A 272,336-nucleotide genomic window follows, 5' to 3' on the forward strand; every position below is an offset into this window, starting at 1 on the left:
TTTAGTAGCTTAGTTCTATTAAATTATAACCCATATTCTTTATAACTTAATTCTAAAATACTATAGCGCTTTTATTAATAATATCGTAGTTAAAGGCCCGCGATCCCGCTATAATAATAAGTACCTAACTAACTATCCCGGGATTTAGTAATTTATTTACGAGTACTTCTAAAATATTAATTAGGTCTTAGTTAATATTAAGCTAGTTAACTATATTATTTTTAGAGCGAAGTCGTAATAATACTAGCTATTTATAATTATTATAAGCTATTTTTATAAAATAAAAAGGAGACGGCCTAATTAAGCTAAAATCCTTAAGATCCTTAAATAAACAAAATACTTAAACGTCTTAAAAATTAAATCGTTTCTTAGTATTATTACCTTTTATTACTATTAGATTAAGTAATTTTCTTTTATAATAGCCCCGTTATACTCCCTACTTAGTAAGAACTAATTTTTTAAATAGGGAGTACTATAAATCGAAGCTATAAAGACGCTTAAAGAGGTAATTATTACGACCCCTATTTTAGTTTTATTAAACTATAATACTAAAACCGAACGGATTATTTTTATAACGGACGCTAATATTAAAAAATAAAGTAATATACTTAGTTAAATTATTAATAATAAACGTATTATTATTTAATATAAAAATAAAATATAGCGCGGACTAAAGCTTAATTATAATTTTAATAAGTTCGAAATACGAGGTATTTTAATAAGCTTAAAGCGTCTTTATAATTATTTATTTAAGATTAATTTTTTATTAAAAACCGACGCCCGGGTCCTAGTTACTTAGATTAATAATATTACGAATAACTTATTATTAATAATAATAACGCGCTAGCTCTCTTAAATTAGACTTTTTGATTTTAAAATTAAGTATATTAATAAGAAAAAGAATATTATAGCGAATAGCTTTTTAAAAAAACCCCCTAGCTAATCTAACCTAGCTAAAATAGAGCTTAACGAGGATATTAAAAACTTTATTAACGTATAAGTCTTACGAATACGAGTTATAAAGAACTTTTTTATTATAGCGTATAGTTATAATAATATTACCGTTAATTAAATATAGGAAATAAATATTTTAACTAATCTACTAACACCGAACGAATAATAATCGGATTTCTTAAAGTAAATTACTTATTTCTTTTTTATTTTAAAAAGGCTAGTTAGTATACTTTTTAATCGGTTTAAACGTTTTAAATAAATAGCGATACGATTTATTATATAAAATAAACTTTTATTTTAATAGGGGATAAAGACCCGTCCCTAACCTATTTAAATAATTAATAATAAGCGCCGCTAAGTAGACTTAATTAACGAAGTATATAATAAGTCCGGGTATAAGGGACGAGAAGCTACTTATTTCTACCTTACGGAACGATATTATTAATTAGGAATATATACTTAGGCCCGGGAGCTAATTATAACTTACGAGGCTTATTAAAAAGCTAAATTACGACGCTTTAACGACCCCTATATATTTATAATCCTAATTTATAAACCTTTTTTTTAAATTTATTTAAACGTTTAGTATATAAGTAAATAAAAGGTCGTTAAGGCGCGTTATAAGTTTATAAAATACTTAGAAGTACGGATTATAACGAACGCTATATTAAAGAATATTATAAAGTTTATTTAAAAAGATATTATTTATTATTATAAGATTTACAGTACTCTAATTATTAACGGGGGATAAGAAAATATAAGTACTATTACTTAGCTTAATTAACGATACGGTACTTAGTAAAAAGTTATATTAGTTTATAATCCTTATACTAATGGGCTATTTAAAAAAGGTTACTAACCTATTACGTATATATTTTATATTTAATTAAATTAAAAAAAAAAAGATATTAAACTTATACTTATTACGGCCCTTTTTATAAATAGGATAATTATTAAAGTATTATTAGGTTATATACTATTCTATTTTATTTATAGTCGTTATATAATAACCCCGATTAAAAAAAGAACGGTAATTTAAAGAGTACTCGATTAAGAAAATATATATATAACGGATTAAGAAGTTTAAGCCTAATTATAAGCTTTTACCTCTTTAATAAATAACTAAAAAACTATAGCTAATAAAGTTATTTAATACTAAGCCTAAACCCGTAACCAATTTAACTCTTCGCACTCCCTTCGATTAACAAAGTTATAGCTTAGTAATTTAATTCTTATTTTTAACGTTTAACAAAAGATTAATATATTAATTTTTAAAAAACTCGATTATTATTAATAAAGACTTTTTTATATTTACTTAGCCGCTCTAAACGGGTCGTTATATTAATTAAAAACGCTTATTAATAACTTAATTATAGGGGCTATTTATATTAATAATCAATTTAAAAAGTTCTTAAAGTTTTTAAAAAGCCTCTACTTATTACTTAACGAGGCTAATTTTTATAATAATTTTATATCTAACTTAACTAACTTTTTATTTTTATAAAATAATATAATTAACGCTATAATCTTATTTCTTAATTATAATAATAATATAATAAACTTTAAGGACGAGGATACTTAACTTCTTACTAAGTAAACCTAATTATAAATAAAAGCCTCTCGAGAGGGGTAAATTACTTCTTATTACTACCGATCCTTAGTATAAGCTACGAATTTTATTTATTAAATATTTATTTTATAAAGATATTACTAAATCTTATTAATTCTTTAGTTATTTCTTTACTTAGATTTAGAATAAAGATATAAGGGGACGATAAAAAAAGAAGAATTATTTTTTAGCTATTATAATTAAAAACCCGATAACCCTATTTATTAACTATATAATCGTATTAAAAAACCTTACTCCTCTTTTTAAATATCTAAGTTTAGTTCTTTATTTAATCGAGCCCGCTTAAAATCTAGCTTAGTTTATATAGCCTCTTATTTTATTTATTTTATTTTTAAATATTAATAATTTTTATAAATTACGAACGCATAGTCCTCGGTAAGGTATATTAGAGGGGCGTTTTTAAGAACGGAATCGTACTTATCCTCCTTAGCTTTAGTAACTTCGATCTAATTAAAAACTATATAAACTAAAATCTTAACTTTTTTAATATTAACTAGGATTAAAAATATTACCCTATTACTATTTATTATATAACAATAATAATAGCCTTACTTAGGATCGGCCCCGGATTTTTTAATATCTTATTAACCCTAGCTCTTTTTAAAATAGTATTTTTCGTTTTTAAAATATATATAATTACTATATTAATTATTAAAATAATCTAATAAAAAAACATATTTAAAATAGGGGACTATTTTTTTAATTAGCTCCTTAATATTAAAACTAATATACTTTTAAAAAGACCGCATATAATAATTATAAAATATAGTATTCTAAATACTATAAGCTTAGATAAGTAAAAAATTAATAATAAGGGTTCGTTTATTTAATTATTAAAATAAAGGGCTAAAATAATTAGTATAATTATAATTAATAAAAACCTAATAGCTTTATAAAAATAATCCGCTTATAATACTTAGTTTACTAACGTATTTCTTAATAACGTTCTAATTTATAGTTAATTATTAAAATTTCTAAACTATTTATTTTTTAGTATATTTATTAAACTAAGGATTTATAATATAGAATTCGGTATAAAACTCTCTAGCTAATTTAAAAAGAGTTAACTAATTAATAATCTTAAGGATTTAAAAAAAAAGAAGTTAAATTAGGACTAGGATTAGAAAGATTAAATAAAGTAGCGCTTATTATAATTTATTTTTTACTAACCTCTTAGAATTTATAGCCCTAAGTTTTTTAAAAATAAGCTTTTTTAGGAGCGGAGGAAAAATATTACTAAGGCCAGACGTTATAATAAGTAGTTTTAATAATCCGATACGTATTATTAATAGCCAAAATATTAGATATAATAAGTAAATAAATTATATTACTAAAAAAAGAAAAGAGATTAAGTAAAAAAGGATAATTATAATTAAAAAGTTATTATTTAAAAAAAAAAATAAAAAGGAATAGAAGGATTAGGGGAAGGCTTTTATATACCCCCCCTTAGACTTAGGGTATTAAAAAGGAAAGTATTATAAACCTCTTAACTAATTAACGCTAAATTATAGCTACTATATAAAAAGAAAAAAAAGTAAATTACGGATCGGGGCCTTCTTATTATTTATAATTTAGTACTTTCCTTTTTAATTAATAAAGGCCGCTTCGCGATTAGTATAAAAGGGTAGCTTTTTATTTAGCTACTTAACTTTTTTTTTTTCCCTCTTTAACTACTATTATTATTATTAAATAGCCGTTTTTAATTTAAATATTCTTTAGCTTTCTCTTATACTTTTAAACCTAAAATACTACTTCCCTATAACTACTACTAATTAAATCTTCCCTAATTTTTATTTTTTAATTTATTATATAAATACTAACCTAGCTATTTATAATAGCCTCTTTACTTTTTATCTCTCTTTTTAAGCTAAATAATAAAAAGGACATAGTACGAATTTAGAATCCGATTATAATAAAGGGCCTCGAAAATAATACTAAATACTAACTAAGAAAATAGGATCTAAATAGATATATTATTTTTAATAAGACTAACTTTAAAACTATTACGGATATTAAAAACTCTTAGTTCGTTAATTTTAATATAAACTACTAATATAAAGCGCATACTAACTATTACCCGAGCTTAGTATTTAAATAAACTAGCTTTTTTTAAATAATCCTAACCCCTCCTAAATTTAATTATCCTAATTAGCTTAGTATAAGAAACGTACTTTTTTTCCTTAATTAGCGCCCCGAGGCTTTTAAAAGTCTAAAAAATAAAAAAATTTAAATAGGTTAGAATTACTATAAAGTAATAGAAGTCCTAACTAATTATTATAACTTTTAAGGACGCTTATTATATAAAAATTAAACCCCCCGACGGAATAATCCGCCGGGGCCGTACTGTATATTACGTATTAGGGAAAACTAAGTATAATACGCTCTATACCTAATTACTAACCAAAACTCCCAACCTTCTGCCATAGTCCTCCTAAATTCTAGCCGCTTATAGGGTAAGCTTCACCTACTCCAACGCGCACAGGACCTCCTAGTACCAGCCCGCGTAAGTAGCTAAGTCTAATATAATCTATTCTTTTATATAAGTATTATCGTTACTTAGGGGGTCCTATAAGAGCTATCTAAAGCGCCGGCTTATTACCCTAACCCTATATACCTCCGGCCCGTCCATCGTAGCTATTATAGCCAGGCCGGCGTCGATATACTAAATCCTAATATCTATACTAGCCCGGCTATCCACGGCGCCTATAATATTGCCTAGCCGAATTCCGTACTACTAAAAAGTACTTTACTACTTCTTAAGCATGCCTACGTTAGCTACAATAGCTATAGCGTCGAGCTAGCTAAAGAGGGCGCCTAGCCTAAGAGGGGCAGACTTATTAACGGGTATCTTTAGAGAGTTCTAGCCCACTAATTACTAACTATATACTAGGAAGTTCTCATCGAGGTAGTATTTTGACTAGCTAACCTCTTAACTAGTTATCTAACTAGCTATCTAGGTGGTAGTTTATATATTAATAAGTTTATTTAGTGGATTTATTTAGTGGATTTATTTAGTAGATTTGTTTAGTTTAAATAGAGAGTAGCTTTAGGCGATATTAAAAGCGATAAGGATAAAAAGAATCTTTGCGAGCTTTAAAGAGTAGTAAATATTAGCCCATTTAGCCCTTTTTCTAAAAACCTTTACGTTACTATTAAAGTTTAGAACCTCTATAGTTAAGGGCCGCTTCTAACCATTACGGCTAACTATTATAGCCAACCATTACGGCCAACCTCTACCGTTAACCTTTCTAGCTAGCGCCGCTGCGTAACGAAAAGGGTAGCTTACTTATCCCAAATTAAATAGCAGTTTTCGTATTAAAATTACTATATTACGTTAAGTACATACTTAGGATATATTACGCGTATTATATAATTAAAAAGTATACTATATTGTATAATTTCCTTTAAAAGCGTAATCCCGTTAAGGTCGATCTTTTATACTTATAAAGCCGGAAAAAAAACCACTATATATAAAAATTAAATTTAAAAATATAAGATCGGATTTATAATAAAGGTTATAATACGAGACCTCGCTCTAATACGTAATATAATTATAATTAAAAAAAGATAGGAGAGTATTTTCGAACTAAATAAGACCCTTACCCTAAACCCTTAAATTTAAAAAATTATATAAAAGATTAGGACTTTAGTATATTTAATAATTTTTTTTTTTTATACTAATAATTCGGGCTATTTTATAGGGATAATTATTAATTAGTAAGATAATATAGTTTATTAATACGATCCGAAGTAAGCTCTTAGCTATTTAAAAAAGATATTTATTAATAATATTTAAGTACTAAAGGCTTTTTATAATCAGATCGATACGCCTCTTTATATTTAATAACTAATTAATATAAGCGCTTATATAATTTTTATAATATAATAACTAAGTAAATAAGAATATAGTTTATATATACTTAAATAGTTTCGTAACGCGGTCCGATATAACTAGCTTAACTTAACTTATAACCCGTATTAAATAACTTATAAATATTTTAAACTTTTTAATAATAAGCTCTATATAGCTTAGATTTAGTAAATTAGTTACGAGTTTTAATATAATAATAATTACTTTTTTAACATAATAAGACCTTCTCTAAGTAAGTCCTTTAAAAAAGTAATATACGATTAGGATTTTAAAAACAAGCTCTATACTAACTTAAATAACTCTAATTACGTTATAACTAACGCCCTTAAAATACTAACCCCTTAGAAATCCGGTTCTTATTTACTTAGTTTTAAATTTACTAACTAAGATCCGAGAATTTATAACCCCTATAATTATAATTATTATATTCTAATCGATTTTATATATTTTAAAAAATAAAAGGGAATAATTAAAAACCTTAAGTAAGGGCTTATTACCCTTAAAGAGTTACCCTTATTATCTTAATCCTTAAAAATACTAAAAAATACTTAGGGATCTTTAATAAGTAGCGACCTTAATTAGACTCTGTAAGTAATTAAACTAATAAAAATTATTAACTAGCGTCTAGATACTATTATTAATAATTAACTTATATACCTAATTAATACCCCTAAGACTTATTAAGTTACGTAATCCTTATTAAATATATTACTACTTAAATCGTTATTATACTTTAGCCCGGCTCTTAATAAAACTAGTCTAAGTAACTAAAAAAGTAATCCTTTAAATATTCTAATTAGGGATAAAAATAGCCCTACTATAAAAACTCTAATTAAAATACTAAGGGTTTAGTTAAAATAAGAGGCTATTAAATATACGCTCTCTAAGCATAATTAGGCTATATAAGAGAATAATAAAAGCTAATATTAAGAACTAGCTAAGTTTTATTAAAACCTCTTATAGCGTTATAATATATATAAAAATAAAACTAATATTAATAAGAGTATAAAAGAATAATAAGTTAATTAATATAACGACCCGATTATAAAAACTATATATATAATTCTAACTTATACTCTTTAAATATTATTATTAATAAAAAAGGCTAAAAAGAACTAGGGTAATAAAAGTTAAAATTAGGAAATTATTAAAAAGGAATAGGATAAGAACTAAATAAAGCTAATAAAAAAAATAAAAAAAGTAAAAAAAGTAGCTATAAAAAAAAAGAGTAAGTAGAAGGCTTAATATAATTAATTATATATAATAATTAGGACTAATTTAAAATAATTTCTTTTTATAAAAGATTAAGGAAAAAGAAATTAGGGGATAATTAAAATAAAGTAGGGTAATTAGTTTTAGTAATTCTTTTTTAAAACTAATTAAATAAGGGTATTTACGGGAGGGCTAATTAAAATAAAATATAAAGAAAAGGGCCCCGATTAAAAATAATAAGTTCGATAGTACGGATTTTTATTTTAATTATATATATACCTTTTTAAAATTAAACTAGAGCTTTTTTAATAATTTATTTTTAAACGTAATAATATAAAATAATTAAGAAGTCTACCTTTTTAATCTAGCTAATACTATCCTTTTCCCTTTAGTCATAACTCCGTTAATTAAGGCTATATTAACCTAATTAAAAAAAGTATCTTATATTATTTTTATAAGTATTAATAATTCTTTTAAAGTACCGTACTACGAGAGTCCTTTATACCCTATACGTTTTTAATATTATAATATATATAAAAATAAAGCCGATATTAATAAAAATATAAAAAAATAATAAGTTAATTAATATAATAACCTAATTATAAAAGCTATATATATAACTTTAGCCTATGCTCTTTAAATATTATTATTAATAAGAAAAGCTAAAAAAAACTAGGGTAATAAAAATTAGGATTAGGAAATTATTAAAAAAGAATAAAATAAGAACTAAATAAAGCTAATAAAAAAAATAAAAAAAATAAAAAAAGTAGTTATAAAAAAGAAAAGTAAGTAGAGGGCTTAATATAATTAACTATATATAATAATTAGGACTAATTTAAAATAATTTCTTTTTATAAAAGATTAGGGAAAAAGAAATTAAGGGATAATTAGAATAGGATAGGGTAATTAGTCCTAATAGTTTTTTTTAAAAATTAATTAAGTATAAGTATTTATAAAAGGGCTAATTAAAATAAAATATAAAAAAAAGGGCCCCGATTAAAAATAATAAGTTTAATAGCGCAGATTTTTATTTTAATTATATATATACTTTTTTAAAATCGAACTAAAGCTTTTTTAATAATTTATTTTTAAATATAATAATATAAAACGATTAGGAAGTTTACTTTTTTAATCTAGCTAATACTATCCTCTTCCCTTAGTTATAACTCCGTTAATTAAGGTTATATTAACCCGATCGAAAAAGGTATTTTATATTATTTTTATAAGTATTAATAGTTTTTTTAAAGTACCGTATTACGAGAGTCCTCTATACCCTATACGTTTTTAATACTATTTCTAGAGCGAAGTTATAATAATACTAACTATTTATAATTATTATAAGCTATTTTTATAAAATAAAAAAAAAACGGCCTAATTAAACTAAAGTCCTTAAGATTTTTAAATAAACAAAATATTTAAACGTCTTAGAAATTAAATCGTTTCTTAATATTATTACCTTTTATTATTATTAAATTAAGTAATTTTTTTTTATAATAGCCCTATTATACTCCTTACTTAGTAAGGACTAATTTTTTAAATAGGGAGTATTATAAATTAAAGTTATAAAAATACTTAAAAAAGTAATTACTATAACTTCTATTTTAATTTTATTAAATTATAATACCGAAGCCGGACGGATTATTTTTATAATAAACGTTAATATTAAAAAATAAGGTAATACGCTTAGTTAGATCGTTAATAATAAGCGTATTATTATTTAATATAAGAGCGGGATATAGTACGAATTAGAGCTTAATTATAATTTTAATAAGCTTAAAATATAAAGCGTTTTAATAAGCTTAAAGCGTTTTTATAATTATCTATTTAAAATTAACTTTTTATTAAAAACCGATACTTAGGTCTTAATTACTTAGATTAATAATACTATAAATAACTTATTATTAATAATAATAACGTACTAGCTCTCCTAAATTAAACTTTTTAATTTTAAGATTAAGTATATTAATAAAAAAAAGAATATTATAGTAAATAGCTTTTTAAAAAAACCCCCTAGCTAATTTAACTTAACTAAAATAGAACTTAACGGGGATATTAAAGACTTTATTAATATATAAGTTTTATAAATACGAGTTATAAAGAACTTTTTTATTATAGTATATAACTATAATAATACTATTATTAATTAAATATAAGAAATAAATATTCTAGCTAATTTATTAATACTAAATAAATAATAGTCGGATTTTTCGAAATAAATTACCTATTTTTTTTTATTTTAAAAAAGCTAGTTAATATACTTTTTAATTAGTTTAGATATTTTAAATAAATAGTAATACGATTTATTATATAAAATAAACTTCTATTTTAATAGGGGATAAAGACCTATCCTTAACCTACTTAAATAATTAATAATAAGCACTACTAAGTAAACTTAATTAATAAAATATATAATAAGTCTAGGTATAGGGGGCGAGAAGCTACTTATTTTTATTTTATAAAATAATATTATTAACTAGGGATATACGCTTAGGCCCGGGAGCTAATTATAATTTATAAAGCTTATTAAAAAACTAAATTACGACGCTTCGATAACCTTTATATATTTATAATCCCGATTTACGAGCCTTTTTTTAAATTTATTTAAATATTTAGTATATAAATAAATAGAAAGTTATTAAAATATGTTATAAGTTTATAGAGTATTTAAAAATACGGATTATAACGAACGCTATATTAAAAAATATTATAAAGTTTATTTAAAAAGATATTATTTATTATTATAAGATTTATAATACTTTAATTATTAATAGGGAATAAAAAAATATAAGCGCTATTACTTAGCTTAATTAATAATACAGTACTTAATAAAAGGTTATATTAGTTTATAACTCTTATATTAATAAGCTTTTTAAAAAGGGTTATTAATTTATTACGTATATATTTCGTATTTAGTTAAATTAGAGAAAAAAAAATATTAAACTTATATTTATTACGGCCCTTTTTATAAATAAGATAACTATTAAAATATCGTTAGGTTATATACTGTTTTATTTTATTTATAGTCGTTATATAACGACTTTAATTAAAAAAAGGATAGTAATTTAGAGAGTATTTAATTAAAAAAAAGTATATATAATAAATTAAGAAGTTTAAGCCTAATTACGAGCTTTTACTTTTTTAGTAAATAACTAAAAAGCTATAGTTAATAAAATTATTTAATACTAAGCCTAAACCCATAACTAATTTAACTCTTCATATTCTTTTTAATTAATAAAGTTATAGCTTAGTAATCTAGTTCTCGTTTTTAATATTTAACGGAAAATTAATATATTAACTTTTAAAAAACTTAATTATTATTAATAAGGACCTTTTTATATTTACTTAGCCGCTCTAAATAAGTCGTTATATTAACTAAAAACGCTTATTAATAACCTAATTATAGGGGCTACTTATACTAATAATTAATTTAAAAAGTTTTTAAAATTTTTAAAAAGCCTTTATTTATTATTTAACGAGGCTAATTTTTATAATAACTTTATTTTTAACTTAGCTAACTTTTTATTTTTATAAAATAATATAATTAATATTACGATCCTATTTTTTAATTATAATAATAATATAATAAATTTTAAGGACGAGGATACTTAACTTCTTATTAAATAAACCCAATTATAAATAAAAGCCTCTTAAGAGGAGTAAATTACCCCTTATTATTACTAATCCCTAGTATAAGTTACGAATTTTATTTATTAAATATTTATTTTATAAAAATATTACTAAATCTTATTAATTTTTTAATTATCTTTTTACTTAGATCCGGAATAAAAATATAAGAGGATAATAAAAAAAGAAGAATTATTTTTTAGCTATTATAATTAAAAACCCGACGACCCTATTTACTAACTATATAATTATATTAAAAAACCTTATTTTTTTTTTTAAATATTTAAGCTTAGTTTCTTATTTAATCGAGCTTATTTAAAATTTAACTTAGCTTACGTAGCCTCTTATTTTACTTATTTTATTTTTAAATATTAATAACCCTTATAAATTATAAATACGTAATTCTTAATAAGGTATATTAAAAAGGCATCCTTAAGAACGGAATTATACTTATCCTCCTCGGCCTTAATAACTTTAATTTAGTTAAAAACTATATAAATTAAAATTTTAATTTTTTTAATATTAATTAAGATTAGAAATACTACTTTATTATTACTTATTATATAATAATAATAATAGCCTTACTTAGGATTAGCCCCGGACTTTTTAATATCTTACTAACCTTAGCTCTTTTTAAAATAGTATTTTTCGTTTTTAAAATATATATAATTATTATATTAATTATTAGAATAATCCGGTAGAGAAACGTATTTAAAATAAAGGACTATTTTTTTAATTAACTCCTTAGTATTAAAACTAATATATTTTTAAAAAGACTGCGTATAATAATTATAAAATATAATATTCTAAATATTATAAGTTTAGATAAGTAAAACATTAATAATAGGGGTTCGTTTACTTAATCGTTAAAATAGAGAGCTAAAGTAATTAATATAATTATAATTAATAAAAACTTAATAGCTCTATAAAAACGATCTATTTATAATACTTAGTTTACTAACGTACTTTTTAATAATGTTTTAATTCGTAATTAATTACTAAAATTTCTAAGCTATTTATTTTTTAATATATTTATTAAACTAAGGATTTATAATATAGAATTTAGTATAAAGCTTTCTAATTAATTTAAAAAGAGTTAACTAATTAATAATCTTAAGGATTTTAAAAAGAGAAACGTTAAATTAGGACTAAGATTAAAAAGATTAAATAGAATAGTACTTATTATAATTTATTTTTTATTAACTTCTTAAAACTTATAGCCCTAAACTTTTTAAAAATAAGTTTTTTTAAAAATAAAAAAAGAATATTATTAAAGCTAGATATTATAATGAGTAGTTTTAATAATTTAATATATATTATTAATAGCCGAAGTATTAAATATAATAAATAAGTAAATTATATTATTAAAAAAAGAAAAGAGATTAAGTCAAAAGGGATAATTACGATTAAGAAGCTATTATTTAAAAAAAAAATAAAAACAAATAGAGGAATTAGGGAAAGGCCTTTATATACCCCCCCTTAGATTTAGGGTATTAAAAAAAAAAGTACTATAGGCCTCTTAGCTAATTAATACTAAATTATAGCTATTATATAAAAAGAAAAAAGAGTAAATTATAGATCGGGGCCTTTTTATTATTTATAATTTAGCGCCTTTTTTTTTAATTAATAGAGGCTACTTCGTAATTAATATAAAAAGGTAGCTTTTTACTTAGTTACTTAATTTTTTTTTTCTTTTTTTAATTATTATTATTATTATTAAGTAGCCGTTTTTAATTTAAATATTTTTTAGCCTTCTCTTATACTTTTAGACCTAAGATACTATTTCTTTATAACTATTATTAATTAAACCTCTTTTAATTTTTACTTCTTAATTTATTATATAAATACTAACTTAGTTATTTATAATAGTTTTTTTATTTCTTATCTCTCTTTTTAAACTAAATAATAAAAAGGACGTAGTATAAATTTAGGGTTTAATTATAATAAAAAGCCTCGAAAACGATATTAAATATTAATTAAGAAAATAGGATCTAAATAAATATATTACTTTTAATAAGACTAACCCTAGAACTATTACGGATACTAAAAACTCTTAGTTCGTTAATTTTAATACGAATTATTAATATAAAATATATATTAATTATTACCTAAGCTTAGTATTTAAATAAACTAACTTTCCCTAAATAATCCTAATCCTTTTTAAATTTAATTATTTTAATTAGCTCGGTATAAAAAATATATTTCTTTTTTTTTAATTAGCGCCCTAAGGCTTTTAAAAATCTAAAAAATTAAAAAACTTAAATAGGTTAGAACTATTATAAAATAATAAAAGTCCTAACTAATTATTATAACTTTTAAAAATACTTATTATATAAAAACTAAATTTAAAAATACGAAATTAGATTTATAATAAAAGTTATAATACGAGACTTTATTTTAATACGTAATATAATTATAATTAAAAAGGGATAAGAGAGTATTTTTAAACTAAATAAGACCCTTATTCTAAACCTTTAAAGTTAAGAAATTATATAAAAAATTAGGATTTTAGTATATTTAGTAATCTTTTTTTTTTATATTAACGATCCGGGCTATTTCGTAAGGATAATTATTAATTAATAAAATAGTATAGTTTATTAATACGATTTAAAATAGGTTCTTAAGTATTTAGAGAGGATATTTATTAATAATATTTAAATACTAAAAGCTTTTTATAATCGGATTAATATACCTTTTTATATTTAATAACTAATTAATATAAGTACTTACGTAATCCTTATAGTATAATAACTAAATAAATAGGAATATAGTTTATACGTATTTAAATAGTTTTATAATATAGTCCGATATAACTAGCTTAACTTAATTTATAATTCGTATTAAATAACTTATAAATACTTTAAACCGTTTAATAATAAGCTCTATATAGCTTAGATTTAATAAATTAGCTATAAGTTTTAATATAATAATAATTACTTTTTTAATATAATAAGACCTTTTTTAAATAAGTTTTTTAAAAAAATAATATATAATTAGGATTTTAAAAATAGGCCCTATACTAACTTAAATAACTTTAATTACGTTATAACTAATACTTTTAAAGTACTAACTTTTTAAAAATCCGGTTTTTATTTACTTAGCTTTAGATTTACTAACTAGGATTTAAGAATTTATAACCCCCGTAATTATAATTATTATATTCTAATTAATTTTATATATTTTAAAAAAATAAAAAGAATAATTAAAAACTTTAAATAAGGGCTTATTACCCTCGAAAAGTCGCCCTTATTATTTCGATTTTTAAAAATATTAAAAAATACTTAGGGATTTTTAATAAGTAGCGACCCTAATTAGACTTTATAAATAATTAAACTAACGAAAGTTATTAACTAGCGTTTAGACGCTATTATTAATAATTAATTTATATATTTAATTAATACTCTTAAAACCCGTTAAGTTACGTAGTCCTTATTAAATATATTACTATTTAAATTATTATTATACCTTAGCTTAGTTTTTAATAAAGCTAGTTTAAATAATTAAAAAAGTAGTTTTTTAAATATTTTAGTTAAGGACGAGAATAGTTTTATTATAAAAATTTTAATTAAAATACTAAAAGTTTAGTTAAAATAAAAAGTTATTAAACGTATATTTTTTAAATATAATTAAGCTATATAAAAAAATAGCGAATATTAATATTAAAAACTAACTAAGTTTTATTAAGACTTTTTATAATATCGTAATATATATAAAAATAAAGCTAATATTAATAAGAGTATAAGGGAATAATAAGTTAATTAGTATAACGACTTAATTATAAAAGCTATATATATAATTTTAGTTTATACTTTTTAAATATTATTATTAATAAAAAAAATTAAAAAGAACTAGGGTAATAAAAATTAGGATTAAGAAATTATTAAAGAGGAATAGGATAAGAACTAAGTAAAACTAATAAAAAAAATAGAGAAAATAAAAAAAGTAATTATAAAAAAAAAGAGTAAATAAAAGGCTTAATACGATTAATTATATATAATAATTAGGACTAATTTAAAATAATTTCTTTTTATAAAAAATTAGGGAAAAAGAAATTAGGGAATAATTAGAATAGAATAGGGTAATTAATCTTAATAATTCTTTTTTAAAAGCTAATTAAGTATAAGTATTTATAAAAAGGCTAATTAAAATAAAATATAAAAAAAAAGGCCTTAATTAAAAATAGCGAGTTCGATAGTACGGATTTTTATTTTAATTATATATATACTTTTTAAAATCGAACTAGAGCTTTTTTAATAATTTATTTTCGAACGTAATAATATAAAATAATTAAGAAGTTTACTTTTCTAATCTAGCTAATACTATCTTTTTTTTTTTTAGTTATAACTTCGTTAATTAAGGCCGTATTAACCCGATTAAAAGAGGTATTTTATATTATTTTTATAAGTATTAGTAGTTTTTTTAAAGTATTATATTACGAGAGTTATTTATACTTTATACGTTTTTAATATATAAACTAAGCTTTTTTTTTATATTATTATAGTTTTTATTATATTTAAAACTAAGCTATTAAATCCTTTATTTTTTAAAATATTAGTTTTATTTATATTATACTTATTAGCTTATTTAATATTAAGAATTAATATACGGGCGTCGTAAATTAATATACGGGCGTCGCTTTTATATAGGCGTCGCCGTTCTATTTTTTAATTAATTTAAAAAAATAGTACCTCCCTATAAAAGTAGTAAGGGTAACTATACTAATATAGCTATTCTTATTATCCTCTCTAACCTAAGCTCTAGTTTAAGATTTTTAAAAATAAGAATACTACTATAACCTACGTACTCGTTCGGAACCGCTATATTACCTATTTAAGATTTATAAATTTTAAATTAGCTAGTAATATAAGCTTTTATAAATTTTAAATAAGTAAGGCTTTTTTTTATTATATACTTAAAATATATAAAAAGTAAATTATAATAACGTCTACCTAACTACCTTTTTTAACGTAATTATAATAATTTATCGTTATTATAGACTATTTTTTATTAGCTCTATTTCTTTTAAATACTAAGCTATATTAGCTATTTACTTATATAATTCCTTATTATCCTCTCCTTATTAAGAACGCTAAACTAGTTCTTTATTTATTATTAAAATAAGCTCGATATTTAGCTTTAACTTAGCTAATTTATTTCTTTTATAAGCCTAGTTAGCGTTAACTTATTTTTATTTTTAAATAAATAGCCTTGCTTTTTATTACTTATACCTTAGTTATTATAAGTAATACGGGCTTAACTAATTAACCGGCCTTTTTTAAATAAGGCTAGTTATAATAAAATAGGCTATACTATATTCTTTAGCTTATTACGGAGGGATATAATAATCTTAGGGTTAAAGATTTAGTAGTATAGATCTAAAGAAAACGTTTTTTAAAAATATTACTAAAAGTATACTTTTTACTTATTAAAAATAGCTAAATCTAATATTTTAAAATAGATTTTATAATAATATAAGATACTTAGCTTAATTAAAATAGTATAGTTTAAATTATAAAATCCGAGGGGGTTTAGGAATAGCTTTTTATTAAATAGTATTACCTTTTTTATAAACTAGGCTTATATCTTAATTAAAGTAAAATATTTTAAGGAAAGTATTATTCGAAGTTTGCTTAGGTACTTAAAACGAGTACTTATATACTCTCGGCTTATAAGTACCTCGTTCTTTATATAGGCTTAGTAAAAGCGTAGCTCTTAATTACTAATTATATTTTATATAACGTTAATAAGCCGATATAAATAACTAAGACTATTTAAAAAATATATTTTAATATTATTATTACTTAACTTAGTATTAGAAATAATATAAATATTAAAGTTTTAGTATTTTTAAATAAAATAACGGGCTTATTATACTCTTAAAAGTAGGTATATTACGTAGAGGTACTAGAGGATTGGGCGTTAGTTATTAAACTTTTTATAAAGCTTAGTCTAGGCTTTTTTAAAAGTATACTTAGTTTTAGCAAAAATAATAAGCTTTTATATTATAAGGACTCTATAATATATATAAGGGGGGGGCTTATTAATAAGCATATTAATATAAGCCTTATTTTTATTACTTAGCGTAGCTATTACTTATATTAATAACTAATATTCCTTATTATTAAACCTATTACTATTATTACTATAACTACGGTCCTTAACCTACTTTTATTTAGCCCTAAGTATAATATTAAAGTTAATATAATAAATATAAAGTTATTATTAAACGTTTAGGAACTGCTCGTTTAGTATAGCTTTTATTTACTTATCGTAATTTATAATAATAATAGTAAGGTAACGGACTAAGTATTAATTTATAAATTAGCGGATACTTATTAAAAGAAATTAAAAACTTTTTAGTTTCTTATTATTAATAAGGCCGAACGTAGTATTATAAATAGATCTAAAGTAGGTCTACTTAGTAGCTTAAAAAAGAGGGAGCTTAAAGTAATTAGTATTATAAGTATTATTAAAGCTAATTACCTTAGGGAATCGCTTTTATATTTAGAAATAGTAAAAAAAGGTCTAAATAAGGCTAATAAAGCGGTTTAGCTCGTTATTTACCTATTTAATAATATATAAGATCCCTCGCTTATTAAATAACTTAATTAATACTACTATTAGTAAATATTTATTTAATTTCTCTTAGCTAATATGGGCTTTAGTATTATAAATATCTCGCTAAGTAAATAAGGACTTTAGGAACTACTCTTAGATAATAGTACGTATATTACGAGCTCGAATCCTAACTTATTAATTTATAATTTTAATAGTATTTTTAACTACTTTAATAAGCTTATAATATAAAGAGTACGTAGAGGCTTTAAAGCTAGGGTTATAATTATATTATTTATATTAAGGGTTTAGATAATAACGTAATAACTACTTATCCTCTTTTTAAGCCTCGGTAATAACTTATTATTTATAACCATATTTATAAAACTTATATTATTAAATACTAGTGCTTTTTATAAGCTTAGGCTTACTAAACCGATTATATTAAAAAGTATATTAAATAATTCGGCCTCGAGCTTTATACCTATTCCGCTTTATAATACTAAATTTATTAGTTTTTATAAAGTTATTAACTTAGTTAAAGAGGGTATTATAAGTTTATTTTAAATCGCTAGGAATTAGTAAGTTTAGGATTTTAATTATAAAAAGAGAGGAGGATTAGTTATTTAAAATATAATAAGAGGTTATAGTTTAAAAAGATATTTTATTTTAAATAGAAAATAACTATAGGGGTAAATAGGGTAATAAGTTAATTTAGGGACCTTATATTTATTATTATTAACGGATATATTCTTATTATCGGAGTAGTGCTATTATTAACTATTAATTAGTCCTAATAACCTATTTAATAAGTTAAAAAATATTATTAAACTACTTTATTATAAAATAAGAAGGTTATTAGGACTATTTATTAAGGAGAGAGGGGTTATGCTCTAAAGAAAGTTATAAGAGGGTAGTTCGCTAGGTTTTTATTATTTTCTTAAGGAAATAGTAAGTAAAATATAATATAAGCTTTATATTAAAATAATTATTTATAAGAGGTTATATATTTTATAGTATACTAACTAGGAGCTTAGTAATAAGGTCGCGCTACTTTTTAAAATTACTAATTTTATAAAATTAACTAATACTAAGGCGGCTACTTTTTAAAAAAAGAGATAATAATAATTAGCTAAATAATAATAAGAGGCCGTAATTAATTAATAATCGTTTTCGTAAAGAGGGAAGTCTCTTAGTAAAAGTATTATTTTAAAATTAGCCTTAGAGAACGTCTTTAATTCTAATTATAAAAGCTATTATAAATAAATATTATAAGTTAGATTTCGAGGCTTAATAATATAACCTAAGCGTAAAGGAAGTAAAAGAATAAAGGCTTAGGATATTTTATAAGTATTTAATAAAATTTAATTATACTAATAATTCTTTTTTAAATTAATTAAAAAGTTAAATAGCAACGCCCGTATAAGAGCGACGCTCGTATATTAATTTGCGACGCCCGTATATTAATTCCCTTAATATTATTAATTTTTAATATAAAAAGTAATCTAAATTATAACTTAATTATATTAATAATAGCTCTATTTAAATATTTCGAATTAATAATACGATTTCTTTAAACCTTAATTAATAAGTTTTTTTTTTAAAAAAGCGTCTATTTATTTTTTTTAAAAAAGATTTATATTCTTTTAAAATTTTAAAACTTATTTAGTAAATTTTTTAAATTATTTATAAATTAATATAATACTTAGATTATATTAAATACGAACTTATTAAACTAGTTAGTTTTTTTTTTATAAAAAAAGCTTTTAGAGGTTTATAAATATTATTACCCTTATTTAATAACTTCCCTTATAATTATAAAAAGTTAATTTTAAAATTCTAAACTTAATCGAAGCCTAATTAATTAAGAGACCTTTTTTAATAATTTTAAAAACCTAAATAACTTTATTTTTAATATACGAGATTATTATATATTAATAAATAAGTATATAAAAAAGAATTATATTTAGACGATTTTTATAATTATTATAATAGTTTAAAAATCGTGGGTAGGGTTTTAATACGGTGGCTGGGATAGAGAAATGGGGTGGCTAAAAGGGGGTGGGTCGACTTACTTTACATATATTAACGCCATAGAATCTAGAAGGGGTATTTACGCCCGATTATCGCTATGTGATAAGTTATTTACATGACTTCAGCCAAATCGTACTAGAATATCTGGCAACTTTATCGTTGAAAACATTGGAAAATCAAGTATGTGTAGCCGATATCACGAGTGGGCTCAGGGGCGAAGACGTCTGTCTCTTGGCTATGGAAGATCTCCACCTACCAAAGATGATGATGCGTCAAATCGGTTGGTGAAGTAAGCTATCGTTTACTAAGGCCGGTCGAACCGTGGTGCAGGACCAGAGCTAAATTATCTGTGAATGACTACTTAGTAAGAAGGGCCATAGATATCGAACTAGCCTACATCATTTCATCGGCAATGGCTGGAACTCATTCACCCATTGATTCCTCGGCTTGCTCAATGTGCTCTTTCCACGCCGCAAAAAATCGCCATATCCCATATCGCTGACAATACCGCTACTATCGCGGTCCCAAACCACTTTGCCTCGCAAAATGGTATAACGCGGCCAATTGTTAAACTTCATCCCTTCGAAAGGCGAGTAATCGATATCATGATGCAACATCGAGTTCTCCAAGACAAACGGCTCCATCTTTGCTGAGCCCGTCCCGCCGCTGGCAGCAACTTGCTCAATCGTTGGATACCAGATTACAAAGTCGGCATCATATCCTGCGGCAATCGCGCCCTTCGTGTCTCCCAACCCGTAAAGCTTTGCCGGGTTCGTCGCCGTGACCTCGACAAACTTCTGTGGCGTCACTCTACCCGTTAACACGCCGCCCTCGAATAGCAGCGGTAGTCGTGTCTCAACGCCGGGAAGCCCGTTGGGAACCTGGTCGTACCTCATCAAGCCATCTTCCTTGCCCAATCCCGCCTTTTTGCCGTCAGGGTGATCATATTTACTCGGCGCGTGATCTGAGCTGAAGGTCGTAAACGTCCCATTGGCAATACCAGCCCACATGGCGTCCAAATCCATGCGGTCCTCACGTAATGGCGGACTGCAGATATGCTTCGCGCCGGAGAAGCCATCAGTGGCCGGATGAGACGGCTTCAGGGCATCGGCTGTGAGATAGAGGTAGTGGGGGCACGTCTCCGCGTGAATTGGCAGGAGCCTTGTCTGCGCGCTCCTGACGTGCGCGGTGGAGGTCTTGGAAGACATGTGGACGATGAGAATGGGGATATCAGAGAGCTCAGCAAGGGCGATAATGCGGTACGTTGCTTCATCTTCGGCGATGTTGGGCCGGCTGATGGCGTGATAGTACGGCGCAGTGAGTTTCTGCTCTGCAAGGCGTGCCGTGATCCAGGTGATCATGTCGCTGTTTTCAGCGTGCACCATGGTTGTCATGCCTAGGTTCCTCGTAGCCATCATGACATCTAGGATCTCGCCGTCTTTGAGCTGCAAGGGCTCGTAGGTCATGTAGAGCTTCACGGAGGTGATGCCCTCGCTGACAAAGAATGGAAGTTCATCGCGAAGGATGGTGGGGGTCGGGTTTGTGAGAATGATGTGAAAACCGTAGTCGCAGTATGACTTCCCTCGGGAGCGTGAGTGATAGTCATCTACGACTGGGTGAAGAGACTGATGGGTGCGTTCCTGTGTAGCAAAGGCAATAATCGTTGTTGTGCCTCCTGCAATCGCTGATCGAGTGCCGGTCTCAAAGTTGTCTCCTGTTGGAGAGTTGTCCTGATACTGGTTTAGACAAGGGAGTTCTGTTTGGAAACTGAATACAACATTTTCTTACCTGGTCAAGGTGTACATGGGAATCCACGCCGCCCGGCATGACGAAGCCATGTTGTGCATCTATCACTGTCTTGGCCGAGAAAAGAGACTTGAGATCCTGGCCTACAGCTAAGATCTTGCCGTCGCGAACCACGATATCTTGTCTCACGTGGACATCAGATGCCGTTACCTATTTTGTTTCTCCATCAGTCATTTTGCCGATGGGGCCCTTGCTACAACATGATTCATGTAGTACTCACCACTGTGGCATTCTCAATGATGAGATCAACCTCCATGTCGCTTTACCTCAGTGTGCTATGACAGCAGAAGAGTCTCAGTATGCTAAAAGCGATTTTTGAGGCACTCAACCAACAACAAACTTCGCTTCGGTAATTCGTAGAGTTTTCTCAATCTGTCCTCGAGTTTCCCTTGACACCATATGGCGTATCTACAGAGTCATTAACGACATCTACACTGGCTGTAGACTTGATAACGCTGTTCCTGCGAAGAATAAATAGGCCTATCTGAGATAAAGATAGGCAGCCACGGCAAACTACCCGACGGCCTATCGGCGCTTATCGCCCACAACTTAGACTACCTTAGGGAGCTGCAGGGAATAGGACGGACGATACGGAGCACTGCACGCTGATCTCAATGCATGAGGGGTAGACCCAGCACTACTTTGTGGGAGATTCGGAGAAGAGCTCAACGACTTCTCGAGGCGAAAAGAATAAGTTTGGACTGAAGTTTGCATAGCGGCAGTGAAAAGAGGGAATGTGATAACATAGCAACTTGACAACTGCACAAGAAAAACAGGAAGTCAGCGGCAATGCCATCACGGAAGCTTCGCGTGGCTGCGGCTCAGATGGGCGCAACGCATTACAACGACCCCCGGCCCAAGACACTGAATCGCATGCTATCACTTCTTGAAGACGCAGCCGCAAAGGGAGCACAGCTAGTTCTCTTCCCTGAAGCCGCCTTCACAACCTTCTTTCCCCGGCATCTGATAAACGACCCCTCTGAACTTGACTCCTTCTTCGAGCACGGCGATGTAGCGACTCAGCCGCAGACAAAGCCGCTATTCGATAAGGCCAACGAGCTGGGCGTCGACATCTCGGTCGGCTTTGCCGAAAAGGCCGACGACGGCGAAACCTTCAACTCCTGCATCTACTACCACGCAAAGAGCGGCTCCATCCTCTCAAAGTACCGCAAGATCCATCTTCCGGGCGACTTTGAGCCCTTTGCGGACCCGGATGCCACGAACCAGCTAGAGAAGCGTTACTTCAAGCCTGGAGACCTCGGCTTCAATGCGTTCCGGGTACCCGATCTGACGGAGCCGGAGGCGGCACCGGAGCGCGGGGACCCCATCTTCGGCATGATGATCTGCAACGACAGGAGATGGGCTGAGAGCTGGCGCGTCTTGGGTCTACAGGGCGTCGAGGTCGTACTGTGCGGCTACAACACGGCCGGCTTCGCGCCGCATCTCTGGGGAACCAGCGCCAGCATGGATCCGGACGAGGCGCGGAGCAAGGCACTCTTCCACCACAAGTTGGTGATGCAGGCTCATAGCTACACGAATGCCTGCTTCAGCATCAGCGCTGCGAGATGTGGTCTCGATGATGGGAAGTACGACCTCATTGGCGGTAGCTGCATCACTGGTCCGGAGGGCGAGCTCATCGCTGAGGCATCTACAACAGAGGACGAGGTCGTCTATGCAGAAGTTGACCTGGCTGAGTGCCGGCCGGGCAAGGAGCGCACATTTGACTTTGCCAGACATCGTCGTGTAGAGCATTATGCTCGCATCACAGAACAAACCGGCGTCGTGGAGCCTTCCAAGCTCTCGCCCTTAGCCGAGAAACACAACGGAGCAGTAAGTAACGGCATCACGCCTGGACAGACTCAGAAGAAGATCCGCATCCTCCTCATCAACCCAAATAGCACCCGCGCCATGACCGACGCCTGCGTCGCCATGGTCGAGAGCCAATTACCCCCCGACGTCCTCGTCACAGGCTTCACGGCGCCTAGGCCGGCGCCCTCAGCCATCGAAGGCAGTTTTGACAACGTTATGTCTGCCGCGGCCGCCGCTCGCGCCGTCCTGCCCCTTGCGGCGACCCATGATGCCGTCTTGGTGGCGTGCTACTCCGACCATGCCCTCATCCGCATGCTTCGCGAAGAACTCCCTCGCCAGCCCGTCATCGGGATCATGGAAGCCTCGCTCTTCGCGGCGCGAACGCTGGGCGGGCGGTTTGGGCTCATTGCCGTGAGCGAGCGGTCGAGGGTGTTGCACGAGGATAGCATTCACCACTATGGCTTCTCAGCCTCCTGCGCCGGCGTGGTCTCGTGTAAGCTGGGCGTGCTGGACTTGCACGAGAAGAGCCAGGATGAGGTCATGGGAATCATGGCAGCCGTCGGGAAGAAGCTGGTGGAGGAAAAGGGGGCCGATTTGTTGCTTCTGGGATGCGCGGGTATGACGCCGCTCAAGGGGGCCGTAGAGGCGGCTGTCGGGGACGGCGTGCAGGTTGTTGACGGCGTATTGGCTGGGGTGCATCACCTAGTTGGATTAGTTAGAATGGGCGGTGCCACGGCCAAGAGGGGCGTCTACAAGAGCTCCGGTGACGGACGAAAGGCGAGAGGACAGGATTGGATCTAGTTTCCTTAGTTGGCCGCGGGAATAACAACATGAGCTTAGATGGAATAAATATCAGCCGAAGCTTTATCACTCTCACACCATGGAGCTTGTTGCTATCGAAATGCAGGGTTGTTTTGCTAATGATCCAATCGGCCAACGCCCCGTTATCAGAGTCCGATAGTTTGCAGATCAACTCAGAGTCTCAACCAACATGGAATCCTGGGGAGGACGCGGGGAATGAAGTCCGCAACGACATCAAGTTTCCTAACATGCTTTCCATCTTTGAATCCACACCATGGAGATCAACTTGAACGGCCAGACCAAAAAGAGTAGTAGGAACAGTCATCCTTGCGACTTCTGCCGTTACAAGCGCGCCGCTTGCCTTGTGCACGAAGACACGCCACCATGTGAGCTCTGCCGACGGTTAGGCAAAGAGTGCACATTTGTTGGGGGCCCTAACAAGAGGAGACGGCTATCCGAGCGGCGGCAAAGCGGCTCGAGCGATGGGATACGGAGCCCCCATCACCAACAGGATGGAGCTGCCCCTGGAGCAGATGGGAGGTTTCCGTCTGTGGAGGTTTCGCCCATTGCCGATTCCATCTTTGTGAGAGGGCTGATGGACTCTGCGAGCCCGACATCACCACACACAACGTCTTCACCAGATGTTCCACGTCGAGAGAATGTCTTCATACCGTCGTCGCTGGACGCGGAGCCTGGCCACAATGCTCAGGTGATAGGTCTCAGCGGTGAATCGGATCCGTACTTGCTAAATCTGTACCACTTCGACGAGAGAGACGAATGCACGTTTCAGCAACTCCGCATCAGGAATATGGGGCCTGAAGATGGGGTTCCCATTCAGTTCATGCTACAGCGCAACTCACAAGCTAGTAAAGCGCAACCAGGAGGGCTGGGAGCTACCGCGGCCGACCTTAGATGCGAGGTCTCGGACTTGGTCTCTGAGAATGTTGGTCAAAGGCTCATCACTCTGTAAGGAATTGGCCAGACCCTCTTATACTCACTCGAATATGCCTGAGTTCAGAATGAAGTTCCGACTGACTGGTGGCAGTTTCTGGAAGTATGTTCAACCTTACTTCCCGGTCGTATCCAAAGAACACACAATCCAAAATCTTAACGGCAGCCCCTCCGCAATGCCAATATGTCTCCTGGCAGCAATCTATGGCCACGCCCTCCCCTTCTGCGTATTCGACGACATCCTCTGTGTAGACGTCGACACCCTCCCCTCGGCAGACCACCTCTTCAAACTTGCCTGGATGGCCGCCCTATCCGAGTTCCATACTCCATCTCTCGCCACGGTGCAAACGATGCTTCTCATGATTCAGCGACGGCCAACTAACAAGCACGTCGCCGACACGCCGTTCAAATGGACCATGCTTGCAGACACGGTGGCGCTCGCGCAGTGTTTGGGACTCAATCTGGACCCATTGGATTGGGCGATTCCGAGCTGGGAGAAGAGATTGCGGCGGAGGCTTGCTTGGGCGGTGTATGTTCAGGACAGGTGGCTGAGCCTTAACTTTGGCAGAAGTTCGCACATTCAGGAGTGCGATTGGGACGTCTCGTCGCTTGGGCCGGATGATTTTGGTGATGTTCCTGGTTGTGAAGGTGAAGGGCCGTTGGTGTGTAGGCACTTTCTGCACCTAGCCTCTCTAACTGAGATTGTGTCCAAGATTCAACAAAACATGTTGTAAGTTGCATCCTAACACAGCGTCACTGCTCTGATATTGGTGCTCATTGACCGTTGTAGCTCTATCAAAGCCACTAGAGCTCTCTCCAAGTCGCTCGAAGCAACTTTCGAAGTTGCTCGGCCCTTGAGGATTGAGCTTGCAGAGTGGCTGCAAATCCGACCCGACGTAGGGGAACAGCCCTCAGCATCTCTGCCAGAATGCGGCCTGGATGGGAATGGTAGTCTGAAACTCGCCTACATCACCGCAAAGATTGCCGTCTTCAAGGCCCTTCTTCGACCGAAAAGCATCGAGGTCCCAACCGAAGCCCGCACGGCGTTGCGCACCGGTTCAATGACTATCGCGCGAGAGATGCATGACTTTCTCGCGAAACTGGAGGCTCATCATCTTGAAGCTTTCTGGCATTCATGTAAGCGTTGCCCCAGCCTCCCACACGAGAAGCGTGCTTTCCTCGGAAGTATTCGCCAGATGGCTGACCATGGCTAGATTCCCGTGTCAACTTTGCCATCGCGAGCAATTTTAATGTCTTGCTCTTTGCTCTTTCTCCGACGCTATCAGAAGCTGAAGACGCCCTTACTCTTTTGATTCAGTGGAGGGGCTTATTGCGGATCAAGTCCAGAAGCTGCGACTTATTGAACTTGAGCCTGCTGAGACTTGATGCCATCTTCGTGGCTGGGCTGGGCAAGCTCATTGAATTGACACCCGCGGCAGCTGAGGCAGCCTCGAACCGGGGTTTGTGAGATGGGCTAACTTACATGCATGACTCACATCCAAGCCCGTGAATCATTCCCGCGAGAACCACAGGGAAGTAGGCCGGGCCTTAAGCTCATAGCATGTGGTTCCAATAACATTAAATGATAACGTCAGGGTATGGTATTATGAGTCTAAGATCACATCATCCCGTCTTCATGTCTTGGTCTTTCCCTTCCAAGCCTTTCTCTGACTCGTTTGAATCCTCCACCGTGGGGTATCCGTCAACGTAAAACAGCTCCCGGCTATCATCCACGGGGAATGGCTTCATCTTCCAACACACCCAATACGTGAAACTAGCCACCAAGGTACTGACAAGCCAACTCAAGCTGTAGAGATAAATGGCCCCCTTGGGAACTCCCTTGGCGCCACAAGCAGCGGCAAGACCGGGCATGTTGGGAATGATGGCAAAGATGAAGGCGATAACCGCTCGGGGGTTGACGCCAAAAGTGTAGTAGTGTATGCCTCGCGGATCAAAGAGGGACGAGACTGCCATTGCACGCTTGCGGCAGATCCAAAAGTCGGTGATGATGATGCCTGCAATGGCGCCCAGAAAGAGAGAGTATCCACCAAGGAAAGAGGAGAAGGATTTAGCACTGCGAGGAAGTCCACAGGTTAGTACAAAAGATCGACCATCGGACAACACACAAACACAACTCACCTGTACTGGATGTACCAGGGCACGGCACATACGCCAAACACGGCACAGATATATGCTCCGCGCCTATTGTTGATATACTTTGGAAACCATAGCGCCAAATCATTGCTGAAAGAGACGCTGTTGGCACTGATATTTGTGCCAATCACTGCAAACGCCCAACAGAGACCCGCGAAGAACTGAGCAGCGCGGTTGTCCCACAGCCGTGCGACTTCCAGGGGGTTCCAGGTCACCTTGCCGTAGATGACTTCCGAGGCGCTGCTGACGGTCGCACCTAGCACACCACACATCGTGACTAAGACGCATAGGCCGACGGCTTGCGTCCAGAAGACCTGTCGGGGCTCCTTTGCATAACGCGTGAAGTCGGGCATGTTGAGGGCGAGGGTTGCCTTGGGGCCAATAGCGCTGGTGACACATTGGAAGAATACGACAATAGCGGGCGTGCCATCCTTGATGATAGTTGGTTTTGAGAATGTCGGGCCGAAGCCCTTGCCTGAGAAGAGGTCAGATAAGTTGCCCTTGGGTCTGGCTGGATATGAAGAGCATACCAGCAACAATGGCCCAGATGAACAACGTCAACCCAAAGACTGGCATAATCACAGTCTTCACCATGAACATGTACCTTAGACTGCTTACATGCAACCAGAGCAGTGGCAGCTGAACGATGATGAACAAGAAAAAGCATAACAGCTCGGAGCTGGTGACGTGCGCGCTTTCGGCGAGGTGATTCGGGAAGTTGTTGAATGACGGCCAGATGGCGGAGATCATGACCTGCAGACACTGCCCACCCTGAAACGACTGAGTGCCGAACCAGATACAAGCCACGACACCACGGACGAAGACGGCGCCATATGAACCCCGGAGGCCAAAGGAAGCTCTGGTAAAGACGGGAAAATTGATGCCAAAGATGCAGCCGACGTAGCCATCTAGCATTGCCGGGATGCAGACCAGGACGTGGCCGATGAACACTGCAAGGATTGCAAGGCCCGGGTTCAGACCTTTTGTGACAGAGGTTGAAGAGACTGTTGTGATTGAGAACGGATGTTAATAGCCATCTCGAGTCACCAATTTGTTTCCGGACTGCCTATGTGAACACTTACCTTGATACATCGAGATGGAAAAGGCTTCGGCGATCCAGAATCCGAGCAAACTCGGCCAACCCCAGGTGCGCTCCGGAGAGCCCATCGGAATAGGATCCATGTCCTTGTTCGAGAGCCGGCCTCCCTCCGTGCCGAGGTCGGCGCTCTCGGAGCGGAGCTCCAAGCGCTTCCGTAGACCCATCGTTGTAGCGACTGCTATGCGTGTAACCGCAGTAAGTTCTCGAGTCTCAACTACCTATACGTGGGCTTCACCTTTAGGAGAAAAGGGAAGGTCAGGGCGATCAATGGCACAATTGAAGTTGCCAATGGTGCGTGCGGGGAGCGGGAACAAACGATGTCTAATTATTTTTACGTTGTTGCGCATCCGGTCTCGTTTCTAAGACGAGGCTTATCAGATTCCCTTTCAGCTATCCTGCTATCGTCGTTGCCGAGCGCCATGGTCGTGCGGTTTCCGGATGCGTACCACGCCCATAATGTTTGTGATAGGCACGCGATAGGCGTGGGTTGTTATCAGACCGATTATCGGGGATATCATTGGCCTATCCTTTTCTGATGTTGCGTTACTCCAACAAGGACTATGATAGGCGTTGCATAATCTAATCAGCTGATCGGCGTCAGCATAGTTCAAGTTGTAGAGAGATTACTTGACTCGATAGGATTGATCTTGGGTGACGATTCATAACAATATTGTCAATCGATTCTCCCGTGGTCCGCGGTAGAAGTGTGATACTTATTGGATATCGATGGAAGGAGCTTGACTGACGGAAAATCAGCTTCAGAGAGTCAAGACAACATTGAAGGCCTCCCTTCGTGTAACCCTTGGCAAGATGGCACCGATTGTAATGTCTGACCTGAATTCACCCTCATCAATTGCTGCCGTCGACCCGACCGTTTTCCCTGCACTAGATGCCGACGAGAAGTTGAAGAAATTATGGCAACTCCACGGACATCCCCATAGCTCAAGGTCCCAAATACCCTCGTTTCTATTATGATTTGAAGTTCCAATGACTCTAACACTGAATTTTCAGATTTTCTGACCCGAAATTGACGAGTGTCGCGGCATTGGTTGAGCATAATGCCGTGACTCAACCCTCCAAGCCGGCTTTCATACATCCTATCGGTGACTCCTTCGAAGTGCTGGACTGGGCCCGGCTCAATCAGTTTTACCTTAGAGCATCGAGTCTCTACTCAAAGCAGTTTCGAGAGGAAATTGGTGCTGCCAATGAAACGGGTCAGCAACCCACTGTCGCTCTCCTCGGCGTCGGCAACTCGATCTCGTATCTCATCACCCAATTCGCCCTAAATCGTCTGCACCTTCGGGTCCTGCTTCTTAGCAACAAGAACTCTCTGGCAACGAGAGATCATCTTCTTCGAGTGTGCAATGTTATTGCAATAATCATCGACGAGGCGAATGAAGCTTCACTCCATGGGGAAAGCCCGGGTCAACTCCCGTTGACGAAACTCATCAGCTTAGATGAGCTGAGAGAAAACAAACCAGAGGCTTTTGAAGAACCCTGCATAGGGTTTGAGACTGATGATGAGTGGACTCTCCAGTCAATGATCATCCACTCATCTGGTTCTACGGGAGTGCCGAAACCAATTATCCACACGAATCGGAGTCTGTGTCAAATTGCACGGATGTACAGATTACTCCCGGAGTTCTTCATTGAGAACTGGTATCTGTGTTTTCCCTTGTGAGACCTAGAATCTCCCTGCTGTTCCTCCTGCGCATGCTCATACATCTTAGATTCCACGTAGCTGGGTTGTCAATCGCCCTGTCGGGACTCCCAACCGGTCTACCTACCTCCTTACCTCCAACACAATGGCCACCGGCCCCAAGTTCAATACTTTCTGCATGGAAGTCCTTGACTAGCCTCGGCTATCCGCCCGACTGCCTGCACTGCGCACCCTCAGTCATTGAGGACCTCTACGAATACATCACTCTGACCACCAGAGACTACACTCCTCTGACGGACTTGAAGGTCCTACAGCCCGGCGGAGCTTCACTGTCCCCTTCAATGCTGTCCAAACTTCAGAACATCGGCGTCAATGTTAAAACAACATATGGTACAACAGAAACCGGTCCGCCTCTTCGGACAATACCTCACACAAGAGACAATCCAGACGTGTACCGCTTCCGCAACTTGTACCCAGAGTCAGAACATGTAGGCATGGAGTCCATTGCGGATAACCTCTTCGAGTGCGTTGTATATCGAGGGTTTCCTCTAGCCGCAGAGCTCTGGCTTGAGGAGACGGCGCCGAATCCATACCGTACGGGGGACTTGTTCATCGAGGACCCCCCAGGGAGCGGGTATTTCGTCCTCCAAGGCCGCAGAGATGACATTCTCGTGCACAGCAATGGAGAGAAGACACATGCCGCGGCTCTCGCCATGGCGCTTGAAGAAGATAAGACGAGCACTATTGCGAAGACGGCAGTGTTTGGCACAGGAAAGCCTTGCCCTTCCGTCGTTGTTGAGATCGACTGGTCTGAGGTGGAGAAGCGATCCATATCAGAACCTGATCTTGCTGAAGAGGTGTGGAAAGTAGTGGATATCTGCAACAGGAATTCTCCGACGTACTCACGAATCCCTCGTCAAACGGTTCTCATTCTGCAAAATGAGGAGACGTTGCCAGTCACTCCAAAAGGGAACGTGCGACGGACAATTGCCTGGGATCTGTATGGAGATAGGGTGGAAGAACTTTACAACTCCTTCCTAGGCAACCAGCTCGAGTCTGATAAGGCCTCCAAGCCGTTTCCTTCCAGGAACTCCGGTACTTCGGATCTCGAAATCGTTCAAACCGTTGTCGCTGATGTATTCGATCTCTCTGTGGAAGATTTGGCGCCAGACCAAAACTGGTACGAACTCGGTCTCGATTCTATGCGCGCCGTCGAGATACGATCGAGACTTGTGAAGTCGTTCGGGGCGTTCCCTTTGATGTTCATCTTCGAATATCCTACGGCAAGGAAGCTTCTCGAGTTCCTTCAGCTATTCAAAGGTGGTCTTAATAGCAATGCCTCGGCGGCCAGCAACCACTATGAGTGGATCAGGTCGACCATCCGCCGCATGAACATTGAGATCGACAACTTGCAAGTCAATCAAGCTCAACAGGAAGATTTTGGAAACGAGGGAGAAGTGATATATCTCACGGGAGCCAGCGGTGCTCTGGGCAACGCACTATTGGAAGTCCTGGTCCAGATGGCAACTGTTCAAAAGATTTACTGCGCCGTACGAGGAGCAGATCCTCAAGCTCGCGTCTGGGGCTCTTTGAAAGAGAGAGGGTATCCTGCGATCATTCATCAAAGCGAGAAGATTGTACCCGTCAGCTATGACATGAAGGACGGAAAGCTAGGATTGGACGAGCGGATGTATCAACGTCTGGCGAATGAGGTGACCACTGTGATGCACAACGCTTGGAAGTTGGATTTCAATCAGCCGATTCAACAGTTCGAAGACGACTGCCTGAGAGGTGAAGCCCAGGTTAACTATGCCGACATGAAGCCTCTGAGCTAACGAATATCTGGTTAGGAACCATGCATCTCATGTCTTTCTGCCTCAAGGGGCTCAAGAAGACATTCAACTTCATGAGCAGCGTCGCCGCAGCAATGGGAAGCCCCGCCGGCACCAAAGTGCCAGAGCTTCCACTCTCCCCGGATCCTGCAAATACACTTCCCACCGGATACGCGCAGTCCAAGTTCATCATCGAGCAAGTCACGCAGCACTATGCCTCTACTCACAATGTCCCTGTTCGCATCCTCCGAGTCGGCCAGCTTTGTGGTCACTCGAGGCTAGGGGCATGGAACCATACCGAGATGTGGCCCACCATGATGATGGCTGGGCTGAATCACCTTGATGCGATGCCGAGCTTACAGACGAACGTCGACTGGCTGCCCGTCGACTTCTGTGCTGAAGCCATCAGCGATGCAGTGATTCACAACACTGCCGAGACGTCGTATGCTGTGTGTAATCTTGTCAACCCGAGCGCTATCTCATGGGAGCAGCTGCTCGATATGCTGGAAGAGGCCTGCGGACGGAAGATTCAACGCATTAGTATGAGGAAATGGGTGATTAGGTTAGAAGCGACTGCAGAATCACAAATCTTGGGTGTGAAGGAGCTACCAGCTCTGAAACTCCTAGGCTTCTTCCAATCCATGGCTGAAGGCAATGGAAATGGCGAGGGTGTGGAATTCGATGCGGGAACCGTAAGGAACGGAAGGCGGATTGAGGTGGATATGATTGACAGGTGGCTAGGAGTATGGCGTCAAACAGGTTACTTGAGGGAATAGAGAGTCGACCATCTTGGTATCTTCGTGAAGAATCCGACGAAAGAGGCTTCATATCGGTTTCCGTGATGTGACTTGTAGCGTTGCATTCAACCCGAATAAGAGGATTTCGGCACTTCAAGACTTGGCACTCTCCGACGCTATGGCATGCTCCGACGATCTTCCCGCGGAATCCACGCGTGCCGCGGTTGGTCGGAATGCTAAGCGGCGTCCGGCACGATGCTTTGAACATCACCAGACGCCACAGTCTTTAACGCACCGAACTTATAGCTTGACCCAACAATGTTTCGCGTCGGATTGGGTTAAGGTAGCAGATATATTACTTGTTAGGCAATGTACGTGCCACCAGATCTGTTGGGCAAACATGTAAGCCGAAAACCCCAATCGGGAAGCAAACTATACTTAAGCGAGCGCATCACGCTTGCATGTCAGCATGTGCGGTTTACTTAAGACTATCATGTCTCTCATTCAGGCGCCCCGGTGATCTTGTTCTTGTTGTTGACGTTGAACAATAGCCTCTGCGATGCTTACCTCACGCGCAACGTCGTTCACTACCCGCCACCACTCAGCGCACCTCAGAGTAGCTACCATATGCAACCACAAGACACGTTCCTTTCACACCACCTATTCAGTAAAATCCAGCCAGCAACATGACATAATTGTCGTCGGTGCTGGCATCGCTGGAGTCTGCACAAGCATCGCAGCCGCAGAAAAAGGCGCCAAGGTCCTTCTCCTGGACGATGCCCACGGCGGTGGAGCGTCCGCGCTATCAGGAGGTGTAGTCTACGCCGGCGGAGGCACGCAACAACAAAAAGAAGCCGGCTACGGCCACGATACCCCGGAGAACATGTTCGCCTATCTCAAAGAGGAAACGGGGGACGCAGTCGATGAGAAGACTCTCCGGCGCTTCTGCGACGAGAGCGTGGCGCGGCTCGAGTGGCTCGAGAAGCACGGCGCACGATTCGAGGCCTCGCTGTGTCCCTACAAGACCAGCTATCCGACGAATAAGCATTATCTCTACTTCTCTGGGAATGAGAAGTCGTACCCGTTCAATAAACTGTCGAAGCCGGCGCCCAGGGGACATCGGATGGTGCAGCCGGGGTTCTCTGGGTCTGCGCTATGGCAGGCGCTTTTTGACTCAGCAATACGTCTGGGAGTAGATTTCAAGCCGGCGACTAAGGTTCAGCAGGTTCTTCTCAATGACAAGAGGGACAAAGTTAGCGGAGTTGAGATCAAGACGTTGTCGGGTACCAATTCGCTGTTCGAAAAGCACAAGGGCCTCACGCAAAAGACTAAGAAATTCCAGCTTATGGCTACTCCGCTAGCCGACGTCTATCACCGCAAGGCAAGCAAAATCTGGCAAGAGCAATCCACCTCGCAGACCATACATGGTGGAGCGGTGGTCTTGAGTGCCGGCGGTTTTGCATTCAACCCCGAGATGAGGCAGAAACACGTCCCCGAGTTCTCCCAGGTCGCTCCGCTCGGCACCAATGGCGATGACGGATCTGGAATTAAGATCGGGCATGCAGCGGGAGGATCAGTCTCCAACATGAACAACATGTCTGCGTGGCGTTTCTTGTATCCTCCAACGGCCCTGCTCGAAGGCGTCGTCGTATCTCAGGATGGAGAGCGTATGGGTGCGGAGGATGTCTATGGGGCGGCACTCAGCGATACTATGATAAGACAACATGGGGGGAAAGGCTTCTTGATTCTCGACTCGGATCAATGGGCGAAAGCAAAGAGACAGGTCTTCCAGCAGACTAACATGCCTCTCTTGATGCAGAGACTGCACTGGCTCTATTGGGGTTACAAGAAAGCTGGCTCATTGGCAGCGCTAGCTGGAAAGTTCAATATCTCGGCCGTCGGTCTGGCGTCGACAGTCAAGACCTACAATGATGCGATCGCTAGCGGAGAAGAGGATCCGATGCACAAGGAAGCCAACTACTGCAGCCCAGTATCGAAAGCCCCATTCTATGGCGTCGATATCTCCTGTCGCACTGAGGGAATCCAAGCTGTCAACGGACTGACGCTCGGCGGGCTGCGGGTGGATGGCGAGACTGGGCTAGTCCTGACCGAATATGGTAGCAAGATCGATGGGCTGTATGCTGCTGGGCGAAGTGCTGCTGGAGTCTGCGCCAATGGTTATGTGAGCGGGCTTTCCCTTGCTGATGGTGTCTTTTCGGGGAAGAGAGCGGGTGAACATGCTGCTCGGCGGGGGTAAGAGTCTAGTGTAAATCCATGTACTCGTTAAAGCGTCTTCAAGTCCTCATCTAGACGGCACAGATTACTTGTGTATCCAGAATCCTACCCCGGCGAAAGCGCCGTTCTCCTCCCTATCCTTACGCCGTGACAGCTTGCTTGTCCGGGCTCCCTCTTGAGGCGATCATTACAAGTTTTGAGGCTTGGGAAGTCATGTCCAATTTTCGCCGTGAGTACAAACCAGCCATTCCAATCATACAGCACACACATATGGTCCCTCCTTTCAGGAAGATCCGATGATTGACCAGACCGTGAAGCTGATCCAACAGCAAATAACATCCCATCCAACACTGCTAACCGCAGGATGCTCGTACAACGTTACAAGCGCAGTCCTGAGGCTCGCACCACTGTCAAAGACCCCAAGTGTGGCTACAACCAGCACCCATATCATCGATGCAACTTTCCAGTGCCACGCTGGCTCGCCCAACATTCGCGCTGGCAAGATCGTATTCAGAAGCAACGGTACGAATGCCAGCAAGTGTGGACCAAGGAGCAAGGATAAGAACTTGGGGTGATTGATGGCGGAGGGGATCGACGTTGCCCACAACAGGGTAGCGAAGAGAATGACGGAATGAATAGAGAATGAAGACACAGTCTGGCTATATCGTTTGCCATCATTGGGTTTTCGTTCTGGGATTTCGCTGCAAAGTATTGCGAGGAAAGACAAATTTGCCGCAAAGGAGATAGCAACAGCTTGACCAAGCAGTACGAATATCCAAGCGTGTGAGATACACCTTCTCTGAGCTAATGATGCACCTAGATTAGTATTGCTCTCGGGAGTTGCAATAAAAAGCTGACAGCTGGCCCGGATTTGACTAAGGTAGAATAAGCTCACCTTGAGCCGCAAGTATGGCGCTCCAGTTAGCGCAAAACCCAAATATTTGCAACGACCACCAGGCCCTCGGGCCAGTCTCAAGGGTTGACGCCCAAGCTTGCTTGAAGAGAGAGGTGTCGTGCAGCCACTCGCCGAGCCTCAGTTCGGTGGAGTCGAGGCTAGCCAATGCTTTTGTCGTTACCCATTGGCCATATGACCACTCGAAGAAGCGAAACATGTGATACCAGGTTGTTGCGAGGCTCAAGGCCGCGAGCGCGCTGAACACAACAAGAGCGCGACGGTGGGCTGGCGCAGCGACTGTCCCATTTCGCGAAAGCGAGGCGCGCCATTGATTGCGAATAATACCGATAGACTTTGCAGTGAGCCCGGCGGCTAGGACCATGTAGCCGGTGAATATGGCCAGCGGACGGACATTGGAGGCTGCCATTCTTTGCGACTATCTGCTGGTCGGAAACCAGTTCTTTGGAGCTCATCGGCTCAACAGAATAACCAGGCAACCCGAGGGTTGTATATGATGTCAATGAACATGAGTCTTCGCTTGCGAACTCCCCAAAGAAGCCATGACCGAGAATGCCGGGGACCATAAGAAAGTCAGTCGAGCTACCTTAGTTTAGCCAGGGTCACCATAGTGTGTGGGGTCGCTTGGGAAAACTCTAGAAGCCAAGCCAGATTGATCGAGTCGGTGCAACTTTCTGTCCGAACAGATGAGACCGTCTGATGGCACTAAGGAAGCACGTGCAAATTGACTTTTCGCTCTTCGAAGTCGTTGGGCTAGGACGGGTCGTCTACTCAGCAGGTAGCGCCGTCAAAGACAGTCTTTGGACGTTTGTCTCGTCGCAGATGAAAAGAGGGTAGCTCACATAGAACCGACTGCTGGCGCAAGTTGTGTCTCAAGGTTTCTCAAGCTCTGTCGGATCCCGAATAAATGGCTAACTGCTGCCATATTGTACCACAACGACAGGGATGAAGCCTCGTCGACGCCGGACGGTCGATCACCAAGTGGAATTGCCCCGACGGCGCTTCGACCTCGGCAGACACCCACCCATTCAAGGGTGCGTGATGTGACTATCCGGCACTTTTCTCAGGGATGGTACCCGCCGGAGGGGAGCTTCATTCCGGGGAGTAGCAGATTTCGAAGAGGCTACGGTGTGCATTGATGAAATTACGTACCCGGCGAGTGGTGTGAGTGTGCGGTGAGCTGAGAAATACCCTATCTCTCCGCAGTGGGTTTCCTGTCGCAAATTCGTGCGTGCCGACTCTGTTAAAGTTTCTTCGTCGAGTTCTGCATTCGCTGTGTCTTGATGCTGGAAACCAGTCGCCGCATTGGAGGAGAAGGATACTTACTCAGGGCATGTCAGCGCTGGCTCAAGGTCATAAGGCTCTCAGACTCACTCATCGCAACATGAGTCGACAGGCCCCTCTCCGAGTAGCTGTCGTCGGAACGGGATTGGCCGGGCTTAGCACCGCATATCTCTTGCAAAATGACGAACAACAACGATATGCAGTGACCTTATTTGAACAGGTGAATTGGATCCTAGATCGGAGTAGTGGGCGAATGCGTAGACTGACTGTTGTAGGCTGAGAGCCTGTCTTTCGACTCAGCATCGGTTGCAATTCGAGAGGAGAGCTCGGGCAGTATTGAGAGGATCGACCTTCCAATGCGCGCACTCGCCGGAGGATATTATCCCAACGTGATGCGCATGTATGACCACTTGGGCATCCCGTATCATCCCATCCGCTTCTTGTTCTCATTCGCCAAATCACTGCCTGCACGCAAGCCTGATACGATAGCATCGGGAAAGAACCAGGCAACTCTGGATGGCGCCAGCGGAGTGCCTGGCGAGTACTTTGTCCACGCATCCAATTTGCACCAAGTCCCACCTTGGCCGGGAAACCGCGGGATTTTGGCGCATTTCGTAGAGATACTGTGCCTGATCATATGCCAGTTCTGGTTCACAGTGGCATGCTTCATGGTGCACCCCTTGACTGAGGGGTCTGATGGGGGAGAGACATTTGGCGACTATCTGAGGAGGATATGGCTACCGCGACGGTATGCCACGCACTACCTTCTCCCACTCATCAGCAGCGTTTCGACGTGTACGCATGCTGAGCTTCTGGCGTTCCCTGCCAGTGACGTTGTCGAGTACAAGAAACGCTCGCATGGACAACAGCACTACACTGTCTGCGGCGGTGTCCACCAAGTTGAAGGAAGATTGGCAAAAGAAATGAAAGACGTCCGACTAGGAGCGTGTGTTGCAGAGGTAGCCTCAACGGCTGATGGAAGAGTGAGACTCCGCTGGCAGTCGACGGCGAACGCAGCTGGACAGATTTTGGATGACGTATTCGATCGGGTTATTCTCGCTGTGTCGCCGGATGTGGCTGGCAAGATCTACCAACCCCTACGCGACATTCTCGAGCCATTGCCAACAATCCGCGTGGAGAGCTCAGTTCTCCGTCCTCTCGATGCAAAACCAAGCCAGTCGTTCACTCTCATGGAGGATGAAGGGAGACATCCGAAAGCTTGTTCACATCATCGTGGAAATGTCATGCCGCCCCAAATTATCTGTCTCAGAACCGACTTTTCCGCAAAAGAAGCTGCGCGGACAGAGGCTTTACACACAATGCCTGGAGGAACAGTCGTGAGCACTTGCCCGCTCAACGTACAGGCCGATGCGAAGAGGGTACTGCGGACAGCAAGGTTTACAAGGACCTTGAGGACGTGTCAGAGTAGGGCAGTTATCCGAAAGATCATGGGTGAGGACAGGAATCTGGACAAGAAGAATGACCAGACCGCCGGCATGGGTGACTGGACCAATGGACAAGATAATGTGTGGTTAACCGGGGCGTGGTGCTGGGATGGAATGGTCCTACTTGAAGGGTGCGTTATCTCTGCGATGAGAATCGCTGACGATTTTGGTGTCGTAGTCCCTTGGCGGCACGGCTAGTCAAGTGACTGAAGGTACGCAATGAGAACAAAAACATGTTTGAATGGAAGAAGTGAAGTTGAAATAAACGCAGTCCCTGTGAAGAAAAACAGCAAGGGGGGCTTTGTTGGTTTGTTGGTTGTTGGTCCGTTGGTTGGAAGTGACATCGGACCTCCGGTGCCGAACCCTGCCGCATCCTTCGCTGTTCCTGCCTACAGCTGGCGCCAAGTCTAGCTACACCTGGCAGCTTTCTCTGCAAATGTCTTCCCACGTCTCATTTTCCATTTAAGGTACCTTATTAGTGAGCACTAGACCACAGAACTAACTTTCCTTCACCCTCATCTCACAAGCGGACATGGGTTCATTCTTATTCATACAATGACACTACCAATTGACGCCGTTCCTGACTTCTGGAAAGGTGTCTTACTAGGCGCGACTGGCTGCACATTTATAATTTTGATAGTCACCTTGGCATTTACTGTCACTTTTCTTCGGCGGAAAGACGTCTACGACAATGATCACTGGAAGCTGAACCTCAAAGTGCCGTTCACCACCATGTGGATGAACATGGGTTATTGGTTTGTCCGCCCTCATTTTACACCCTTCTTCGTAATCACTCCGATACCTGGCCTCCCTTTAGTCTACACTTGAACTGGATTATATCCATCGCATTTCATGATGTTCCTTGACTTAGTCAGAGCACGACTGACTTACCATTATGTTCCAGGACGAGTGCCGACAACCTACGCATTACAGATTTCGAGACAGCCTGTCGCAATTTGCTTTTAGAGGTCCTCAAAGAAGCCCAGATTTGTGAAGATGTAGTTCGGTCTTCGGCAATATCTATTCTAGACCTAGGTGTTGGCTGTGGTGACCAGTCCCTGGAGCTTGCACTACTAATTAACGAGCGAGGTGTGACCAGCTATCGATATGTAGGGCTCACTCTCAACGAGTCCCAGTATCGATTGGCCTCAAATAGAGCCCAATTGCAGGCTCAAAAGCTCAAATTAGAAGATGGAAGTGTTGAGGTATTTTGCGCTGACGCTGCCAACCCCGACACCTGGGGCGCGCACGTAAAGTCTGCAATCAGATCTTTGAAGGAGGACAGCGCCGACCAACAACGATGGGTTCTAGCGCTTGACAGCCTGTACCACTTCTATCCCTCCAGAAAGCCAATCTTCAACTATGCCGCGCAGACACTCGATGCCTCGTTCATGGCCTTTGACTTGATACTGAGCGACGGAGCGTCTTTACGACAGAGGTTCCTCGTCAATCTCATTGGCCTGGCGATGGGTTGTCCTGCTGCTGCTTTTGTTACATTGTCAGACTACAAGAAGCAGCTCCTTGACGCGGGTTATGATGAAGATGATATCCATTTCAAAGATATCACGGAACATGTCTTCTCTGGTCTCGTCAGTTATATCAAAAGTCAGAGTGAAGCGTTACGGCCGTTTGGGATCTCAGCGGTGAAGTTCAAGGTTGCAGCAATGGTGTTTGACTGGTTCGCTGAGTCAAACGCAATGAGGGGAACAATTGTGATTGCGCGCAAGAGATCCGAGACCCAAGGAGAAGCATCGGATATGAAGGGAAGAGCAAAATGAATCTCCATTTGAGAGCATCTTCAATATCAGAAGTATCGGTGTCTATGCCATTGCGTACTTGTCTAAGTTCAATCATCAAAGCCCGCCCTACTGCCATAATTACGACATCAATTCATTGACTGAAAGCTGAATTTTGGTTCATTCGCCAGGCTAGGACACCAGAGCTCTGAGAATCATTGAGCAGACAGAGTACTATGTGTTAATCTTGTCTTCATACACCATTCAAACAAAGAAGCAGCCACAAGACGACACAGAATCCTGTCATACCATCTATCTTAGCACCTGAATCGATCGGATTGATCAGGTGGCGAATCGGAAGTCAAGACTATGAAGGATTAGTAAGAAGATGAGTTCACCAGGCGTCCATGTATCTCACCGTTTATTGCCTTTATCAGTTGTGTTGGCACGGTAGTCGTGTTGCTGCTCTGGTGTCATAGCATCCCACTTCTTGGCTTTGCTGTTGTTCCTCCACCGATAGTAGAAGTAGGTGAAGGGGTATTGTACAACCTGCGAACATGTGAGCTGTGAGATTCAATCTTGAGGTAGGATGATTGTCTACTTACACACATCCAGATACAAATGACCAATAGGCCCTTGTTGGCTTTGAAGTACCGAGGGGCATCACTTGGTTGATAGACTTGGCTAGTCAGCATCCTCTATTAAGTTGAGTCTGAAGGAGAGTTACTTACTATTTGCGCCGATCATACCACTGACCTGAACCCACATATTGTACAGGCTACAAGCATATTGTAAGTTATATTTCACATCACCGATATGAGAGTTATAGAGACTTACGATGCGGACACTGTTCTGTTCTGGACGGATCCGGCATTCCTACTAGTCCACGCAACTTGAATAGGATGCGTGCTGGCAGAGATTAGCAATTAGAAAAGAAAAAGCGGAATCGTCCGCACTTACTAAGGGAATGATAACAAAACTGTCGCAATAGCAAAGTAAGCCCAGGGGCTTGGGTTCGCGATTACAATCAGGGCGATGAAGCATGGCAATAACCATGCATCCTCAGCCATGGCGACGAAACTGCGATTGTTGCAGAGCTCGCTAGCAGCCGTAATGGCCAACATGGTGATACTTGACCCGATGATCCACGGGATTGAGAGCAGGTTGGTCTGGATGACGTTGAACTTGAGGTCTCGGAGCGACAAAGTAAGGTACTGGTTGACAGGGTACTTTGGCAAGCCGAAGAGCAAGCCAAGAGCGTACAATGGCCACATGTCATAATCCTTGGAGCATTCCCAGATCTGCTTGACGGACAGACCTTGTCGGTTGTACATGCCGCCTTTCTGGGGATCGTCGCGGATGACTGGCAGAGTTTATCAGCTTTGGAAAAGGTGTTACATTCCTGGGAGACGTACCGGAGTTGACAATGATCTTCTCCTCCTTCTCGTTGAAGTAACCCTTGGGGTTCCACCAACTCTTCGTCTTGGCAGGGCATTGAGGCATAAGGAAGAATGAGCACAGTCCGACACAGACTAAAGCGATATTGTTAGCGATGTAGCCGAAACATTGTGGAGCGAAACTTGTTGACTTACAAGTGAAAGCACCTCTGGTAACGTGATGTTAGTAACTTAACAGCGTCGCAAGATCATTAGGGGGGGGCTTACTCGATGAGGAACAACCAACGCCAGCCCTCGTATCCCAAAATGCCGCGCATCGAAACCAGACCGACAGCAGCGAATCCAACACCGATGTCAACTAGAAAGGCCTATCAGTCGGAGTTGAAAGGAGCTCGAGAGGAGTGTAGAATGACGTACCTAGTTGCGAAGACATCCAAAACCAGGCCAGTCGAATCGGAAGCTGGAGACAGACATTAGGAGGGTGTTTTAGTGCAGAAGTCCGGGACGGGATTGCTAACTGAAGTGCCTGTGTACCAATAACTCAAGTAGAGGATAGTGTCTCTGCCAAGGAGTTAGTCAAAAGCTTGAATAGGCCTGTCAAGGGCCAAGACTTACGGGATGAAACCTCCTTGAAAGGTTGCACTAGAAACCGGGTCGTAAGTACACGTAATTTAGTCTTTCAGTAGCAACAACCACACTTACATGAGGTATCTTGTCGCAAGAAAGGACGCTCGACCCTTTAAGAAGAATTGCGCTCCAGAGATGATAGAGAAGAGACAAATCTGGATGGGAATCCACAGATCGGGTCCAATACTGCAAGGCTCAATCAGTACGAATTAACGATGGCAGGCAAGGACTACTGACCGCTTGGAAATCAACTGCGATGGAAGCTCGGCAACAAGAAAGCCAACCCGGGATATTGTTTGACCAAGGTTCTAAGTTGGGTTAGCGGGTATCAGAGGAGCCAGTCTCCTCATAACTCACGTAGTCGCCTCGCGTCAACCCGAGATCGTCAAGCATATTATCGGAAACGGCGTTGGAGATATTGTTCCGGTCGATGTTGAGGGCTGCGAACATGACACAAGCCCAGACCTGTGAGTGATCAGCTTGCGTTCTTCTTCGAGTTGTCGGGGTCATTGTACCATGATTTTCCAGTCGACTTTACGCCTAACAGCACGTTCCTCTCTCCATGTCCATCGGAAACTGGGATCAAAAGCAGCCCAGTTCTCCCATTGCGGGTGGATGTAGAGGCTCTTGTACTCCTCGACATTCTCGGAATCCCAAATACTCGGTTGCGTGGCAATCTGTTGAGCATGTTAGACGCCACCGGGGTCTTTCGCAAGTCCATATGAGTCGATATACGCACCGCGTCGAGGTCGTACTCTTCTGCCTTCGGTCCTTTCCGAATCCTGAAAAAGCGGAGGATGGCATCGCCCATTGCCGCTTCCATGCGTTGAGTCTGCTGCGATGCAAGCGCGGGCGCTGTCGGAGGCGCGGCATCGACGGTAACCTTGTCGTCAACAGCGGATTTGGAACCCAGGCCGCCATGGTCAGACGACGTATCGGACCCGGCTGGTGACGGCTTCCCAACTGGATGTTGCGAGGACATCTTGTTCATCGTCAAAAGATAGAACAATGACGTACGGTATCTGCACAAAGCGAAAGTTCAAACCAAAACCCAGCCCGCATGCAGGACAGACGAACCATTCTATATAAGTGTCTCTTGATAAATCTCTTCCAGCAGGGGTTTCAACATGGACTGCATGCCGAGCGAACGGCTTACTCTCCAGCTAAGCTGTCATCAAACGTCGCCACAAGGCGTGACGAGCATTTGAGGGTGCTAATGGGTAGGAAAGGGGCATGCTTTCTCCAAATCTCGGTCTGATACCGAAGGGCGATCCACAGGTAGATGACGACAGGCTACCTATTCAGTAATGCTGACCCTCCAGCAGCAGCTTAAACGGTTGTATTCCGAGGAGATGCAGAAGTTGTATGGTAAGTCCATATATGCCATGCTGTTAGTTGCGGCACTTGTCGTAGCTTGGCCAAGGGTAGCCACATTTCCTTTACTTTTCCTGGATCTCCGCGTTAAAGCTAAGCCCTATGCCACCAGTTTGTAACCTCGTCACAACCTTCGATTGACTCCTGATGGGCATTCTTTTTTTCTGCCCACGAAAAGTTGTCATCGAGATTGAACTCCTACAGTCGACGTATCGCTACTGTGGGAAAAACAAGGAATATTTGATAACTGGGGCTGATGCAACTGTGTGGGTGTCTAGTGTGTCGCGTCAGCTTGCCTGCAGCTCGCGCAATTGATTCACCATCGTCGGAGTCGATGGCGTGCTACACGTGACCACCTCCCGTTGAAGAGACCTCAAACCTGTCCAATTATTTTGCAATTGACTGTCATTCGGGGAATCTGAGCTCCTACACTGGCAGTTTCATTGTAAGAAACGCGTTGATCTCTTTGCCAAATCTTAACGTGGTGCTAGCTGCGCTTCTCCATCCTGCACACATCGCATTCTCCTGCCCCTAGTGAGATACTGACATCCTGTTATTTTCCTTGTCTCCTAAAAAACAGCCGTCGGCCTTGAATGGTATTAAGTTTCTATAGACTAAGGTGCCACGATAGGGGCTCTAGGTTGCGACCGCACTCACGGCCAGATCCGATGTGTGCCTGGGCACTAGATTTCCGGGTGTGATTCTCCCTGAAATCTTGTCATCACCTGGCTGGGGACAACGGTTCCGGCTCTGAAAGCTGAAACTCTGTATTTCATCAGAGATCTATGCTTTCTGGCACTTGAGGTTTGTTTTCCAAGCATATTCTGAGGGGCCATGAGCACGGATTGCCTCCTAAGTAGTTCAAATTAGGTGATAACACCATGATGGTTCCCGCTCAACACGTCGACTCTATTCCTGGCTTCCCTAACACTGCTATTGCTGCTACTACTGATGCTACCATTCTTTCTACTGTCTGCATATTCCACACGTATTACTCTATAGGAACCATGGGGCGATAAGTAAACCAATGATAATGGCTATGAGAAGGCAACTACTTAGTTGTGTGCCTCCTGATCTCTGACTCCGCGATGCCACACCATGGTCTAAACTAACTACTTACCTTACACCACGAAATGCCATGTGTCTCCACAATCTAAATTACCCATAATTCTGCTGAGAAACACTCATGGCGATTCTGAGAATTCGAACAAGCCTTATTGATGCAACCTCTGTGCTGTTGCATATGTGTGTTGCTATGGTACGATGTCGGATCGAGGTAGCGAACCAACTTCGACATTTCCATTCTCCCTATGAGGCTGAGTTGTCTTATGTCAGTACTTTGATGATGCAAACTAATCCCTGAAAAGTACATATCTCTTGTAAGCGGGATGCGATTGGAATCAACTCCCCACTGATACGTTGCATAGCAGAGTCTCCAATCGACCTGATGCCAAGAGTAGCCTCTTTTGCCAGAGACACTGGACATCATGAGGATACCTGTTGCATCGATGTGTTCCGAGCTGTTACAAGCGCAACACTGTGAACGAATGTGACGCCAAAGTTTGCTTTGATAGCAGTCCGGCCTTTCTATACCTGCCTCCCTGGAACAGACACGACACTCCCAGTCGAAAGGCGACATGAATTGGTGGGAACTGAAAGTAAGATGTGGAGAAAGGTATTCGTTGCCATATCGCTCCTCTACGGCATCTAGACCCTGCCGAATGAGGTCTTTTGTAACGAGCTTTCCGCTTGGTACGTTTCATACCACCATAGTCCAGTGTAAATGCAAGAAATGGTTGCTGGAGATAGATAGCGTTGGAGAGTGTTCCCGTCCTTTTGACTGGAAGGGCATTTGACAAACCTGACATGACAAGCTTAGGCTCTTCGAGCCCTTCTGAGCGGGTGCTCTCTCTATCCATCTGAATATGCCAAGCAGGGACATGTATTGATGAGGGCATATCTGGATCTTTCTCTCCCAGCCAATACATATCGGGCGATCTTTGATAAGCTGATTCCCAGAGAATAGAGCCTTGTGGTGAATTCTTTTGTAATTGGTGCAAAACACGTGCCCCTTTTCCTGATAATCGTCAACTTTGGGACAAACCAGGGTGGTAGGTGTAGGATGACTCCTCAAGCAAACTTCGCAAACGGCATTCAGTTTTAACCTGTGTGCGATCTCTCGTTTGTCTTTAGCAGAGGGATCATTCAAATACATTTCGACAATTGGCCTGAGTCCGCTTTGCAAATCGCCACAGCCCTTGAGTTTCTTTTGTCCATGCCGCAAATGATTGACTGAGTACTGATGGTCGGAAGCGATGTGAAATGATCGACTTAATTCGTTTTCGAATGTTGAATGACTTTTAGGTAGCTCTACTGGCTTTTGAAGGCTAGAGAAACAAGCATGTTCGAATGCCGAGAAGAGCATGGAGCAACTTTGTCGCAGACAGAATATGTCGACGGGATCCAGACGTTCCATGACTAGCAGCTGTATCTTGAGTGGAATCTGATATATCAGGAGTTCTTTCGCATTGATTCCGGCGTGCTTTTTTGTTGACTTTTGATCGTAACTGGTGTAAATTTTGCCTGATCTGCAGGCTTTGCATGCTTTCTGATAGGGTGTAATCGAATCGCCACTCTGTGTTGGCGATTGGCGGTATGGAGGCAATAGATTGAAAATGCTGACACACAAGGAAGGTAGTCCTGTGATCAGAAACTCCCAAAATCGACCATTACGAATGGGGGAGAAAGCGATATGCCCGGATGTAGAGAGATAAATGTGGCAAGGCAATGAGGTGGTAAGCGAGCCGTGCTCGTGACGAAGATACAAACGCCGTTTTGAGAACCTGCGTGTGTACCAATTGATTAGAATATGGAGCTGGACGTACGACCCGAGTAGTAGTTCGGACGAGGATTGAGCAAAAGAGACAGGATGTTGCAGAGAAACGGATGGTGAATATGGAGTGCATTATGCTAATCCTGGGGGCTTCAGTCTTTTCAAAGCGGAATGTAACGATAAGGTTTACTACCGGTAGGACCGTGATGAAGGGGCGTAACATCACACAATGAGCTGCTTAGTGACTTTGATGGTAGATGGATTTAGGTCGGTTGGCAGCTCCCGTGTCTCTGGCACCAACCCTCATGGTCGAAGCTCATCACGTCCATAGGTACCTTAGGTACTAGGTAGGCACCCCCAGGGAACCGGCGAGTTGCCCTCGCTCCAAATAGCTCTTCTTTATTACATACATACACAGAAAGTAGATCCTCTGCCATAACTATATGAACTTTCAAAACGTGTGACGACTCTTTCCTACTGCGTGAATACTTACATGCATCCTTCTAATCCAATCAACGCCTTACAAGGATGCTGCGGGTAATCCACCACTAGCCTCTCACTGGAGGGTCGGATGCCTCAGAGATGAACCGTATTGTCGCTTTGGCGACCTCGTAAGTAGCCTTGGAGACGTTGATGGGCGTATGCAGAGACCCCTGCACAGCGGTGCTTGCCAGTTTCAATAGACTGTAAAGTCGCATGCGGAATGATTGTTGAGCTCATGGTAAGGTCACCGTAATGAAGTGAAAATGATTCAACATAAATCAGGTACGCATTGACCGCGAAACCGTCTCTTGATACCTTTTACAGGACATTATTGCCGCAATATCACATGTAAGTTGGAAGGGAGGACTTGGCGTAGTGAGAGTAGCCCCAAACGCCCATATGTATGTACTCCATCTGTTGCACCATCAATCACGAAGCCGATAGAGAAGATGCCAGGCCATCAGTCAGACTTTAGTCAAGCTACAGTCATGCTGTACCTTATGGCTGTAAATATCTGTAGGAGTTAAGCAGAGTGTATGTAACCCGAGCACTGACGAAAATGGCCCCTGGGAAGGATGATGTGCCCCGCGCTCTCAGTGCCCCGCAACGCGTTGGTAGCTTGATCGCGTCTCGCTGTGTGGCGTGGACGCGATTATCTCACCCCTCCTACTTAAGCCCCAATACGCTGAACCTTTCACATTGACAAGTCACCTGGCCTGTTGTACGCGCTGCGAACTACGTTGCCGTACCCTGGATTAAATACATCGATATTCTTCAATTTATTCAACGACATCTTGCAAGGCAATTTCCAAATGAATCCGCAATGAGTGGTCTAATAGAGAGCATTAAGGCCCACTGGAGTCGAGTACCCTGCGGCGGTTGTGGCAGCGTCTACCCCAAACTGTGTTTCTCCGTCAGAGATCAACGATGCGCCAATCGCAAAGAGGTGCTTACCATCGCTGCGGACTGCGAAGTGGCAATAGCTGAAAGAGAAAACATCAACGATCGGGTGGAAGCTTTCAAGCAGGACGAGGATCGTCTGCACGAGACGCTGGCCCGCGAGGACGTCTACATTAAGTCTCTTGAAGCCGCACTTGAGGAAGCGCGGAATCGCCGTAGGAAAACGCGTGAAGAACATAATACCCGCTGGGCCGACTTTACAAAAAACTTCGACGGCCACCGAGACACGATCAACAAGTCCAGTCATTTGGTTAATCGGTTGCATGAAGCCACGAGGAGGATGTATGCCCTTGACCCTAGACGCATCACGGACCACAGCCTAAGGGATCACGATCGTTCTGAAGAAAACAAGGAAAATATAGGACCTCAGCGGGAGGTTTGCAGTATCACTCCGCCGACCTACCTCGCGAGCGACGACATTCGGCCGAGTGAGGGTGAATGGACTTGCGTGATGAGAGAAGGGACGACAAAGTATCATGCCGTCGCGAACTGGGTTTTGGCCACCCTCCATGCGCAATCTGAATTTGATCGGAGAGTTGGTGTCAGCGATAATGGCCAGACATTGCCATCGGCGAGGAGACCACGGAGACAAATGAGTTGTGGTCAACGCCATCGGTACCGACCGTACTACTCTCGAGGTTGACATTTGCTCCGGAGTAGCTGAGCTTCCTCCCCGTGGATGATGGCACATACACATCTAATACTAGCCTGACAGTTGGATCATTTTTATCAAGCTACCTGTGATATTGCCTCGCCGAATGCAAGGCTGTTCCTTGATGCGCCAGAGCCCGCTACCACTGGCGCTTTTCCGCCATTTGATGGACGCTAACCCTCGACAAGAGACGAGAGCGTTGAGACGGAGATGTATGAAGGAAGGCAATTCCCGCTGATACGGTGCGCCCTAGGTAACGTTGCCCGGCCCTCTGGGTGATCACCCCACCAAACTTCCGGGCATCCTGGTGGAGTTGAGTCCCCCGATGGAAAGACAGTACTGTAGGATACACGCGTCATCTTACCTATGATAACGCGTAGAACCTGCGAATTGTCTTACACTCTCTGCTCTTAAAGCCCTGCCTACCTACTACAGGAATGTGGCTTTAAATGTCTGAGTTTAAGCTGGTGCCAGCGATCAAGTGTGCCCCTGTGAAACTCTGGTAAGGGGATCCGTGCAATAACGCAGTTCAACGCGTCGTTGCTTGACGCGTCCGCGTCTCCGAGGACTAGGCCTTTAAACCCCCGCATCCACACGCTTCCACTTACACTGCTTTTTCTTGTCCAACACACTTTCGTAACAAATCCTCAGCGAGCTGTTTAAAGTGAGTGTATACTCAGGAGAGCAAATAAGACTCACTCGGACTCGGGTTACTCCATTCGTTAATACTACACAACGATCAAGAAAGTAAGGTCTACGGTGAGAAGGCCACTCAAGGTGAGAGGATCCGCTCCCGTGGAAAACCAACAGTGTGCTCACGCCTGCCAGATGCAACCCCTGTGGAAGTCAGAATACATCGGTGGCTTTGCAGAATGGGATCCGACGCCATGCAGAGGCTGCGGAAGAAGCGGCAATCACACCACCATCAAGCATAGAAATTGCGCAATGATGGAACTTGAATCCTCCGTCGCCGCGCGAGTTATGACCGATCGTGCTTGGGAACGACTGGAGCGTATTATCAAAAATGCAGAGTACGTGATCGATGAGTTCGACGGGGAGTGCCAATGAGCAGATGCTGCCGTGCGTGAGATGGAAGATGCTATCAAGATGGCGGAGGAGATGGTAATTTCGCAAGCCGTCCTCGGCCCTCTGCGAAGGGCGTTGCGCAAGGCGGAGGAAACTCGCGACAGCGTTGTGCTCACGCGCATCAACCAAAAAAAGATGCTGGTGTCACTGTGTAGACAGAGGATGGCAATGTGCGACTTGTTGAACGTGGCGGAGGTTCGCGAGGAACTGGCGATTGAGACGTACCTGGCGACCCGACCGACCAGCCGAGACACGAGACTGGAAGCGCCAGGAAGCGCTGCAGCACAAGCATCAGAACGGGCTAGGTGGTGGCAGCAGGAAGAGTTCGCCGATCCCGAAGAGCTCGAAGAGGATGAAGAGCAGCGATACCAGTACTTTCTAGATGACTGGAAATATCGTCGGGGGCAAAAAATCCGCGACCCTAAACTCGACTTCCTCCGCGATTGTATGAATTCACCATCCGTCGGCCTTCCTCCAGGTTGTACACATCGTGTCACAGTACAGGACGAAGAAGACAGTTGGGCTCAGACTCCCACTCAAGTGGCCTCTTCCACACCTGTTCACTCGATCAAGATAGAGGATGATGAAGAGCAGAAATTTGTCAGGCGTCCAACGCCACCATCTTCACCGCCCATGTCTTCATCACCCGAGACGATGTCGAGTCCCCGCAGACTGCTGTGGGGGCATACCAATGAAAGGGCGACACGACACAGCATGAAGCGCAAGGACAGCTCTCGTCCGGCGTCTGATGATTCGATAGAAGAGGCGCTGGGCCGCGCATTCAGAAACATCGAGAAGTCCGAAAGTGCTGGTGCTACTGCGGCAACGGGCCGGGCCCGACGAACTACGGGTGCTACTCGGCAGAAGCGGCGGGTCAGGCCGTACTAGAGTGAGACGCGGGTTGAGACTGTGAGACCCCCAAAACCCCGGGATGCCTGCGTGGAAGGGTTCTAGAATGGAAAGTTTGTACACTTGTGACACTTGTATTATAGCTATGAACAACTTTATGAAACAAAGACCAAGCTGACTCCGGGATATTGGATTGACAGAAACGGTTGGGAACTTGGAGATCGGCTCATCTCCTCCTTCTCCAACCCCTGACGCTCACAAGACCCTCAGAGGGGCGGTCCCATTCAGAAACTGGAGCTCCTTGTCAGGGGTCACAATGTAACCGAAAGTGAGAGTCATGAAAATCCCGCCGTATCCGTGTGCCACCTGAGCCGCTTTCCCCTATTTGGTAGCAATTTCGGTGGAGAACTGCAAAGAGAAAACCCAACGTTCAAAGTCAGTTTTTTCTTCAACCCATGTCTTTTTGCTTTTTTTTATGAAGAACATATCCGTCCATGGCTCCATGCCCCCATTCTCCTTTTCTTTGGCTGAGCAACGGCTGGAAACGAACCACTCCCCCGAAACTTGGATTTCTCATTGATGAGACCAGAGAAAGGATGAGCGAATCGGTATCAAAGCCATGCAATGGTGTGGAAACTTGCAGGAAGCTCCTGCAGCCAGGGGTTTCTTGCTCTTCCTGCCGGCAGGCATGGGTACCAGCACCAGGCTGTTGGAAACGAATAGTTTCCTGGGGTTTGAGAGTTTGCTCGAGAGTTTCTCAGCACTGAGCACAACCATGATGCCATCGCGTGACATGTTTGTGAACGATCTTCAGCATAAACCAAGGTTTAGGGAGCTGCCAGACCTGCATCTGACGGCACAACTGACTCTTGACTCTTTATCCAACACCCAATGACGCATTACGTGTCTGCATACGAGAGTCCATACGTATCCTCATACGAACCTTGGGCCGTTCACCTGGGCACAAATGGAGTCGACTCAATATCGCTAACTCTTCCAAAAGATCCACATACATCCCCCTGGACCTGGAGCAAAATGGGGTCCTCTGCAATGATGAAGAGGATCGTGACCCCCCGCCGCCCAGGTGCTTCCAATTAAGCTGTGAGAGAGAGGTGGTTTCTTTTCCTTCATTCCCGTTCACCTTAGGACCCTTTCCTGTCCGAATGTCCACCTTTAGACCCCTACCTACATCATCTACAGCCTCCTTTTGATATCCCCACCGGCGGGAAACAAGATCTTCGAACCACCAAAAGGTGAGACAAACCCCGTGCTTGATCGCAGCGGGAATCTGCCCATGGGGCACATTACTTGAAAAATGCCTTCATTTGCGATCTCGATGAGTAAGGCTGAGTGAGCTGACATGGGGTTGAGTCAAGCGCGAACGTGGCCGTGACCTCGGAAAAGAGTGTACATTTCTGCTCTACTGGAGTAGTGACAGTCCAGCTAGATGGACCCGGACGTCTGCCGGAATTGCGGCCACAGTGGCAAGCACATTGACTTTGCGGACGCCCGATGCGCTATCACGGAGCGGGATGACGCCGAGCGCGACAAGCTCCAGGCCGACGCGGCCCTGGCCCGGGCCCGCGACATCTGCGAGACGTCGCTCTCACTCATGAAGCGGCAGATGCAGGAGCTCGAGGACGCCAACGAGGCCATTGACGTACTGCGCGCCGCGCTGGCGGCCGCCGAGGACCGAAGGGAGCGCGTGCGGCGTGATCTCGGCACCCATGGCGACGTGTGCCTACTCGCGCGGTCGAACGTCGAGGCGGCGGAGGAGATGGCCATCTCGGCTGCCGGGCGGTACTTTGAGGCCGGAAGGGCTGTGACTGCGTTGGAGGATCGGGAGCAGTTGAGGAAGCAGTCGCCGAGTATTCACGTGGAAGAGGCGCCGCCTTTGCCGGTGACTGTGCCAATGGAAGAGGATGACGATGCGGAGGATGAAGCGAGGGAGAAGGAAGACCGGAGGTGGAAGAGGTCGAATGAGCGCTTTTGCAAGTGGTTGCGGCAGTCTGAGGCGCAGCGGCAGATTATGAAGTCTTCGTGGACCAAGCTGAGGGTCGCGGAGAGGTTAGCTGGTGAGAGCGTCAACGTCGACGTTGATGTCGATGTCGACGCAGTTGACGAGGAGGAAGATGAGGAGACGGCCCGCCGGAAAAGGGTCCAGGCGTGGACTGCCGCACGGAGGCTGACAGACCAGCTTCCGCCAGAGGAGGACCCTACTATGGAGACGGAGTACCTTGAATCGGAGCCGACTGATTCCGCGGAGACGACGGAGGGATCTTCTGAGCCATTGGTGTTGGCGCCGGCACCGACGTCTGCTCCTACTTCCTCCGCTCACAAGACTGGCGTATCCAAGAGAGCGCCGGCGCTGAGGACAAGGGCAAAGACTGGCAGAGCTGCGACGACGGCGACTGCACCTGCGACGCAAGCGCCCCAGACTGTGCCGTCAAGTCCGATAAAAGGACGCAACCTACGGACTGCTCGAAGGGTGGAAAGCCAGACTCGCTCGGAACCGACGCGGCCGACAACAGCTACGACAACGGCGACGAAGAGGGTGAAGAGGGAGCCGAAGACGACATCTGCGGTCGTGATGGGGAAGACGGGAACTACCACGGCTCCTAGCTCAGATGGTGCCGCCGCTGGCCGGCCGGCTGCGAGGACACGGGCTCGGACTGGGAAGACCCCAGCAGCGCCTACGGTAGCGGCAGCGGAAACACCGGCGGCGACACGGCCTCAGAGGGCTACGAGAAGGAGGTCAGTGAGGGTTCAGCCATACCCTCAACCGGGTGCTCAGCCGAGATGGAAGTGAGGTATTTTTATTGATGTGGCCATGGTTGGATGGTTTAGTAGTTGTGTTGAAACTGTGAAGGCCTTGAGGAGGGGGCCGACGCCCTCCTCGTCCATACCCCTCAGATTGAATAGTCTCAATTCATAGCGTTTCTTTTGTCAATTGCCCACCAATTAAGTCGGCTGTACTCGATGTTTTCTAGTCACATGTATTTGCCAGGAGCCCAGTCATGAAAAGATGTGGTGTTATTTGTTAAGAAAATGAGTGAGAGTCATCTGATTAGATGACCATAAAATGTCGCCATCGGAGCTACCCATCACGACATGGCGGACCGTCAACTCTAAAAGAACCTCCACACCGAATCCGCACTTCTCGTCTTCTTGAAAGCGCTGTACCACCTACACAGCGGATACATAATCGCCATAACAACCAGCCAATTTGCCCACCAAACCCAAATGTTACTGACTCCGACCGCAGGCCGACCGTCCATTGGTGGAGGCAGGCCGTTCTCGCGCCCAAAGAGCCCAACGAGCAGCATGCACAAGCTAAAGAGGATGATGAGGTGCGTGAGGTAGAAAAAGAGCGCCGACGTGCCAAACACGAGAAGAACGCCAAGCCACTTTGTCGCAACCCGCGGAGGCACCGAACCAAAGATGGCGAGCAGGAAGAACGTCGCAGCCAGAGTGTATGCGAAGAAGGCAAAGTCTGGCGGGTACTTCACGACGTAAAAGAAGGACGCTACGGAAACGAGGTACGGGTTCGAATCTGGGCTCGCCGCCTGATCCGGGGTCCGGAGGCATCCTTCAGATAGATTCCCAATGCGGAGTACGCGTGTGAGAACGAAGAGAACGCTGAAGATGAGGCCCGCGGCGACGTTGCCGCATGCCAGCTTCGTGGACGACAAGGGACGAGCAAGGATGATGCGCGCGTAGAGGAGGCCCAAGATGGCAAATGAGAGCCACGCCAGAGGTGGGAAGCCGGACATGACGTGCGGGCGGTTGACTTCAAAGAACCAGAAGCGCCAAAAGTCGTTGGCTACCGTGCCGGTGACAGGAGAAGACGAGGCGGCGGCGCAGGCTCCATGGGTCGGCGACACCCAGTGGTTCCAGCAAATCGTGACGAAGCCGAGAACAAGCAGCACGGCGTTGTGGATGTGCCATGAAATTTGTTGTGCGCGAGCGGAAGCCTTCGACTTGGGCGGATCATCGTGGCCTGTATGAACGAGGAGAGGCGTCCTCTCACTTCCGTCGCCGCGACGACGACGACCACCTCCACAACCGGTACCTACAAAGAAACGATCGAGCAGGTTAGCCAACAACGGCTCCGTCTCGTTAATAGCGAGCCACAAGAGGCCGACGAGGAGGTAATCCACCGCCAGCGCCACGAGGACCATGTTAAGAAACCACAGCTGGCCCTGCGTCAGCACGAACCCCATGACCGTCGAGACGGCCGTCAAAATGACGGCGCGCGTTGCAAAGTGCTTTGCCATCCGGGCGGAGGACCACCCCATCTTGAGGCGGGAGCGGCCGAAATACGCGACGCCCATGCCGAGGAGGAAAGTGAAGCCGGGGGCGCAGAGGTGCGAGAGCATGCGGACGGCGTAGCCAAAGTGACCGTTCCAGCGCTCGACGACGGCGGAGTCGGATTCTTGGTGGTTTGCACCGGTGGAATGTGGCCAGGCGTTGAGGCCGACTACATTGTGGTCCATTGCCATGAACATCATCAGCAGTCCACGGAGGAGGTCCGGCGCCAGAGCGCGGGTTGGCGGCGGCGGAGGTGAGGCATCGTCAGCTTGTGCTGGCTGCTCTGGTAAAATGGTCGGCCGGCGTCCGTTTGCTAGTGCCCGGAGGGAATCCGTGGCTTTTGCAGTTGTCGTTGAAGGCGGCTGAGAGGTGCCGTAGGTGTAGCCGTTTGACGACATGCTCGGCTCTGCCGTGTTGACGTTGTCGTCGTCAGACTCGGCTGCCGTCACGGACTCCTCATCGTTGGGGAGGGTGTGCAAGGACGTATCCTCCTCATCCCGATGGAAACCTCGTACGTTGGGGTCTTTGAGAGACTCTCGTAATATGGAAGCGAGATTGGCGTCTGTCGAAGCCATCTTGCTTGCCGGGTTATGTTGGTTTACGTTGAGAGCATTCAACAGTTTTCATGAGTCTCACAAGAGGAGGACTTGAAGCACAAGAAGGCAAAAGGAACGGTTTATGAACTGTGTCAAGGCTGTTCAACGCCTACTAAGTATGGGAGGATTAGTCAACCGAACGCAGGCTTCCGCCTGACCCGCGTCGCCGCGTCGCGAGAGGGAGGAACACACGGGCAGAGTGTCCAAGAGGGGGATCTTAGCGTGGGCAAAAAAAGGGCGAATTCTATTCTGGTGGAACGTCCTGTCGCAGTTGATGACGTGCACCAATTGCAGTTGGGGGAAATCTGGAACTGGCGGAGCGGAGGACGCGGGCGGCGGCTCAGGCACGAGACAAAGACCGAGTGGACATTAGGCTTTGTTTTGAGTACTTTGATTCATCTCGAAGGTCTCTTTCAGGTTCCCCTGCGTCAGGCACTGCATCAAGCAGCATACTAGTTCTTGGTTATAGTCAAGTGATACCATCTTGTCGGACTCAAGTTGCTTCAAGCTGGAGAGCACCTCGAAGAGGTAAGCGAACAGAACAAAAGAGCTTCAACTCGCCCCTCGGTGACTTTTGCAGCTGAGCAATGTGAGGCGGGCCAACTTCAGCCCCGAGCGGCTCAGCCGTCTGAACTTTCCGAGCGACATGTCCGCCGCTAGACACCCACCTGGATTTTCAAACTCCGCATACTTCATCAGCATTGTCTTAGTTGCTGATTTCGATGTTGTTTTCATCCATTTATCTCAATCAACATGAGCAGAAAAAGGGACACTCCCAAACCTTCGTCGCTAGGTTCAGGGGCTCTTCTTAGGCGGTGTCGCAACAGGCCGTTTGTCCCGGTTTACTGGTTAGACTTCCCGCTGACCGCCTCAACCGTGTGGATCTGTACCTGACATGGGCCTGAGAACATGTGGCACCGCATAACGGGCTCTCTGGGCATGACCTGCCAGCGAAACGCTGCATCTGGTGACCTGCCGCAGCCCGATAGCAGGGGATCTACCCGTAGGATCTTTTGATAATCAGGAACCCGCAAGCTTGCCACAGGTGGCCGGACTTGACGCGCAGACTTGTCGATTGATCTGATTCTGCGTTGCTGTAAAACGACCTTCTCTTTCTCACGTCAGCTTGGGAGCCGCTAGCAGGATGAAGCTTTGGTGGCTCATTCCAACAAATTCCGCGCAGCCACAGCAACTTGAGTGGCTGAACACACTTGAGGGCTTAGGTCGGCGCGGGGTCAATAAATGGGGATTGAACTCAACCGAATGAGTCAGCATGACTCTCCCGATCTGCCAGTGCAGTTCAAGGGTCCTTCGGTCAGTACACGCAAAGCCAGCCCAGATCCATGCCCATTTCAACTCTTTTGACTTCGGGACCAGGACATCTCGACGGTGTCTCGGTCTCGTGTCAACATTACATGTGGTATCTAGAAGACGGCCGAAGCCGCGGAGGTCACCGCACCTTACCGGAGACATGTTCCGGTTCAGTTTCCCGGCCGTCTTCCGAACTTGATCCATTTCAGCCGATCGCGGGTGAATCGACTCGTCCTGATTGAGCATTAAGAAACGCTTCTATTGGCGAAAACTTGTGTAGCTGATTCTTAGTCTGCAAATCGTCATTGCTCGTTGCTATCCGCCATCCCCTCACACGGCAGCTCACAAAATGCGGAGGGATTCTGGAGACCCCATCAGTATGCCTTTGCCGTTCCGAGTTCCGACCTCCGTTGGGACCCCACTTCAACTCATCCGCGGGGCATTATCGCCGGGCAATAAATGAACCCCCAGGCCGTGATGAGTTGATGTCAATGAGAAAGCCGAGACGAGAATTATTGGTTGAAGGCGAGAATATCACTCAAAATGGCAGACAAGACAGATATTGAGGCTATTCTCAAGACATTAACTCTTGAAGAAAAGGTAACGTTCCTTGTAACCTCTGTACCGTCATATCACTGACCCCTCACTCTTAGATCCGCCTTCTCGCAGGCCGCAACTTTGTCGAAACTGGCGATGTCCCCGATAAAGGGGTGCCTGCAATCAAGGTATTCATACCCCCAACAGCTCCATATTCCAAAGGCTCAGGACTGACCATATTGTCACAGACAACAGATGGCCCCAACGGCACCCGCGGCGCTGCGATAGACGGCAGCACGAAAGCAGCATGTTTCCCGGCTGCCTGTAGCATAGCGGCGACCTTTGATCGACGCATAGCCCGCTCCGTCGGCGCGGCTCTCGCCCAGGAATCCAAAGCAAAGGGAGCCCGCTGTCTCCTCGCGCCCACAGTATGCATCCATCGCCACCCGCTTGGAGGGCGCAACTTCGAGAGCTACAGCGAGGACCCCTTCCTTGCAGGCAAGCTCGCCTCGGAGATGATTCAGGGGTGCCAAAGTCTGGGCGTCAGCGCGACGATTAAGCATTTCGTCGCCAATGAGCAAGAGACTGCAAGGACAACGGTGGACGAGACAATTAGTGAGCGGGCGTTGAGAGAGATCTACCTCAAGCCGTTTGAGATTGCGGTCAAAGAGGCAAAGCCTTGGGCCATCATGTCTGCTTACAACCTCATCAATGGAAAGCACTGCGATTCGAATGAGTGGTTGCTGAAGGAGGTCCTAAGAGGGGAGTGGGGATGGAAGGGTCTGGTTATGAGCGATTGGGGCGGAACCAACTCCGTGGCGGAAGGAATCAAGGCCGGCATGGATATTGAGATGCCCGGGCCTCCGAGAATACGCAAGCCCGCAGCCGTTCTCAATGCCGTGAAGAGTGGCAAGGTAACTGAGGCTGATATCGACGAGCGCGTACGTACGATACTCGAGTGGACGGAACAGCTCAACGGCTTCAAAGACCCGACCATCACCGTGGAAAAGGCAATCGATCGCCCCGAACACCGTGCCTTGATTCGGGATGCGGGCGCGCGAGGCATTGTCCTCCTCAAGAACGACAACAACATCCTTCCACTCACGAAGGAAAAGGTCAAGGGCAAGAAGATTGCCCTCATCGGCTACGCCAAAGACGGTCTCGCCCACGGCGGCGGCAGCGCAAGCGTGAACGCACACTACAGACTCCCGCCCTGGGACGCCCTCCATGAGGCCCTGGGCTCCGACGTGGAGTTCACCTACGCAAAAGGTGCTCACAAAGAGCGTCTTCTCCCGCCTATCACCCACGACGGAAGGGTCGGCACCATCGTCGGTCTGGACGGGAAACCTGGCTTCAGCCGAGTGTTCTACGACTTTGGCAAGGAGGATGCCGAGCCTGTTTCGGTCCTTAATAGCTATCCAAACTCGGCTTACTCCCCGCTAGGCTCCCAGGAGTCAATGTGGAAGACACTCGACATCGTTGGCGACTTCACGCCTTCCGAGACGGGTTCGCACTACATCGCCTGCTCAGGCATAGGCCCGACTCAGGTGTTTGTAGATGACGAGGTCGTCTTTGAGCAAAAAGGAAATTGCGCAGATCCTATGGGCGCTTTATTCCAAGCCGCCAACGAACCGCAAACAAAACATGCTTTTACAGCAGGCAAAACCTACCGCCTCCGCATCCACAGCAAACCGCCTACCAAGATCGGTCTTGAGATCCTGGAAGGCCGCACAGGTGTGCGAATGGGCTTCGGGCTGGAATCAGACCGAGACGCGGACCTTCAGGGCGAAGCTGCGCGGGTGGCTGCCGAAGCGGACCTTGCTATCGTATTCACCGGACATGATCCGCAGTGGGAGACGGAAGGCCGCGATCAGGAATCGTTCCACCTGCCCTACGACCAGGATGGGCTTATTGATGTCGTCGCGAAGGCTAGCGGCGGCAAGACGATCGTAGTCAACTCTACCGGCGTGGCGGTCGCGATGCCCTGGCTTGGCAAGGTGTCTGCTCTGGCTCAGTCGTGGTTCCCAGGCCAGGAGTGCGGCAATGCCATTGCTGATGTGCTCACCGGTGCCGTAAACCCTGAGGGTAAACTGCCTGTCAGTTTTCCCGCTCGCGTTGAGGATGCTCCCGCACATGGGAACTTCCCTGGGAAGAGAGGTGATGATGGAGTGCTCAGGGTCGAGTATGCCGAGGGCGTATTTGTTGGATACAGGCACTACGACCGTGTGGCAAAGGAGGTACTGAACTTCCCCTTTGGATACGGTCTTTCGTACACAACCTTCGAGTACACAGGCTTTCAAGTGACGAAGAATAACTCTGCTGGAAACAAGTTTGACGTCTCGGTGGAGGTATCCAACACGGGTCCCGTCGCCGGCGGCACTGTAGTCCAGGTGTACGCCGGGAAGACGGGGAGGTCGGCGGACACGCCGGTAAAAGTACTCACTGCGTTTGACAAGGTTCGGCTACAGCCGGGAGAGAAGGCTACGGTCAGGTTGGCGATCTCGGCAAAGGATTTTGCTTCATTTGATGAGTCGACGAGAGAGTGGGTCCTGGAGGCTGGAGAGTACAGCTTCTACCTTGGCGAGTCTGCGGCAGAGACTTTGCAGACTGTATCACTGAATCTGGAGAGAATCACCTACCACAGATAGTGAAGAAGGGGGGTCTAGTGAGTTATTCAATGTAGATGTAAACTTGGAAGTTGTAAATCCAGAACGATCAACATAACGCTGTATTTCAGGGGGTGAATCAAACTGAGCAGACATGACTATAGGCTTCCACATACTAATTGCGGAATGAATTTTTGGGCGTCATCAAATGGAATCTCAGCTTGTTCTCTCCGCCTGACGAATATGCAAGGATCTCATGGTTTGATCCCTCCAACCTTTCCTGTTTCTGAGCATCTTTTTAGCATAAACTCTTGACAGGCACTTCATACTTGACCTGCTATGATCCGCCCAATCCTTGCGACCATTAAAGATCCGTCACCGATACGAGTTATCCACTTCACGTATTGGTTCATGCGGTGCGCCGCAACATCCGCTCAGGCCTGGTGTTCAAGATCGCCATGGCTAAGCTGGCATGCCATGATTCTCTCTTCTTCTTCATCATCCTCTTCCTCGTCCTCGTCCTCGTCCTCGTCCCCGTCCTCGTCCTCGTCCCCGTCCCCGTCCCCGTCCCCGTCCCCGTCCCCGTCCCCGTCCCCGTCCCCGTCCCCGTCCCCGTCCCCGTCCCTGTCCTCATCAACCTCCTGTTCGTTTTCGAATAGAACAACCAGTTGACCGAGGCCATTCAAACGTAGCTTGGGTGGCTTGAAGTCTTGGAAATCGCTCGCCGGCGGGCACTTGCCTCCTCCGACACGATACCAGATACGCGCAAGCTCTGTCGCGTACGCTGCATCCATGCGTGGAACCGGGTCGCCAACATTGACGAAGGCGAGTATATTCCCTCGGAGGAAGTTGCTACCGGTATAGAGTTTGGTGAGGCGGGCGTCAATGTCGGTGTTGAACAACGGAGGACAACCAAAGCTTACGCAAGACAGCTTCGGCTTCTTCGAGGGCAGATCTGTGTCGTGTTGTCAGCCTGATGCTCTGTTCTGACACTTTAAGCGTAACCAAAATACGATCTGTTCATGTTGGAGCCCTTACCAAGAACTTGGCTTGTAAGAAGACAGCAAAACAGAAGGCATGCAACGGGTCCGCCAGCAGAATGACCTGTGAAAACAATTTCTATCTCCTGATCTTCTGTTTGAGCCTCGTTTAGGGCAGCTTTTATCTGATTTACCAGTCCTGGAGCAACAGTTCTGGCACATTGGGCGAACCCGCGATGCACTTTCAGCGTTGGTTTCAAACGTGACTCGGGGAGTTTCTAAATAACCGAAGTTAGTCTCACAACTCGATCCCGGACCATAAACCAGGAGCTGAATCTTTCGGTTGTTTGGTTGAGGTCATGATTAGCTGTACTCACCACCAAGTCAGAACATTCAGCTAGGTCGCTATTCAGGTTGACCAGCCAGTCGACAGAACTTGCACTCTCTCTAACAGCAACGACTAGTGCCTTTCGCTGAGATGACGGATCAGTCGGCAAGATCTCAAAAAGAGCGGCGGCCTTCCCTGAGCCGTCTCTGGTGGGCTCTATCCAGTGTCTGTCTTTAACGGCATAGTCCAGGAGTTGGGGGACAACATGGCCCGGATCCTTCTTGTAGACCGCTTTGGAGCAGAGAGCAGCAATTTGAATGATACGGGCAGCGTCCTCTGTGCTGGTGTGGTGTAGATCGTCGTCAGAACATAGAAACACCAATATTACCTCTCAAGAATTGAGGCGCCGCTTCTGGGTATATGCAAACCTTGTTCACTCTATCGTAGGTAGGTTCACGGATTCTTGGCCCCTAGAGACTATGTCGGGCAAGTTCATTGCACGTTGCGCCCTTACTTTCTTATTCTGCGATTCTCTCACAAGCCCTAGCCAAACTAGACACAATCAGCATCACATTAGCCACTGAAGATGGGCCCTTTGTAAATCTTACCGAAAATATCTGAACCGCTAAAGTCTTCGATCTCATTGAGAATCGTAGCTACTGCTGCCGAAGCACCAGCCAGAGTCGTAGAGTTCATAGACCCAGCCCCGGACGCGGAGGCACCCAGAGAATGGCGTGCCACAGACATGCTCAAGTTGAAAGAGTTACTCGTGGGGTAAAGCAGCAGTCAAGACAAGTTTAGTTACTAAATTGAATCAACAGGAAGACGTTACTCTTCCGTGTCAAGAGGCGAAGACATTGTGGGCTTGCAGTTCCCCTCTTTCTTGCTGTGACAAAGTATAGCAAGGGAAAGTGCATTTTTGACCAAGCTGCCATTACGCGTCAGGCATCGCCAGAGAACGCCTCCAATCATGGCCGCGTTCTACCTCATGAAATATAAACAAATGGCTCGACCAATTGGATTGGTTTTCGGCCTTTGATGTTGGTTCGCCTCTTTAAGGCACCTAGGCAGACCTCAGGTCTGGGCGGATCAACACGACAAGTAGATCCAGAATGCACGCGTGTCAGATATTGCATCATCTCAGCATTTACCCGATACGTATAATTCCGAAGTGGTGTCAACCAGCAATGCCATTGTGCTCTCATACCCGCCCCCTTATTGATTCAAGCTGCCTTCAATAGTACTCCGCCTTCTCCCTTTCCAAACTGAACACATTGGACTTTCTCACTGCGTTTGACGTCTACCTTGCGCACCTTTCATCCCACCGCAATCACCATGTGGAAATTACGGACCTCTTCTGTTCAATTACCCCCGAGTCCAAGGGTTGATTGGGCGAAGCTTGATTCTCATCATCCAAAAACGCTCAATAAAGAACTCAGTGATCTGGATTGGAGCGGTATCGATCGAGACCTGGATGAAATACTGCGGTTCCTCGACATGTGTGAAAATGTTCCCGAACCGCCGACAGCTGATTCACAACCGAAACATGAAGATTGGCTTGGCTTCGAAGCCTTTGCCAAGAGAGCCACTCGCTTGGCAGTGAACGACGCTTTGTGAGTTTCCTTCATCAACATCAACATGGCCGTAGCGCTAGTTGTCAGATTGTTCGCTAACATCGCAATACGCTGATTTTCTCTAGAGTGTACGATGTTTTAGCCAATCTCAATTATGGCAACTCCGAGAATCTTACGAGAAGAGAATACTTGGCTCAGATGCTTCTACGAGCAGCAGGCACGTACTCCACTCAAGGGATCAATAACAATACTGGAGCCGTATCTGGCTAATACTGAGTGTTCGAACGCAGGCATGCTCGACATTGACAATAGTGAGTACTCTCTACGCTGACCTTGGATCTGTTGTGTCCATCTTCCGAAGACGAAATAATCTGATCAAAGCTCAACGTGGTCGAACATCGAGAACCTGAATACAAGCTGGGCACACGGCTTCGGCCACGAGCACCACAATGTAAGCACTGCCTTAGTACTTGGCACTATCATAGGGAAGAATCATTATTGACTAAGCTCTATTTCAATTCTCCATAGTGGTACCCAGATCTGATGAACACAGCCAGGACCCAATTAACTTCTCCGCCCTCCAATGCACTGAGTGCAAGCAAGCCATCCAGGGTATTCATTTTCGGTGCGGTGCCGATTGTCCGTGTGACAAGTCATCATATCGAGAGCAAGCTCCGGTCTTTTGTGAGACTTGCGCTCGACACCCCGATTGCAAGCACGACTCCGAGCAAGTACGCAAGTTCCACAAGAGCTGTGTCTTGTCATCCTGTCTATCCGACGAACAGGCGAGGGAGTTTTGTCAATGTGCCGGTGGCGATGCCGAGTCTGACCAATCAAAAGAACTGTATCCTTTTGACCAGAATGACCGCGCCCGTCATTACCCGCTGTGTCCTTTGATCAGACTCAAGTCACAACATTGTTCCTCAAAGCTGGCTGAAGTCTGCCGTCTTGGCATGTTAGAGGACAGCAAAAAGAGTGGCGTTCGCAGTCATCTAATCACCTCTGTCACCAAGACTGCAGCCAAGATTACAAGGATTCACGAGGATCTCCCGTACGGGAACACCCATATGAGTCTGATGATGGGCCCGCTGCTAATCGAAAATGGAGTTCCTCAGTTTGTACCCTTTTTTCTCTGGCTCCTTTTTTGTGTGGATTGAGAATTCTTTCTTACATTTATTCTTCCAGATCCATGGGTGGCGTGCTGTTCACGGTTCGAGATCGTCTTCAGTTGCATCCCGTAGATACTCCTACAAGCTCAGTGACCAGGTGCTTCGCTCTCAGCAAAGATAGACAGCTGTTCAAGACAGAGAGGCATATACCGAGAAACCGCCGAGTGAAGGCTTTCATGAAACAGATAGTAGGCAGTCCATTCTGGAGTCTGAGAGAAGAGGATCGTGATGCCGAGGCCGAAATTATCAAAGATGTGGCCGAGGCCAGTCTAGATTATATAGGCGTCCTACATGTAGGGAAAGGGTCGAAGCACGAAGGGAAAAAGTCCAAGGCAAGAAAAAAAATTCTCGAGAAGCTCCGTACACTTCTACATGAGCGTGTCGAGCTCTACATTCATTCCATCGTCAACAAACTTTTCGACGAAAGTTTGCCCCTTAGTTGGTTCCACTTTCTTTCCCCTTGTCCCCAAAATCTACTTTTCACGCACCTATGCATGCTGATTATCCAAAACGAATACAGTCTGAAGTTGAACAAAAAATTGACCTTCATCTCAGAGTGGAACATAGGAAGCAACAACTGCCAAAATTTCTGTGATGCCCTGATAGACCGCAACGTATTCGGCAGCTTCATGGTCTATCACCGACACCGCAAGGAGAAGAAACATGACGGTCAGGCATCTCAAGTTCAATACTTGATGAGCTTTGTAAGCCGGATCGGTTGTCACGATGGATTCACTAGGCGGGTAGTTCCCTCTTCAAAAGCGACATCCGCGAACGGTCACACTGAGGAGTTTCTCCTTCGATTCCGCCGATTCGCCCACCACAACGACACGGACATCGTTGACAGCTTGGTAGAGTACTGGACCGATTGGGGAGGCTTTCGAGCGCCGATATTTCGACACCAAGGCCTCTTTCCATGGGACTGTACCGAAGCGCGCACTCTCAAGGAGGAGGCCGATCACCCGCAAAAGAAGTGTGGGGATTGTTCGTCGGCTAAGCATCTTTGGGCCTTTCCGTTTGATGCATGGTCAGTAGCGCAGCTTCACCTTCTCAGGGAACGTCGCTTCTATGCTCCATCTCCAGTCACTGGGAAAGAAAATCAAATTCAGATGGCCGACCATGACTGGGAGGAAAACAGACACCGCGTACTTGAAGCGTTTCAGGTCCTTGGCAGCATGGGAGTTGCGATGCATCGATCACAGGTTTTCCGTGACAGGTGTCGATGGAATTTCAAAGCTCGCGGGCTGCCTTTCGAAAACACCTCTACAGACCGAACCATATTCCACAAGGGTCGCGTGACTACTTTACGACAGCAAATTAAAAAGAGAGCAGGCAGGCTTGTCGTCCAGCCGCATGGCCCTCTCATCATCCACGATCGCATAAAGCTTGCAGGCATCCACCGGGCCCAGCCCATGAGTTACCTCTACGAGCATGACATGTACCACGACTGCACTCTGGCTGACTGGGCTGACCTGAATCACGATGGGCAAGTGGCGGCTTACACGGCGCTACGTGACTTTCGATCAGAGCACGTAGACGAGATCATCGAGGACGCAAAGCGAAGGGCGGAATCTAAAACGCCGCATCCTCATGGTCCATTTCGAGACCCCGGCATCGATATGAACGCCACCTCTAGCATGGGAACCGGGGACTGGCTACCTGAAGACTTGGTTCCGGAACAATGTGACGGATCCTACGCAGAAGTCGACTTTGAAGCGAATGAAGATATAGGTGACTGCGACTGTTTATGCGATGCTACGGGTCTATCGGGTTTTGAACAGTCTATGATAGATGGAGGGTGGGGTTTCAGTGACGGTGGGAGCGGGTTTCCTGTGGACACAGGCTCCGCAGGGCTTGATACCTCCGGAGGTAATGGAGGTAGCGGTGACGGCAGTAACAACAATGGAGATGGCAGTGGTGATGGTAGTCACGGAGGGGACAACTCCCATACAGGGAGTAGCAGTAACGACCAATCGTGGCAGAGTATGATGGGAATGCTTTAGGACGAGAGGCTGTCTGCATCAAGTTGGTGGGGAAGCCATCGGCATTGTCAATCGTTTTCGCTCGGAGGCATCTATTTGACAGTTCAAAGCCGGAGCACCAGGCCTTTCGCTCCCCTCGCCGGTGAGCTCGCCGCAAATGCAGTGTTATCTCTGGAGTCTAGACCACCCCCCCCAAGTGTGCATGAATAACTAGCCTTGAGTAATCTTGCCGCGTATACGAATCTCAATAACAAAGCTGTCTTGCATTGTGAACCTTATGGTCTAGCCAAGAACTTCTCTCTATAATTGGAATTGAGACAATGATTAACAAGACTCGGTAGGTCATGCTCAAAATACCAATCGACCCTTTGAATCATCAACAACCTTGGACAGAGCCGAGGAAGAGGAGGTTATCGTCAAAGCATGGATAGAAACCGTGCGGCGTGGCTCTAGCCCATAGTCACATTAAAGCCAGGGGATCGTTGTGTACTACAAGCAGTAGCTTTATCCTCGCCGGAGCGTCAGCTGAGCGGTAAGCATTGCCTCAACAAGCACCATTTTCCCGCAATAGAAGCCCCAGCGAAGCTGAGATCCGTTGACAGCCGCGGACAACGGCTGTGCGGGCCGTCTGAGTCCCTGATTCATGACGGCCGCACTCGGTGCGACGGCGTTTGTGGAGCGCTGTGGCCTCCTTGCCAAGCTTGCCAAACAATGAGGCGTGAGCGAAAGCTTAAATCGACGTTAACCCGCAACAGGATGTGACCCCAGCAACTTGAGATACGGCGATCCTAGCAAGTGAGAAGCACTGACAGCCGTAAAGATCGGCTCCACCAATCGATTGACTTTCGATTTACGGCTTGCCGCACCCCCCCAATCTGTGAAGAACAGCGTAACAGCATTTGTCTGGCAATGGATGTCCTTGCTCAAGATAAAGGCTGACATCAAACCTTATTCCCGTCGATTGCCATTAGCAGAAACCATCCCAGCTGATATCTGTAGATCACTTCCCTCATTCATCCTTCAGAATATCAAATATGGCTAGATATCTCGGTTATGTGATTGAGAACTGATTCATGGCGGCCGCACGGTCACACCGTTGTCTGGCGGCGGGGTCCATGGCAAACGTTGGCCCGGATGCGAAACCATACGCCGGAGTGTGGGGCAGACACGACCGGGTTCCGGCTTTGAACCAACTACATTCCTTCTAACTAGTACGGAGTACTTACTGACACAAGGCTCCATGCGCGGATAGAGCACATGTGGGCGCGGCTAAAGAGGACCCTGCAAAGACCTCTCGGAAAGGCTCCCCAGCCTCACCAGTCCAATCTCGGCCGAGACAGGGTCCCGGCCTTGTACCAATACTCCGTGAATCCGTAGACCTCAAGTGTTCCACAGATCCACCACGGTCAATTGGGACTTCCTGGCCAGCCTCGGTTTGGCCTGATAAGAACGCGGGGCGGCGGGGGCCAGCGTCCCGCATCTCGCTCCAGGGTTTCTTGTTGTCCGGCGAGTTAGAACGTAGAATAGTCCGTCGACTCCCGAGGAAGTCTTGTGGCCTGAAATGGCGGGATCCTTGCTGGGGGTGATTTCATTTCATCCGCACCAAATGACTAGCACCCATGGGGCTGGGTCCTTTCTGGGGGCTGATCTGCTGCTCTCTCTAATTCGTAAATCCCAGTTCAATTTTAGAACAAGGAGTCTTGCAAGGATGCCGTTAACAAAATTGGTTCTTATCTCTTTCAGACGAGACGACAACGTCATGAAGAGGTAAAGCTAGGCCAATACCAGTTGTCTGGCTCGCTGAGATCAGCCCAAACTACATGTGAGATTTGACCGGCCGCCTGGATTGCGTACTTACTTCGGGTTATTCTCTAAACTACCCGCGAGTCAGGTCATTGCTACCTCGAGAACTTGTAAAGACTATTGATAATTGGCCCAGTACGGAACTCAAAACCCACTTGAAGCATGGCGCGCGTCTCCATGGGCCATTGACGAAGCGTGGCACGCTCAGCTCAAGTAACTACAAGCGGTGATTCGACTGGAAACCGCCACGGCATGTATCATGATCACTGCTCAGCATTGCGATATGCAAAGTACACAGGGACCAAAGTCAAATGAACGACCCCCACACTAACTTCCGTCAGATATAGTCACTATTGCGACATACTACACTACCCATGTGCAATGAATGGATCCAGTATAGTCTGTAGATAGCGATGAGAACTCCTCGGGCCTAGATCGCTAAGAACTGGACGTTAGACTTGGTATAATCTATTTTCTAGCCGTAGCTCGGTCTCGCTTTTTACATAGGAGCGCACGAAGCACGTGTTTGAGGAAGCGCTAGACATATTACTGTAGATTTAGCTTCCCTTTATTTACCGCAGCCTTTCGGGTGATTGACTCGAGCAACCCTAAACTACATGTAACACAGACTCCTCTATTCTTTTCGGGTACTATTCTAAGGTTCACATGATCAGACGAAAAGAGAGGGAGAAAAAGCTCAGACGAAGCTCGCGACCCAAACATCCATGGCAGCAACTCCCTTCTTACCCCCCGGCACACCGTCCAAACTCGCCTCGCAAGCATCACGTAACGCAAAGACCACGGCGCGCTCCCGCTCATCCTTGACACGCTCCTCTACCTCACGCGCAAAACCGGATCCAAGACAGGCAGAAACCTCCCACTGTCCGTCCTGAAGACCTTCGCCGCACTGCACGCGGCTCTCCTTTTCCAGTTTCCAGCCGGCCGCGACAGCGAGTTCTGTGAGACGCTTTGGCCCTAGAACCGTGCGGACGTTGGAGATGCTCTCTTCGCCTTTGCGGCACTCTAGCGCTGCTTGAGTGAGGGCGGCTAAAACGTGTGGCCGGGCAGCAGCGTTCGTTGCTTCCAGGGACCATTCGGAAAGGAGAAGACGCTTGCTGTGCTGTCTGATGGCACGGAAGGTTTCCAGAATGAGAGACGGGGAGGAGAAGTACCATAGGCAGTGGGCAAGGACTGTTGCGTCAAAGGGCTTGGCGTCGCTGGATGAAGTGAGGGAAGAGAGATAGTCCTGAGGGCTTTGTTGAACCCAGTTGATACGATTGCCAAGCGGGCCTTGTGAGATGTGATCCTGTGCTTGCTTGAGAGTGTACGGGGCACCTACGCGAATGATTAGATGGCCTACCTGCCGAGGCTACTAGCAAACGCTACACAAGGCAGCAAGAACTCACCATAGTCCAGCGAGGCCGGGTCAACGGCAACCACCGTGCCTTGCTCACCCACAACAGTGGCGAGAGCGGTTGTGCAATCTCCCTGACCGCATCCTAGTTCTAAAATTTTGGAGCTTGCTGGAATATCCCAGTGCCGTAGGAGAGCCAGGCGGTGAGCGGTTTGGATGAGCTGGACATCGAAGTGCTTGGGGTCGTGCAAGGAAACACGAGCAATGGAAGCAGCGTCAAGTTGAGTGGACATGTTGTTGAGCGTGTAAGATGAGTGAGTTCTAGATGGGTGATCGAGAATCACAACAAGGATTAGTGTCCTATGATCGGCCAAGGAGGGTAAAGTAATGAAATATCTGGTGGATTCTTATTCCTAGAAGCTATCGTTGGGGGCAGTGGACTCTTGTATTAAGTATGTAGGGTGAGACCTGGCCTTTATTGTTTGTGTTAGGTTTACCCCTCCAAGGATTCGGGAACAAGACATGCTGCCCACCACCAGCCACGGCTAATCCTATTGTCGAATGTCTGTGCATATTCTGCCCCCAGCCCGTTAGTCAGTCCCTCCTCCACCTCACTCCCTCTTCCTCACCAACTCAAACCCAAATCGCGGCAGCATGGTATCCAGATGCATGAAGCTGACATGACACGCCACGCGCTGGCACTTCAACTCTACCACGAGATTTTCTGCCCCGCTAGGGCAGGCAAACTCCACCGTCGTGCTATTCGGTTTCACGGTGAGATCCAGCACGCCGAGCAGCTCGCCGCGCACAGGGAGAGCCGAGTACGACACGGTGTCGTAGTCGAGCTCGTCCATGTTTGTGGAAGAGCCTGGCTTCGAAGTGGCTGAGGGCGCAATAAGCTGCCAGACTTCAATTTCGGAAACGTCTCCCTTGGTAGTCAGGTCCTTGATGCGCGTGGAATTTTCCGGAGGCGCGAGCCAGTTGATTGCGCAAGCGTTGATACCAGCGGTAGGAACCGGGAAGCGCATGATAGTTGAGTCCTTTTTTTCACATCAGAATTCTTGTTTGAACCGCAGATAGTAAGAATGGGATGGTAGGAAATTGCGCGTACCTCGACAGTCACATAGACCTGCGGCCCATTTCCCCACACTGAATTCTTCAACTTGCGGCTCACTCGCACCACTCTGTCCGGCCAGGCGCGAAGATACTCTCTGGGAGGGCGAAGAATCTTGGCTGCTCTGTCAAGTCCTAGTCTGGCGTCACCGTAGGGAAGGGCATTGAGTTCAGAGTCTGTATAAGGGTAAGCTGCGTAGTTCGACAGCGTCGCAGGAAGCAGAGCGATGTTGGCGCATGATAGCAAGGCTAAAGCCAAGGAAAAGTAGAGGATGAGCTTGGGAAGCTGCCAGTGTTTGGCTGCCTGGAGACCTGGAAGATTCTCAGAGGCTTCCAACAGGGGGTGGTCGTCATCATCCTCGGAAGATGAGCGCTTCTCAAGAGATGTGCTAGAGCTAGAACCCTCGCCACCGCCTGGTCGGGAGAGCGGCGTGTACTGAGAAGTGTCCGACTTTGATTTAGAAAACATCGTGGGAGGTCGTTCTAGGGGGCAAATGATAGTAAGACGACGAACGATGAGGAAAAGGACGAGAGAACTGGAAGTTGTGGATGAAGAAGAAGATCAGGAGTGATTCACAGTAGGCCAGAGATAGCCAGACAGAGACAGGTGATGAGTTCGAATAAAGCTTCAACACGCGGAACTACCGTGTGGCGCAGTCTAGCCATTGAGGAGCACGTAAAGATGATGATGTAGTGGGACTGCAACGCGTCTGTAGTTTCAAACCTTCACCAGAACTTGACTCGATCAGTACGGCGAGAGTAATTTATCTGACATTCCGGGGTGACCGTGTCGGTGACTTTCGACAGTCTCAAGTCAGTTGAGAGGTAGACTGTCAGGTGTCTTGGCACGAGCTATATCATCTTGCTGTCTCTCTCTGCCGCAGATGGCCGCGTACAACGTGGAACCTATGCCGATCCAGCACTTGAAATCTCATCCACCATGCCTAACGTTCCTACCGTCCTTACTTTTCTGCTTGCTCTCGGCACCGGTAGTAACCTCGCATCCGCCGCCGCCCCCGCCCATGCGGGTTTCCACGTCCAGTACCCATGGTCGTCTCGTGGTGCCAACCTCCCGTCTCGGCCAGAATTAGATGAGTTCCACCCGTTTTGCCGTAAGTTTCTCCTTCCAGTCTCCAATTCATCAGACTCCCCAGTATTGGCATGATCTAACACACAGCCAAAGGGGAGATCGTGCACAACCCCCAAGCCTACGCCCGCAGCTCCCGCACGTTCCTTTCTTTCTCAGGCCATCCTGGAGACCTTGTCACAGCTCTCTACACTCGGAACAGAGTGCCGAAGAAGAGGGACGACTTCCCTCATATCATTCTGCAAGACTTACCCATCCAGCCCTCTGGTCAGGTGTGCGTCAATGTTACGATACCTTTCGAGACCAAGCTTAACGAGATGGGGGTCATGTACTTTGAGGCCAAGGACCCGGCGACGGGCAAGGTGCAATACTTTGTGAGTTACCCCAGCTGAGAGCTTAATAAAGTGAGATTGACTGATGTAACATGAATTGATAGTGCACTGATGTGAAAATGGCCGATACAGAGGCTCTCCCCGAAGAGCACCCGGCCATGTGTGCGGCTGGGAACGAGACGCTCATCCCGATGCCGGATGAATACCTGTAGATAGAGCTTGAGAAGCATTCACTCCTCAAAATTCTTTAGTCAAAATTGCAATTTCACATCCCTATCTTAGCTCAGAATACATCATATCAATGCTCAGGCACGCCACAACATCGGAAGGAACATGACTCGGTGTCAAGCTGGATGTTTTTGCACCAATTCTCTATTAGAAATCTGCCATTTAATCCTTGTTTACAACTCGAACGTATAGCGTGGAGTAAAGTTCACTGTCTAATTCTTTTGCATAAACCGAACAGATTTACCATGAGGAATTAAAAAAAAAAAAGAAAGAAAAGACAAAAGAGGCCACATTCGAGATGCGCCATGAGAAACATAGTTCTCCCAATATGACCACAGCGTTCAATGTCTTGGCAAGGCTATTAAAGCAGCATCAGAGCAAGGGCACCGATAAAGCGAGCAGTTTCCTCGTACTCGTAAATAGCGTCGGTAGGAGAGCGACCGATCGAGCCTTGGTCGCGAAGACTCCATGGCGCTATGCAAGCTCTCCACAGACGAAGATAGTAAACCTTAAAATACTGTACGACTATCAAGTCTTCAAGGGGCAGGGGCAAGGCTATCTGGCGGAGACCCGACTGGCGGACAAAACAAACGTGCGTGCGGAAACGATTACTCACCCCCATGCGCTCAGACACCTTGATTTACTCTTTCTGAGTTTTGGTATACTTGCTTGTGTGACCAGCGCTAAGAGGGTAGACTTAAAATGATAAGCAACGAAGTTTATTGCATGGCTTGCAGAGCTCATATGGGGATACGCTTAATTTAGGGACGCTTGCCAAAACAGAACACTGATGTTGAAAAGGAAATTCTATTGTGATTCTAAGAAGGACACCTTTAACTAAACAAACCTAGCTACGCATTTGATCACTGGAAGTTCGCAAAAGTGCTGAGACACCCCACTACATCTCCCCTTCTCGCTAGCAAGCCATAGAATTCATACCGCCCAAAACGATTTTGCCGCAAACCCGCTCCTGCAGTGACTTTTCCTGACTCGCTCCTACCGCTTTTGAACTTAGGCGGAAGTCTCATCCTTGTCGACGGAGTAGACGTGACGCTTCTCGACCTCGTCCTTATCAACAGAGTAGACGTGACGCTTAGCAACGGGGGCCTCATCGACATCAGGAGAGTAGACGTGGCGCTTCTCGACCTCGTCCTTGTCAACAGAGTAGACGTGGCGCTTAGCAACGGGGGCCTCGTCAACATCAGGAGAGTAGACGTGGCGCTTCTCAACCTCATCCTTATCGACGGAGTAGACATGGCGCTTGTTAAGAGTCTCGTCGACATCAGGCGAGTAGACGTGACGCTTTTCAACCTCGTCCTTGTCGACAGAGTAGACGTGACGCTTGTTGAGAGTCTCGTCAACGTCCGGGGAGTAGACGTGGCGCTTCTCGACCTCGTCCTTGTCGACAGAGTAGACGTGACGCTTGTTGAGAGTCTCGTCAACGTCCGGGGAGTAGACGTGGCGCTTCTCGACCTCGTCCTTGTCGACGGAGTAGACATGACGCTTGGCAACGGGGGCTTCGTCTACATCAGGCGAGTAGACGTGGCGCTTCTCGACGGTCTCGTCCTTGTCGACACTGTAGACGTGGCGCTTAGCGACAGGGGCCTCATCTACATCAGGCGAGTAGACGTGGCGCTTCTCGACGGTCTCGTCCTTGTCGACACTGTAGACGTGGCGCTTAGCGACAGGGGCCTCATCTACATCAGGAGAGTAGACATGGCGCTTCTCAACAGGAGCTTCGTCAACATCGGGAGAATAGACGTGGCGCGCCGCCAGAGCAGCTTCAGCGCCAGGAATAGGCCCGGCCTGAACAGGAAGAACGTTCAGGCCGAGACTGGCAAGGCTGAGCATAACACTGGTGATCTGCATTTTGAATGATTGATTGAAAACTTGGTGGTTTACAAGAAAAAGTGAGTTGAAGAAGATGTTGAAATGATGGTAAGATGATTGTTGTGGAGTAAGATGTTGTTGTGGATGTTTTTTCTTTCCATGGTCGATATTCTCTTGGGTATTTATGGATTTCGAGCGTCAAGTGATGAAGCTCATGGGAGGGATATCCGTTCGACAATCTCTCCGTACGACTACGAATCCCCACGATCAGAAGCGTGCATGTGCGTTATTGCGCCGGCGTTGCCTTCGCAATAATTCTCAAGTCGTGGGTCTTCAGACATTCGTGCCGAGTCTCCAACACGCCTCGTAAAGTTTCCCAGGTGGGTTCCACGGTGAGGTTCCAGACAAAGATCGTGACTAGCTATCGAGTTTGGTATACGAGGCTGGTGGAGATCTCCAACAGCAGGGCCGGGGGCGTGTAGATGGCACGTCGGCATGATACGCCGTCGGAAGGAGTCATGATGTCTTGATGTCCGTTCCGCCGGGCAAGCCTCATCCAAGCCTCCGTCAGCTCAATCGGTCAAGCCCCAAGGCCTATGGCAGCCGAATAAATTGACCTGCGGGCGCCCATGATTCATCTGGCTATCGAAACTTTACTTTCGTCGCATATCGAGCAGTCACATCATTTCGTGTGGAGCACGCAACCTGTTCCATACCTGCGGTCCCTTCCTTCCGCTACTGGGATCCGGATTCCCGAGGTTCATCTAGATGCAAAAACTTTCTTTCATCGCAAGTCCAGCGAGCAGATCTTGTGGAACCTCAAACAGTCCTGCGGTGCATTTCGTCGTCAACATAGCAACGGACATTCCGAAGTTCATCTAGACGTTCATCTAGACGATGAAACTTACTGTCGTCGTATGTCGAGCCGCTTTTGTGGGACCGGAGGTTGTGATGCGGTCCCTGTCAGCATACTTGGGGCTCTCCACATTGTCGATGCAACCCTTGGACAACTGACTCTCATCAGTAGATCTTTTTGACACTTGCGAAGTTGCGAATCCTCTTGCACCGCCCCATGTTATCATCGCGACTCATCTACTCAAGTGAGGGCGAGGGCGAGGGCGGATACGGCCACAGATCTGTTAAACACTGCTCGCCCACTCTCGGCGCTGCTGATCCAAATGATTGTGTTCTTTCTTTAACAACCTCAACGCACTACCCTGCCAGCACGCCATCATGTCTTTGAAGTCTCTGAAGTCTCAATTACGAGGCCCCTCACTCGGCCTTTTCGCAGCCCTCTGCGTATGCCTCGTCTTGAACCTGGGCGCTCTCTTCTTCTCCTTCCGCGTCTTGACCCGTGGTTCACAGTCATACAGTACGTCGAATCCTCGTTTTTTGTTAGTTTCTTTCTTATCTTTGTGACTAACACATTATAGCCTACCTCGAAGGTGACCGGCCACATGAGCTTCCTATCAAGGTCCGCACCATTCAGGCCGAATTCGTAGATGATCCTGAGCACTACGGGATGGAAGGCTTTGCTTCTACGGTTGAATGGAACGCAATCCGTCCCCCTGGAAAGGGTTTCGTCTTTCTAGGCCAAGAGCACTTTGCGTTTGGCGTGTCGATGTGGCATCAGATGCACTGCTTGAGCCACATTCGTGCCGTGCTCGTTAACGGAGACGACGGGTCTGACCACACGGAGCATTGCTTCCACTACTTGCGGCAGGGTATCCTCTGCGCTGCTGACACGACGATCGAACCTGGTGGCACAAACAAGAAATTGCCCAATGGTGACAAAGTTGCTGCAGGCGATGGAGCTAAACACACTTGCCGGGACTGGAGACAGGTGCACGATTGGATGGCGGAGCAACATTCGAAATGGACGCCTGAGATGTTTGAGAGGATCAATGAGTCTAGCCTATAGATATTTTGTTTGAAATGAGAAATCCAAGCATAGCAATAGAAATTCTTAACCTTTTACATCTTCGCTTCAGTAACTCGTCTGGTCTGCATCTTCTGCTTTATTCCCTGCATGCGCTTCGTGTGATCGCTTCGCGTAAATGGGCGCGCACAGACTCAAGCAGAGCTGAACTCTGACGGGGAGGCATAGGAAACGGGACCAGGGTGTCACTGATTCGGACTAAGATCCCCAGGATGCCAAGATGCGTTGTTTATCATTCTAGCCCGAAGACTGTCACTCATCATCTACATACTGATAGCATAGTGGCCCAGCCTCCGTGTCAAAAACCTGCCTTGGCGTCACGGGCACACTCTGTACATCAAATGGCATTTTGTAATCTGCGCTAGCTTTAACATCATATTGCGGGTCGCTCATATTGAACGAGTGAAAGGGTATGCCGGAAAAAGCGGCAAAATTGGCGGGGTGTCGGCGTTGCCACTGTGAAAGTCATCAACCCACGTTAGTATATTTGATATAACAGTTGAATCAAGCAAGGTTTGGAAGGGGTGCACACCTTGCTCCATAAACGGTCAAGCTGCGCATGATGCAACCAAAATAGAGGGTCGTTAGGCGTGAAGGCGACGGCTAGGTCCTTGCAACTTTCCGCTGGTAGTTTCTTTGGGCAGTCCCCCGCCAAGTCACCGCCAACGAAGTTATGGACATGATTATGCATCTGCTCCATTGAGTGCTGGAAACTGTAAAAGTCGCCCGTGTGATGTTCAGTCGAGTTCCGCACAGAGTCTGGGCCTAGTGTGGAGTTCTGGGGCTTCTCATGATCGAACCACCCAGTGATGAGCGTCAAGTTCCTACGCAGTGGGTGAGGGATCGGCCAGGCAAGCTCCAACTGGGCAAATGCGCCTGTAGTGACCTTGCAATCAGCCTCGGGGGAAGAACTACAGTCTCCAGTCCCGCCTAGTCCAAACTCGGGTGAATCTTCAAACACGGAAGAGCCGACCAGGTCCGCGTGATCGCGCGACCAGTCCCAGTATGGCGTTGGACCGCCGTACCCGCAGTTTTGGCGGAGAGACGCGTCGAACAAATAGAGGAACCAGCGGTCTGCGCAGGTGTCAATATAGAAGTGTTGAACAAAGATTGAGAGGGGAAGGAACATACGCCACGGCAAAAAGTAGACATTCCTATGTGCGCTGTGCTCTACTGCTGCGTGTGAGTACGAGAAGTCATCGTATAGACTTCTCATTCCCTCGAGAACTGTTTGTTCCGGCGTGAATGACAATCGTTGGTGCCGTATGCTTCCGAGGCATTTCACAGCTCCCGCCCAGCCAGATTTCTCGTCCTGGGTCAATGTTCGCCATTCTTTGCGTTCGAAGAGCTTGCCGCACTTTGTTGCCTGTCCGTGGCTGTGGAGAACTGAGAAAATGGCAAGTGCAAAGAGAAACAAAATTGTTCGGCCCATGGCTCTAACAAGAATGTGGGTTTAGATTCTTAGAGAAACGGCACGATAGACGCAGTCACACAGAATGGATGGCAGTTACAAGGTTAAATAAGCAGTTTGACTGTGTCGTTTGGATTATGTTCCACTTAAGCGCTGTTTCGGCCAATGAGAGAGTATCCTATAGACTTATATTGCCATTCCGCTGGCCGACACCAAGTTTTACCTCAATTGGTAGTACAAATGCTTACGCTGTGGCAGGACAAAATAGTCCACGAGTTCAATTATTATCACGTTGAATGCACTAGTATCATCACGGAGCGTCATTATTTCAATCGTAAACGTCTCTTCGTTCCAATGCAAGTTGTATTGGCTACGATGCCAGAAATTCGGCTCGGCAGAGAGTCTGACGTGGCCTGTCATCCGAGATAGTTTCCATACCTGGCAACTTTCCATGGTCTTTGACTCGCCAGCAGCTCGCGGTAAGGCTGATTGTACTAGAGGGAGGGATGCTTCTTGTCTCACTAGCCGAAGGTTTACTTCAAGTCACTACAGAGTGGGACACAAGCCCCCCTTGCAGAACTCTAAACCTCAACAGAGATGATCCCAGTTACTATCCGAGGGACCGTGAATCGTGGTAATCCACACTTTTCGATTCAGACAATGCTCAGACGGTAGACCCCATCGCTTGGGGCCGGACGGCGGGCGCAGCCGTTGCGTTCTGATACCTGCGGCGACTTCTGATATTCGAGACTGGATGCAAAGTATCTGGCCCTGAGGGAGAATCGCAGCTGCCGAGGAGGTTCAAGGGAAAGGACTTTCCCACTTATCACGCCGTTCATCCACTTCTCAAGCTCATTCTGCTTTTATCAGAGCTGCATTTGGCAACAAGAATAACCTCTTCTGGCGCAAATTCATACCTAGCCGCAATCACAATGATGTACTCGTCAATTTTCCCTTCCCGCTCCCTTGCTCTCTTCCTCTGCATCATCTTTCCCTTCTACCTCGCCCTTCGCGGGTCTGGCTCATTGTCTGATGTTGCCATTTTCTTTTCCAAGCTCTCCTTACGCGCTGAAGCCCTTCACGTTGCGCTCAACGCCCCTCTAGACACCCCTCAACCATCCATTTCCAAAGCACCCGTCGGGACTTCTACGAGGCCTGCCAAGGTTGTACGCGCAACTGAAGGAGGAAAAAAGCTTCCCGAGGATCTGGCACACGCCATCAACTCCTTCGAGCAGTATGCGTCTCTCGCCCAGGGAGTGTTGCAGCGGAAGTATGCGCGGTACGACCGCCAGACGCCCTCCCAGAAGCTGATGAGCGACAAGCTCGGGTATTCTGCGCACTTTGAGAAGGCTACGGAAGGGATTAATGTAAACGCTCGTCTCTCGAAGCAGATTGCGCAGATTTCAAGAAAGCATTACCAAACCGGTCCAGGACCGTTGATAGACGAAGATGATGCCGAGTTTGGTCTTGTGGACCTGACCTTTGGACATCTTTCGCGAGACTGGAGCACGTTTGGCGCCAAGGAGAGGGAAGCTACTTTCCCGCCCGTCATTGCTGGCCTGGAGAAACACTTTGGCAAGAATGCCAAGGGCAAGAAGGTTCTTGTACCTGGATGCGGTATGGGCAGGCTAGCAAGCGACATTGCTGATCTGGGTGCGTATCCTTTCCGCAGTTGACTTGTGGGCGTGAATTCAAGTTTTGACACATGGATGCAGGGTATGATGTTACGGCCAATGATCTGGACTTCAGCTCAATACTGGCTCACCACCTTCTTACAAACCATACAACCTCACTGCATCAACATACTATTCATCCCTTTGTGACCAAATGGACCCATCAGTCCAACCCTACCTCGCGCTACACGGCCCTGACGGTGCCGGATCACATGCCGAACAAGGCTGTCAAGTTCGTTGAGGGCGACTTCTTGGAGATGTTCCCAGAGGACGGCCAATTCGACGCCGTTGCCTCATTGTTCTTCATTGACATTGGCAGCAACATCATTGATTTTCTGAGCAACATCCACCGGCTGCTGAAGCCTGGTGGCACTTGGGTCAATCTTGGACGTAAGTAATCACTCTTACTCCAGAACTCTTCCATGAATTTTGACCTTTCTGTTTTTCTTGTAATCCAACCAGCGAATTCGCACTGACATGTGACTACGTAGCGCTAAAATACGGTACCCACACCGCCCTTCAGCTCTCAGCCGAGGAAGTGCTTCATCTAGCAGATCTGATTGGATTCGAGGTGGACCTTTCATCGCGGAAGAATATTGACAGCCTATACGCTCAACAGCCAGAATCATTGCTCAAGTTCACTTATGGTGAGTACCCGTTCAGCTTCTTACGGGAGGCGAAACCGATATCTAATAAAGAAAACAGTAACACAATATTGGACGGCCACGAAAAGAGCTTAGGCCAGAGGTGTTCTGTTGCTTACAGGACTGGAGCTAGATGTAATGTCGTGTAGAATGAACTATGACATCTTGTCACATAGGGCAGCAGGCCTGCTGTGGTTCACACGACTTTTAAAGGCGGTGAAAGCTACTCGAGTGAGCTACAGTGCAAATAGATATTGGATATATGACATTTTAACCTTACAATTCCGCCTGGAAAGCTCCGTCATGTTGTCAACCATGAGTTTGAATGATCGCTCGTTGTTTAAACTCAGCCCCTTACTGCCATAGTAGTTTGGGCATACATGATGTAGAGTGTAGAGTATAACATCTTCACGATTGGCATCAGTTATTCTCCCTCGAGGCCTTCCATTACTGGTTTTGCATGATTTCATGAAGGTCAATGTCGGCTTTCTTAACGACCTGAAGTCATAAGATTTGAGTCGATGGGCTTCCCCATAAAGGCCATCTATCACTTTTGTTTACGTTGAAATATTTGTCCTGAAGGCGAGCGACTTAGTACCAACGTAACATAGCAAAACGTCTCTATTTTTGTTATGACAGAGATGCACAGGCTCATAGCCTTATGTCTACGAGAAGATTCCCGACGAAACATTACGAACCCGAGCCAAGTTATCTGGCCTCCCTTTCTGCCTTCTATCACACAGTCCGAGGGTGTACGAAACAGAATCACATTGAAAAACATACCTAGCCGACACATTTTGTCATTCTCGGCATCTGAATTAGGCTGCAGTAATGACTTGGTAAACCGTAAACGTGATGAAGGCTATTGCAAAAGCGCAGTCTCTCTTCAAAGGACTATCGATCCCACATGTTGTATTCGATTGACATGATTTTCATGTTCTTTACAAAGCGCTATGGCGAGCTGAAACAGCACTTACCGAGACTGTAGTGAGATTGACCAGTGAGGAGTAGTTCAGGGGGTGGTTATCGAGGCTCTTGCCGTCAAGCGTAGCGTTTTGCAAATGATGCTGCACATTTGATAGAACCATTGACATAATCATATTCAACTCTGTCTCTTCATATCCTACTTGCGTCGTTGGTCTACAAGTAAGTTGTAAGTTACAGGTGGAACTTATATTGTATGCGGCCACGAATGGCAACTGTAATATCTACTAACCTACCGTCGCACGCTGACGAGACTCTATGGAACCTCCATGGTGAGTCTCACTCTCGTACATGTGACTCGGCGTCAATAGATTGAGAAAGTGAGACCGAGGTGACCATCTAGGTTGTCTGATATCGGGCATGGTAGGTGTCTTCCTCTGATTGAATCTGATCTTTCCCAGGGGACTAGAATAAAACTCGTTGCAATTTGTTCCACCAGTCCGGAGCTACAGACTACTTTATGGCAGCTGGAAGCAGATTTTCTATCACAAACGGCAGATGGCGTCGTCTGTACCAGTGGGATACCGAGAAGAGAGGTAGGAAGGGCGTATGGGTATCAAATGGGTGGATAGTGCACGGCAGCGCAATGGAGTTGGGATCATGAACCACATGGCACGGTTACACTAACACGAAACGTAGAGAGAGAATAAAGAATCTCCAGAAGATTAGATGACACGTCTATGAGATGAGATGAACAGACTTGTGAGATAAGGTATGAAGGGAGCCGGTGGGCTGTCAACAACTCATCAAGTAATGTTACACAGCCACAGTTTCGTCCAGGCTTAGCGCCACCTGCGCCACTGCGCTAACCACATCGTCGCTGCCTGGCGCGATGTTCGTTCCCAAGTGCTTACGGACTGTGCCGCAATCCACGACCTGCTTAAACACAGCGGTTTTCTCGGGTTTTTAAGCCATCGATGGTTCTTTTCTCTCTAGACCCATCAGTTGATTCAGTTTTGAGCGAATAAAGGTTTGGATTGAAGCAATCATGCCTCCCACGGAAAGGAAGAACAATCTCGATCTTTCGATACAGCTCCTTCACCCAGAAACGCCCCTTCACGGAGGCAGCGTCATTCTCGGCCACATCGTTCGCAAATCGCACATCGTCGCCGCCAACGCCACAGTCCGCGTCCGCCTCTTTGGCCGTGCGAAGGCAAAACTCGTCGTATCCCGCGGCAATAACCAAAAGAGCTACTACCGTTCCCGTTTCAACTTTTGGCCTGAGAACGCCGTCGGCGATGTAGTCCACCGCGGACCTGTCCACGTCGCGCCCGGAGCTGGGGGCCAACCTGTATCCTGGCCTTTTGCGCTCGCATTGCCGACGCATACGGATGCTAGGGCCGTGAATGCCTGTGGCGGGGAGAGTGCCAAGGAGGCGTGCTTTTTGCGCCCCAACGTCGGGGGTCATGCTGGCCTAGGGCTGCCCGAGCAACCGCTGCCGGGGACATTTCATTTCGACGGGTCTGGGTTCAACAAGAGCTGGCATGGTTTCGTCGAGTACTGGGTTGAGGCCGAGCTGGCGGTGCATGGGAAAAGCACAGTCGTAAAGGCGGCGATGCCTGTCAGAGTATTTTCGCCTCCGGTGCCATCGCCAATGATCAGCGACTTTAGGCTGGAGAGGCGGAACAAGACTGGGTGCGTGAGCAGTCAGCGGTTGCTACCAGGAATGACTGACGCGGAGCTGTCGTTCAAGCAGAAGACGCAGAAGTTCTTTGGCTCATCCAAAGTTCCCACCTTCCACTACACCCTCGATGTGCAGTATCCCACGGTGATTCAGCTGGGAAACGAGGCGACCATCCCGTTTCTGCTTCATCTGACACCATCCAGGGATCGGACGTCGGATGTTATTGAGGATGTACCGCAGACGGTGACGATAGAGCAGCTGGAGCTGGAGCTGCAGACGACGACGGGCATCATTTGCCCCGGAACTCTTGATCCTCACGACGCAAACAAGACGCGGAAACTCTGCTTGGCGCGATTGAAGCATCTCTTCCAAGCCCAAGATAGCACCATTGTTGTCCCCTCGGGTCCTAAGGAAGTTCCGCTAGACCTTGGTGCTGTCCTGGATTTGCGAGTGGACGCGCTGGGACGACTGCTCCTCGGTCAAAGAAACGGTGCAGGTTCGTTTGGGCAGACGGTCGTTCCTACCTTTGTGACGTATTGCTTAAAGGTTGAGCACGTGTTGCACTGGGAGGTGAAGCTGTCGGTGGCGGGCGAAAGCTGGAAATGTGAGGGAAGTCAAAAGTTGCTTGTTCTGGCACCAGATGAGGATACGGCAAGTGGGAGGACGAGGGCATCTGCGGTAGCTTCGTCATCGAGTGCACCGCCGCCGCCTGTTGAAGAGGTTCCTGCTTATGATGGGCCTAGCGAGGCAGCTCCAGCATATGAGAAGGTTGTGGGCGGTGGGGAAGAAGCACTGGCCATTGAGGGAAAGTCTTGAACGTGGGATAAGACGCAGAAGAGGGAGAGACTAAGAGGAGTTCATGGTTGAGAATCGGGGGATATGAAACACATGATACCCATGCAACGGCGGATTCAGTTGGAAGAGTCTACATGTACGTACCCTAGATCACGAAGATTGAGTATTATTGATGGCAGCACTGGGTCCAACGCGGAAAATCTCAAGAGTGTGTGATATTTTGCTATCGGGTATCTGAGCTAAAACTAACAACGACCTCGAGCCGTGAGACAACGATTTTGATTGCGAACAATCCTCGATAGATATAAAAGTTGTGGGAGAGCGAAAGCGAACTGAGAAGTGGTTTGTGTCGCACTCGGACTCGTGGAAAGGTTCTCAAGCTGGGATGGCCAGCTGGGAAGACATGATCTGGTGCTATTGCTCGATGGCTTTTTGTTATCTTCACGCCTGGAAGACTCGTGCCTCGAGTGCTGTACGGGTCCTCTGTCAGTAAACTTCTCCTCGACGCTTGGCTTCAAAAAACCAGAATCAACTCACATCGCTCCTTCGCAGGTCTACAGCTTGAGCAAACAGCCCGATAACATCCGTCGATAATGTATCGTTCGGCACCGGGGTTGGTATCAGAGCACCAGTTCAAACAAGCTCCAAAGTCGGTCCCAAACGTGCCGCATTCTCCGGCCGTGACCGGCACGACAACAATAGCAGCGAAGAAAGATGCGGCGAGTGCGAACTTCATTGTGATTGAATTCAATAGTGCGAAGTTAAAAATCAAGCTTAATGGAAAGCACCGAATTACGGCAGAATCTGAAAAGGAAATAGCGATAACGAAAGTTTTTTGGCTGAGAAGGTTTGATTGACTGGGGAAAAGGGAAAGTATGTCTCTCTTTTGTAAAGATCTACATCGACGTTGCGTGGCTCTTTTATTTCAGTCAGCATCATTCGCGTTCACTATTAATCTCTCTGACACTTGCAAATACTCGGGCGGGTGCAGGACAGACGTGGAGTTTCATCCCGGAATAGAACCGGAGCAGGCCGATCATTTGGAAACGACCCAGTATCACGGTCACAGATCTACAGTGCTCATTGCTAGCTAAGATGAACGGCGCGCCAAGTGCTGCTTGACGTATCATGTGCATAGCAGTTGTTCCATTATACGCGGGGAGTTAACGAGCGCCGTGGGCACACGAATCATTTCCTAGTGGGAACTCCTTCCCTTCTGCTAGAATCGAGTGGCCAAGCTGGAGTCTGAGGGCCCAGGAGGCTGGTTAGACTGAACTTTAAACCTGAGTTGACAGGGAAGTTCGGATTCTGTAACGGGTTCGAGTCAGTTTTTGGTGCAAGACAATACGCCGCACGATGAGGAAGGCCTCATCGTGACCAGGGTTTCCGTCCGAGAGACCCGTGACGAATTAATATAATCTCCTTCGCGACTGATGATTAGCCGATGGAGCGAGAGAAAGAAGCGACATTGATATGATCAGCATTCGTCTAAGTGCTTGGGGCTCGAGAATTTTGGACTCTCTTTATGACTGAAGTACCTGTAGCAAAGTTCACTGACTTCCTGAAGCCCTGATATAGGGTCCTTCATAGGCTATGCATTGAGAACACGTATATCAAGCCAGGTGTGCATGCCCAAAGCTGAGAAGCCTGGAAAATTGTTTCATTTCGGAGAGGCTACGGGGTTCAGCATTTGGCTGAGCAGACTTCTGGCAACACGCGCAATGAGTTGTTCGCAATCCACAAGATGCTCTTTAGATGAATAGTCACGTCCGATTAGTCAATTCCTCCGCATGAAACTGAGCTTGCTCAACACTATGTAAGGTACACAATATTGGCAGCGAATTTAAGCCTTTCCGATATTGATGCTCACCGTGTCCGCAAACCCTCCCTCCGGAGCATTCACAGTCCAGACCCTGCCTTCAGACATGATGTAATTGGTCAGGTACTTGATGCCAGCGGCAAAGATGCTAACCGCCTTCCTGTCATTGTTGTTGGTCAAGACGATGCCCTTGCAAGTGTAGGTCCACACGTTGCGACTGCCCTGGCGAACCCATCCACCAACCATGTGGAAGGAAACAGTGACGCCCATGAGCAGAAGTGACTTGGGAGAAGCAACTCCATGAGGAATGGGTATGCCGTCAATGCGCTTCTCGAGGGCCAGGGAGGAAGCGACTTCGTCGTTGGATCTAACGACACTATCAAGATGTTAGACACGGAATTCAAGACAGAGCACATCGAATTGACATACTTGGTTGCATCGGAAGACTTGATCTCGGAGCCGATGAGCTGAAGTGAGCCTTTAGCATCTCCTTCGGAAGTGGAGAAATGCTCGACGGGAGGGACAGCCAGGGCCGTGACGGCGGTGGCAAGACTCAATGCTGCGAGGAACTTCATGGTCGTAATCTGAGTGAAGGAATATGAAGGTCGAAGTGGAAGCGATATAGGTAGGCCGTGGTGTCCAAAGTCTTCAAGGCCGGGAGTTCCAGAGACTTATACCGTTTGATCAGAGAGGTTAATGCACTTGCAAGTTCAAGGAAGCTGATGGATCTGCTAGACGCTGTAATAATTACGAGCCTGTACAGCTTCTCATTCGAATGAACTCGAGAGAAAAGGAATATCAATAACACAAGCTTTCGATAGGGGAAAGTCAATCCGCCTGGTGTCGGAATTTGGTAGTTTGAAAGTTGTGGCCTAGTAACCTCCGTGTCGATCAATCTTTCAAGCCAACAAGTCCGAGGTGACTGGACCGGAGACTTTCGCAGTGCACCAGTGGACGAGCGAGGCTTGCCTTGATCAGTATTGGGCCATAATGATTCAGACTTGATAGTAATCTCATTTAGCTTACCTTTCTGACGACATTCTGCTTCGAAAGAAGTAAGTTAAATTTACGCGTAATGAAATGCCGACTTTTCTCTTGAGTCGCGTGCCAAGTTCCCCTTGGTCAAATGATTAGTTGCAAGGTTGACTCATGGTCATTGAGAATGCTCCGCCGTCGCTGAGCACGACGGTGAGATACTAACATGGATCGACTGAAAGAACTTTCAGGATTCAATATCAGATAACGACAATATTTGTCTGTCAATATCCTCGAATCCTCCTTTCAAGACTAGCCAGACAATTTTGAAAATTTCGCGCGCAAATGATGAGTATTGGTTTTATGTGTAAGGTATGGTGATTATGAATCAGTATAATTTAGGTACTTAGGTACGAACAGCAGCGGTGATTCGGTTTCAAGGCAATCAAATATTCTATGTCTGAACAAAGTCCTCCATTCCCCTATCAATTTGGGCGCTTACAGAGTTTCAAAAGTCTCTTGAAAAACTCTATCGCTTGCAGAAGCCGTGGCCAGACTTGCCAGTAATCTTAGGCTGGGTAGAGTCGATGACATCGTTGGCCACGGGGTAGTATCCATCACGAGCCTGCGCCTCGCAGACGCGGTTCCAGTCATCGCCATCAACGCGCTTGTGGGAGAACCACTTGCACTTTAGTCGCGAAATGTTAGCATTAGACCTGACTATTGTCACAGGTGTTGTGGCAGGAGTGAAAAGACTTACCCTGCCCTGACCGTGGTTGTAATTGGCCTGTGATTGTGTTAGTCAATAATTGCCTCCGCCTTGGAACTTCGGTTTCCGAGTATATACAGACCTCGCCCTCGTAATTGTTCTTGCAGGCGTTGAAGGTGAGCTGCCAGTCGTAGGTCCAGCCTCGGCCGTTCCAGGTGCTGCAGGAGCACTCGTAATGAGGGTCCGCGGCGACGCCAGGGGCGAAGAAGGCGCCGAGAGCGGCGAAGAGAACGGTTGAGGCAGAGAACTTCATCTTGGCGATTTGGATCAGGATGATGAAATATTGTCGAAGTGATAGATGGTTGATGATGAAGAAGCGATGATGACGATGAGGGTGGTGATGAAGTGATAGCAAAAGAACGCCGGATACTTGCCTCTTTATGTTCTTCAATGGCAGTCATATTACACGAAAATTGCAATGTAGTTTCCTCCCCATACGAAAAACTCAGAATAATTGGTAGCAAGTAGACTTGACTCGTCCCGCGTCAATAATCTCAGCCGGAACTTCCCAAACACGCCGGTCGCGAGACTGTCGACAACCTCCAGACCTGGTCTCATCATAATTATCCATGTTCTGAGATAGCAAAGTCTTCAGAACACGAGATAATTCTTTATTTTAGTTTACTAGTCTGACCGGATGATCTCGAGACTTTGATAGTCTGCTGTCTCCAGATGTCCATTAAGAGTTGGGTTGACGTCAAGACTTGAGTTTGGAAGCGGTGAACCTCGCAGCTCGAAGTACTCACTTTTAGCCGGCTACACCGATAGTCTAGACCTGATTGGCCTGAAATATGGTCTGGAAAGCATATTTAGGCAGCGTGTTGAGGTATTCGCAAGTATCGATGTTATGTCCATTCACCTTGCCTTAGCTGTGATCCGAAGCCTTATGAGTGCTTGTCTTGGGCTCAGCATTGCCACATGCAGCCCCACATACACGGAGATTAATCAACTTCTAATTCAAGTCTGTCAATATTCCCTGACTACGGATTATTTTTGGGTAAGGCGGGGAGTATCACTGCACGTGTGATATCAGTAAATTGTTTTCCCACGCGGTTACATTACACCTGGTGTTCTACATGCCAAACGTTATGGTACCCATGTCAATTTCTGCCGAAGATTTGGAAATAGTCATGTGTCGACAAACTTCATCGTTCTCATAAATGACTATTGCAAGGGGGTCGGCAGATTTTTGTTGTGGAAACAGTGGCATGGAGCGATCGACATGGGAGAAACGGGTTTACGGCGCATGAGACCTTGAAGACAGGCTGAGTAAAAAGACTAGCCACTTGTTAGCCCCGAGAAGCATGTTCCAGATCGTCCTTACGAAATCACGTCGTATTGATGCGCGGTCTTGGCATGCCCGGGCCCAGCATCGCCATAAGTTAAGCTTTCAAGACGATGGAGTAAATCAAACTAGACTCCCAATTCTGCAAAAACTGCCCGTGAATGGAAATGGTTCCCGCACACAACTTGGACCATGTGCCTAACCTATTTTGACCACCATATCCACTTCTCAAGCTGTGACTTGAAACTTCGATTGTGAGTTGGCGTGATGAATTTGACAGGGCTGAAGTTCTCAACGAACACAGATTTACCGAAGGGTATGGTGTTTCCCTCGCCTCGGACATAGGAGAAATGAGGCTTACAATTATCCGAGATCATCTTTCAGATGTTTGGTAAGTTGGGGAGAAGTAGGACAAGTTCTGAGAAGACTGGTGCTCCAACCTCTCTTGATCTGCATCTGAAACGGGCTAGAGGTCTAGCTTTTTATGTGGCCATCAGAATTGAGTCTTTCTTATTATTTGCCATCTTGTTTTGCGTAAGACCAAATTACTCACCCGTTGCCTCTGTTGATGTTTTGTCACGACATGAATGCCCAATGTATAGGAGCGTTACGGAAGTATGGCGCCGACAAGCCGGCACCAAAGTCTCACGTAAGCGACGATGATGTGATCGAAAGCTGGCAGAATACCTATCCACGTCTTACCAAAAAGGCAGTGTCAAGCGAACAGACATTTTCTAAGAGCTACCCTTAATACTCTAGGCCTCCTCGTGGCCCACGACACAGACGAACATCCTGGGGAGCCATCGTGCAGGGCTAAGCTAGACGACTGGACAGCAGAAAAATTGAACCAGCAATCAAATTAAGAAAAGAAGCGGTTCTGGTACAAAACAGTCACAAAACACGTCTCGAAAAAAAGAAGTAAAAGACTGAGCGTCAAAGCCTCCGTTGGTCCGAAGACTTTTTCGGAGATATTATATGTTGAGTAGGTACCAAATGGAACCTTTGACGATCCAGAAAAGTCAAGTACATAATCAACCAATGAAAAGAAATTGACCGAGAACCCCACGACTTACGGTACGGAGAAGTAAGGTCTTGGAAAGTTGATGTGTAAGGATGGGTCGGGAACTGGTGGTACATGGGTGGCTCAATGACACTCGACCTCCATAACACTACCAGCTAATCAAATCTACAGACCAGGAAATGCATGCCGGCTCAGGCTTTCCTGCACATATACACATTGAGCGATTACACTGTACGCCTTGGTTCTTCCTACTCATCGATCGGAAAGGTCGTGTTGAACGCAGCTAGAATTCTAAGCAAGGCTCATGTCAAAATATCTGCTGATCCCAGACTAAGTACTGATGCATTAATCCAGAGACATGAAGGCCAACGAGAATGACTTTGTTCCGCAAACCGTGCTGGTTTTCAGCGCTTTCAGCAACAGAACTGTGACCTCAATGGATTTTTTCAACTTTGAGGGGCTCGTTCTCTACAAGATGTGTGGACCAGTTTACATCCTTCTCTCCAGTAACATTTCGAGTCAAGATCTCGTCATTTGTGACCAAAGCCACAGAGTCGATAGCCCTTGCAAAGCAGTGCTAATGACCCTTACATCTGCCCCCCAATCAGCATTAGCCCCTATTTTCTGATCCCGCATTGCCAGTGATTGTTATCGTACGGGCCACGGTTGGTGCAAGCACCCGAAAACCCACCTCGATCCTGGTATAGAAGAGAATCAGCCACTTACGTTGCTTCAACAAGCGTTCAACAGAACAACCAACAACTGTTTGCGCTGCCAAGCTGCGGGGTTCATTCTGAACAGCACAAACAATCATTTGAGGAATATAAAGCCGCTCGATCCCCCGTTCAGCGGCTTGAGTATGCCCATTCAGCAGGCGAAAAGACAACCCCCAACATCCTCACTTAATAGACTGGCCCAGACTATTACTTCCGACATGGCTGAAACAGCATCGCACACAGCAAGCAGTCCAGCTGAGCCAGTCTCAGACCCCGCTGTGTCACTGGCACAAGGCGGAGTTTCAATCGCGGCAGCACCCTTGGAAGTAGATGATAACTCTAGCGTCAGTTGCCTGCAAAAGTGTCCGAGAACCACGAGACGTTCGAGCTTACTATTGAAAGACCACCGATGATGCATCAACTATCGACGACCGAATGTAAAGATGCCAGATTCCCTACCCCGCTCCCGAATTGCCGTCCAATAAGAGTGATTAGCTGACGAAGGACTCAATTTCTCCTAGCTCTTCATACACAGCCTCTTTGACATCAAGTGTTGTAGACTACCCGGAAGAGTATGGTCGAACATATCATGCTTTCCGGGCAGGATGTAAGTGAGAAATCGAGGATCAAATGTAGCCCGTCCAGCACAACTCACATAACATCCCGACATAAACAGCATACAACTTTCCAAACGATGAGGTACGAATGCCGCAAATCATACCACTATACGGCCTTTCTAACATTGATTGCATGTCAGAGAGAGATGGATCGTCTAGACTTGACGCATACCATGATTGTCAAGACCATCGGCAACAAGTTCTTCCTCGCCCCCATCAAGGCTGAGGTGACGCACCGCATCCTCGATATAGGAACCGGTACCGGAATCTGTAGGTTGCTTATTGAGAAAGGCTCAATCTTGCATTCTCAGTTTTAACCATGGCTGTTGTCTATTAGGGGCCATTGAGATTGCCGACTTGTTTCCAAACGCCGAGGTACATTTACATGAGCCGTCAACCGCCAAGGCCAGAAAAAGCTGACTTAGAGACTATGTTAGATCTTTGGGAACGATCTGAGCCCGATACAACCAGCTTGGTGAGGATTTTGGACACCAGACATAGGCTGTTAATAGCTAATTTAGAACCAGGGTGCCGCCGAACGTCAGATTCGAGATTGATGATGTCGAAAGCGCCTGGGTTGTCAACGAGAAATACGACTTTATTTTCACGCGATACATGGCTGCTTCAATCGCAGATTGGCCGAAGCTGGTCTATAGAGTATATGAGTGGGTTTGAGACCTCCGATTGTCAGGGAATACTTAGCCACAGAGTGGATCGCGTCCCGTTCCATAGCGAAGTTGAACTGACGTAGTCGTGTGCTAGAAACCTCGCGCCAAACGGCTGGGCTGAATTCCAAGACATGAGCGTTCTCTACGCGTGCGATGACGGAACACTGACCGAGAAGCATGCAATCATGAAGTGGGACCGTCTTTTCATCGAGGCTTGCAAAATGCTGGGGCGCGAAGACTCCCCTGGCCCCAAACTCGAGGGTTGGGTTCGTGAAGCTCCCTTCAAGAATGTGGTTCACCAGCACTTCAAGATTCCTCTGGGTCCATGGGCCAAGGACGCGCACAACAAAGATCTTGGAATGTGCAATCTTGCTCAAACTCTTGAGGGCCTCGATGCATTCACCTTGAAGCTGTTCATTGGGGTGCTTGGATGGACTAGGGAAGAGGTGATGGTGCTGTTAGCCCAGGTTCGCCAAGAATTGAAGAGTGGTACTTTCCACGCATACCTTAACTAGTAAGCTGGATTTACCGAGAGAATTAATTACTTTACTGACGGAATATAAGCCACGTCGTTTACGGACAGAAGATTGAAGAGGAAGAGGAAGCAGCTGCGGACGACTAAGCTGAAGCATGGTATTGTCGGCATGAGACACGCAGAAAAGGTAGATGGAGTGAGGTGGACTGCAACCGATATAATCAATAGGTTAAAGGTAGTGAATTCTCGTCTGATAGTAATTAGAAGACAAGTATAAAAGCTGAGAATCCATATGCGAGCCCGGTAAAAGAAATGCTGCTTCATTCAACCGACAATCAAAGAATTCAGGTTGCTCGCAACCCGCTAATACGCCAAACACCATGTGAAAAAATGGACCGAAAAACACATGACCTCTACCACCACAAGCTCAAATTCAACCGCCTGGTACACCCGCGCGGATGTTGTCGTACTGACTGTTAGGGTAGCTCAGCTGATTGAGACTCTGGTCCTGGGTGCTCGCGCCACCGAGAGCATTGAAGCTAGTCGCCAGAAGACTTCCACTGTCAGTTCTGTCGCCGCTCGCCTCCCAGAACATGGAACCACCGAGGCCCTTGCCTGTCAGGTATGAGACCTTGGTCCGCACCACGGCCGGGGTGTCATAAGAGATAAGCTCTTTGGCGGCCGGATCGTAGCTGTAGGAGGCAACCGCCGTGGCATCGTACAGCTCGGTGGCGCCCGCTCGGGGAAGAGCCTTGTAGTCCCACACTCCGTTCTCCCAGGAACCGCTCCCGATACCGGTAAACGGCTGGCCGATGCCGTTGGTCTGTTCGAACGAGCGACCGTAGATGGGCATGCCAAGTACGATCTTTGCGGCTGGTACGCCGGCTGCGAGGTAATCGTTGACAGCAGCATCAGTGGAGAATGGCGTCGACGAGGGGTTGCTCGGGTTCGGGTACAAGTTCGCCTGATGGCCGCTATTGGCATCCCAGGAACCGGCATAATCGTATGCCATCAAGTTGAACGCATCAATGACATCAGAGATCGCTTTGAGATTCATGACGTTGTAGTGACTGGGGCCAGCAGGTGAAGCAATAGTCAAAAGGTAGTGATAGCCGGGAGTGTATTGGGCGGCGTAGGAGTCCAGCTCGCTTCTGACTGCTTGAAGCAGGAGTACCATGTTAGCTGCTTCGGTGGCGTCGGCTGGATACTCCCAGTCAATATCGATGCCGTCAAAGCCCCAGTCTTTCATGAGTTTGACAGAGGACTGAGCAAAGAGGGCTCGGCCTTCAGGCGTGCTAGCGGCAGCGGGGAAGTTGGTCGACCATGTCCAGCCTCCAATACTAAGCATGACCTTCATGCGGCGGTTGGCCTTCTTCAAAAGGTAAAGCTGTTTGACGCAGCCGTAGGCGTTCGTGCCGACATCGTTCCAAGCTAGATCCCCAATGAGTCAGCATGTGTCGGTGTTATATCAACAACGAACAACAAGCCTTACAATCAGTAGGATAGTGCTTCTCCAAATCGGCGTAGGTATCGGCAGTGTAACTTTGAGTGGGTTGGAATGTTAGCTCGCCTGTTCCTGCGCTAGTCATCTAGGTCGAGCTGTGAATTGACCTACACTTCACCAGTCGCGCGAAGATTCATGAAGGCATAGAGGACATTAGTGATCTGCGATGCTGGAAGATTCTGGGGCTGATAATTGCGACCGTATATCGCCCTTGAATGATATTAGCTGAGCTCTATCACCTCAGGTCTAATAACAACTTGCCAATTAGTGAAGTAGACTGCATTTGTGTAGCCTTGGAGACCTCGCTCCGTGATGTTCGTCGGCGCCGCCGTGGAGGGGCGCACAGCTGTTGAAAGTATGCCACCCATAGTGATTAATGATTGAAGAAGCTTCATCTTGAAAGCGGTAGAAATTGATCCGTTAAATAATTTGCTAAAGGAGTGAATACGAGAATGTCTCTGCAAGTCAGGTACACGTCACTGGACATGAAGCGATCAACTGATCATATTATACTAATCGAGTCCGTCGATGTTAGACAAGACGCTATCTACAGTAGTCAGCCGTCAAGCAACAATGTCATTGTTCAAGTCCTGACGTCCAGTCGTCTGGGTGTGACTTGCAAACCCGGTCCATTCCCAGCGAAACGTTACGCGTCTTCAAATGAGGTCGTCAATTTTGACTAGGCTTGTAGACCCCTTAGATCCGCTTCTGCGATTCATTCTTGGTATGTCGGTCTGTGCATGTGCAAAAATTTGAGCGCGTCGTCTGTTTGTCACGTTCAAGTGGTAGCAATGAAGTTGATGATGACCTGCGAGCCTGGCCGCTCAATGTACCATTAACACACCATAGTCTATTGTACCCACCCAGAGTACTGGTTGCAAGTAACAGCTCGGAGATTCGCTGTGAAATTCTATGTGTCAAGGGAGCGCCAACACCAAAGGTGAGGATTTGGCGATGGTGCCCGGTGAGTGGCTGGGGGCGAGGTGAGGGGCCGGGGCTAATGCAGGTGGTAGCCGACTTTGCTCTGTTAGCACAATAAGAAAAGTCATTGAGATTGGCTGAGTTCTGATATTCTTCAGGACCTACCCTTGAATGGCCATGTGCCTACAATTTGGCGAATGTAGGGCGAATGACCGAGTCGGGGCCGAATGTGACCCTCCACTGCGTTGGTTTATCGCCCGTTTGGGACAGGCCCAATGTGAGCACATGCTTCCTTTCTAGCGAATCCCCTAAAAGCTATAGTTTTCTTATCGCGGTAAGGGAGTTATAGGAGAGACTTGTGACGTGTTTTTGCCAACTATCAATTCCATTGAGTGGCTGTTGTCTTTGATAACTCAAGCCAACTTGCACTGCCGAGACAACTGAACAAGACAGGCTGTCAAAAGAGAGACTGACCCGCAACAGAAACAGCCAAACTCGGTTCAGAGTTACCCCGGCCCAGCACCACATCGAAAGAAATCCTACGGAACTCACCATTCCCTTCAGGAAGGTGAAAATGTAATAAGGCGGCAGCGGCACATCACCCGCTCCGCCCTTTCGTCAAGAACGGCTACATCAGGGGCACCCTTATTGATACTAACACCATCTGAGCAGCTGCCATCTGATGTCTTGCATATTGCAGAGTTGTATCGGCGGTTGACCCCGAGGTTTCCTATGCCATCTGCAATGCCCATGAGGCTCTCTCCAAGTGATATATGATCTGCAACGTTGCAAGTGGAAACCGAAGCAGCGGGTGCTCAAGATTAGGATCTACAAGGAGGAACGAACCACCACTCGACGCCAGGATGATACTCGAGATTTAGGCAACCAGCAACTACTACGACGTTGTGAACGTTGACTACCTCCCGAGTCGCTATCCGGCAATCAACTTGCCACATCTCGTGACTACCTTAGTCATGGAAGGAAATCGGTTCGGTCCGCACGTTACTTTGGTTTGCAACTGACGTTGACCCCGGCCTTCGGCAGTATATATCGTCGAAGGATCAGAGTGAGGAGGCAGAAGCGCCATGAGTTTATTGTTTCAGCGATTGAATCCCCTGCTGCGAGGCACGGGCAAATTGATTGTTGCATTAGATTTGTCTGGCAAACGCTACTCTCTCACTTGGCAGTTCCCACAGTTCCAGTAGCACGTTGCTCTGCAGCTGCATTTGTTACAGAAGGATCTCGAGTCACTGCAGCTGGCGGATGTTGAGGATGCAAGGCTTCTTGAGCCAGGTTACCAGCATTTCCATCGGCGGCCCCGACCTGTGTCTCGCCGCCGGGTTCCACGTCGGCTTGCTTTTCAGCGAGCTCTTTCTGAGCCTTTCTAATACGACGGCCTCGTCTGATGGCCCAGATAGACAGACCCATGACCATAGTGCAGAAGACACCGACACTGAGGCCGATGGCTAGGTTTGCCTCCAGCGGGAGATGTCCGGGGTAATAGCCATCGCCCAGGTAGGTTGTACCACCGTCATAGGATCCGCCTCCGGAGCCCGAACCCGAATCACCTGTTCGACATTGAGATGAGGTAGATGAGCACCAATCCGGCCTGACGCTCGTTGACGCGGGGATCTGAGCTCCGTGGCTTGAGAACGGAATCAGATCTTCCGTCTGCGTGCTGCTGAACTTTGTCTTCGCAAAGCCAATCTCTTCATTGATTAGGTCAAATACCATGTAGGAATGTTTGAGGAATGTGTTGCCCAAGGAGTATGGATAGGAAGCAGACGTGTATGTCGATGTGGAATTTTCCGACTGGACTCCAAACAGGCAGTACTCGGAGGCCGACTCGGTCTCCCAAGACCACTCCGAATGGGACCAAACATCTTGAGACACCACGAGGTCGGCAAGAGCTACATTCAACACAGGTCCCTCCGATCCGTACAGCTGCACAGCCAAGCGACCCGTGGTGGTGTTTTCCGTGCAAGGAATAATCGCGTAGCCGAGGTCATCATTCCAGGAAGCGCCAGCCAGAGCCCAAAGATCTAAGGCTATGTCGTTGGGTAGCACTGATAAAGCAGCATCTGGCGAGAGAAGCACTAGGTTCGAGGTGTCATATGCGTCGGTTTGTTGACGCAAAGATTCTCCGAGAGGCTGTAGGTCATCTGTATCTGACTTACTACCATTGAAGGACGTGATGAAGGTGTCAAATCGCCTGCTTGTTGACCATGACCCCGTTGTGCGCACTGAGAAACGAAGCAGAGGGCCCTCAAACTTTGATGTATCGATCGCACCCAGCAAAAGATTCCCAGACGTGGCGGATGAATCGTCCAGCCAGAGACTGTACGCGGGGGAGCTAATGAGACCATCTTGTACGAGGCGTTCAGGAACGGTAGGATAATTCGAGGTACTGCTCGGGCTCGCGGTAGATTGTGCACTTCCGGTGGTGTTGAAACCCAGGCCAAGGACACCGATCAATACATCTGCCGATTGAACATAGCCCATGATCATCTTGGATATCTGGCTGCCAGCCACGCCTATTGTGTCGCTAATCCATTCTCCCTTAGCTCGGCCGACCGAGTACCTGGTGCTGAAGTCCTCGGTGCCGGGGTTGACGTAGGTGGATGACTCGTTGCTCTGGAATGCGCCGTATTTGCACGAATATGAATCGAGGTAATAGGCGCTCCTGGTGGAAGAAGAATCGTAATAGTCGCTATGGTTGTAATAGTCGCAATACTTGGCGTTTGGGACCCAGGTATGCTCAGCCTGCACAGAAACCCTCAAGGAAATATCTTGTGGCGGTGTACCAACAGTGGCGTTGACCAGATAATTCCAGTCCGTCACGTAAACATCCGTCGCAGAAACTGATCGACGGTCCGCCACGTCTTTGGTTTCGACATTGCTACTGGCCTTCGGCTGAGGTTGATGGGAGAACGGTAGATGAACTTGCGCTAGGGCAGTGGCAGCGCAGCCACTGAGCGCGAAAAGAGCGGACGTCCTCATGACGATGAAGGACAGAAAACGAATGACGGCGATGAAATGCGCATGGTGGAAAAGAAGGGAAAAGGGAGACCAAAAGGCGAAGAGTGATAAAGGAATACATTGTGAGCCGATGCGACGAGAATTTCCGGCTAATGCAAAGCCAAGCGGCACAGTATCTTTCAAATAGGCAGCAGAGCAGTAGCTCAACCAACACGAAGGAATACGATGCTGTAGACAGGGGTTTAGCGATATTACGAGGTGGAGTTCCACCGCTTGAATTGGGTTAGGTGATCTAGAATTCACGAACTAGCTCTAGCTAAAATTCAAGCTTCTTTCTCCAAGCCACCGTCAATGGGCGCCGGCGGTTGGTTCTCAGTTCTCCAAGGTTAGACTTTCTCAAGGTTCCGTCTTCGCCTGAGCCGGCGCGTTGAGAAGCTCCTTTAACTCACCGAAGGCTTTGAGTATGCTCTCCGATTCTCCCTCCCACTTCTTCCGCGACTCTTCCCCGATCTCTCCGTGGCCCATGGCAGCTACCAGATCCGGTCCGGCCCCACCCGCAAAAGCAAGCGCCGGTCGCGTCGGCGCAACCCGGAGTTTCATGCCCTCCAGCGTCTTCTGCGCCTGCGCTGACGCCGAGTTGCCACCCATGATGCCATAGCTGACTACAGCAATGGGTTTGCCGATCCATTCGTTATACAAGTAGTCAATGGCATTCTTGGTGCCGCCAGGCAGGCCGTAGTTGTATTCTGGAACCACAATGATGTAGGCATCGTACTTGGCGATTTCCCTGCTCCACGCTTTGCTGTGCTCGTGGGCGAAGTCACCTGCAGCTGGGACCTGAGCGGGAATGATCTGTTCATCGAAGACGGGAAGTCTGAAAGAAGAGACTTCTACAAGATTCAGATCGATGCCATTGGTGGTAGCATCTGTGGTAATGGTATCTTTCACCAGTTCCGCGACCTTAGTTCCAATGCGTGGGGTTCGAGTGCTCGTCGCGATGACGGCAACTTTCTTAGCGGCACTCATATCAGTGATAGATTGAAAGATTGGAGATCAGAATGTCTGCGATTTGACTGAATTTTGCAAAGGTTCGACAATGCCTGTGTCAGGTTGAAGTTTGATGGAGTGCAAATACTCGAAAGTAAGAGTTGTTGCATGTTGGCTAAACAGCCTTTTATACCAAAGATGAACAGCCAACGCCATGTGCACCTAAATTGTGTTACTCGCTTCTGTCTCCAAGTCTTGCAGCTTCAGCTCTCACGCCGCTGATTCATAATCAACTCAAGTAGTCCTGTTCCAGTCACGCCTGACCACGTCAGAGAGATAATCATTGTCTGTGTTCTCAACTTCTCAGAAGCACGCCAGACCCGCGCGCATCGATCGCGAGAGGCGTCTTGAAGTCAGACAGATGCGCAGCCAAAGACTGCATGTACAGACTACCGCTCTCATATCAGCCTATGAGAGGTGTCTCCTCGTATCAACCCTGTGTGGCTTCTTTGGTGCTTACATCCGCGCGCAGATGTCTACGTTCTTTCGTCCCAACTTGGGGAAAGGCGAAACGAGTCGCGCGCGGGGAACGGTAAGACGTAGCGACCCGCGCGGAGGTTAGTCATCCACACAGAGATACGTCAACGAATGAAAGAGTTTCCCCCGTACAATGTTTCGACGAACCACCTCCACGATCTCCAACAACTCGGTCGGTGCATCGTGAGACTCAAACCAGCGGTGTGTCTTAGTCGTCCCGCGCTGACCCGCCAGCATCTGTGGACCACCAACCATGATCTGGTTAACCCTGCCTCGGTGGCTCAGTGGTAAAGCGTCTCACTCGTACTGTTGTCCGTCATGAGAAGATCGGGCGTTCGATTCGCCCTCGAGGCACCATTGCTTTTGGCATTTTTTATCTCAGCCTCGAAGATGATCTGCTTCACACGGGAATAGAGACTATGTGCTCAAGATTGAGACAAGGTTCAACACTGAGAATATAAGGAATGGCTTTCGTGTGGTTGGGCTTGCCACTTTGTTTTCGGAACTGTTTTTACCAGGACTAATCTCATGCGGCTGAATAAGAGCTTGATATGTACATTGGTTCACTGTTACTATGGCGTTGACACGATAGACAGAGAGATGGTTTCTTCTCGGCGCTTTGAAAGGCAGATCATGCAGATGCCAAATGGTCATAAGATCCGCTCCTGCACATAACATTTTTTCTTTCTCAGTTACATTGTACTGTACTTATTCATGCTGGACAGTACAACGATCCGGAGCAGCAGGAAACAGCGGCATCTCGGCCTGAATTCGGTGTGCACTAGATACAAGTCAGCTATAAAGCCAAACCGCAGAGCTCTTCTGCAGTGAAAACGAACCTTTGACTTGCAGATCGCCCATGGATCAGCGTAATTGATTCTGCACTACAATAAGTGGAATGTTAACACCTAATCTTTCCAGTACCTGGAGATCATCCAAAATTCAGTTACAAGTGAGCAATCTTACGTCTTCAAAATTGCAGTCTGAGGGAGGGCCAGTGCAAAATTGCGCAGAAACACCCTGGAAGATGACAGCGGCGGCAAGGAAGAGCGTTGTGGATTGGAAGTGCATTATGAATCTGTACTCGGAAAGATGCTTGGTGCAGAAGATTGAGCTCGATAGCCAGGTGTCGAAATTTTTGTGATTGTGAAGTGTGAGTGATGTGATTAATCAGGTGATATTGTCAATGTGGATGTTGTAGGACTAAGGTATTTGTACTTATATCATCTACAATTGGCTCAAGCTCCGCAGTCCGTACAGAGTCAAGAAAGATCCACATCGTAAGAGAAAGTTTTCGGAATGATGTCTCAAGGGAAGAAAAGCTGCAGTGTACGGATACTGGACTTGTCGTAAGTAGAGTAAAGGACGTGCCTGCGGAACCAAGCAGCAGCAATTCGTGTGCGCACTAATGGCTACATCCTGTATCTACTATGTCGACTACATATACCTGGCGGATAGCTCCATTTCTTAGTTGCTACCGGGCTTCCATGCAGTGCAATTAAGTTCGCTATTGATAAACATGAGACGAGACCCGCCTATTTTGTAGTTGACTCTGACTCGCTCTCGGCTCAGATGATGGAGTTTGCAACGGAATGCCGGCTTCTTCATACAGCGTTAAAGCATCTGTTGAGCTCCGGCCAACTTGAGCCCTGGGAGTTGAAACGGGATGTGGCATACTGAGGGGAGGCAATGACTCCTAAAGACATTGAGGCGGGTTCAGCTGCGAAGTCCGCCCGTATTCGTGAGTGATGTGGGGGCAGTCTTCTAAATCGTCCATGTTCCCAAGGCTCCGAGTAACTTGGAATCAATTCGACATGCGTTGCCCAACATGTGGCTTCTAGGGAACCATACATGAGGTGCTTAAGTTGGGCTTCAATTGGTGAGAGTCAATGTATAGTAGTTTTGTCTATCCACGTAGATTAAATTGTGCCAAAAAAGCACTAGTCCATGAACGACAAGAGGAGGAGCACTGGCTGGGTATCTTCCGCGGTTTCAGAGTCTCGATCTCTACCTAGTTATGTTTAAATCCACTGCATCACATATCCTTTTCTCGATTAGCTTCGCAACAATTTGCAGTGCCTCTGCGATTGTGCACTTGGTACAGTATGCAGTGCAGTTAAGTGTTGGGCTTGATTTTGTCTTGCCGCGGAAGCTCCCTATCTTAGCTCATCAACCGTTCAAGTTCAGAGTGCGTGCACTCACTGCGCTACTCCACCGCGCTGGGCGAACCGATGACATGATCTGACAGGGGCGTGCTGGGCCTCATCGCCGACAACCGCAACTGAACGGGAGTCTTCTTGTCCATGGCACCACTCCTCGCTGAACACATGTCTAGACCCAAGACCAATGACGGACGGCGACCAGGACCCTTGCTAACTCAACTTCTCAATTCTCTCTTGTGACATTGTCAGCAATGAAGACCGTTGCGGTGTGGCTTGCAAGGGGGCTTGCCTTGGCCAGTCCAACTGGCACCAACCAAGGACTGAGAAACCAGGGAAGATGACGTCACCGAATAGTCGCCCCTCGCCAAGAGCGCGATGGCATCGAATGAGGTCAATGATTGAGATGGGTGATAGAGCCGTCAGCAAGAAGGAATCCTGCTTGTCAGGCCTCTCAGCTAAACAGGTTCTCCTGTCCATTGCAACATCAACCATTTACTTGGACAGTCGAGTTTCGAAAGATTGTCAGATATATCTGCAAAGCCGGCACCTCCATCGGCTGTATCCGATCCCGATTTCTGTGCATCAAATCACACAAGGATCATCCTCCACGAACCACTACTCTCTTTCACGTTAGACAGGGACCATTTCTGTACCTGCGGCACCATGAGACGAACCAGTCGCATATTGCTAGCTTCGCTGGTCCTCCAATCCACAACCTTCGCACAGTCCGACCTGCCCTCAAAACGTGGGCTGGCTTTCCAAGGCGACGACCACACAGCCGACAGCCAATTGCTCACCTCCGCAAAGTCGTTGATCAGCTGGTATTACACATGGTCAACATGGCCTGCACAGGCCCTTAACAGCTCCATCGCGTTCATCCCGCTCGTCCACGGCGTCGACGATGCCTCAGATTCAGGTCTCAGCTCACGTCTAAACGCACTACCTGAATCATCTACGCATCTACTCACCTTCAATGAGCCTGACGGAACGACGTCATCTGGCGGCAGCAGCATCGACCCAGAAGATGCTGCTAAGGCCTATATTGAGCACATTGTGCCCTTCCGCAACTCCGGCTCTCGCAAGTGGAACATCAGCCACCCGGTCGTCACCGGCTCTCCGCAGGGGATTGAGTGGTTGCAAAAGTTCAATGAGTCATGCTACGACATTGACGACAACGGCTGCCCGACCGACTTCGTCGCCGTGCACTGGTACGGCGACGCGACCGGCCTCAAGAACCACCTTGACGGGCTGCGGGATTTCTACAACTCCAAATCGCCGGATCTCAAGTACTGGATCACGGAGATGGCCCTCCCTAAACAAAGCACGGATGCAACTCTCGCCATGATGAACGAGAGTCTGACGTATTTGGATGGACTAGACTATGTCGAAGGTTACGCCTGGTTCGGTGCCTTCCGCAAGGACGAGGCCAATGCCTGGACCGGTAACTCCGTGTCGCTGTTTGATGGCGACGGCGGGCTGACAGACCTCGGTGCTTTGTACCTCGGTGGAGACGAACGAGGATTCGAAAAGGGCCAGAAGGGCGAAGGCAACTTTGCCGGCTCGCTGTCTCCAACAAGGGCGCTGCTTTGGACGACTATTCTTGCCGCTGTCGCGACGTTGTGGTAGACGTTTTCAGGATCAACAAACGTCGAGCAGAATATTTTGCTTGATTGACGTTATGTACGAGGACATGTTTACGATTCTTCTTTGCATCTACGTACAGATGAGTGTGCAGGTCACACAGACATATTACACTTATAGCGAGATTGATACCTATTTCATTAGATTTTTCAACTCATACAACAGACTAGGAACATACAATCAAGACATCCAATATGTGTAAAACTCAGGAGCAAACTCAAATTCTGAAACATACTCTCAGGACTGTAATTCTATCAACGAACAGAATAGTGGTTCTCAATTAAGGTAATCGACAGTCTCTAACCCTCATTGAGGCAGCTCGTGTCGAACATGCTGCTGGTTAGATAGCTCGGGAGCAACCGCGTTGGCATAGCCCCAAACGAACTGTGAATTCGAACCACCAGTTTTTGAGCCGTCGTTCTCAGTCATCTCTAATGTTTGCGTGGTATTCGCCGTCTTCTTCTTCTCGCGCAATAGCATCAAAGCCAGTGCCCCAGCAATAATTGCAAGAGGCACGCCGACGCCAACGCCAATGCTCGCCGCGGCGCCTGGAGAAATGCTGCCTTGGGTGTCTGTATGGCTGTCCGCAGGGCACGTAACAGTGCTGTTTCCAGTTGTCGATGTAGCCGCGGGACAGTCGCCAAGATCCGTGCTTGCCGCTTCGTTTAATAAAATCTTGCCGGGAAGACTGACGGTGAAGTTGCCGGTCGCACAATTCTGTAGGTTGCTGCAAGAGAATCGTGCGTTACCACAAGTCCAGACGCCGATATGCAGCGAACTGTCTATGAGGCATGATTCCATATATTAGCAATTATGCTCATGAATGGGTTTGTCTAGTAGTTGTCGATCGAAGCCACACTCACCGCCTCCAGGTATGTCGCTCTTGTCGCAGTACTTGGGACACCCGCTTGACTGGAAAGTATCGTCGGTGCAAGCCCCACGATACATGGTCAACGTCAAAGGTTCGAAGCAAAGACCATTTGTCAGGCAATAATGGTCTTCGAAACAGCATGCGGCTGCTTCGGTGCCTGCGGCAACAGGGCAAGGTTTGACAACATCGTTCGGAACCCCATTCGGCCAGTAACAGGTTTGGCCAGTTGCTAAAGTTGCCATCAGGGAGATTATAAAATAGAATCTGAGTTCCATTTCGCTCGGAGTATCAAATACTCAATGTACGCTGCGTGTGGTTCTATCACCTGTGAAAGGATGGCTTAAGCTTGACGACGAGATATCTCCTCGACATATAGATGAGAATTCTAAGACGTAGTGACGTTTGAGGGAACCTTTTCAAGCTTCTATGGCTCCTAGTTCCTCCCCGATCAATAATTCCTGTCGAGATCTGAAAGTCTGCGTGTATGGCCTGAGGTTCGGCGATCCCACATGTGTGTTGAACAGAAGCCTGGTACTTGCTGTATTAGAAGCGTCATGGACTAGCTGCGCCCCCTCTGACATGCATCATCCAGAAACTTGATCAATCATGCGCTTCTGGGTGTTTCTGAGTAAGCTCAAGTAACCCACTAGACTCGACTACTAATCCGCGTACAGTGATACGAGCTCAAAGTCAAGTGATAAGCTGCCCTCCTAGAATCCTCATTACTTGCCAAGATGTGATGATCTGGGGAAGAGTGGTCGCCATTGCAGGCCATGGATTGCATGCTTAAGTAGGCAAAAATTAGTGCTTACCGTTTGGCCGTGCTTGGAAGGAATCCAAGAGCTTGGAGACAGAAGTTGGCCTTGATTTCATACCGGTACGACTTGATACTAGGTGTCCTGTGCACATGACCAACCCCAGATATTAGATGCATTTTCTTGCATGTCAGTAACGTCGAGGAGTACAGGCTCAAGAATAGATCGTAAAAGATTTTGAAGGCTAGATATCTACGGTTAGTTGCAATCCGATCGGACGCAATGTTCATATGAACCTCGGTTACTCTGGGCACATAGGCCCAACCTGGTCCAAGGCATGGAGAGTTGCGTCGACTCGGGCTACTATCCAATCAACAGCATCGAACACGGGTGAGAGAGCCTGCAATCCATGACTATATTATCCCCGATGGAGCCACTCGAAGAAGATTTCCAGACATTGACACATTGTTCACTTGTTTTGTCTGTATTCGTATGCAAACGCTGGTAAAGAAGGTACCTATATATAGGTAGCATGCTCCCGCCGGCACCGCCGGACTCGGCAACAACGCGCCCTTGGTAGACAGTGTTTGAAACAGCTGCGAACCGCAGTTGCGTGCTGCTGGAAAGCCTGTAGTTCGTTGTTGCGGCTTTACCTCATTAAAATTGGTTCCTTCTGACAGAACAAGGTTGACGCTACCAGAGCTTGGACGAACCACGGGAATTTCCTCGTGAATTCTAGCTTGCGGCACGGACAGTGTCCAAATTAGAGGCGGGCCACCCCGTGTGCCGAGAGTTCCACCGTCAGGCGGCAATATCCGAATCACGGAATGGTTTTGACGTATTCCACAGCCAAGAGACTGCTGAAGCTTAATAAATAATCTCGAACTCAGTTGATCGTTCCTAGTCATGGACTATAGGACTTGGGACTTTGCCTTAGTCTAGCCAATTTAAGTCACGAATACTTAATTTGTACTGTGAGAGCTCAGTACCGGAATGTTTCCAAACGTAGGTTGCCTTTCGCCATCATATTTGTGGCTTAACCTCGGACAATGGATAATTACTATATTGACATTGACCAAGTGGATATTGGAAGCCGAATGAAGAGTGATGGGGCAAACACAAGTAAGCCCTTGCACAGGATGCTTTTGCAAAGACTGAGAAACAAACGAGGCAATGGCCAAGACTAGAAGTAAATAAAGCAGTGAATGAGAACTGAGACTCTCGCGCTGAACGAACCAACACATCCTGGTCTCCTGATGGTGCGCGTACGGACAAATCCGATCTTGAGTCAGATGGGAGTCTGGAAGAGGGACATAATGGCACTTACCTAAGTCCTTCAAATTGCTCTCGAAATCGTAAGGCATCGCCTCGTTTTTCCCGGCGACAATTTATTTACAGTTTTGGTCTCGTTCCGCGGCCGCCCACCAACACATGCACCAGGTTATGAAGAAACATAGTGCGTCCCCGACGTGAAACTGCAAATAAAGTCTACATTGAGCAGCTGTTTCCCTTTGCTCTGGGACCTCTTCCATTGTCTACCCACACTCTTTTGCTTCTTGCTAACCGTCACTCCTTTGCCGCTATCATGTTGTTGAAATCTCTTAGCCCTCTTCTGGGCTGCCTCGCCGTCTCCCAGACCGTTTCTGCATCACTATTGCCCCGCGATGGCGATGACTCTGGTGGTCACCCCTGGATTAATCATGACGCCGTCGTTCCATTCACTCAGAAGCCTTCAGTCGTTGGTGGAAGCTTGGAACTTCGTTTCAACCCCTTCCTCTTCGTTTCGGGAGGTTGCGACCCTTACCCGGCAGTAGATGCCCAGGGCAACCTTGGGTAAGTAAACTTCCTTTGTTTTCAGTTACTCCTCTGGCATAGATCACTCTTTGAAGATGAAAACATGCTGATACGATGCGAACTAGCGCTGGTCTGAAGCCTACTGGTGGTGGTCGCAGTGGCTGCGGTGATGGTGGCTCGGCTCAAGTCTATGTCCGTCGTGGAGAGAGCCAGGGCCGGAAGGCAATTATCTACAGTTATTACATGCCCAAGGTCCGTTGGGCCAAGGGAAATAACAACGGTCACCGCCACTACTGGGCTAGTGTCGTTGTCTGGGTCAACCGCTTCGGCTGCGACGACAGCGACATCACGTCCATCTGGCCCGTCGGAATCTCCTACACCACTGACCACCTGAACTGGGGCTCGGCTTCTGCCGGAGAAGTCTCTTTCAGGTCCTCGGATGTTGGCATCGATATGGCTACACACCCCAAGATCCAAATTCACGACGAGGCCATCGCGCCCTTCACCGGCGCCGATGGTGATAAGCTTTTCGAGCGTACCCTCATCAGCTGGGATTCCCTCCCCGCGCTCGCAAAGCAGGCGTTGACGGACGTCAAGTACGAGAAGACCCAGGTTCCCTTCACGGACGAGCACTTCCAGGCTCAGATTGACGCTGCCTACCGTGATGGTTTCTATGCTGGTGTAAAGAAGGAGCCTGACTGCCCTTCAAATGATGTGCCTCCAGCCGATAACCCGCCTATCACTACAACGGCCGCGGCTGCCGAGCCTACCGGCTTGGACAAATAATCAATGACTACCTAGTTTGGAAGAAGTTGTTCGGCTTTCGACAGTTGGGTTAGGCGGCAGTTCTTAGGTGAACGATCGGACGAAAGTCTGTCTGTACTGATCTATTTACAATTCGTTCAACGGTTTGTCCATAGAGAACTTGAGAAGGCCATCCGATACTTAGACGAGGAATAATAAGTCTTAATTTCCGAACTATTTCACCACATGAGAGCCTAGATACATGATAACATCCACTTCAAGTGTCCAGTGTACAGTTCTAAAACTCTTCGGAGCAGGCTAGATAGTGTCGCAGCTCTTGATGAACGTTTCTAAAAGTTCAATTCGAGATTATCAGCATGATCTACAGATTTCTTGAGCCCCAGTCATTATATGTTGTCTCCTGAACGTTATAGCACAGCGACGTTGAGCGTTCAGATCGGAACATCTCAGTTGAGGCGTCATATTTACGTGCCCCTTCGATGGGAACAAATTGTTTATCTTGTGATATGGCAATTAACAAACGTGACTTAACCGCAAAATTTGACAAACATCTATTTTACTTCGGAGTAGATAACCCCCTAATTTTGCCTTTATAGACCTGAACTAAGCACATCCGCCTGATGTTTATGTGATACTGGCCACTATCCACCGTGAATACAATTGGTGAGTTTTCGCCGATCTGCCTACTGTTTTGAGTTCTATTAGATATCTGACGGCAGAGGCTTGTGCGAAGCGGTGGGCGCCGGTGGGGCCTTGGAGGGCATCGGGCCAGCCGGCTCCGGATCAGTGGGGTCACCTCCATCCTCATCGCCGTCGCCGCCCGGAAGATCGGCATAGAAACCCTCATCGAATGCCTTGTTCAAGTTATCGCCAAAGTTCTTGTCGATAAAGGGGACCGAGGTGTGCTCGAAAATGGCACCGTCTAGCTGCTTCTGCGCAGGCTCCGGGAGCATATCCCAGTCGATGATTGGGAGGTTGAGAGTGTTTTCCATGTTCTCGGTGAGCGGGCCAACGATTTTCTTGCCCCAGTAAGCCACGAGCGGATGCGTGGGCCTGCCCACCAGGCTAGCGCCCGACGACCACTTCGTGGCGGGATATGAGCCAACGTTGTACACTCCATTGTCGGTTTGGTAGCTGATGCCCACGGGTTGCGCGGTGTTGACTTCGGCACCGTAAACCCATACCACGATGGATGCCCAGTAGTGACGATGCTCCTTGTTGACTTTGGGGACGTAGAAGGAGTACATGATTCCGGTGCGTTCTTTGACTATGCCAGTTCTGACATAGAGCTGGCCTTCACTAGACCCACAATCACCGTTTCCCTTGCCGGTGGGCTTGAGACCGGCACTTCATGAATGTTATAGTTAGTCTAAAAGCCTACAGCTAGTCACCTTTATAGACAGAGTAGATGTGCACATACCCGAGATAGCCTTCAGCATCTACGGCTGGAAAGGGAACACATCCTCCCAAAACTTTGATGAAGGGCTGAAAACGAAGTTGAAGTTCTCCCTTAGATCCAGAGGCAGCTTCAGCTGGGAGGGAGTGGATGTTGTTGTGGTTCTTCCACTTGCCATCTACGGCCACGTCCTTCGCTCGCGCTTGCAGGGTGGCCGAGAGGACACTCGGGACGCTGGCAAGCAGGAAAGTTGCAAAACTAGTTAACTTCATTGTTTCGATCACGTTCGAGTCGTCGAAGAAGGTCATGGATGATCAGCAGTGTCTGGATGGGATATTATATATCTCTGGTCTCCTGGCGGTGTCATCTACCTTACCTATGCAAGGAGACGTCAACAAGCTGCAGGCTCCATGAGATGTAGAGAATGAAGCTATCATTTCGTAACACGAATACTATATTCCAGCGGCCAAATGAACGGAGAGCCACGGTGAGAAAGCATAAACAGTCGAGCCTTTAGAGCTAAGGTACATTACCCACTTTCAGAGAATTGCCGTAACCTTAATATTACTACCCGTTGGAGAAGGAGGCTTGTTTACCTAAACGATCACTACGGCCTGTACATGCTGAACGTACAGACCTAAACATATCGGGTGATTCTTTTACATCCCTGATGGCCTATGATGCATGATTGAGACATTTTCATGATCGTGTGGAAAACATAAAAGGCAAAGGCGGAAATTTGGGACGGTCGCCCCGAAATTCATTGGGGCACCTGGACAGCTTCACGAGATCAAGAGTAAAAGACTTCTTAGCTAGGACGAGATCGACAAGTTTCAGAACATTTATTTACATAATGGTCTCAAGCCCAAGCAAATACTACCGGTCTCTGGTTCACTTAAATCACACAGGCTCCCGATCTTTTTGGCTTCGAAGCCGTTGGCCGCATCATCATCTTCAGATTCTATTTCTCCAAACTATCCACAATGCGCTCTCTCTATTATTATCTCCTGCTCAGTCTTTCCCTCCTAGGAGTCTACGCCGGTATCTTGGAGGAGCACGGGTACACAGTTGAGGAGGACCAGAATGGGCTATACTTTGTCACCACTCCTCACTACTTGGGGGGTAACGCTCCGCTGGATAAGGTCAGAATCAACGTGGAAAAGAAGACCATGACCGTCTATTTGGCCTACAATGGCAAGGAAGAGGAACACGAGGGCAAGTTGTACATGTCCCAAGTACTCGCGGCTCTTTGCGACAAGAAAGGAATCAATCCCGACGACTTGTGGTGGGTCGTTATTGAAGAAGTCGACAAGAACGTCGCTACAAAGACAGCCATGACCCAGTACCGCACCAAGTACGGCCTGCGTTTCAAAGACGAAATCAGAGTCACACCCGATCAGAAAGCGGACTGGGCCATCTTCAACCAAACTCCTTTCTACCGAGCCGTAGACCGCATACTTCCCCGCAAGAGCATTGACCAGATCATTATCGAGAGGGAGGACGGTCAGACAAATATGTATCTCTCAGTTGAGTGATTGCCTGGAGTAAGTTCAATCGTTTTTGACACTATCATTGTCGGTGTGTGTAAGTTTGACTGATCGCGTGTAGTCAGTAACTGAACCTAGGGAACACGATAATGAGTTGGCTAATGACTGAAGGGACTGGAATCAAAGTGGTGCAACTCCAGAAGTTCGTCCCTGTGGTGTCTATGGCACTCGAATGTAGCTGTACAGCTTTTGAGCGAAATTATACATACAACAACTCACTTGCCTCACCGAAGGAAACCAGGAGTAAAGGGGAGTGGCTACCTTACGACACAGAAGTAATGGTGACACCTTGTGGCCGTGAGAGTGATGTTTTCCACGCAGCCTCATGATAGAACGTTGTCTCGAACGGGTTTTCACGTGAGTTTGTGCTGGATTTGACGAACGTCACGCCTAGTTAATCAAATCGGCCCTCGAACAAGATGTTATGAGCCCCATGGCAGACAAAGTCGGACTCGGTCTATCACTGATATTACCGGAAACCTCCCAGTAGCTGCATAGCGCCGGGATAAGAGGGTGCGTCTACTGGTAGTCTCCGGCAGCTGAATGTTAACTCTTTTCTTGATTCGCTACGTTGTTCAGTTTTGCCATCTTATTTTGACAACTCGGCCAGGATTATGGGGCCTGGGCAGAATCTCAAGCTGATGATTCTTAGGCCTCGAAGGTGGGGTCATTGAGGATGGATGCAAAACATTGGGAGGATATGAAAACTATGCCGCCATTTGAAAATCTCGAACAAGTGGCATTCCTAGGCCGGATGAAGTACATCGCACTTCGTGGGCATACTTTGCGCCTTAAGTTATGATATCGGAGCAAACATTGGGGCAACTAGTTCATGCTTGATAAATGAAGGGTCGCTGCGAACCGGAAGAAGTGGGGTTGCAACTTGGCTAGCCAAACTCTCAATGAGTGAAAATTAATATAGGCTTGAATTGAGTTGACTCAAACTAGCTTTGATTAAACGGTCTGTGAGGCTGATCAACTCGGTTTCTTCGGCCATTCCCGCCCCGCCTGAATTCTTGCAAATTACCTATCTTCTCCAATGTAGCCGGACTCACCGATATTCAACAGCCCGTGCTTCTATAGGTGGCACCTTCGCCCACCGCTGTAATAATCCACAGGTGAAAAAGGCTTCGGATGGTGTTAGTCACTTGTTTCGAGATTCCCAAGCCTAGTAATATACTGTGGCAGATAGTATCCGGAGAAGCTTTATAGTTGAGTTGCACTCAATGAGAGATCGGCGAGTTTTCAGGCGTCAATGTCGCTACATACACCTCTACTCGGGCTATGCATATTAATATCAAACATATGTGTCTATGGCAGGTCGGTAACGCCGCCTCTCGGATTTGTTCCTTTCCAATTACCTTACCCTATATCACATCAACGGCCTTTGGGGAATGTGGAGTTCCTGCCAAGGCACTATGTTCATGGCGTTGAGTAAGTAGAGCAAACTGAATCGGTCAATCATATTTCACCGAGAGTTTCTACAACTTTTCCATCCCACACTGTATTTGAGTTGAGTGTGCCTCCATCCTTACGAGATGCTAATTTTCAGTAAAACTGGCGCTGAAAGCCAATTTTATTGCAAGTAAGGCTATCAAGCTGACGGAAACTCCGTCATCGACACAAATGCCCGTCCTAGATATAAGGAATCATCCACGCAAACAGTGCCATGTATTAGACTAGCTATACTCCAGAGGACACTGCACTCCTTCTCAGTCCTCCAGTCACTCCTTAATTGCCCATCATGATCCGACACGCATTGACTTTGCTTCTGCTCTCGACGACCATTACTGGTCAGGTCACCTCTCCCGACAGTCCTTACAACCCCGAGTCGCAGGATGACGGCGATGCATTGGCAGAGAGGGCCGTCAACCCTGGGATTAAACCTCTCCCAAGTGTGAAGCCGGCCCCGGGCTCGAAGCCAGCCCCGAGTGTCGTGCCTCCCCGAAATCAGACGTCATCTCACATTCCATCGACGTTCTCCAAGTCGATCCGCATCACCACTTCCTCTCACTGGAGTAGCTATGCTCCTTCCTCTTCCCGGAAACCGACATGGAGCCCGCTTCCTTCTTCTACCCGGAAGCCTAGTCAACTTCCTTCCTCAACATGGCATAGCAGTGCCCTGAAGCCGTCGTCCACGCCGGCCCCGATCCATGTGAGCAACGGAGAGACGGTTGCCGCAGCTGTCGGCGCGGTTATTATCGGAGGAATCCTGGGTGGCTTTGTCATGGCGCCCTCTGGTGCGCTTCTGCCCATCGCGGCGGGACAGACTGCGGTGTTGTCGGCAGCGGCCGGCTCCGGGGCCGCCGGGTCGATGCCCGAATTCGAACTGGATCCCGTCGAAGACAAGCCTGATCTGCCCGAGTCTGTCCCGGAGGTCAAGCCCACCCAGCAGAAGCCCACTGAGAAGCCCACCGAGAAGCCTGCGACGCCCACGCAGGTCCCCACTCCCTCTCAGTCTTATGACCCGGAGACTGCATCTGAGACCTACGACCCATGGACTTCTTCCGCACCGTGGTCATCCTCGGCCCCCCCATCAGAGTTTCCTTCCTCAACGAGCGCACCCTTCTCCTGGACCTCATCAGAGCCTGCCTCCTCTCTTGTGACCACCTCATCTGTGTGGAGCACTACCATCGCCACTTCAACTTCTTCAGCCGCTCCGACTAGCACTGTCCTCAACTGGATCGACCACGACAAGGTCGCCGCCTTGAACGAGGCAACATCTCTGGGATTGGAGGGCCAACTTCAGCTCCGGTTCAACCCTGAGCTGTTCGTTTCTGGAGGTTGTGATCCCTATCCGGCTGTTGACGCCTTTGGAAGTCTCGGGTAAGCCAACAAACATCTTGAAACAACATAAAAGATAGCATGAGCTAATCATCATTTGCAGAGCTGGTTTGAGACCTACCGGTGGCGGACGAAGCGGATGCGGCAACGGCGGAACCGGACAGGTCTACGTCCGCCGCGGAAGCAGTCAAGGCCGTACCGCTATTATGTACTCATACTACTTCCCCAAGGTCCGCTGGGCCAAGGGCAACGACAACGGCCACACTCACTACTGGGCCAGCATCGTCGTCTGGGTCAACCGCTGGGGCTGCGAGGGCGACACGGACGTATCGGCCGTCTTCCCCGTTGGCGTGTCGTTCACCAGGGACCACACGGTATGGGATACTGCACAGACTGGCGACATCTCCTACTTAGAGTCGACGCACCCCAAGATGCAGATTCACGACAACGCCATGTCGCCTTTCACGGGCGCCGATGGTGACAAGGTCTTTGAACGCACTCTCGTGGCTTGGGACGCCCTTCCTGACGCAGCTGAGCGCGCGCTGTCTCTTGTTGAGTATGAGAAGACCCAGGTGCCGTTCATTGACGCCAACTTCCAGACCTATCTCGATGCTGCGTATAAGGAGAGCTTCTACGGCGCCTTGACTGATCAGCAGGGCTGCGGCGGCACCAACTAGGTGAAGTGAGACTTAGTATTCGGATATCGTGGAAGCTGAAGCTTTGGATGCGAAGTACGCATATAAGAGTAGCTGAAGAGATTAATACTACGAATTAATCAACAACTCTAATCAATTTGCGTTGAGAGTCACGTGCATGTCAGGTTACAATTTGGAGTCTCTCACATTACTTTTACGTTTAAAAGCACCCAGGATATTCAACCTCACCAACCGGATCAAATACCGCACGCGAGGGCCTGACCATTTGATGAATAAACTACTCGGAATGGCTGGAAGACAAGACGACATTCCGGGACCATCAGCCTGCCTCGGGCACGTCACCGAACTCTTCATCCCGCCGGCGAGATCTTGCCTATTTCAACAGAGGTCCCCCATGCTTCAAATCCCGGGGATCCCACTTGGACCGAACCATTGGAGACAGCTATCCATTCTAAACACCCTCTTGACCCTCCATCTTGCCAGGTCTGCAACAAAACTGCGAAACACAGCCCATCCAATGCTATCTTGGTCGCTAATCTGGCAGAGCCCGCGTTCCGGCTGTCCGTAAAAGGCAAGGTGGAGCAGTGACAACGTCAAGCGCGGGCCGGATTTGCTTCGAAAATGCACGAAATGCGGGGAAAGATGGGAAAGATGGGGATGAGGGTTGGCCAGCGTTCCCGCCGGTCAAGCCTGATTCGGTAATTTTCCGCCGGCTAGTTGCCTTATGGGTTTCCCGCGGGTTATATTCCCTTTCACGAGATGCTCGTGGATACGTGAGGACGCCACTCTTGGGCGACGAAATTCCCCAATGAGGGACCTGGAGATGTGGATGACGGAGGGTATATAAGGGGATTCAGAACTCTTGAGCGATGACTGCGATCCTGCGAGTTTGTTTTTATGTCTCTTTCACTTTCTCAAAGTGCTGTATCCTGATCACGAACACTCCATATTTCAACCCGCCCGCATTATAGACGCCATAACTAGTAGTTATCTCTGTTGAAACTCTGTCGAATCTTCACAATGCCTCACGCTGAATCACCTACGCCTGATGCCCCTCCTACCATCAATGGTGTCCAACTCCACGTCAACGACGACCTCCTCTCCGCCAACGAAGTCGAACCCCTCATTCAATCCCACCTCACAGAAGACTTCGATGTCCTCCGCCAACGGTACCGTCAACACGGCTACCTTCTCATCAAGGGCCTCATCCCCCGCGAAGACGTGCTCTCCGCACGCGAATCATACTTCAACTCCCTCGCCCCTTCAGGCGTGATCAAGCCCGGCACGTCTCCGCGAGAAGGCATCTTCGACGACGCAAAGTCAGCCGCGGATTACCCAGGCATCGGCGCCGGCAGTGTCAAGAACGCGGCGCCAGGCGAGACCGACCGCTCCGAGATCTTCACCGAGGCGGCGCTCAAGGCGCATACCGAGGATTGGTATGCCGGCTCCGAGGACGGCTCAGTCCGGGGCTTCTGCAACCACCCGGTCCTCCGCAACTTCGTCGCCGAGTTCACGGGCTGGGGTGACGAAAACACCCTCACCGTAAAGCGCACGCTCCTCCGCAACAACACCCCAGGCAACAAGGCCATTGGCGTGCACTATGACCAGTCCTTCATGCGCTACGGCGAGCCGACGTCCGTGACGGCATGGGTGCCGATCGGAGACGTCCGGCTCGAGGGCGGCGGGTTGATTTACATGCAGGACGGCGAGAAGCTTGGCGAAGAGATTGAAAACGAGTTTACAACGAAGGCAAAGGCAGCCGGGATGAGCGATGAGGAGACAAAAAATGCGTTCAATGCGAATATGATGAGCACGGGATTCTTGTGTGATGGGCCGGCGGACTTTGGACGGCGGTATGGGAAGAAGTGGCTGGTAAGCGCGTACGAGGCCGGCGATGTTGTCTTCCATTCGGCACACATGGTATGTTTCTTCCGCATTTGCATCAGGAAGTATGTTTGCAGATTGCTGACTACGATACTAGATTCATGCTTCGACCAAGAATTACGACCCTGAGGGGCGCATCCGACTTGGAACGGATCTGCGCTTTGTCGACAAGCGCCGCCCATGGGATACTGTAAGTCATGTTCTGCCTGCTTGCGATGCTTTACTTGAAGAACGTCTCTAATAAACAGCAGCGTTGGGATAAGCATTACAGCTTCAACGATGGCGTCTGATCCGACCGGGGCCATTGCGCGTGACGCCGAGAACGTTCCGACGCACGCAACCACGATGCAAAAATGTGTGAAGAGAAGAGATAGAGTCGACAATGACCATGACACATAGCCAATGAAATTGAATCATCTTGATTGAAAGCTATCAAGTTGTGACCATTGCTCCTTCAAAGTCTTTACCAACGCCCCTGTCTTCCATTGGACGATGGTCCTTACTTGTGCGAGATACTTGATTGTATGTTCTCGTTCGAGGGGATGTCTTATCAAATGGCCGCCTGAGAGAAGTGTTAGGGTCACGGGGCTAGCAGATATATCGTATCGACTGACTTACACAAAGACAGCATGTGTGCGGGCAAGTAGTATGCGTTGACAGCCTCATTTGACCGGGCCAAGCCCATGAGCATACATAAATAGAACGTGATTTCACGCTGTGTGATGTTTAGTCGAGTGCATGCGTTTCTTTCGACTGCAACTCACCTCGCTGTCCATCCTCTTCTTCGTTCCCTCAAATCCTGCTGTCGGATTTGAGCTGTTGTAATCCTGGAAGGAAAATATCGCTTTCGAAGCGTAGTAGTACCCGAGTGCAACGGTGCCTGCATGGGCCTTGCTGTCAGTGACTCTCCTACTCCATAAAGTCAAGAGGAACAGAGCAGCGTTTGTTATGTGAAGGTTCATACCTGGATCTGCGGCCATCCACAGGGTCGGGAACGGTCTTCCTTTGGCCACATCCGCCCGTTCATAGAAAAGGGGCTGGAAAGATAGTGGCTTCTCTTTAAACCACACGTCGACGTCATTCTGCAACTCCTCCCAAGTCTCTGAGCTGCTTGTGCTGAATCCCGATCCGTCCTCCGGGAAGAAGAGTTTCAGCACTTTCGCAAACAGATAGACGATTCGGTTCGCGTGCGCTGTGTCGTCGTTGCTTCTGAACGTAGAAGACCTCTCAAAGTTTTCTAGGCAAATCTCGATTGGCGTCCTGCGAACTAGGAACACATAGAGTGCTTGTCGTAGGTGGACCCAGCTCGCGGCCTCAGCCAGCCCGCCTTGCGTCACGAAACGGGCAATGGCGTCGTGATTGAGCAGGTTCCTCGTGCCTCGAAGGTGATGGTAGTGGGAGTCTGTCTCGTTGTCGTACTCTTCGTAGAGCCGCATGATCACGACAGCCGTCAGCAGAATCGAGTCCCATGTCTCTGGGGGTTGGGAGAAAGCTTCGATGAGCAGTTCGATGCAGCGATTGTGGTAGTACGTGCTCTCCAAGTCCGACTTTTCGCTTGTGTCGTCGTTCCCCTGCGTATCGAAACGGCTGGCTAGTGCGAAGATGCCGTTGAGCAAGATTGGCTTGCGAAGGGCGAGACGGGGGACGTCAAGGGTGAAGGGGCGAGCATCGTGACACGCATCAATCTGGGATCATTAGATGCTGTTGTATCCTCGCCAAAAAGGACGGGAATGGTGTAAGAGAACACTCACTGAAGGCGCTATTCTCAAGATATACGTGCGAAACAAGAAGGCCTGGCGTCCGGTAAATCCGCAATGCTCGGGGTCCACGGGCTGAATACGGAATTCTGCATCCGAAATGAGACTCTCAGCACGCTCCGAGGCAATCTGGTGTGAAGACCCGGCCTGCGTTGACGGCGAGTCCCCTAAGAGATATGAAATCTGGAGCTGTGGCTGGACCTCTCCAGATTGCCACTGTACGCTATCCGAAGTGGTGCCATCTCGCGCCGAGTCGAGATACCCGGGGCTTGATGTGAGGCTATCCCGGTGTTGTTGGCTTTCCTGCGGCGGCCCGCTGTTCAACACAAAGCCGATGGGCGCACTACCATCGCCGTGAGATCCATGTCCGGTGAATCGTTGTGCCGGGGCCTCGGCCCGGAACGCGTGCGTTGCTGGCGGTGAGTAGCCGAAGTTGAGCTGTCCTTCATATGGCGTCAAGCCATGCGGGGATGGGTGAGATGTAAAGCTGTTACTTCTGTCGCCCGCTGTACGAACGGACTGGACGGCCGGTGATGAGGATGCCTCGGATGCTGCGTCGTCTACACGACTAACTTCGCTCTTGCGTCGGGCTGGACAGAGAGAGTAAGTTCCTGACCTGCATGGAGGGACTGAGTGATCGGCAAATGAACAAAAACGAGGCGGGGTGCGAGAGAAAAAAGCTGAAAGGATCACCTCGGAGAGGAGGGGGCTAGCAGAAGACCCGGAGGGCCCGACGGGAAGAGTGGGCGCGGTAAAGCATCATCTGAGAAAGGAAGGTCAAGTCAAACCTCGGTGATCCGCCTTCTGAACTCTGTCCCCGGAGAGAGCTGCCTTTCTGGAGCTACCCGGCGCATGCTTAAAGCGTAACGTCGTGTCAAAGTGACATTCGAGATCGGCCTCGAAGCAGGCGCCGCAACCCGTCGCGCCGGGTTGAACAACACATTTACGGTGACGCCGCCGGCAGGCGTCACAGCAGCGTCGGGGCTTCATATACGGTCCCGGCCGCCGGAGGAGGGGACCGGAGCCTTATGTTTACTCGTATCCTCTCTCGCCCGCCGAGGTCTACGCAAAAGTCCGAGTGTCATCCGACTGTGAGCCCATCTGTTCGGGTATCTCCTAGGTGTATTGCGGTGTGTGACTGTGCCCTTGTTTCTGTTGACGTTTCTCTCTGCCTTTACCTCGGAGAGTAATCAAATCGACTCTGAATGGGCCGTTGGCGGTGGGTTTGCTTGCCGGAATGGGAGCGGGTGAGCAGACGACCGTACGATTTTGCGGGGGTGGAATGAAGAGAGTTGAATCCCGCGGGATACATGGCCTTTTGAAGACATGGGGAGCGCTTGGTCGGGGCTCGGGATCGACGCTAGGCGGGGGATAAATTGCGGGGTGAGCCCCCCTTCAAGGGAAGAAGTGTTTGTTGTCGAAACCATGACTTGTTTTGTGTCACGTTATTCCCTTCGTCGCCCAATGGTCCTGTAGTTGAGCAGGGTATCCATATCAATCAGAGTCTCCCCAGTTCTTGGTGTAAGTCGGAGTAGGTTGGCCAAGTGAAGTTATCATCGTGAAAAAGTCTCCGTTGATGTCGACGACCTGACGGAGAGAACAGCTCTGCAGCTGGGGGATGCATCGAGTCATGTTCAACAGAAGGCCAACGAGAACCATTCAAGGTTCAATACCGGCTGCTGGGAAGAGATACTATGGAGGTACTTATAAGGCCACCACGAAGGAGCTTTCCGAGAGTCCGGTCAGAATCCCGCCCGATCTCCGGCCAGGCCATCGGGCTCTGAGCCAGCGCCCGACAACAGGGCACCGGTCAAGACAATTTAGACCGCAATCGCCGCCGTTTGCCTATATTAGGGAACTCATGTCGCCATCCTAAGTGTGACATCTCGATGAGGTCTATTTCTCCGATGGCTAATAGTGTCTATTAGGGACTTCAGCCGCCCACACTCAGCCCGTGACAAAACTAGAGCGACTTCTCAACTCATCACCCCTTTCGAGTGAGCCGGTTTCAGTAGTTCCTAGCCTAACCAAGATTCTCGTGCTATGCCCGGAAGGATAGATGTGGGACGTCCGAAGTATCTTTCTCGTCAAGGCACATCCACCCATCGCATTCGATTCGCTCTCTATCGCAAGCATACGTCAACAATCATAAACAGCATCGTAGCGATTACTCCATACCAGAGGCCCTGCGCCGCCCTAAGTAGCATCACGGCGGCCTCAAACATAGTCCGGTGAACATCGGGGGATTCCGAACCTTAAGCCGAAGCCGACGCGATTCAAGTAGCCTAAACATCTACCACAACATCGAGGCACAAGCTCTGGCATCGGCCGGCAACTCATAGTCATTCAACTCACTCATTGCCTGCCAACATGATTGCGTTGATTCAAGGTGATATTGCGAACAGATGTCAGCTGTCTCATTTTGCTACACGAAACACTGCCTACGACACTCAAGAGCTAGATCTATGATTTATCTGACCAGATCCATCGCCGATGATGGCAGAAGGTAACTAGACGAGATGTCTTTGATCATCGTAAGCATCGTGAAGAGGCACTAGCGCACCGTGAACGCACGCCTCAGTACAAGGAATTGAATTGTATTCAATTCGAAATCCGATGAGGGATGTTGGTAAAGTGATCATATCTCATTGCATCTGACATAAAGGTGAGTCGTAAGTTAACTGAGAGTATCGAGACATCTCATGCAAAAATCGATCCATGAAGTCTCTATACTCAATGACAATTCGATGAGCTCTATCTGGTGATGATGAATCATGGCAGATTCATCGACAACATGGTACCGAGGTGCAGAGCTCACCCCAACGAAACCTGGAGTCCAAGTAACCTTCATGGCCCTGGTGAGAGATGGTCATCGATTCCCTCAATATTCGATATCATGCTTTCAAGAGTAGCTCGGAAGACAAGTCCCTAGTTGAGGTCAAAGTTATGACCGAGTTGAGGTCTATGACAGAGCCGCCCTTCACAGTGAGATCTGATGAGCATGCCATCAGGATGTCACCGGTGAAGGGCAACTCACCTCACAATCCTTACTCAAAGTAGTGGTCGATCAACGGAACCCCCTATGTAACCTAGCTTCCAATGACTTGAACAATGTGCAAATGAACCGCTCGAGATGGCCCGTAAGGTTTGCAATTTCATCCCGCTTCTTGTTATTAATCTTCCTCAGCTCAGTTTACAAAAGTTATCACGGTCTCCCTGCCGCTTTGGCTCACACTCATGTGATCGGAAGGACATGACTAACGGAATGTCACTGATTGGTCAACCTTTGAGGGAGCACAGAGCTCTTATGTAATCTTCTTTTTGGGACCAAGCTAACCTTGATGAGGAGTGGCGTACTCTCAGTACGTACCTGATCTGAGAACCCAGCGGCCCAGATCTGGTTTTCGCTGCGATCTTTCCTGATTTCGAGATCACCCAGTGCTGTGTGTCTAAGCATTCCTTCGCCCAACTGCACGATCAAGAAGAGTGTCATTTCCAGCCCAACTTGATCCTCATGTCTTTGGCACCTTATGCCTCCTTCCTTGACGGAAAAAATTGCAGCTATCTGCATGGTAGCGGAAGAGGGCGAGACATCATTGCAGTTAACATGGAACCGGCGCCGGTCTCCGAGCATTCGGTCACGGGTAAGCACATGGCCCCATGACAAGACGGCTCTCGGATCCGAAGACTCGCGGCGACACGCAATTGACCCGGGTTAACTTGCTGGTTCTGCTCCATCTCCGGGTCCGATTGCCCTCTACTCGGATGAGTTTTGAGTCACTCGAAGCCACTCCGGCACCGGACACAGTTGTATGACCTGTAGGCTGTAGCCCAAGGCCAAGACGCAAGGGCTGAAATTACACTACGTTGTAGAAACGGTGACCAGTGGCCAAGGTGCAGCCAAGAAGCCAGGGCCAAGTCAACTGACGCGTCTCTAACCTCGCACCGGGCGGTCTGAGGCCTGGGCACCTTTCAGGGCATGACACCTGGCCTCGTCACAGCGAGAGAAGCAGAGATTGCAGTCAAAGTCAAGACACGAAATCGAGCACACTCGAAGCAGCGACCAACCGCAGCCACGGAGGAGAAGGAGTTGGATCTGACTTATCCGCTATCTGTCGCTGTCGGCTATCTCTAGTCCTGCGGCCTGAGCTTCGGAATAGAGCGGGAGCATTCAGCCCCATGGGGTAAGCGGGAACGCCCATCACTGGGTGGTAGGCAATGCGACTATGGGAAGAACCGGGTACTCTATATGCAGTGACGTTCTTTTCGCGGGGTCTAAGTGATGCGGGCAAACGGTTTGAGATTTGGGGGGAAAGGGGGGATATATGCATTGCCGGTAGTGGTGATGACTTGTTTATCCTCGGCGCGAAGAGGTTACGGAGAGGGTGTTAATGATTGGACTTTGGGTTGCTAGCGGTGATACGCAACGAGGTCACCATCGTCAGCCAAGCCCACCACAGGTCACCTTGAGTGAATGACTGAGAGGAGGGGATGAGAGTCATGATGAACAGACTACAGCAAGCCTGAGCAGTGTTCAAGTTAAACATCCGAAGTATCTGACCTATTGCCGTCTTCCGAGAGTCTCCAGTCAACATCGGTGTCCGAGTTTCGCGGTACGAAGATTGGGTTTACGGTTTACGCAGTACCTTACACTACGAGCATGAAGTGCAAAGTCCCACCGGCACAGTCCTCCGTCCGCCCAGGAGCCCCTCCTCGGCCCCGACAGCCACGTTCAAACACGGCTTTCATTCTCATTAATCGCCTTGATGTAAGTAGGTACTTAGGGATTACAGAATGAGTGATGCTGAGGCTGAGACTGGCTGTGTGACTCGCTTCCGCATTTGGCCGAAGCAAGTTCCCGCCCCGCTGCCCTAAAAATTTCTAGATCCCGAAGACGGCACAGTTAGGGACAGCCAGTCGGGCCAGGTCTTTCAAGGTTCCTCTTCCCCTTTCCCCCTGAGGCTTGGGGCCCTGCTGCACCCGGCTCCCTCAAGGTTGCGAAGAGAACAGCGACTGGATGTCACTACTCATATGTAGTTGGGTGTGGAAGTACTTGACACCACAGCGAGCCCCCACCATTACCTCAAGGTACCCAAATTGACGACCTCGAGGTACTAAGGTACCTTGATCCCCAGTGACCTCGAAAGATTGACTCGTGTGATTCCATCTCCATCTCCTTATTCTCATAACTCCATCCTCTTACGATTCCAATCAAACTAGACACCACATCAAATCATACCAAATCGAGACCGACAGCAAGTAGACAGTAACGAAGACAAGTTCCAATCGATCCAACGAAAGGACTCCAGTTCCCCCCGTAGAAAGACAACCATAGCAAAAGGTCGTTCTCGCCCACGATGAACTGCCCTTCGCGCAACGACGACATCACGCTGGAGCATCCAGACTGGAACCAGAACCCGCCCTTCTTGTCTGCCGACCTCACCACTTGTGAGGATCTGAACGGCATTGCCAACGCCCGCGAGCAACGCAGGGCCCGGGGCGGCGCCGGCGATGGATCCGACGGCCGGGGTGACGACATGAATTACCAGACGTTGCCACGTCTGCAGCCCGATCGGAGGCTACGCGTTTCGGGAGGGTGGAAACACGGTGAGTCTTGAGTTCCTATGAAGAAATCCTGAACATTATTGTTCAACGACGTTGGGGGGTGTTACGAGTGCGATGATGCGGAGACTGGGACCAACGACATCAGGGTTTCCTCTCTCCCATTACTCACCTCACTCACCTCACTCACCACTCTCGGTGTGCATGCGGCATCGGCCGGCATCTTCAACGATATTTAACCACACGCAACATTCTTAAACGCATACTAATTCTCCCCAGGTTTCCATCCCCGAAACAAAAAGGTGCATGGTGGTGATGACCATACACCTCTCCTTTGGGCCTCTGCGCCCGCCCGCTCCGCCCTCTGGGGCTGGGTGAGCTGGATCATGTCCGTCATTGGCTGCTCAGCCATCATCTCTGCCCTCAAGAGCCCCGAGGCTGTCGCGTCTTTCCTTGTCGCGACCAAAGAAACTACTCATTGTAAGTTGATCTTTCTTCATCACAGTCTCTCGAAAGACGGGGCCTCATCAACCCATTGCGCACATGTATCAAGATACGAATCTCATTCCATCTCATCTCATCCCATTGCGCCTCATCTCACTTAGATTCCCCTTACTCCTTCTTATTCACCACCAATGCCTCAATACAATGTAAGCTGACAATATCCCAAGCCATCACCAAGCGCCACGCCCACACCCACGACCACGACCGCATTACCGCCCGCTCAACCTGCCCGACCGGCGGCCTCGGCGACGAAGATGCCTACAACACGCCTCTCCACGTTGGCGCCCTCTTCATCATCCTCGCAACCTCCTTCCTCGCCTGCGCCTTCCCGCTCATCGCCAAGAGTATTCCCGCCATCCGAATCCCTCGCCCCTTCTTCTTCGCTGTCCGCCACTTCGGTACCGGCGTCCTCCTCGCCACCGCCTTCGTTCACCTCCTCCCGACGGCCTTCACACTTCTCGGCAACCCATGCTTGAGCTCCTTCTGGGTCGAGGATTACCCCGCCATGCCGGGCGCCATCGCCCTGGCCGGCATCTTCCTCGTCACCATCATCGAGATGGTCTTCTCCCCTGCCCGCCAGATGTGCTGCCGACCCAATGATGCCGTACTCGCCCCGAACCAACCCGAGGCTGGCGATGAAACCGATCAGGGGCAGCAACAGCAGCGCGTTGAGAAGCGCGTCATCGTTGACGAGGAGAACCGCGCCGTGCAAGTCAACTCCGACGGCGGCATCGTCCTGACCCCCGCACAGCAGCACCAAAAGGACATCCTCCAGTGCATGATGCTCGAAGTCGGTATCCTCTTCCACTCCGTCTTCATCGGCATGACCCTCTCCGTCTCCGTCGGCCACGAGTTCGTCATCCTCCTCATCGCAATCGCCTTCCACCAGACCTTTGAAGGTCTCGCCCTCGGCTCCCGCATCGCAAACATTGACTGGCCCCAGGGCAGCCTTCAGCCCTGGATGATGGCCCTTGCCTACGGCTGCACCACGCCCATCGGCCAGGCCATCGGTCTCGCGACTCACCGACTCTACAGCCCGGACTCGGAGTTTGGCCTCATCCTCGTCGGCACCATGAATGCCATCTCCTCTGGATTGCTCGTCTTTGCCGCATTGATTGAGCTTCTGGCTGAGGATTTCCTTTCCGACGAGAGCTGGCGTGTCCTGAGGGGCTCGATGCGCGTCTGGGCTTGCGTGCTCGTCTTCTTTGGCGCCTTTGGCATGAGTCTTGTCGGAGCGTGGGCCTAGGTGGATCCCCCGAGGCTAAGGGGGGGCAGTCTAATTCGATGGTGATGCCGGGTTCCTGCCTGGTGGTCTTCTGTTGGCTCGTCTGTGACCCTCTTGCACCTGGAAAGACGCGGTGAGGTGTCTGATTCAGAGTTAAGATGGCGACGCTGCGTAAGGGGCTGGCGCGAGCCGACCCCTTACCTCGTTGCCTCGATACCAAGTTTCTATTCAACAGCTGGGTTTGTGCTTATGTACAACAACCTCTGTCATCTGTTTGTATGGATCTTGAAAATTGGTGTATCTCGTTCTTTGAAGACTGCCGCTTGATGTTGGTCAGAGTGCTTTGTTATTTGCTTTACGTTTGGTTTCGTCTATGAAGCCGTCCGCTCGTTCAAAGCAGTATTAGCGCCATACGTTCCTTAGATTAAAGAAAATTTAGAAAATGATTTGTGGATAAGACTGTTTCCCAAGTGCCGATCGAAGCAGATGACCGTACAGCACTGTCTATGCCGAGTCTCTATGATTGTCACCCAATACTCTCACTCTCTCTTTGCCTCTCTCTCTCCCTCCCTCCCTTCTTTCTCTATCGTTTACTGTCCTGGATCATCTAGGCCTTATTCATCTCGTATTCCACACGATCCTCAACTCACAAACGTAAAGTCACTCGGTGAAGTTCCCTCACTCACAGTCGGACTAGGCGCGACCCCACTATCATAACTCCCCCTTCTCCTGGCCTTGTGCCTCTTGCCCCTCGTCTCGACCCCTCCTGGCAATGGCACACCCCCAACAACCTCGATATCACTGTTTCCGCCGCGAGCAGCAGAAGCCGTGGTAACAGCATGCCAAGCCCTCGTCTCCTCCGCAAGTCTAGCCTCCTGATCATGCCTCTCTCTCTCCTCCCTGAACCGCATTCCCAGCGCCTCCTCCGTCTGACTGAGATACGGGAATTTCTGCTTCTGTCTCAGCGGTAGCGGAGAGGAAGGCGGCGTGGGCATGCTCTTGCGCTCGGTAGCCGTGCTCCAGCCCGCGGTGTCGCGGGCAATCATGGCCGTGTGTAAGGCGCAGCATACCGATCCGGGGCCACCGGCTCCGAGTTGCACACCGGTTCCAACTCCGCGCGGGGAAGGGCACCCGGGAACGACGCAGGCGTGGACCGCGTCGCAAAAACTCCCATTTGATCTCGCGGCGCCATGACATCCGGCAGCCCGGCATTCGTGGCTCATACAGAACTGGCTCGCGGAGACGAGGAGCGGATCGTCGGCGCGCGGAGTTGGGCAGGACGGGTGCAGGCAGGCGTGGAGTGCGCAGCGGCGGCTAGACGGTTTGGAAGGGTGAGGACACTCTGGACTTGCTGCGCACTTGTGCGCTACGCAGAAGCTCGGTTGGTGTGGCGGTTTCGAGGGGTTCGCGAGGTCTGCTGCTGGTTGGGGGCAGGTTTGGGCATGGCAGGTGTCTGGTGAGCGAGCGAGAGAGGTTTTTGTTAGCGAGCTTTTGCGTGAAAGAGGGTAAACCTGAGTATGTCATCTTACGGCTGGCACAGTAGAGTCTTGATGCATCTGTTGCGTTGTCTTTGCGCTCTCGACATGGCGGATATGTACACTCGTGCTGGGGGCAGAAGTGGACGCCGCCGCTGACGACGGCTCCGCAGGCTGTCGCGTTGCAAGCTGTCGGTAAATCTGAGGCGTTTGCCATGTGAGTTTTCCCGTGCTTTAAATGTAATGACTAGACTTAAGGCCCGGTAGATGAAGACTCACGGAACCAGCAAACTTCCTCGTGTGTTCCACCGGGCGAGACGACTCTCAGCGAGTCACACCCCGCGGTCTTGCAGAGCCGGTGATCTCTGCACCAGTTGCCGCCGTCGATTACGCTGTTGCAGTCCTTGTCGGTGCAGCTGTGACTCGGGCAGTAGAGGCCGTCGCCGACGCGCGGGTGACCGCAAGCGGGAATAAGGCAAATAGGCGTGTGGAAGCTGCACATCTGGGAGTTGGTGGCCCGCTTATTGTGGCATCCGTAGCTTGCGCAAGTATCTGCATTGCCAGAGAAGCGGTTGAATCAGCATCAGGGTCGATGGGTAATGCGACATGAAGGATCAGGAAGTCACGAGAAACGTACGGCTTTGGCAATATGGCCAGTCCTGGTTTGCGTCGGCGAAGATGCGCTGGTTGGTACAGCCCTGGCAGTGGCAGCGGCCGTCTTCTCCCAGATGAACATGATCAGTACCACATACAGACAGTCGAAGAGATGATTGGGTCAAGGCAATGCAACGTACGATCTTCGCAGTACTTGGATAAACCAGGCTGTTTGGGGTTTGTACACATCTTCTCACCAGTACGTGACCGGCAGGCATCTCGAGATGACGTTAGACTGGGCTCTTCAGCAGGCTGCGGAGACTGAACCCACGATCTTTGCAAAAGATGGAGAGAATGCGCTTAGCTTTGGCCGGTGCCTCGCATTTCAAGACCTTATGAACGCAGCCAGAGTAGACGCAGTGCGGCCGGGGCGGCGGAGGCGTGGGCTGTTTGGCGCGGCAGCTGAAGAACATGATGGTTTGCAACTATGTGGTTATAGGAAATGATTGCAACTGGGCCGGTGAATGAACCTTGATGGAGTATTGGAAGTTTCTTGGTTTATCATAGGGAATGTACAAATTGGACGATGTCGCGTGGGCAATTAAAGTGACTTGATATAAGAAATCTTGAAGAGGATGAGTGAGATGAACGCTAGGCATCCAACATCACCACCAGAAAGACCAGCGCTTGTTGAACAGTGCAATCATTATCTCTCTCTGCGTACAGTCGAGCTTTGAGGTTCCAAGGACTTATTGATGAGAGAAGGAAACCGTTGTTCGATCACGATAATACCCCTGGTGATGGTTCATGTGAGAGCTGAATGCGAGACACAGCTCCTTGGAGACGGAAGAGAATTGTGCAGGGGAGGTCGAGCGAAGTGAGAGTAAGACTGTGAGTTGAAAAGCGATAAAGGAGAGTAAGAGTTTACTCTTCAGCGTATATCAAGTCCGTCTCTCTTAGTAATTCCGACACTCCTTGAGATGACCAGAGAGGTGCATGGACTGTGTCTCAAGAGCGGCATTACATAAGAGAGACAGTATTCCACAACGATCGATCAACATGTTCGACTGAGAGAAGATGACCTGAGACTTCAGACTGAAGATTTCCATAACTGAAAGAAGAAGCACTTTTCAGTTGCTTCAACTAGGACAAGGAAACGGTTCTTGCGGGGCACTGCATGCAGGCAGTCGGGCCAGGTGAAGTTTTCTTAAGCATCGGATGGAAATGAATGAGTGTATACTGGTTAGCTGGCTCGACTTATTGGACCCACGAAGTCGAACTCTCGGCTGCTAGTAGTCTCATGAGTTTCATAAAGCACTCAATGATTGATGAGCTTGAGTTGAAGCGGTGGTGAGAGTGGGTGGCGGTTCCCAAAATCAGGGAAGGAGGGTTTGCCCCACCAGCCACGCTTCTGCAGGTCCACATCAGTACGTACCGGAGGCTTTACCCAGTACGGCTAGAGGGCTCCAGCCACCTCGGCCTAAAGCACATTAAGGTGCACCTTGACGGCCCCTGCATTGCAACGTGCCCCTCTTTCCCACCAGCCACAATCATCGCGAAATCAAGTTTCCCATCCTGGCGGGCGGCAAGGACGGAGATCATCGCCATCGCCAACCAGTTGCCGTTCACCGGCTTTCCTCGTCATCAGGGTTTCCCGAGGACCTGACAGGCTGGTGACCTTGCAGGCTGGCGAAAGCATCACTGCCACCACCAGCGTCATCCTCTCTTGCTTGTTTTCCCTGCCATAGTTTCCTATCGCTCACATCCCTCTCTGGCGCATACGAGACAGCTTCACCCGCTCCTAAAACCTGCCAAAACACCATAACACAGCGTCTTTGATCACGGACAATGCCCTCGATCCGGCTTTGACGACTCAGCAGTACCACACAACAGTTCCTGCGGCATTGAAACATCTTGCGACAATCGCTCACCTTTACAATGACCGACGAGGAACAAGGCATCCAGCGCCCGGCGCAAACCTACCAGACCCCCGACTGGGAGACTCCCACGGCCAATAAGCGTCGCTCGTTCTTTGATCGCTTCGCTCCAGCGACGACTGGCCACCAACGCGACAATAGCACCACTGCTGCTCCCACGGCGACGAACGAAGGTGGCTTCGCGAAAGAGGATACCCAACGCTCAGATGATCACGCCCATCTGACCGCTCCTACCACCGGCGCGGCGGCCGCTACAGGCGCAACGACAGCATCCAAGGCCCATCCCTCCCTAGCAGCTCGCTTCGATGCTCTCCTCCCGCCACAAAAGACCTACTTTGGCCTTTCTCGAAAGCGATTCCTTCTCTTCGTTGTCTTGCCCCTAGCGGTCTTGCTCCTGCTCATCCTCCCTCTAGCCCTCGGCCTCGGTCTCTCTAAGCGTGGCGGAGGAAAGCAAGATTTACCGCTTCCGAACAACCAAGACGTTCACACGGGTGATCTCACGTACTATGCTCCCGGGCTCGGCGCCTGCGGAAAGACGAGCAGCGACAGCGACATGATTGTCTCGGTTTCGCACTATCTGTGGGACGACGTGCAGAGCGGCGGCAATCCGAACAATAACCCGCTATGCGGCAAGAAGATCCGCGTCCGGCGTGATGGCGAGGGATCGGTGGATGTCACCGTTGTGGATCGATGCACCGGCTGCGCGCCAACCGATCTCGATTTAAGCCCGGCGGTTTTCAACAAATTGGCCAATAAGGACGAAGGCAGGGTCACTGGCACTTGGAGTTGGTTGGACTGAGCAGGTCTGGACGAATGCCTGAACCGCAAGTTGGATGGGAGTACTGCATAAGGAACATCCCGCCGGCCGGGAACTTGACGAGACATGCGAATAGTACGACTACGAGCCGAAGACGGAAAGATGTTGCGCGATGTTTGGAATTGCTTCGATACCCCTGTTGTTTTGTTCTTCATGCCTTTCATAGATACCATTGCCCTTTGAGGCACGCGAATACGAATACTTCTTACAAACTTCATGACTCCCTGGCACAGCGCAGCGAATCGGCGGACATAGTTCCGTCTATCGACCATCCCCAATGGCGACACCAACGACTGCACAACGATCTGGGTCATGGTATGTTATCGAGAATAATCAGTATCATTGAGCACAGATACTCGGCCAGACTGAGTGCCGGCCCTCCTAGCATGTCGATAACTACAATGTAACGCCGTGAAAGCAGTCCCAGGGTATCCCCAAACCATGAACCCAACATAGACGCCAGTAAGCCAACCCCGAACCATTGCCTATCCCGCAGAGAGACTGCCTAACGTCAGTTCTCACTTGGTCAACTCGCTGCGCCCTGACTCCGGTCTCGCTCCTCCGAAGCAAGCAGACCATGTCCCACGGTAGAGTTTGTCGCTCCTGACCTACGCATGAACCGACTCTGACGTTGATATTCCCAATCGATCATGCCGTGATCGGTCTCCAAAGGCGAAAGCTGGGGCGCTGGACTTAATCCCATGCTACTCTCCCCGTCACCAACGCTATACTCTGCCACCAAAGACACCCTCTTCACGCTCTTCTCTTCCCCGATAGCTGAGCTCTCAGGTTCGTCGTCATCGTGCTCCTCCAAAATGTGCCGCCTACTTGCGGTCGACCTCAAAACGCGCGCCGGCTTCTGGAGCTCGAGGTCACTAGCGCTGAGCCAGCTCCCAAACTCCTCAAAGGTATGCCTCCTCGAGTTCGGCACCCCCGCAGGCGCAGGCCCCCGGTGTGTGCTGTGAACGGTGACACCCGACGACATGTTCGCATCCTGCTTCGTCCGGTGCCCCGTTGCCTGATTAGACGGTGTCGGAAGCACGCCCGCAGTCTTGAGGTTTCGCAGAAATGGGAACCACTCCCTCAGCAGCGGCCAAACAAGCGGCAGGTTCGATACGTAGACGGCCACGCTCGCTTCACGGATGTACCACAGCATGTACGTAGGGCTGTACGGGTCGGTCAGGTTGAAGATCTTGGTCAGCAGCGCCGCGACGATGACGCAGATGCCAAGGCTGAAGACGAATAAGAGAACGACCTTTTGCTTCCAGGGCACCTTCATACGAAAGACGAGCGGAAGGGGAATCATTAGCATCAGCATGTCGGAAGAGATGTTGAACCAGCCCTGGAGGATGGCGTAGTTCTCATACGTCGTGCATTGCGGGTCGGGTGGCGGCATAGCCCAGTAGCCGCTGAAGGGACGGCAGGCGGCGAACATTGTTATCTGCGTCGCGGTCCATCCAAGAGCGACGTACATTGCTAGCCAACGCACGAGGCGCTGAGCGGCGAGGTTGAGGGTGAGGCGGGTGTAGAGGATCAGTACGCAGGCTTTGAGGACATAGATGAGGTTCAACATCGCCTGCTCCGAGACGAGGACAATCTTGGAGCCGTGAATGCGGTCTTCGATCTCGGCTTGGGTAAAGGTTCCTTCTAGTTCTGGAGGGTAGAGGTTCGAGCCGCCTCCGTCGGTGATAATGTTGAGGAGGGCTACAAGGACGGTGAAGAGCACCTAACACGCGATAAGGGGTCAGTTTCCGATTGTTTAGTTTCTTGAGAGGATACTACCCGCGGTCGAACATACTGCTGCGAGAATCTGGAGATAGTCGTCCGCTTCAAAGTTAGAGACACCACCTAACCTCTTTGCTCTTCCATACCTATCAAGGAAATATGTTAGCTTGGCTCCTTTCCGACCGCTGACAGGGGCCTATTGAACGAACATTCTGAGGAAGATGAAGGCCATCCCTATTGAATAGTGTATCCAACTCTGACGCTCGAGACTGGCGCCGAAGCTCTCGTTACCGGATACCATCGTGATGTATGACTGCCTTCACTATGCCCTAGTTGCCAAAGATGTAATTGCGCCGACGATCCCAGGTGAAACTTCTTGGTGACGATCTCTCAACGGCCTATGGCATTGTTCTTTCCCAAACCAATTTCGATGCCGTAAGTCTGATTCAGAAGTGATCGTGCCAAGGACATGGGTGATGTGCAAAGATCTGGATGTACTCCCACGACAAGATTGATATGGGATATGCCACAACGATATGGGCTTCCCAACGAACTCACTAACGACACCAAAAAACCTCAAACAAAGTCCGAACGGGTATACTGTGTGACGCGGACTTTGAAGGTATTCCAGCGCCCGCCCGCTACGAACTGGCTCCAAGTGTCTTCAACAAAGCCGGTGGGCTGATATCTGACAGTTCGAGGGCTACAATGGCGCGGTTTGAGAATTGACAAGCCTCTCCGCGTGGCTGGCTATCGAGAGAACAAGCAGGGCCGGATAGTTCTATGGTTCAATGTCTTCGACCCTGAAGAGCGAAGTGTTCGCGAAGACTCCAAGAGCTAGACTTAGTTTGTGGCTCGCCGCAGCTCACTGGTGCGCCCCGGCCGACTGGATTCGCCGACTCGGAGAGGCTTGAGTCTTGCTGAGGTACTGTGGTGCTTCGACAGCAGTAATGACGATAAAGAGTTTACGATTTACGAAAAGCCTACATAGCTTCCAGCCGCATCTAGCTTGGCGAGAGTTGGAGGCGGCGGTGGCGTAAGAATCGCCGGATGCGGCCATGTTCGCGTAGATGATACGTTCCACACCAATCATGAAGAGGTGACAGGCACGACGGGCCCCAAGAAGCGTGAACCATTTTTGATTCTTCACTCGGTACGCTAGCTAAAGCTGACTTACGAGCTACGCTATGTGGACTAGTCTTTCTTGCTACTACAGCTTGCCGAGCAAGTAATTGCACTCTTCTTTGTGGTGAGCTCGAGGGGAGACGTCGTCCCCGATGGAATGGTCGATCTAGACTTCGAGACGCGATGTGGTTCCCATCGGTGACCACGCCAGCCACTACGAAAGCTGGCTGGCTGGATATTGAGCGCATTTCTGTGCGAGGAATTTTGAAATCAGTAATCATCAACAGTCAAGGAAGTTGCCCTACTTGTGGCCTCCCCCTGTCCGGATCCAGACCTCTGGAACGCAGGGTTGCTTATCAGACCGGCACTCTTCCGCGCTAACGGCACCCAAAGAATCGAGTTGATCTAGATGTTGGGGTAGTACAGAGACTAGCTCAGTTTACTGCCGGCGAAGCATTCTCCCTTCCCTTCGGAATCCAGATTGCCTGGTTAATTTTGTCCATGTCGCCGAGCCGGTGGGATTGATGATGGGATCTGATAAAATCATGGGAAAAACGATTCCAATTCTTCGAGATGCCCAATTGTCCCGAAATGGTATATCTTGCTTGGCTAGTAGATCTCATAGTAGCGGATTGGGCCTAAGGTCATCGATGAGGGCCACTTGGGACCACCATGAACACAAATTGTCATGTATTTCTTGGACGATTACACTATGCCTACCGGTTCCCATTTAGCCCCCGAGATAATAAAACTGCTCATCATGGAACTTACGACGCAGACTCGAATGATTCGTTCAAATTTCGTTCGTGCCAGCGACTATGACTTGCTCCGGTCCCCTCCCTTCGGATCCCGGCTCAGAACCTTGATCCGCCAGGCAGTCATCATTCGGGAGGAAAAGGATGAGAGCATTCTAAATTTTACCTTTGACGCCTCGCATATCGACACAATGGGTCTCCACTTCTTGAGACGTCTATGTCTTGGTCCGGTATGTCCTCGGCGACGACGCCGACTCCCCGTCGTAGTCGGCCGCCAGATACATCCTCGACCGGGCTGTTACAGCCAATCATGTCTACGCGGAATATTCTAAACCCCGTCTATCTTTTGGAAATCATTTCCCATCCACTTGGATGTCAAAGAATCTTTCTTTCTGTATGCAGCATGAGAGTTCGACTCGTTATCGCAACGCGGAGCTCGCACTCGTGGATGAAGAAAGGGAACGAGCTTAAATCAAACTGTCAAAGGGCATCTGATTTCAAGTCGAATGTTCGCCAGGCGTGAACGAACGGCATCGAGATGTTCCAATGAATCTCCGACTGCAATGCTTTGGACCGACAGCGAATGCTGTTGTGTAAGTAACGGCACCGGACTAAAACTCATTGACCTTCTGATGCCAAGCAGGTATTCAGGCGCCGCCATACCATGTCGATCTAGTCACTTCGGCCTACTTTGCCAATTTTATGTTTACTAAACCTCGGGCCTTGAGTCTGACGCCTGAGGTCGCCCTTGAAGGCTCCGGTTCTGGTCTATTATCGGAATATCTCACAGCATCTCCGGGACGCACTGGTCCATGAGCAGAACATGAGTGGTTCGAGACGAACTTGTGCCGTGGACGGGCAACAAATGTGTTTTCACGACTTTTGTTGATTCAATGGTACCATGGTCATGAGTTTCGGGGTAGAATCTTGACCTGTTTCTCCACCAAGTTGACACGGGGTTCGGGCGCGCCCACGGAATATGTATGTCTCAAACATCAATCTTACCAAGCCAGGCACAAACGAGGAACACGGATCGATCACCGTGATCGACGCAGATCGCAAGACGGGCTGTGCCGTCTGGACTAATGACGGGAGCCCGTGGCCCCGGATGGCCAAGGCGCGGAACGCGTCTCGAAGTGTCTTCCTAGTCAAGGCTTACATTTCTCCCCTCTTCTCAGTATAGTGGAGTGGTCGTCGTTTCTCTTCCCCTTGCAGACTGCGCATCGTGTTTCCCTGACTTTTCTCTCATCTTTTTTTCTCCTCGTCGCTGACATCGTCCCCGCACTGACGGCAGCCGCGCAATCATGGTAGGTACCATGTCAAACCCCTGAAACGGAGGCACACACCTCTTGACGGGCTCGCCGGCATCTTCCTAGATGCAAGTGAATGTGTGGGCAAATAAGATTTTCCTGTCTCTTTTCCTGCCTCATGTTTTCTCCTTTTCCGCCCCCTCCCTGTGGAGATTTTTCTGCCTGACTGTTCGAATATCTGCTCTTGTCAATTCGGTTCCGTCATCCGACTTTGGCCTGTGGTGGCCTGGAGACCTGTCGACAGTGACTCTTTGACCTACCTTAGCTACGTTTGTTTGGCGCTTAGACGGCAGAGTCAGGTTCATCCACCACACTGGCAGATTTGAAGGGGAGGGCTTCCGAGAGGATCTGTTCGCCAGCCAGCCGCGCGCCGCCTGTGACTAAGGCGAGTTTGACGTGGACCGGCGGCGGTTGCGCTCGTATGTTTTGTTTTATTTGGGACACTGCAGATGTCGTTTCTCTGAATCTGTTCATCTGACGTTGACGTGCATCACCTTGGCGAGCCGCTAGGCGATGAAGGGGTAATTAGGTGAGATATCTGACCGCTTGCAGCACAGTTTCCGCACCCGAGAAAAGGTCAGACTGTTTCAGTGGCCATCAGATAGGTGGCTGAGTCAAGTTCATTGTGAAGTTCTGGCTGAGTTTCTGCAAGCTCTTTCAGTTATTTTGTTAACGGGCGCTTGTTATCCGTTTCACCAGCGAAGCAAGCATTCGTAGAGAGTATTCCTTCTCTGCCTCCTTGAAGTCAACCGGTGGTCCGGATGGAATAAGGAGTTTCCCCTGATTGAGCTGTTTGCAGACAGGAGGCAGCACGAGTTTGGGACGACACGCAGTCAAGAGGCTTGGCAGCCGATGGGCGAACAACGTGGATGCTGACTTCATGCCATTCTTCATTTATGGTGACCCTACCTGATCTTGACATAGTATCAGACATCTACTGCGCGCCAAATAGTCTCCTGACCCATCCCATTCTCGTCTCGAGGGCAGCCTTGGCGACGTCTGACCCTACAGCGAGACCCAACAGGTCGAACCCGTGGAATCCACCACTCCAGACATGCAGGTCCGCCTGCACACCGCTATCCCATAGCTTCGTAGCATAAGCCACGTTCTCATCTCTGAACGGCTCCGCAGTTCCAACGTCGATATATGCCGGTGGCAGTCCGGAGAGGTCCGTTGCCCTGCCCGGCGCGACATAGGGACTCACGTCCGCTTCCTCCAACCCTGCCTTCTCTCCCAACACGCAGCCCCATGCAGCGTTGTTGTCCAGCGCGTCAAAGCATTTGTCGTCCCTGAATTGCTTCTTGGATATGCCCGTGTCCCTGTCGTCGAGCATGGGATATACGAGCAGCTGCGCGCAAAGCTTCGGCCCGCTCGTGTCCCTCGCCCTCAATGCCGCTCCAGCCGCGAGACCGCCGCCCGCCGAGACGCCTGCAATCATGAGGCGCGCGGGGTCGATGCCCAGCTCCTGCACGTGCTCGCTCGTCCATAGAAGACCCGCGTAGCAGTCGTCCTGCGGCGCGGGCGCCGGGTGCTCTGGTGCCAGGCGGTATTCTATGCTGACGACGACGGCGTCAAAGTCCTTTGCCATGCGTGCGAACGGCTGGATTCCGAGAAAGGCATCGCCGAGAACCATGCCGCCGCCGTGATAGAATACGATGCCTGGGCGTTGGCCACTTGCCGTCTTTGGGTTCCGGGACTGCAAGATGACGATGGGGATCTCTCCGTCTGGCCCAGCAATTTTACGGTCCTCTACAAGTAGGTCTTCGTCGTTTCGTATCGCTGCTTGCATAGGTGCCATTGCGGTCGCTCGTAGTTGTCGCCCGTGGACTATGCCATCCCTATCTCGCGGGTAAGCCGTCATGCGATCCAGGGCCGGGACCAGTTGGGCGTCGTATGGTGGCCTGGGAAGTAGGTTTTCTGACGACATTTTGACTGATGTGTTTCAAATGTTCTGTCCAAAAATGAAAGTTGTCCGAGACGTGCTTGGCCACTGTGTGCGATTTCGTTGGTCGATATGGGTGCTACTGAACGAATCGTATTTTGAAGTTCTTGTTGATCTTGGAGTCAACGAGATGTGATCTTATCTCTGCCGAAAAGCGTATGGAATGCCGGGGTCAGATTCCTGCCGAGGCCCGCGACCTCGCGTTGAATCCTTTGTAGATACTAATGCGCTTCATCAGGGCAACAAACGCCGGCGTGCTATAGCCGGGCGCTAAGTCCGACTTTGTCTAGAGTGCCTAAGGAGAATGGTTACATCAACTGCACTATGCTTCGACAACGGGACACAGTAGAAGGGAAACTCGGCACAATGGGGCTACAAGTTCATCCGCAACGTTCAAGGGAATGGCAGTCTACGGCTACCCCGCACCAGTTCCCAGAGGCTTGTTGGGACCCTTGTGGGCGATCTAGTGACAGGGCCTACAGGTAGTACAACGCCAGTGGACTTGGTAGCCGAGCTAAAGAACAACAGAGACAAAGATAGCCTCGGGTGGCTTTTTATTCGTGTTTGGCATCAAGATATTGTCAGTAGCCAGTAGGTAGTCACTGATCTTCCCCGCTCGTGTTGGGGAGGGGCTCGCTTTCGGGGATCCGGACACGGAGTGTGATCTCTGTCTCAGCCCGAGGCCCCGTCTCCCAACGAGTGAATAATCCCGAGGCCCCGGGAAGAGTTTAAACACCGTCGTGTAGGCGACTTTATATCAAAATCCGGGGCACACAGTCGCCACGATGCAGTATCACTTGTAAATATCACAATTAGGATGCACGTATCATCGTTTAACAGAAGCCAACGGATTTCCATGCTGTGAGATTGACGAGATGATTTTGAGTTTAGTCTAGATTGCGACCTGGAAATGAACTAAGGCGATGTCCTTTGTGAAAGCTCTATCTTAAAGCACTGGTCGTAGAAGCCAACCTGCCAAGCTTCCAGAAACCTTCGTACTCATCCTGAAGCCAAGATGCGGGGACAGCGTTTGCAGCCATCTTCGTGTCACCTGTGTGAGTAAGCGACAGCAAGGAAGCACTAATGCTGCATTGCTCGGCAATTGTATTCCTTTAGGTGATGTGGCCTTGTAAGCCCCATCTGACGTGAGATTTCGTGCAAATGGAATATCCGATGCATTTTCAGCCCTGTGGCTGATAATATTAGAAGGAGCTGTAAAATGTTTCGTTGCCTGAGAAAAAAAATGCCCAGGAAGTGGAGTATCGTCCGGCCGGCAGTCCGGGGTTATAGAAACTCCCACGATTATTCTGGCTGCACAGAGTGGTACCGAGTGTTTCTGTACACCCAGGCTTGGCCAAAGTCCGCCTGGGCCACCTTAGTTCGGCCTGGTACTTGCGGTATCTCAAGTTCAGCTTCACGATTAGTCCGTAGATATGGGGCCGCACTGCTAGCAGTGACATCAGCCGCGCAAAATCGCCTCTTCGCTATCGTTCAATGCAAGGGGATGTACTTTCCGCTTTGCTGATTTTTGCCTTCATCGATTTCGTTCGCGACCGCGGCCCTTTAGGGAGAAGTTGGACCGAGTGTCCGAATAGAACCAATGTTCATGGTGAAGCGGAGAACATAAGACGATGACAAGTGAGCGCAAAGTAAGAAGCCGGGCCGAGAATGGCCAAAGTTCTGGCCCACTTGGGACTTCTGGGAAATTCAGACGCGGAAAGTCAATTTCTTGCACCTTGGTCTCGATGGCTCAGTTCCCCCTGAAGCGATACTAGGTAAGATTATGCGAATGTCTGTGAGTAGGTTTTGGAAGGCGGTTGGAGGCGAATCCGTTCGTTGAGTAAACTGGTAGTGGAACTTTTCAACGTTTGCTGTCAGGTACCGCAATGCCTCAGCCTCCCGAAGGCAGCACAGACGGGATAGACCAGAAGACCTAGGTCACGGTGGCGTTATGATCACACCTAATTGATTGATTGAAGATTGGAGGTTAAGCAAATTAGTTTTCTCTTCTGGAGAGGACTAACTAATGTTGGATTACCAAGACACCTTTTGTTTGGTGAAACGAACTAACCTTTGTTGAAAGGCAACTACGCGCGTTGGCCAATCGGCTTATACCACCGCTCATGGTTTCATTTGAGGCTCCAAGAGGTGTCTAGAGCTGGAATTGACATGCTTTGTCGACAAGAGCGATACTCAATCGATTCGAAATTACTTGGCAATCAGAAGTTGCTGCAGAGAATGCTTCTAGTAGAGTGCGCTCAGGTCTAGGTTTGGCGCACTCTCGTCAAAGAACAGCTGACGTCTGGCAAGCCTACCGGCTGTCAGTGCAGACCGGACGTTGCGATTTTGCAATGTCCGCCCCCCGAGACCGTGCCAATTCGAAATGAATAAACTTCCATCATGAGGCTATCACTCGGATCTTACACCCATTTTTGATCATCGCAATCTTGACTACCTTTTCATACGATCAGCCAGAACAGAGCTCTCTATCGAGAGGAGAGGTATTCGCCACTATCTAGCCATTGCAAGCTGCATTTGAAAGGATAAGGCTGGTCAACCGTCATACCTACATGCTGAGGCTTCTGTATGTCATCAAACTAATTATTACTTCTAGATACAGCTCATGCTATGCATCCCAATAATGACGGGCGCCGCATTGCTTCAACGCCACTACTGTAGAGAGGAACGCAATCAAAGGGGAACGCCAAACTGCGCTGCCCTATTGAGGTCCTATACTCGTCCAACGTCTATTGCGACATGATGTACGGATTTCCTATTTTGCAAGAGCTCGCGTGTGCTCACCGGTGATACCTCTTTTAGCTGTGAGATTCTGTCGGTGACCGAAACCCCAGCCCGTCAGCAATTCGGGAGTCCCAATCCTTTATACTGTTCTGAAGGATCGCGGCTGAATGAGATGGCATGCATCGCCCCAAGCACTTGAAGGACAAGGGCATCATCAAGCTTAAAATGCTCCCGTCAGCACTAATAGAGCATACTTTTGTATAAATAGCAGTCGATATAGGTGGGGTGATAGCAAGCATATGCTGTTCTTAATGTAGAAACGCATGCGGGGTGTCGAACACAGAGCCATTCGGCCAATAGGAAAGCGTGCCGCTTATTGCGTGCCTTTATTGCTCACATGTCACCCTCCACTACCCATTTGAGCCGCTTCAGACAAACATCGATCGAGGAGAGACTCATAATCTCAAATATGTGGGCTTTAGAACCCGGGGAACTCCTGGCTAAGGCGATATTAGATGACTAGTTGACGTCGGCCTTCCTGTAGGGCCACAGGGCTCAACTCCACTGTCAGTGATGATAGCGGCGTCAGGGCCCGATCTCGATACGGGCACCATCGCTTTGTACATGTAGACATATCGGGTTTAATGCCATGCAATGTCGAGGACTAAAGGCTTGTTACGCATCATGAAATGCTTAGAAATGACAATGGAGCCTCCATACTCACATACCGTGTTTTGCCATCTGAACCTAGATAAGCATCAACAAATATTCCCAAGTAAGAGAGTCGCGACGATCAATGGCTTCAAGTCGTGGTCAGTTGCCTGAAGCTCCCTGGCATCCTTCTTTCGGGACCCTCTGCCGACTCTCTGCCGCGAATGGTGGTTGCATGGAGCGACTATGCAGCTTCAAGCCTACGAGATGGTTTACGTTGAGGGTGGTCGGTATACTTTCCCTATGGAATCCGGGAATCCAAGAGACGAACCCCGTATCCGTATCCGCTGTGATTGGCGGCAGCAGTCCGGCTGACCGGCCACACATCAGGCACACACAATCCGAGCCTTGCGATCCTTCTACCAGCTTACTTTTTTCGGACGATGACTTCGACCCGCGATTCAGTTGTGGTGTGTTGCGGCTGGTACGTGGTTTGCAGCGTCGGTGAATCGGCCTTACGGTCCATGTACGCCTCACTCAAAATACTATGTGCCGGCTGCTTACCGGCTTCCTACCGGCCTTCCTCCCAGTCATTTTCCCACGCTGTGGATGTTTCATTGGGTGCCATATTTCCCCCATTCCGATTCAAGATGATAGCGCAAGGAGACCGGGTACGTCGGACGGTCATCTCATCTTCCACAGGCTGTCACGAAGCTGCCTCAGAACGTCAAACCCCTTTGACCGTCTGGGGCGTGATAGGTCGCATCCCATGGGAAGTGGCTCAATTGAGGGGGTATGCTCGTCGTCTTTTCAACCCACTGCCCAAAGTTCAAGATCGGACTATAAGAAAAATCATAGCGGGTGTAGTGGAAAAAAGGGATGGTGCATGTATCCGCGCGGGCGTGTGGCGGGCAGACCCTGTCGCTGAAACCCCTTCTCTAACTCTATCAACTTGCACACAGATCCGAGTGACGCACGCCACGAAGAGGATCTTGACACGGCTATGTTCTGTTTCCGGGATGACCAGACAGCAAGCCTCCTTGGAAGGACCGCACACCACCTTTCAGGGTAATCAAGTCGTCAATGTTCCCAGCCGACTTTTCCGACCGGGGCCTGGGTTGCACCAAATCCTTGCTCTGTTTAAGCCTCCGCCCCTCCCCTTCAACAGGCAGTTGTCAACCTCATATCTTGAGGTGGTGTAAGGTGACAAGTCTGTCTTTTACTCTCCATGTGCTAGCGTTCTTTTGATTCTTGATTCCTTTTCGAGATCGGCCATCAAGGCATCTGACATACTCTCCTACGATACCACATGCTGGCATGGCTTAAAACTCATTCTCATCGCATCTGAGAGAACCCTTGAGAGGCATACGAGGCCCTCAATCATCTCACGCACCAACATGTGGCTTCTTAAAGCCGCTACGATAGCGGCAGCTGCTGCAGCAGCAGGTCTTCCACTTGGGCCTCTGCACCCAGTTCAATTAGAAGAGAGGCAGCTTGCTGATGCAACTTCTTTCATCGCGGAGCTCCCAACTGGACAGCAACAAGCTGATCCAACATCGACAACAGCGGCCGTTGCAACAACTCCACCTCCTCCACCCCCTCCACCGCCGCCTCCCCCGCCAACCTCAACATCGACAACGTCGACTACTACGCCGCCGCCTCCACCTCCACCGCCAACGACGACGTCTACATCGATATCGACCCCGGCGCCAACAACTGTAATAATATCTTCGTCCGTGGCAACACCTCCCCCGCCGCCGCCACAAACGACATCAACGACATCGCAAGCTCCTTCTACTACGGTAGCACCCCCAGTATTTTCTCCGCCCCCAGCACCGACAACGACAAACCAAGTAAGGACAACGACATCGATGCCGATCGCTCTTCCGGCCAGCACGACTGGCGCTGCAGTACAGCAGCCTCCTCCGCAAGGAGCAGGGTCAGCCCAGCCTCCAACCGAGAGACTCGTTGATCCCGCTCAAGGCGCTTTCATCGGCGGCGACCCCACGACTAACATCGATGTACCGGTCACTTTCCTCTTCCTGCTGCTCTTCGCGGCTGGTGCGTACACGCACATCAGGATCTACCGCGCCAATGCCAAACGCGGTCACAAGTTCCTGCTATCTGATCTCATGTTCGATTTCTGCATGGTCAGAACTGTCACTTGTATTATGAGAATTGTCTGGGCTTTTGAGAAGGGCCGAGTTGTGATTCTCGTCGCACTAATCGTCCAGTTCGGAGGGTAGGTCTTTCGTCGGATATCCACACCCAAAGTACTGTTACTAACTTCGTTATAGAGCTGTCGTGGTGATGGTGGTCAATATCTTCTTTGCTCAAAGAATTGTTCGGTCAATCCATCCTCACTTTGGATGGCATCCCGCCTTCCGGGTCTTCATCCTTTTCTTCCTTTTCTCGGTCCCGGCCGTGGTTGTCTCGAACAGTACGTCAATTGGTGTCTCATTCTTCAAGATTGAGGACCAAGACCGTGTCGACACCGCACTCAATGTCCTCAAAGCTGGTGTCTCGTGGATCATGCTTCTCGCGGTCCTGCCACTCATCATCGTCATCATCGCAGCAGTGATTCCTGGACCTAGACCCGAGAGATTCGGGCAAGGTGATACTCACCAGAAAATTGCCGTCCTCTTCATTGGCGCCATCCTGCTAATTGGTGGTCACGCGGTGCGTCTTGCGGCGACTCTGATGGCCGAGCCACCCAATACACCAAACAAACTCTTCAGCAAAGAAGTGTTTTACACCACCGGTTTCATGTTGGAGATTTTTGTTGTGGTTTTCTATGCAGTTGTCCGCATCGATCTCTTGTTCCACGTCCCCAATGGATCGAAGGGCCCGGGAGACTACTCCAGGAAGCCGAAGCCTGGTGAAGAAGACTACGAGGCTGCACTCCTCACCAGAGAAGAAATCGAAGATGAGCTAGCCGGACTAGGCCACCCGTATGAAGTTGTCGACTCTTCCGGCCTGGGCAGAGATGGCTCTGGCCGCACCATTGTCGCCTTCAGCACAAGACGTATGAACGGCGAGAAGCCTGTCGTACTACCGCCCAGACCAGAAGCATACAGCCGTGTCAGATCGATCCGTGGGTCTGTCAGGTCCATGCGTGGCTCCATGAGGTCTGCTGGCGGTGGCATCTCTCGGATGATGTCAGTGCGCAGGTCTGCTGCCGCGCCGTATTTGAACGAGGTCGAAGTCGGTCAGCCCGAGTTCAGAGACAATCCTTTCCAAACACCACCAGTCAGTCATTACGGTGTAGCACAGCCGCTGTTCATTCAGTCGCGGTTCAGCAGATACACGGATCCAGAGGATGCGAGGACACCTTTGCGACCAGAAAGTCAGGCGACGTCTGGAGAGATCCCGCTGAGTCTTGATCGGGAAGGTCTCGGCCCTTACGAGGGACGGCCTCTTGCTCGACGGTCATCAGTACAAAAGTTTACAGCACAGGAGAGGGAGGGAAACCCCCTGAAGTAGAGGGCTTATGAGTATGAATCTAGACAGTACATGTAGTGGGAAACAGGAAAGGATACTAGCGGGATCAACTTGGTTGCTGGAATGACAGCATAATGGAGTTCCAATATATATTTGCCAATTATTGTATATAGTAATACAAGTTAGTGTATAAATCTTCATGTTGTTGTGCGCAAGGCAAATCTTTCCGTGAATCCCTACCGGATGGACGGAAATGTTTAGAGTTACTGAATCCTATGATGTGTTTTAAATGTCTCTACTGTTGATCTTGCCCCATCTTTGCCACATAGCCTACGTGTTGTACACTGGAGATGCAACGGCCAGTACCACACGTAAGAGTAGATTGGTGAGAGAGAACATTGAGCGAGCGCTCTACAGAACCGATTGAACGAAATTTGTCTCTCTGAAGTTCAAGGTATATTAATTTCGAGAGAGATTCTCCAATTTTCATATGACGACCGCTTAGCATGTTCGTGACGGACCCTGCCGCAATACATCACCGCGCCCATGTCCAAACTCCTGCTTGATCGTACACATTCCTATCCTTGCTTTAATGCTTCCTAAGGCCGAGCAATCCCATTAGTCCACCTAAGAGTCCTCCTCCACCACCTGGTCCCGCCGCCGGAGCTTCTGCTGGAGCCTCCGGGGCAGCAGCAGGAGGGGGTAGGGGATTTTCGATAGCAGTCGCTAGCCCAACGGCAGTCCCATCCGGCATAACGGCTTGGCAAACAGTCGTGGCACCGGGAGGGGCGGCCGGTGGACCTGGAGGGGGTGCGGCGGGAAGAGGCGCGACAGAAGTGCCACCAAAGACGCCAATGCCTTGGTCCAGAACGGTGCTGAGAGCCGTTGCGCTCTTTTGCGCATCACCATTGAGTTCGGGAGGGACCTTGCTGACGAGAGCTTGGGCAAGGGCGACACTAGCAGACTTTTGATCCTGAAGAGCAACAGCCACCAGCGGTGTTGCGCCCAGAGAGTCAACCAGAGACTTCTTCGCTACAACGTCGTTGATGGTGACCTTGACGTTGTTTGTGAGAGCGTCCGTGGCAGCCTTGAGGTTGAGCGCATCCTTTTTGTTGAGGACTTCGGATCCCTGGACCTGAGTGGTGGCGTCTTCGATGGAACTCTTCACGTTGCCGACGGCGTTCAAAAGCTGGATTCCGCCACCGAGGGTGACCGTGTTCGTGGCCTTCACGGAGTTATCAAGACTTTGAAGTGCTGAGTTGATAGTGTTTAGAGCAGCTTGAATCGTTGCCAGGTCGCGCCTGTACTTGGCATGTTGTATAGAGACAGGAGCGGCGAGAACTGTAACCGCAGCAAAGGTAAAGGACAACATAGAACGTAGTAACATCGTGAGCCTGCCGGAAGCCTGTCTCCTTAGACGAAAAGGATTGAAGTTCTGCTTCCTTTTAGATTAAAGAGAGTGTGGTGGGGAGAAGACAAACGAGGAGGAACTTCAGATCGTTCCAGCTCGGTGGGTTTGGATTATGAGTTGACGGATAGTAGGTGGGCAAGGAGTCTGTGAATGAAGTTTGGACACGACTACGACGTCCATATAACGCGAGTGAGAGGGAGGTGATGGCAGGGCCAGGCCCATCCTAAAGCGACTTGGCTGCCGCAGGTCCCGATGTCACCAATAAGCCTAGCCTGAAATTTGGGATTGCCGGCTCTTTCATGAGGCAAAGTTGAGACGGTCTTGACTTTCGGTGTGGGAGCAGTGACACCCGTGATGTGAGTGGAGGGTTATTTCCTGCAGGCTGTCTCCTATCAACAGTCTGGGGCCAAGGTTGTAGGAGGTTGTGCAAGATGAAGCCATGGGTACGGCGTTGTGATGGCCGGCGAGCTGCGCGATTTGGTAATGCGAGCCACATGCATTTCATATCGGTTCCCTAAAGAAGCAACTTAGTTCGAGTTCTAGTTTCAGGTACCGAAAGTCCAGACGATTCAGACCACTTGAGTTGGATATGCTGGATATGTTATCTTCTTACTCCCACCGGCTCGGTTTTCAAGACGACATTGCATCCATACCGCCGACTCAATAATGCAACGGTCACTAGGTGCTTGGCTGCAGCCCTTGACGACCTGACATTCTACCTAATGTTCCTACGTCCATGCATTCTCCGTCATGTTGGATTCCCTTGGTAATATCGAGGTATAGAACAGTTAGACCACGAATGTGACGTGAGGGGATATCGCCGAGTCAGGCATTATCAGCTCGGACTCCCCCATATCATGTCATCGAATGAGTTTCCCGATTCAATGTTGATACAACCTTGACTCTACCCAGACCGTCTCAACTCTTTCTCGTTTTCGTTTCACAACTCGCACAGGCTTTGTTTCCTTTAGCAGGGCATTTATATGGTCTAATTCCGATCCGTGAAATGATCAACCCATGGCAGGGAAGGGGGGAAGCAGGGCTTAGTTGACAGCGGTCCCCTAGACTAAAGTCAAAGTCTCCAACCTGTCATCGTCCAACCCAGAAAACGGCTTTGGGATTTCGTCATCCTCGAAGTTCAGGATACGAGCAGTTCCGACCACTTCGAACTCCTCGCCTCGTGGTCGGAGAATCAGCTCTTCCATTAACCCGGCCCCGAACACCGGCACGTCACCGGTTTGGACTGGGCCGTCGCACACTGCCAGCATGCCCTGGCCAACCAGGCAAAGGCTCAGGCCCTGACAAGCCAGCAGGACTCTAGACGTGGTGTCAATGTCTGTCATATTCTCGTTCATCATTGACCAGCCAATGGACTGTGCATTGGGTCTCTCGCAGCCTCCATGCGCGCTCACGCATCGTCCACGCCGAGAAGCGGATTTGACTAGTTTTTTTGTCGACCGTTGTCCTTCGGCAGTGAAACCCATCATGAGCCCCTTGTAGAAGTTTGCCCACCAAGTCTGTGTGATATCCGCCTTGGGTTTGAATTCATCGTCGCTTGTCTTTTCGGTTGCTAGACTCGCGATGAGAGCAAGTAAGGCTTCGGCACCACGTCTTCGAGACGGAAAGAATTCTAGGCTCTCAGCAAAGAGAAACCATTGAGCTACTGCGGGTAAAACTAGATCTTTGATATCTTCGCCATAATTCACCGTCGTTGAAAGGTATCGTGCGTTTGGTACATGGGATCCGCTAATCATTGTCACAGGCGGCAGGCGTCGAGCCCTGATTAATAATTGTCCGGTGTTGCGTCCGCTTTGTAAGAGGCCAATTGCCGAAACCTCTTCAGCGATGATCGGTGGAGGATTCGAAAGCAGGTCCCACTGATCTTTAAAACCTCCAGGGCTGAATTGGCTGAAGTCTGGAACCCATGATGGCAGTCCGTCTACTTTGTCTTCGCTAGACCCCATATGCAAAACCCAAAATGAACCCGAATGAAGGCAGAGAGCCAATGCGAGGTCCTCATATACTCTAGTGACGGGTTTCGTGTAATCCGGATTCGGCACGCTGATACCGAGCCTTCCGAGAAGGTTATAGAGTGAAAAGCTCTGGTCGCGTTTGTCCATTGCATTTCTCCTTCTGATCGTCTTTATCAACCGGGTTGCGAGATATGCAGAGGTCAGCTTTGGGATATTCGAGTTTTCCTGCTTCTCTCCGAGTAAGACTGAGCGATAATTCATTTTCATCCCGAAGCTGTCTGCGAGATTGACTAAATCAAACTCGTTTGTTCGGTGGCCAAACTTGCGACCCGCGAGAGTAATCCAGTGCTTTAGACACGCATTCAGAGATTCCCAAGAAAGGGAAGATTTTCCTAGCGTGACAACCACATGCTCAGATAAGCATAGTTCTTGCAGCGTCCATGTCCTTGTAAACCAAGGGACCTTGATCAGAAGCTCGATGGCTTTTAAGACGTTTCTGCTTGGAACTGCGTTCGTATAAGTCTCAGCTCCAAGAACAAGCACGGCAATTGCGGCCTTCACGGCTGGTTCCGCAAGGTCGTGCGTAAGAAGTATAACTCACGTCGCGGTGTCGAGCGCTTTGCCTCCGACGAAGCTCTCAGCAAGAGTCCCACCCATCTACATCGTCGAAACAATGAGAGCAGTAAGTTACCGGGTGACTCATCTGTACCAATCCAAACAACTGTGCGCGCGGCGAATCTGTACACATCTCCCATCAAAGCCACCTGGACGTTTTTCTCCGGAATACTGGACTGGTCGATACAGATTGCATCAATCCAGAGCAAACGTTCTCGATCGGAATACCGCAAATGACGCAAAGCCTCTAAACAGTTCTTCGTGACGTCAACACGGCAACCGTTGCACCGTATCGGGTGCTCGCCACGTCTCCCGCCCCAGACGTACGAGAGCGCTTCGTATGGTGTTGTCTCCTGCGATGAGCTTCCTAGTCGTACCTCTCTCAAAGCGCATTGAATTAGGTCGTCCAACTCGATTGATGGACTCAAAATGACAATGCGGATTGATCTCTCGCAGTTAAGCGGCGCATACTGCAAGAACGGAAGACTATCGGCGGCGACATTCGCTGAAAGTGACATGATGAGCCAATATGAAATGACAAAGTTCCAACCTCAATATATGGCTACTTGAGATGCGGGATCACTACAAAATTAGTCAAGAGATGCTAAAGATTGGAAATGAGGTGAACAGGAAGCCAGACGGGGGAGCTTACATGTGGACAGATACTAAGTGTCTCGTGTCGGTACGAGTATCAGGAGCCCAGAAACTCATCTTAGACAGCTGTAGGCGAGATTTGCAATCTTCCAAAGAAAACCAGTTTGTACAGGCAAGCCTGTGGCTGAGTACTCAACTGTCTGCCTTGCCACGTCTGACATGCATTCTGTCGCATGATCAGAAGCGAATGGCTGCTTGTGACGAAAACACACTACTGCAAGCTGCCGCCACATTCACGAAATGACCAAAAGTAAGCCAATGAAGTTCAAGCAAAAGGGGAAAGATCTCTGTTTTCTGCCGCGGCGATGATTGACAGTGGCCCAGTCCCCGTATCTATGCAGAGTAAGCAGCTGGCGGCATCAATCTCAGGTCGCCATCATAGGCGCGTAAGGCAGCCTGATCTCGAATGAATCGGAAAGACTGCAAAGAGATTGCTGAAAAAGGGCATTTTCTACCAGCAAATTCTTGCTCTTTTCATTTTTCCAAACGCAAGAACTGACAACACATAAATTTGCTTGAGTAACTTTAGAGGATATCATGGCAGAACTCAAGCCTCCAGGCGGCGAGCCGCTTCTGAGCACCGGACAGACAACCAACAAGCTCGGAACAGCAGTTGAGAAACGAGAGTCAGAATCCAGCTCAGAGAACGTTCCAAAGTCTGACCCCTCCGCCCAACAAGACACCGACGATGACTCTGATAGGGACTCCAATTCCGGCGAAGACGATGAGCCCAGCAAGAAAGCCGTCCAAAATCTTTATGAAGGCAAGAAGGAATGCAACTGCTGCATCAACTGGGTTGAAGAAGAACCAGAGAACAAGAAGGAGGCTGCGACCGGCACAGTCATCACAGTTCGCCGCAACCGAGACCATGAAAAGGAAAAGTCGCTTTCATTGCATTCCATCTTGGTGCACAGCGAGCAATTGAAGGATACTTTGCGAGACGTCCTCCGCGGCACTGGTTCCGCCATCACTTCTAGGGATTTCGTTCTTGAGCGGCCTTTTGAGAACGTCTTTCACCAATGGGCGGCGATGACAGAAATGTTTAAGAAGTCAGAAGACAAGGATGATTTGCAGCATTTCAAGTTGCTTTACGAAGTCTTGTCCACAGAACTAGGCGACTTCTTCGACGAGGTGAACGACCTCCTGTCTAATAGCTTGATCACATATCCCCTTCTCTGGACAATCTTTCCTCGTGGCGAGATCTGTCTCGCCGTAGACGATTTGGGACAGGCTGTTGCTGTGAGAGCTCTCAATGGTGCATACTCGAAAGAGGGTTACCGGCTCAAATGTGACTTCATCGACACGGATGGCAAGACTTTTGGACTTGCAGGCACATGCTTGGAAATACCTGGCTTCAAGGACGCAGCATCAATCGCGAGCTTACCTGTCAGCCCTCTCAAGTACAACCCAGAGGCAGAGGGGATCAAGGAAATTCTGGTTCGTCGAGGAAGGCGCTTTGCAGAGCTCTCTGGCTTCCATCACAAGAAGTGCAACGGTCAAGAGTGGCACATTGGGCGCAAAGACGCTTGGCTGCCAAGAAAGGTATGCTAGTCGCCCGCCCTGATCTCTTTTCCCACCTTACTCGTTGCTAAGACATTCGGCAGTCAACCGGGCGTATTATCATTGACCCCGAGACATTCGACGATAACAACCCTGCTAAGGCCGTGTTTCTGAGACCCTTGAGTTCAGACCAAAATGACGTGACTTCATTTGCAAGATCTTTCAAACTAGTCAGGGATAGCGAGTTTTTGTTGTGCGGAAGTACAGTTCGGGGGTACTCCTTGAAATCAAAGGCTTGGGGTGAGTATCGCTTGCCAACTTTGCAAAAGGAGTTTTGAATTGACAAGACTTTGTAGCCAAGTTCACTGTCGATGATGTCGGCGAAATTGAATGGAACGACACCTGCGCATCGAACCTCATCCTCCCCAATGGGTACAAAGATCTCTTGCTATCTCTGGTTGAGGAGCAGATGCTCGCTGAAGATGGCTTTGATGATTTCATCGAGCAGAAGGGTACGACAAGTATTCATATGGGTGAAGAATGAAGGACGTAGGCTAATTATGACCAGGCCAGGGCTTGGTTCTCCTCCTCAGTGGCGACACAGGTGTTGGCAAGACACTGACAGCCGAAGTCGGTAGGTTTCCTGAACCCCCATGTTGTTTGGCATAACGCGATTCAGCTGACAGTCTCTCCAGTGGCCGAAAAGATGCGCGCTCCTCTATACGCAGTCAGCGCTGGCCAACTGGGATTCGATGCCGAAGAGCTTGAGGCAAGGCTGAAGCTAGTGTTAGACATCGCGTCTAAGTGGGACGCTGTACTGCTACTCGACGAGGGCGATGTCTTTCTTGAGAAGCGGACGACATCTGATCTTCACCGCAATAGATTGGTCTCCAGTAAGTTGCTCTGGAACCACTAGTGGACTCTACAAAGACCGCACTTTGAGAGCTAACATTGTCCAAGTCTTCCTTCAACTTCTAGAATACTACGCAGGCACTCTGATCATTACCACAAATCGCGCTGCAGTTATTGACGAGGCAATCAAGTCGCGCATTCACATCAACATCAGGCTTCCCGGGCTGACTATCGAGGCCCGCAAGAGCCTTTGGGAGAATCTGCTGAAGGAGAACAAGATTAAGCACGGTCTTATCGAAGCTGACTTCCAGTCATTGGCAGAGGTTGATGTCAATGGAAGGGAGATTAAGAATGCTCTCAAGTCAGGCATACTCATGGCACGTAAAGCAAAGGAGCCTGTATCGATGACTCAACTACGGGTTGTTTTAGATATTCTCACAGCATCGAAGACCACTTAGATGTACACATAGACACCGTTAGTCTCAGTCATAATGTTGTTCACAATTCATGCAGTTATGCTATGCAGTTGCAGACAAGATCGTATCCTGAGTGTAATGACTTCATATCAATTATATCTATAGAGCCTCAAGTACCCCTTAATCTTTATCTATGCACGATGTCAACAGCATGGTGCAGCAGTTTCATGCTACAAGACAAGCGCAGTGACCACTTGGACATGTAGAATACTGGCTCACGTTTTTTCGTCCCGATGAATCTTAGTCCATGATACTCTGAGTGATGTCATAATCTTGTGGAAGCTCATTGGGACTTGTGCTACATTCCATGAGGTAGCCGCAAACATTCGTATACCTAAGCTCTGCATCCTCTTCATGCATACTACGTGGGAACGCCAAGTGATGGACGATTCCCCTAAGTAGAACCCAAGCACTAACGTGATGCCTTCCGTAGCCCCTTTTTCTCAAATCCCCCAATATCTATTAGTTGATCAGTCTGTGCCATCTCCATCTTCGAGCTGCAACATTGCCCTATCTGAATCTCTCAGGCCGATATCTCTTCAACGCACCTGATGGCTCTCGCATTGCCATCTAGACCTTTCTCTACGAGATTGTAAGCGCTTGTACCCTTGTGATCAACTTTCGTCTTTCGGCATAACCCGACCGTCGCTCAACTTAACTCTTTCGGCAGCGGACTTTGTCCCGCAATCCTGGTTCAGTAATCTCAGTCTTCAAATCAGCATTTATCGTCACCCGCAGTATCGTCGAAAGGTTAGAGGTAAAAGAGGCTCCAAACGTAGGAAGACCAGAGTCCCGTCACTGCCGTAATTGCTGTCGCACCAATGGTAAGTCCATCTGGTAGCCAGAGCTTTTTGGGCTCGTAGATGTAGAAATCATTCTATAGACAGAAGTCACTAGAACTTCTGTAGGGCTGCTGGGATTGGAAGAATCTTATTCGTTGCATGTCCAGTTAGCACCGCAGTAAAGCAACGATGGCAATAGTGAAGAGTAGTCATGACCGAAGAGAAGGTATGCTGGCCATGGAAATGGTGGCGTTCTGAAACAACTCTGGCAGGACTTTCAGAAGTGAACCATGGTTAAAGGTTTCTTTGGTAGGCCCATAGATTGCAATGAACTAATCGTAGGTGGCGTTCTTCACCGTTCCTGTGATTGCTTCAGTAGAAGATGCTTTGTTCTTAGACTCGTGGAGCTCATGTGTCTCGGTGAGTATCGCAGACCCGACCATCAAGAATGGCGCACGCCAGTGGGGATTTTGAGTACGGCTGGTTGAAGACTCATCGTTCGCGAGAGCAGTGCTCCTGTTTCTAGTTATGGTATACGAGAACTTAATTGAGAATCTCAGTTTGCGAGAGGCACCTTTTAGCACAACTGGATTCTTGAGGCTCTGTTGAAATATAAGTGAGAGTTGCTTGGGAGATATATCGGGAGTGTCAGTTGGAAGTTGAAACATCTCTTGGCCATCAATCTGCGAGTCCTGGACACCTTACCTTTTTCTTCGATCAAATAACTTCTTCACACTCCGAAGAAGTAAATTGGGAACTTCTCTCTGCAGGAGAAACTGTCATACTTGGCACCCACAAAGCCACTACTCCCTAGCCTGTTTCAACAATATAGAACAGGCTGAATGCAAGTGAGACTGGACTTGCTATTGACGAATCACCTGTCGACAACACCACACTGTCCGGCAGCCTACTTGAACATATTGCTTCAGCTACCATACACACGATATCAGTCAGGTACTCGTGGTCACACCATTACGACATTTGGTATGGACCATCTGGAGTTTGGACGCATGATCTGGCGGGTTCTGGCTGACACAGTCAGCCCGGGTTGCTGCTTGTGACCTCTTCACGTGCATTTCATGGTAGTAGCATTTCATTAGATGTAGTTGCATGTAGGCTATTGACATCTTGGAGTCGATAAATGGAGATCGATCCATGTGGGCTATCCCACGGATCGGCCACTGGCACATTACATTCGATAAACAACTAGAAATAAGCTGCTGTCCGGGCTAGACCAAAATTTTCTTCTAGGTGAGATCATAAAGGGGATGGCCCATTGACCACGTTGTCGTGAATACTAAAGTAGCTATGAGGACAAAAACTTCGAATCATAAAGCCCGCTGCGTTTGCGTAGCTCGACGGAACATGCTGCGACGGCCATCTGGTTTGCGACAGTGTTGAAAAGTCTTGCGGATCAAGAGCATCGAATGATGCGTACTCTACCATTCTGGCATCTACTTGCCGGCTTCACGACGATCCGGTATGTGGGCGCGCGACTCCTAGTCGAAAGTCTGTTGATCAATATCAACAGGCTTTTAAGCTTAGATGGCGAGATGAAGTGACCGGCCGACCATACTGGAAATTGCATCGCCCGAGCGCTAACCGTCCCCTACAAGTCCGCAGGGCCCAGTATTACGAGCACGATATCCGGTGGGATTGACTCGGGGTAGGCATTTAAGGTTGCCTCACCTGTAGATTAAACGGAGCCCACTCTCTGCCGCGCCCCTTTCAAGCGCTGCACAATCGGGAAAGGCCAAGCTTTCGAGCTTGACGGGGTCATTTGCCCACCACCGTCTCAAGTTCATGAAAAGCTGTCTATCTCCCCGTGGAAGGACACTCCGGACGACGTCAAGCAATGCTAGCGGAATCGAGTAGATGAAGCCAGTGCAACGCGTAAAGAGAACCGGCAGGAACCTCATTCAGGGGCGAGAGCCTTATGGTTATTAATCCTCCGTTCCCTTTCCTTCAATGGTGCAACGCGGCCACCAGCAGAAGGGGGATCGCTCGTAGTTCAAACTGCTGATCCCCGGGCTGGCTAATGCGCGCTTGCGTTGTGCAGCGGGTGGCGCTGTTCGAGAATGCGCAAACGAACACGATCGACAAACGGCAGAAAGGATGAATCATCCTTCTTGATCATCAACAATTGAAGCTCAACCGTAAGGTGTCAACGAAAAGGAAGCAGACATCGGAAGGTTTGACAAAAGCAGAGCAGAGTTCTGGGGGTGAGTTCGTTCGTTCGAACTAAATTGAACGGGGGAGCCAATGGTCTGTGGAATTTCGGTTGATTAAAGGTTGGTTTGAGCTTTCGCCCCAGCTTCGAGAGGAGCTCTCTTCTTCAGTCTTTTGTGCATTCGCGCATCAATTTGTCAAATTAACTTGGCTTTTGCAGGTTGGTCTTCTTGGCTGGAAGAGTTCAACCTTTTCATCACTCTCCCTGGGTAGGAACTTAGGTTTCCCGAACTGGCTTTTGCGCCCTCAAGTCAAACCAGCACACCCTGGAAACGTGACTCGCTGACGATCGAAATGCGGAGGATTTTCTTTCACCGTGCCAGTCTGAAAGACTTCAAATGGACTTGAAGGAGCAGGCTTGCGAGATTGATTGGCGGATCTTGAGGGTAAAAGGGGCCGTTTGACGTGCAATCCTCCGTCACCAAGAAAAGCTCAACCCGGGACGGCCGATCTAATCTTTCAGGCACTGGCGGCCACGGCGTGGGCGGGGACGAAAGACATTCTGAAACGGTGCGGTTCTCACCTTTGGCGAAGGAACCATGTCGATGTTGAATGTTGACTAAACATCACCCCTGGTCACGTCGAAGACACAAGCCTCTAGCAGACTGATGAGAGGAGAACTGAGCCTCCTTCCAGCCTCAATCGGGGAGGAGGACAATGGGAGACTAAAAGGAATCGAGGAAATGGTCCCGGCCGGGCCGCCCACATCGGCTTCGAAGCCGCTGGAGACTTTGAGTGGAAGCTGGCGAATCGGGGGCCGGAAAGACGGCAGACAGCGGGACATCTTGGCGGGAGAGACGGGGACCGGGCCCCCCTAGAACCCTGAACCCTTGGCTGAGGAATGCGAGAAATGGTAGGGTAGCAAAGCTGGATGGCACGCAAGTGGCTTGAGGTTGTAGGGAGAGCAAGGGCAAGGGCGGAGGGTTTGTCGCACGAAGTCGTTTTCGGACCTCTTGGCAGACAACTCTGAAACTGAGAAACATCGGCGCCAGTGTTCCATTACTCGCCTCTTCTTGCCTCGTGCTGCCTCCTCGGTTGCACTTGTCCGCATTGTTCGTCTCTTGGCGACAGGCAAGGTTTGGAAAGGTTGCGGGCTGCTCCTCCAGTCTCCTCCGCCAAGTAACCTCAACCCACACGGAGAGGAGCAGAGGAAAGGCAAACAATCCCAACTTCTCTCTGCCAGACTGCCACACTGCCCCCCAAAACCAGGGATGGCACAGTGAATGGGTGGTGTGGGTGTTCGCAGCAACAGCGCTTCCTGACGCAATGACATGGACAAGACAGCGGCTGCACGGGCTCTAGACAGGCCCAGAGGAGCTGGCAACGTTGCAAGGGTGGATGGAAAAGACGAGACCAAAAAGTAAAGACGTCCCTGTTTCTTCCTTTCGAAGCCCTCTTGGAGGTTCTTCTGTACGTTAACCCTTCACGTCGTTCGGCTACCAACAACTCTGGGAACGTCACTCTTTCCCCCTCCTTTCGATTCAAGGCCAAGATGACTTGAAACTTCTTTCTTGAATCTGCAAGTTTCTCTTCGTCGCCTTCTTCACCTTCTCTACCTTCTCTTCGCGGGCAGTGCCCTTTTCTTTTCCATTCGGTCTCCCTCTCAGCTGCGCTGCTTCATCAAATCTGTGTCTCGACGACCTAGTTTCATACTTTTGTGACTTTTCCCTCGACCGTAGACTCGGATTTATTAGCACTTGACCAACAATCAACGTACCAACCTAACTGTTTACTCATTACCAAACTCAAAATGGTCTCTCCTATGGGCACTCTCAGGAGGTAGGTTATCAATTCTGAAAGGCAGAATAAGTGATGGCGAGACTAAGTGAACGCATAGGCGCGCGATTCGCCGCCCGAGATACATCAGAGACGATCTGCAGATTGAGGTCCGCGATGACAAGGGCGAAATCTCATCCGACGATGAAGATTCCCCGTCGCCCAAGAGCACCACATTTCCACCCGGCGCGAGACCAACGGCGCCCCCTCCGCCACCGGCGGTTGGAGTGGCTCCGCCTGCCGTTCTCAACCCCGCCAACCCGACAGATACGGAGAGCAGCACATCGAGCGATTCCCCCTCGCCCACGTCCACTGAGTTCCCGAGACCGACTGAGCCTCCGCGCGGCCCGCAACGCGGAGAAACCGGAGCTACGCCTTTTGCTTCCTCCATTAGCACCACGACTGAATCATCAAGCTCAACTAAGACTCTTCCCACTGCCATCCCGAACAGCCGCAGTACCACCAGCTTCGATTCGCAACCGACAGGGGGTACGACCAGGGGAGGCAATGAGACGGGCCTAGGGAACGACAGGTCTGATGACATTGGATGGACGCCGACTGCGATTGCGTTTGGGACCATTGGTATGTTATCTAACAGCTCATCACTGCCGTCGAGGGTCGACGCCACGTCTTGACGAAGACCTAATCTAACCGCACTCACAGCCATCGCTGCCCTCTTCCTCGTCATTGGCGTCGGCATCTGGTGGTGCCTCCGCTACCGAAAGCGCCGTCAAGCACGCCACCTCTACGAACGAAGCATCTCTCCCGACAATCATCAATATTGGGATCCCTCATCAACCTTCTCACCTCCCACCATGCCTGCCGCCCGTCCATCCCGCCGCTCACCCTCAAGCATCTTTGCCGAACTCATGGGCCACGCCTACGCCGCAGAGAATGGCAGTGCAGGAAACGGAACGTACGGTAACGACCGCAACTCGCTTACACCCCAAGGCTACCTCGACGAGAAGAGATACGATCCGGCTCGCCAGCTCCCGATTCTCGAGCCCGCGCCTGTCGCCCAGCCCAACGTCCGAAACTCCATCGCCAGCTGGATCCGTCGCCACCACCCGCTCAAGTTGAACCCGATGTCCGGCCGGAGCAGCATGTATTCCACCCGCAGCGGCTTCGGCGCCAGCACGAACAATGTCAACACCCCGCCAGTCCCCAATGTACCAGACGCCTACCGCAGCACCGATCAAGTGCAACAATCCGGTCTTGCTCCTCCGCCTCAGCAGCGCTATGCGCCGTCTAGCCATTACGATACCGGGACCCCTTCAACCGATTACAACACCAACTCCCTCTTATCTCTGTACCAAACTCAGCCACCCCAGCAACCCGGTCAACAGCAAGCCCCGGCAGCTCCGTGGCTTCAGGACCCACCACCGGTCGTCTTCGGCGAGCGCGGCGTCTCCATGGCCCCGACCGAAGCGACCGAAAGCACCTGGCGCAGCTGGGGCGGTGGCGTAAACAACCCGCCTCAACACCAGCAACAAGCGCCGCCCGAGACTCCGCGCAAGGGCTGGATCGAGAAGTGTATCAAGTTTGGAGGTTTGAAATAATTGGACTTGTACAAATGAGCAAAAAGGACATGGTTGCTGCGACTAGTTACTTACACCCCCACGCCTGCGACACCGCAAAACCCGATACCATAGTGTTAAATACCTGTTTCGAGTGTGCATATTGAGCGAACATACCAAACCGTACATACAAAATTGAGGTTACACGAGATCTGATGAGACTCGTTGACAATGATCTGACGCCCCAAGCTTGCCCAGGAACATCATTAAGTTCTCATCGGTAGTAACACCGGCTGGCGTGCCTCAGATGTCATGAGACTACCATTGTGCAGCCATTACGGGCGCGCCACTGCTGATTGTCAATGAAGCAACCAATCAACACAGTGCTCGATATGTGTCAGATGATCATCATCACTATCACAGGAATCTAGGTGGCTGAAATCATCGCTCGGCAGAAGAATCAGGCTCTCACCGAAAATGTGGCCTTTGGCACCTAGCATCTCTCCTGCCGCGACTTCACGTGGAGCTCTAGTAACTATCGTGAAACCACAATCAACAACACAAACATCTGCACAAACATCCGCTTTTCGAAGTGCCGTCCTGCCTCTTCCTTCGTAAGTCTCGAGAGTCATCATCCACGGCGATCAGACAAGCTGCTCGAAACAATGCTAATAACTTGGTTTTCAAAATTGCCAAGACCTTCAGATATGTGTAAACAACGATGGCGGATGCATTACTCTTGCGGCTGTGGCTACTATGAGACGGAATGGCAGACTATTGAGTGCAGCAGGACACGACTTCACATCAACACCACCTACACAGGTGACGCCGGGATCTGCATGGCATGCGATGAAGATCCAGCTTGAGCAGCATTGCAATTTCATGTACGAGTGCACCTCACAATCAATTTCGTCGCTTCATTGTTGTTTCGCCTAGCGATCAGACGTGAACTCGAGTTCTTCATTTTCGCTCGAGCCGAATATTTCGGCAAGTGTTTTGAGAAGTCTTCATACTTACCTCACTTCGTACCAGCGATACAGTTCCCCATTGTGTGCGGCCTCTGCCCATCCAAAGCAGCCCTCAACTCCGTCTCAAAGTCTTTACACCAAGCTTCCTTCCCATACACAGGCTTCCACCCCAACTTCTCCCTTGCCACAGTTCCTTTTGTTTTACGATGCCCAGCATACCCAGTCTCAGCAACATCCATATTCCCAGCACACGTCTCCGCCGCCTCCTCAAGGCTGACGTTCCTAACAATCTTCTCCCGCGGTCCGTCTTTCTTGGGAAGATTTCCAGTGGCAAACGCGATATCAAGACACTTTCGCGGGATATCAATCGTCAACGTCCTGCCCACAACTGGGAACATAATCCCCTTCTTGCCCTTGGGAACATTGACCCCACCACGCTCGATGATGTCTAGAACACACAGAACGTAGAGGTCTGCAAGGTCGGAGACGTGAACGTAGTCGATACAGCCCGTCTCATCACCCAACGTCAATCCACAGCCGTTTTTGAGCACATAGCTCGTCATTATGGGGATCATCAACCCCGCCTTGTTGAAGAGCCCTGAGCCGGGCCCGAAGATGCAAGGTGATTGAATACTGACTGCGTTGACGCCGAGTTCGTCCCCGACTCGGAGCACGACTAGTTCTGCGGTTCTTTGAGGGTATGGATCTTTGGCGTCTTCGGCTTCTTCAAACTCATACACCTTCTCGGCAAAGGCGTCCTCATATTCAGCATTTGGCCTGTTCACTCCAGTCAAGGGCTTATCGGCGATATTGGAAGCGCCCGACGTGTGAATGATCCAGACCGGTCGTCCTCCGTTCCAATCCTTGCGTTTAGCGAGACCGCGAACGAAGGCCTCTGCCGAGGGTGGGTGAAACCCCGAGCCTGCGTTGATCACGATGTCATGCTCAGAGGCAAGGGCTGTCAGGGCCAAAGTATCGTCGTACGAGACGATGGACACAAGCTTCACAAGTGAACCATATGAGTCCGTAAGTTTTGCTGCGCGGTCTGGGCCGCCGCGGACTGGTATCGTGATCGGAGAGGAAGAGGTGATGATAGAGGTGAGAGAAGGGTGCTTGAGGAGGTAGTGGAGGGCAGACCCGCCAACGTAACCGGTTGCACCGCTCAGAAGGATCTTTGGTGGCGGGTTCGAAGCCATCATGATGATTAGATAGATGAGAAGCCAGTTTCAAGCTAGCAGTTCAAGACAAATGAGGTGGCCGTTTCGTCTAGAGACTGAGCAAGAATTCAACCTTCACATAGGTAGACGGACACACCAGCTTCAAAGATGACTGCAGTAGAGAAGACATCCTTCGGACTGGAGGGGCTCCTCATTGTCCCCCAACATTGCAGACCGCTAGGAACGCTCACAGACACTCAAAAACACTCAACCAACAGACCCTCGATTCTTGGCGCCGCTGAAGAATCCATGGACCCTGGAGACAATCGATCAATCACCGCCAAGGGGCCGCCGGACCGGACTCCGCGCTCCGCTCCCGCGACCCAACTCTGCAAGCTTTTGTGTCATTGCAGTACGTCTTTCTCCACTTCCAAGGGTTGCACTTGCTGGTTTAGGATGGTGTGATGCATGAATGTTGTTGGTGAACCAACAGGTTGAGCAGCACCAACATTCACTTGGACTTTCCCATGACCAACTTCTACTGTAGGGAACATTTCGGGCATCAATTTGGTAAGCTCTCCGCTTGATGTCGTAAGATCCCGAGCCCGAGGTTTGTGTGATAGTAAACCTCGTTATGATTCGCCGAAGCTGGTTCAAGGTTTCGGATCGCCTAGAGTTCAAGCCTTATCCTGAATGTTTGATCACAGATCGGACCTCGCTTCGGTAACTTTGTGAACTTGACGTCCATTCAAGCTAGTAGATGGCTTGTTTACAATTCTTCTATTAACCCTCGCAATATGAAGCGGCCTTTTATAGGCCAATCTTTGCTGCAAGATAGTGAACCGCAACCTTCGTAGTAAGGGCCAGAATGCCGGTGGCAGGGATTTTGTCGTCATCCGAACGCCTCTGCCAGCCAAGCTCGAACGGCAGTCTCTCGTTCTCTGTGGGAGTTGACGTTAGCTTTCTCGAGGGCTTCAGCGATAGCAAGCTATACTTACCAAAGAAGTACTCAACCCAGGCCCTGTTGGCGTTTCCATCGTCATAGTCCCCAAAAAGACCAAGATACATGGCTGTTTGTCCCAACGAGTTGGTGTATCCGTCAAGTGGCAGCTTGTACTCTGGGTTGATCTTCTCTGCACTCTTCTGCCTTGCAACGAGCGCCTTAGCGGCATCGCTGATGGAGATTGTTTCTGAAGGCCAGTATGACTTGGTCTCGTCAAATATCGTCTGGTTGAAGGACCAGTTGTCGCCAAAGTAGATGTCCGCTCGACTCAACGACGCGTCGTGCTCAATAAGATTGTGCTTGTTCAAGTCGTTGAGGTGGAAGGTGTCTTTGTTTCCGGTTGATGATGCCTCGAGAGCTTTGTTCCCTTGGAGGCGGAAGAAGAGTTTTGCGTCCTCGCGGAGGTTGAGCCCGGTATGCATGCCTTCGATGAGTGCGTCGACGGAGATGTTTTGGCCGTTTCGGGGGAGGTAGCCGTGGTTTGCGAGACTGTTCAGAAGGGGGCATGGGGCGCGGCCTAGGAATGTTACCGAGGTTAGTCGTGATGTCACCTACGGACCGCTAGCTGAGTTCTCTACTCACGATCGTTCGATCCTGGTGTCTGCCACGCATGATCGGCATCTTGACACAGAACCGATGTTGTGAAAAGGGCGAGAGATAAAAGAGTGACGCGCATCTTGGCTAGGCAAAACCAACAACACGAACAAACGAACGACTGGTAGTTAGATGCGAAAGGACGGACTAGACAAAGTGATCTGCAGGATTCAGCAACAAATGGGCATCCAGATTCTAGATATGTTTCTGCCTTGATCGGCGGCAAGACCGATTTTGACCGGGGGACACATCCAGATCAGGAAAGAGACACGGGCCACCCCGGGCTGCCCGATGGCCGGCTCCACGGCCGAGGACCGAATTGCGATGCGGGTGGATCGGGACCCCGTATTCTGGAAATTACTTCAACTTAAATTTAGTGCAACATCAGGCAAGTAGCCACACACGGAGTCCGAATTACTCATCTTTTTGACTCGTGATGATCCACCACCTTCTGCTTTCAGCATATATGCACCTTTATGTATGCGGTTGTGAACGAATTCGGACTCTTGAGATTGCCGCTCTGCCTTTGGGGGCTGTTTAACCCATTCTTGATGCCGTCTATCTACCGAAAGTCCGTCCAGCGCCGTCGACGGCAGCCCGTTTTAGCTACATCAACACAAACCGTTGCATTTCATAGGTGTGGAAAGCATCAACACTGGTCGCATAGTTGTTCTCATGATGAATCAAACCTGTATTACCTCAAAGCCATGCACGCAAAGCTTTACGGCTTGGTAGTCTGAGGGCATGCATCCTAGCACATGGCCAAGCATGCGACGTAGCCTACTTGCTTCACGCTGATAAACTGATCTTACACTGCTATGTACGTCTGCACTTATGCGCCTCTCAAGGGGCAGAAAACCAGAGGTCAACAAATAGCATATCGAATAAATACGTTATTAGAACGTCTACTCGTCGCTGTTAAGCAGCACCATGCTAACATAATCGAATCAAAATGATGAGTGAGTGGCGGGGTGACATGCAGGCAGGCCGAGTGGGATTACATGCAACATGATCTACCTATTAATGTGCCCAGCTGCGCGCCCCGGTGCCCTCCCATTGCTACCAAATGGCCGTATCCATGGCCAAACACGCCATGCCCCCGCCCTTGAGGTGTAAGTTGTCGGTCTCGACAACTTCATGCCCCCCCCCCCCCTCCGTGCCAACGAATCCATTTCCAGAACTTGCCATCGCAATGTCAGATCCTCTCTCTATCACAGGCAGCATCGCTAGTATAGTCCAACTATCCGCATCCGTCTTCTAGCAGGTCTCCAAGTTCATAAAAGATGCTAAAAGAGCTAAAAAGACCGTCAAAGTGTTAGTATCCCTATTACAGGGTAGTTAGTTCGAACCGTAGGTTAATAAAAAGATTAATTAAACTATATAAATTTTTATATAAATATAAAAAAAAAGTTCTAATTATAAGTTAAGCTAGTTACGATAATTATAAATAGGGCCCTTAATTAGCCCTTATATAGTTAGCTATATACCGTAATTAAATTAAATTTCTAATTTAATATTAACTTTTTTTTTTTTATTAATTTACTTATTATAATTAAAGATATAATTTAACCTCGGGCCCGTTTATTAAATTATTTCCTTTTTTTTTTTTTTTTTACTCTTTTTATATAACTTATCCTTCTATTTATATATTAACTTTTCTATTATTTACGAATTATTTTAACCCTTTATTAAGTATTACTTTTATAAAAGCGTTAATAAGGTTATTATTATTATTAATTTAATAAATCTTAAAAATCTCGCGCCTTTTATATAATTACTTAAAAACTATAATATTAATTATAAGCCTTTTTTTTTATTATTCCTAATTTAATAAAGTATTTATATAATAAATAAGAATTAGTATAAATAACTATTAAGATTAGTAAAAAGTTAAGTTAATTAATAATCCTCTTTAATATTATTAAAATCGTATAAGCAAGGTTAATATTATTAACTATACTATAAACTTTAAATATTAATATACTTCTTATTACCTACTTATTTTTAATTAATAAGTAATAAATTATATTACTATATATAATAAATTCGCTCTTATTTATACTCTTATTAACTAAGATAATAATATACCCTAATTACGAAATAAGGTCGTTATTATTTATAAATAACTTATTAATAAAAATATAGAGCTTATTAATAATAAAGTTAATTAAGTAATAAACGAGGCCTCGATCGAGATTTATTTATTATTATTTAAGCTACTTATTAAATACCTCGACGTTTTATTTATTTAGTTCTATAATTTACGCTATTTTAGTATAATTAAAAGTTACTTCGGGCTAGTATATACTTATAATATATACCCCTTATATAAGCTTAGTTTTATATTACTTTTTAATATTAATTATATTTAAGTTAACGAGGTTAATTTTTTTACTCTACCCCTTTTATTAAAAAATAATAGTTTCCTTTTTAATTATAAAAATCCTATTATTAAACGCTAATAAGTTATTTATTATAAAAACCTCTTTTAGTTTCGTTATAAATCCTATTTTTTAAAGCTTTTTATTCTCTTTTTTTATAAAATTAATATTAAATAAGCTTAATATATTATTAATCTATATAGTGGTTTTTTTCTAGCTTTATAGGTATAAAAGATCGACCTTAACGGGATTACGCTTTTAAAAAAAATTATATAATACGGTATACTTTTTAACTATATAATATATATAATATACCCTAAGTACGTGCTTAACGTAATATAGTAATTTTAATACGAAAACTATTATATAATTTAGGATAAGTAAGCTACCCTCTTTAGCTACTTATTAATAATAAGCTAAGTAATATACTTATATAATAGCGCTAGTTAAAAAGGTCGATAGTAGAGGTTAGCTATAATAATTAGCCGTAATAGTTAGCCGTAATAGTTAGAGGTAGCCTTCCTTAACTATAGAGGTTCTAAACTTTAATAGTAATATAGAGGTTTTTAAAAAAAGGGCTAAATAAGCTAATATCTACTACTTTTTAGAGCTCGTAAAGATTCTTTCTATCCTTATTATTTTTAATATTACCTAAAGCTACTCTCTATTTAAACTAAACAAATTTACTAAATAAATTTATTAAATAAACTTATTAATATATAAACTACTACTCTACTTTTAGTATATAGTTAGTAATTAGTAAGCTAAAAATACCCGTTAATAAATTTACCCCTCTCGGGCTAGGCGCCCTCGGCTAGCTTAATACTATAGCTATCGTAGCTAATATAAGTACGCTTAAAGATTAGCGAAGTACTTTTTAATAATATAAAATTTAGCTAGGTAATAATACGAATATTATAAATAGCTAGGCTAATACGGACGTTAAAATTTAGTATATTAATATTAATTTAAAAATTATATTTTATAGAGCTAAAAATCCCTTTAATACGGGCTATATTATAAACGTAAAGGAATATATAAAGGGCCCCTTAACCCTTAATAAAAAGGAGTATATAATACGGGATCTAGCTATTTATATGGGCTAGTACTAAGAGGTTTTATATATATTAAAATAGGTATAGCTCGCCCTCTAAACAGCTAGAACTTAGAAAATTATAAAAGAAGGTCGGGAGCTATTAATAAAAAGAAGATAACGGTCGAGTTAGTTAACTATTTTAATTAGTAGTTAGGTATAGAGCGTAATATACCTAGTTTTCCCTAATATATAATATACGGTACGGCCCCGGCGGATTACTCCGTTAGGGGGATATTATTAATCTATATTTTAATAATTTTAAATTATTTATTTTTGAATTTAGAAATTAATAAGTATAGGTCGTACGTAAATATAATTATTAATAATTAATTAATATAAAAATCGTAATATATAGCCTATTAATAAGTACTTAATTTTATAAACCTATATAGTAGTTTAAGTACTTTAATAATCGTACTTTCTAAGTACTTACTAGCTATTTTCTTTAGTAAATAGGCTAGGATTTTTTTTATAAGCCCTATAACTAATTAAGTATAGGCCTAAGTAATATTATAGTTCTAAATCTCGTATCCCTTTTTTTATAATAATATTATTAATACTATTATTACTTATTAGCTATAGTACTATACTATAAATAATTAAGTAAGTAGCGTCGCCTTTTTAATATTACTATACCCCTATATTATATACTTAGATTTCTTATATAATTAGGGTATTCTTTTTTTTTTAATTTTACGTACTATTCGTAATTTAAATATATAAAGATTTTTATATAGTGGTTTTTTTCTAGCTTTATAGGCATAAAAGATCGACCTTAACGGGATTATACTTTTAAAAAAAATTATATAATATAGTATACTTTTTAACTATATAATATGCGTAATGTACCCTAAGTACGTACTTAACGTAATATAGTAATTTTAATATAAAAACTACTATATAATTTAGGATAAGTAAGCTACCCTGCGGCGGCGCTAGTTAAAAAAGTTAACGGTAAAGGTCGGCTATAATAGTTAGCCATAATAGTCGGTCGTAATAGTTAGAGGCGGCCCTTAACCGTAAAGGTTCTAAATTTTAATAGTAACGTAGAGGTTTTTAGAAAAAGGGCTAAATAGGCTAATATCTACTACTCAGAACTCGTAAAGATTTTTTTTATTCTTATCGCTTTTAATATTACCCAAAGCTCTATTTAAACTAAACAAATCTACTAAATAAATCTACTAAATAAATCTACTAAATAAACCTATTAATATATAAACTACTACTCTACTCCTAGTATATAGTTAGTAATTAGTAGGCTAGAACTCTAAAGATGCCTATCGATAAGTCTACCCCTCTCGGGCTAGGTGCCCTCGGCTAGCTCAACGCTATAGCTATCGTAGCTAACGTAAGTATGCCTAAGGATTAGTAAAGTACTTTTTAATAATACGGAATTTAGCTAGGTAATAGTACGAATATTATAAATAGCCGGGCTAATACGGATATTAAAATCCGGTATATTAATATTAATTTAAAAATTATATTTTACGGAGCTAAAAATCCCTTTAATATAGGTTATATTATAAATATAAAGGAATATATAAGGGGCCCCCTAATTTTTAATAAAAAAGAGTATATAATATAAGATCTAGTTACTTACGTAAGCTAGTATTAAGAGGTCTTATATATATTAAAATAAGTATAACTTACCCTTTAAATAGTTAAAACTTAGAGGACTACGGGGGAAGGTCGGGAGTTAATAAAAAAAAAAATAACGGTTAAGTTAGTTAATTTTAATTAGTAATTAGGTATAGAGCGCAATATACTTAGTTTTCCCTAATACGTAATATACGGTACGGCCCTAGTAAATTGCTCCGTCGGGGGAATAAAGATTTTTATATTTTTTTAAAATTATAGTAGATAAATTAATAAACCCTTTAATCGTATAGAGTATTTATTTTAATAAAATCTAATCCCTTATATAGCTTTTTAATAATTATAATAATACCTTTCTTATATAGTTTAATTACTAGCTTAAAATCGGCTTTTTTTTTTACTATATAAAAAGTATTAATTACCTCGTTATTAGTAATAAATTATTATATTAGGGCTTATTATTATAATCTTTTACGCTATTTTATTAATAATATTAGTACCCTTTTAATAATTTTCTTTTTCTTATTATTTATTAATATTATTATAACGATTTTATTAAAAATAATTTCCCCCCGACGGAGCAATCCGCCGGGGCCGTACTGTATATTACGTATTAAGGAAAACTAAGTATATTACGCTCTATACTTAACTACTAATTAAAATAGTAGTTAACCGACTCGACTATTATCTCCCTTTTATTAATAACTCCTAACCTTCTACCGCCCGCTTATAAAGCGAGCTTTACCTACTTTAATACGTATAGGACCTCTTAATATTAACCTATATAAGTAGCTAAGTCTAATATAATTTATTTTTTTATATAAGTATTATTATTACTTAGGGGGTCCTATAAGAGTTATTTAAAGCGCCGGCTTATTACCCTAACCCTATATACCTCTAGCCTATTTATTATAACTATTATAACTAGGTTAATATTAATATACTAGATCTTAATATCCGTACTAGCCTAGTTATTTACGGTATTTATAATATTACTTAGCTAAATTCCGTACTATTAAAAAGTACTTTACTATTTTTTAAGTATATTTACGTTAGTTATAATAGCTATAGCGTCGAGCTAGCTAAAGAGGGCGCCTAGCCCGAGAGGGGCAGACTTATTAATAAGCATTTTTAAAAAGTTCTAGCTTACTAATTATTAACTATATACTAGGAGAGTAGGTTCTTATTGAGGTAGTAGTTTATATATTAATAAGTTTATTTAGTAGATTTATTTAGTAAATTTGTTTAGTAAATTTATTTAGTAAATTTATTTAGTTTAAATAGAGAGCAGTTTTAGGTAATATTAGAAGCGATAAAGATAAAAAGAATTTTTACGAGCTTTATAAATATTAGCCTATTTAGCCCTTTTTTTAAAAACCTCTATGTTATTATTAAAGTTTAGAACCTTTATAATTAAGGGCCGTTTCTAATTATTATAACTAATTATTATAACTAACTATTATAGCTAATTATTACGGCTAACCTTTATTATTAACCTTTCTAACTAGTACTACTACGTAAGTATATTACTTAGCTTATTATTAATAAGTAACTAAAAAGGGTAGCTTACCTATCCCGAATTAAATAGCGGTTTTTATATTAAAATTATTATATTATATTAAGCGTATACTTAGGATATATTATACGTATTATATAATTAAAAAGTATATTATATTATATAATTTCTCTTAAAAACGTAATCCCGTTAAGATCGATCTTTTATATTTATAAAGCTAAAAAAAAAAACCACTATATTAAAAATAATCTTTTATACCTCTACTATAAGTTATATAGTTTCCCTTAGCTCTTTTTCTTTTTATAAATTAAAAATTACTTTAATAAAATCTATATAATATAATCTAACTATAATAATTAATATTTTAAATAACTAGTTATAATTTCTTATAATTATATAAGAGCGCTTATTAATAAAAATTAATTTATATAGCTTAGCCTATTACTAAGTAATTTTATACTAAACTTATATATCCGAATTTAGGAATATATTTAAATTAGCCCCTATATTAGGCCTATTACGTATAATAATTATCTTATTAACTTATTTTTTTATACTTATTTTACGTAATACCCGTATTATTTTTTTAATTACTTAGGCCCGTTAGCTTATATTTAATAATAATAGCGAGGCTAAGGTCGTTCTTAAATATATTTTAAATATTAAAACTATTAATATAAAATTATTAGGTCCTATAGTATTATTATATAGTAGTTTTTTTTTCCGGCTTTATAAATATAAAAAATCGACCTTAACGGGATTACGCTTTTAAAGGAAATTATACAATATAATATACTTTTTAATTATATAATATACGTAATATATCTTAAATACGCGCTTAACATAATATAATAATTTCGATACGAAAATTACTATTTAATTTAAGATAAGTAAGCTGCCCTCTTTAGTTACTTATTAATAATAAGCTAAATAATATATTTATATAGTAGTACTAACTAAAAAAGTTAATAATAGAAGTCGGCCGTAATAATTAGTTATAATAGTTAGTTATAATAATCGGTTATAATAGTTAGAGGCGGCCCTTAACTATAGAGGTTCTAAACTTTAATAATAACGTAGAGGTTTTTAAAAAAAGGGCTAAATAGGCTAATATTTATTACTTTTTATACTAGAGCTTATAAAGATTTTTTTTATTCTTATCGCTTTTAATATTACCTAAAGCTACTTTTTATTTAAACTAAATAAATTTATTAAATAAATTTACTAAATAAATCTACTAAATAAATTTACTAAATAAACTTATTAATATATAAACTAAGTTAAATAACTAGTTAAGAAGTTAGCTAGTTAAAATACTACCTCAATAAGAACTTATTTTATTCTTAGTATATAATTAGTAATTAATAAGCTAGAACTCTTTAAAAATACCCGTTAATAAGTCTACCCCTCTCGGGCTAAGCGCCCTTTTTAGCTAGCTTAACGCTATAACTATTATAATTAATATAAATATATTTAAAAAATAGTAAAGTACTTTTTAATAATACGGAATTTAGCTAAGTAATATTATAAATATTATAAATAGCTAAGTTAATATAAATATTAAGATCTAATATATTAATACTAGCTTAGTTATAATAATTATAATAAATAAGTTAAAAGTATATAAAGTTAGAGTAATAAGTTAGCGCTTTAAATAACTCTTATAGGACCCCCTAGGTAATAATAATATTTATATAAAAAAATAGATTATACTAAACTTAGTTATTTACGTAAGTTAGTATTAAGAGGTCCTATATACGTTAGAGTAAATAAAGCTCGCTTTATAAGCGGGTAGTAAAAAGTTAGGAGCTATTTTAATTAGTAGTTAAGTATAGAGCGTATTATACCTAGTTTTCCCTAATACGTAATATATAGTACGGCCCCGGTAGATTGCTCTATCGGGGGGCTATAGTATTATTATAATATTTAAGTACTATTTAGAAGTATTTATTATTAGTAAAATCGGGATTTTCTTTTTTAATAATTTTAAACGCCCTTTTTAGTTACTAATATACCCTTTTTACTTTTTTAATATTATAATACGCTTTTATAAGTACGATTTTTAGCTATATATTATAAGCCATCGTATTTTTTTTAAATTTTATTAACTTAAAACTTATATTAACGTTAGTTTTAATACTATTTAGTAGTCCTTAGTATATATCGATCTAGCTTTTTTATAAAACTATTTATACTATTTTTATTTATAAATCTTAAAAGAATTACCCCACCTAAAATAATATAACCTTGTTAATTATATATAAGACCGGTCGACTATTTAAATAAAAAATATTAATAACGATTTCCTAATTAAAATTAAGCTTATTACGTAATTTAAATTTAAATTTACGTAAATTTTACGTATTTATTTAGTATTAGTAATATACTTTCGTTAATTATTCTAGCGCCCCTATTTTGATATTATTATTACCTAATTACTTTAGGAGGTTATATAGCCTCGTAATTAATAAGTACCTAATTACTTTAAGAGGTTATATAGCCTCGTAATTAATAAGTACCCAAATCTCTAATATAATTATTTAAGCTTATTTTTTATTAAATAATTAATTAACTTCGTATCGTTAATAAGCTTTATAAACGCGTACCCCTATCGTTGTTTAACTATTTTAAAGTACTTATTATTAAAAATTCTATTCTTCGTATTATTAAATATAATACTTAGTTAATCTATATTCTTTAAATATAAAAGAAATAGGGTATTAATAAATAAAATATAAAAAGTTATTATTTTAAAATACGTCTCTATTTTTACTATACTTAAAGTAACGATTTTTTTATTTAGGTTAAAGCTAATTTTTATAATACTTATTATTAATATATTAAGTATTATTAGCATAATTTTTTATAATATTTAGAATTACCCCTTCCCTCTTATTAACTATTATAATACCTTAGTATTTAAGATAATTTTATAAAAATTATTTAGGTCGTATTTTTTACTTATATAAAATACTTATACGAGCTTAGTATTTAAATAATTTAAATAATATAAAAAGGACCCCTTTAGCTATTCTTAAAATTACTTAGTACTATTTTCCTTTTTTAATATTAATAAAAGTAGTATTTTCTCTTTAAGTATTAAAAAAATAAAATTCTATACTATTAAATTCGTCTTTTTATCTACTTCTATATCCGTTATTTAAAGGACTTTTCTTTACTATTTATAAATAAAAGCTTACTTATTAAGAGCTTCTATTATTTTTTATTTATTTAGCCTCGTATATTTTTTAAAAACTAAGAGTATAAAAAAATAAATAATTAATATTATTAATTTCGTTATAATTTAATTCGTTAATATAAGGGGTAAGATCTTTTTTATTTTCTAAATTTCCTAGGGAGGGTAAATACTTTAGGCCGCTATTTTAGCTACTATTACTAAGTTCCCTACTCCCGGATCTATCCTTATATATAATAAAGAATTAATTAAACTAATAAAAGCTAGTTTTATTATTTATTACTCTTAACTTTTTATATTATTTATATAATTTAGTACGCTCTTTTTTAAAGTAATTACTTAACTAATATCTATCCTTTTTATAAATAAAATATTACTTTTTTTATTACTTTATTTATAAATTAAATTTCTATTTATTTAATAAATCTAAGCCTCTTTATTAATAATTATTATACTTAGTTTCTTTTTTTTTTATTATATATTTAATCGACCTAATATTATTAATAAGGGCCGTTATATATTTAAAAATAGGTTTAGTATAGTATTTTTATTTTAATATTAAAACTAAATCTTAGTTTTAAGTAGAGTATTTTATATTTTTTAAGTACTTAATATAAGGTTATTTTTATTTTTAATACGTACTAAATTATAGTATAAAAATATTTAACTTTTTACTTATTAATCCCCTTATTTAGCTAGGTTTTTATTAACTTATTAATTTAATTAATAAGCTCTTTAAAGATTTTTATTTATAATTTACCCTCTATTATCCTAGCTATAAATATAAAAAAAATTATTTATAACTTAAATAAGAGCTTTAGATTTTTATTATAAGTCTCGAAATAGTTTCGGATTACGTTAATAATACTAAAAAAGTAGTTCTAATTAAAATTACGTACCGCTTTATAATAATAATTAGAGGCTTTATTTATAAATACGATATTAATTACTAAATAATATTAATATTCCCTAATTTTAACTTTTTTATAATAATTATAAAATATTATTAGGGTTTTTTATAAAACCTCGTACTTCCCCTTAGAATATAATTTCTTTTTTAAAAAAATCTTTTTAAAATTTATAAATTACCTCGTATTTACTACTATACTTTTAATATTTATATACGATCCTTATATTATTACGTATTATTAATAACTTCGGGTCGTTTACCTCCTTTTTTATTAATTAATTAATACTAAATTTCGTATTAATAATAATAATAAGCTATAAATTAAAATAAATAAAATTATTAATCGTTATACGTCTAGTATTATATTTTATTTTTATATATCCTTTTATAATAATAGATTATTATTAATAATTATAAAAACGAAATCTAAGTTATTTACCCTTTTTATAAACTTATTAAAATAATTATACGTTTTATTAACTTATACTTAGTTCTATAATACGAATTCCTTTTTTATAATCGTTATTACTAAGATTTTATATAGTTTTTATAATTATAATTACGCTAATAATACCCCTTATTTATAAAAAAGTTTATTAATTACTTTTATAATTCCTAAGCTTACGCTTATAAACTATTTATTTAGTTAGTAATTAAAATTATTTACAATTTTATAAAATAAAAATTACCCCTATAGCCCCTTTTTTTTATAAACCTTAATTAAATAAATTAATATTACGTTAATTTACTTATTATTAAGCTAATTCGCAATCCTATATATTTACGTTTTTTAATAATCTAAGTTAATATTTACTTATTTATAAAAAATTAGGATTTTATTTAAAATCGGGTTTCTTCTTCTTCTTTCTTACCCTAACTTACTAAAAGTCGTACTCTAATTTATATTTATATTAATAATTACTAGCGTATTTAATTTTAATAAGGATATATTTAATTTACGTACTAACTATATTAAATCCGTACTTTTATTACTTAACGAATTTATCAAAGTTTAAGTAATTCCTATTTCCTCTTACTATTTTATTACTACTTTTATTTTTATTATTTTTAGTAATTACTATTACTTTTTTAAATTGCTAGTTATTATACTTATTAAGATCCTTTTTTTATTTAATATAAAAAAGTAGGTTTTAGTAGTTCTCTTTTTAATAATAGTAATAGACGTTTATATTATTATAAAAAAACGAAGTAATTAATCTTAAGATTTTTATTAGTTACTAATTTTTGCTATTCTATATATTTTTAACTTCTACCCCCCTAGGCCTCGTACTTTACGTAATTTCTAAATTACTTCTTTCTTTAACCTACTTTTTCTAGGGTAGTATTTTAAAAAAATAATTAAAAATAAACGCCGGGTAGTTCGTAAAAGAGCTGGATAAGTAGTTAGGAACTAAATAAGCTATTATAAGCTAAATAAGTAGTTAAGTACGGTTAGCGAAGTTAAGCCCTCTTTTTTATAAGATCGTAAGTTTAAAAAACTTATTAAAAATACTTACTTACTACTTATACTAAGTAAAGTTAATTATTTTAAAAATCTTTTTTTTAATTACTTTTTAATACTTTATTTTATATCTCTTAAGTAATCTTTTTTTATAACTTAATTATTATTAAATAATTATTATTTATTAATAATTCTTTTTATTACTTAGTTAGTTTTTTAAAATTAATAATTTCGTACTAAGAGCTAATATAAAAAAAAGCCTTTTAGTAGCTTTTTAAAGGATTTCTTTTTTCCCCCTTAGATCCTCGTTTTTTTAGCCTTTTTTTTAAATTAATAATAACTTTATTAAGAGGTTATAAAACTATTTTAAAATAGCCGCTTTTTTTTTAAGTTAATTTTTAAAATTTATAATATTTTTAGCTTAATATTATTAAAATTTTTAAATCCTCTCCTCTCTTATTAAACTGTCCCTTATATTATATTTTTAAATAATACCCGGGGGGTAGTTAAAAAAATAATAAAAAGGTTATTTAGATTATGAGCTTATAGTTATATTTATAAAACCCTTATAATAATAAACCTTTTTATATACTATAGATCTCTTAGTTTTATAACTCTTATAAAATTATTTTTATTACTAAATAAAAATATTTACGTTTAAAAATCCTTTTTTTTAATTACGTAGTACTCTTTTATACTATATTATTAAGCTCGTTTATTACGCTAATTAATTAAGTAAATAGTCGCTATATAAGTATCTTTTTTTACTAATTTAACTAGTTAATTTCTAATTACGGGCTAGCTATAAAAAGGTTATTTAATAAAAAAACTATTTAAAATAATAATAAAAAACTAGTTATTTAAGTAGTTTTATTAATTAATATAGTTTAATATAATAAACGTTAACTTTTTATAAATAATAAAAGGCTACGATTACTTAATTCTATATAATATTTAAAAATCGCTTCTTTTTTTATTTACTTTTATAAAGTTAATTAGTATAAATCTCCTATTTTATATAATATTAAGAGGTCGTTTTTTTATATAACGAGATACCTTACTAATTTATAATAATAGAATTTAATTACTAATTAGTATTAATATTCTTATTATAAAGTAATTAGTTTAAATTATAAATTAATAAAGAGATTAATTAAATTATATAAATTTATATATAAGTATAAAAAGGAGGTTTTAATTATAAGTTAGGCTAGCTATAATAATCGTAAATAGGGCCCTTAATTAGCCCCTGCGTAGTTAGCCGTATGCTGCGGTCGAATTAGACTTCTAATCCGACACAAAGATCTTGCTAACTAAACCAGAAATCTGTCAGGGGTTTTGCAGAACCTTTCCCTCCTTGCGTCGTCACTCGAACAAGAGACCTCTATTTCGGCATTCAAGGCACATCATCTCCACGCTTGTCGGCAAACTCCACTCGCTGTCGGAAAACGTCTCGACAAGCCGTTGTCCGGATTCAACGAGGGAAGTAGATGGGAAGCAGTATACCACAGCCTGAAATGGCCTTTCTCCGCTGATGACACTAAGAGCCTGCTTGCACAAATTGAAGGTCATCGAAGCACTAATTCTCTGGCCCTGTCTACAGACACTCTCGAGAGTATGTTGAAGTGTTTGGAAAAGCAAGACAGCATCATTGAAAGCATCAGTTGATTGAATCAGAAAGTGGAGCGCCTAACTGCCATTCAGATCAGGATCGAGTATGATGAAAAGCGTCAAAAGATAATCGACTATTTCATGAGGGTCAAACCTCAGGTCAACTTACAAACGTCGAGTCGATTACGCCAACCCCTGACTGGACTATGGCTCACAGAGAGTAATTCTACGTTTTTTAAGTGGGCTGACCTCCCACGCTCCGGTCTCTGGTTGAGTAGGATCCCCGGAGCTGGGAAGACGATTCTATCCAGCATGGTCATTGAGAAAACCCTACAAAAAAGCAGTCAATCGGTCGCCGTAGCATTCTTCTATTGTGATTACAAAAACATTGACAGCCAGAAGCTTCTCAACGTCTTAAGCACAATAGCCGTCCAATTAGGCCAGCAGAACCACGAGGCTTTCGGCATTCTTGAGGAATACCACGCGGGGTTGAAATCGGCAAGTGGTCTTAATGCAGAACCTGGGCCAAAAGATTTGCTTGATCCGATATTGACCATCATCTCGGTGTACGCAAAGGTCTTCATTGTCTTGGACGGGCTTGACGAATGTGGAGACAACGTGGCGGAAGTAGCTGAAGCTATCAAATTCCTTTTTGAGGCATCGTTTTCCGCCAGCATTGCAGTGTTCAGCCGAGACGAGCCGGTAATTCAAGACGAGTTCGCAGCTGAGTTCGCTCATATCGAGATTGCGGCTCATACAGAAGACCTCGATATCTACATCCGTGCCGAGATGGCCCACAGAAGACAACCGCACAATCTCAGCATCCAGAATCCGCTATTTGCCGAAGAGATCCGGCACCAGCTTGTCAACGGAGCACAAGGAATGTGAGCTCAATTCCACTCTCTCACCAATTTGCGATACTTAATGGTTCCAGGTTCCGATGGGCATCATGCCAGCTAGACTATCTCTGTGATCCGAGTACCAACCGTGCCCGGCGGGAAGCTCTGACAAAGAAGCCCCTTGATGGCCGCTTGTACTTTTGGGAGGTTGGAAGCTGTCAAGATGCTTCTTCGCAGCGGCGCGGCGGTGGCCTATACTAATGAGAAAGGGACACGTCGGAACGCCTTCACAGTTGCGGCACCTCATCCTCTCATCCAAGCATGGCTTCTTGTTGGTAGATTTCAGGATCAACAAAGATTGTGTGCTGATTCAATTTGGAAGTGCTGCGACCCAGAAGTCGGGTATTGAAGTGAAGGCTTCAAAGTTGAGTGGAAGCTAGTAGGCACGAACAAGCGGCTCAGAGGCGAGTCTATGCTTGACCCATTCAACAAACGTCACCGCCTCAAAAGATGGGCCAATGGCCGGGTATTGGTTCGGTGAGTCACACCAGGATTCCACTGAGAAGGTTTCCACGGCGATGATGATATGTCATGATATTGATTCTCCGTTGTCATATCCTACCTTATGTCATGACTATCTGCCTTTTGGGTATTCGTTTTTTAGACATGGATTGGTGCCACGCCTGGCGTTGTTATCAACTCTTGATTAGCGCGGTGTTAGCCACTAATCAGGAGTTGATACTAACGTCATCGCAAGCAGCATACACTACTGACTTAAATCGAGTGTCACAATTCATGCCATGTTAGTAGTGTTCCGAGAAAGGTCTCGGCCCAGAACGTCCTCCCTATGCGATTACGTTCGCTCATTGAGCAAACCGAGAGTCCGTTGCAAGGGTGACCCTTCATTCCTGTCGAAGTCAGAGGATTTGAATACAGTAACAGGCTCGTTGCACTCACGTCCCGAAGCAGAACGATTCATGATGTCAATCATTTCATCAAATCGCCATCTTGTCGTAATTTCTGGCAACACCACGGCCTTCTGATGATACAATGCAACTTTCCAGGCGATCCGAGCAACGCTAATGTGTGTTGGTAATATGACGTGACGAGAGAAACCCAGTTGACATGACCTGAAGACGCTGGCACCCTCCCACCGGCCTCATGATGCGTGGGCATCGTAAGTCCCGTTCAAAGCTCAATCAGTGTATGTCCCTATGCCGAGACATGAGGCATCGAATTCGCCTTCTTTGCCGAAAGTACTTACCGAGCCTCCAGATCCATCGATGAGGATGACCTACCTACTGATTTCAGATATAAATCCAGGCCTTCAAGGCTAACCACCATCAATATGAAAGTCAGAACGGCACCGCATACATAACTCGAATAACAGCACACTCTAGCCATTTTTTCTTTGCACCTACATATGTTACACGAGATCTAACCACCGCTATCATCAATATATCAGAAGATGAAGACTCAGATTACTATCTTGACTTTGACTGCCACCGCACTCTGTAGTCCAATTCTCCTAATCCACCGCGCCCAGGTCGATACCACAGTTCAACTCCAGAGCCGCCAGACCGGAACAATAGCAAAAGAATACACGCAAGGAGGCTGCCGTGATGTCATCTTTATCTTCGCCCGGGGTTCTACGGAAGTCGGAAACATGGTAAGTCCCCGCCGCGCTTCGGAGTCCCGTGTCCGGATAAGCCTAGACCGTATTCGCGATGTGCATGAGGGGGAAACGCATATACACATCAGATGACTGACGTCAAATCTTCCAGGGGTCGACCGTTGGACCTCCGACTTCAGACGGTCTGAAGAAAAAGTACGGCGAAAACAAAGTGGCGACAGAAGGAGTTGATTACGCCGCTGGTCTCACGACCAACTTCCTCCCCGGAGGAGCTGATCCCGTCGGCGTTGATGAGATGAAGCGGCTTTTGACCGATGCTACCAATAAGTGCGACAAGTCAAAGGTCGTAGCTGGAGGCTATAGGTATGCATATTCCTGCGGGTTAATGCAATATCAACGACTTGAGACTGACAATGGAGTGTTCTATAGTCAAGGAGCTGCCACCGCACATCGCGCGATTGAGAAGCTCCCTGATGCAGTCAAGAGCAAGATCTTGGGGGTCGTCACCTATGGCGACACCCAAAATCAGCAGGACAAGGGCCAGATTCCCAACTTCCCCAAAGACAAACTGAAACTCATTTGCAACGAAGGCGATAAGGTGTGCACTGGCACTCTCGAGATCACGCCTGCTCACCTTGATTATGAACGCCATGTTCCCGAGGCAGTTGACTTTTTGACCGGTAAGATCGGCAATCTTTGATATCTACCACAACTTGCACACTAGATCGTCTTTGACCTAGTACCATTTGACATATGTTTTGATTTAGAGAACATCACGGGGGACCACGCAGCAAGCGAGGATGGTGCTGGGATAGCTGGAATTACTGAATCATGTTTTGATATTGTAGATGGTGTTGACCACAATTAAAGCATCTTGCCATACTCGATCACTTCTCCCGACCCTGATTCTACTACACTACGGCTGAGGCCATCCGAGATTCAAACTCACTGTCAGTATGTTCGATGCTCAAGAGTGACGATAGCGATATCTGGGACGCTCGTCCAGTCTCTCACATGACTGCCTAATGTCACTACATGTATCCGATCTAACAGTACATGCATTACGTATCTGGTCCTGAGCCAGGTCCGTACTACATTATTAAAATTGTCCGAGTAAGCTTGCGATGATTTGTGACAGCAGCTCATCCCCAATTCTTCATCCCGTTCCTTACCCCTGGACTCTAGCAGTCATCATATCTTCTTTTATGATGTCAGCGGCCCTTTCGGCAACCGCATAAACAGTGCTCTGGATGTTACCCAAGGGCTCAATCGGGAAGACACTGGCATCGACAATGCGAAGATTCTTCGCCCCATAGAGCCTTAGTCGCTCGTCAACAACGCCACCATCCTCCTGTGGCATCATAGCACAACTGCCCGAAACATGGAACACTGAAATCTGTCTTTGACGCACAATCTCCTTGGCAGTCTCCAAGTTGTCGCCCATCAACTCGGGCAAGCGTTTCCCTCCAGGCTTGAGTAGCGAGCTGAAAGGTTCAGTGCCTACGATTCGCTCGACAAATTGAACGTTGCGGGCCAGAAGCTCCAGGTCGAGGGGATTTGAGTTGTATTGCGGATCCCATGTTGGCAACGCTTTGAAATCAGGGCTAGTAATGTGGACCGTTCCCCGAGAAAACGGGTGGTTCAACACTGTCATAACAGTGATGTAATTCTCCGGCTTGGAAGGCAAAATGTACTCGGCCATGTTGGCTGGATGATCATTAATCGTGATTTGAGAAGGAAAAAGCAGGTATTCGCTGCTTGGCTCGTCCAATGTCTCGATAAGAGAGCGCACAAGCTTTCCAGTCGGCGAGCTCGCATGCTTTCCATGTGTAGCCAGAAGAGATTTCTTTGCGTCTCCTGACAACAGCCCGTTGTTGTCGGCGAGAGGCGTGTAAGCAGCGCTAATTGTGCTCTGGCCCAGTGGGCCCTCACGCGTGGCCATATACTGGCCGACAACAGCGTTGAGGATGTTTCCGTCTCGGAGAACATCCGCTGACGGCACTCCTTCATTGACCTCAAAGCTTTGGCAGACAATCGGGTGATCCTGCAAGTTCTCTCCAACATTGGAATTATCAATCACCACAGGAATGCCGTGGCTCTCGAGCAAGTCTCTCCCACCAACGCCAGACAGCTCCAATAGCTGAGGTGTTTGGAGAGTTCCTGCAGCAAGGATCACTTCCCCTTTCGCCTCGATTATCTTCTCCTCGCCAGCCTTGCTGACAATGAGAACGCCAGTCGCAGATACACCGTCTCCGGCAGTATCAAAGATGACTTTCCTGACCTGTGTCTCGGTCAAGACTACCAGGTTTGGTCGTGCAGCCACTTCCGGTGTGTAATAAGCGCTCGCCGCGAAGCTTCTCGTCTTGTTCTCCGGATCAATGCTGCACGGGTTCTGAAAAGCACCATAGGCCTTCCCACTCCGAGGATCACCAGTCACGCCAAGGCCAAGCTTATCGAATGTGCTCATCCACGCAGCGTTCATAGAGCTGTAGCCTTCGCCAAAGGAGACCTGAATTGGGCCTTTTCCGCTCAAAGTTTGATCGTGGTAGTCCAGCCCAACTATGTCCTTTGCGGACTGGGGAGGAGGATGATCAGTGCCAAACTTGCGGAAATAAGGCGCCAGCTCGTCGAAACTCCAGCCGGCGTTGCCCAGCGCACCCCATGCATCTAAAACTCCCCTTGATGGATACAGCATCAACATGAAGTTTAAGGCAGAGCTGCCTCCAAGCATTTTGCCTCGTGCTTGGTTAATTCTTCGGTTGTTCAAACCAGGCTAGCCAAGGTCAGATGATTGCAGTCGGCCGATAAAGGGGTTGGCTCACCTGAGGCGCTGAGGTGAAATTCCAGTCATATTCATCCTTTCCATAGACGCCTGCCACTAAGCCAGGCATCAAGACCAAAGGGTCCGCGCTCTTGTCGGCACCAGCTTCAACAACTAGAACACGAGTGCCGTTGTCTTCGCTAAGGCGAGAAGCCACAACTAGACCCGCTGTTCCACCACCTACAACAATGTAGTCGAAAGAGGAATCGAGATCTTGGAAAGAAGACATGGTATTTCTTCTGAGTTTTTGGCGGCTGTAGTCAAGATTACAAAGGGAGAAAGACTTTAACTTCAGCTTGCACAAGAGGGTTTTCTTATCTCAACTGACGTGACTTCGCCTAGTGTGCGATGCTAGGATGGATGGCCATCAACACTCCACAGTAAGCAAGTAGGCACACATTCAGCCAACTGCATGAATCTAGCCTCTGCTGGTAGGATAGTCCGCAATGCCCTGGTCAGAATCCACTATCGCAGTCTTTGGTTGCATTCGTTGGTTGTCTTTGGGAGAGAATACCAACACGACAGGGCCTGAGTTCATCACGCTTTCTTGATTTCCGGGCGAACAGCTCATGAGCTCTGAGCGACCTTATTCGAAAAAGGCACAGCATATCGGTTTTCTTTCTACTCGCAGACCGAAAGCGAGTTTCACTTTGCGAACCATTAACAACTGGAAGCCATGTCTATCCACTGACACAGGCTTGGACAAGTGGATATGGGGATGCATGTACTTAGCCTGCTCCCTATGTCTGTAGCCTTCCGCAAGTTAACATTTGTATCCTCAATTTGACAAGGTCGAAGTAGCAGTTCTGTTACGTGTGCGGTTCCGAGGATTCAGGCACCTTTCACTTTGGTTCATAGAGGCATTCAAGACGCGTTGTTACCAGTGCGCATTGCCGAAAAAATTTCACCTTGCTGACCATGAGCTTGTCAGTGAAACCAAAGATGGATGATGTCCCGCGCAACCCCAGCAAAGTCCATCTAACGGTTGGAGCTAGGGACGGCACCACGGGTCTCGTCCCGCGGCGAAACTCCCCGCGCCGCACACTCACTTGACAGATACGGATCGGCGCAGAACTTTTGTGTGGATGACGCAAGTCAGTGGATCACTGCAGGGGATTTGCTGCAGGCATTCCGAAAGCTACAGCGCTAGCAACATCTATCGTACCATGCGTGCTGTGCCAACAGTCCCAACCAACGGTGCAGAGGGCAACTCTTGAAGAATGCATACATTGGCCTCGGCCCGTAGTGAAGCGGTCATGATGGAGGAGTTAGCTGTTGCTGGATTGATTGGCTGATTATTGTCCTCTCGCTGGCAAGCGCCTGGGAGCTTGAACATTATGCGCAATCAGCTGGGCCATTTTCCTGTGGCCAGAATTAATGAAGTGTCAAGTTACGCTAGCTGCAGTAGTCGGCCTCGTTAAACTTCGAATAGTCACAAGGAGACGCCAAATTTCTGGCATTACCTCTCACTGTCAAGGCCTAGACTCTTTCGGCGGCAATAATAAAGTTCAACCCGTTCCGTCTTGCGGCCTCCAGCGGCTGCATTATTTCGGTCGGCTTGGCAGAATTGCTGAAGATTCTGGCTAACCTGAGCCTAGCGTGAACGTAAGATCAGCGGATGTTGGGCAGCTGTGCCGCATACGAGCATGGCAATTTCCGCTTGCTGTGATGCGGAGGTAATACTCGTTTCCGTGTTAGGCCGCCTCACAGTGACAGGACCAACACCAGTGATCCGCGGGCACGAGTAAAACAAGCAGGGGCTCTAGCGAGCTTCAAGCGTTCGTGTCTAGCATGTTTAACAGCAGGATATCTTCAGAATCCAAAATGAGATGATGGGTTGGTTTCTTTGTCTTATTTTGGATTTTGTCCAAATCCGAACGATCGCGCTCGACAATATTTCCTTCAATCTCTTTGAGGCGAGATGTAGACAACGCCTTCTGGGTAGTTCTCGCTACTGCCCGCTATTATGGCGTTCCATGCTGTCAGCTTTCCAACCTTGCCGATAGTCAAGGCTCATCTTCTCGTGAACTGCGTATTGGTTATCTTCGCAGTTCTTATAGTCACGCTCCGTTTCTTCGCACGCTTCTCTTCGGGGGCTAAGCTGTGGTGGGATGATCTCCTCATTCTCCTTGCAGTGCCTCAGGGCATCGGGATGTTAGTAATCCAAGGCTTGTGTGAGTACTCGGCCCCAAAACGAGGAACATAGTTCTGAATGGACCTGACGAATCTGCTATCAGGGTCGCCCATGGGTATCGGTTACCCGATCACAGACACCCTTCCAAACATCGTCATCATCCTCAAACTTCTAGTTGCCTACGAGTTCATATTCGCGACCTGTATCAGCACCATCAAACTCAGCGTCATGTTTTTCTACCTTCGAGTCTTTGTCAACCCAGGACTCCGAACCGCGACAAAATTCGCCATGGGCTTTGTCATGGTCTGGACAACGGCCAACATCCTCCAGGTCTTCTTGATTTGCCATCCATTCGAGGCAACATATAATCCAGCTGTCACGGGCAAGTGTGGAAATCAGATAGCATCGTTCATCGCCATCGGTGCTTTCAATGTCATTACAGACATCATGATTTTGACATTGCCGATATCGACTGTCTGGGCACTCAAAATGAGTACGCCTGCCAAACTTGGTATCATCGCCGTCTTCTCAACAGGCTTGATGTATGGCTGCCCTTGTATCCCTCCCCTTTGGCTGTAGGCTAACAAGAAAACGAAACAGAGTCAGCGTAGTTGCCATCATCCGCATCGTTAGCCTCACCAACCTCGATCTCCAGAACTTGACTGAAACAATGATATGGGCCGACTTTTGGTCGACCGTGGAGCCGAATTTGGGTATCATATGTGTTAGCATGCCGATGCTGGGATCACTGTACTCGCGGTGCACAGCTCGGCGGGGTGCTTCAAAGCTAGACGGGCCTTCGGACGCCAGCGGCTACAACAATTCGAATAAGTTGAGACGATCGCACCCAAGCGCACCTGGTACTATCGTTTTGGCTACCATATACTCCCCGGAAAACGATGTACGCTATCGGTCTGAGGTTGCTTCGTTCGGACGTAACGGAAAGAACGATGATAGTGGGGATGACTTCGAGTCACGCCTGACCCCTGAACAAGAGCTTTTGGGCAGAGATAAAGTGATACAGGTAGAAACGCAGTGGACCGTGTCTCGTCAAGAGGCTTGATGCATTTCTTTACCAAGAGATTCAAAGTTTTCATTTGTGATAAGTTTGAAAATTTGACCCGACCGCCCTCGGCTTAGTTGTGATTGAGTGAGGCAATTGAGGTGGCCAGGTGCGAGAGTATCAATGCTAACGCTCGCATATTACACTTGGACAATTGACGACGGTTGTCAGATCTTGTGGGCTGAACACATGGCATCATACTAATTGCTCCCCTTTAAGCTTCTTCGAGAAACCTTCATAAAGTAAACAGGAACAAACTACAATTGAGCGGCATGGCGTCACTCGGCGCCGCCTCTTATAAAATCCCGAGGCCTCGGTAACGGTTACCTAATCAGGAAAACCGGACCCGACGCCGACTAGCACGGGCCGTGTCTGCGTGGCCGTTCGACTCGTCTTTGCCATGACGTCTCACGACGGCCCCGAGATTTTACAAATTTTCGGCTTCCTTCTTTCTACTTTCGTCTTCTTTCGGAAATCCAGCCCGTATTGGACGACGACTTTACCGAATATGCCCAGTAACGCCTCAAGCTCTAGAACCCACAAGTCGTGTGATGCATGCACGTCGCGCAAAGTCCGATGTCCAGGTAGGCGTGCTTGATGCTGCGTCGACATGTGCAGATATCTCAATGGAATGATAGCTAATCACCAAATTAGGCCCAGGGTCATCTGGAACTTGTACCAACTGCACGGTAAGATTTAGCACCTATCAGCATAATTCTCGCGACCTCTTTCGACGCCTGTACTGACACAATTTCCGTAGAGAAGGAAGAGCGAGTGCGTTTTCGGCGTGAGGAAACTGGCCCGCAGGCCAAACAGTACGTACCCTTTCGTTGCCATGTCCAAGGCAATATCGATTTTATGTCTTCGGGGCTCTTGAGGACTCATTAACAATCTTACGGACGATTAGTTCAAAGACAATTTTTCCCTACGAGCCGGTCTTCCGGCACGCCTGATGAGATACAACAAGGGTGCACCGTATCGGTTTTAGACTTCGCAACACTGCCAACACCGGCATCTAAGTCACCGGATCCGACAATCTCGGAGAAATCATCCACTCCCGATCCAAATGCCCGACGGCCCGCCCCGCACCGGATTCCGGAACTCTACGTGGATCGAGTACTCGATAGAGCTCGTAAAGCTCCGAGATCAACCAGGCCTTCCGAGGCCTCCAACTATGTCAAAGTAAGCCCACATTGATAGCCCCACTTTCTTGAACTTCTGCTCACTCCGAAAAGGGTTATGGTATTTTTGGTAAGTGCAATGTACTTCTAAGGGGAAATTCCATATCTCACCCTACCATCTCACGTACCCAATGACGCCCTGACCAGTAAGTCATAGGCGGTACGAAGAATTTGACCTTCTTTTCTGAAGGGAGATTGAAATCCCTCGCACAATGCCTCGGCCATGAGAAAGTCCACGATCTGGTCGGGCGAATTGCAAGCGCTGTTGAGGAACGCGGGAGGTTCGTCAAACTCCGTGCTTGTAGTTTGAATCGTCGACCTGAGCGCCCGGCCTGCCTTGACGACAAAGCCCTTCTCGCAAAGTATGTTAAATGTAAGTAATCTTCTTCTCCCACTCTTCTTGACTGTTATTTCGCAATGAGCTTATCATAAGCAGTATATTTTGAGCAAGTACACCCTCGGTTCCCGTTCCTCGACCGCGACGCATTCGAGAGGACTGCTTTTAGTCAGGATCAGCCTCACTCTGCGCCCAAAAGCAAGTCATGGATATGTCTCTATCATTCCGTTCTTGCTCTTGGTTGTCAATACGACGGTGGTGGGTCTTTTGAGCCTGGGGAAGGTGATGCATGGAAGTTCTTCTCAATCGCTCTAGCCAACTTTGCCGATTTGATCATGCTACCAGACACTCTTACAACTTTCCAAGCTGTAGTAGCAATGATGATATACTCGCTTGGTATTGCTGGTATTGTGCTGGAGCACGTCCTCATGTCAGAAGCTGCCCGGCGAGCACAGAATCTCGCCGACGCCAAGTTTGTCGGAGCCGCAGCAGACGCATTCCGGCGGACTTTTTGGGTGTTTTACTCATTGGAAAAGATCAATAGCTTCCATCATGGTAGATCATCTGTGAGCTCAATCCCCTGACTGACTATTTTGTCTCTTCTGACTGACATCCCCGAAAAGGCAATCATGGACTGCGATATATCCTGCTCCGTTCCATCCACACCCGAATCCTTCTTCTCTGGCGGCTTCGATTGGTTTTTATGTTTCGTCAGCCACGCGCGTCTGCTATCCCGGGCAAACACATCACTCTTCTCTGTTGGCGTATCCGATAACCCCGGGGAGTACCACCTAGACATCATCGATCAGCTTCTGGACGAGCTCGAAGATTGGAGAAACTCACTGCCGGATAACGGCTTCAGGCCAGGCGGCTGGGTCAAACCTCACTCAATCATTGAAGACCAAGAGCGTACAGTTGCTCTAGTCACACATTTTCTCTACTACAGTTTCCTCCTGACGATTTCTCGAATGGCTTTGAGATACTTGCCAGTGTCAGAAAACTCTCCAGAATATTCTCGCCGAGATGAAACTCTGAACACTGTAGAGCACAGTGCTCGTTCCTTGCTAGAATTGATCTCGATAATAGACATGTCGCCCTACACCCCCATGTGGTAAGTCGCACTTCCGATCCCAGTGTGCCTTGAATAACATAGGTCGTTACAGGATGATGGCAACAATTCCCATCATGGCCTTTTTTGTCTTATTCGATCTCGTCATCCATAATCCTCGGCAAATTCATACAGCAACCAACTTGGCGTTGCTTGACGTGGTAAAGGGCCACTGCAGCCGAATGGAAATGATCTCGAATGGTGCGATACCAGGATCCATGGTTGGCGAGTTTGCACAGATCGCTCGAAGTTATGTGAACGAGGTCAACGGACGGAGTCCAACCGGCCTGACACCACATGCGCCATCTGAAGCATTCCAGGCACTCACTACACAGCCTCAATGGTCACTGCCCCAGCAACCCAATTATGACGTCGCTTCAACGGACATTCACACGGACTTCTCGACTGTAAGTAAACCTATCACTGGATACTGTCAGCGAGCGGTACTTCACGGGAGCGATGTAGCATTAACGGAAATATTACAGATGAACTTGGCCTCTAACTCGACTATGACGGGACGTATGGATATCGAAGCACCCGCGGTTGTCCCCAGTCCGCTCGTCGGAACTGACGTGATGAATCTCTTCGAAGGCTGGCTCCCCGACCTGGATCCCATGTTCTTCCACACTATGAGCGCTCAGAACAACATGGACCAATCGACATCTCAGCATGACTTCCCGATTTCCTCGGATCCGTTGTATGGACATCCCTCTTGACGTATAATATTATTGTACCCAATAAACTCCCGTTACGTAGTACATCCCGCAAAATATCAAAATTCAATTACGATGTCCAGTCAGGCAGCCTAAGTCGATGTGCATAACACTGTGAAATCAGTCGGTTCCTGGATTTCCCCCCTCCAGGAACTTGAAGAATGTCAGACGATTGCCATCGTTATCCTTAATAGTGAATTGACGGTAACCCCAAGGCGTATCTCGGATAGCTTCGACAACTTCGACTTTTCCCTTGGACAATAAAAGGTCGTGGAACTGGTCCAGACCTGCCGTGCCCAAAGCGATCATTACTCCTCCAGGATGGAACTCGTTTGGTTCGCACAGGAAGAAGTAGATGTTGGCAGCAGCCTTATTTCCTGTGTAGACGGAGCAAAAGTAGAGCGGAGAGTCATCACCATTCTCGGGCTTGGTTCCGCCCAGGGTGAACCCCAGCTCGCTCGTATAGAAGTCGACTGTGGCAGCGATATCCCGCGAGCTAAGCGACGGGATTATCTTCCAAGCCGACCCGATACCCTCGCCTTCGGCCATGTACGTGAATCCGGTGTTTGGTGCGTAACCTTTTGCCCAGTCCCCGATGGGATAATTACATGCGTTAATGTTGTTACTTCGTGGTATTCGAGACTGGGGTCTGCCTGATCGCACGGATCAACGCGGCTTCTCCCTCCTTCTTCATGCACTCCGCGTTAGGACAGTTGAGGCAGCGCAAGTATATCAGATGGGTTGGGTGAACGGACACCGAAGGCCGATCGATGACTGATGTCAACATCTATGCCGCGTAAAGAATTTGTTGTGTTTAGAGAGCGGTGAAGAAAATTCTAAACCGGACCACCGGCACTACATGAAGGAAGTTTCAGACGAATCGGTTGTGGTGGGTGTGATGGACAACGTCATGGTCACATTCGAGTCCAAGCCCATCCGCGTGAGGGACACACTCCTTTTCTTTTCTTCTTCTTGGCCTGTCTCTTTCAGCCTCCTCCTTGGGTATTTCCCCTCTTTTTCATCCGAGACTGTGCCCCATCGGCACCGTCAGCAAGCCAAGATGGTAACCTCAATCCATTGGCTAAACGTGGCCTAGCTCAGGTTGCTTCCGCATTTTCGGAGACTACCACGACTACCTAGATGTAGGAAGTTGAAGAAGGGTCAGGTGGACCGAACTCAAAATGCAAAATTCGCCCGGCATTGCTGACTGGCCCGTCATCGGAAGTGCCCCGCGTGAGGGGCAGCTCAAACTAAACTCGTTTGTTCCTGGATTAGCAAACTCTTATGCCGTCCGACTCAATAACGTCGGTGATAATAAGCTCGGCGCCGGCGCGCGCGGGGTTTCCAAGAGTTCGAAAATAGCGGATTCTCGCCGAGAGTCGCAGGCCAAGCAGGTTCATTGCATCGCATTAGCGATAGGGTATTGATCTCCTTCAAGCCCTTGTTGCCTTTAGTTAGACGTTTGGTGGGAGCTCCACCTCTGATGAACAGGAGCTGTAAGATTATGTTTGCAATGGACTGGATAACAGCACGACTTATGGAGTGTTTCAAAACATAATATTAAATAGATCAACCCGTATATTCATCGTAGGGTATTAACTAAGAACTAGAAGGTTCGTAGATTCATTACTGCGTTCATCATTGCGCACTTAAGAACTGTAATCGTCGCCGCAAAATTGCAGCTAAAGCAGCCAAGAAAAACAACATCGCTTCAACACATCCGTGTCGCCTCTCTAGATAATTTCATATCTGCGCAGAACAGCAAGTACCAGGGGCGGAATGCCTCGTAGATCGTTCTCATCGGGGCCAAGTCTGGAAAAGTCATCATTTCCCCTGAGGGCTTCTTGAGCAGCGATATTTGCTTCGGGTGTATCAGCGGCACTGATATCCGCAAAGGCAGCTTCCGCGTTGGGAAAGTTGGTGATCGGAATAGCTGCAGCTTCAGCTTCGGTGACAGGACCCGCAAGAGCCTTGTTTCTGTCGCCGACACCAAGGGCTCTTGCCACTCCGGCAAGAAGATCAGTGAGCACAGGCACGGCCTTGGATGGGATCTTGATCTTCCCAGCACGACCATCGTACTCGTCGATGGCGGCTGTGAAGTTGCCCTGAATCTGGTCGCTAATCTGGGTAGCGATGGGTTGGAAAGTTGGATCAAGCGCTTTGGTAAACTAGGCAAGAGTCAGACAGGCACTCCTCTGGATCACAGAAGACGTTTAACTTACTGCACCACCCAAATCTCCGGCCTTGTCCTTTTGAATAACCACAGAGTCGCGAATAAGACTTCTCACGTCCAAGATTCTGAAGCCAGCCTTGTCGAACTCTGGACGCTTACCCTGGACCTCAGTCAACAAGTTGTTGATCTCCGGCTGGAGACTAAGGAACTGTGTGCCGATCTGGGTCCTACAAGTGACAGGGTTAGCACAGACATTCCAGTTTCCCATCGGAGAATTTCAAGAAACAGCGGCTTACGATTCGTTTGCCGGCAGGGTGTTGGTGGCCTCTGCGGACTTTGTGCTGACATCGATGGTACTTCCAAGGGTGACAATCGCCTCGTTTACTTTCAGCAGCCCCACCAAGCCTTTGAGTGTGCCTCCCTCGAAGGGGACAACTGTATCATTGGCTTCGGCAACCCGCTTTCGAAGATCTGCGATCTGGTTTTGGAGGGCAGCAGCTCCTCCTCTGACAGGCTGATTGTCACCTTTGCCTCCCTTCCCTTTGTCTTTGTCTCTGCCGCCGCGGCCTTTTGCCTCTGTTATTGGCATCGCCATCTGGGCACTGGCCACGCCAAGGCAGAGAAGGAATGATAGGAGAATGTAGAGCCTCATATTGGTAGGCGATTTGGGATAAGTCGGAAAGTAAACGAATGGGGCAGAGTTGCTTGGAAAATGATGGCACAATCTCGTGATAGGTAATTGTCTGCTTTGGGATTTTTGGCTCGGACATGGCGGATAAGATCGTGGGATAAGCCATCACGTAAATACTCGGAATGAGACTTTCACGAGCCGTGACGCCGAGGCAAATTCAGCTACAATATGAACGGGTCTTGATAGATGAACAGGGCTAAGGGTAGATGAGGTAACGGCCAGCCTGACCCCAAATTGACCAAAGAGCCGAAATTCATAGAATCGGCGACTTTGTGACGGGCCATCGCGCCGGCGGGAATCCCAAATCTCTGGGCAGAAGCAAGGGTCGAGCATGATGCCACGCGGGGTTCAGTCTGTAACCACAAAGTTTCTCATCGAAGCCATGCCCTTGAACCCATACAAGCATACAAGTTGGGGGCCCCGTGGGGAACTATGGGCTGCCCGCGAACTGGTGCTGAGACCCCCCTCATGAAACACGGTTGGGTGGGAGACTCTGGACACCATCTTACATGTTTGACCAATCAGACACTTGATGTTTCCGAGTAGACTCGCAACTTATACTTTTAAAGTCGTCACCAACAGAGGAAGACTTCGTCAACCTATCTACTGATCCTCTATTACATATAACATACGGATGCCTCGACAACAAGAGCCGCGAATAAATGCCCAGCACCTTCCCTCGGGATGGACGGGGGCTTTGCTTCCCATGTCACCCTCCATTCTTGAATGAAGAGGGTGGCCACTGGTGGGATGTGATGAAATAGAGATGTCGCTTTCGCTATGCAACGTTCGTGAAGTCCTGGGTGCACCCTCCATCTCCCCTTTCAACTCTACGTCACCATGGAAAGAAACTGCCACCAGACGATGGGTAGCTTCTGCCATGCATCGGCTGAAAGAGGGGGGATCTATTCGTCTTTCATTGTCTAGACCGCCGTCAAGGTTCCCCGCCCGTGATTTCGCGCAATTGGAGTTCATGGGCTTGATCAAATGAGGGATCAGTGGGAGAAAGCCTCCATCGTCGGGCTTTTTTGACTGCCCATCACATCCACCTCCTCGGGTTCGGTGAAGTCATTGAGCCGTCGCCTAGAGGTCGTTGGACCCTTGGCCCAAGCTGGCCATCCGATGCAATGACTGTAAGAACAGATGATGATCAAGGTCTCTGTAATCACTCTCGCCTATCGCATCTCACGTTCCTTCTTCTTTACAAAACTTTGAGACACCGCTACCGGAGCTCATCTACTGGCCGCAGATGGTGGGCTACTAGGCCCTTCTGACGGCTCGGAATTGGAAACCACACAGATGCTATGATCTTGGTCGGAGCTCAAGATCTGAGTGATCTCATGACGGGCACCCTCGATGGGGTTACCGGTAGATACGCTACCGACGCTGACAAGCAACCCTGCTTGCGTACATGCACTGCGCTGCACAATCAAAAGTGCGGTCGACAGAAACTATCATCTCTTGCATCCTCAAAGCTGACAGGTTAATATGTAATTTTCGTGTTGTCCTAATCGGGCATCTGCGGGAGATTTCACTGACTCTCCTACCCATTTGAGTTCAGGTCTGCAAACCGAGGCGGTCCTAATCTGATCACGCGATTCGTGCCCCGCACCATGGTTTGATCGGAGGTTGGGAGACAGCGGGAGGGAATCAGAAGAGAATGGGGGGAGAAAAGGCAAGCAGCCGCTGCGAAAGTCTAGACCAGCACGGAAGCAGCTCTTCGAAGTGGAGAAATACCCGTCTTAGAATTCCGGTGACCCAACACGGGAACGCAGGACTTCGTTCAAGGAGACCCCTAGGCAGGCGATGTTAAACACCGAGACGGCGTCCGAGAAACGCGGTGGAGGTCGGGTCCGGTGAGAACTTTCTAGTTAGACGAACAATAAGCTTAGGTATGTGCTCAAGCTAAGCCTTACAACCAGAAGAAATCCGCAGTCACTCAACAAACTAATGTAAGGGCAAAGGGCAAAAAGAATAGTCCCCGCCTTCTCGTCAACCTGCAAAGCTAAAACAATCCTACCGTCGATCAATCTTACTTGAGGCTCTGCGAATGATTCGGCACAGGTCGAGAGTGCTCTGTGCTCCCACCCACATTCGCCGTTTGGACTTGGGGCATCCGGTTTCGGACGATACTGTCCCATTGAGGTGATTTATGTCAAAAACGAAGTAAGCAAGTAGGCTGACAGACTCCCGCTGAAGTCGCTCTGACATCATTACGAGAAGGAATGAGATCATCTAAGGAGATGTTATAGAAGTTGCGAGTCCCTTTTATTAGATGGTTGTAGTACAAAAACGGATCCGTAATTGCCGGCCAGCAATTACGCCTCATTTACCACAATGGTGTTATGAGTACTCTCTCTCGGATCTTCATCCATTCATTGGAACGAGTGATGCGATTGATCCAAGTTTTTTGAGAAGTACATAACGTCAAGTAGCAATCAGTCCTCTAGTAGGACCGATGTGCTGCCAAGTGATCTGAACAGTGGCCGTCAGGATGTCGTGGATGAGTTGCAACGACACATTCCTCAGTACATCATGGACATGACAGTGAAGAACTCTGAGAAAATGAATTTTCGTTGATGTCAGTTCAATTCGTGATTGATACCCAACTCGCTTCATTTAGATATCATGTGTGTCTGGCTAGCTCATTTGGGTAGAAACGCCCCATCCAGCTGACGAAACATCTCCTTCTGCCACGTACTCCTGACTTCTGACCAGGTCTCGGGTTTTTGAGGGTCGACGAAATGTGTCCTGGGAAGTTTTTACTGGTGAGCGATCATGCCAGTGTTGTTTGGGAAAATAGGTACCTACCGAGACGCAGACGTTTTCCTACCATCCTCTCGATGCATTCTTCTCGAGCTTCAAGACTTTGTCCACATCCTCGTTCCACACACGCTCTACAGGTTGCGTGTAAGAAGGGTCAACAGCGATGCCAATCAGGAGAGCCCGGGGCCTTGGATGAAGGTTATGCAGGATGACACCAAGGTTATGAGGACTGTAGCGGTATTCTTCATCTACCTCGGTGAGATCCATGCAAGCAGCGACGTAGTAAGGCGTGTTCTGGAACATTGGTGGAATGTCGCTGATTCCACGCCCGTGCCCGAGGCCGATAACAACCACGGTAATATTCTGTTTCATTGCTGGAGTCGAGTTCAGGATGACTTAAGCTTCTATAAAGACCAATGCGGGCGATAAAGCACATGTATGTAAGCAGTGACGACACATCGTAAAGAACGGACTGCTGGTCTTACTTCTCTTGATTATATTTCCTAGCTTGGTACCTTACCTTATCTGACATCATTTGATCCTATATGTCTCGGAGCTCAGAGTGACATCCTCCCGCCTAGCGCCTCAGTTGAGAGACGCCAGACGATTGAAAGCACCGGCTCAAAGTAAACATCAGCGCTAAAGTAGCGCTTATTCGCACGGGAAGATCCGGCCTCCTCTTAAATCGGTAGGTATCCAAAGGCACCCAGCATCGCTTTACCTCAGGGACGGCATTTAACTCAACTACCGACCTGCCCATCATTCGCATAGTCGCACATTACCGACATCATGTTGCAATATGCGATACCTCCAGCCTTCAAAGACAAATTGCAGGTGATCAATGCTCACGACCAGCGATCGGACGACGAGATCTTTGAATCTCTACGCTGCCACGTACCTGTTGTAGGCGAGAAGAACGTATGGGCCTACTGGGATGGCGGAATTGATCAACTTCCATCGTGGTGTAGGCGCAACGTGATTGATTGGGTTCGCATCTGCGGTCCAGACTGGACTGTTCGCGTTCTTGACAACGTGCCAGGGTCGCCAAATCATGCTTTGGAGTTCGCACCAAAGGAGATGCTTCCCAGGTGCTTTATCGAGGGTACCATGACTGGAAAGCATGTTGGGCAGCATTCATCTGATATGATCACTGGGGCATTGTTGTACACCTACGGCGGTGTGAAAATGGATGTTGGATGCATTCTTTTCCGTGACTTGGATCGTGGTTTGTGGTCTGCCTTAGAGGATCCTGAGTTACCATACGAGATCGCCGCGCCAATTCAATTTGCGCAGTATTTGGCGAATCACTTTCTCGCGTCGAGAAAGGGCAACCCGTTTATCAAAAGATGGTAAATACACTTCTACTCCATGAGGATGTATTAAGCAGAGGAAGCAAGTCTCTTGATCATATCTTGTACTATGCTGACTACCCCAGGCACGACCTTTTTGTTCATCTTTGGGAAGACCGTGAGACTAGTGAGGGTATAAACACTCATCCACTGTTAAGCCACGTGAAAGAATCCTTTTCCCTCTCTGAATCCAAAAGCAAGGGCTTCAAGTGGGACTTCAAGGTCTCTTTTGAGGAGCTCCTGGATTACGTCGCCCAGAATGCATGCTGGGCACGAGTGTGCATGGTCGAGGGGGGCGATGACGATTCTTTCAACGCATCTGAGTACTGGATGTCGCACGTCCTCGTCATCGACGTGCTACAGGAGCACTGGGCTGCGAAGACTCTCATCGGTGGGGAGAACTTCGGGGAGCATCTCTATGAGTTGTTAGCGCTCGGTCTTGACACTGACCCAGAGTCAGAGTGTCACAAAGAGGCCTCCAAGTTAGTGTGGACACTGCTTTCTGAGACAAGCATGCAAAAGATATCCCGAGGGTCAGGCCTCGTGAACTCTCTGCAACCTGGAAGTGTATGGGATGATAGACCAGGCGCAGATTGCCAACCAGGCATATTTGGAGGCTTGTTGCGATATGGTGCGATAAATTTCACTCAGAAACGACAGAAGATTGCGGTGAGAACCCCAGAGAAAGCAAAGACGATCTTGCGAAAGGGCCTTCTTGAGTCTTGAAGAAGTTGTTTCTATAAGTAAAGAACGGCAATAGAATCGCTTGATTGGAGAGCCTGGTAAATTCGAAATACGTCGCACGACACACAATCTGGTAGCCACTGAATTCCAGAACAAAACCCACTGCGCCTTAACATAAGTTAAGCTGAGGCGCTGGGTACATGGGACCCTGATCTAATATAATGTCAACATTACTTAGAAGGCTACTATGGTTCCTCTCTTACTTACCCTTACTAGTAAGCGACGAGTCTTCGTTACAGCCTGTAAGATGCTCGGCAAGCAGTAACCATCAATTCCCCACCTAGAAACAGCGAAATAGTTGACTACTCTGATAGTTCAACCCTATTTTCATGTGTTGGAGTTTCAAAAGTTCTTGACGATGCAGTGGCGAACTACGGGCATGGCTATAAGGCAAACAGATATTACCTAAAGGAGGCGAGAGGGGCCTATCAAGAGAAGCTTCTTGTGCAAGACTATTACCAATCCGTGAAGGATTTCAGAATCCCAAAGTTCCTATGCAGTGAGACAAGAAGCATAATCGCGGCGTCCACACACTTGCCACCCAAAAAATCGCTCATCAACAGCCTCAAGAGTTCCCCGCCTTTCAAACTTAATCAACTGACCCAACTACTCGGTCATGTCAGAGTTCCAATATCACGCACCTGCCTATCACCGTAAGTAGCCAAGCCTTTAATCACCTTCCAGAAGCAGACAGCTCGAGGAACTAGGTGCTCGGCGAGCTTCTTGGACCAAATTGACAGTTGCTGCGCACGCCTACGAAGCTTAGGCGGCTGGGGGGTCGCCAAGACCGCCAAGGTCAGCTTGGTCCCTATCGTATGGAACCAAGCTCTGCTTATCATGTACTCTCATATTGGCCAAGCTTTTACGGTAGTATCGGTCAACCTTTGGTGCTTCCCTCCGCTCGGGTTCGATGGGCGAGATGTTAGGCCGCGTGCCTGGATTTCGCCAGCCTCCCCTAAAATCACGACTGCCATAGCATTCTCCACACCAACGTCTGCCATGCGGGGGACAAGAAAGGCCGTCTTATTAGTTAGCCTTGGATGATGACGAACCCAATTGAGGATTTCGAGTACTTATAGATCGAGTAGCTACTCTGTCCTAGGGGATAGTCTCATCGTCAAGTCTGTGTCAAGTAGCGGTACTCTTTGGCTGAGTCACTTTACAAAGATTCTGTCAACATGGTTCGCATCAACTCTGCAGCCCTTTTGGGCTCTGCCATTGTCGGTTTGACTAGCGCAGCTGGCGCTGGCACCAAGGCCGAGTATGCGTCCGGCGCCGTTCACCACCGCATCATGGGCATCAAGATGGTGAGGTCTCGCCCACGATACCTGATGATAGTGATTCAGATTTGCTAATACCACAATAGGCTCAATGGGAAGAGGAAGCTGCCGCTGGACTTATGGATAGTGCCAAATACCCCGAGCTCAGCTATACTCCCTGCGTTGACGGCTTTGCTGCCGCAATTCCCGGAGACTTCAACAACACCTTCAGATGCAGAAATGTGAGTTTACCAAACTCCTCTCGAAGGCTCAACTAATACCCTTCAGATCGATCTGTACCACTTCTTGTCTCACGAGCAGCTTGGCAGCTGGGGCGGAAGAGGTTCATCATCCTGGGGTTGGACTTCGGCAGACGGAAGAGAATTCGTCGCCATTGGCCAATACGACGGCACTGCCTTTGCCGAAATCAGCAAGGAGGGCAAGCTGGTATACTTGGGCCGTCTGCCTCAATACGATTCCATTGGATCCAACTGGAGAGAAATCCGAATCGTCGGTGACATCGCCGTCATTGGCTCCGAAGCCATCAAGCACGGCGTCCAGTTCTTCGACATGAAGAAGATCCTCGACCTCGACCCCGCGAACCCAAAGAACTTCACCCAGGCCGAGCTCACCGGCCACTGGGACGAGCTCCCCGTCGGCCGCACCCACAACATCGTCGTCAACCAAGAGCTCAACTACGCTATTGCCTGCGGTTCCGTCGGTGGTAACGCGACGATTCGTGTAAGAGACAACCTCCCCTGCCGCGGCGGGTTGATCTTCCTAGACATCAGCGATCCCACCAACGTCACCAGCCCCGGATGCGCAGCCGGCGACGGCTACGTCCACGACGCCGAGTGCCTCGTCTACCGTGGCCCCGATACCCGCTACTATGGCCGAGATATCTGCTACGGTTACAACGAAGACACTTTGACCATCTACGATGTCACCGACAAGACCGGCAACGTCACCAACATCATCTCCATCAGTGACTACCCCGGCGCTCAGTACGTCCACCAGGGTGTCGTTAACAACGAGACTTGGCAAGAGTACATCTTCCTCGACGACGAGTTCGACGAGCGTGACGCCAAGGTTGGCCCGATGACTCAGGGCCTTCCCACCACTCACATCTTTGACATCCGCGACCTCGAGAAGCCCGTATACACCGGCCACTACGCCGGCAAGACCCGCTCCATCGACCACAACCAGTATATTGTTGGCGGCTACCTCTACCAGTCAAACTACGGCAACGGCCTGAACGTCATCGACGTCAGCAGCGTCACCAAGGACCCCACAGGCGCCAGCATCTGTGAAGCCGGCTTCTTCGATATCTACCCCGAAGACGATGAGGAAGTCGGCGGCGGCAAGGTCCAGTTCGCCGGTTCCTGGTCATCGTACGCCAACTTCAAGTCCGGCTTCATCTTTGTCCACACTATCGAGCGCGGTAGCTTCGTCGTCAAGATGACTTCCAAGGAGTGCCCTAAGGCGCCTGTGTGCAACGCGGATAACTGCCTCCGTGCTCTGCGGGCTTCGTCCATCCCGGATCGCTTGGAGGAGTCTGTCGAGTTCTGCGGCAACTTCACGCAGCGACTGAACACGGACGAGGAGCTGCTACCAGAGTATGCCACCAGTGCTTGTGTCGAGAACAAGGACAAGAGCCCCGTCGGAAGGGTTAGCAGTGCTTGCGCTTGTATTCCCACCCCTGTTGTGCCTGAGCTGCCCAGAACAACGACACGGCCTCCTGTGCCGACGGTGCTGCCTCCTAAAGCTTGAGATAATCTTATTTCAGAAACTGAAAGTGGTATTCAAGGAAAGAGAAAAGGCACACATAAGCGCTAATGGAACTGTAGTCGCTCTGCTTCTGCTCATGCATCAATATTGTGACGGAACCAGACTCTGGAACAATGTTTGATCAAGTTGGGATCTCGCGTAATTGAAGCATTTGGCACTTCCGATGTCTTCGTTCAAAGGATTGACTCATCCTGTTCCTTGCGCATCGTCTTTGCCACTTCCTGATCCTCAGACCATTAATGAATGCGACGCATTCCCTCTGGCCATGGCTCATTGTACTCAGGGCAGATGAGGTCCAACTCAAAGAAGTAGTGCTCCATATCCCGCCTGTGGTATGGGTTTCTAGATTTACGCTCGCCGCTCCCTGTTGACTTGTCCCATATCACGCCGATTTCCTCTGCATCTCGTCTTTCTTCAGCAGTCAAGTCTTCCCCGCCCAGCTTTTCTAACTCATCGGTCATTCGATCGGCCCAGTATGATTTCCAAAACTGAGGGAACAATGGGATATCGTTTGGCCCATTTCCCAGATACTCGCTAGCTTTTTGCGTAAATTCAACGACCAAAAGCTCGTGTAACTTGAGTAAGAAGTCGTGCTCCTCGATGACCTCCAGATCATCCATATCAATCCAAGCCGCACCTTCCTCGACCAGAGAACTTGGATTACAACAGCTATGGGCCATGCCCAGTGCTTCGAATGTCATGAACCTGATTGCCTCTACATAAGTTGAGAGCGTGAACTCCGAGCCGCATGAGCTGTAGTAATCTGCTATTATTTCAGCGTATTGCTCTGGTATTGCGAATTTGGTTGTAATGAAGCCCTTCATCATCCAAGTCAACGGACTGCATCCTTTCGTCGAGCAAGAACAACGACAGCCGTCCGTAAGAATACGGTAAGCCACAGTGGTTTTTAACGTTTCGAAGGCGGCCTGTCCTTGGGCTGTCCCTTGACAGCTTCGTACCCGAGCCCAGGGACTCTTGCCTAATAGGTAAAAGACGTAGTGCGCAGCGAACAGTCTATTGTCGGCGGTCTTGTTCGTAGGGCCTGCGGGGGATCGCAAGAATATATCTCCTCCGTGGTCCTGAAGCCAACAAACAATCTCCGGGCTAAGGAAACTTCGGAGCCCGAATGGATTTGAGTCGCGAAGCTGGAGAAATATTGATGGGCTGGGCCTGAATCCGTGACGATAGAACAACTGGGCCAGATGAACGGACCTAGTTTGCTGGAATATCCAGTTTGATAAAGAGTCTACGGTCCCGCCAGCCTCATCGTAGATTTGCAGCTGTCTTTGGAAATGTAAGATGCTTCTTTGCGTGTCACTTGTTGTGCTGTTGTTGCCGACTTCTTGCTTTGTGGACAAACTTTTGTTTGTCGGAAGGTGTCCTGGTCTCAGCAGACTTCGGGTTTTTCTCATGTGAAAGACATAGTGACGCCGAGCGAGCTCCGATGAATTCTCAAGGATTTGACCCAGACCTGGCGGATAGTTTTCCCATCCTTGTACAGCAAGCGTCCGAATGAGATTGAAACTGGCGTCTAGGAGATATTTTACGCATAGGTAGCAAGAACACTCTCTGCACCTTACATATTCTGTGCCATTGACGCAATACAGTGAGCTAAGCACCATGGCTGTTTCAAGTGCATTAGTACCTGTGCTGTCTCGCTGGTTCAGGGTGATCAGATCCGCAGCTTTTACGAGCCTTTTGAGAATTTCAGGCTTCGCTGCTGCGAGATGAAGTGGGCCTCGCCCGTATAAATCAAGTTCAGCTATGGAATCAGGAAACCGTCTCAAGATACGATCTACTTCATCTGAATCATTGTTGACAATCGCCATGCTCAAAGGGCCGCATTCAAAAGCTGGTTCTCATTTAGTCAGGTGAATGTAGTAAGCTTTTGAGAATTGCCGCACCTGTCGCAACCTCAGGGAGCTTGCCAAAAGACATGAGGCTACGATGTACCGCAATCGCGAAGTGCGTGAATTTACAGATCTTTGACGTCCGTTCCGACATGGCCGGCTGGTTTTCAAAGTTAGCCCGTGATAGGGCCAGAACGGCGTCCTCGGCCCACTCATCAGTTTGACACGTCAAGTTATGTAACGGCGAGAATCCTGCAGCAGATTAGCAATTTGGCCATCCTGTTTACGTGATCAAGTAAGGAAGCTTGCCCTCAATATCGTATGAAAAGGCTGGAACACCATACGAGAGCAGAATCGGGACGATTTCAGCAGCCGCTTTCATCTCGCTAAGTCTTTCGTGATATAAGACGGATAGGTCTCTGACCTGTCAGATGACCGTTTAGTCACAAGCTGTAAGTTCTGGGTAAAAAGATCTCACTAAAATAGCAGCATGGTGCATCAAGGTCCTGTTTGTGTCGTCCACAATAGTCGGGTAGGTTCGTCTTTCTTCGAGAAGTTTTGCCAGTTTTCTCAAGTAAGCGGTAAACAAGCGCTCCCTACTCCGCTTATTCCGTCCAAGATAGCTTCTTCTCATCAAGTTGATTAAGCGGAAAGCGGGATCCGAGTTGACGTCCGCAGTCGGATAGTAGGTAAACCTGGGACTGATGCTGCAGCCCCCAGCTCCAGATGTCAAAGCAAACGAAATTTCGATGACTGATTTCAGAAGGCGAGAAACGCCAGTGTATTTCAAGGTTGCCTTGATTCGTTGCTTCTTTGGCATTTTTGAGAGTGGGCAGCTCGACCAGTGGCCTTGGGATTCCCACTCGCCGGACAGGTACGTGTAGCCTCGCTGCATCTGCATCTGCATGAATGATCTTGCAGGACGTGGGCAGATGCACACTTTGCCAACTTCCAACCTGGTCTCTGAGTCCCTTGATGGATCTGATGAAGTTGTTTTCCGTTGGTTTTTTGGTCGCTGTGGAGCAATGTCTTTGTTGCAACGCTTCCCCGACAATTTCATGTCATCGCACAAACTCTTGAGAGCTGCTGGCTTGGAGGCCGCTTTGAGAGCTAATGCCCGTAGAGAACCGTTCTCTTCTCCCAGAAGCTGTACTTTGTGATCGATTGTCTTAAGGTGCTGTACAATTGAGGCATGCGAATGCTGAAGATCATATCTGAGACGCTGGCTGCTCTCGCGAGCCTCAATTTCGATAGCTCCGGAATGAGCCACGATGAATTGTCTTGTCTGGTCCGCAATGCTTTGTAGACCTGACAATTTGTCATTGATGTCGCCCACAGGCGTACCAAGTGCTGCTACTTCTGACCGGATTAAGAGCATTTCAGAAGCTTGGTCGCGAGAACTCGACTCGATAGCCGCCAGCAAGACTGCGTTCCTGTTCGAGGTTTCCCTACTGCCGTGTCAGAAATCGTGGGAAGCGAGAGGAATTCTATATTAACCTACAGTCCCAAGCTGCCCTGTACCAGTTGCAGAGCACCATAGGCCTTTTGCAACTGCAGCTCAAGGTCTCGAAGTTTGGGTCGATGGAACGCAAAAGTCACCTTCTTTTTTTTGTTCTCCAGCCGTTTCGTCCACGTACTGCCATCGCGATCAGAAAGGTCAATGCATAAAGCCTCGACGGCGCGAAGGTCCTCCTCGCAGCTTCGAATGTTCTGATCTACTGCATCAACGACTGCAGGACTTTGGCCCTGCAGACCAGCTAACACCGTTTTCATCGCAAGGAGTGTGACCCCCAGGTTGTCATTATTTTTCTTGACGTTTCGTAGTTCCTCGTCACGGCCCTCAAAGGCGTCCATGTACTTGACGATGCCGCCGGTGATCTGCAAGCCCAAAGATAGCAGGCCGGCAACCGAGGCTGCCAGGCCCACGCTCTCGGCCGCCATGGTTTATCAGAGTTGCGAGCGATGGTGGAAGATGTTCTCGGTAGCTCTCGGGGAGATCGGTGAGATGTCGACGAAAAGCCTTGATCAACAGTGCTGGTTCTTTGCAAAGAAAACTGCGGTGAAGAGATCAGGCTACCTGCTGACGCTGGCGGGTGTTTTGTGGAGGTATCAAGATCAGGCTGGCATGCGCTTTCCTCAGGAGGGTTTGGGATGATTAGGCTCGCCTTTGGAGCGAAAAACGATCTCATTCGCTGTATCAGAGGCTTCTTGATTGGACGCCGTACACGTGCAGTTCGGCATCTTCTGGAAGTAATGTGCGTTGGATCATCCTCGGCTTCTTTGCGAACTATTGGACATGTCTTTTAGTGGTTTCAAGCCGCCGTGCGACGGGCAATTCAGACATGAGAATGACACGGCTTGCATCACGAGGGTCACTAGGTAATCCTGAACGTCAGTTCTGAATAATATTATTGGAAAACGTAGAAGACGTACCTGAAATGGTTCAGGAGAACCACACGGATATGCACTAATACCACCATCTACTTTTGCTGTGCCAAGCGAGTCCAATGAGACGATTGCCATACACGAAAAACACGAAATTACTCATCCTACTGAATAAAACCAGGCTATGATTAGAGGAGGATTTCGAGTGGTTCATAAAGTGTATCATAGAAGGATGATGGCCTGGATTGATCATTTCGGTCTACGCTCTCCGTGCAATTCGAGTCCACGAGGCCTCAACTCTCGCGCTACATGTAGCGAGCGGCTTTTGAGCTTCATAATCCCAGTAGATGACTCAGCTTCTCTCCCATGTCGCCAAGGCTCTGGCATTGAGTAACATGAAAGGACAGATTCGAGACTTGAGATCAAAGGAGGAGCCACGAGGTCGGATGAAGGGAGTAATGAGGCTCCTCAGGTTCGTGGCGATCTTGAATGATCTTGGTTGCAAGCGAAGTAGAAAGCCAATTTGAACAACAGCATGCAAGCACGGACCTTTATGCAGCTACGAACCATCATCCCAGGGGCCGTTCGTCCGCAGCAGAGGTGCATTGGACAGTTCCTTTAGTCCGGGGAAAAGACGGAAAGTCATAGGTAACATCCCTTGCAGAGGTCAATGGAAGAGTGCTTTGACAGCTCTAGCAGTTGATGGCGATGCTTGCTTCTTCACAATTTTAGGAAGTGCTACCATTAATACGATGTCGCCTAGAGTGACAGAGTGATGAGAGGAGGCCGAAAAGGGGAATTCTAACCGCCCAAGCCTGACGAACACTGCATCAGACACGTGCCAGGCAGGATCGTTTCCAGCAGTGTCAAAGGCTCAAAAGAGGCAGAAAGAATGGAAGTGTGAACGAAAAGAAACAACAGGCCCCAAGACAGGAGAAACTCCTTTGAAGCGAGCGAATAGAAGTAACTAGCGCGCGTCAGCCAGCAAAAGGGGAAGACCAAAGGTTAAAGAGAGACACACCGCCCGAGACAGCTGACCCTGGAATGACGAAGCAGGAGCTTAAGTCGAGCGGAAGAAGAAGTGAGCTGAGAACGGTCAACCGCGGCGACATCCGAAGCCGGAAGGACCAGGGACGGGTTCATTCGTTGCGTAAGTTGCGCGCATGCGCTCCAGTCAAAAAACAGCGGGCCGAGGAAGGGGCATCGACGCATCGTGGGCGTCAAGGGCGTGGAAGGCGCGTCGGGATTCCTCCCCCGTGGCGGGTAGCGGCAATACAGTAAATCCGCTCCCCCGCGATTGCACGATGCAGGTGGGTCCTCTCATGACTCGGTCCACTTACGATGCTCCTCTTCTCCTTCTCCAGGTCCGGAGTCGCACCGCACCGGGGGGCCACACCCCCCTCTCTGCTCAGTGCAGTTGCTGGGGCTGGGTCAGTATGAGAACAGTTCTGGGATTTGACTGGATTGAATTCAGGGCTGGTCGCCAAGCACCCCAGCACATGAATGCCCCCAGATGGCAGAAACGGCGGGCAAGGCGCACCTGGTACAGTCACAAGTCAGCCCATTCCTTGGTTGGACCACCCCGTCTGCAGCAGCCAACAGCCAGCAGCAGCAGCTCTTTCGGCACTTCGCTGTCTCGGAATCTTTGGGCACCTTAAGTTATTACGGATTGTTCTTACCTCACTGGGATCCTTTTTTTTTCTGCCGGCCAACAGCGAAAGCTACGTCTTTTCTCCTTCTCTTCCTTCCCCTCTCAACCTCATCTCTCTCTTCTTCCCTTTCTTCCTCCATTCACATCTTTTTTCTCCCATCCCCGAAAGAGAAAGACAATCAAGATGCTGTCCTCCACCAGAATCGCAACCCGGCAAGCTGCCGCCCGCCGCATGGGCGCTCTGCCCGTCACGGCCGCGAGAGCCGGCTCTACCTGGGCCAACGTCCCTCAAGGTCCTCCTGTATGTCTCAAACACTCCAGATGCCAATTGAATGCGCCACGAATGCTAACGAAGACTGCAGGATGTAAGTGCTTGATGCGCCGATTGGCAGAATCCCGACAATCACCGCAACGAACTGTTTTGCTAACTGGCCACTTTTTCGCAATGGACAGGCCATTCTCGGTATGACGCACCTGCTCGGGTGGAGCTCCCTCGAGCTTCGCCGGTTGACTCAACTCCATGACTGACAATAGACGAACAGGCATCACGGAAGCCTTCAAGGCCGATAAGTTTGAGCAGAAGATCAACCTCGGTACGCAAAGCCCCCCGCCAAGCCACTTTGACAACCACAACCACCACCCTAGCTAGAGAGCTGTCACAAGCTTGCTAGCTACAACGCTAGCCGGCCGTCAGCTGTCAACTACAAGCACACAACGTTTATCATCACCGCAATGAACATGCCCATTGACGCAGACAAACAACAGGTGTCGGTGCCTACCGCGACGACCAGGGCAAGCCCTACGTCCTCCCCTCCGTCCGCGCCGCCGAGGAGAAGGTCATCGCCGCCAAGCTGAACAAGGAGTACGCCGGCATCACCGGTGTCCCCGAGTTCACCAAGTCCGCCGCCGTCCTCGCCTACGGCGCCGACTCCTCGGCCCTCGACCGCCTCGCCATCACCCAGTCCATCTCCGGCACCGGTGCCCTGCGCATCGGAGGCGCCTTCCTCGCCCGCTTCTTCCCCGGCGCTAAGAACATCTACATCCCCACTCCCTCATGGGCCAACCACGGCGCCGTCTTCAACGACTCTGGCCTCACCGTCAACAAGTACCGCTACTACGACCCCAAGACCATCGGCCTCGACTTTGAGGGCATGGTCGCCGACATCAAGGCCGCCCCCAAGGGCTCCATCTTCCTCTTCCACGCCTGCGCCCACAACCCCACCGGTGTCGACCCTACCCCCGAGCAGTGGCGCGAGATCTCCGACGTCGTCAAGGCCCAGGGCCACTACTCCTTCTTTGACATGGCCTACCAGGGCTTCGCCTCGGGTAACACCGACACCGACGCCTTCGCCGTCCGCCACTTCGTCAAGGAGGGCCACAACATCTGCCTCGCCCAGTCCTTCGCCAAGAACATGGGTCTCTACGGCGAGCGTGTCGGTGCCTTCTCCATCGTCGCAAAGGACGCCGAGGAGCGCAAGCGCATCGACTCCCAGGTCAAGATTCTTGTCCGCCCTCTGTACTCCAACCCTCCCGTCCACGGCGCCCGCATCGCCTCCACCATCCTCAACGACGCCGCCCTGAACCAGCAGTGGCTCGGTGAGGTCAAGGGCATGGCTGACCGCATCATCACCATGCGCGCTCTCCTCAAGGAGAACCTCGAGAAGCTTGGCTCCGCCCACGACTGGTCCCACATCACCAGCCAGATCGGCATGTTCGCCTACACTGGCCTGACCAAGGACCAGATGGACGCCCTCGCCAACGACCACTCCGTCTACGCCACCAAGGACGGCCGTATCTCCGTCGCTGGTATCACCAGTGGCAACGTCGGCCGCCTCGCCGAGTCCATCTACAAGGTCAAGGGTTAAATCTTGCCATTGTGAATATTTTTGCGATTTGTCCCAACGCGAGTCTCAGTCTAGAGGTGCTCTGAGCCAGCTTGCATTTCTCCAAGAGATATCACGAGGTTCTGTTGAAAGGGTAGTTGGTTTTCTAAAAAGGGGGGTTTTGTACAACCAAAGAGGGAGAGGTCTTCTCTTTTGCGCAGCCAAGGTTAGAATGGCCGGTGGACATAGAACGTTTGGCACCCCTTGGTAGACCACACATGCATTCCAGCTGTGTACAATATAGCGACACGTCTTTCAATGTAAACAAGTCCAATCGCTTGCTTGCTTGCCATGAATTCAAACTTGGCACCCATCGGCACATGATACTTAATCACGCCCTATCCAACCTGGCCAAATCCCGACTCGCATCCTCCAACTCCCTCTCCATCTGCCTCTTCTTCCTCGCCATCTCCTTCATCGTCCTCGCCTTCCCCTCCTCCCCCTCAACCCCGACCCCGTACCCCTCCAACTCGGCCCGGAGCGTCATCAAAGTCCCCTCAAGCCTCATCCTCGCATCCCGCAAATGCGCAGAATAATTCGTCAGCGCAGCCACCATCTCGGGCGAATACACCTCCCTCCTAACCCCCTCCCTCGCAGCCACGGCATCCGCCTCGGCCCTCTGCGCCTCCAGCCCCGTCTCGGCGGCGCGAAACTCGAGACTACGCGCCACGACGCCGTGTTTGGCCTCGAGGCTTCTAACCAGGAGCGTCAGCGCCGCGGCGTGCTCGTCTAGGCATTGTGTCAGGGTATCTGCCGCGCGGAGGCGTTCTCGGGCGAGTGCGAGTTTCGATTGGGACACGTCGGAGGCGAGTTTGTGGTAGGTTGTTTGCAGGCCTGGGACGGCGCGGTGGAGGAAGGAGGGGTTTGTTGTCGGGTTGGCGATGCGGGCTAGGGAGACGGCCGAGGTGTGGAGGGTTGAGGAGATGAGGTCGCCGAGTTGGGGGAGGAGGGATTGGAAGTCTGTGAAGGGCGGGTTGGAGAGGAGGATTGTGGCGGATTCGGGGGATAGGGGCTCGGGGGAGGTTAGGAGGGGTGGGAGAAGGAGGAGGAGGTCGAGGAGGGGTTCGGGGAGGGGTTGTTGTTGTGTTGTGCCGTTGCCGCTGGAGGATGGTTGTGGTTGTGAGGACGTGTTCGTGCGGGAGAATGTTCGAGGTGGTGCGGGTTTTGGTTCGGGCGGTGCGGTGTTTGAGATTGCGCTTATGAGAAGGTGTTCTTTTGCGGCTGTGAATCTGTGGTCTGCGAGCTCCTGGAGGTTTGAGGGTTAGCTCAGGGCCAAGTTCAGTTCTGGTACAGGGCCGGGAGTCTGGGCATCATAGCCGAGAGAAGACAAACATTTTGTATCGCATCGTGCTCCTTGGTCGCCGGCTTTCTTGTGGAACCATCTGGGTTGAGGATTGCCGTTGTGAGGGTATGATGCAGCGCCGCGAATTCAGGGTTGTTTTGCAGGACCGAGGCCTCGACTGGCGGTAACATCGTGGGCGTTGCCTTTTGCGTCGTCAGCAGGCTTGACGCTTTTGACAGGGCTCCTTGGGAGCTTTAAGTCAGTAGCTGTGGCTGAGTAGAATAGGCGGTCTGTATAGAGTCTGTCTGCTCGGGGGCATGTCACGGCGCAAGTTGATCGTCGAGCTACCTAACTTTCCCTCTTGCCTCGGTGAGTCGGTGTGGAGGGGTCAACCGAAAGGCACTCGGGATCAGACCACGGACCCCTGTCACGAAAGCAGCGCGCAGTCACCTGACGCAGCTCAATTGACTTCACCAGCAAAGCCCCCACTCTTTAACGAATCCCCCAATCAAACCTATCAATTCCCGGAGAGCGGAACATCCACCGCCCGATATCGAAGCTCCGATCTCTGACCATTGGCCCAAAAAATCATCCCCAAGCTCTCACGACAATCGACCTCAACGGTGCGCCGACGACCAACGACGAACGAACGCCGCGGCGCGCATCTACCCGTTCGCATCCCTCCGATCGCCTCTACATACTCCCGAAGCCACGAACCTCGCACATAATCGGACACGGATCGAAGCCCAAGATGAGCCTTACAACCCTTCGGCCTCGGCCCTCCCTCCTCACCTCCCTCCAAAACCTGGCCGTCACGCCCACCACCGCCGCAACCCGCGCCTTCTCAACCTCCACCCCCCTCGCCACAAAAACAATCTCCCTCCAAAAGATCCCGACCTCCGCCGTGCCCCCCTACCCCCACGGCCCCCGCCTCCTCTACAAACAATCAAACCACGGCCTCTACGGCACCTCCCGCATCCGCCACGGCCACAACGTCTCCCCGAAACACCACCAAGTCACCCCGCGCACCTGGCGCCCCAACGTCCACCGCAAGCGCCTCTGGTCCGAGTCCCTGGGCGCCTGGGTCCGCACCCGCCTCACCACCCGCGTCCTGCGCACGATCCGCAAGGAGGGCGGCATCGACGCCTACGTGACAAAGACAAAGGCCGCGCGCGTCAAGGAGCTGGGACCGGGGGGATGGAAGCTGAGGTGGCTTGTTATGCAGACGGCTACCTTCCGGGAGAGGTACGTCGCTGAGAGGGAGAAGCTCGGCGTCGAGGGGGAGATGAGGGAGGATCAGACGGATTTGGTCACCGTCATGGTCGATGCTGCTACGCCGGGGCCCCTGAGCGCTGTCAGCAGGGGGATTCTCGAGAAGAGAGCTGCGCAGATGATTTTGGAGGAGTTTACGCTGGGCGAGGAGGCCGAGTTTGGGGCTGAGGATGGCGAGGGGTACGAGGACGTTCATGTGCCTGGTATCGGAGAGCCTGTCACTGAGCAGAGGATATGATTTTTGGGTTGGGTGATGGTCACTTGTTAAAGAAAGAGAGAGTGTATGCTTCCGGAGAGAAAAAAAAGTCATTGTATCATATGTACAAAAATTCTCATGTCATCAAACTACTTTTTAAGAGGATCTCAAGTCTAGAAGATGAAGCCCCTTTTTCTTGTTTGTGTCTACAAAAACCGCTTTCCATATTTTGAAACCACAAGCCGTGAAAAGTGCAAGTTTCGCCTCATACGCCCTGCAATGTGTGATATGCCATTCGTAAATCCCGTTCCGCCCCTTAATCATTGCTCCCCGTGTTTAGAAGCGCAGGTCCCAGCCAATCTTGGGGCCCAACTTGGGCAGCTCGTCGGCGACGCTCTGCACGTCCTTGTCACCACGGCCACTCAAGCAGATGACGATATCCTCGCCCTTCTTCATCGTCTTGGCGAGCTCAATGGCACCGTAGATGCCGTGCGCTGACTCCAGCGCGGGGATGATACCCTCCAGCTGACTCATGAGACGGAAACCAATGAAGGCCTCGGCGTCGGTGGCGGCGACGTACTTGGCGCGCTCGCTGTCCTTCCAGGAGCTGAGCTCGGGGCCGACACCGGGGTAATCCAGACCGGCGGAGATGGAGTGCGTCTCGGCGACCTGGCCGTGCTTGTCCTGGAGAATGTAGGTCTTGACACCGTGCAGGACACCCTTGCTGCCGCCGGAAAGGGTGGCACTGTGACGGGCAGTGTCGATACCGTCACCACCGGCCTCAACACCGAGGAGTTTGACGCTGGGGTCGTTGGCAAAGGGGTAGAACATGCCGACAGCGTTGCTGCCACCGCCAACGCAGGCGACGACGGCATCGGGCAGCTTGCCTCTCTTCTCGAGCATCTGCGCCTTGGTCTCGTTACCAATGACAGACTGGAAGGTACGGACGATGGTGGGGAAGGGATGCGGGCCAATGGCGGAACCGATGATGTAGTGAGTGGTGTCGAGCTCGACAACCCAGGCGCGCATGGCCTCGTTGACGGCGTCACGGAGGGTCTTGCTTCCAGCCTCGACAGCGACAACCTTGGCGCCGAGGAGCTTCATGCGGAAGACGTTGAGGGCCTGGCGGCGGACGTCTTCGGCACCCATGTAGACTGTGCATTCCATGCCGAACTTGGCGCAGACGGTGGCCGTAGCAACACCGTGCTGGCCGGCACCGGTCTCGGCGATGATCTTGGTCTTGCCGAGGCGCTTGGCGAGGAGCAGCTGGCCAAGGGCGTTGTTGATCTTGTGAGAACCGGTGTGGTTAAGATCCTCACGCTTCAGCCAGATGTTGGCACCGCCGGCGTGCTCGGTAAGGCGCTCGGCAAGGTGGAGGTGGCCGGGGCGGCCCATGTACTCATAGTAGGAGCGGTACTCCTCCCAGAAGGAAGGGTCGTCCTTGATCTTGTTGAAGCCCTCCTCGAGCTCAGACAGGCAGTCCATGAGAGACTCGGGGACGTACTGGCCGCCGAAATCGCCGAAGCGGTCAGGGATCTTGCCGTGCATGGCAGCGAGCTCGGCAACAAGCTCACTATCCTGGTCGGCGGTGATGCGGTCGTCGACGGTAGGCTCTTCGGTGGGCTGCTTGGCGGCGGCCATGGCCTCAACCATGCCAACCTCGCGGGTAGTCTCATCAGAGTCGCGGCCGCAGAGGTAAGAGCAATACTTTGCAACATCGTTGTAGAGCTCGCCGGGGGCAGCCTTTTGGAGGGTGGTGATGATCTGGGAGCCGACGACAACACCGTCGGCAAGCTGGGCGACACTGAGGAAGTGGTCGCGGGTGCTGACACCGAAACCGACGGCAGCAGGCTTGTTGCCGCTGTACTTCTTGACGCGGGCAACAAGGTCGGGGAGGTTGGCGTTCATGGAGCCAAGGGCACCGGTGACACCCTGGCGGGAGACGACGTAGATAAAGGAGTCGGCCAGCTTGCAAAGGATCTTCATGCGGGCATCTGAGGTTGCGGGAGCAATCAGGGGAACGTATGAAAGTCTGTTTGTTTTCAGTTCGTCAGTACGGGATGACCGAGGTGGTTAGAGGCGGTGTGTGAACGTACCCTCCCTTGGTGCAAAGCTTGCGGAAAGAGATGGCCTCCTCAGGAGGCAAATCGACAACAATGAAGCCGTTGACGCCCGATGTCTTGCAGTCGTTCAGGAGTCTCTCTTCGCCATAGCTGAGAAGGGGGTTGTAGTATCCCATCAACATCACAGGCGCCTTCAGGCCCTGGTCGCGAGCGTCCTTGACCATCTTGAGTGTTGACTCGATCGTGACGCCATGTTGGAGAGCCACCTGTTTTCCCTCGTCAGTATTCACCATACACCCAATTGGTTCCCATTCTGGCCACTACTCACAGTGTTTGATGTCTGGATAGTCGGGCCGTCGGCAATTGGGTCGGTGAAGGGGGCACCGAGTTCGATCACATCTGTTGAGAGTGTCAGTGAGGTGTTCCTTTACCAGTGCACAAAGTTCTTGGAGGGACTTACCAGCGCCACCCTTCTCCATAGCAAGCAGAACATTAGGAGTGTCCTCAGGCGTGGGGTAACCAGCAGTGACGTAGGTAACGAGCGCAGACTATTTCATAACAATGTCAGACCAGTCCAATTGATCATCTATCCCGTCGTTGCTGCGAGATCTTGGCGGTGCCGGAAAACCATCGTCGTTGGGAGCGGTCGGCGGCGCGGCGGGGTGAAGAGCCCCGCGATCGCAACAGGGGCAGCACAGCAACATGGGAGGGGCAAAAGACTCACCCTTCCTTGGGCCTTGCAGCGCGCAAACGTTTGGCGAATGCCTTCCATATTGTGCAGTGGTATAGAGAGTAGAAGGAAACAACAAAGTCAATTGGTAGGGGGTATATGGGTAAAAGAACAACTTTTGACTCGCTGGGGTTTTTTGGTATCACAAGAAAAAACTTGAGATGTGAGAAAGGTTGAAGGTGGTAGTAAGTTTTAAGTAGGGGCGAAGGGCAAGAAATTCAACTGGGAAAAAAGGTACTTAATGATCTCAGACGTGGGGGAGGAGCAATGGAATGACTCTTGGGGCGGGCGCCGGTTTCCCTTGGACAACTTGCGGTCGGAGCAGCAGCGGCCACTGCCAAAGGGGCGGGACGGTGTGAAAAAGGAACCTCCCAACGGGACGGGAGCTCCGACGTGCCCTGTGTCCACCCGATTCAGCTGCTTGTAGCTGTGTTCAGCACCTCTCCCGTGCCTAAATGCCCCCGTATCTATGCCATGGAAGTGGGCAGAACACCGGGCGATTGGGATCTATGTTTTCCCCCAGGGCAGCCCTGGAAATGACCATGTTCAACCGCTATATCGACTGCCCGCCCATCGTCCGCCAAGGTGGACGGCCTGCAACAGTCACACCGATCGATACCCCGGAATGCTCCCTTTGAGCCTCAAGGGCATGAGGTACCTATCCTCACAGGCACCGAAACGAAGATGCTAGGCACTTCAGCAAAGGCAAATCTTGGAGTCCAAAAGAACCCTGAACCGAGGCCCTGAACCACTCAGATCGCTCAAACCATGAACAAACAAGCCGACCATCCGGCATCGGTTCCCATCAAAAGAGAGTGGCGGGTGTGGGGCCGGGAGTCCCTGGACGATGACGCCCCAGAAAGTCGGTCGGAGGGCGGGGCGGAGATGCCCAAAAGAGGTTATTCCAGACTCCCCGAGTCTCCACTTTTGCCATCCGCCATGGCAATCCGCGCCCCACCCTTCACCAACATTGCCCGCACCGGCAGGCAAACAAAACATGGGATTTTAATCTCGCCGTGCCTTACCCTCGTGACACACACGCGACACCATACCATGAGATTCGTATCGGGAACCCCATTCATGAGGCTCTTTCGTGACATCCCGCCTTGTCGTGGGGGCTCCCGTTACTCGGTCCAATTGTCCCGAAAGTCTGTTTTGTCTCCTTGATCAGATATCAAATTTCCCACGACGCCTGTTCATCTCCGCAAGTCATGGTGATGTTGGTCAGAGGACAACGGAGCTGCCTCAAGAAACCGCGGAACATGTCACCGAGGCAGATGATATTGGTAGCGGTTGAAGTCTAATCAGAGAAGGTTCAGGTGCCTCGTAGGATTGAAGACGATCAGATGACAACGTCTTTGTCGTCGCCGCCGCCGCCGCACTTACCAGTCACCATCATCGCCGCTTACTCCCGGCGATGATCATGACAATCGGATCCTTAGATGCGGCAATACCGCTCGGGGCTGTGGTTGTGCCACTGGCCGGTATCAGTCATTCACTTCTCCGCAGCGGCTACGCTATCAGGGAACACGGAATAGAGTGTTTGGTTGCAGCTTTCAGTATATTCAATCTTGAACTACCTAGACGTATTTACCGAGTAGACATTGTGGCAGTCGGTGACGCTGCTGCATACTCAAAAGTTCATTCTAGAGAATGAGAAAGTTTGATGACTGGTGTCAATCAGAGCGCAAAAAATGAGATCCGTTGTAGAATCGAAAACAAACGGTGCGGCGACTGAGCCGTTGGTATCTTTTTGAAGTATTCCCTCTCCATTCCTTTCCCGTTCCATCAAAAAATTGAAGTATACCTGATAATCATACTTCAACGCCCGAATATCATGCTCTTCGTACTATCTCTTTCAGACCTGTCGTAAATGAGGGGTATCTCTCGGCTTTCGGTCCAGCCCAGGCCGGAGGTATCAAGGTCTCCAACCTTTGTCTTTTTCTTTTTGTTTTTTTTGGTCTTTTGGTCTTTGTCTTGTCGATACTTCGTAGATACCATGCTAAAACTTGGTTGATGATGCTGTGTCGAGGTGTCCATACGAACTTTGTCGTTGATGACCCTCCGTCGGCTGCGCCCTGCCGCTCTGCACGCTCGTCTTCTTCAGGGCCTTCTCATCTCGCATGCCCGAGTAGTGGTCATCATCCACGGCAGACGCATCGCTACCGAACTGTGGAAAGCGGGAGTCGTTGCCATGGGATCTGGGAGGGCTTCGCGGGCTCATGGCTGGGCGGTCGTCGCCGGTGTAGCGCAACCCGCCCTCACCACGGCCTTTGTCGGGCATGGCCATGCCAACCAAGGCGCGGATGATGCCAATGAGGACGACAATGACGTAGACGAGAAGGATGCCGGTAGAGATGAGCGCTTCCTTGATGATGCCTCGTCGAAGCATATCGGTAACATGAGTCACGGCGCCAGTCACCTCGTCGGTTGACACACTTGAAGGTGACGATAGGAAGGTCTTGAGGTCTGAGTCGCCCGAGATGGACTCTTGAGCCCCGAGGCTGAATGTGTCGTTGTCGAAAAGAGGGAACGAGATCTGCGAGTGATCGTGGACCCAAGTTAGTCCCTTCTGGACAGCCTCGACCTTGAGACCAATAGTACAGCGAATAACGTCCTTGATGGGATTGATGAGGATGGTACCGTTGAATACAGTCTCCAGACCAGTCGTCATGGTGTTGGTGAATGTGTTCAGCGTGTCGTTGACAGCCGAGGTAGCGTTGGTGACGTAGCCGAGCATGTCTTGATTGATCTCGTTCTGCGTTGATAGCACAACACCGTTGGCATCATCAGCCCACTGCTTGGAGACATCCTGTAGCGAGGTGACGACTTCGCCGGCAAATTCGCCGACCTGGTTGGCAAGGGCGGGCACCTCTCTTTCGACAGCCTTGAGCAGGACGTACTGGCACAGGCAAGAGAAGAAGCCAGCAATGGCAAGGGCCAAGACGAATAGAGCAGGAAGTGATGTAGCGTACGCAATGGCCCAGCGAACCAAGATCTGACGACGGCCTTTGAACTTGGAAGCAATCTTAATACCCCAGGTAGCGGTCATTGGGCGGGAAGCAATGTAGACCACATCCATCGAGTCGTACTGGTGGCTGGCCATGATCTGAGCGTGCTTTCGCTCGCGTCTCCAGCGCCTGATCTCCAGCCAGGCCATGGGTGCGATAACCAGCACAGCCAAGATGGAGAGAACGACAATGAAGATGATGCGAGCCTTCTGGATCATGTCGCGGAGGTTGTTAAAGAAGTCGGAGATGTTGTTGTTGGTCGAGCAGAACTGCAGCGCCTGCTTCTGGGCGACAGGGAAGACTGATCGATCGAACTTGTAGCCCTTGTAGGCGTCGTTGACGGTCTGCTTGAGCAGGTTGAAAGGGAACGAGATAGCCTGAGCCGTCAAGTTCTGAACCTCCTCAAAGGTAGGGAGGTCATCGTTGAGCTTGTTGATGTCGCTGACGAAGCCGCTGGAGTCGATCTTGATGTCGCGCAGGTCGTTGACAGGCCCCGAGAAGTCGACCTTGGGAAAGTCGGGCAGAACGCTACCAAGGACAGAGTTTTCGATTGCGTCCACGGCCTTGTTGATACCATCCGAGAGGCTCTTAGCCTTAGAATCGATTGTATTGCTGATGTCGCCAACCACCTTGTTCATGGCGTCGGTAACCTTCTTGGTAACGTCAGAGGCAACATCAAGGCCGCCATGGATGAAGGCAGTGATAAGACAGGTGTACATCGATGTCATCATGTTGATGACGAAGATGATGAGATTCTGAACACCAGTGAGTATCAGACCCAGAGCAGCAACCATGCCGTCGAGGGTCTTCTCGATGCCCTTTGCCGACAGCTCGTTGACACCGACAGAGAGATAGTGAGGCATCGAGGCCATGGCGCTGCCAATATCTTCGACCTTTGTGCAAGCAGAGAGTGCTTTTTGATTCGCGTCGTCGACATTATCGTTGAGGCTGGCGATGAGCAAGATGACTCTGAGAAGTACGAGCAATAGTAGGATCGTCCAGCGGTTCAGCCAGATCTGAGAGAGCCTAGCTGAGAGACTAAGGTATGGTGTTATGGTGGGAGAAGTGTCGGCTCGCGCTTGTTGCGTCTTTCTAAGTTCCGCCATCTCTAGCGAGTCCGACCTGAGGGAGTCGGGGACGGCCGGGTAGGCCGCCTCCTCCTTGCGATTCCGTGAGGAAAACATGTTGATTCTATCGAAGAATGTAAGAAGCCGATGCGAGTATTTCTGAGCCAGCAGAGAAAAATGAATGATAAAATAAGGGGAAGAAGAAAGGCGAATGCAAGAAATGAAGCAAATAGAACGGCGGTCGACGTCGAGGAGAAATTAATCGTTGGAGTTTGGTGATGAAATTAGGTGAATCACTCGACACGAAGAGGGAAAGAGGAAAAAGTGACGAAGGAAAGAGAGCGACAAAGGAAACTCGTCAAGCACTGATTTCTGAACAAGCTTCTATTCATTCATTGTGGGGTATTTTTTTCGGGAGAAGATATGGATACACAGGACGAGGATGACTTGGAAGGACGACAGAGACCAGAGAGGATGGGAATGACTGGGCAATACGCATAATAAAAGGAAGCCGACTAACACGGCCAGGTCCACAGGATCACCTAGCAATAGGCGCGCAACAATAGGAACAAAGTCGAGAAAAGAAAACAAAGGCGGCTTACCTGATTCACACCACAATGCCAAAGAAAGCCAGCAATGGGCCCTTTGGCCGTGGCCTTGAAGGGAAATTACCTCGACTTGGCCCAAATCTTTGTTTCGTTTGGCGACACCCGGTGAGGGTGGATATGGGGATCTGGGCGAGGCTCGTTTTCTAAGCGCGCTCAACAGACGCTCTCAGCCAACCAAATCTGTCGTCCGGGGTCACGATGAGCGGCTGCCCAAACGCTGCTAAGGCAAGGTGATATTTTCGGAGGCCGAAATGGGGCTCTTGAGATTTGATGTCGTGTTGCCCGTATTTAGATCGGATGATGTTATGCCCTGTTACGATAGACTCGATCCGTCTTGTCGAAGCCAGGGCTGGGTGTGAGGTGAGAGCTAAGAGCTGAGCGCTGGATATGTGATCGCTTGGCGAGAGTGAGGAGTTGTGAGGTAGAATTTCGTTGCTCCTACAACGAGGTCTTATCGAACGATGAGACTCTTGCTTGAAACTTGCTGAGTGAAACTGAGTTGCAGTATCACAAGAGCTATAGCCCTACTCAAGTCAGGCCAACAGTTGGTGGCTTCATGAATGGGGGCGAACTCGAGAGTGATATACAAGTCGAGATTTGAGTCACTGAACAAGGGGACACCACGGAGCAACGGTTGAATGGTGCCCATCTTTCCAAAAATCGCCTTTCCGGGGGTGTCGCAGAGGATAGAAGGCATTTTAACACAACCTGGTCTCGCTCATAGGCTCGGGTTGATCCAGAGAGCTCACGACAAGAATGCGCTGCGACGTCATTGGCAAGACTGGGGGATTATTGCGGAGAGCCTCCCACCCGTGCCACCTCGTAAGGATAAGGTACCGTTCTGGCGCCAGGTGAACGGCGCCGCTCCAGTGGCATCCCCGTCGCGAGTCACGCCAGCAGACCAGGTGGTTACCGGTGGCTGTGCCCGGCGGAGGAGGCATGGACGGGTTTGGTGCCGTTGCGGGCGGAGAAACGGTGAGTTGGCCTGGTTAGGCTGGTCTGGACAATTCTGGATTTGCTGGAGGCATCCGGGGATGTCGCGAGGTTTGTGTGGTTTTCTCTCGGAAACTGCACGAAGGGTCACGGTGACCGGGGAGAGGATGTGAGGGACCGCAGCGAGCGAAGCAGGAACAGAGCAAAGATCGTCAGCCAGCAGACGAAAAGAGACGGCGGATGGCTGGCGCCAGCAGGGGATCCCTGGAGGTATTGCCAAACACTTTGTCCAATCGTCGTGAGAAAAGAGCAGTTCGGCTCTCGCCGCTAACGTCTAATCCTTGTAAGTATATGGCAAGAATGGCCGGGAATTGGATAGGATAATGGTGAAAGAGTGGATATGGACCCTAGATGGGTTTCTTGGTGTTGTGATCCGTGACTGGTTGTTGCTCGTCGTCTGTCCTTGGGGTCCTTGCTGAGCAACAAGCAATGATCGATGCCAAGCCTTTGCCACCGACCACCACGGAATGCTAAAAACCGGTTTATGACAGGAACGGTCTTTTGGAGGCTGATCTTGGTCAGACGGTAGGAAAAGCTTGTCGAAATCCCACAAATCGTGGCATCCCAGGAATGTTCGTTTAATGGCATTGGCCGGTCATTCACTTCAGGCACAGATAAGACGAAGAGTTGGAAGGCAAGAAGGCAAGGAAGGAACGCAACGTAGGATGGCCTTCACTGCTTCTTTCCTGACTTTTCCGACGTTGGCCCCCTCTTGCCGATGAGAGGCGCAGGCGCAGTCAGAGATGGTGAGGGTGAGATTGGTCATTGAGGTCGCCTTCCAAGTCGCATTTCTGTGCCATTGCCCCTTCCTCGCAAGATCATTCAGGTACCATTAAGGGAAGTCCATGGAACTTGGAGTGTTGCGGCAATTGGCAGTGGCTCCACTAAACAAGAAGTTCGCACTTGCCCTGTGCATCCAAGCTCCCACGCTCTGTCACTCCTTCCTTCTTTCTGTGGGGTCGTCTCAAGTCTTGACGCTGGCAAGGATTGATTGGCCGACGGTGGCCCGCGCTCTGCGACGATGGGCGCTTCGCTACAGAATTCATGGCTGCCAGCCATGAGGCCGGCGCTTGCGATTTTTGGCCCAGAAAGCATCTGTCCCTCCAAATGAGAGAATCATTCACGGTCAGGTCCGTGGATAATACATCGTGGGCCTTCCTCATTCAGTCTACCATGTTATTACACGAGTTGTGTGTAAAGTTTGTTGCAGTCTAACAGTGAACTGCATCATTATTGATAATTGCTGCTACAAGTCAGTCGGCTTCGTCCAACTGTCTGGCATTGCATTGACATGACTTGCTTCAGCTGCGCCTTGGGCCAGTCACTTTAGTATGCATTTTTGCAAACTCACCTGAAAACTCTCTGTACGAGACTCCCCAGTCTCAGTCATCCTAGCACCGTCTTGTTGGCTGGTAAGATTGCACGTCAGATGCGCAGTCACCCATGGCTTCCAACCTTCTACGGTGACGACATACCTTCTCCAGAGAACTGTGGCTTGACCTGCAGTGCTTGCCTGTGCCACAATTGCGGACCCAAGTCCAACTTTCCATCCCAGTGTCACGTGCTTGGACTGTGATGGGCCCAGACCCGACTTGGACCTGCCCGACGTGCCTTCCAGGTTAAGCACGGTCAAGCACAGGAAGAACAAAATTCCGACACGCCCATTTTTCACAGGATCCATGCCACTTTCCAGCCTCCTGCCCCTGTCCGACCTTGCGCATCATATTCACAGCTCAACCCACGCTGCGTAGCAAGGAGCAATCTGTTTTCGGCAGGCGGTCTCGCCAAACTCAAACCTCGCTATCACATCTCCTACCAGTGCCACCACGGCTTGCCCTAGCACATCTTGACAAGCTGACAACACCTGAGAATCCTTCGCGACTCACCTTAATTCAAGGCCGTGATTGTCCAGAGACCGATTTGCGACCTCATTTTGTGATTGCTGGCATTGACACACATCCTTGTCACCTGATCAAACCCACTCTCGGAATCAACCCGACTCATTTCTAGGCCGCGCTGAAAATTCCTCTTGCGCGCAAAAAGTCTTCAGCCCTCCGACACGATCAGACACTCTTTTCTCTTCTTTGACAAGTCACAATCTGACCTTTGATCGCGCCCTGCATTCTGCATACGCGACAGCCACAATGGCCGAACCACCTCGTGACATCTCCTCCATCCTCGCTGCCCTAGGTAGGTACCCGAGACACGACACGAATCTGTTTCTGCACCCTCGAACACAGACTGATCGCATTTATTCATTCAGGCGCAGCACAAAGAGGCACATCTTCGACGCCGACCCAAGGACAGCCCGGCATGCCGCCTAGCTATCCTCCTCCTCCCGGTGGCCAGCCGCCTCCTTCCTACCCCCCGATGCCCCAGCAGAACGCGCCCCCGTATGGCGGCGGCGGTGGCTACCCGGGACTCCCCCAGCCTACATCCAGCGGCAGTCTGGATCTTAGCTCTATCCGACCCGTCAACTCTGGCACAGTCAGCATCGCCGATGCCATCGCGCAAGCCAAGGCCTTCGCTGCTGAGAAGGGCGTGGCATCCTACGACCGACCCCTCGTCTACTCCAACGAAGCCCCCCGCGGCCAGGATTCTCGAGCCTACGGCCGATCCTCGCGGTCGCGCTCTCCTTCCAACCGTCGCGACCAGTTCCGCGACAACTTCAACCCCTACAGAGACGAGCGCCGGGACGATCGCCCTGCTCCACGAGACTATGGTCACCGCGAGCGATCCTACAGCCCTGGCCCGCGTGGTCGCACTTTCTCTCCTCGCAACTCTAACGGCAGAGAGCGATCTCCGCTGAGAGGAAGTGGCGGTGGTGACGACAACGCCGAGACAATTCAGATTGAGTCGAGCCTTGTTGGTCTCATTATCGGTAGACAAGGCGAAAACCTTCGTCGCATCGAGTCAGAGTCCAATTGTCGGGTGCAGTTCCTCCCCTCCAGCGATAATGGTCCTTTCCGCCAGTGCAAGATCAGTGGTCCCAGGGCACAGCGCAGTGAAGTCAAGGAGGCCATCAACCGCATTATCGACGATAGTGGCATGGGCGCCATCAACCGTGGCGCTGCGAACCCCAAGGGACCCCCACCTCGCGACCACCGCGGCGGACCACCTGGAGCAAACGCTGCCGCCGCTGCCGCCGCTGCCGGAGCCGGAGCTGCAGCTCTTCGCGACGGCGAGGACTGCATGCAGATTATGGTACCCGATAGAACCGTGGGCCTGATCATCGGTCGCGGTGGCGAGACCATTCGCGATTTGCAGGAGCGGTCTGGCTGCCACATCAATATTGTTGGTGAATCCAAGAGTGTCAATGGACTTCGACCTGTCAACCTCATCGGCTCTCGTGAATCAGCTGCCCAAGCCAAGGATCTGATCATGGAGATTGTGGATAGCGACAGCCGAAACGAGGGCCAACCTGCAGCCCCCACCAAGAAGCCCCAGAGACACGACGGTGGTGGTCATCAGAGAGACTCTGCGCCCATGGGTGGAGCGGGCGGCGGCAGCGGTGACAAGATCAACGACGCCATCTACGTCCCATCCGAGGCTGTGGGTATGATTATTGGCAAGGGCGGCGAGACCATCCGTGATATGCAGAACGGCACTGGTTGCAAGATCAATGTTGCCCAGTCCTCCGGTCCAGGCGAGGTTCAGCGCGAGATTGCCCTTATCGGCTCGCGCGATAGTATCGCCAGAGCCAAGCAGGCGATTGAAGAAAAGGTTGACGCAGTGGTAAGTGACAGGCCTCGATTCTACCGTATATCCAATTGTAACTAACATGACAACAGCGCCAGAAGAACTCTGGAGGCGGTGGCGGTGGTCGCGGTCGTCAAAACCAAGACTATGATAGAAGCTACTCTCAACAGGGATCTAACCCATCAGCATCAGGATCTGCTAACCCACCAGCTGCTCAAGCTCCCGCTGGAGCCGACGGAGCCGACCCATATGCGCAATGTAAGTCTATCAATGACACGGCCAGCAACTGGTATCGTATACTAACCTTCTGTAGATGGTGGATACCAGAACTACCTTGCCCTCTGGTACCAGTCCCTCGTTTATCAGCAACAACAAGGCGGCGGTGCGGCCGGTCAGCCCGGTGCAGCGCCTCCTGGAGCCTCATAGAGGTTTTTGCATGCACCCTTTCCGGTAGGGGACATGCTTGTGTGATGTGATTGATCACTTGCCTTGGACCTCGACTTGATGCCTCTTTTCGCATTACGTATACTGAAGCACCGCACATGCACGTTGACTATGGAGGCTCATGGCAGTGCGCATTTACGAACCATTCAACGACTGATACCTTCTTATCCCGCTGGACTTGCAACAGCACAGCGCCCACCTTGTTTTCTTTGGACAAAATCACGAATTAGGGGAGAGGACCACCCACGGAAGAGCTAGGCAAGCTGCCTCTGGCTTTGCTTAAGCGCGCTGATATCTCGATGCACTGAACCTGGCATTTGACGATGATGATGGCACGTTCTCGCTTGCACATGATCCTTGACTGTCATGAACTGGATTCGACTCTTGACATGGACATGGTGCTCAATGCTGCTCTGCAACATGGACTTACTCCACATTCTCCATGATGCACACTCCTGACGCCTATGTGACGGCAAGGACACCTTTTTGCTGGGTCTTGCGAGCATTCCTGGACTTGACAACTTTGGCACCTACTACCTCGTGGAACATTTGCAAGAGTGGCCATGATGAACTTTTGAGACCCTTGCCTGCTGTCATGATGCAGCTGCAGGGCACTACTTGGGTGTGGTTCGCCTGAGGACATACTCTGCCTCTAGGAATGGCATCCGCCTCCACCTCATCTGCATGGTTTTCGACTAAATCTTTCCGTGGATACACGGTCACACTTTTCCCGAGTAAAGCTCGCTTCCACGGGTTCTATCGTATAGTCCATCTTCCCTTCTCAGTCTTCGTGGGTACAATGCCTGACCGGCATCTTTTCATGCGATATGCAAAATTGATTCCCAATTTTCTTTGCTTTCCGGTGGATGAAGCGCAACTAGGGACGCGAAATAGGCAAAGGGAAAACAAAAAGAAAAAGCGCACTCTGTATAATAGTTAATTCCGAGTTAAATGAATTTTCTCGACCTTGTTAGACACATGTGATGTGTGAGTCCTAGAGCAAATTTTCTTTTGTACATCACATGCGATCTTCTTCACTCGCGTTCTCAAGGGAACACTTCTTCACACCTCAGCTCCAATGAACAAACCTGTTTGACAACTCATGACAAATGTACGCACGATCCGGAAACGTCTCTTTAGCAGGACACTGTCGTCGAAACAGAGTGAACGTAGTGTTGAGTGCTCAACAAACAAGTTTGAAAATAGGTACAAGATAAGCAACATCCGTGATGCCACGTGCTGAGGGGCTGGCGCTGTGGTCGCCCCGGATGTGTAGGAAGCTGTGCCTCCCGAGACGTGACGGGGTACGATGGCGGCATGAGGGAAACCTTGTTTTTTCTTAGGTAAGGTGATGCAGGCCCAGATCATCCAGATTTGAGCGAGTGAGGCAGTTGTAGTCATCTTCACATGATAAAGAGGGTGAATGATTTGGACTCTTCAAATGTTACATGGGGATGAGGATGGAGATGTTTGCATGGAGATGGGAAGACGTGATTGGGGATCAGACCATGTCATTCGATTTTGCAAGGTACAGATGAGATTTGGACTATAGTGATGATGTATCGATGTGTTGTGTACAGAGATTGATGGATTGATTGTAAAGCAGATGGCTTTGGAGAGCGATTGAGGGACAGTAAGTGATGTGTGAGAATGACCTCCCATGGTCGTGGAATCTTCGTTCCATGAAATTCTTTCGCCCTCTCTACCTCTAGTGCCATACATCATCTGCATCTTCTCTGCCTACCTCTTGGTTTCATGACTGATGTGACTGTCACAAGCAATTAAAGCCGGATCAGCAGGAGAGAAGAGAGCAGGGGAAGGTGAAGAATGATCATCATCAGTCATTGTCAATAATAATCCAGGCTGATGCGACCGGCGTTGTAACACTACATTCGGGGTGGACCGGTGGCCAGTAGACGATGGACGGTCATGTTAAGCCCGTGGCCTAGACCAGGGCCGATATTCGCGGCAGAGATTCTTGCATGCTCATCATTATCTGTAGGAGCCTGTGCGGGACTGAGCCGCGAGCGAGTGTGGTAGTATCCGTGGCGTGGCGTGGCAGGCAGCAAACTTTGATTGATCTTCGCCGTTGAATGGCACTTTGTGTGGGAGAGCCTCAGAAACAGAGAGACATGTGTGAGGCAGGGGGGGAAAGGGGTCCTTCGAAATCGTGGTGTCATCGAACAGACATGTTTTTTTCTCTCGCTTATCGGCCCTGATGCGGACTGCGGGAAACATCAGGCTTGAGATTTGCTTTTCAGAAATCTTGCTGCAAGTTGACTATTGCGGTATGTGGACTGAAGTTTTGATTTCCATCTCGCAGGTGTTTTGGGTGATGGGCAAGTGTGAAAGTAAAGTGAGATAAAGTGTAGATATTCTCGCCTGTGCGGGTGCATGTGCATGGTTGATGTACGTGAGGTTTATCTCTCTTACCCTCATCTGTCTGCTTGTCTGGATGCATGTGAAATGTCCTTGCGAGCTTCAAGTCTGTGCTGCGCCGTGTGCTCTGTCCCTTTTCTCACCCTATCTCAATCTTCCTGTTGAATCTCCCTGTTGAATCTCCCTGTTGAATCTCTTTGGCGATAAGGTTCCATTTGGTTGTTGGTGTGTAAGCTTTCTAAACGGTTCATCTAGAAATCAAAAACCACTGGTGCTTGCGATCTGCACAGCCGACGCGTGCGGAAGGACGAGCGAGCCGAAAGTTCTGCGCGGCGGGAAGTATCTCCGACACCACGCCAAGAAACTGCCAGGCGATTTGACAAAACTTTGGTTTTATTTTTTTTTATCACGGGCGAGACAGGCAAGAGTTTGGCTGTGCTTCGATGCAAATCTCACGCGAGACATTTGTCGGACAGGGACGTGTATGCGTGTGTGGTCGCCCGTACGCACACCTCAACTCACAACCGCCCTTCTTACATGCGTCGCCTACCTACCTGTCAATGTCTGACTGATATGAATTAGCGAGAGCGAGGAGTGTAAGTAAGGTTAAGGTTGGTGTGGGAACAGAGAGACGTGATGAACCGACATGCCGTGCAGGGGAGGACGAGGGATGCGCAAGAGACTGCGTTTCTCCCTTCCCCCCGCATTGGTCGAGTCCCCGACTCTGCCGTCTGTCAGAAGCCGATTCGTTCATGGCCTCTGAAAGATGTACCGGTATCCGTCGGTAGGTCAGGATATGTGGTGTCACTCCTGTTCTGTTCGGATATTGTCATCCCACCGGCCGGCCGTAACAGGCGCTCAGTGACGGATGGGCGACGGCCTAAACCGAAAGGGCCACTCTAACTTCTCCGTAAACAACGGGGAAAGGAAAGAAAGAGGCGCACGAGCACGAGGTCCTCAGGTTGGTGTACCCGAGTCAACTTTTTGGGAAAGTTTGTTAACGGACGCTGAACAGCGTCGTTGATTCAGAATAGGTCAAGGGTCTAGGCCGTTCGAGCCAGCGAGCGTGGGAGAGAAAACGGGCTCTTCGAGCAGAAAAGGCGTGCGGATGTACGTGCTCCCGTGCCCGCATGTTGTTCTACGGAAGGCGGATTGTCGGACTGTGTGCTCCCTTCGAACCGTCTGCCTTATCTGGCCTTGCATGTGCCGATCCAAGGTTGCAATGCAGGATGACTTTTGGGGGGTCATGAGGGGGCAAGAGTGGGAGAATATGGGGGAGCATTTTGGGTATCACTGTGGCATGAGGCTGTGTTGAATGTAACAACAGCATCTCGAAACCATCGCCATAGCTATCTTGGGCCATAAGGACAGACGATCGAGGGGTTTGTTCCCTTAGAGAGAGCAGACTGACACATAACTGCTGATCCCCGCGGGAGACACTCAGAGACGCTTAGAGACAGAGACAGCGGAATGCGGGACTCGGGAGGGGACAACTTGAGGTCTGCCGTTTGCAAGGGAGCTTGATCCCGGAGCTATCCTGAAAGGGGCATGTTGCATTGCTCGCTTCGCGATCCATGCTCTGCCTCTCTCGCCCGGCCCTAAGACAATCCCATCTCAAAGCTTGTTTTTGCGCCGCGTGTCTCCCGTGCCTCCCGCACATCTCTTTCTGACTCTCGATCTTCGACTGTGAAGTGTCAATGGTAGAAGATATCCCGTGCCTACTCTTCTCTTGGATCTGTACTGGCGAAAGTCGTGCTACGTACGCAGAGACGAAAGGAAAAAGGCTCGGCGCAGTGTCTCAGCGCCGTTGGAAACAACAAGAAAAGCCATTTCCGTTCAAATCACCTCATCTCCACAGAGAAGAAAAGTTACACACGCTGAACAGAATTTGGGTGCCTGGAATGTCACTGCAAGAAATGTCTCGGGGCAAGATGCCCTCTTCCCTCTCGCCTCGCTCTACCCCCGTTCCCGTCCCACCCCTCCTTTTCGTGATCCTATGAAGCGTGGCCGCCAAAGGCCTTTTTTCTTACATACATACATCAACTCCACAGGACATCGTTCCTCACGATGGGAAGGCCTGTCTGTGTTCCCCGGCAGAGCGCCGCGGGCCGCGAGTGGATGTGCTGGGGTGGGTGTGCAGAAGAATTGGAGCACTCTCACACACACACACACACACACATACTTGTATACACACACGGATAGACGGGGAGAGGGGCATGGACATGGGCATGGCATGGCATGGCATACTACGTAGACAGAACAGTCATGAACAGAGAGAGAGAAACAAGCAGGATACTCAACTCGACAGCCAACAGCGAATGCAGCTCGCTTCTCACTTTCTTTCTCGTCTCGCGTCTTGATGTGCAGCTAAGCGGCGGCGCAAGGGCGAGGCTAAGCCGCATCCTGCATATAGTCTACTGCAAGACGGTTGGCTGTTGGCGAGCTGCATGGTGGATGGCAGGCTGGCAGCCAGAGATTCTGAGAGAGAGGGCGCTTCCTGCTCATCTATGATTGTTGCTTTTTTCACTCTCTTCGTCGTTCTTCCCCTTGAACCTCGTTTCTTCTTCTCAAGTTCACTTCCGGGAGAGGGCTTGGGCTGCATGAGCTCTTCTCGCTTCCTCTCCGAACTCCCTGTCTCTGATTCTGTCTGTCTCTCAGACTTCTCTACCCGTCGGCCCCTCACCCCCCTCACACACACCCCTACCCCCCCTTTATGATTCTGTCCTGGTGTATCCGTACCTGTCAGTGTGTCAACACAACCCGTCAAGCTCCAGGTCGCGTTTTTCTATCGAGATGTGCTAGGGCCCCCCCGTGCCGATCCTCTGAAAGCTTGTGGCTGCCCATCCGTCGACGATTGATTTTAGTTCATCCTTCTTCTGCCGTTCAACATTCTTTCCTTCTCCTCGAACCGTGTCCGACTAATTCTTATTTCTCTTACTCTCGAAAGACCTTGTTTACCCCCTCGTAAGGTCATTGCGGATTCAACTTCCAAACGGTCGATAAACAAGCATAAATCCTTCTTTGTCGTTTTCCCCTTGTCCTACCTACCTGATTGAACACTCGCACAACAAACTCATTCGCCCAGGGATCACTTTGGGGCTTGGGGGAACTCGAAAAACCACACTGCCACCTCTTCCCCTCTCGACATCGTACCCAGTCCTCCTCACAACCCCCTCCAAACAGCGCCTCAATCACCTCCCGCCTCGAAAGAGAACACAAAAGAAACACATACACACACACAATGTGCCGCCTCGTGCTCTTCGCGGGCACCTGCACCCGCTGCAACGAATCCCTCACCTGGGCCGACCTCTCCCAGCAGCTATCGTGCCTCGAGGCCAAGAACGCCGACAAGTTCGGCTCGTGTCGGCGTGGCGTCGACGTCGAGACACACGCCTTTGACCAGGAATGCGACGCCTGCGCCGGCGAGGACGAAGGCGTTGCCGGTATGGACTTTGGTGAGCAGGATTTTCAGCAGTATCATCATCAATATCAACAGTATCAGCAATACCAACACCCGTCATCAGCAGCATACACAGCAGCAGGATCGTCGTCATCGGCGTCAATACCACAACCCGGCTCGAGCAAGAGGAGCCGGGACGAAGGGGAGGGAAGGAAGAAGAAGAAGGCGAGGACGTGAAAAGCTTGATGAAGCTTGCGATAATGATGGAGTTATGACACGGTTCGAACTTTAGAGAGGATATTTGTCCATCTCTTCCTTTCCCCCCTCTCTCTCTACACTCCTGGCGAGGCGTTTGGTGTTCGACATGGAGCACATACATAATGGCATTGGGGACTTCAGAACTCGGGATACCACGGACGCGATGGTGTTGCACACATGCGGGATTGGCATTGGCATCAATCGATTGGAACCACATCAGCAACATCACAGGCACATGACGCATACGACGACGATCAGGACAAAAGGGCAGGCAATAATGTTATTTTTGGGCGGGCACACTGGGCTTCAAGGTCACAGGTGTGTGTGGCAGGCCTGCGGCGGACTCTCCGCTGCATTCCTGAGGGAGAGGAGAGATACCCTAGTCTACCTTTTACCTACGTTAGTGGCGTGGCGATCGGGAGGGGCTCCTAGCGAGGGGATCCGCGCCTCTTGGCATGCGGGTGATGTACGACACGTCTCGCATGCTCCCTCGCGAGCATCGAGAGGTCACGATGGATTGCTCTTTCACAAGAGAAGATTTTACTATTAATACAAAAGCGCAATTGATTTCGCAGCATGAGCCCTCATTTCGGTCCCTCATCATTTGTCCTGCTATTGAGGATCTCGTGGGGTGAGCCAGGGGTTCTTCCGCCATTGTATGATCAGATGAGGTAGATGACACTGCATGATCCGACCTAAATTCATCGCTGGCGATTAGTCGGTCGTGGGATGAAGCCATGTATCGTGATCGATCTGAGCATACGGATGGCACGATGCAGTGTTTGGCATTTCTGCTCTCTCAAGATGCCACTTATCAGCTAAGAAGCTTACACAGAAGGTTGAGTCATTCTAGTTTTCAGTCTAATCCTCGACTGACGGAGGCATGCTCACTCTACTGATACCCTTAGAACGTGTCGTTGCCTCCGTCATAATTGAGAAAGTCAAGGTCAAAGTCATCACCCAAGAGTGTAAAGTTGAAAGGTTGTTCTCCTTCTACCATTCCCTGGCCCTGCGTGCCCATGTCACTCGCGTCCGTCCAGAGAGTGAAATCCCTGCTGCGAATCGTCGGGGGGAAGGTTTTCCGCCAAGTTATTATCCGCACTGGGAACGATTCCTGAGACCATAGCCGTCTCTCTCCCGTCGTTACCAAGTGTCTGAGCTGTATTCGTGGAGGATTCGCCGACAACCAGTGGCGGAGGCGGCCTCACAAGGGCCTCTTCTCGATCAATGGTTCTATCTTGCTCCCGACTTTTTTCGAAGTTTTCTCTTAGTACGAGCTCCAGATCGTGGACGATATCCCTCAGCCCGGCTATAAGCTCGGGTGCCATAGCCGCAAATCTTCGCTCAACCTCAGCTTCGATGCGCTGTCGAAGGAAGATCATGATTTCACGGCGCGTAAACTCCTTCCAAGTCTCTTCTCGACCAATGGCGGAGAAATCATGATCATAGTCTACAGAGATCTCGAGTTAGTTCCGTCTGACTTACACTCTCATGGGCTCGCCACTCACAAGGTGTGGGTATTTCATCTTCCCTAACGTCGAAGAGAGTTCGGTACACTTGCTTCCATTTCTCTGCTTCAGTCTGCTTCGATGAGCATCTGACCCTGAGTCGACGTTCGATGTCCGGCCCAAAGTTGAACCTCCCAGACAGATGTATTTCGTTGTTAACTTCGCAAATCTGGGCGAGTTTGAGATGCGAGTTCAACGCACTTTGCGCCTTGAGATCCCGTCGGCATCTAGGGCATTCAAATGGCGATCCGTGCCGGCGGTAGAGGTGCTCTCTGAGAGTCATATGTCAGCAAATCAGGCCATTAGTAAATGAAGTAGTAAACGGCAACGGGCTAACTTCACGCGATGCACTGAAGGCCACCCTGGGCCTGCGCATTCCTTCTTTCTGGGGCATCCAAGAGGGTTCCACTTGAAGTAGGGGCATGCAAGCGGTATAACCTTGGGCCCGTCTCGCATGTTTGGCACTTTGTGGCGTCGCTCACTGCCGTCCCCGTCTTCGGCGCTTTCGTTGTCTTCATCTCTGTCGTCAGCAAGACCTTTGCCTTTCCTTCCACCGCAATTCCCTCCCTTGCCGCACAATTTCTGTTGTTTTCGAGGCTTTTGGCCCTGTTCGCCTTTAGTTGACCCCTCAGCCCCTGAGGGAGCCTGGGTGGGTTCGTTCCTATCCTCCCCTTTGATGGCAAGGAAAGTGCTGGTGATATCCTCTAAATAACTATCCAAGTCATTTAAAAACGCGTCCATAACTTCCTGGACTATCCGGCCCCTTTCTGTTTCCAGTGCTCGCATGTTTTGCTGTTCATCCGCGGTCGAGCTGCTCCAAATACCCGATTCTTCGTCGTGGGAAACCGAGCATCCATCCACGTCCGTCTGGTTATCGGCATCAGTAGGCGTCGAAGTGCTCCGAGTCCTTGTTATGGAAGAATTGCTGGTGTCTGTTTCTTCTTGGGTCTTCCCCGGATGACTTTCCTGAGGTTGTCCTGTGTGCTCTGAAAAAGATTCAGATGAAGCTTCAGGCTTTCTCAAAGGCCAAGAATCCTCAGCCCTGGAAACGTTAGGACTTCTCATGGATGATTGACTTCCTTTATCGATAGGAGGTGGCAAGCTATCCATGCCAACGGGCCGCATCATGAGGCTCTGGGGGGGTCGTGCACCGGTCAAGACTTTTGTGAAAGGCTCCTCGACATTTGCTAAGCCCTGACCTGCTGATAACGAGGTTTCCCAGGGATATGCTAGAGGTCCCTGTTCCGAGTACCACTCGTGTCGTTGATCACTGCGCTGTCGAAGAGCCAAAGCACGCAAGCTGACTGTATCGCTGTTCATCAAGTCCAGACCTTTAGTGTGAGTCAAACTTTTTGCTGAAGCCGCATACAGAGAGGACATCGTGTGGTAGTCGCTTGTCTCGTACTTCTCAAAACTCGGATCGGGAGCTAAGTTTTTTGGAGCAAAAAGCTCCGAAGGGAGTACTTCAAGGCGTTCCAGGCAAGCAATTGGCTCGAGAGATCCAATGCTTATACAGGCAAAGATCCCCGTGATCAGATGCTGTCGACCGAGGAGCTTCTGACAGAGCTTGTTGACTGTGTTGATGAAATATCTTTCAGAAACTTTGTCATCATCTATCAACGAAGTATTCTTCCAGATGACAAAGAGGGTGCCCAACAGGTGGGGGTGCTCGTCCACAACGAGCGCGTCGAGAGTTTCCAGGTGATTCTTGAATGGTAAAGGTACCAGAGTCCCGTAGCTGTGACTAGCACGGATGAAGTTGATGACTTCGTCGGTCTTAGCGGCCCAGTTGAAAAGACGGTGTCCTCGGCTGATGTGGTCTGCGAGATCTACAAAAACGGACCCCGACCCCATTGACTCGCAGATGTATTGAATCAGAAGTCGGGTGAAGGTGTAGTAATTAGTTGCGTCACTTGATTCGTCCGCCAGCCGGTGGCTGGTCGAAGATGTCGCCCTCAGATATGTTTCCACATCTGTATGATCAAGGGGGTAGAGGTTTGCTGGTTCAAATTCGTCTTGAGCTTCATCGTTCAAGTCGTGAGACTCGATCTCTGGTACGCTTTCCGAGAGGTCTGAGCCCTTCTGATTCCAAACGGCATATTTCGGAACTTCCCAAATGCCCAATCTGTAAACCAGCTGTCTCTTGCTTTGAATAGTCAGAACATGAGCGTGTTATATGACATATGATCAGTTATCTTACGTCACCGAAAAATCGTGTACAACCTTGAGAAAGGTGATTAGTTCTTCCAAGGTTTTGGTCTTGTACTCCTCGCGGATCACCTCCTTCAACCTGTCCCATTTCTCTGTAGAAATCCTGGGCAATCGACGTTTGAGCTTCCTAGTAGGTTCAACCCGGTCCATCTTGACAATTCCAATCTTATCCATTTGTTAGGCTGTATCTGGCTCGAATTCGTATGATTTTGCGGCGAAACTCCAAAGCACTAGCGTAGTACTTCCGTGGTATACATGGCAGATTTCAGAGCGGGAAAAGGCAGATGCCATCATGCTCTTATGGTCTCGGAAACGCTGAGGATGCATGATTGCGCAGTTGCGCATTCTAGCTCTTGATCGGGACCCAACTTGACTTGTCAGCCTGCGCCAACTGCGCAGCTGCGCACAAGGGCCGTCACCACCCAATCTGCCTGCCTTCATTGGCAGCTAAAAGTGAGGGGTTGCGCCCCGTCCAAGCTTGAGAATGTGTACATTCGTAAAAACATTGATTGGCGAATGCACTTTTGGCTGCTTTCCTGATATCAGACGAACCAATGGAGGTCGAGATGGGAGGCAGGTGGGCGACAAAGTAGCGTGCCGGTCAATGTATGAGTAGTCCCTCCACTTATAGCCGTGCATTTCATATCATTCTCTTCCATACGTCTTGAGTTTATTCTTCGGGGTCTATCAGGGAGTAGACCTCCCTGATCCTGGGTGAAGAAAAAGACAGTGGCCATAGGAAGAGGAAGAAGAGTAGAAATAGAGGTAGATTATCAAGGGGCAATTAATGTTTTATCCGAGTACCTGAAAGATTCGTAGCTTGAGAATCAGGCACACAATTAGAGCCAGGCGTCAAGGTCATGACCAGGCTTGGCTACTTTCTACCACTACACATGCTTCGCTGCTAGCTTTCTAGAAACAGACAGACTACCCAGAGGCGTAGCCGAAGGATAAGTGGTTCAGTTCTACACCTCCTTTCTTGCATTGTATGTTCTTGTTCAGTCCAAATCCAAAGGCTTCGTGGTGACGTCAACAATAAGATGGCTAACACAGAACCACCATCATCAATTGATGTTCTCAAGATAACCTTCTTATCATGGGCCCATATCCCAACAGTTCAAGGTGTTTCCGTAGAATGATGGGATGGCCAGCCACCTGGTCGGCCTGCGAGCTTGTTGTGCCTGTCTTGCTAGCTGTTACTGTGGGGAGATGTCCGAAACGTACTTGGGGTAGTATATAGAGTTTGAAGCTATGTTCGGTCAAGTATTCCTACCTGTCTGCTTGATTTGAGGCTGACCACTCCGCCCCGATACGGGAAGGTCTTCCCAAGTCTCCGCATTGCAAGATATAAGGAATCCGAGTGCGCGATTGCACGCTTCGCATAATGTAGCTAGGAAAAACCTACCCAACTCCTGGCCGGTACCACTTTGGATTACAGCTGCAAGCAACACACGATTGCGGCTAGTTCAGTCTTCTCACTTTAACTTCTTCATTGCGACAGAGCCAGCATTCGAGAAGACCATGACATAATAGCTGAACAGTATGGAGTACATATCAGACCCAGACCTCTAAATTGCCTTGTTCCTCCATGTCCCGATCCGTCTCCCAACTTCCAAGACTCCAAGATATTGTGAGGTAGACAGCAGCCAAGGCGCAGGCGGATACAACCTGGATGAACGTTAAGCTTTGAAGAAGAATGGCTTCAAGGAATCAAGGGACCATGATTTTATGCTACCCGCGATGCGACTTACTACCAGCCATAGTCCGAACTGTCATCGTCCACCCATCCTCCCGGAATATGTAAAGGCGGATTCTCGATCAGATCCCAAAACTCACCGGCGTATTCCTCGGCTTCCAGACTCCAGACAAGATTCCAGTCTTCAGCTTCGGGCCCATACGCAAATGATACCAGTCGCATACCACGCTCATATCTCAAAGTTTCATCAGACCAGGTGGTCAAACGTTCTTCTCGCAGCCGCGCCATGGAATTGAAATACTCCATCTCTTGACGGCCGTATTCTTCAAGTTCATGACCTGCGGTCTGTACGTCTTCCAGCCACTTTCGTAGAAAAAAGGAGGTTTGGCGTTTATATTTCGAATAATCCCACACATTTCCGAGAAGACCAGTAAAAAGTAGCGTTTGATAGTGGATTTCCTCTCCGTTGGCACTGAAAAACGTGTGCATGCTTAAACTTTGAGAGGACACTGCTTGTAGAATCCACCGCGCAAGTTCTCTCCAGTGAGATCGGTCACCTCGAAAATTATGAGTAACATTGTATGCGTACATCTCCACGAAATATGTCACAGAACCACATGCTGATGTTTCGAGTGCCACAATGAAGTCTGCGGGCTGGAGGCCTTTGTCGCGCTGTATTTCGTCTAGCAGATTTCGTGGATCCGTTGTGCACCAATTTAGATGAGCATATCGGACTTTCGCCGGGAGCTGATAGTATGTGGCACCTAGGCTTTTCGTCATGTAATGGCGAGCTTCTTGAGCCTGCCATAAAAAGCCAGAGATGGCAAATGGGTCAAGGATAGCTCCCTTTTGGGTGTAATAGTCCTCCGGGCTGTCGTCAAGCAAGACATAAACCCAAATCTTGAATATTTCCAATACATCATTCGAAGACTTTCTGTCATCGACCCTGTAATAAAGAAAACTATGGGTCCGACTTCGCATGTCGTCCAACCGTAAGCCCATGGCAAGCAGATGATGAACGATCTTCAGCTCTTGCGATTGGACTGCATACTGAGATTTAGTCAGCGTCATAACCATGTGCTTCTTCGTAAATACGCGTACATGTAGCAGTGTGGCTCCCCGATCGTCACGGTCGAACAAAGATGCCCGATGCTCCTCGATTTCACGTAGCGCGAGTGTCCAGTAGCCGTCCCGTATATAATTGAATATGGGAGTGTTGCGAGGTCGGACTGTCCAAACTCTCAGGGAGAACTTCCATCCAGCATGCGCTCGGTATGACTGAATATCCCAGAGTCTCGTTGACACCCACCAAGGTAGCTGTAACCGTGCCTGGTATACTGCGAAATATTATTATAGACCTTGCACTTCACAAACTTGCCTAGGCACCCACCTTGAACGTCGTGATACTTAGAGTGCGGAACAGTCCGACTGGTAAAGCCGCCGAAGAAGGAAGACTGTGCATTGTGGAGTGGCTCCATTCTGGATGCTCTCCTAACAGAAGCTAAACTTTCGAAGTTTGGCTCGTCTGTCAGGCGCACTTGTCGGCTTGAGTAAGCCTCGACAGTGAATGCGTTCGTTTCCGGTGTCTCAGCGCCACTCATAGTTGACTCGGTCCTACTAGCGATGGAGGCACTGGAAGCTTCGTTAGCAATGTCTACTTTGCGAATAAATCGATGCGCTTACAATATCCTCGTATTTTGTGATAGCAACGCCATTTGCAGGGCGAACTGTAGCTTTTGCTGACAGCTCTGTATCAGGTCCTTTTTAAGCGTAACTCTGAGCTTCGTTATGCTCCTCCGTGACTTCTTCGCGGTAAGAATTTGCTGTTGTAAGTCTGTCGCCAGTATCTCCAACTCGTTCGCCACTTGCTGACAGCATCTTAGACTAGCATCTGAAGTGCCAATTCTCGGCGCGCCTGCCTGACTGAACTCCCTATCCATCTCTGTAAGAATGGAGTTAAGAATATCAACCTGTTCGACGAGCTGGCTGATCTCGCGGGGCACATCCTGGACTTCGTTCCAAAGCTTCTTGAGTCTGATTGTGCTGGAACCAAGCTTGCCGGCAATCTCGACGACGGTGAAGGCGCTGACGACAACGCCGAAGGCTTCCGCCATTGTGGAGGTCGAACCTTTCCCTCAGTCACTGGTAATCTCTGCCGGTCTCAAAATTTCAGGCCAGGGGTTAAATGATTGATGGTCGTCAAGAAAGGCTCTGCTACAAATCAGAAGAACAGCTAGCCAGGCGTACGGGGCAGACCGAGGGGGGGTTGATGCTCTTTTCAACGCCCGAATTAAGCAGGCTGCGTGGCAGGTAAGCCCCAGCAGTGCCTCCCAAGCGTCAGGCTTTCCTGCAGGCTGGGTGTGCTGCATGGAAAGAGCCAATTGAGACCCAACACTACATCATTCAAATTGTCAGACCAGCGCTACGTCTACCAATGAAAGTGAGCGCAAGGCGGGAAAGGACTGCTTCTTGATAGCATCGCATTGGCTTGCGACCATCAGTTCACGCCCATACTCCGATCAATCTTTCCTCACAGAACAATAGCCGCTGATACTACGAGAAGATCAGTAGTCGTATATCAAATCCAAACAAAGAGGACTTACTAGGTTCCGCCTTGACTCTCAGGCAGCACGTGCATCGTAAGTTCACATCACTTCAATGAGATCTCTCAAAAGATAGGCTTTCGCACCCAGTTATGACATGGTATAATTCTTCAAGAAAGTCTACGGTATGCCCACGCGTATCCCAATCTATACATGTGAAGACGAAGGAAAGGTATCATCTATGAAAGTGATAAGTGTTTCGACCAATGAAAGTAAGCACATCACCAGCCTACTGAATGGTTGGAGGCGGCGTTGGTTGCCGTTTCGGCCTTGCAGGTGCAACTTCCGGTGGCGGCGGTGCGGGCTTGCGTTGTTCATAAGCCAGCTCCGGAACAGCCTTCAGTGATTCTGGCTTGGTCTTTGGAGCCTCCGAAGCAGCCTGCGGTGGCTCTGTTGCGGTCTTCACAGGTTCTGGAGTCTTGTCGGCAATTTTTGAAGCGTTCTCGGGCGTTCGTTCTGACGGGGCATCAGCAGACTTCGTCGGCGGCGTCGGCGGCTCAACCTTCTTCTTAACCAAGTCCTCGTCCCACACATCCTTCACAAGGCCCCAATACCTCGACGAATCCAACTTGGCATGCGCAACATGCTTACTCCCATCAAACCTCTCCTTGCGGACCTTGAATCCGACCTCGGCAGACTCATCCGCGTGCCTCTCCACATCACCCCAGTAAATCATCTCATCCTCTTTGCTGTACAAATACGCCCGCCGCCTCTCACTGCCCAAAAGCGACTTTTGCCGCAGCGCCGCCCACATCTTGCCAAAGAACCCGACGCGCCCGAACGGGACGTGAAACAGCCAGAACCAGCCGATGAAGACATGAGCCAACGGCGCCAGGATCCGCGGCATCGAGGCCGAGATCGCGCGGTAGCTCCGCATCCAGTGAAATCCTCCGGGACAAGAGTCGTAGAGCGTCACGTGCGGCGGGAGCTCCAGACGGCCTGCGCGATCCGCATCGGCGTAGAGCTCGAGGAACTTTGCGAGGTTGGTGGCGCCGCCGTTGGAGAAGACGTGGAAGAGGAGCTGCGGGGCCCGCTGGCCTGTCCCCGTCTCAGATGAGGCCGGGGGCGGGATGGAGTCTGCTAGAGAGCGGATCACGGGGACCGCCGGCTTGATTTGCCGCTTGGAAATGCGGTTGGAGAGGGTGTGGACGAAGGGGCACTTCACGAGAAGGATGCTGGCGGAGGGGTACATTGCCATGTAACGCGATGTGTACTTTGCAATGTGGACGTCCTGGGCCGACATCCAGCTGAATATGGCAACGAGTTTGGGTGAGTTCGGGTCCGGGACGGATGAGGGCGGGTCGTAGAGGAACGTCGTGGGTGAGAGCTCTTGCATGGCTGGCAGGGGTCCGGCAGCGCCGGTGGGCTGGTTTGATGCCATGGTGAGTGTGATTTGGGTTGTCGTGTGTGAGAAACTTTCGACAGCGACCGTTGCTTTTTGCGACCAACTATCCGATGAAGAATCCCGGGGAAGGGTTACAGTCAACGTTCAAGGTAAAGATACGGGAGGGAGACGAGGTGAGGTTAAGATATAACGTAGTCAGAGCTCCAATGGGATGGACGGGTCACCTAGACAGTACATTCTCAGCCCTATCCTCGGGTCTTGTCGTCATCATGTTAAGGTTGGCTAGGTTACCCTTTCCGGTAAGTGCCTCGGCTTTACATCCCTGCCGCACGGGACTTTGGATGTCTCAACCAAATCCTGAGGGATTCACGTTGAGATCTTGGCTTCAATTCTCTCTCATTGTCAAAAAAAATTGATGGGAAAATGAGGCAGTCCGATCAGACCGGAGTGACACGAGCATAGTCAGGCCAGCGGCCCGCCGGCGGGACATGGACTCCGATTCTTGTAGGCCGATCGGTCCCCAACTTCGGAGCTGAGATCGGGGGTGTCAGCACCTTATTCTGGCAGCATATGTTGTAAGATGGAACCCATCGTATTGGTGATTATGTCATGAGCCCGCTGTGAGTCCTCGTCAGACATTGCCATGTATCATTAACGTTGCTCAATACAATTCTGAGGTTAGACCCTATGTAGTAACCGTAGTGAACAGCAGTGCCCCAGATTTCAGGGGTTCCTCAATGGACGTCGCTTCTCGTGTCAGTCGACTCGGTTGAAATGAAGTTCAATTGGTGGCAACGACAGTGGGCCGGGCATACTGCATGACGACAATGGTGGCACGTTGGGCAGGACATATGCGGATGGCGCGCCATCTCGCATTTAACATGAAGGAACAAACAGATCTGCCGAGCAGGGGTTGAGAGCTGAGAGTTTGGAGACCGAGGTGTATGCTCGGATTTTTTCTTTCACAACACGTTGACAGCACGTTGAGAGCATATGGTTTGGCCGCGAATGACAAGCGTGAACAAACATAGGACCCATCTGGTGTTACCGAAGCTGGATGGCGCAGTGGCGAGGCAGGACTTTTGTAAACTCGAGAAGCTATCTACCTGAGATGAACAGATGCTGTTTCGACCCGATTACATTTTCTTGAGCCGACTTCCGATAGCATGTGCGTGGTCTGAGACTCTTTGCGTTTGTTCAATAAGCTAGCCGACTCCCGAGTAACGTCTGGTGATACTAGTACCTGAATGGCATACCTGGCAAATGCTGCAGGCATCCGCCTAGTGTAACCAAAGCAGTCTGAATGAGACGGAATATCGAAACCCTAGCTGAACTTGATGAATTCCCATTGTTTCAATCAGATACTTAAATCATATTGCTCCCAATTCCTATGCCCGACCATAAGCAAGATGTGCTCCAAGGGGGATCGCGGATGACCCTCACAATAACACAACCACGATGAGCTAGGCTCTAGTTTATGGAAAGTATTCAAGTCCGAAGATTACTGAGCTAGAATCAGCTTCTGTCTTGAAATAATGTGACATTCGTAAATATGGGTCGATAGGAAGTTGCCAAGGCCGTTTGTATTAATATGTAAGGGAATGTAAGCCGCAGATGAGATATAAATGAAATCTACACCAACGGACCGAATAGCTTACCTATGGGCAGCGAGAGTGGATGACATCGGGGACTCGTTGCGGGTCTCGGCTATGAGCCATGAGCCATAAGCTTCTTAGGTGATTCCGTCGTCGTCTGTGAGATTTCAAAGCCAATGGAAGTATCAATGATATGGGCGGGAACTTCGCAAATGCCTTACGAGTCAGTGGCAAACTGCAACTTCCTCAACGGGAGGCCAGGATATCAAAGGAAGGTACGCTGTTTCCGTGTAGATCTAATCCTTCCAAGATGGACGTGGCATCCCGAGCAAACGATCCAAGGCAAGCGGTACTTGCCCTTCCCGTCATCCACGATGGCAACCACTTCATGTACCTCCTTCCAGCTTCTAGCAGTCACAGCCATATACACGCTTTCCTAATGTTACAATTCGTCCAAAGGGAAGTAACGCAGACGGGACCAGCCGAGGTGGGAAGCACATTCGTGTTTGCTGCGCCTTCCTGCCGTCACCGTCCACCCCGAACACACGTCCGAGGATTGTCCCCCTTTTCAAAAACCCTTCATCTTCCTCACCGTAGTCAGCTTTCCTCAGCCTTTCTCTCCGACACTTGACCAGCGTCCTCGTTCATCTTCAAAAAGAGACTCAAGCTGTAGCTCAACGGTCTCGTCCCTTCTCTTGTTCCATCCATCATTCCTTTCAACCACCCTCATTTTCCCATTCTCTCCGTAATCCAAGACGCCATGAAGGTCGCCAATGTCCTCTCCTCTCTGTTGGGAGTTGGTCTCCTGTCCGCCGATGCCGTCTTGGCCAAGGACAGACGCCGTGTCGGTGTCGAGATCAAGAGCCCTCTCAAAGGCGTCAACTTCCAGCGCATCAAGGCCTTTCGTGAGGCTGCCCCTGATGAGGTCTCTGGCCGCACCCAGAAACTGAAACCATTCCATGGCAGAATCACCGGCCACAACGCCGCCACTGCCTTGGGCGCTGCCCAGCCTCGAGATCTCTCTTCCAGCTACCAGAACATCACAGCCTTGTCTCCTTGGGGTACTCAATATGCTGTCGAAGTTACCTGGGACGGCAAGCTCATCAACATGATCTTCGACACCGGCAGCAGCGACACCTGGGCCACCAGTTCCAATCTGACGTGTACCAACCTGTCAGGCACTGCTGTCTATTCCCCTGAATCTTGCGGCTTTGGACCGGACAAGATTAACGACTTCAAATATGGCCCCGTCGAGGATGTCCACTTCGCCTTGAGCTACGGTTCTGGCGAGCGAGTGTCCGGCCCCATGGGTTACAGTGACATCGAGGTGGCCGGCATCGTCGTCAAACAACAGCAGGTCGGCCTGGCCAACAAGACGTACTGGATGGGCAACAACTACACCAACGGTGTTCTCGGTCTTGCCTATCCCTCGATCACTAGTGCTTTCACTGGCGACATGAATGAGGATCGCCCTGCTTTCCAGGTTCCATACTCGCCCTTCTTTACCAGCATGGTTCAGCAAGGGCTCTCTTCAGACGCCTTCAGCGTTTCTCTCGTCCGCAATTCGTCTGGCGTAATTGGATGGGGTGGCCGCACTGGTCTGCCAATCACTGGCCCCACGGCCTACACCGATCTCATCATTGTGAGTTTTGAACAAAACAGGATGACATCTCAGTATGACTTACAATCTTGCAGACCAGCATCAACTCACAGCGTCCCGACGGTAGCTGGCAATACTCATACTACACCATCCTCGTCGATGGCTTGCGTTGGGGATCCACGAGCGACACCAAGAAGTACCTGTACATTGTCGACACTGGCACGACGCTTATGTACGTGCCTCCGCCCACAGCCGAGGCTATTGCCAGATCTTTCTCCCCCAGTGCCATCTACTTGTTCCAGTATGGCGGATACTTCGCCCCTTGTGATGCCATTGCTCCCAAGATAGCCGTCATCATCGAAGGCGCAAGCTTCTTCATCAACCCCGTGGATCTCATCTACCGCGGACTGGTGGACCCTCTCACGGGTTACTGCCAGATTGGTATTACTACCGGTGGCAAGGGTCCGTACATCCTGGGTTCAGTCTTCCTACACAATGTCGAAGCCTACTTTGACGTTGGTGCTGGTCAGGTTCGCTTCTACGGTCGCGAAACCTACGGTGCCACTCCTCAGCTCCCCGAGAAGTAGAAATGCAAGCAGCGGTTTGGTAGTTTCGAGGTCACTTCATCAGGTCTTTTGATATTCGGACTGAGACTACTACTTAATTTCATGTAGGCTGTTCAACAAGATTGGGGATGAATTTGCTGGGGTTGTTTTGGGGTCATGTTGGCCAAAGACATAGTAGCTTACACAGAGTCGTACTTGTACTGGTGAGATAGGGTTCAGTCTAATGAATGCCACTTGCCTCATACTTTCTTTGAATGCTCACTTGGAATCGTGTTGGTTAGGTAGCAACCTGGCCTCCTCGTCGGCGCCCGGGGCAGCCTGGTAAAGTGTGATAGCAGGTCAGAGACAGCAGCAGTTCCAGCGCAGGCGGTGTTTCCACAGTGGACGAGACTGAAACCAGTGCTCGGGTCGGGACTTATCGGAGTGGCGACGAGGGCTTATCGAGTTCTAGAGTCCTTATCGATAAGGCACCTCAGTGAGGTCACTGCGATGGCGCTCTCATTTCTGCCACTTGGTTCAACACTTCACGATCCAGGCCCCTCGGCAACACTTACTCACACCTCACCGACTTCCTTCCAAGCGATACCGACCTTGCTGCTGCTGCTGCTTCGGAGGCCAGCTCTCTCCTTCTTTTCCCCTCTGCAGATTTCTTTTCGGCCCTCTTCCTGTATCTCTTGCACCACCTCTTATTCGCCGTCACGATCGTATCGTCTCAACCCCCATCGTTTGCGGTGTGCGGCGGTTACTCGGCAGTCGCTGTACCGATCTTTTGGAACCCCTCCGACATCCCCCGTGTTCGGCAACAATTTTGGGAAAAATACTGGAATAGTGTTCTTCCGACCTGACCAGCCTGGAGAGCGACCTGGTCGAAGGCATTCCCGAACTGACCAGCGAACCAGCAGAGTCCAGTTTCAAAGCGACGTTTCCAAGCAGCCCAGCCATCCACCATGGGTATCGGAGTGATCCCGGCGAATAGCGCCGATGAGAGCAAGAAGACGCCTCGACGACAGCATACCTGGAGCTTCAGCAAGGTACGATATCACCGAATTTCTTGGCTTTCTTTTCCTTTTGATTTTCAAGAGCTTTGAGACTTTTTTTTTTCTGGCGCGTTGTCTTTCTGTTTCGTTTGCGCGGATTTCAGTCGTCTTGTTTGCAGTGCAGTGCAATGCCATGCACCGGCCTTCTCACGGGCATCGTCAAGTGACTTTTTTTTCCACCTTTGCCCAGTCGATGGCTTCCTGGCGGTGTGAATAATCACGCAGGGGTGTTGGTCAGCGATGGAGGACCCCTCCCCTAGCCTTTTTCCTTCTGGACTATTTGATACGATCTGGTAATCGTGCCGATTTGTTGGATCCGCGTCCCGGCCGGTTGGACCTGCTTATTCGGAGCTGGGGGGCAGAAAGAGAGAGGGAATATCCCTTGGTTGTTCAAGCCTAGACTCCTATGCGGATAGAGGCGTTTCCCCCAGCAAGTGCGGCGGTGAAATTTCCCATGTTGCGCGGTCAGGAGACTTGTCCCGGGTGACCTTTTCCCCTGGCGGGTTTTCGTGGGGGTCAGCTGTTAGTGGCCATTGGGTTGCTCAATTGAGCCTCGAGAGCTATGGGGACCTGGATGACTATGATTCTTGTTGCCGGCCAAGTGGTTGATGCGATGCAAAGTCGAGTGTTCCTGTGGACTCTGCGTGTTGGTGAATAGCCGCAGCCGGAGGTCGCCGAGCAGCAAACAGATGAGCAGTTGGAGTGAAAACGATTGGTAAAGTTGACAGGGACGTTGACGGCCCTTTTGAAGATTTGTGGTTGGAATGAGAAGTTCAAGTGGACTGGAATTTGGGTTTCCATTCTTCAGCATCAAGGGTCTTGTTTGCATCCCCTTCATCACGAAAAGGCAGTCGACCGAGTCCCGATGTACATGGCGCCATGAGGATGCTCCGGCTATGTCTAGCAAGTCAGATCGGTCAGTTCGGCGTGGTCTGATGTCCACCTCGGTTGTTCTCGGTGAGAGTTGCCCTCTTGGCTTTCGGGAGGGTGGTGAACCAAGAAAGCCGACTGGCGAAGTGACACCCCAAGGCTCAAGCTGGGCGCGAGTACCTTAGGATGCGACATGTCCCGGTGAAGTGCTGTGGATGCGGGGATGGCCCGCTAGAGCCTGCGCTGAGCTGCTGGAGCTTCAAGCTGGAGCTTCTGCCCTCGACTCGAGCTGCCCTTCCAGTGGCCCAGTGGGCTAGGCTCCCCGACAAGGGGCACCGGGGAAAGGCGGGCAGAATGAGGGGCACCCGTATGGGGGGCGATTGGAGTTCGACCCGGGGCATGGGGTCCAGTGATCCTCTATGATGGAGGGGCGGGCAGACCACGGACTAGAAGCCGCGCGAGGGGGAGACGGCGGCCTCTGCCGTTGCGCACAATGGAACGAATGACCTGCCCTGCATGCATACCCAGTTAGGTACATGCAGCTTAAGGGACACCTTATCCATCTTGTTGTGTCTGCTCAAGGTACCTTAGCTGGTGAAGCTGCTGGTGGTCTCAGTTGCGGACGGGCGAACGGGACGTCTTGAGAATGGGACTTTTCCTTTCCCTTCTGTGCTTTTTGGCGTTCTTGCTCCAATGGCATCGGGCTAGAGAACAAGTCCCATTCTACCTGACCCTCCGTATGGATAGTGCAGCCTTTCGTCCACTGTTCGGTATTAGGGACCCAGCACATGTCCACAAGATACCTTCGGGAAGATGGGGTCACCAAGCAAGTAGTGCTGTGCTCATGGAAGTACCTTACCCTTACCTTACCTTGACTACGGATACCCTTCCGCACAAACAGCGATCCATCCCCCGGCGAGGCACATGTCGCATCAGTTCATCCAGTGGTGGACTTGATATCTGAACTGGGCAGACTGACCTGACGGATGAGCTGAGCCTGGTGTCTCTCCATCATGACCGTTGCCGTCGTTGCGCCCGCTGTTTGTTCTTTGAGGGTCTGAGTCTCATTAAGGTACCACCGAGTCCAGCGATTCCATACCTCTACTCTCAAGTACTTACCTCACTGCGAAAGAAGTAATGTACTTGCTGCTCTCGGCTCTTTGCTGGCAGCCAAGTTGATTCCAAGCAGCTTCCATTGCCTACTAAGTACCTTTGGTATTCTTGTTCCTCGGGATATCCTCTCGGCAGCCCTTGTCCTATTAGGTTCCCCCTCCTCGTTTACCTATGTTTTACGTACCTTTCTCTCGATCCCCTTCACACTTTCACAGACTTACGCACGCCGCCCATCCACTCATTACTCCATGCCCTCCACCCTCACCTTTCACCTCACCTAACATCAGGTCACTCTCTTCTCCTCACTACATCATCGTTCCCCAAACCCTGTGCAACCTCAACTGTGCTGTTTCTGCATCTCCTTACACCTACCCATACCCATACCTCTACCTACCCTTACATACATACCTTGCCTCTGCCTGCAAACGGAATTCTTCAGCAAACAACGTTTCGAATCACAGCCGTTGGCTCAGTCTTCTCCCTAGTCCCTACACTTTGCCAGTAACGTTATCAAAGAAGTCAAGAGACAAGGACCTCCTCCTCCTCCTCCTCCTCCACTTCTTTCAGCAGTTTCATGTCGTCCGGCTCAGAGTGACCCTTAACCCCCGTCATCCCCGTCACCCCCGTCCCAAAGTCACCGCACCCGCCCCGAGAGTCACGCCCGAGGGGTCCCGCCTATTTGGGCGTAGAGCTACTGCCACGAGCTGGAAGCATCACGCGAGCTGCCTTCCTCCACGCTCTCTCTTTCCACGCCACTCAATTCATCTCCAGCTTCCTTCTCATGCCTACGCGTTTTCAGCTTCTACAACATCCTTTTCCTTCTGTCTCGTCATAACAACTTCCGCTTGGACAACTACCAAAAAGAGAGAGGGAACGAGAGAAAGCACAGCGTCAAGATGCCGGCCAAGACTAACGGTATAGGCATTCAGGTGGAGGATACCAAGATATGCGTCGTCATGGTTGGTCTGCCCGCTCGGGGCAAGAGCTTCATCGCTCAGAAAGGTGAGTAAATATTCTAGCTCCGTATTTCTCCAGAGAATATTCAGCAAACGACGCCGCTACCACTTTGGCGCACATTCACAGCGTTGATATCACGATTATTTGACACTGACGTGATTGGCTCAGCGCAACGCTATCTGGGTTGGCTCTCCATCAAGGCAAAGACCTTCAACGTCGGCAGCTACCGCCGCCAGGAGGATGCGCACCCCTCGGCTGACTTCTTTGACTTCTACAATACCGAGGGCGAGCGCAGACGTCGCGCCGCGGCCGAGAAGGCCATCGAGGATATGCTGGCCTGGTTCCGCCAGGGTGGTGTAATTGGCATCCTTGATGCCACCAACTCCACCAAGGAGCGCCGCAAGTGGGTTCTCGACATCTGCACCAAGGAGGGCATCGAGGTCCTCTTCGTCGAGAGCAAGTGCGACAACGAGAACCTCATCATGGCCAACATCCGCGATGTCAAGACTACCTCGCCCGACTACCAGGGACAGGACCCCGAGGAGGCTGCGCTTGACTTCCGCAACCGCATTCGCAACTACGAGAAGGTCTACAAGACGCTTGACGAGGATGGTGATGAGAACGAGTACACCTACCTCAAGATCATGGATGTCGGCAAGCAGGTTATCATCAACCGCATTCAGGACTACCTTCAGAGTCGCGTTGTCTACTACCTCATGAACTTGCACATTCGCCCTCGCTCCATCTGGCTCTCTAGAGTATGTGTCACTAACTTTGCGCTGTTGAGTCTTGGCTAATGGTGAACAGCACGGAGAGTCCATGTACAACTTGGATGGCCGCATTGGCGGCGACACTACGCTCTCTCCCCGTGGTGAGCAGTATGCGCGCAAGCTTCCTGAGCTCGTCCGCGATTCAGTTGGTGTAAGTCATTCCAAAGGAAGTATCTTTCTGTCCAGGTTGCTGACCAACCCACAGGACGACCGTCCCTTGACCGTCTGGACCTCGACTCTCAAGCGCACCATCGCTACCGCTCGCTTCCTCCCCCCTAACTACAACCAGTTGCAGTGGAAGGCTCTCGACGAGCTCGACTCCGGCGTCTGCGACGGCCTCACCTACCAGGAAATCAAGGACCGTTTCCCGGAGGATTTCGCCGCCCGTGACGAGGACAAGTACAACTACCGCTACCGTGGCGGTGAGTCGTACCGCGACGTCGTCATCCGCCTCGAGCCCATCATCATGGAGCTCGAGCGCAGCGAGGACATTCTCATCGTCACCCACCAGGCCGTGCTGCGCTGCATCTACGCCTACTTCATGAACAAGAGCCAGGCCGACAGCCCCTGGATGAACGTGCCCCTGCACACCCTCATCAAGCTCACCCCGCGCGCCTACGGAACCGAGGAGGTGCGCTACGAGGCTAACATCCCCGCGGTCAGCACCTGGCGCGGCAAGGGTTCCACGGCCAAGCACGAGAACCCGATTGCGGAGTGTACGTGAAAAGAGTTCTTGAAATTGGTTTGTGGTCCAAGGTTGACTGAAGGATTGGAACAGGAACTTGAGGAAAACGGACGCAGGCGTATCTGTCTTGTGGTCACAATCTCTGTGACTGGGACAATTCGAGATCGATTTGAGATCTGCGCACGCAAAGGATTTCCTTTTTTCTCTTGACGACGACGACGTTTTCAGACTCCACTTTTCGGCATATTCCACTCGGTTCACGATGGCGTTTAAGGACAACACGGAGAGAAAGAAAAGATGACCTATTACAGGGACGGCGGCAAAAAACAACGCGGAGAGTGGTGGCATGACGCGTCGGAGGGAACCCGACACCCATTCTCGATGGAATAAATTACCTTGCTTTTTTACTGGACCAGACGAACGTCAACACGGCGACCGCATCACCCTGTTTACACTTCTCACTCAGAGGTGGGCTCCCACGCTTTCAGAGTCTTGCGGTTGCTGTTGCGATGCATCTGCCGTCCGGTATCACAATTACTTTGCACTTGCTCAAGATCCTACAACTACTCTAGGACAAATGTTTTCAAGGTTCGACAATTCACAACCAAATGAAAGGGAACGAAAGGGGAGGGGACAAAAATTGCATCGATCGGACGGGGGGTTACGCAGGCGGTTTAAGTGGTTGCGGACACCGGCATAGAGGTTCGGGTTGGACCAAGGACCGTTTGACATCCGTCTGGGTGTGACGAGGGACTGGACGGTGGAAATTTTCCCTGGCCGGTCTTCTCTACATGTTCCCTTTAGTTTCCCAGTTTCATAGCTTCATGGTGAATGTACCTACGTTAGGTACCAATTACGTTCTCGTTCGGTTCCGTGACTGACATCAGAACTGCTGTGTTCTTGTTCCTACCGAGGTTGGTAGTTGAGCATTCTTGAAGATGACGGCGATCGAGATGGTTTGTGTAACTGTCCCCGTCCAGTTATAGGAGCTGGCTGGTAATTTCCAAGCCAACCTTACTAACTATATGTCGAGCATCTCGACAAGAATGAGATCTCGTTCCTGATCGTCTCAAGCTGTGATCCTTGGGGATGGCCTGTATTCCCAGAATTACTCGGTGATGTCTACGCTGCAATGACCTTAAGAAAACAAATAGCCGAACAGAACGCACAAGCATCTCGACATCGAGAGAACCCGAGGTTCATGTGAGTCATACGTTAAAAATGATCGTTCGAGGGTGGCTTCTACCGTGGTGGCCTCGATCACAAACTGAAAAGCTTGGATTCAATTTCAAGCTCTGCTCTAGAGCATAAAAGCCCGGGACGTCTACAAACGTTCGAGACGATGGGGGCGTTCATGAGGCCCGCCTTCCCATGAGTTCAGCACCCGGTACGTACCTTTTGCCCCGCATCGCATTCCACTCGGGGTGGATTAACCGCCTCCGTTATCAACCCAGACTTTTCAGACCGATAAGAAAAAAAATTCCCAGGCGGGAGAGGGTCGACACTTTTGGTAGCAGCTTGAGAGAAGTCCCTTCTGGCCGCCTTCACTGCACGGTTTTCTACAACGCAATTTTTGCATTGCAAAGAACCGCCACAAAAACCACACAACATGGACGCCGCCACGAGCAAGAAGAGAAAGTCACGCGACTCCAATGGCGTGAAGGTCTCTAGCAAAAAGCGAGCCGCCGAGGCAGAGATCCCCGCCGCCACGACGACCGCAGAGGCCCCCGCGAAGAAGTCCAAGAAGGTGAAGCGCAGCAAGCAGCCCGAGGCCGAGCCGGAATCCGACAATGAGGCGGTGGAGGAGCAAGCCGAGGCCGGCAGCGACGCCGAAGATGTCGAGAACGAGGAGGAGACGGCCGCCGCCAACTTCAAGACGGCACAAGACGACGAAGACGAGGGCAACGGCTCCGACCTCGACGACGACGTTCACGCGCCCGCAAAGGACACCGCCGACGGCGAAAACGACATCCCCAACGCGCAGCAGCTCTCCCTCCCGCCCGCCGCCGGCGCCGAGGCCCACGACTTTGCCGAGCTCAACCTCTCCGAGAAGACGATGAAGGCCATTGGCGACATGGGCTTCACCAAGATGACGGAGATCCAGAGGCGGGGTATCCCCCCCTTGCTGAGCGGCAAGGACGTCCTGGGCGCGGCCAAGACGGGTTCTGGAAAGACGCTCGCGTTCCTCATCCCCGCCGTCGAGATGCTCAGCGCCCTGCGCTTCAAGCCGCGCAACGGCACCGGCGTCATCGTCGTCTCGCCCACCCGCGAGCTGGCGCTGCAGATTTTCGGCGTCGCGCGCGAGCTGATGGCGCACCACTCCCAGACGTACGGCATCGTCATCGGCGGCGCCAACCGTCGCGCCGAGGCGGACAAGTTGCAAAAGGGTGTCAATTTGCTGATTGCCACGCCCGGCCGCCTGTTGGATCACCTGCAAAACACCCCCTTTGTCTTCAAGAACCTCAAGTCGCTCATCATTGACGAGGCCGACCGGATATTGGAAATCGGTTTCGAGGACGAGATGAGGCAGATTGTCAAGATCTTGCCAAAGAACGACCGCCAGACGATGCTCTTCTCCGCGACGCAGACGACAAAGGTCGAGGACCTGGCGCGCATTTCGCTGCGCCCGGGACCGTTGTATGTGAATGTCGACGAGAAGCAGGAGCACAGCACCGTTGCGAACTTGGAGCAGGGATACGTGCTCTGCGACGCGGATAAGCGGTTCCTGCTGCTGTTCTCGTTCCTGAAGCGCAACCTGAAGAAGAAGGTCATCGTCTTTTTCAGCAGTTGTAACTCTGTAAAGTACCACGCCGAGCTGCTCAACTATATCGATTTGCCGGTGCTGGATCTGCACGGCAAGCAGAAGCAGCAGAAGCGGACGAATACGTTTTTCGAGTTTTGCAATGCCAAGCAGGGTACCCTCATCTGCACCGACGTTGCCGCTCGTGGTTTGGATGTGAGTCACTCTCTCACACACACTCATGGATGCAATAGTGTACTAACAGAACTCGCAGATCCCCGCAGTAGACTGGATCGTCCAGGTCGACCCCCCAGATGACCCGCGCGACTACATCCACCGCGTCGGCCGAACCGCCCGCGGCTCCAACAGCAAGGGCCGCTCCCTCATGTTCCTCCAGCCCAGCGAGGTCGGCTTCCTGACGCACCTGAAGGAGGCCCGCGTGCCCGTGGTGGAGTTCGACTTCCCCGCCAACAAGGTCGCCAACATCCAGTCCCTGCTCGAGAAGCTCATCAACCAGAACTACTACCTCAACAAGAGCGCCAAGGACGGCTACCGGTCCTACCTGCACGCCTACGCGTCGCACTCGCTGCGCACCGTGTTTGATGTGAATAAGCTGGACCTGGCTAAAGTGGCAAAGAGCTTTGGGTTCTCGACGCCGCCGAGGGTGGATATCACTGTTGGCGCGAGCATGAGTCGGGATAAGAAGACGCAGGGGAGGAGAGCGTATGGAAGTCAGCCTAGGAACCAGCAGAGTGGTACCGGTGGGTTTTACAAGAAGCGGTGAGGGGTGTCAGTGGATGATGAAGAAGAAGAAGAAAAGGGAGGGAAGAGAGGTTCTTGTTATTGCTGAGATGGCATGGTTCCTGTGAGAATAGATTTTGGTCAGCACGGCGTCGCGTTCATCAAAAATCATGATGGTTAAAAATGGTAATTGGGACTTTGACTTGTTTTATAAGATTTTGGGACTGCTTATGATATGTGATTGTGAAGTAAAGACTCGATGGCCTGTAACAAGGGGGAAAGAGCATCGCCTCTCATTGTCCGCTGCTGACGTATTCTCAATCCAGTCTGAAGAACCCAGACAAATCCAAAGGATTTGTCGAGCTCAATGTCTACCGGAACGGCAAGAAACATCCATCTTTCAGAATGAGGCCAGCAAGTTGAGGCCAGCTTGGTCTACTGAGCCCGCCAGTAAGATGGTCGTGGCCAGGGAGCCCGGGATCTGATGCATTGTGAATATACAGAAGAGCTCACCAGAATACTCTATTGAATCTGTTCTTCCACACCGGCTATGGGCCTCAGACCGGGCTCCTCCTGCTTCACTCACCCCGTCTCCGGGCCACGCAACTCCCCATATCTACACCATCCATACGAGAGTTCGAATCAACCACATTACCAACCCATCCCATCCCATATCTATTTTCCTCCCACCCAGCGTGCCTTCCTTTCTTGAGAGAGTTTCTTCCAACTCTTTTTTTCTTTTTCTTCTCTGGACCACTACTCGATTCATTCTTTCTGCTCCATTCATATATCACCAAGAAGCCGTACGTCTTTTGAGCAAAAAGGGAGATTAACGGCAGGTCGCATACAAGCTTCGCCCTTTCAATCAACAACAAACGAATCACCAGACACATTTTCCGTCTACTTTCTCACCACAGTATCGAGAATCAAAGTCAGCTTTGAGCAAATACCACATCTCGGAGTATCCCAGTCAAAAGACAGGTGAAGATTTTACTCGATACCCAAAGAAACGAGACAATATACCAGAGATCACCTCAACCCACAGCCACTCCGATCATTACTTCCTGCCCCCTTCTTTTAGGACGAACTCTTTGTCAATCAGACATTCAAGTCGGATCCGATATCACAAAAAACACCCTCGTAGCGATTGAGGGACTGCTAAGAACTCACTCAACACTCTACAAACAACACCCATCTCAATCCAACAACTCAAACCCCATCGTTCACAAAGAATCAACTCCAAGCAACCTCAAATCACCCAAACCACACCCAAGAACAACCAAGATGTGCACCTACACCTACACCCTGCACACGGCCTGCATGCACAAGCAGTACCAGAACATGATGGAATGCGTCCGCACCCGCACCGGCGACAGCACCACCCGATTCGGCACCTACAGGACCCTCCACGGCGAGCTCACCCTCAACAGGCCCGTCCACCTGCCCGAGGAGGAGCCCTTTGACATTCCGCTCCGGGAGTGTCGCGCTCGGCCCCGATTCGCTACCCGCCCTGTGTCTGGGCTTTGTGTGGCTTGTAAGAGGGCAGAGAAAGAGAAGCGGGCTGCCGAGGCTTTGAGTAAGTTTTTATTCTTGCTTTACTATTTGTCTTTGATTGTTTTTCTTCTTTTTATCAAAGATGTCTGTCTCGATCTTGGTTCAGCGACACTGCCTTGCCTAGAAGTCTATGCACAGAGAACATTTTATGATTCAGCATTGTTCGAGGTTATATCCGGTACTACATCTACACCGTGAACAGATCCCTATTCTTCACCATTCTTCTCAATACGCATATACCATGCGGCGTACTCGCTTAGAGATGATGACTGACTAAGGCTGGTGATATAGAAGCTGAGCAATTGGCAGGAGTTGCCGACATGCCGGCGGGTGTGAGAAACAGCATCATGGGGTTGGAGACGCTGGTTGCTGCCACCAAGAGGATGGATCTGGAGGATTGAGGGCTATGATACATAGCCGATCACCTCAGCTCATCCTCTTGGGGGCAGCAACTGGTGATAGAGATTGGAGAAGTGGGTTATAAGGGCGTTCATTACGGAGAGCAAGGGAAAGTGTTTTTCGGGACCGTTGGCATGGACTTTAGGAATGATACCCCCCAGATGGAATGATGCGTAACGACATCAATTGAGATTTTCTGGTCTTGATGAATATGGTCCCAGGTCCACGTCAATGTTGAAACGATGTAGAGATGGATGGTGATGGTGATGGTGATGTTAATGATGGAAGTTGGGCGGTGGAGGCCGGCGCCGAAGTGACACGGACGCGTGGGGCAACCTACCTTCGACGGGGAAGGGGTCAGCGAATTGGCGGCGGGCAGGGACTGTGGGGGAAAGAGCACCGAGGGGAGGGGGATCGGCGGGTCCATGCTTTCTTTTCCTTCTTCGAGGTTGGCACCACCGTCTGACGGTTCAGGGTCGGTGGCTTGAACTTGGGGAATGCGTCAGCCACTGATTTCTTCTAGACTCGACAACCCGTCTCCAGAGACAAATTAAAGACCGGCAGACTTCTCGATTGATGTGTGTGTCTTATTGGATGTGTTTGATTACTCCCCCAGAACCGATTGAGCTGATTCAAAAGAGGGGTCTTGTCTGCCGCCGTCGTACTACAGAAACGACACATGACACTCTGGGCGCTAATTGGCGAGCCATGTGCTACCTGGATCGTCTGGCGTCTGTCAGATTTGTTCTGGATCCCGGTCTACGTACCACTTTCACCTTCCACGCCTACCAAAGGTACCTGGGTACGGATTGTCAGAGGTGTCTAATGCTACTGTCTTTGTACCTAGGTAGAGTAAGACGCATAATACAGGATTCAGCCAGACTTTCAAGGGGAACGCCAGCCACCAGACATATTAACAACAGGTTCGTCCCGTTGTTGGAGTATTCATGCGCAGATCGATGCAATCATAAGCTGGGCAAGACGATATCAGGGGTCCAAGAAAGCGAGTGTGACGGTGCCAGCCAAACTCAATTGCTTCACTTCTGATGCTCTGACATGAATACCTTCGTTACCTTGCCAAGGTACGAATAGAGGTACCCTGACCTGACTGCCCCCCTTATCCACCTGCCTTGAGTCCTTACCCCATGCACCTCGCACCCACGAAGAGAAAGTACCCCGGCCTCAGGTGACAGTGATGGATCCCAATCCTTCCAACATGTTGGATTGCGCCAACACCAACAGGTATAGGTGCAGATGCGGTTGCAGATTGCAGACACCCAACGACGCGCACTCACACCCTTTTTGCCTCTTACAGCCCACCTCAGTACCTACCTTACATAGTGTGTGTGTGTACGCAGTACGGAGTACGAATGCGCCTTTAAGCCTTGCAGCATTCGCTGAGCCCATTCCCATTCCCATCCATCATTCCATCCCGTCCCCCATCTTTCCTGGCTCAGGTCCTCCCCGCTTGGCCCCGTCGCAATCCACCAATACATCATACCTGGGCAGGCACCTCACCTCGCAATCCCACGTTTCTACCTATCTCCGTGCGCGCCCACCCCCATAACTCCAGCCGCAGACAATTACTACCTTGCCTACTGCTACCACTTACCTCACTACTCACACCACCACCACTACTACGGCTACATCCTCACAGCATCACCACCCGAGCGAGCTCACATACCCGACCGCTCGTATATCCTTCCCTTCATAGCATCGCATCGTCCTTTTCCCTCATTGCATTGTTTCTTCGTTCTTGCATGCGTAATCCGTAATCGATCCTAACCCCCGCGCTACCGCTCGAAAATGGCCAAGAAAGCGCGCCAGAGGGTCAGCTATGGTATGTCTGTCGTGTGCATCTTCTGTCCGTGCCGCTTTGCTCTGCTGTTGGTGCTCGTGTGCCCGCTGCGCTTCCGTCGCATGTTGGCTGAGGCCGGCGACCGCAACCCCGCACGTCCGCCGGGACGAGCACCTGAAGTCTTGACTTTGATCACGAGAGTCGGACCTGTCTGCAGCGTTCCCGAGAATGTCAATGGCCTCGCTTGCTAACCACACATGGTCAAACAGTCCTCGAGCTCCCAGCTGGTTCGCAAGGCGGCGGCCACAGGCTAGGCGTCAATGGCCTCGCCGTCGACAAGGACAATGGCATTCTGTAAGATCCCGCGATCCACGATGCAAACCGTTGCCCTCCTGCTACCACTTACTACAACTCCTCTTTGCGCCGCTACCCGCTGACACTGCTGCGCTTGCAAACAGATACTCGGGAGCCCGCGATGGCTACATTTGCGCATGGGACCTCAACCTCAACCTCCAGACCGGCGGCAGCGTACCACCCCCCGAGACCAAGACCAAGACCACCTTCCGCTCCCAGACCCAGGCGCACATGGCATGGATCAACGACATTGTCCTCGCTAACAACAACTCCGCCGTCGTCACCGCCTCCAACGACCTGACGGTCAAAGTCTGGCGCCCACACTCCGAGACGAACGATATTGCCGCGACCATTGGAGGACACGCCGACTATGTCAAGTGCGTTGCTACACCCCCTGGCGGCTCCGTCAACTGGGTCGCCTCGGGCGGCTTCGATCGCAAGATATACCTGTGGGACTTGAACGGAGGAGGCAAGACCCTCGAGATCGACACTCAGGGCGACGAGGTTGCGGAGAAGGGCTCCATTTATGCCTTGAGCGTCGGTCACAGCATCATGGCCAACGGTGGCCCCGAGTCGGTTGTGCGCTTATGGGATCCGCGTTCCGGCAAGAGAGTGACCAAGTTCGTCGGCCACACGGATAATGTACGCGGCGTCCTGCTCAACGAGGCCGGCGACAAGGTGCTTACGGCCAGTTCCGACCACACGATCAAGCTCTGGAGTGTCACAGCTGGACGCTGTATGTACACATTCACCATGCACGAAGATAGCGTCTGGTCGCTCTTCTCGGATGACCCTGAGCTGGGCACCTTTTACAGCAGTGACAGGTCTGGTTTCGTCGTGAAGACGGACGTCCGCGGCAACCTCGAAGACCTTGACGACGGAATCTCTGTTGCGGTCGCCCACGAGTCTCACTCGATCAGCAAGGTTGTGGCGGCAGGCGATTACATCTGGACGGCAACCAACACTTCGTCGATCAACCGGTGGTCCAATATCGACACAGGCCCCGACTTACAGCTTCCCGAGGCTTTCCAACGCCAGCGGGCTGCGTCCACAGCTTCGAGAACCAGACAGCCCTCGAGTCCTCCGCCTGCGAACCCCCCAAAGAAGGAAATCTCACCAAGATCCATCTTGCGCATCTCCAACACGGCAACATTCCCAGTACAAGCCGCTCCTAGCCCAGAATCTCCACCGGCAGTTGGGAATCATGTGCCACACGGGACCGAGCCTATCAACCAGAACCCGGAGGAGACCATTGAGGGCCAGTTTGGTTTGGTCAAGCACAGGCTCTTGAACGACAGGAGGAGAGTTCTGACGCTCGATACGGCCGGTGACGTTCTCATGTGGGATCTCATTAAGGTATGTTGGCTGCTTGTGTGGCTCGAGGATGAATCACTAACTCCCGCAGTGCAAACCAATCCAAAAGTTTGCAAAAAAGCACCTAGAAGACGTTGAGATTGAAGTCAACACCACAGAAGCTGTAGCTCCGTGGTGCTCTATCGACATCAGCTCCGGAAGTCTTACTGTAGTTCTGGAACCGTTCAATTGCTTCGATGCAGAGATGTATGCGGATGACCTGGAGTTGGAGGAGCCAGTAGAGTTCCGAGAGGACCAGAGAAGTAAGAGATTTGGGAGACTAAGAACGACCATATGCTAACCGACTCATAGTCAATCTCGGCAAATGGATCCTCCGCTACCTGTTTGCTGGCTTGATCGATGAGGAAATCAAACGCGATGAAGCGTACCGTGCCACGCTCAACGAAGCCGTCGAACGGAGGCTACAAGCAAGCCGCGCAAACCCTCCCTCGTCAATAGCGATTCCTACCGACAACGCGTGGGATGAGAGTTCGGGAATGACACCACGTGCGAATGGCTCTCATTACCCCATGACACCTGGCATGGCTATTGGTCTCGCTACACCGGGGGCTTCTGGCCGCCTTCACGACGTGCCAGAAGGAGCAGCCACTCCATCTAGTCCCCTTGACAACAAATCATCTCAGTTCAGCCGGCCGTCAACCGAGCGAGAAGACTATTTCACAAGTGCCATTGGGCCGATCGAAGGCGCTTCGAAGCCTACCGCAGCACCCGCAACGCCTGCCGAGCAAACGGCAGCTCCCGATGCCAAGACCCCAGCAGACGCAGGCAAAGACAAGGAGAAGGACAAGGAAAAGGACAAGGACAAGGATGCAACCAATGGAAAGTCGCCCAGCACAGCGTTCGGCAAGAAGTTCCGCATGGGTATGGGCATGTCTTTTGGTAGCAAGAAGAGTGGACGATCGGCGTCGACTACTGCGCCGGAGAAGCCAGCTGTGGTGGACGAGAAGGCTGAAGAATCCGAGGCATCATCAACCCACGAGAAGGAGGTTGATGACAGTTTCCTGGGCGCCATCCAGAAGATTCGCAATGATTACGACAAGTCATTGACTGAGAATCCCGAGAAGCTCATCGAGACAAAGGTTACGCCAAGCTTGGCAAACGACACACCAGTGCTCAAACTGCCTCCTGGTACAAAGGTTGTCCTTCAAGAAGAGACGACTGGTGGAAGTGCCAACATCTATCAGGGTACTGTTGAGACAGTCGGCCAGGGGGCGGATATCATTGAGCAATGCGGCCCCATGTGGTTGGGCGAGGTGCTGCTCCAGAATCAGATCCCTATCAAGGAGCCTGTTAAGGTCTCATTCGTCCTTCAGCCATGGCAGAACAGCTTGCCTGACATTGCAACAACGGATGGCAACAATCGCCTAAACGCCAATAGGATGCTACGCGTTAAGAAGATTTTGGCCTACGTTGCGGAACGCATCGATCCCCAGCCAGAGAACCCAGAACCGGATGCTCTCCTGCCTCATGAGTACTTGGAGCTGTATTGCAACGAACAGGTAAGTGCCCCATGCATGCGCCCTGCTCGATCTCTGCTAACCTGGCTTAGTTACTACCCATCACAATGACCCTTGCAACCCTACGAGCTCACATCTGGAAGGGTGGCAATGATGTTCAGCTTCACTACAAGGCAAATGGGCGCAAGGAAATCAAGGAGATTAAGGAGGCTCCCAAGGCGGAACCCGAGCCTGCAGCGGTAGCACCGTCAGCAGCGGAATCTGACCCTGCACCGTCGACAGGCACCGCAACGCCTCCAACGACAGGATAGTCTCTGTCTCGAGTGGCAGGGTGGTGGCAAGGGAGACCACATTTCCAAGTGAGCTTGCAAAGGATGCAGCTGCCGCAAAGCTTCAAAACCATGAGTGTGGTAAAGAAAGCCGACCAAGAGCAGTACATGCAACGTGCGCCATCTGAACTCACTCCGCCACGATCATGGGGGACATCTACGGCTGCCTCGGCTTCGCGATAGTCTCGAGTGGTGGACAGGGTGCGGCCGACCAGGGAGTGCCACTGGCATAGAGATGGCACATGGACCACAAAGTACAAGTGGGCATTTTCGTCACGAGAGTTGCATATTGCTGTACGACGTGAGTCAAATGGCCATGGCCTGTGATGTCTAGTCAGTACGGGTATAATGGCGTTTTTCAGTAATGTACATAGCGGAAAAGTTGTCAAGTCGCAGGCAGCCCTTCTGGCTGCGTGCTCGAAGCGTATGTTTATACAGCAGGAGGGCAAGTTGAGGGCCCCCAAATACAGAAATTCTATTTCCCTTTTCGCATGGCCGGTTTCGCCGTCTACCCAGCGCATTACACGTCGCGCGCCTCTATGCTTGTTTGCGCACAACCACGTCCCATCACACACCCAGAAACTCTTGGAAAGATATTATTATATCACGGCGCCAGTCAAGGTGTTTGACGCAAACTGATAACTGCCGAGGAAGATGGACCCCCCGATGCTGATCCACATGACCCTCGGCCCGATACCCGCAAAGAAGGGCCGGATCCCGTGCTCCTTGTAAATCGTCCTCAGGATATCGCCAATCTTTTCCTTCTGCTGGCTCAGCATCACCCTCGTCTTGAGCACGTCGAGCGGGGTCGTGATCCCGGCCGCCGCGGCGCCGGCCACGCTGCCGTACAGCGCGCTCTCGACGGCGCTGACCTCGTACTGCGTTTGTCGGCGGGTGTTTGCCCCCGTGGCCGGGTCGATGTCGAGCTTGTAGTTCTTGGCCTGTTTGCGCTCGCGGCCCCAGCGCTTGAGGCGTTCCCAGAGGGGGAACTGGATTATGGTGAAGGGGACTTCGCGGAGGACGGTGATGGACCAGCCGCGGTAGAGTTCGCGCCAGACGGCGGAGAGGCCGTTGCGTCCGGTCGGGGAGGAGTATTGGGAGAGGATGGAGCGGAAGGCGAGGAGGGAGGAGCCGCCGTGCTGGCCTGCTTGGGCGCGCTGTTTTACGACTTCGGTGGGGACGCGGATTGCGCAGGCGGCGATTTCGCCTAGGGAGGCGGCGAGCATGTGGGTTGCTGGGTCGATCCAGGCTGGTTTGGTCGCCGACGCTTCCCCTGTTGGTGATGATGATCCTGAGAGCGCGAGGAGGCGGGAGTGTATGAAGGATTTGGAACCCTCGTAGGTGCAGAAGAAGAAGGCGGCGCCGGGGGCCGAGCCGACGACGGCGGAGCCGATGCCGCGGTAGATTCCGGTGAAGCCGCCTGAGGGGAAGAAGCCGGCCGAGGACTGGAGGCGGGTTTTGAGGGTGTCGAGGGGGAAGAGGGTTAGGTCTACTGTCGTGCCTGCTATTCCGCCTGCTAGGAGGGATGTTGTGAAGGAGGGGGGTTGGTTTGTGGTGGACATGGTTGCGGTTTTGGTGGGTTGTGGGAGGTGGTTTATGTGAGGAGGTAGATCCGTAGAGAGTCTTGCTTCTTCTTTTCTCTCTTAATGCCTTCGATGAGGTATGGCTCGGGTGGTGGTGGTAGCTTCGTGGAGTTCGAGATGTTTGTGTCGCGTGCTCGGGATTGCGCCGAGGATTAGGAAGTTGACGGATGTAAACCGAAGGCAACCGAGCAAAGGTCAATTGAGTTGGATATGCAACAGAATGAAAGGCCGAGAGGGAAGAGGGCCGAATGCTATGGACAACGGCGAGTGCATCCGCGCAAATGAAGAGGGAGAGAACACTTGGAGTGAATGACGGAGGAGATGAGATTGGTAGGTATCGTGAGGTATTAGCTATCGGAGCTCAGTCGGTCCCTGTACGTAACGCGACAGAAAAAAAAAATGGGCAGGGGTCTTTGCGCTAGAGCTCCGACTCTCCGAGGTCTGCAATGCTCTCGCCGCTCGGTGAGGTGGGTTATCAGCGAGCGCGGGGCCCGGGGGAGCTCCTTACCTTATCCTTATCGTTGCTCCCTGACACAACCAGCTTGGGAAATCTTTCCTCCGAAGAGCCCGAGCTCACATGTTCCGGTACATAGTGGGGGACTTGCTCGGGTGAAAGCTCCATTTCTCTTATCCCATCGTCACGTTGGAGACTGTCAACCGTTGATTCGTCAATTGCAACATCCTGGAAACCGAAACCCACGATAGCTTCATCGGACTCGAAACACAGCACAGAACAAAACCACAACAGCATAGAGGCGATGGAATGGCCCTCACCAACCCCCCGATCGCGACCGCAGCGGCGACCGCAACAGCAGCGGCGGCGGCGGCAGCCCGCCACCTCATCCTCCACCCGGTCCCGAAACCCATAACCTTTCTCGAATTCTTCGACGCCCTCCGCGCCGCCACCCCGCCGCGCTTCCCCCACGCCCGCACCGCCCAGCCGCGCCGCATCGGCCTCGCCGTGTCAGGCGGCGTCGACTCCATGGCCCTCGCCTACCTCTTTAACCAGCTGCGCGAGATCAACCCCCTCATGCGCGTCGTCGATAACCCGCTGGCAAAAATATCAGCCTACGTCATTGACCATGGCCTGCGCGAGGGGTCCCGCGAGGAGGCTCTGGCCGTGGTGAAGGAGTTGCGGAATTTCAAGCATATCCGGCCGCAGTGGGACACGGTGAATTGGAAGGCTGAGGGTGTCACGGGCGATCCGAATCTGTTGCCTAACGTCGAGAGCCTCGCGAGGAGGGTGCGGTACAGGCGGTTGGGCACGCTGTGTCTTGCGATGCACGTTGAGAGTATCTTTCTTGCGCATCATCAGGACGATCAGTACGAGACCGTGCTGATGAGGCTCCTCGCCGGCCACGGCAGCCGCGGGCTAAGAGGGATGCTTAAGGCCGGGAATATCCCAGAGTGCTACGACATGCATGGCGTCTACGAGAGCGGGCACGTCGACGACCAGATGATGCGCATGCCGCAGATAAGCTTCCGCCCGCCGAAACGGGATTGGAGGCACATGCGGCGACAGCTCGTCTCGGAGCTGGATCTGGAGCTCTACGGCGCCGAGCTGAGAGCGGGTCTGCAGACGGGATGGCATGAGGGCCCTTATGTCGGCGGTGAAGACGACAGCTCTGGGAGCGACTGGCTCTTCTCCGCTGCGAGTTCAGCGTCCGCGAAAGCGAGGGCCGCGGCGGCGGCGCGGAACATGACGAGGATACGCACCGAGGATGCCGGGGTGATGATCTATCGCCCGCTGCTCGAGTTCAGCAAGGACCGGCTGATTGCGACGTGCGAGGCGAATAACGTGCGCTGGTTCGAGGACGCTACCAATAAAGACGTGACGCTGACGACGAGGAACGCGGTGCGGCACATGGTGCGGAATCACCGTCTGCCCGTGGCGCTGCGCAAGGAGAACGTGCTGAGGATGTCGGCGCGGTGTGGGGCGAAGCTGAGGGGTCTGGAGCAGGAGGCTGAGCGATGGATCAAGAGGCAGGCAGTGGCAGAGTTTGAGCCGAATGTCGGAACGCTTGTCGTTCGGCTTCCTGAGCTAGGTGTCTTGGGACCCGGTCCCGGACTCGGGCGCGAGAGGGGCAGGAAGTCGGCGAACGACGGCGTAAGGAGGGAGCTCCGGCTCGCGCATCGGAGGGCCGTCGCGGGGTACGTCGTAAAGAGACTCGTGGCCTTCGTCTCGCCCGACCGGACCCCGCCTCAGCACACATCCCTCCAAAACATCGTCGCCAAACTCTTTCCCACCCTTGTGGAAGGCTCTCTCTCGATTTCAACACCTCCATCGGTACCAAGAGCCTTCAACCAAGCCTCCATCCTCTTCCTCCCCCTCGCCCCCTCGAAATGGTACCTCGTCCGCGAACCCTACCCCTCCTTGCACCCGCTCCCGCAAACGACATTCACGACGACCTCCAACATCAGCGACAAGCACCGTCACCCGACCTTCCCGCCCACGCAGTGGGAGTCGCCCGAGGACGCAGAATACATGTCGCGCGAGCGGCTCGCTACGCTAGACCGCCTGCCGCTCCCGCAGCCGCGGTTCCGCGAGACGAGGAGGTGGTACGCCTGGCGGCGCTTCAAGCTCTGGGACGGGCGGTTTTGGATCCGGGTGAGGGGGCGGGTCAAGGCGTATTTCCGGATCGCGCCGTTTGCGCCCATTCACGGCAAGGCTTTTCGGGAGGGTCTTGGGGGTGGTGCGGATGAGACTGCTGCTGCTGCTGCTGCTGCTGACGGCGTAGAAGAGGGGGAGAAGCTGGAGAGCAAAGAAGACGAGGAGGGAGTGATTCGCGCCGCGCCTGGACTCGGCATCACGGGCGGTCGTGGCGGTAGCATCGGCACCACTGTGAGCGCTGCCGACCGCAGGGCAGAGTTCGAGGGCATACTGAAGCGGTTCGCGCCGGGTAAAGTGCGGTATACGCTCCCCGCGCTGTACGCCGTCAACCGCGACGAGAAGACGGGCGAGGAGGTGCTGAGGATGCTTGCCCTGCCGACGTTGGGCGTCGGGTTGCCTGGCCTCGAGAGGTGGGTTCAGTATGAGGTACGGTACCGCAAGGTCGATATGGGCTTGTTTGAGCGCGAGACGATGGGTGGTGGGGGTCGTATACGACAGGGACGGAGCGGTGGTGGGAGTGGCAGTGGAAGTGGTGGTAGAAGCCAGAGCAGCAGCGGCGCCTCCATTGGCGGCGCTGTGTTAAGGAGGCATGTTTTGGCGGATAGCACGGTGGAGGAGAGAGTGTGGAAGCGGATTAGCGGAATGAGAAGGAAGAAGAGGATGACGACGGCGGCGATGCGGAAGAAGCAGGCTGAGGACAAGGAGACGAGAGCGAGTGTTGGTTTGAGGTCTGCATGACGAGCTTGAGATACCCCCCTTATTTACTTACATTTACCTACAGTCACCTATGAAGTCGTGATGTATGAGGAAGGATGAAACCCAGTCACTGTGAGAGCGAAGATGGATGAAGAGTGTCAGTGAAGTTTGATTGCTCTTATTGATATTTCAAGTATGAGAAAGGAAATAAAATGCTCGAGGTTTGTTGATTTCGCCTCGTCGGTATTGGCCAAGAATATTGCTCAGTTCACCTTTGCTGAGCTTCCTCATCCATGAAAACGCCGTTGAAATCCATTCCATCCATCCATCCATCGTAACGACAGGTATTAAGGTATATATGCCCTTTTCCTTCCCTCTCTTTTTGCTCTTATAGCATAGCAAGACCACGCAGACTTGCGCAATCATTTCGTCCACGTATTTCCCGCATACATGGTGACGACATCTATCCCAACCCCCTTTCTATACCTCGGAAGAAACAAGCCTGTTTTGGCTTACTTCTCCTCCCCGATGATGAGAACCTCGTCGCCAGACACACTCCCCAACGAAACCTGACAGTTCCACGCCTGGCCCTTGTGAGCGTGCACGGCCTTGGGCCACTTTGTCCGGCTGTCAATCTTTACGTCTTTACCGAGAATGTTGATCTTGCCGCTGATGCTCTCGGCCTCGACGGTGCCTTCCCAGGAGGCAGGGTACTTGAGCTCCATGCTCCCGCTGACGGACCCGTGCGAGGACTTGAGGTGGCGCATGGGGGGTTGATCCTTGATCGAGACGGCGCGCTCCTGCTTAGAAGATGCAGTGATGGCATCGCCCAACGGGTGACGACGAACCTCGCGCCAGGCGTCGTCCAAGTGTCGACCGCCAGGCAGCGGGATGCGCTTCCACGGTCCGGCGCCGATGGGCGTGAACGGCACGCCCGGCATACGCGGGATCTTATCCGGGATAGGAAGTGGGTTCGTCGGTATGTCCACGGGCTCATCCGGGTTCGCGCGCGGCTTCTCGCCCTCGTACGCGCCCTCAGTGCCGAGGATCTCGACCCAGATGGGCTCGAGGATCTTCACGGCCGTGTTGCCGGATTTCGTCTTTGTGTGCAGCTCGGGCTCCGCGACGGCCTGGAGGAGGCTGACGTTGTAGACGGGGAGGAACTCGGCGGCGATGTCGCCGCTGATGCTCTCGGCGACGGCGGCGGACGAGAAGGCGACCCAGGCCTTGATGGAGCCGGATTTGGTGTCGATGGAGGTGATGTAGTCGCGCGGCGGGACGACGGTGTCGGGTTTGCTGCTCTCCGCGGCGGCGGCGAGGGGTTCTTTTACGGTGATGTCGCCCGAGATGGTGGCGACTTCGAGGACGGCCGGGCGGGGCCGGGAGTCGAGGACTTGTTGGGGCGAGACGTTTGCGATGATGTCGCCCGATTCGGAGTTGATTTTCAGGGAGTCGTAGAGGGGCCAGGAGCCGATGATGTCGCCCGAGATGGTCTTGACGAGGATGTCGCGGGAGTTGAGGTGGTATGTGGAGGGGACCTCGACGGGGGAGTGGACGTCGCCGGACATTGTGCCGATCTCGAGGCCGTCTGCGAGGTTGACGGAGAGGTCGTCGACGACGCGGACGTCGAGGTTCATGGCCATGAGGAGGATGTGGCGGAGGGAGGCGCCCTCGGGGACCCAGACGGTCGCGCGGACGGTCATGCAGGGCCGGCGGGACTGGGTCCATTCGATGCGCTGCGGGGTGCGGATGATGAGCTGCTGCTCCGAGTTCCACTCGACGGAGACGTCCAGGGCCGGGTCGTTGGAGACGACCTCGAGCTCGATTGAGGGACCGGGGCGGCCGGCCTGCTGGCGGCGGATCACAAAGTCGCCCGAGACCTGGGGCTGGTAGCCGCGGGAGGGGGAGTTGTTCTCGACGGCCTGGAGAACGCTGATGTCCTTGTCGGCGGCGAAGGTGAGGTCGAAGAACTTGGGCTCGAAGCGGTGCTCGGTTTGGAGGCATGTGCTCGATGGACGCCAAGGGACGGCTTCGCCAGGCTCGGCGGGTTTGGAGGGGTCACTTGGCACGGGAGATCCGTCTTTGATGGGCAGTCCAGTGACGGGGTCATATTGCTGGGGAGGCTCCTTGGCAGGAGACTTTTCAGATGGCTACGGGTTGTTAGTTAGCTTCATGTAAAGATAGTAGTAGGTGCAGATGTAGATGGGAGTTGCGACGCACCGCATTGATCACAGTCGAGGCCAACATGCTAAGGAATCCCGTCAAGGTGAAGAAGACCAAGGCGGCAAGCAGCACCATCTTCAGCGTCCGCCTCGAGGCCCAAGGGAACTTCTTAAGAGCTCTGTCCTTCCACGATGGCGGAGGTCTAGGGTCATGGTCGTCGTCATTGTCATCATAGGGCACGTCGCCCATGCTCTCGGGGTCGCGGCCAAGCAGGCGCCTCTCTTCTTCAGGTGCGCCCATATTGATGTTGTTGTTGTTGGCTGTCCTCGAGATGGTGTTGAAGGTCTGATAGTTTCTAAACTCTGTGGGTGATGACGAGAGCGGGGACGTGGGCGATGGCGTGTAGGCGGGTGGTGCCTCGCTAGGGATGCGAAACAAAGAGGCCGGGTTGTTGGAGGAGTATCTCGAGTGAGTCTGGGGCGTGCGCAGTGGAGCGTCTGTGGAGGGCGAGTAAGGCGTATAAGACGATGAGCTCTGGGCGGCGTGGGAATGGGAGTGGACGTTGGAGGTGTAGGTTGTATGTGATGGCGTCGCCTCGCTGTCTGCGGCGGTAGAAGAGGCCCCGTCGTCATAAAAATCGTCGATGGCCGAGACGGATGACGAGGTCCTCCTGTGTGTTGAGGAATAGTGACGTGATTGTGCTTCTACGTTGTCGTCGTCGTTGTTGGGGTGGTGTTGATGGAAGGATGTGTTCAACCTTGTCTCTTCCTTGGCTTCGCGGTCCTTCTTTGACGACGAGGAGCCTTGCTCTTGTTGCTCGCGCTGCAGCAGTGAAGGGTCTTGGACGAGAACGTTGGGCACATGCGGCACGGCGGCGGACGTGGGGAACGTCGTCGCGTCAGTGACGTTGTCCTCGCTGTTGTGGAAATGAGACTCTTGCTGCTGCGGAGGGTATATTCCCCCGGCTGACAATGAAGTGCTGCTTTGGAAGTAGCCGTCTGTGGGCGAGAGGTGGGCGTCGAGGCTGTCGTCCGGGACTTCGTCAAAGTCGGAGTCGTCGGCGGAGTACAGGTTGTCGGAATACGGGGCCGGCATGGCGGCGGCTTGTTACTATTTCAGTCCCTTTGATCCCTTCTTTCTTGTCTTCTGACAGAGTCCCCTTGGGGCCCTTGGGGGATTGTCTGTGCTCTGTAGGATACAACCGTTTTGGAGTAGGTATAACGTTTTGTTCCCTTCGTTTGGTGGTTCTGTTTCTTAATGCCGGGTCACCTAATGTTTGAGCTTTGCCCCTTGGGACAGGGCACTCTGAGTCTCTGACGGGGTAGACGGTGGCAGTCTGGCACGCCAAACAGTGACAGCAAGTGACAGCGACTGAATCGTGAAGGGGACTTGGCTGATACGCGCAGTGTCGAAGGCAACGGGTAGAACGGACGCCAAGAAACGGAGTCAAACAGTTTCGGCGACGGGGCTCTCGTTTGCTTCAGAGCTTCAGCACCCCTCTGTGACCGTGAGTAATGCCGTTGCTGTTGGCTGACTGATCAAACAATGTATGAGTGAAGTATCTCTCTCGCGTGTCAGTAGATGATTGCACCTTGTCAATGACAACAGAAGGGACACGCGCGCCGACGTAAGATGGGTGATAATAGGAAGGAGGACACAAGTCGGGGCCACGAAGAAGTGCGCGTTCACGCTCGATTGAGGTAAGCCGGAGGGGGTACGATGGGAGAATAGAGGGGAAAGTTACGAATACCGCAGACGAGGGACGAAGAAGAGAGAGTGGGAGAGATGGAGTTGAATGGGATTGACAGGAATGGCTTCACAGAAAGAGGCTAGTAGGAGTTGAGTCGGAGCCGAGATTGAGACAACCTCGCAGATACTCAGAGACAAAGTGAGAGAGAGGGAACCCCCAACCACCTACGGATACACGAACGAACTGCAATCAGAATCCACAAGACCGAACCCGGTCGGGTCGCCGAAGACGCAAGACAAGCGTGAACAAGGCAGACGCCGCTGCCCGTACGCCGTCCCCGGCGGGCCTGCACCCGATACGGTGGAAGGATTCACTCGACATCGTGAAAGAGGGGGGGCAGACTCGTAAGCTTGCAGATCAGGGCAACGATATGAGACCAAGTACCGGCACCGCGGACAACGGCAGTGTCGGGGACTTGATTTGCTACCAAGCGCAAGATGCACATTGCATGGTGTGAACCATCTCAGTCTCTCTTCGCCCCCTGGTACCTAGTCAGTCCTGCAGTATCCGCAGAGCAATTGTCTCCAAGTCACCAAGTCCATGGCAGCACGGCTTCTTGACTCTTCTTTTGCAGCTTTGCTTGCGTGACACGCTTGTTGTGCAGCCAAACGAAACAGGAAGCTCGTTAAGGACGGTGGGGAACCTAGAAGTATGGAAAGGCAAAAGTCAATTGAGATTATTGGATAACGGCTATCGAGTGGAGAAGCAGCGTGAAAAAGTAAGACGAGCACAAGTTCCTCGTCCAGCAAGGATGGTCGTGGACTCGTTAGTGACTTGTTAATGTGAGGTGACTGAATAAAGTTGGATGCGCAATCTGACAAGCTCCAAAAGATTGGACTTGGGGGAAAAGAGGCAGTGGAGCAATGTTGGCCCGATCTTACACCGACAAAAGTACCCAAGTCCAACGTCTACAGCAGTACGTATCCGGAGATAGCTACTGTGGTAAAGTACCTACCTACCTTATCTCAAGGTACATTCAGCCCACGTAATTAGCTCGCAATAAACAAAGTTCCTTCCAGTACCTTATTTCCCCCCCTCGATGCTTATCCAAGTCACCCCCTACCAGCCTCGGCTAGTCCCTCCGAACCAACTATGGTCTACCAGGATATCATCGTTATTAGTCGTCGGGTTACGAATCACAGTCGTCTCTCTGCATATTCACTGGAGCCTGCCCATCAATCAAGCTTCTTCATAGTGGGTGTCTTGTATCCAACCCCTCCAACGGGGTTCAGTGTGGACGCGGGGTGACGACGATCGCGGCGTAAGCTTCTTTTCCCTTAAGGTAGGCCAGCTTGGCAAACTCGACGACGTCCCATTCTATCTCGAGGCCTACGTCAACCAATTTTGATGCTTATTTCCTGTTCTGTCTTCCTTTTTGTCGGATCGCAGATCAAGATGAGACTGATTGGGAGATGTTGGGTTTTTAATGAAGACGGCGGACTCTGCGACGTTTACCTAGGGCTCTGACATGACGACCAGTACATAATAGACAGGCCCTCCATCGTCACTCTCACGATAACCTCACCCTGCAAAGCATCAATCCAACGTGGCAACCAACCACTTATGCGCAGGCATTCGTCTGTATTGAGCAAACATCTCTGGGGCTTCCCGCTGCCATATCCGCACCGTAGTGCAGCTAAGCTACCGACAGCTACCGCCAGCCTGGTTCCATCCACCCTTGCAGCGAGCAAAAGTCTTCTCTGGTATCTCTCTTTCTCTCTCTGACCACGTCTTCCAAACGCCATTGACGACGGGGCTATGTAACAAAACAGAGTGTGCCGCTCTTCTTGAGCTGGCCAAACCTAGGCGATCCCATGTCGCCTTCCAAAAATCTTCGTCTTCCTCCACAATTCAAATGAGGAACCCAAGAATATGCCTCCTGGCTTTTTTTAGTGTCCCTTTGATGTCTTGTAGTAAAATCCACTCCCTCCCATTGTCCACTTCAATCCCCCGTCTCAAAAGAGTCTTTGTCTCTTCACTCCAGACCAAGAATTCTCTTTGAGTTCTCATACACAACCCATGTGATGCTCAGAGCGGGAGCAACCTTGAGCAGGTTAGGCGTGAGTCCCTTGTACATGCCCCGCACACCCTCATTCTTGAATGTCTGCCGTGCGACATCCACGATGCCGGTATAAGTTGCAGGGTGCATGACTGTTCCCTGCGTCTGGAGACGGGTGCGGAGGACGTTGAGTGGGTACACCACTGACGCTCCGAAAGCACCACTGGTCGCTCCTATGAGACCAGTCATGATGTTGCCCGGCTTGGCGTCCTCCTCGTGAATGCCCTTGTACTTGGCCATGTATCTCTTGTACGAGGATTTGAGGAACTCAAATGTGCCCATGTCAATGGCACTGTACGGGAACATGCCCATGAGGCCCATGGTAACACCACGATAGGCGATGCGCATGCCTCCCGCCTGCCACATCTTCTTGGCAGTATCGATAACAAGTGCATTGCCGCTGAGGCCGCCCTGGACCGTCGACGTCTGGAGCCGGAACTTAAGTGTATCGAGCGGGTATACACAGAACCTAGGGGACGTCAGCAGCGAGTCAAGGCGGCAAGAGAGACATAAAGAGACAAGGGGAGAGACGGCGACTCTGCAATAAATGATAGAGATTACAGCGGCTAAAGCAAATGAGGCAAACTTGGAGGAGTGTTGTGAAGAAATAACGTACTGGGCAACCATGCCAGCGACACCTCCCGCCACGAATTTTGAGGTGCTGCTAATCTGTCTGGGGTCGTTGTGTCCCTCAAACTTAGAAAGGGTTCGCTTTGCGGCCTCATAGGATCCAAACTTGATGGCACTCTCGGGCATGATCTTGATGACATTGAGTCCGTTGCCTTGGGGAAGTCAGTACATAATTCAAGTAGCTGCTCGGTTTAAAATGGCCAATCATCTTTCAAGCTAGGGAGTTCAAGATAGATGGAACGATGGACCAGTAGCAGCCGACAGCCATGAATGTATATAAACATCAGTAGAAGTATAAGCATGAGCGTACCTGCAAAAAGACTGCGCATGCCGCCTGCCTTCCAGAGATCCTTGACGGCATCACTAAAAGGTCGCACAGCGTTGTTCAGAGCAACCAGGGGACGACCCTGCTTCAGAGCAGAGGCCGCAGTCTCGGTACTGGCTCGAGTGTTGACGAGCAGGTAGACCTTGAGACGATCGAGAGGAGCGGTGGCAGTCCGCGATAGTCCTCCAGCGACGGCACCTGCGACAAAGTAACCTGGATCAGGGGCGAAGTCAGTCAGTCTCTTGGTCTTGGGTGCTACAGTTGCATCTGAGCTAGAGCCTTGCTCGGAGCTGCTGTCTGTGACCTGGTTCGCTTGAGAGGTGCCGACGCCGGGGAGTCTTCGGAGGATGCCTGTGTGCTTCTCGTTTCCGGCCTCGATGCACGCCTGCAGCACCGCTGCCTCCATGTTCATATTGTTCATGTTGGCGCTGGTACCTGAAAAGCCTGGAGGAGAGATGGGTACCACGGCTTGCGTTGTTGTCGTGGTTCTTGATGATGATGTTGCTGAAGTTGTTTTTGACGTGAGGGAAGGTTGCTGTTGGGCGGAGTCTGTGGCAGAAGTGAGGCTGTTTGGTGAGGTTTGTTGATTTTGCTGCGGTTTTGACAAGGTGGAAAGCTGCGCAGCTGTGGTAGGAACGGGCGACGCAGCGCCTTCCTGGGAGGGGACGACCATCACCACGGGGCGGCCGTCTTCGTCGGTGGTGGCGGCGGAAGCAAAAGACTCGGTTGTGGTGCCGGGCTCACGATCCGAAGGGGATGCGATCCTCAAAATGGATCCAAAGAGGGTTTGCAGAAGGAAGCCGGTCGTACCTAAACCTTCAAGTGTCTCCTCCGATACCATCGAGTCACCTTCAGCAGTGAGGGTGACGATGGAAGAATAAAAGTCCAACACGGCCTTCAGAGGGGCGTGGCCATTGTGTGTTGGCATAAACAAAAGAAAATCTCTGCGCGTGTCCGGGTTCTGTCAGTGATTCACTCTCCAAGCAGAACAGAAGGAGAGGTTTTTCCGGGAAGAAAAAGAGGAAGGAGAAACCCGACAACAGCACCAGAGCATCCATCGTGGAAGCCTCTCGCCCACCTCAGGCATACGCCTATACACCGAGCCACACCGAGAACATCATGGCCGGTCACCGTGGAGTCGTGCTCCTGGACCTAGATCTGGACCTTCCCATATACGTCGGATAATCGGCCACCCTTTACTCTACACCTCGCTTTGCGGCTTGGGCTTACAACAACACCCGTGGACTCACAACATACTCTACTGAATGCTGAGAAACTTACCGCCATTCTTCGAAGCTTATATAGCCATCGTTGTTCATGTCGATATCGCCAAAAAAGGAGCTGAGCTTGCGCATCGGCACAACCAGCCCAGCTCGTCGGAAGGCCTCCTGTAGTTCAGTCTTGTCAAGTCTCCCATCATGGTCCTTGTCTATGGACTGGAAAAGAAGCATGAGCTGCCTCTCTGTCTGCTCGACAAAGTAGCGGAACTCTGGTGATAGGTCATTGTCAGCGGCCGTCCTCGATATCTTATTCAATCCAAGACAGGGGAACCCGGCCAGTAGCTTCAGCTTCTAGTCTGATAGCCCCCAATTCGCAGCTTACCTTCATACTGAATCACACCGTCGTCGTTCGTGTCGACGACGGTCATGATCCTCCGCAACATATCGTCCGCATTCTTCATAGCTAAAGGGTAACGTCAGCACCCAGACCACACGGGAGCTTCGGGCAGAGTTTGATGCTGACGGTGATCAATCTTCTTCAACCCCTTCTGCAACCCCTTAAAGTCCAAATGTCCCGTCCCCTGAGGGTCCAATTGCCTCCAGAGGTCCTCGACCCGCTTATCCCGCTGGTTCTGCGACTCGTCCACCTCCATCTGGCGCTCGGTAACCCAATTTGTTACCCCCATGGCGGCGGCGGCATCAGGACGCAGGGTCAGTAGAGTCGAGGGCTCGGTCTCGACGCGGGATTCATAGGGTGAACGGCGGTAGAAAGGTGGAAATCGCGCGGGGTTCTATCGAGGGGCGTCTGTCTCACGACGACATGGCGGGTTATCAAAGGCGGCGTTGGGTTGGTGTTGTCGCGACTGGCTTTGCTTGCATGAGGTGCTGCAAGTCACAAGGACTGACGTAGGAGGATCGCGAGGTGCAGCGACCAAGAAAATGCAGCACCGCCTGCCGCAAGTGGTTCGCGCCGGGGCCACAGCGTCAGAAGCTCGGCTACCCAGGGGAGGGTTCCACTGGCGGGCCAAGCGAGGCAATCAGCTGCCACCAATTAGCAGTGCTCCCGGGAGCTTCCAGTGCTGCTCCAGCAGACAGCTTCAGCGAGGTGGTTCTCCGAGGCCGCCAGGGCGGACATCTTCCGCCTTATCGTTATCAGGGAAAACATCAGCCACAGTTCCATATGCTGCACCAGCCTCGCAGCCACCCTTTCCATTAACTTCACCCATCAGCCTCGCTGCTCCTCAGCAACATCCCCTCCAATCTCTCCGGGTTATTGCGGACACAAATCATGTCATAGATTTCCATGAAAACGCCCGGGAGAGGTCATCATGGCTGCCAACTACTGGGAGTCAACCCAGCGTCGCTTCTGGCTCTTCTCCAAAGATGAACTCCAAGCAGTGCGCCAGAAGCTCGAAGACGATAATTCCGACCTAGTCCAGATGTTTCCTCTCCCGCAACAGCGGCACCTAGGCATTTACTTCAATCAGCGTTAGCTTCCCTGCTGCTCTTCATAGTATTCCCACCTGCTAAATTCATCACGCACACAGAGGTCAATCGGCTCGGCAAACGCATGGTAGTCCGACAGCAGGCCATGGCCACCGCACAGGTTTATATCAAACGCTTCTACACCAAGGTCGAAATCCGGCGAACAAATCCATACCTGGTCGTTGCAACCGCGCTGTATCTGGCTTGCAAGATGGAAGAGTCCCCGCAGCATATCCGCCTGATCGTCAGTGAAGCTCGCTCCCTGTGGCCCGATTTCCTCGGTCTCGACACCTCGAAGCTCGGCGAGTGCGAGTTCTTCATGATATCCGAGATGAGCTCTCAGCTCATAGTTCATCAACCGTATCGAACCCTGAACAACTACCAACAGGAGTTGAACTTGACCCAGGAGGACGTCGCCCTGGGCTGGTCCATAATCAACGATCACTACATGACGGATCTACCGTTGCTACATCCACCCCATACGATTGCCCTCACAGCAATTTTGCTTGTATTGGTTCTGCGACCCTCGCCTAACATGTCTGGTTCCAACCCGCCATCCGCCGCTGGTATTGCTGCTGCAAGCGCAGCGTTAGCTCAGGCCCAAGGCCGAGTGCCTGGACTGCCTCCGACTCCCGGAACACCGAACCCCGCGGATAAAGAGAAGCAACCGGAGGCTAGGTTCACCCGGGTGCAGCGGTACGGTGCTTGGCTGGCCGAAAGCAACGTTGATATCGCTGCCATGGTTGACTGCACCCAAGAGCTGATTTCGTTTTACGATTGTCACGAGCAGTACAATGATAAGCTCTCTCGGGAGCAAATCAACCGCTTTGTCAAGGCCCGGGTTCTTGACAAGTGATGAATCGATGAGATGGCACAATTTTGTCATCTATGCTGATGCTATAGAAGGTCGGATAGTGGCGTGATTGGAATCGTATGGCTGGCGCTCTTCAATTGAGCGGCGCCAGCGAAACACAGGAAAGGCCTGCTCATTGAGAGCACTACTAGAACGAGTACCGACTCTTCGAAAGTCACCATGCGGAACAGCATGAGAAACGGCATCAGCCAGATGCATACACCTGGAGCAAGACTTTACAGTGGCCCTCAAGTATTCAGTCCAATAAGACTGAGGGATCGGAAAGCAGAAACGCCCGAGAGTCTTCGAATGAGAAAAGGCATCGATCTTCTCACGCAGCTTGACATCGCAAGCGCTTTCCGGACTGTTCGATGCAACAGGTGCTTTAGTCCTAAATTCGGCGATGATGTCTGCTGTAAAAGCATTGTGCTATGCTCGAAAGACTGGATACTGGCATTGTCAAGTTCACAGACATACACCTTTGACGCAAAATTGAAGTAATTCGCTCCGTGTCTGTCTTTTCGGCCTTGCCGACACCAACGGGGAAGCGTTGCTTACTTCATGCAGGGGACGCGGCCCTATAAGTCCAACAGGGAAGGTGACTAGGGTCAAATAGGGACGACTGCAGCTGTGCCACGCGTGGAATGAAGCTGTTGGTTTCAAGCAAGTAAACAGACCTCGTATGCTTTGTGCATCTCGCCTACACTAAAACATCGTATCCAGCCTCGCCAAGCGCTCCACTTGTACATTGCTCCGTGAATGGAACTCACCGGTCATCGCATTCCTAAATCATTCCGATAGGTCTTGGAGGTCTACTGTCGTTGGTTCTGAATAGGGAATCCAGACCCCTTGTTCACCAAATACGGGTCAGAAGGCACGCGGCGGACAATACCCATGACGCTCAAAACAATAACAATTCAGCCTCTTGATTTCGTCTTTGTTATCTTACCTCAATCACTGCTACTTCTGAGTGCACGGAGACCCAGACAAGAAGAGAAGAATCGACGGGAGGGAAAGGGGAGAGTGAGACCGACGAAGAGTTAAGCTCAAGCAATCATGCTTCCAAACTCGCTCTTTTTGTCGACCACGGCATCAGCCTTGTTTTTGCTGTTGCTCCCATTCCGTCTATCGAAGCTTCGCAAAGAAACGATCAAGGTCATTCCGGAACACCACGGCCATGGCAAAGTTGTGCGTAGTGATGAGTGATACTGTTTCCTGGAAACCGAACTAAACTGAAGCTAGATCATCGCAATCATCTTAGTTGTGGCCCAGTCAATCATACTCGCTACGACAGCACTCTCGACGCCCCGACTTGGGCTCAATTTAGCTTCTGCTATTTTGTCCTTGGTGGCTTATGTGGGCCTTTGCCCGCTGCTCTTGTTGGAGCACACCAAGTCCGTCAGGCCGTCGGATCTCGCTGTTGTCTATCTGCTTGTATCGTCGGGATGCAATTTGCTTGACTTGGGAACGGGAGTTCCTAACAATGGGTCCGCCATAATCGTCGCCCCGGCATTTACGAGTCTTTGCATCAAGGGCGTGCTTCTGGTTGTTGAACTTCGAGGAAAGCAAACGATCCTGCAGAGTCCTCGTGATCAGTGGTCTCCAGAGGAATTGTCCAATATTCTGGATCGAACGTTCTTTGGATGGATCAATCCGATTCTCGTCCGAGGGAACAGATACATTCTAACTGGAGACTGCCTTCCAGTGATGGACAGCAAGCTGTTATCGCAACTTCGACGCCAGCAAGCCCTGCAAGCATGGAGTCAGAGAAGTACGCCTACTTTCCCGCTGGCGTAGCACAACGCGTCGACTTTTGCTAAGAGCACCATAGACAAGCCCGAGAAAAAGATGACGCTACCCAAAGTACTGCTGCGTAGTATTCTTCCGCAGTTTCTTGCGCCCATCATCCCTCGCTTTGTTCTCATCGGATTCCGCTACGCTCAGCCGGTCCTAATCGGTACTGTCATCCGCTCCATCAGCATGTCATCCGAGGAATCTCAAGATGGAGGGTACTCAGTTGTGTCGATGGCTGTCTTTGTCTATGTGGGTTTGGCTGTAAGTCTCGTCGCCTGAGGTCCCGTACGATGCAATATTGAGTCATACTCTAGATCGCGAGAACTGCCTACCAGCACAGTCTCAACCGCCTCAAGATTATGATCAGGGGCGCTGTTGTTGGTCTCCTCAACAACAAGCAACTCAATCAGCAGTCTACTGGCTATGGCGATACAAAGGTGGTTACTTTGATGAGTACAGACGCAGACAACGTGGTTCAGTCGGCTTCCATGTTCCACGAGACGTGGGCGCAGATCATCGAGGTTGGTATAGGCACCGCGATGCTAGCTCGGAGAGTCGGTTGGGTTTGCGCGGTTCCATTCGTCATGATCTTTTGTAAGTTGAATCTAGGCACTCGTACTTAGAGTAAGAACTAATGAGCTCTTTAGTTTGCTCTCGTGTGAGTCGATATCTGGCAAAGAACCTCCAGAGCAAGCAAAAGGATTGGTCTGTGGCTACTCAGAACCGAATCGCCATGACCACGTCTATGCTTGGCTCGGTCAAGAGTCTGAAGATGCTTGGGATCGTAGACCATACGGAATCTCTGATCCTCTCCTTACGCCTTCGGGAGCTTGAAATGGCCAAGAAAGTCCGGTGGATGATGGTCGCTTACAACGCGAGTGGTATGTGATGTCATCCGATTCCCAGGTATAATGCC

General features: G+C 48.7%; 84 protein-coding genes across 84 annotated transcripts in view; 44 read left to right on the forward strand and 40 right to left on the reverse strand.

Moving 5' to 3' along the window:
• Window positions 1–20,278: 20,278 nt before the first annotated feature.
• On the reverse strand, window positions 20,279–21,942 carry CCOS01_10856 (dihydropyrimidinase; the record flags this gene model as incomplete). Its single annotated transcript, XM_060459009.1, has 3 exons — window positions 20,279–21,616; window positions 21,669–21,836; window positions 21,907–21,942. 3 exons carry the CDS (start codon window positions 21,940–21,942, stop codon window positions 20,279–20,281), a joined length of 1,542 nt encoding a protein of 513 aa, XP_060310811.1.
• A 533-nt stretch (window positions 21,943–22,475) lies between these two features.
• Window positions 22,476–24,296, forward strand: CCOS01_10857 (carbon-nitrogen hydrolase; the record flags this gene model as incomplete). The annotated part of the gene is made up of 1 exon (XM_060459010.1): window positions 22,476–24,296. The coding sequence occupies one exon, from the start codon at window positions 22,476–22,478 to the stop codon at window positions 24,294–24,296; it is 1,821 nt and encodes a 606-aa protein (XP_060310812.1).
• Window positions 24,297–24,570: 274 nt separating this feature from the next.
• On the forward strand, window positions 24,571–26,715 carry CCOS01_10858 (fungal specific transcription factor domain-containing protein; the record flags this gene model as incomplete). Its single annotated transcript, XM_060459011.1, has 4 exons — window positions 24,571–25,262; window positions 25,342–25,977; window positions 26,038–26,384; window positions 26,462–26,715. 4 exons carry the CDS (start codon window positions 24,571–24,573, stop codon window positions 26,713–26,715), a joined length of 1,929 nt encoding a protein of 642 aa, XP_060310813.1.
• A 155-nt stretch (window positions 26,716–26,870) lies between these two features.
• On the reverse strand, window positions 26,871–28,664 carry CCOS01_10859 (NCS1 nucleoside transporter; the record flags this gene model as incomplete). The annotated part of the gene is made up of 4 exons (XM_060459012.1): window positions 26,871–27,321; window positions 27,387–27,876; window positions 27,932–28,405; window positions 28,484–28,664. 4 exons carry the CDS (start codon window positions 28,662–28,664, stop codon window positions 26,871–26,873), a joined length of 1,596 nt encoding a protein of 531 aa, XP_060310814.1.
• A 646-nt stretch (window positions 28,665–29,310) lies between these two features.
• CCOS01_10860 (male sterility protein) lies at window positions 29,311–32,768 on the forward strand (the record flags this gene model as incomplete). The annotated part of the gene is made up of 4 exons (XM_060459013.1): window positions 29,311–29,447; window positions 29,512–30,177; window positions 30,231–31,951; window positions 32,011–32,768. 4 exons carry the CDS (start codon window positions 29,311–29,313, stop codon window positions 32,766–32,768), a joined length of 3,282 nt encoding a protein of 1,093 aa, XP_060310815.1.
• Window positions 32,769–33,288: 520 nt separating this feature from the next.
• On the forward strand, window positions 33,289–35,526 carry CCOS01_10861 (uncharacterized protein; the record flags this gene model as incomplete). The annotated part of the gene is made up of 2 exons (XM_060459014.1): window positions 33,289–34,982; window positions 35,328–35,526. 2 exons carry the CDS (start codon window positions 33,289–33,291, stop codon window positions 35,524–35,526), a joined length of 1,893 nt encoding a protein of 630 aa, XP_060310816.1.
• Window positions 35,527–35,839: 313 nt separating this feature from the next.
• CCOS01_10862 (uncharacterized protein) lies at window positions 35,840–36,286 on the reverse strand (the record flags this gene model as incomplete). Its single annotated transcript, XM_060459015.1, has 1 exon — window positions 35,840–36,286. One exon carries the CDS (start codon window positions 36,284–36,286, stop codon window positions 35,840–35,842), a length of 447 nt encoding a protein of 148 aa, XP_060310817.1.
• Window positions 36,287–37,261: 975 nt separating this feature from the next.
• Window positions 37,262–40,384, forward strand: CCOS01_10863 (uncharacterized protein; the record flags this gene model as incomplete). Its single annotated transcript, XM_060459016.1, has 4 exons — window positions 37,262–37,381; window positions 37,437–38,737; window positions 39,134–39,361; window positions 39,511–40,384. 4 exons carry the CDS (start codon window positions 37,262–37,264, stop codon window positions 40,382–40,384), a joined length of 2,523 nt encoding a protein of 840 aa, XP_060310818.1.
• A 300-nt stretch (window positions 40,385–40,684) lies between these two features.
• Window positions 40,685–43,348, reverse strand: CCOS01_10864 (major facilitator superfamily transporter; the record flags this gene model as incomplete). The annotated part of the gene is made up of 17 exons (XM_060459017.1): window positions 40,685–40,709; window positions 40,761–40,891; window positions 40,948–41,021; window positions 41,074–41,120; window positions 41,180–41,251; window positions 41,303–41,705; window positions 41,758–41,874; window positions 41,935–41,948; window positions 42,007–42,097; window positions 42,157–42,199; window positions 42,258–42,300; window positions 42,355–42,381; window positions 42,442–42,552; window positions 42,604–42,674; window positions 42,724–42,831; window positions 42,882–43,043; window positions 43,106–43,348. 17 exons carry the CDS (start codon window positions 43,346–43,348, stop codon window positions 40,685–40,687), a joined length of 1,782 nt encoding a protein of 593 aa, XP_060310819.1.
• Window positions 43,349–45,499: 2,151 nt separating this feature from the next.
• On the reverse strand, window positions 45,500–46,516 carry CCOS01_10865 (uncharacterized protein; the record flags this gene model as incomplete). Its single annotated transcript, XM_060459018.1, has 1 exon — window positions 45,500–46,516. A coding segment is annotated over one exon (1,017 nt), but the record flags the coding sequence as incomplete, so codon positions are not given.
• A 1,363-nt stretch (window positions 46,517–47,879) lies between these two features.
• Window positions 47,880–48,659, forward strand: CCOS01_10866 (uncharacterized protein; the record flags this gene model as incomplete). The annotated part of the gene is made up of 1 exon (XM_060459019.1): window positions 47,880–48,659. The coding sequence occupies one exon, from the start codon at window positions 47,880–47,882 to the stop codon at window positions 48,657–48,659; it is 780 nt and encodes a 259-aa protein (XP_060310821.1).
• Window positions 48,660–49,775: 1,116 nt separating this feature from the next.
• Window positions 49,776–50,642, forward strand: CCOS01_10867 (uncharacterized protein; the record flags this gene model as incomplete). The annotated part of the gene is made up of 1 exon (XM_060459020.1): window positions 49,776–50,642. One exon carries the CDS (start codon window positions 49,776–49,778, stop codon window positions 50,640–50,642), a length of 867 nt encoding a protein of 288 aa, XP_060310822.1.
• Window positions 50,643–52,050: 1,408 nt separating this feature from the next.
• Window positions 52,051–53,412, forward strand: CCOS01_10868 (UbiD family decarboxylase; the record flags this gene model as incomplete). Its single annotated transcript, XM_060459021.1, has 1 exon — window positions 52,051–53,412. The coding sequence occupies one exon, from the start codon at window positions 52,051–52,053 to the stop codon at window positions 53,410–53,412; it is 1,362 nt and encodes a 453-aa protein (XP_060310823.1).
• Window positions 53,413–53,731: 319 nt separating this feature from the next.
• Window positions 53,732–55,489, reverse strand: CCOS01_10869 (uncharacterized protein; the record flags this gene model as incomplete). The annotated part of the gene is made up of 1 exon (XM_060459022.1): window positions 53,732–55,489. One exon carries the CDS (start codon window positions 55,487–55,489, stop codon window positions 53,732–53,734), a length of 1,758 nt encoding a protein of 585 aa, XP_060310824.1.
• Window positions 55,490–57,170: 1,681 nt separating this feature from the next.
• CCOS01_10870 (uncharacterized protein) lies at window positions 57,171–60,006 on the forward strand (the record flags this gene model as incomplete). The annotated part of the gene is made up of 3 exons (XM_060459023.1): window positions 57,171–57,198; window positions 57,318–57,421; window positions 57,475–60,006. 3 exons carry the CDS (start codon window positions 57,171–57,173, stop codon window positions 60,004–60,006), a joined length of 2,664 nt encoding a protein of 887 aa, XP_060310825.1.
• A 392-nt stretch (window positions 60,007–60,398) lies between these two features.
• Window positions 60,399–62,019, reverse strand: CCOS01_10871 (uncharacterized protein; the record flags this gene model as incomplete). The annotated part of the gene is made up of 4 exons (XM_060459024.1): window positions 60,399–60,919; window positions 61,003–61,222; window positions 61,322–61,608; window positions 61,881–62,019. The coding sequence occupies 4 exons, from the start codon at window positions 62,017–62,019 to the stop codon at window positions 60,399–60,401; spliced, it is 1,167 nt and encodes a 388-aa protein (XP_060310826.1).
• Window positions 62,020–64,509: 2,490 nt separating this feature from the next.
• CCOS01_10872 (uncharacterized protein) lies at window positions 64,510–66,018 on the forward strand (the record flags this gene model as incomplete). The annotated part of the gene is made up of 1 exon (XM_060459025.1): window positions 64,510–66,018. One exon carries the CDS (start codon window positions 64,510–64,512, stop codon window positions 66,016–66,018), a length of 1,509 nt encoding a protein of 502 aa, XP_060310827.1.
• Window positions 66,019–68,497: 2,479 nt separating this feature from the next.
• CCOS01_10873 (uncharacterized protein) lies at window positions 68,498–70,736 on the reverse strand (the record flags this gene model as incomplete). Its single annotated transcript, XM_060459026.1, has 5 exons — window positions 68,498–69,135; window positions 69,207–69,475; window positions 69,652–69,719; window positions 69,784–70,194; window positions 70,266–70,736. The coding sequence occupies 5 exons, from the start codon at window positions 70,734–70,736 to the stop codon at window positions 68,498–68,500; spliced, it is 1,857 nt and encodes a 618-aa protein (XP_060310828.1).
• Window positions 70,737–71,207: 471 nt separating this feature from the next.
• On the forward strand, window positions 71,208–71,898 carry CCOS01_10874 (uncharacterized protein; the record flags this gene model as incomplete). The annotated part of the gene is made up of 3 exons (XM_060459027.1): window positions 71,208–71,379; window positions 71,445–71,728; window positions 71,791–71,898. 3 exons carry the CDS (start codon window positions 71,208–71,210, stop codon window positions 71,896–71,898), a joined length of 564 nt encoding a protein of 187 aa, XP_060310829.1.
• A 1,027-nt stretch (window positions 71,899–72,925) lies between these two features.
• Window positions 72,926–73,783, reverse strand: CCOS01_10875 (uncharacterized protein; the record flags this gene model as incomplete). Its single annotated transcript, XM_060459028.1, has 1 exon — window positions 72,926–73,783. One exon carries the CDS (start codon window positions 73,781–73,783, stop codon window positions 72,926–72,928), a length of 858 nt encoding a protein of 285 aa, XP_060310830.1.
• Window positions 73,784–74,816: 1,033 nt separating this feature from the next.
• CCOS01_10876 (uncharacterized protein) lies at window positions 74,817–75,665 on the forward strand (the record flags this gene model as incomplete). Its single annotated transcript, XM_060459029.1, has 3 exons — window positions 74,817–74,882; window positions 74,969–75,116; window positions 75,178–75,665. The coding sequence occupies 3 exons, from the start codon at window positions 74,817–74,819 to the stop codon at window positions 75,663–75,665; spliced, it is 702 nt and encodes a 233-aa protein (XP_060310831.1).
• A 270-nt stretch (window positions 75,666–75,935) lies between these two features.
• Window positions 75,936–77,115, reverse strand: CCOS01_10877 (monooxygenase; the record flags this gene model as incomplete). Its single annotated transcript, XM_060459030.1, has 3 exons — window positions 75,936–76,139; window positions 76,216–76,757; window positions 76,815–77,115. The coding sequence occupies 3 exons, from the start codon at window positions 77,113–77,115 to the stop codon at window positions 75,936–75,938; spliced, it is 1,047 nt and encodes a 348-aa protein (XP_060310832.1).
• A 911-nt stretch (window positions 77,116–78,026) lies between these two features.
• CCOS01_10878 (uncharacterized protein) lies at window positions 78,027–79,507 on the forward strand (the record flags this gene model as incomplete). Its single annotated transcript, XM_060459031.1, has 4 exons — window positions 78,027–78,747; window positions 78,810–79,157; window positions 79,259–79,414; window positions 79,473–79,507. The coding sequence occupies 4 exons, from the start codon at window positions 78,027–78,029 to the stop codon at window positions 79,505–79,507; spliced, it is 1,260 nt and encodes a 419-aa protein (XP_060310833.1).
• A 1,876-nt stretch (window positions 79,508–81,383) lies between these two features.
• CCOS01_10879 (uncharacterized protein) lies at window positions 81,384–82,835 on the forward strand (the record flags this gene model as incomplete). Its single annotated transcript, XM_060459032.1, has 1 exon — window positions 81,384–82,835. The coding sequence occupies one exon, from the start codon at window positions 81,384–81,386 to the stop codon at window positions 82,833–82,835; it is 1,452 nt and encodes a 483-aa protein (XP_060310834.1).
• A 420-nt stretch (window positions 82,836–83,255) lies between these two features.
• Window positions 83,256–83,550, reverse strand: CCOS01_10880 (uncharacterized protein; the record flags this gene model as incomplete). The annotated part of the gene is made up of 2 exons (XM_060459033.1): window positions 83,256–83,284; window positions 83,352–83,550. 2 exons carry the CDS (start codon window positions 83,548–83,550, stop codon window positions 83,256–83,258), a joined length of 228 nt encoding a protein of 75 aa, XP_060310835.1.
• Window positions 83,551–84,657: 1,107 nt separating this feature from the next.
• On the reverse strand, window positions 84,658–85,208 carry CCOS01_10881 (uncharacterized protein; the record flags this gene model as incomplete). Its single annotated transcript, XM_060459034.1, has 2 exons — window positions 84,658–85,009; window positions 85,063–85,208. 2 exons carry the CDS (start codon window positions 85,206–85,208, stop codon window positions 84,658–84,660), a joined length of 498 nt encoding a protein of 165 aa, XP_060310836.1.
• A 929-nt stretch (window positions 85,209–86,137) lies between these two features.
• Window positions 86,138–86,630, reverse strand: CCOS01_10882 (uncharacterized protein; the record flags this gene model as incomplete). Its single annotated transcript, XM_060459035.1, has 3 exons — window positions 86,138–86,296; window positions 86,369–86,395; window positions 86,460–86,630. 3 exons carry the CDS (start codon window positions 86,628–86,630, stop codon window positions 86,138–86,140), a joined length of 357 nt encoding a protein of 118 aa, XP_060310837.1.
• A 3,358-nt stretch (window positions 86,631–89,988) lies between these two features.
• Window positions 89,989–91,306, forward strand: CCOS01_10883 (TAM domain methyltransferase; the record flags this gene model as incomplete). Its single annotated transcript, XM_060459036.1, has 8 exons — window positions 89,989–90,010; window positions 90,076–90,098; window positions 90,157–90,286; window positions 90,354–90,391; window positions 90,454–90,491; window positions 90,544–90,681; window positions 90,779–91,198; window positions 91,249–91,306. 8 exons carry the CDS (start codon window positions 89,989–89,991, stop codon window positions 91,304–91,306), a joined length of 867 nt encoding a protein of 288 aa, XP_060310838.1.
• A 286-nt stretch (window positions 91,307–91,592) lies between these two features.
• CCOS01_10884 (glycosyl hydrolase family 18) lies at window positions 91,593–97,589 on the reverse strand (the record flags this gene model as incomplete). The annotated part of the gene is made up of 5 exons (XM_060459037.1): window positions 91,593–92,590; window positions 92,652–92,701; window positions 92,775–92,873; window positions 94,765–96,532; window positions 97,013–97,589. The coding sequence occupies 5 exons, from the start codon at window positions 97,587–97,589 to the stop codon at window positions 91,593–91,595; spliced, it is 3,492 nt and encodes a 1,163-aa protein (XP_060310839.1).
• Window positions 97,590–98,779: 1,190 nt separating this feature from the next.
• Window positions 98,780–99,158, reverse strand: CCOS01_10885 (uncharacterized protein; the record flags this gene model as incomplete). Its single annotated transcript, XM_060459038.1, has 2 exons — window positions 98,780–98,971; window positions 99,054–99,158. 2 exons carry the CDS (start codon window positions 99,156–99,158, stop codon window positions 98,780–98,782), a joined length of 297 nt encoding a protein of 98 aa, XP_060310840.1.
• Window positions 99,159–100,912: 1,754 nt separating this feature from the next.
• Window positions 100,913–101,875, forward strand: CCOS01_10886 (uncharacterized protein; the record flags this gene model as incomplete). The annotated part of the gene is made up of 1 exon (XM_060459039.1): window positions 100,913–101,875. The coding sequence occupies one exon, from the start codon at window positions 100,913–100,915 to the stop codon at window positions 101,873–101,875; it is 963 nt and encodes a 320-aa protein (XP_060310841.1).
• A 321-nt stretch (window positions 101,876–102,196) lies between these two features.
• CCOS01_10887 (uncharacterized protein) lies at window positions 102,197–102,838 on the reverse strand (the record flags this gene model as incomplete). The annotated part of the gene is made up of 2 exons (XM_060459040.1): window positions 102,197–102,672; window positions 102,754–102,838. The coding sequence occupies 2 exons, from the start codon at window positions 102,836–102,838 to the stop codon at window positions 102,197–102,199; spliced, it is 561 nt and encodes a 186-aa protein (XP_060310842.1).
• Window positions 102,839–105,101: 2,263 nt separating this feature from the next.
• Window positions 105,102–106,096, forward strand: CCOS01_10888 (NPP1 domain-containing protein; the record flags this gene model as incomplete). Its single annotated transcript, XM_060459041.1, has 2 exons — window positions 105,102–105,349; window positions 105,436–106,096. The coding sequence occupies 2 exons, from the start codon at window positions 105,102–105,104 to the stop codon at window positions 106,094–106,096; spliced, it is 909 nt and encodes a 302-aa protein (XP_060310843.1).
• A 680-nt stretch (window positions 106,097–106,776) lies between these two features.
• CCOS01_10889 (necrosis inducing protein) lies at window positions 106,777–107,743 on the reverse strand (the record flags this gene model as incomplete). The annotated part of the gene is made up of 2 exons (XM_060459042.1): window positions 106,777–107,422; window positions 107,496–107,743. 2 exons carry the CDS (start codon window positions 107,741–107,743, stop codon window positions 106,777–106,779), a joined length of 894 nt encoding a protein of 297 aa, XP_060310844.1.
• A 711-nt stretch (window positions 107,744–108,454) lies between these two features.
• CCOS01_10890 (uncharacterized protein) lies at window positions 108,455–109,006 on the forward strand (the record flags this gene model as incomplete). The annotated part of the gene is made up of 1 exon (XM_060459043.1): window positions 108,455–109,006. The coding sequence occupies one exon, from the start codon at window positions 108,455–108,457 to the stop codon at window positions 109,004–109,006; it is 552 nt and encodes a 183-aa protein (XP_060310845.1).
• Window positions 109,007–110,762: 1,756 nt separating this feature from the next.
• On the forward strand, window positions 110,763–112,479 carry CCOS01_10891 (NPP1 domain-containing protein; the record flags this gene model as incomplete). Its single annotated transcript, XM_060459044.1, has 2 exons — window positions 110,763–111,844; window positions 111,906–112,479. 2 exons carry the CDS (start codon window positions 110,763–110,765, stop codon window positions 112,477–112,479), a joined length of 1,656 nt encoding a protein of 551 aa, XP_060310846.1.
• A 999-nt stretch (window positions 112,480–113,478) lies between these two features.
• Window positions 113,479–114,632, forward strand: CCOS01_10892 (phytanoyl-CoA hydroxylase; the record flags this gene model as incomplete). Its single annotated transcript, XM_060459045.1, has 3 exons — window positions 113,479–114,378; window positions 114,440–114,532; window positions 114,594–114,632. 3 exons carry the CDS (start codon window positions 113,479–113,481, stop codon window positions 114,630–114,632), a joined length of 1,032 nt encoding a protein of 343 aa, XP_060310847.1.
• A 123-nt stretch (window positions 114,633–114,755) lies between these two features.
• Window positions 114,756–117,089, reverse strand: CCOS01_10893 (uncharacterized protein; the record flags this gene model as incomplete). The annotated part of the gene is made up of 5 exons (XM_060459046.1): window positions 114,756–114,904; window positions 114,961–115,057; window positions 115,107–116,027; window positions 116,094–116,689; window positions 116,888–117,089. 5 exons carry the CDS (start codon window positions 117,087–117,089, stop codon window positions 114,756–114,758), a joined length of 1,965 nt encoding a protein of 654 aa, XP_060310848.1.
• Window positions 117,090–117,717: 628 nt separating this feature from the next.
• On the forward strand, window positions 117,718–117,975 carry CCOS01_10894 (uncharacterized protein; the record flags this gene model as incomplete). Its single annotated transcript, XM_060459047.1, has 1 exon — window positions 117,718–117,975. The coding sequence occupies one exon, from the start codon at window positions 117,718–117,720 to the stop codon at window positions 117,973–117,975; it is 258 nt and encodes an 85-aa protein (XP_060310849.1).
• Window positions 117,976–121,456: 3,481 nt separating this feature from the next.
• On the forward strand, window positions 121,457–123,411 carry CCOS01_10895 (ZIP Zinc transporter; the record flags this gene model as incomplete). The annotated part of the gene is made up of 3 exons (XM_060459048.1): window positions 121,457–121,706; window positions 121,941–122,141; window positions 122,333–123,411. 3 exons carry the CDS (start codon window positions 121,457–121,459, stop codon window positions 123,409–123,411), a joined length of 1,530 nt encoding a protein of 509 aa, XP_060310850.1.
• A 620-nt stretch (window positions 123,412–124,031) lies between these two features.
• On the reverse strand, window positions 124,032–125,932 carry CCOS01_10896 (uncharacterized protein; the record flags this gene model as incomplete). The annotated part of the gene is made up of 6 exons (XM_060459049.1): window positions 124,032–124,843; window positions 124,920–125,066; window positions 125,145–125,417; window positions 125,503–125,586; window positions 125,660–125,737; window positions 125,791–125,932. The coding sequence occupies 6 exons, from the start codon at window positions 125,930–125,932 to the stop codon at window positions 124,032–124,034; spliced, it is 1,536 nt and encodes a 511-aa protein (XP_060310851.1).
• Window positions 125,933–127,397: 1,465 nt separating this feature from the next.
• Window positions 127,398–128,195, forward strand: CCOS01_10897 (uncharacterized protein; the record flags this gene model as incomplete). The annotated part of the gene is made up of 1 exon (XM_060459050.1): window positions 127,398–128,195. The coding sequence occupies one exon, from the start codon at window positions 127,398–127,400 to the stop codon at window positions 128,193–128,195; it is 798 nt and encodes a 265-aa protein (XP_060310852.1).
• Window positions 128,196–128,739: 544 nt separating this feature from the next.
• Window positions 128,740–130,239, reverse strand: CCOS01_10898 (uncharacterized protein; the record flags this gene model as incomplete). The annotated part of the gene is made up of 3 exons (XM_060459051.1): window positions 128,740–129,939; window positions 130,012–130,084; window positions 130,148–130,239. The coding sequence occupies 3 exons, from the start codon at window positions 130,237–130,239 to the stop codon at window positions 128,740–128,742; spliced, it is 1,365 nt and encodes a 454-aa protein (XP_060310853.1).
• Window positions 130,240–134,062: 3,823 nt separating this feature from the next.
• Window positions 134,063–135,055, reverse strand: CCOS01_10899 (uncharacterized protein; the record flags this gene model as incomplete). Its single annotated transcript, XM_060459052.1, has 1 exon — window positions 134,063–135,055. The coding sequence occupies one exon, from the start codon at window positions 135,053–135,055 to the stop codon at window positions 134,063–134,065; it is 993 nt and encodes a 330-aa protein (XP_060310854.1).
• Window positions 135,056–139,860: 4,805 nt separating this feature from the next.
• On the forward strand, window positions 139,861–141,946 carry CCOS01_10900 (uncharacterized protein; the record flags this gene model as incomplete). Its single annotated transcript, XM_060459053.1, has 2 exons — window positions 139,861–140,705; window positions 140,761–141,946. The coding sequence occupies 2 exons, from the start codon at window positions 139,861–139,863 to the stop codon at window positions 141,944–141,946; spliced, it is 2,031 nt and encodes a 676-aa protein (XP_060310855.1).
• Window positions 141,947–142,493: 547 nt separating this feature from the next.
• On the reverse strand, window positions 142,494–143,291 carry CCOS01_10901 (uncharacterized protein; the record flags this gene model as incomplete). The annotated part of the gene is made up of 1 exon (XM_060459054.1): window positions 142,494–143,291. One exon carries the CDS (start codon window positions 143,289–143,291, stop codon window positions 142,494–142,496), a length of 798 nt encoding a protein of 265 aa, XP_060310856.1.
• Window positions 143,292–144,376: 1,085 nt separating this feature from the next.
• On the reverse strand, window positions 144,377–146,296 carry CCOS01_10902 (uncharacterized protein; the record flags this gene model as incomplete). The annotated part of the gene is made up of 2 exons (XM_060459055.1): window positions 144,377–145,851; window positions 146,281–146,296. 2 exons carry the CDS (start codon window positions 146,294–146,296, stop codon window positions 144,377–144,379), a joined length of 1,491 nt encoding a protein of 496 aa, XP_060310857.1.
• Window positions 146,297–147,094: 798 nt separating this feature from the next.
• CCOS01_10903 (uncharacterized protein) lies at window positions 147,095–149,367 on the forward strand (the record flags this gene model as incomplete). Its single annotated transcript, XM_060459056.1, has 6 exons — window positions 147,095–148,099; window positions 148,162–148,357; window positions 148,414–148,569; window positions 148,626–148,691; window positions 148,753–148,950; window positions 149,018–149,367. The coding sequence occupies 6 exons, from the start codon at window positions 147,095–147,097 to the stop codon at window positions 149,365–149,367; spliced, it is 1,971 nt and encodes a 656-aa protein (XP_060310858.1).
• A 4,779-nt stretch (window positions 149,368–154,146) lies between these two features.
• Window positions 154,147–155,731, forward strand: CCOS01_10904 (uncharacterized protein; the record flags this gene model as incomplete). Its single annotated transcript, XM_060459057.1, has 3 exons — window positions 154,147–154,175; window positions 154,234–154,754; window positions 154,836–155,731. 3 exons carry the CDS (start codon window positions 154,147–154,149, stop codon window positions 155,729–155,731), a joined length of 1,446 nt encoding a protein of 481 aa, XP_060310859.1.
• A 976-nt stretch (window positions 155,732–156,707) lies between these two features.
• On the reverse strand, window positions 156,708–157,856 carry CCOS01_10905 (NAD dependent epimerase/dehydratase; the record flags this gene model as incomplete). The annotated part of the gene is made up of 1 exon (XM_060459058.1): window positions 156,708–157,856. The coding sequence occupies one exon, from the start codon at window positions 157,854–157,856 to the stop codon at window positions 156,708–156,710; it is 1,149 nt and encodes a 382-aa protein (XP_060310860.1).
• Window positions 157,857–158,624: 768 nt separating this feature from the next.
• CCOS01_10906 (uncharacterized protein) lies at window positions 158,625–159,493 on the reverse strand (the record flags this gene model as incomplete). The annotated part of the gene is made up of 3 exons (XM_060459059.1): window positions 158,625–158,755; window positions 158,813–159,334; window positions 159,400–159,493. 3 exons carry the CDS (start codon window positions 159,491–159,493, stop codon window positions 158,625–158,627), a joined length of 747 nt encoding a protein of 248 aa, XP_060310861.1.
• Window positions 159,494–173,155: 13,662 nt separating this feature from the next.
• Window positions 173,156–174,279, forward strand: CCOS01_10907 (uncharacterized protein; the record flags this gene model as incomplete). Its single annotated transcript, XM_060459060.1, has 3 exons — window positions 173,156–173,183; window positions 173,697–174,063; window positions 174,114–174,279. Coding segments are annotated over 3 exons (561 nt in total), but the record flags the coding sequence as incomplete, so codon positions are not given.
• Window positions 174,280–175,486: 1,207 nt separating this feature from the next.
• On the forward strand, window positions 175,487–176,351 carry CCOS01_10908 (cutinase; the record flags this gene model as incomplete). Its single annotated transcript, XM_060459061.1, has 3 exons — window positions 175,487–175,687; window positions 175,803–176,014; window positions 176,081–176,351. 3 exons carry the CDS (start codon window positions 175,487–175,489, stop codon window positions 176,349–176,351), a joined length of 684 nt encoding a protein of 227 aa, XP_060310863.1.
• Window positions 176,352–176,819: 468 nt separating this feature from the next.
• CCOS01_10909 (GMC oxidoreductase) lies at window positions 176,820–178,701 on the reverse strand (the record flags this gene model as incomplete). Its single annotated transcript, XM_060459062.1, has 2 exons — window positions 176,820–178,424; window positions 178,474–178,701. The coding sequence occupies 2 exons, from the start codon at window positions 178,699–178,701 to the stop codon at window positions 176,820–176,822; spliced, it is 1,833 nt and encodes a 610-aa protein (XP_060310864.1).
• A 1,983-nt stretch (window positions 178,702–180,684) lies between these two features.
• CCOS01_10910 (uncharacterized protein) lies at window positions 180,685–181,669 on the forward strand (the record flags this gene model as incomplete). Its single annotated transcript, XM_060459063.1, has 2 exons — window positions 180,685–181,148; window positions 181,207–181,669. The coding sequence occupies 2 exons, from the start codon at window positions 180,685–180,687 to the stop codon at window positions 181,667–181,669; spliced, it is 927 nt and encodes a 308-aa protein (XP_060310865.1).
• A 400-nt stretch (window positions 181,670–182,069) lies between these two features.
• Window positions 182,070–185,011, forward strand: CCOS01_10911 (uncharacterized protein; the record flags this gene model as incomplete). Its single annotated transcript, XM_060459064.1, has 10 exons — window positions 182,070–182,253; window positions 182,324–182,358; window positions 182,430–182,484; window positions 182,577–182,851; window positions 182,905–182,920; window positions 183,008–183,223; window positions 183,287–183,753; window positions 183,811–184,298; window positions 184,351–184,702; window positions 184,781–185,011. The coding sequence occupies 10 exons, from the start codon at window positions 182,070–182,072 to the stop codon at window positions 185,009–185,011; spliced, it is 2,319 nt and encodes a 772-aa protein (XP_060310866.1).
• A 117-nt stretch (window positions 185,012–185,128) lies between these two features.
• On the reverse strand, window positions 185,129–185,557 carry CCOS01_10912 (glyoxalase family protein; the record flags this gene model as incomplete). Its single annotated transcript, XM_060459065.1, has 1 exon — window positions 185,129–185,557. The coding sequence occupies one exon, from the start codon at window positions 185,555–185,557 to the stop codon at window positions 185,129–185,131; it is 429 nt and encodes a 142-aa protein (XP_060310867.1).
• Window positions 185,558–186,741: 1,184 nt separating this feature from the next.
• On the reverse strand, window positions 186,742–187,833 carry CCOS01_10913 (uncharacterized protein; the record flags this gene model as incomplete). Its single annotated transcript, XM_060459066.1, has 3 exons — window positions 186,742–187,176; window positions 187,231–187,408; window positions 187,478–187,833. 3 exons carry the CDS (start codon window positions 187,831–187,833, stop codon window positions 186,742–186,744), a joined length of 969 nt encoding a protein of 322 aa, XP_060310868.1.
• A 2,564-nt stretch (window positions 187,834–190,397) lies between these two features.
• On the reverse strand, window positions 190,398–191,010 carry CCOS01_10914 (uncharacterized protein; the record flags this gene model as incomplete). The annotated part of the gene is made up of 3 exons (XM_060459067.1): window positions 190,398–190,429; window positions 190,574–190,623; window positions 190,706–191,010. 3 exons carry the CDS (start codon window positions 191,008–191,010, stop codon window positions 190,398–190,400), a joined length of 387 nt encoding a protein of 128 aa, XP_060310869.1.
• A 417-nt stretch (window positions 191,011–191,427) lies between these two features.
• Window positions 191,428–192,713, forward strand: CCOS01_10915 (capsule polysaccharide biosynthesis protein; the record flags this gene model as incomplete). Its single annotated transcript, XM_060459068.1, has 2 exons — window positions 191,428–191,987; window positions 192,074–192,713. The coding sequence occupies 2 exons, from the start codon at window positions 191,428–191,430 to the stop codon at window positions 192,711–192,713; spliced, it is 1,200 nt and encodes a 399-aa protein (XP_060310870.1).
• Window positions 192,714–193,909: 1,196 nt separating this feature from the next.
• Window positions 193,910–195,760, forward strand: CCOS01_10916 (uncharacterized protein; the record flags this gene model as incomplete). The annotated part of the gene is made up of 3 exons (XM_060459069.1): window positions 193,910–194,038; window positions 194,098–194,232; window positions 194,279–195,760. The coding sequence occupies 3 exons, from the start codon at window positions 193,910–193,912 to the stop codon at window positions 195,758–195,760; spliced, it is 1,746 nt and encodes a 581-aa protein (XP_060310871.1).
• Window positions 195,761–196,014: 254 nt separating this feature from the next.
• On the reverse strand, window positions 196,015–199,569 carry CCOS01_10917 (uncharacterized protein; the record flags this gene model as incomplete). Its single annotated transcript, XM_060459070.1, has 6 exons — window positions 196,015–196,531; window positions 196,991–197,058; window positions 197,359–197,495; window positions 197,683–197,880; window positions 198,703–199,061; window positions 199,130–199,569. The coding sequence occupies 6 exons, from the start codon at window positions 199,567–199,569 to the stop codon at window positions 196,015–196,017; spliced, it is 1,719 nt and encodes a 572-aa protein (XP_060310872.1).
• Window positions 199,570–201,848: 2,279 nt separating this feature from the next.
• Window positions 201,849–203,529, forward strand: CCOS01_10918 (aminotransferase class I and II; the record flags this gene model as incomplete). The annotated part of the gene is made up of 4 exons (XM_060459071.1): window positions 201,849–201,965; window positions 202,118–202,127; window positions 202,207–202,257; window positions 202,430–203,529. 4 exons carry the CDS (start codon window positions 201,849–201,851, stop codon window positions 203,527–203,529), a joined length of 1,278 nt encoding a protein of 425 aa, XP_060310873.1.
• Window positions 203,530–203,878: 349 nt separating this feature from the next.
• On the reverse strand, window positions 203,879–205,020 carry CCOS01_10919 (uncharacterized protein; the record flags this gene model as incomplete). Its single annotated transcript, XM_060459072.1, has 2 exons — window positions 203,879–204,793; window positions 204,880–205,020. The coding sequence occupies 2 exons, from the start codon at window positions 205,018–205,020 to the stop codon at window positions 203,879–203,881; spliced, it is 1,056 nt and encodes a 351-aa protein (XP_060310874.1).
• A 560-nt stretch (window positions 205,021–205,580) lies between these two features.
• Window positions 205,581–206,339, forward strand: CCOS01_10920 (ribosomal L28 family protein; the record flags this gene model as incomplete). Its single annotated transcript, XM_060459073.1, has 1 exon — window positions 205,581–206,339. The coding sequence occupies one exon, from the start codon at window positions 205,581–205,583 to the stop codon at window positions 206,337–206,339; it is 759 nt and encodes a 252-aa protein (XP_060310875.1).
• A 294-nt stretch (window positions 206,340–206,633) lies between these two features.
• CCOS01_10921 (tryptophan synthase) lies at window positions 206,634–209,132 on the reverse strand (the record flags this gene model as incomplete). The annotated part of the gene is made up of 5 exons (XM_060459074.1): window positions 206,634–208,329; window positions 208,394–208,626; window positions 208,689–208,759; window positions 208,821–208,908; window positions 209,085–209,132. The coding sequence occupies 5 exons, from the start codon at window positions 209,130–209,132 to the stop codon at window positions 206,634–206,636; spliced, it is 2,136 nt and encodes a 711-aa protein (XP_060310876.1).
• A 1,960-nt stretch (window positions 209,133–211,092) lies between these two features.
• Window positions 211,093–213,285, reverse strand: CCOS01_10922 (plasma membrane fusion protein PRM1; the record flags this gene model as incomplete). Its single annotated transcript, XM_060459075.1, has 1 exon — window positions 211,093–213,285. The coding sequence occupies one exon, from the start codon at window positions 213,283–213,285 to the stop codon at window positions 211,093–211,095; it is 2,193 nt and encodes a 730-aa protein (XP_060310877.1).
• Window positions 213,286–214,545: 1,260 nt separating this feature from the next.
• CCOS01_10923 (uncharacterized protein) lies at window positions 214,546–214,974 on the reverse strand (the record flags this gene model as incomplete). The annotated part of the gene is made up of 1 exon (XM_060459076.1): window positions 214,546–214,974. A coding segment is annotated over one exon (429 nt), but the record flags the coding sequence as incomplete, so codon positions are not given.
• A 1,840-nt stretch (window positions 214,975–216,814) lies between these two features.
• On the forward strand, window positions 216,815–218,894 carry CCOS01_10924 (KH domain-containing protein; the record flags this gene model as incomplete). The annotated part of the gene is made up of 4 exons (XM_060459077.1): window positions 216,815–216,959; window positions 217,033–218,504; window positions 218,561–218,726; window positions 218,782–218,894. Coding segments are annotated over 4 exons (1,896 nt in total), but the record flags the coding sequence as incomplete, so codon positions are not given.
• Window positions 218,895–224,532: 5,638 nt separating this feature from the next.
• CCOS01_10925 (uncharacterized protein) lies at window positions 224,533–224,928 on the forward strand (the record flags this gene model as incomplete). The annotated part of the gene is made up of 1 exon (XM_060459078.1): window positions 224,533–224,928. The coding sequence occupies one exon, from the start codon at window positions 224,533–224,535 to the stop codon at window positions 224,926–224,928; it is 396 nt and encodes a 131-aa protein (XP_060310880.1).
• A 1,043-nt stretch (window positions 224,929–225,971) lies between these two features.
• On the reverse strand, window positions 225,972–228,818 carry CCOS01_10926 (uncharacterized protein; the record flags this gene model as incomplete). The annotated part of the gene is made up of 4 exons (XM_060459079.1): window positions 225,972–226,399; window positions 226,458–226,729; window positions 226,795–228,603; window positions 228,658–228,818. 4 exons carry the CDS (start codon window positions 228,816–228,818, stop codon window positions 225,972–225,974), a joined length of 2,670 nt encoding a protein of 889 aa, XP_060310881.1.
• A 1,600-nt stretch (window positions 228,819–230,418) lies between these two features.
• CCOS01_10927 (uncharacterized protein) lies at window positions 230,419–232,478 on the reverse strand (the record flags this gene model as incomplete). Its single annotated transcript, XM_060459080.1, has 4 exons — window positions 230,419–231,414; window positions 231,466–231,701; window positions 231,755–231,996; window positions 232,048–232,478. 4 exons carry the CDS (start codon window positions 232,476–232,478, stop codon window positions 230,419–230,421), a joined length of 1,905 nt encoding a protein of 634 aa, XP_060310882.1.
• Window positions 232,479–233,196: 718 nt separating this feature from the next.
• CCOS01_10928 (uncharacterized protein) lies at window positions 233,197–234,348 on the reverse strand (the record flags this gene model as incomplete). The annotated part of the gene is made up of 1 exon (XM_060459081.1): window positions 233,197–234,348. One exon carries the CDS (start codon window positions 234,346–234,348, stop codon window positions 233,197–233,199), a length of 1,152 nt encoding a protein of 383 aa, XP_060310883.1.
• A 2,319-nt stretch (window positions 234,349–236,667) lies between these two features.
• On the forward strand, window positions 236,668–239,049 carry CCOS01_10929 (eukaryotic aspartyl protease; the record flags this gene model as incomplete). The annotated part of the gene is made up of 4 exons (XM_060459082.1): window positions 236,668–237,549; window positions 237,603–238,090; window positions 238,609–238,831; window positions 238,903–239,049. 4 exons carry the CDS (start codon window positions 236,668–236,670, stop codon window positions 239,047–239,049), a joined length of 1,740 nt encoding a protein of 579 aa, XP_060310884.1.
• A 2,733-nt stretch (window positions 239,050–241,782) lies between these two features.
• On the forward strand, window positions 241,783–243,544 carry CCOS01_10930 (6-phosphofructo-2-kinase; the record flags this gene model as incomplete). Its single annotated transcript, XM_060459083.1, has 4 exons — window positions 241,783–242,095; window positions 242,219–242,808; window positions 242,858–242,971; window positions 243,026–243,544. Coding segments are annotated over 4 exons (1,536 nt in total), but the record flags the coding sequence as incomplete, so codon positions are not given.
• Window positions 243,545–245,114: 1,570 nt separating this feature from the next.
• CCOS01_10931 (ATP-dependent RNA helicase HAS1) lies at window positions 245,115–247,029 on the forward strand (the record flags this gene model as incomplete). Its single annotated transcript, XM_060459084.1, has 2 exons — window positions 245,115–246,461; window positions 246,520–247,029. The coding sequence occupies 2 exons, from the start codon at window positions 245,115–245,117 to the stop codon at window positions 247,027–247,029; spliced, it is 1,857 nt and encodes a 618-aa protein (XP_060310886.1).
• Window positions 247,030–248,270: 1,241 nt separating this feature from the next.
• Window positions 248,271–248,941, forward strand: CCOS01_10932 (uncharacterized protein; the record flags this gene model as incomplete). Its single annotated transcript, XM_060459085.1, has 2 exons — window positions 248,271–248,562; window positions 248,832–248,941. 2 exons carry the CDS (start codon window positions 248,271–248,273, stop codon window positions 248,939–248,941), a joined length of 402 nt encoding a protein of 133 aa, XP_060310887.1.
• A 1,804-nt stretch (window positions 248,942–250,745) lies between these two features.
• CCOS01_10933 (WD domain-containing protein) lies at window positions 250,746–254,233 on the forward strand (the record flags this gene model as incomplete). The annotated part of the gene is made up of 6 exons (XM_060459086.1): window positions 250,746–250,779; window positions 251,007–251,091; window positions 251,196–252,447; window positions 252,497–252,707; window positions 252,757–253,964; window positions 254,015–254,233. 6 exons carry the CDS (start codon window positions 250,746–250,748, stop codon window positions 254,231–254,233), a joined length of 3,009 nt encoding a protein of 1,002 aa, XP_060310888.1.
• Window positions 254,234–254,850: 617 nt separating this feature from the next.
• On the reverse strand, window positions 254,851–255,813 carry CCOS01_10934 (uncharacterized protein; the record flags this gene model as incomplete). The annotated part of the gene is made up of 1 exon (XM_060459087.1): window positions 254,851–255,813. The coding sequence occupies one exon, from the start codon at window positions 255,811–255,813 to the stop codon at window positions 254,851–254,853; it is 963 nt and encodes a 320-aa protein (XP_060310889.1).
• A 784-nt stretch (window positions 255,814–256,597) lies between these two features.
• Window positions 256,598–259,183, forward strand: CCOS01_10935 (PP-loop family protein; the record flags this gene model as incomplete). The annotated part of the gene is made up of 1 exon (XM_060459088.1): window positions 256,598–259,183. One exon carries the CDS (start codon window positions 256,598–256,600, stop codon window positions 259,181–259,183), a length of 2,586 nt encoding a protein of 861 aa, XP_060310890.1.
• Window positions 259,184–259,653: 470 nt separating this feature from the next.
• CCOS01_10936 (uncharacterized protein) lies at window positions 259,654–262,399 on the reverse strand (the record flags this gene model as incomplete). Its single annotated transcript, XM_060459089.1, has 2 exons — window positions 259,654–261,291; window positions 261,362–262,399. The coding sequence occupies 2 exons, from the start codon at window positions 262,397–262,399 to the stop codon at window positions 259,654–259,656; spliced, it is 2,676 nt and encodes an 891-aa protein (XP_060310891.1).
• Window positions 262,400–265,029: 2,630 nt separating this feature from the next.
• On the reverse strand, window positions 265,030–267,974 carry CCOS01_10937 (uncharacterized protein; the record flags this gene model as incomplete). The annotated part of the gene is made up of 6 exons (XM_060459090.1): window positions 265,030–265,582; window positions 265,730–265,895; window positions 266,054–267,012; window positions 267,350–267,557; window positions 267,671–267,751; window positions 267,812–267,974. 6 exons carry the CDS (start codon window positions 267,972–267,974, stop codon window positions 265,030–265,032), a joined length of 2,130 nt encoding a protein of 709 aa, XP_060310892.1.
• A 642-nt stretch (window positions 267,975–268,616) lies between these two features.
• Window positions 268,617–269,629, forward strand: CCOS01_10938 (RNA polymerase II holoenzyme cyclin-like subunit; the record flags this gene model as incomplete). The annotated part of the gene is made up of 2 exons (XM_060459091.1): window positions 268,617–268,776; window positions 268,836–269,629. 2 exons carry the CDS (start codon window positions 268,617–268,619, stop codon window positions 269,627–269,629), a joined length of 954 nt encoding a protein of 317 aa, XP_060310893.1.
• Window positions 269,630–270,682: 1,053 nt separating this feature from the next.
• The window catches only part of CCOS01_10939 (uncharacterized protein), a gene marked incomplete at both ends in the record, with an annotated part of 5,235 nt that continues 3,581 nt past the window's right edge, over window positions 270,683–272,336 (forward strand). Inside the window, 5 exons of the mRNA XM_060459092.1 lie at window positions 270,683–270,814; window positions 270,869–271,397; window positions 271,458–271,681; window positions 271,735–272,014; window positions 272,068–272,301. Of these exons, the coding sequence (XP_060310894.1) occupies window positions 270,683–270,814; window positions 270,869–271,397; window positions 271,458–271,681; window positions 271,735–272,014; window positions 272,068–272,301 (1,399 nt within the window). The remainder of the gene's footprint in view (window positions 270,815–270,868; window positions 271,398–271,457; window positions 271,682–271,734; window positions 272,015–272,067; window positions 272,302–272,336) is intronic.

The sequence above is a fragment of the Colletotrichum costaricense genome (assembly GCF_030867565.1).
Source record: "Colletotrichum costaricense strain IMI 309622 chromosome Unknown Scaffold_11.1, whole genome shotgun sequence".
Taxonomy (NCBI): domain Eukaryota; kingdom Fungi; phylum Ascomycota; class Sordariomycetes; order Glomerellales; family Glomerellaceae; genus Colletotrichum; species Colletotrichum costaricense.